This window comes from Moschus berezovskii, chromosome 24 (genome assembly GCF_049115385.1).
Source record: "Moschus berezovskii isolate FMDL1 chromosome 24, NW_MosBer_1.0, whole genome shotgun sequence".
In the NCBI taxonomy this organism is placed as follows: Eukaryota; Metazoa; Chordata; class Mammalia; order Artiodactyla; family Moschidae; genus Moschus; species Moschus berezovskii.
In genome coordinates, this window is record NC_142483.1 from 58,554,663 (window position 1) to 58,822,534 (window position 267,872).

Below are 267,872 nucleotides of genomic sequence, written 5' to 3' on the forward strand. Positions count from 1 at the left end.
AGAGACATTACTTTGCCAACAAAGGTCCATCTAGTCAAGGCTATGGTTTTTCCAGGGGTCATGTATGGATGTGAGAGTTGGACTGTGAAGAAAGCTGAGCACCGAAGAACTGATGCTTTTGAACTGTGGTGCTGGAGAAGACTCTTGGGAGTCCCTTGAACTGCAAGGAGATCCAACCAGTCCATTCTAAAGGACATCAGTCCTGGGTGTTCATTGGAAGGACTGATGCTAAAGCTGAAACTCCAATACTTTGGCCACCTCATGTGAAGAGTTGACTCACTGGAAAAGACTCTGATGCTGAGAGGGATTGGGGGCAGGAAGAGAAGGGGACAACAGAGAAGGAGATGGCTGGATGGCATCACCGACTGGATGGAGGTGAGTTTGAGTCAACTCCGGGAGTTGGTGATGGACAGGGAGGCCTGGCGTGCTGTGATTCATGGGGTCGCAAAGAGTTGGACACAACTGAACAACTGAACTAAACTGACTGATGGTCAGTAAGTGAAGTGAAATTTTCTCACTCGTGTCGGACTCTTTGTGACCCCATAGACTATACAGTCCATGTAATTCTCTAGGCCAGAATACTGGAGTGGGTAGCCTTTCCCTTCTCTAGGGGATCTTCCCAACCCAGGGATCGATCCCAGGTCTCCCGTGTTGCATCAGATTCTTTACCCACTGAACCAGAAGGGAAGTCCAAGTAACAGAGATATGATTGAAATTGAGATTTAGAATTTTGGTTCCAAATTCTGTGCTGTAGTAGATAGAAGATGCACCAGAAATATCACCTTTTGTACTTGCCCCAACATGGTCACCAAGGAAGAGATCGCCCTGGGGAAACTGTTTTATATCAGGTCATTCTCTTCTTACTCTCTTATCTCTCTTCCCAATCCCAGCGGCACCTCACAGCGCAGCAGACAAGAGGTGAGGAACTGACCCAGAGGGTAATCCAACCACAGGTCTACTGGCTTAGACTGTGGTCCCCAAACTCACATGTACATCAAAATCACCTGGAGGCTGTTACAAGAGACGGTCGGGCACTAGCCCAGAGTTCCTGACTCAGCAGGGCTTGCATCTCTAATGAGTTTCTAGATGCCGCTGATTCTGCTGGTTGGGGGACCACACTTTGAGAACCTCTAAATTACAGGATAGCAAGTCCCACTGGACTCTCTTTCTTTAAAATTTGAACCAGGACATTCTGAGAGCATGAGGGACTTAGCAGTAGTGCAGGGAGATGAAAGAAAACAGAGAAAGGATTAACGACAACGCCGTGAGGAATTGTAGCAAACCAGTCTTATAAACGATGTCAAAAGAACATCTCTGCTGGACTCCCCTGGTGGTTCAACGGTTAAGAATCCGCCTGCCAATACAGGGGACACAGGTTCAATCCCTGGTTGGGGAAGATTCCACATGTCACGGGGCAACTAAGCCCATGCACCACAGTTATTGAACCTTCATTCTAGAGCCCGTGCTCCACAACAAGAGTAGCCACCGCAATGAGACGCTCACATACCACAACTAGAGAGAAGTCCCTGCAACTCGAGAAAGCCCATGAGCAGCAAAAAGGATCTAGTGCAGCTAAAAAAAAAAAAAAAACCTCTCTGTTCCAGTAAGTAAAAGCAATGGGGCAAAGAAATATTTTTCAGAACAGAGAGAAAGAATGGGGCAGCTGACAGCAGAACAGACAGAAGCAACCATGCGAAACACCCTGTGCTGAGCAGGCTTCACGATAGGACAGAAAAGAACCCCCAAAACCTCCCTACAGGGCACCCAGCATCACCAAGGAGAAAACTCTGCTTTCTCTTTTGGAGCCTAGGTTCTCTGCTTCTGGACACCCTCTCCACCTTCCCTCCCGTAGTAGACACGGAACCTTGAGTAAGTCTCTGTCCTTTCAAAGAACTCCATTGATCAAGAGAATGACGGGCGCATTCTTTAATAATCCACCCTGTGTCTAACCCCCAAGCTAGTCCCTAGATTTGGAAACATGCTCTTCACTAACGTTATTCCACAAAGCAAAGCGGCTGCAGAGCAATCTGGGATCACCAGGTTCCTTAGTTCAAGCCCGCTTCCTATCCTCAGGTGCCCTCAAGGTGACGCTGATCTGCGGCATCACCCATCCTGCATTTTTGCTTGACCAATCCTTGGCATATGTTTATCCCCTCATCATATGTCTCCTCCAGAAAGAATTTCCAGTACCACCTCCCAGCCTTGTAAAAGGAAATGAAAAAATAACCAGTGACTCAAAAAATACACAGTCTGGTTCCTAATACTTTAAATGACTGGTTTCATACTTTGGGGTCTTTACTTTCTTTAGAAAAAAAAAATGATGCTTGGAAGATTTACCTTTAAGGTGAAAACTGTGTTTAAATCATAGATCTGTTTCCTGTGCATTAGAAGTGACTCACTGGAGTGTTGTCTTGAGAATGATGACAATCCTGTGCCCATCAAGTATTTCATCACTGGTTAATAATCGTCCCCGAACGAGAAGGGGAAGTGACCATGTGAATGCTGTATCTTTGCCCTCCCTGATCCAAATGCTATCATGGGGACTTCCACTTCTTGATTCTATGACTTTATGCTTTTATCCTTAATGTGACTGTACCAAGTATGTATTTACCTCTGCGATGTTTCCTCTATTTCTGCTGAAAAACCATCTTTCTGGGTCTATTTCCCCTCAGCTCAACATCATAATACTGTAGCTCTCAACATTAAAAGTACACAGCAAACGCATAATAATATAGTGTCTGCTAAACACTTTATAAAAAGTGACATTAGTAACCTGAACCACATTCCTGCTTCCTCGGAAAAACTTGCATGGGCCAAATAAATTCAAAATCTCAGTAGGAGGGATTCTGTCCTGCTGACCACAGGTCTTAGATCCAGATTAAGCGGAGGTAAGAAGAGACCTTTGATGGAAACGACCTTGGTTTTCCCTATTTCTTCTCCTCTGGAGCCTCTTGAAGTGTGGTGTCAAATTATCCCAGTGCACTGTGGCCTTGTTTCTGTAGGAAATGTTATCAGCATAAAATTACACAGGAGAGAAAATCGTTAGGTCTAACCAGCCTTCCGAAGTGCATTAGAAAGACCTCATGCTGCTGGTCAGCAGACCAACTCCAACCTGAGCTTCAGTTTCCTCATCCGTCACAAAGGGGTTACAATAGATGACGTCTCAGCTCCCTCCCAGCTGTGACGTCATATGAAATACACAACCTTCTCCACAAACAACTGCAACACGGAATTGGGAAGCTGAATGTAGTCTTTAAAAAGGAACTGGTCTGTGTAGTTATAATTAACCATTCCAATTGTTCTCTACCATTGAGAATCTCATTTTCTAAAACTTCAATTGGTTAAATACTGGCTGCCTTCACTGTGGAGAACAGTATGGAGGTTCCGTAAAAAAACTAAAAATAGAGCTGCCATATGATCCAGCAATCCCACTCATGGACATTAATCTGCATAAAATTCTAATTTGAAAAGATATATGTACACCAATGTTCATATCCAAGACACGGAAACCACCTGAATGTCCATCAATAGAAGAATGGACAAAGAAGATGTGGTATATATAAACTAATTAGTTAATTAATTTATATATATATATATATATATAGTGGAATATTACTCAGCCATAAAAAGAGAATGAAATAATGCCATCTGCAGCAACATGGCTGGACCTAGACACAATCACACTAAGTCAGTCAGAGAAAGTCAAATATAATATGATATCACTGATATGTGGAGTCTAACAAAATGATACAAATGAACTTATTTATACAACAGAAGTAGACTCACAGACATAGAAAACAAACTCATGGTTACCAAAGGGGAAGGAAGGGGAGGGATAAATTAGGAGTTCAGTATTAACATATATACACTACTATATATAATATAGATAATCAAAAAGGACCCACTGGATAGCACAGGGACTCAATATCCTGTAATAATGTAAATGGGGAAAAGAATTTGAAAAGGAAAGTTGTTGTTCAGTTGTTAAGTCGTGTCTGACTCTCCGTGACCCCATACACTGCAGCGTGCTAGGCTTCCCTGTCCTTCACTATCTCCTGGAGTTTGCTCAAACTCATATCCACTGAGTCCGTGATGCTATCTAACCATCTGCCACCCCTTCTCCTTTTGCCCTCAATCTTTCCCAGCATCAAGGTCTTTTCGAGTGAGCTGGCTTTTCACATCAGGTGGCCAAAATACTGGAGCTTCAGCTTCAGCATCAGTCCTTCCAGTGAATATTCAGGGTTGATTTCCTTAAGATTGACTGGTTTGATCTCCTTGCAGTCCAAGGGACTCTCAAGAGTTTTTTCTAGCACCACAACTCAAAAGTATGAATTCTTCTCTGTTCAGCCTTCTTTGGGGTCCAACACTCCCATCGGTACATGACTACAGGAAAAGCCATAGTTTTAACTATATGGACTTTTGTCAGCAAAGTGATAGCTCTGATTTTTAATATGTTGTCTTAAAAAATAGATACATGTATTCGTATAATTAAAATCACTTTGTTGTATACCTGAAACACACAGCATTGCAAATCAACTATACTCTAATATAAAATAAAATTTTTTTTAAATAAAATTTAAAAGCATATTGGTTGGCTAACTTCAACTCAGTTGGTACCCATCCCTGGTTCTCAACTTGGGGGTGAAGAACACCCAAGGGAAATTTGGAAAAATTTGAAGATATTGTGGGTGCCAAAACTGGGTCAGTGAGGGCATGTCACTGGCATCTAGTGAGTCAGGTCCATGATGAGCTAAACAACCTGCCATTCACAGGGCAGTACCGCAGCAAACGAGATGGGTCAACATCAGTAGAACTGAAGTCAGGGAACCTGCACCACTCCACTGCATGGCAACAAAGTTCACAAAGATGCTGAGAGCGAGAACAAGCTCTTCGATCTAATATAAAAACATAAAAACATGTTTCAATCGTTTCAGTGGACACAAATCAAGGCACTGTGTGGTCTGTGTCATAAGCACCAGTCCAAATTAGCCACTACAACACAGCTAAAATATTCTGGGTTTCCAATATCCTTAAATGATGACAAAATATTCATGCCTGGCAGAATCTGAGTCAATGAGCACTACTTGCAGCAAGCCATTTTCCTATAGTAACATGCTTTGCGTGCATGAATTTCAATCTCTCATAATTTTATTTTTAACTTTTTCCAGGAAAAGATGAAAGATCCTCTTTAATTATCACTAAATGTGATAAATGAAACAGTTTTCTATTTCCCAGACTAATTCAGTTAAAATACTAGAATGGAAAAACTTGCCAAAATGAACGTGCCTTCTCTTTTGGATGGTAACCAAAAGCACCTTCCTATATCCAGTGCTCAGACTGCCAAAGCAGAAGCCAGAACAAAAACATATTTTTGCAGCTCTGCTAAATTTAATTTTTTCATGTTAACTCTCTTGAGCAGATTGAAAAGATTCCCACAGAACAGCCTTAAAGTCACTACCTGCTTTCCTACTGAACCAAAGAGCAAAGGAATGGCAATGGAATATTACTCAGCCATAAAAAGGAATGAAACTGGGTCATTTGCAGAGGTGTGGATGAACCTATAGACTGTCATACAGAGTGAAATAAGTCAGAAAGAGAAAGACAAGTATTTTATATTAACACATATATGTGGAAGCTAGAAAAATGATATTTTTTGTTGTTTTTTAGTTGCCAAGTGGTGTCCAACTCTTTGCAACTCCATGGGCTGTAGCCCACCAGGCTCCTCTGTTCATGGGATTTCCCCGGCAAGAATACTGAAGTAGGTTTCCATTTCCTTCTTCAGGGGATCTTCCCGACCCAGGAATTGAATCTGTGTCTCCTGCATTGGCAGGTGGATTCTTTACCACTGCACCACCAGGGAAGCCGGGAGAAATGGTATAGGTGATCTGATTTACAAAGCAGAAACAGAGACCCAGACATAGCAAATGTGTGGATACCAAGGAGGGAGGAGGATGAGAGGGACTGGGAGACTGGGATTGACACAGATACCCTACTGATCCTATGTGCAAAACAGGTAACGGGTGAGAGCCTAGTCTAGCACAGGGAACTCTACCTCACGTTCTGAGGTGACCTGAATGGGAAGGGAACCCAAAAAAGGAGGTGGATACATGTAGATCATTCAGTCTGCTGTGCAGTAGAAACTAACACAGCGTTGTAAAGCAGCTACAGTCCAGTGAAAAGTAATTTAAAAATACAAGGTGGAAAATAATATTTCCTTGCACTAAATCCTTGAGGTTGGAAGATAATTGTTACAGTGTACAACTTAGCCTATCCTGACTAATCCACTCATCTAAGACATTGCATCCATCTCTCTAGGACAGACCTATAAGCATGAGGTCCACATTGCCTCAGGAGAATGAGGATACCCGAGACCTCCAGTAATTGAGGGCTTCCCTGGTGGCTCAGCTGGGAAAGAATCCACCTGCAATGTGGGAGACCTGGGTTTGATCCCTGGGTTGCGATGATTCCTTGGAGAAGGGAATGGCTACCTACTCCAGTATTCTTGCGTGGAGAATTTCATGGACTGTACAGCCCACGGGGTCACAAAGAGTCAGACACAACTGAGAGACTTACTTGCCAGTAATCCACCTCTTAATCACAAAGTGTAAGTCCCAGATGCCACTCTTTCTATGCACCCTACGCCTCTCTGTCCTATGTTAAACAGGGCCTGAGACCCTCCCCAAACAGGTCTCCACCAGCACAAACTTTAGTTGCAGTGACTAAGCATCTCAAAAAGTACATTTCTCTGCTAAGTGATGGAAAATCTACCTTTGAGGGGTTCCTGCTCTCCACCTGGATTCATCCCAAAGTACAAACTTTCCTCAACAAGTCTTCCCTTTGTTTGACAAAGATGCTAATACCAAGTACACCTGATCATGGTCAGGGACTATCTATCCTCTATATTCTTGTGACACTTTGTGTGCAGAGTTTCCTTATGCAGTTGGGGAATTTGAGGAATGATTTGACTTCGTCTCTGCTCACGTATCATTCTGTTGTTTCAAGTACTGTCTTGATGGCAGGCTTTCTGTGGTCCTATGGAGCATCACAAAACCTTCACAGGAAAGCTGAGCCATTCATCCACACTCCTCCATCTGAATCTCAATTATCCAAATAAATCACCTGACTCCCCTGTCAACTGCCTGAGTGAATAACAAGATGTCCATTTACTTTTCTCAGTGGAAAGCTGATTTATGACTTCTCAAACTTTTGATGTCATTCCTCAAAAGTAAGCTTAAAATAGTATGAGTATGTACAATAGTATGTTCTTAAAATAGCATGAGATTTTTTCAAAAAAATAAAACCTGTGATAGCTTTATACTGTGCTGTGGAAAAACTTCTAAAATCTAGTATTATGTCCTAACCCAGAGGAATTAGGATGCAACAGATGTGGCAGAAAGAGCAGACAAGAGCCGTGTGTCCCGGGAGATCCAGGACATCTTACCACAGCAAATGTCAAGTTGCAATTGGTCAGGGTATCTAAAACCCCTCTCTGTTCTCAAATCGTCCCATTAAAAACAACAAGGGTGATGGGATGTATAATAATCACCTGTTTCCTTGTGACAGAAGGTAGTAATCTATCTATTTACAAGTCTGTTTCTCCTAGACTGGAATGTGAACTCTTGAGGGCAGGGAATGCTCCCCATTTTTCACCTCAAGGCCCAGAACAGCACATGACACCCAGAAGATATCTGACTGATTAACTACTTGAATGAACACTGGTTTTTCAAGCTGACTTATCTGGCCTAGATACACTGCTTTGCTCTGCCTCTTACATTGATTTTTGCATTGAGGAACTATCCCTAGAAATCAACAACTTCAGAAAAATTTTCCTTCCCCACAGAGAACACTGCCCTCCAACTCTATTGACTGTGTAAATGGTGGTCTTCAGAAGATGCTGGCCATTGCCTCTACACCCTTGTAAGACTGAACAAGAACAAATGGCTGGGGGGCTTTACTGGTGGCCCGGTGGTAAAGATTCTGCCATGGAATGCAGGGGACATGGGTTCAGCACCTGGTCAGGGAACTAAGATCCCACATGCCACAGAGCAAGTAAGGCTGCACAGCACAGCTAGAGAGCCTGTTTGCCACAATGGAAGATCCTGCCTACTGCAACTAAGACACAGCCCAATACATAAATATATATAAAAAAGAAGTGGCAGGTGGTAGGGGTGCAAAAGAACAGAACTGATCTGCCATAGTGACAAAATATTGAAATGGGGATGCTAAAGAACATTCCAGAGTCTCCAGAACCTTTTCTCCTGGGGAGACCAAAGGGAAAGCCCCCAACAATTTTTTTCTATCATATGACTTCTCAAAGGTCCTTCTGGCTCTAGGATAATATTGAAAGGGTGATAATAAGAAGAGAGTGTGACCACCCTTACTCTGCTATAAAACAAAAAGTAAAAATGCCAAACTACTCCTAGAAAAATAAAAATAAGGAGGATGTAAAGCACTTTGCAAACATAAAGAAGTCTATCAATGTTCAATAATAACTGCAATGCCCTCCAACAAAGCCACTGCATTTGAAAGGATTATCTGGAAATAACAAGCAGGGGGCTAGTCTGCCTAAGAGAATTAACAGCTATTAGGAGTGCCCTGGGAATGCAGAAAGTCTGGATTTCCTGACACAGGCTTTTCTCTCATTCCCTCTCCCTCTGTGTCTTTTCTCCCTCCCTCCCTCCCTCTCTCTTTTGTAATCTTATTTCTAGGAGTATATAGTGACAACAATTCACCTACAGTAAAGAAAATAGCACCCAATTTACTTAAGACACAGAAAAATCTCACAAAGACCTTTACGATTTTTAGCAGTGGAAAGTTTTCTAAGGAAAGCTTCAGTTATTGAAAACCAAATTACTTCCTAATATGCTTCCCAATAGGATTGGGGAGACTGCAGTCATGACCCAATTCACGGCCATGCTGTGTCCTCTTCCACTGCAAGGTGACTTGGCAGCTCCTCCCACTCAGAGGGGTATGTATTTCCTTACTCCTTTAGTCCGGACTTGCTTTATACAGTAAAACATGGCAAAAGAGAGGTGTGTCCATCTCAGGCACGGGCCTCAGGCCCTTCACATATTAGACTCTCCAGCTCAGATCTCTACCACGGTCACACAGAGAGACCCTATGGAAAGATCCTCATTGTCCTGGCCAAGAGCAGTATCAATGACCAGACAGTCATGAACCAACTCCTCAAATAAGGGACAGAACCTAGTCAATGTCCACAGAATAGCTGACCCAACACGGAACTCACCTCAGACACATGGACTGATTCATCTGAGACAAGAGGAACCATTCAGCTGAATCAAAGACTTGTACTCAGTAATAAATATTTTTGGTTTTATGCTCTTAAGGTGTGTAGTGTTTGTTACACAGCCATAGCTAACTGATACAGGCCTCATTTTCATCTCTTCACCACATATTCATTGGTCTATCTGACATTTATTAACCTCAGTGGAGTTGACACACACCAACTCTGGACATATACTCTGTACCTGCTACATTATGATAGATGATTGATGTGTGGGACATGACCTGAGGTGCCTAAATGATGCCCTTACATCTAGAGGGATGTTTATGGTGATCACAATTCCTATTTACCCCTCTACTGTTATTAATATTAAAGGAGTCATGTTCAAGCCTAGGTAAAACTATGAAGGATGCAAATTATTAACATCATCTCAGCTGTAATTAAGTCCTCTTCCCCTTCATAATTTTTGCTCCATTTCAAGATTTTATCAGACAATCTCTGTTACTCATTGTATGGAAAAGAGTGAAAATCTCTACCAAGACCAGAGATTTTAAATAGAGACTATTATTCCTACAAAAGCAATGGAAATAAATCTAGAGAACCCTTGAAATTGTATGCAATCATTTGTATGCATCTCCTTTTATGTATTTTTTTTTACTGGAAAAACCGTCCAGTATCTTCTGTTAGTAAGAGATAATTTCTAGGCAGAAATTCAGCATGGATATAGAATATCAAAATAACACAACTGACTAACAGAATCAATTGAATATTCCATCCAACAGTAATAGAAAATAGTTTTTTTTTCCAAGTGTACATAGATCATTCACTAAGATCAGCCATATCAGGGTCATAAACAACCTCAAAATATTTTAAAGAACTGAAATTATGCAGAAAGTGTTTGCTGAACATAATGCAATCAAACTAGAAATCAATACAGAAAGACAACAGTAAAATCCCTAAATTCATGAAAAATAAACTCATGGAAAAATCTAAGTGTCAAGGAAAAAGTCTCAAAAAGTGAAAAAATACATGAAACTAAATAAACACAAGACAAAACATGCATTTTATGGGTTTCAAATAATGCAGTGCAGAGGGGCACATTGCTAAATGCTTACAACGGACAAAAAGAAAAATCTTAAGTCAATAAACTGTCTTCTACCTCAAAAAATTAGAAAAAGAAATATGAAATAAGCTCAAAGCCAGAAAAAAGAAAAGAATTATGAAGGTAAGAATAAAATTCAGTGAAACAAAACAGTAAAACAATAAAGAAAATCAACAACAACAAAAATCTGGTTCTTCAGAAAAAAAAAAAACTGATAAACATGTGCAAAAAATAAAAAAGCTTTCTTTTCTTTAAATAGAAAGAAGGCACAAATCATCAATATCAGGAATGAATTAAGGAATATGGCTACTGATCCTGCATCATTTAAAAGTTAATCAATGAAAATTACAAACAACTTTGGACTTCCCAAAGGTACTAATGGTAAAGAATCTGCCTGCCAATACAGATGCAGGTTTGACCCCTGGGTTGGAAAGAGGGCGACCCATTCCAACTTTCTTGCCTAGAAAATTCCACGGACAGAGGATCCTGGCAAGCTACAGTCCATGGTGTCACAAAGAGTCGGACATGACTAAGAAACTACATGAATGACCGAACAACTTTATGCTCACAAGTTTGACAATTAGAAGAAATGAATATTCATTCATTAATAATAGTCAATAGACAATTTGAATAGGGAGATCAATCCTGGGTGTTCATTGGAAGGACTGATGCTAAAGCTGAAACTTCAATACTTTGGCCACCTCTTGCGACGAGTTGACTCACTGGAAGAGTCTGATGCTAGGAGGGATTGGGGGTAGGAGGAGATGGGGACGACAGAGAATGAGATGGCTGGATGGCATCACCAACTCGATGGACATGAGTTTGAGTGAACTCCGGGAGTTGGTGATGGACAGGGAGGCCTGGCGTGCTGTGGTTCATGGGGTCGCAAAGAGTCGGACACAACTAAGCGACTGAACTGAACTGAAACTGATAACCATCAAAGAAAAGGAATCTGTCATTTAAAAGTTCCTTAGTAAGAACTCTTCAGGGCCAGAGGATTTCCCTTAAGAATTCTACTAAACAAAGACGAATTAACAACAATTTTACATAATCTTTTTTCCAGAAAAGAGAGGACACATTTCCCAACTCATTTTCTGAGGCCAGAATTTTCTTGATATTGAAACCAAAGACAGTTCAAAAGAGAGAAAGGGAGAGGGAGAAAAGCAAAAGAAGAGGAGAGGAGAGAGCAAAGGAGGGCAGGACAGCGAAATCCTGCCCCCTACCAGGGTCAGACCAGTTCCCCCAAGTGAGGAGGCCTCTCCTCCCCAGGGGCTTCACTCCCCTTTCTCTCCCACAGTGTATCAGGGGACGGGAAAGGGGGATAGGTCAGAGAAGAGGCCTTCACTCCTGCTCAAGTGCATGATACGAGGCTAAGAAAGCCATAGGTTGGGCTGGGAAGGATGGGGACGCTATCCCCACCTCCCTGTGCCTCTCAGCCCAGCCCTCCTGCTGCCAGAGATGAATTTGTGTTCAGTGCATATTCATTATATTTTTGTCTCCTTAGTCATTTTTCCTATGGAGAAATGTCCCCCTAAATCTGGTGGGCCTGCCAATCACACAGCCTTGACTCCCCAGGCAAGAGGGTAAGTGCATGCCATGGGAGGGCCAAACTACGCCACGCTCTAGATGCAGGCATTGACCCGGGAAGACAGCCTTCTCCTTCTGAGGCAGGAGACTCCAAAAGTGTCTGGAAGCCTGGAGTCAACAAAAGCCATCTCTGCTGCCGCATGAGAAGAACAATCCTAAGAGGGACACCTCATGGCAGGGAGTAAAGCCCCCGCATAGAGGCAGTCAAAGCCCCCGTGGTGGCTGGTACCTCTCAGTCCCACAGCCCCACATCGGCCGATTCTGGGCTATCCCACTTATCAAGGCCAAGAAATCCCTTCATTGCTTAAGCCAGTTTGATATGCATTTGTTACTGGAAACCAGGCATCTTCTAATATATGATGCTCTCCAGATCCACTTAAAGTAACCTCATCTTTTGAGATTTAAATAAAATGTACTTGTATCTCCTACCCTCTGTTCTATGGTAATTCATTTGCCTTTCCCCTGATTTCTGTAAGTTCGCCAGGACTTAAAGTTTCACTTCTGACATTTAGCTCTGGGTTCTTAGCTTGTGTCTAGTGATGGCTGATGATCCCAGGTGGATGTGTTTCTTGGCATGCTACACTGATTCAGCTATGGGATTTATCCCTCTTACATTGACATTGACAGAATCTCCTCACAAAGGCTGTGTGTGTGTGTGTGTTTACAGCACAGAGAGACAGATAGCCTGGGCTGACTGTTAGATGCCCCATCTCGGTAAAGCTATGTAGAGTCCCCACCTCTGGAAGGAATCTCCCACAAGTCTCTTTGCTCAGCCTTCTCTGGTCTCCTACTATTTGCTTAGTGCTCTTCCTCTTCCTCTAGACTCTCTACATGTTGTCTAGTTTTCTTAGTTTCTTGGTCTCTCAGACTTGGGTTCCTTCAACCAGAAAGCCAACCCCTCATTCTATTACACTGAACAAGGTAACCTCTCCCAGGCGTCCCTGTGCAAACCCCAACACTCACTGATACTCGCTGATGTCTTTAGATAAACAAAAGGGCCATTTGGTCCTCACCTTCAGAAACCTAGGATGACAGACTTCACAGCTGCAGGCTCACTGGGGTCTTTCCTCAATGTCTTTCTGTGAGTGGAAGAAGTCTAATCAGGATTTACTTTCCCGGGGAGTTAACCAGCCGTTTTCTATTCTCCAGCCTCCCTTCCATGAGCCGGAAAGGCAGTACAGTCAGTTGGGTTTCAAATCACAATGTCCTGTACTAACTACCTGTGTTTTGATTGAGGATCCCAATGAGCACCTCATTTCACTATGGAGATAGCATCACACGCACGACCAATATGTAGCGAGGCTGACGAAAGCCTAAGAAAAATCCCCTTTAGCTGAAACGACCTGAAGTTAGTAAGATGTTCACACTAGTCTTGGGGCTGGGAGGGGTGGGGGCAGACAGCCTGCAGAAAAGGCAAATAACAACATTTTTCTCTGGGGCAGGGCTCCTCAACCTTGGTGTTTTTTGGCCACTCATGTGCACTGTAGGATATTGAGAAGCATTCCTGGCCTCTCCTGACTAGATCCTAGGACCTTACTTTCCCCTCTCTTCTCCATCAGGACAACCAAGGAGATAGGTATTTTACTAAGTGGAATAAGTTAGAAAGATGAAGACAAATACTGTATGATATTGCTTATATAGAAATATAAAAGATACAGTGAACTAGTGAATAAAGCAAAAAAGAAGCAGACTCACACATACAGAGAACAAACTAGTGGCTACCTACCGGTGGGAGGCAAAACAGGGTGATTAAGAGGTTTAAACTGCTGGGTTTAAAACAAGAGACAAGTATGTATTGTATAACATGAGAAATATAGTCAATATTCATGGAGTATAACCTTTAAAATTGTGAATCACTATACTGTACAGCTGTAACTTAAATAACATTATACAGCAACTATACTTCTAAATAAACAGACAAGCAAATAAATAAATAAACTTTAAAAACATGTCCCCAGACATTGCCAATCTCCCATGAAGACCAAAATTTCTGCTGATTGAGTATCTCTGCTCTAGGGGGTCATTCTGTAGGAATATACAACAGAAAAGAAATGGGCATTGCCCATACCATTATGAAATGTCTATACAAACCTACTCTATTCCAACCCTAAAAATATAATTGCCTTGATTCTGTCCCCCAAATTCAATTTAACTATTAAGGTAAAAACAGAATGCCTATTCACTATACTAATTTGTTTTAAAAATAACCCAGTCAGACACACACCTCTGGTAATGATACACTCTTCAAAGCACACTGGAAAAATGAGCACTGAGAAAGTGTTTTAAAGATAAGACCATATTAAAATTATTTGTGCAGCTTTTAAAACACATATTGTTGTAAAAATGGATTCTGCTAAGAGATATTTGGAATTTCTAAGCATAAAACAAACCTCTACTCATTCCTCCCTAATTACTTGTTAGTATATTTTACAGATGCAGGACTGGCTACAGTTTATCGGTCCCTAACATTTAGGAGTCATAAAATTTGTGTTTGCAGAAGGTGACCCGTTATATTACACTGCTGTAACTGGTCCAGATTCTTCCCCAAACCATTGCTAGACTTAACTGAAGGGCATAAGGGAAAGGGAAGAAAGACACTGGGTGCAGCCGAAGCCAGAGGAGAGCAGAGACATCACTTTGCCACCCAAGGTCCGTCTAGTCAAGGCTATGGTTTTTCCCGTGGTCATGTATGGATGTGAGAGTTGGACTGTGAAGAAAGCTGATCGCTGAAGAATTGATGCTTTTGAACTGTGGTGTTGGAGAAGACTCTTGAGAGTCCCTTGTACTGCAAGGAGATCCAACCAGTCCATTCTAGAGGAGATCAATCCTGGGTGTTCATTGGAAGGACTGATGCTAAAGCTGAAACTCCAATACTTTGGCCACCTCATGCGATGAGTTGACTCACTGGAAAAGACTGTGATGCTGGGAAAGGTTGGGGGTGGGAGGAGAAGGGGACGACAGAGAATGAGACGGCTGGATGGCATCACCGACTTTGTGGACACGAGTTTGAGTGAACTCCGGGAGTTGGTGATGGACAGGGAGGCCTGGTGTGCTGTGATTCATGGGGTCACAGAGAGTCGGACACGACTGAGCGACTGAACTGAACTGAACTGAAGAGGCTTGAATCCAGAATCCATGCCACCCTCCATATGTGAGATTGGGCAAGGTAGCAGGGCTATGATTCTGGAAAATTTGTACAATTAGAGAGCATCTCCAGGCGTGAAAGGAGAATATACAGGAGTAGACCCAAAGTGAAGAAATTATAACAAAGGATGGGTTTGGTGGGCATCTTTCCAAGCTCACCAGTAACAGGGGTCAGAAAAGCAAGATTAACTCCTATCCTGCTATTGAGAATACAGCTTCTGATACATCCCAGGAAGACAGGTCCAGTTCAAAAAGCAGGAAGAAGTAAGGCTTCTGGATGTGCAGAGTTTGCTGGAGACAGCAACCCAATACATTCATTAAGACAGAAAACGGATTTCCATGGTGGCCCGTTGGCTAAGACTGCGCACTCCCAATGCAGGGAGCCTGAGTCTGACCCCTGGTCGTGGAACTAGAATCACACATGCCAGAACTAATGATTCCCTCATGCCAGAATGGAGACCCAAAGCAGTCAAATGAGTAAAACAATGTTTAATAAATAAAACATAGATAACTAACAAAGACCACTGTATAGCACAGGGAACTCTACTCAATATTCTGCAATAACTGTATGAGAAAAGAATCTAAAAGGCAATGAATACACATGTGTGCGCACGTGTGTGTGTATCTGAATCACTTTGCTGTATATGTGAAATTAACACAATGCTGTAAATCAATTGTACTCCAATAAAGTTTTTTTTTTAAAAATTAAACATTTAAAAAAGGTATTCTTGCACCCCATGAGTCCATGGGGTAGTTCTTAGTACTTTGAAACAGGACTCTGGAGACTAACTTGTCCAAGAGGATCTTGACTCCTACCAAGAGAGTAAAACAAGAGAATGCATGCGAATACTCCTAACTACAAATTAAAAACCTTCCTTTAGAGACAAGTTCCTATCATTCAGAGATGGAGAGAGGGCATGGTAAGAGCTAAGGAGGAAGGGAAAGAGTATGTATCTGTCAGTACAAACAAAATTCATATGCAGAGTTGGTGGATGATTTGAGAAAACCATTCCTCAAATATTTCCCCTTTCAACCTGCTATTATTCAACCAGATTTGGGTTTATATTTGTGCTCTGAGGCTTCTGGGAGAATAACATTTTATATAGTTAAGAAACAGTCTGGCAAAGGTTTTCCAAGCATAGCATTTGAGTTTTTTCATGATTCTTGTACGAATGTCACCTAACCACAATTATTTTACTGGTAGGTTTTATGGATTAGATCAAGAATATCCTGTGAATTTGGCTGAAGTGCTTCTTAAATGAAGGAGTAGTTATGGAGAAGATTGTGGCAATGAAAGATGGTGATTGACTACTGGGCTGTCAAGTGAAAGAAAACTTGTATTCTTTGCTTACAGCTTTGAGGCTCAAAACAAGAGCTGAAATTTCATGGCCACAGGCCAAATCCAGCTGCAGATGTGTGGCTGCCCTCTCGAAGGTTGACTCACAGACTGTCTTCAAAGTTTTGAACTGGTTGCCAATTTAAAAGTCAGACGATGCCACATAAGAAACCCACATTCAGGTTTACTTGAAAAAACATAAAAATATTTGCCCACATTTCTCAGAAAAAATAAATAAATGAGAGCTGAAGAGTGGCATGCCCTTGGGTTTACCACAGGCAACACCGCTTTCTGTTTATAAATTGTAGCCACATACCCAGTGCCACTTACTGTAACAGTTGAGATTCTTAATTTCAATACCTTAAAATTGCCTAAACTCATGCGTTACCATCTCCATGTCTCTGTAGACATTTGGATTTGATTTCCTGAGTTCGAATGAGACTCCCTGGGTAAGCTCACAGAGACACAGATCTCCACCTGCTAATAAGCACACGCTCCCCCGAGACACGTCGATTGGTATGGATGGTAACAAGGTCATTGACACTGAGGATTTTCAAGGGAAGCTAGATCACCGTGTGACGCCAACTCTATAGAGGGAATGCAAGCTCTGGATGATAACCCTTAAAACCCCTCCCCTGAGGGTTTATTGGAGGTTAGACTGTGATCTTATAGAGCCATATACAGTTCTCACTCATTTCTGAATCAAGCACAGGAACTAGAATACAGCTGAAGCAAGTAAACATAAGCTATGTCAGATAATACTTTGGTTCACTAACTAATCCTTACTTTAAGGCCATGATGGCTCAAACAACTTATTTTCTAATCTGGGAAAAATGATATATTAAGTATCACTGTTCATCAATAAATCAATAATCTTACTTCACTACCTAGTCAAATAGAATGAGCTCTCATAAGACCCAAAACAAGTAGTTTGAAAAATTCTGATGAGTTCAGGGAAGTTTCTGAATAACGTTTATACCCTTTAAAGTTTTGACAAGGCTTTACTTAGGTGAGTAACACAGCAGAGTTAGTCACTTCTAGGAAAAAAAATAAAAGGTACAGACTATGTTTGGCTCAGAAAAAGACAATAGACACAGAATTTAACTAACAGTGCAAAAACTTTAGAGTGTGACTACCTCTCAGTCTTTGATTAAAAGTAGTGGCTTATAAAATAGTTGACTTAGTTTAGCAGTCATACGTTTTGTGTATATTATATACATACCTTTCCTTAAAAGGAATAGAAAAACTGAATGCCTTTACGAAGGGTTCAAGACAGGCTTTTGTCCATTCCTAAGAGGGGGTGCTGACATGGGACATAGACCAAGATTCACTAGTTGGCTTTATGGGCAGAGCATGAAGCAGTGTTGTAATCATAGAAGCTACTTTTGTATGAGCAAAAAGTTAAAAACTGTAGGACCCACAGAGCCTATACTCTTTGGATTATCTGTATTTATAGACTTTCCCTTTTCTGAAAGCTTTCTATGTCATTGTTAGATAGTTCTTGAGCATCCATGGGATAGTTATCTTTGAGTTTATTCTTTCCCTCCTTTTCCTGCCCTAGGATTCATAAGATATAAAGGGCCAAGGTAAGTTTGTGGCCAATGTGGAAAGAAGCCAAGATGGCAGCTTACTAACCCTTGATCTAGATCACAATGTAAAGGGAATCTTTGAGATCTCATCATAGCCCAGCTTACCCAAACGAGAGCCTCCAAACGACAGTTTGGAGTTAACATGTTAGGCCAATAAGCCATCTGCTTGCTTCTTCTTGTGTGCCACTGAAACTCCATTTCCACAGAGCACTTTTGCACTTTATATTACTGTAACGTTTTCTCATTATGCTTAGGTTAAAATCAAAAGGCTCTACTATAGTCTACAAGGCCCAATACGATCTGACTCCCATCTTGCACTTCAGTCTCATTTCACACAATTTTCATCAACGATCCTCTGTCCCACTGGCCTTCCATCACTTCCTTAAGCATACCAAGCTCATTCCTGACTGATGGCCCCTCACAAGCTGATCCTCAGTTTATAACCCTTTTCCCCAATCCTCTGCCTCACTGGCTTTTTTTCATTCTTCTGGTCTCAGATGAAATTTCACCAACTCAGAGGAACTTGCCCTAACAATATACATCTCATACCCAAGACTCCCTTGAACATCATTTTGCTTGCTTTTCTCATTAGTACAAATCACAGCCCATGTTAATTTATTTCTTACTTTTCTCTCTCTTCTAGAACAAAAACCCTTTGAAAGCCTGAACTGAGTGTGACTCCAATGCCTGGAACAGTGCCTGGCCAAGAAAAAGCTCTCAAATGTGTGTGTGATTGTAATAGCATGCAATCCCAGGAGTGTCTGCCTCAACATTTCCCATATAGACGCACAGCAAGATTTGAGAGTTTAGGAGGTCACAAAGAATCATCACAACCACCAGGGGCAGGCACAAGTCAGAAGGGAAAACTCCAGAAAGTAATGTAAGAGTTAAAGTCAGGGGAGGGGGGAAAGGTTGTATTGGTATTGGTTGAGGTGAATTAAGCAACAGTTTATAGAAAAGTACCATTTCTTATGAATCTTTGCAAATTGTGTTGGAGGGATTTCCCTGGTGGTCCAGTGATTAAGAATCCACTTTCCAACATGGAACTCTGTTCAATGTTACTTGGCAGCCTGGATGGGAGAGGAGTCTGGGGGAGAATGGATACATGTATATGTATGGCTGAATCCCTTCGCTCTTCACCTGAAGCTATCACATTTGTTTGTTAACTGCTTATACCCTAGTACAAAATAAAAATTAAAAAAAAAAAGAAAAAATGAATCTGCTTTTCAGTATTGGGGCTGAGGGTTCAACCCCTGGTCAAGGAACTAAGACCCCACATCCTACAAGGCAACTAAGACTGAGAACCACAGCCTACAGAGCCACGAGCTCTGGAGTGCACGCACCACAACTAGGCAGAAGCTCGGGGGCCACAGGGAAGATCCTGCATGCCACAACGGAGACCCGACAAGGCCAAAACAAACAAACAATTTTAAAGAATGTGTTGGATTCCACTGTGTAAACAAAAGAGAAGAAAAGAGGGCATAAAGAAAGAGGCATAACACAAGCCAAAGATTACAGTAAGGGTGTGTTTAGAGATTAATATTACACCAATGGAGTGAGACGATTCATAAGCTAAGAGTGAAAGAGGAAAGTGAGAAGCCAGTCAGGGCTGTCCCAAGAACCCAACAAGGCAGCTTAAAGACTCTGACCACATATCATTGAATAACTGGAGTCATGAAAGATTTCAGATTAGGGCAATGTGTGATCAGTGATGTGCTCTTTGGCAAGATTTTTGCTGCGGTGATATTTAAGATGGATTATAGTGGAGAGAGACTGAAAATCAGTGAAGAGGCTTTAACAATCAGTTGAATGTTGGGAACCTGAGGTCCAGTTTTGTCTGTAGAAGATGAAATAAAAATATCAATGGCAGAGAGACACCGTGGGGGCTGAATCTTGTGGATGTCTGGGATGATAAAGAGGAGGGTTAGTGAAGCAAATAACATGGCTCATGTTCAGAGAGAAGAAGAAAATAAAGATAAACTGGGTTGGAAAGAGGAAACACTGAGTCCTGCTGCAGGCAGGTGGTCCGAGTTTCGGGCATGACATCTGGATAAAGACGTCCTACAGTCCATTGAAAATGAAGATTGGCTGAGGGGTGGTGGTTGGTTGGACTGTGAAATCATCTCCACTAGAGATAACTTCAAGTGTGCAGAAAATTTCACTGACAGAAAAATACAGAGGTCAAGGAACTGAAAGACTGAACCTTGAGGCACATCTCTATTTCAGGGGTCAGAGGGAAGAACAGGGAGACAAAAGTTCTGTCAGGGAGTTCCAAAACAGATTGGGCACCTGCTCTGTGTGTCAGAAGTTAAAGTTCCCAACAATAGCATCAATTTATGCACCTATTTATCTTCCAGGATGATTCTTCCTGGATTGCAAATGTCTTATTAATGTCACCCACAACATCCATTTATCATAGCTGTTTATTATTCATTTCAAAGTGACAGGATCCCTGGCACTCACTTAAACACTTAGGAAGACAGACTTCCTGCTATAACAGACATCAGGTAAAAGGAAGCAAGGTGTACTGCTGCTGCTGCTAAGTCACGTCAGTCGTGTCCGACTCTGTGCGACCCCATAGATGGGCAGCCCACCAGGCTCCCCCGTCCCTGGGACTCTCCAGGCAAGAAAGAACACTGGAGTGGGTTGCCATTTCCTTCTCCAATGCAGGAAAGTGAAAGTGAAGTCGCTCAGTTGTGTCTGACTCTTCGTGACCCCATGGACTGCAGCCCACCAGGCTCCTCCGTCCATGGGATTTTCCAGGCAAGAGTACTGGAGTGGGGTGCCATTTACCTTAAAATGAAATCAAGATTTAGGATCTGGGTTTAACAGACAAAATTCCTTTGTTGTGTGAATTCTTTCCCCACTCCAAAGAATTTGGGGAGAGAAAGTTTATTGTTTTTTTTTATGGAGAAAATTTTCTACATGAATTATGAAAATTCTGTTCTTTATGGAGGTTTGCATACCTCTCTGCACTTTAGTCTCCATATGAGATCTACAACTGATAAGCAGTCAGTTGCCTGAAGAAACTGGTGCCAAGGAGTAGCAGACTTGGTTGACTGCAAGATTCACAAGGATAACTTAATTTTTATAACCCAAGGATCTGTCTTTCTAGACTTTTTTTTTACTTATTTTTCAGCTTGATTAATAGCCTCAAAGTTCAAGGTCCCAAAGATTAGTCCCACCTGGCCAACAAAGCTTACTTTATGTTCTTAGACTTTATGTCCTCAGAATGTGATCTTTACCTTAGATCAAGGGCTTCCCAGGTGGCTCAGATGGTAAAGTGTCTGCCTGCAATGCGAGAGACCCAGGTTCGATCCCTGGGTCAGGAAGATCCCCTGGAGAAGGAAATGGCAATCCACGCCAGTACTCTTGCCTAGAAAATTCCATGGACAGAAGAACCTGGTGGGCTACAGTCCATGGGGTCGCAAAGAGTCGAACAAGACTGAGCAACTGCACTTTCACTTTCACCTTAGATCAATGATAAAAATTCCAAGGATTAGTCCATCACCCAGAGGACAAAAATCTCAATTCTAAACCTCATTAGCACATTCTATTTACAGATGAGAAGTCTAATCTTTCTACTGTATTTCATAGCTATCTCCACTTGTATCCTATCTCATGTTTGCCAAGAAAAGAACTCCAAGACAGTGATCAATAAAACTTACAAGGTGAAGAACTGGGAAAGGAAGACAATTACAATTTGAGCTGATAGACTAAGAGAGCCTGGTATAGAAAATAAATGTTTACAATTCATATTAGCTTAAAAGGTGGAACAGGTAATAATATTAGCACTCTCCTATTAGAAACTAATACTAAAACTTATGATCTTGAAATAGGCATTTCCCATCATTTCTGTTACAGTGGCCAAAAGCAGCATTAGTTTATCCAGCTCCACATTCACGGTGATAAGACTGATGCAATCCTAGTGCTTCTCTCTATGAATAGGAATCAGAGGCTAAAAGCTTAGCTAATAGTAGAGAAAAATCAATATGGATATGGAACATCTTGTTGCCTTTAAGCAAGAGACTTTCAAAAATGCCCCAGGAAGACAAAGGAGGCGGTTTAATGGGGTGTACACATTGCAATAATTTGAGCAACATGGATAATTATAGTCCATTGGGACAATATGACTATGAAAAGCCTTGATGCATAATAGTACTCAACAGTGAAAATGTGTGATGTGCACAGAAGTCATTGGAAAGCAAAAATAAGGGCATATTTATTTTTTAAAAATATGTTTAGTAAGTTAGGCTGGAGTATTTATATAGATAGATACGATATAGATTTCTATTTCTTTTATTTGACCTTTCTAGAGTTGAAGTCCAACAACTCAAGGAAAGTTGGAGATTTTTCTTGGTTGCCCAGAGGAGGGCAACACTTAACAGCCAGTAGGAAGTCCAGCCAAGCATCAGGGGCTGATGCATGAGACAGCATCCACAGAAAAGAGTCTGTGCCCAGACTCCCCTTTCACCCCTTTGATGACAAAATCACTGGGTGCTTATATTCCAAAAATACTGAAAGACTAAGACATCACGAAGTAAAGGCTCGCTGCCCAGGACTAAAAACCGGATGGACATGGGAGCTCTTGATGAGGAGGAGGGGTGCGCCACGTTGCCAACAAAAGGGCTTCTGATGGCGTGTTTCCATAACAACAGAACTTTGACTCTAAGACAAAACTCAAGCCAGAAAACATCAGCTCATCAACTTTGAAGGGGTCCACTAAGATACCATATGCCAACCAAAAATAAGTGACTGATCACCCAGAATCTGTAGACTCAGCTGGTCTGACACTGCCTTCTGAATTACTATAGGAGAAGGCAATGGCAAGCCACTCCAGTACTCTTGCCTAGAGAATCCCATGGATGGAGGAGCCTGGTGGGCTGCAGTCCGTGGGGTCGCTAAGGGTCAGACACGACTGAGCGATTTCACTTTCACTTTTCACTTTCACACATAGAAGAAGGAAATGGCAACCCACTCCAGTGTTCTTGCCTGGAGAATCCCAGGGACAGGGGAGCCTGGTGGGCTTCTGTCTATGGGATCACACAGAGTCGGACACGACTGAAGTGACTTAGCAGCAGCAGCAGGACAGTATAAGCACTGCATAAGTACAGTATAAGTACAAAATACAGGGAATGCATAAAACAAGTTTATAAATAAGGAAGAGAAATCAAAACCATAGTGTAAATATTTCTTGATCACTTAAAGGTAGGTATATTTTGAACCCTACTGTGATTACTAGTGTGTTTTTATGCACGTATGGGCATGCTGTCTATTTTTGAACTTCATGAAGTTTTTCAATGAAATTGATAGAGATTTTATAAAAATATTTAGGAGGCTCCATTTACTTGAATTTGTAATCAGCAATTAAAGACTTAAGATGATTTGATTCCTAATGTATGTTTTGATTTAGTTGTTCAGTCACCTAGTCATATTCAGCTCTTCGTGACCTTATAGACTGCAGAACACCAGGCTTCCCTGTCCTTCAGGATCTCCTAGAGTTTGCTCAAACTCATGTCCATTGAGTCAGTGATGCCATCCAACCAGCTCATCCTCTGTTGTTCCCTTCTTCTCCTGCCTTCAATCTTTCTCAGCATCTAGAAAGATTGTTTTGATTTATTTAGTAAGAAAAGTAGTATTTGAACATTGAGGAAAACTTTTAATAATGAATAAGATTACAAATGTGAGCAAGTAACAAGTCACTAATATTAACAAGTACTTTCCCTTCATAAAACATCCTTGGTTGCTAAAGATCCTAGGAGCAGTGCTATTCTCTGATTTTTTTCTTAGCAGGAATTTTTCCTTTCAACATCAGATAATACACCCAAGAATCGCACTCTGGATTTTCCTTCCTCCCTGCAAAAAGCACAGGGTAGCGTTGGCTTAAACTCAGATTCAGTAGGAAATCTACAAACTAATTATTTTCTATTATCTACTTCAGTCATTCTGAGTAAAGGTGGAACAGTCACCGATCATGAAGGAAGCCCTGACCTTAGTCATACATTGAAAACAAAGAAGCATATAAAACAGCCCCACCGTTTCAGCCCTCAGCAGAGAGCGAGAAGCGACAAGGCAGACTCTGGTGCAATCATCATTCTATTTACATCCCTGATACAATACACACCAAGTCTTCACTGGGAACCCCACAGAGCAGGGGCCCCCAGACTCTGGGATCTAGTGCCTGATGATCTGAGGTGGGGCTGATGTAATAATAGTAGAAATAAAGTGCACAATCAATGTAATGCAATTGAATCACCCCAATACCTCCCCCACCCACCCCCGTGAAAAAATTGCCTTCCATGACACTAGTCCCCGGTGCCTAAAAGGTTGGGGGCCTCTGCGAGGAAATGTGGGTCTTTGTGTGTGTCCTCTGCCCAACACCGACAACTAAACAAAGGAAGTGTGAGATGCCTCTAACAGAGATTCCAGCACATTCTCTCACTGTATAGGGTCTATATTTTCTATGTTTATCCTGTCAAGTAGTCCTGGGTCAGCCTGACATGCTTTTTAGAGCTTTGTAACTTGAACTTCGAGAATTGGTTTGAGTTGATCACAATAAAGGCAGAGATGAAACCCTATTTACAAAACTGCAGTGCCAGAAGAAAGCAGACCTCTTGTCTAACAGGCCTGATCAATGCATTAGCCACTCCACACAATATTCAATACTCCCACAAAAAGGTTACCAGCACAACAAAGGCCTGGACGGCGTGTCTTGGAGTCCCTTGTAATGGGATTTGACAAGAGCCAGGCACTCTGGGCAGGCTCCGTCAGTGTTAATGGAAGCAGAAGGGACTCAAGGGCAAACAGGAGTCCTTGAGGGGTGATGGGGCAGGTAATGGGGGGAAACTTGGGGGTTGTGACCTGTTCCTTTTCCCATCACTCCCTTATATTTAATTAGTCATTTTAGCTGGTGAATTGTAATTTTGTTTGCCATCAGGTGACTCTGGCCTGGTCTCCTACGTTAGTTGAGTCTTGCACAGAAAGGAAAAATATCCTGTGGCCTGTGGCAGGGCCCCTTTTACAGGCAGGACATCGCCCTCTGGCAAGTGTCTCCCATTGATAGGGTTTCCGTTCCTCACCTTGCAGAGGGATTTGTGCACAAATTAGCTACTTATTGGGGAGGCAGTCCCAGGAAACGCTGTCTGTGATGTGAGGCGGGACACGAGGCAGCCGACAGGGGAACAGAGGACGTGGTCACAGACAAAGGCCATGTGGACACAGCAGGGACAGACCGAGGGCGGCGATGACACGGGCACCCCAACGCGGGCAGAACAGCTGGTGGGAACCCGCTGTCCAGCACCGGGGGCTCGGTTTGGTGCTCTGTGATGATCCAGAGGGGTGGGGAGCGGAGCGGGGAGGGAGGGCACATACATATACATAGAGCTGATGCACTGTACTGTACAGCAGAAACTAACTAACACAGCACTGTAAAACAATTATCCTTCAATTAAAATTTTTTAAAAGTGGGTTCAAAAACTAGTTCCCACTGTGGGCCCCCAGACTGTCACCTCACTGGGGACCTCAGATCAGCTTAGAACATACCTTAGTCCATCCAGCCAAAAGGAGAGGGAGCCGGGGCGTTTAAATACTAACACTCCTCCTGGTTGAGGGCCAGAATAAGTGGGGAGGGGAATAAGACCCCATGACCTCTGACCTGGGAGGCACACAGACTCCTCTGCCCAAAAAAGCCCTCAGAAACAGGGGCAAGGTGCCAATGCATCCGCTAAAATCCGCCTACAAATATATAAACTGCTTTCCATGCCAGAGGTCCTCCAAACAGACAGACAATAACACCACCTCCTGGATAAGCTGTTGGAAGTAACCAGGAACAGATGACTTCCACCTGACTTGATGCTGTCTGTTCGATATAGACTTTAGGAATGAAAGTCAGAGTCAGCATCATTTTGCTGAAGAACCTAACATGGTTGCTGCCTGTGGAGGGTGTCTGTTCACTGACTCTGACCGTTGTCACAGCTCCTGGGCCCGACACTCCCACCTGCAAGGCCCTCCCTTGGGTGCAGGGTTCTGGAACTTCAGAAGGCTAAAAAGAGCTCAAATTCAGCACAAGGTGGGCTGACCTGGACTCCACTCAAAAGTATGTATTTTTTAACTTAAAAAGGGTAATTTTTAAAATACAACTTTAACGTTTCATATCAACTTGCAGTTGGTTGGCAAATATTTGTCAAGCTTAGACAATAATACTGGGAAGCAGTCAGGAGGTTCCAAGTTATAAGGAAGGACATGGAAGTTCCCAAGAGGAGGTTTGAAGTCAAAAGCCAGTGAAGCGGATGGGTGCTGGGACCCATTTATTTATTATTTATCATCACTTTAATGACTTCCAGGAAGCAAGTAGGCAATGCTCTTTCTACTCTGTAGGGCTTGCAGTCCAGGGTAATATCTGATGCATGCCACGGCAATCAGAGCAAACTCCATCTGCCGCCCCACACAGACCAAGTTATCATATCTTTGATCTGTGCATCACATTTGAAACCTCCGGAGTGGAGGCAGAGAGCACTGGGGTTTTCTTGAAAGTGCTTTCTACTAAAGTGGCAGATTCAGTCTGATGCGGCCTGGGCGAATTCTTACCCATGGTGAATGAGACCTCTGCATACCATAGTTAGAGGGACTGGCCGGCTCTGGGATGGCCTGGGCCTGCTTGGAAAAGGCATTTCACACACAGGAGTACATGTCAATTTCACTGTATGTAAAGGCAGTGGTGTTGCCCTCAGAGGAGGTACAGCCCTACCCTGTCCTGCAGGAGGGACCCAGACATCTGCATACAAGGTCAAGGCAGGGGCCGCAGTCTCCTCCCTGGCTTCTGCCCATGAAGCTCCACCTCTCCCTCTAAAGGCTTTCAACAAGAAGTCCAGAGAATACACTCAGAGGCTACTCGGTGTTCTCAGCCAAGACCAGCTCTAAGGAATTCAAATGTTCTTTCAATTCTTCATGAAGAAATAAAATCATCTTGTTTATGGTTTTCTTTGCTGTGCAAAAGTTTTTAAGTTTAATTAGGTCCCACTGGATTATTTTTGTTTTTATTTTCATTACTGTAGGGACAGGGTCAAAAAAGATCTTAGCCACTAAAAAGAATGAAATAGGGTCATTTGTAGAGACTTGAATGGACCTACAGACTATCATACAGAGTGAATTAAGTCAGAAAGAGAAAAATAAATATTGTATATTAGCGCATATATGTGGAATCTAGAAAAACAGCACTGATGATTTCCAAGGCAGGAATAGAGACACAGAGGTAGAGAGCAGACATTCGGACACAGGGCGGGGAGTGGAGAGGAAGAGGAAGGCGGGGCGAATCGAGAAAGGACTAATTGAGATGAACTGACACATACACGCTACCATGTGTAAAACAGATAGCCAGTGGGAAGCTGCTGTACAACACAGGGAGCTCAGCTCAGGGCTCTGTGACGACCTAGAGGGAGGGGTGGGGGAGAGAGGCTCAAGAGGGAAGGGACAGACGTATATATACATATATGGCCAATTCACTTTGTTGTACAGCAGAAACTAACACAACATTGTAAAGCAATAATCCACCAATTAAAAAAAAAAGAGACAGAGAGAGAGAGATGAAATCTCCACCATGTATTGGGGGCCGCCCCAGCCCAGCATGTGTCCAATGTGTGAGGCCCCACCCGTAGACCATCCTGGATAAGCGCCCGCATTGCATCCAGCTGAGATCCCAGGCAGGGCGGCCACTCGCACATCTACCCTGGACCTTCTCACAAAGCCGATGAGGACACAGGACTGCAGGAAATGGACAGAGACCTTGTTGCTGAGTCAACGAAGGTGTTTTATTGCGAGGTGGGCACAGTTACAGAACACGAGTCAGAAACACCACAGTCTCCGCAAATGCAAACACAGAAGCGGGCCTCATTCTCCGATTCCTCCAGATGGAGCAGGGTCAACGGGCAGGGTGTGGGGAGTGGTCTCCAGTCCCTGCTCTGCCTTAGAGAATCAGCCATTTATTCTTGGTTAGTTTACATCTGAAGTATTTGAAGCCACTTTCGATATTTATACTTTCTCCACCATTCTAGCTGCAGGATCAAACAGGAATTACATTTCTACTACAAGGTTTGTATTTCTTTGTGGGGTAGCATAATCCCCAAAGAGCATGCAAGAGCCCCAGGTATAATATGTTTGATTATATTTCAACTCCAAGCGATGCCGCACTGAGATCGCTTCAGTAGCAAAGCAAGTGGGACTCGGCCCATTACCTGGATCCAGATGTGAAAACGAGGAAGACAGAAAATGCATTTTTAATCTAAAGATCAGGAATACACATATCAAACCATGCAGACCCATTTACTAGGTAACCCAAATGACAATAAAGAAACCCCTAGGGACAGAATTGGTTTATAAACAAGGTTAATTTCAGCCACAGAATTATATTTTCCAAAGCAATTATTTTCTTACACAATCCCCAAGGCCAAGAAAAAAGAAGGAAAGACAGACGAAAAAATAAAAGACCAGCCAACCATTCAAAATCATCTAGATCTGTGAGCCAATAGGGTGATGGCAAAGCAAAGACCGTCCAATCAGGAACCGCGGCTCAGGGCGCTCCAATCTGAAAGTTGCAGGCTTTGCATCGGGCTCAGGGCGCTTCTTGGTTCCAGCTGCTCTGCTCCGTCCTGGGGACCAGCTTGCTCCCCATCATGGTCCTTCAGCAGTTCCCGGGACACTTGAGAAGGCGGTGCATCCTTCGGCTAAAAAGTCGAGCCTGTGGAAGGACACACAGGAAAAGACCCGTCAGCCCAAGGCCAGAACCATCTGACAGCTAAACGCCCATTGAGTTAAGGGCCGAGGAAGAGCCGCACGCCTCACCTCCTCCAGCCAGGCTTCCTGCCACCTCTCTGGGAGGGTGGCTTCGTTCTTGGGAGCAGCCAGCGGCGTGGCATCTTTGAGACACCGTCGTGAGTGCATCAGGGTACCGGTCATCTCGCAGGCCACGATCTCTGTTGACAAGAACATGAGTCAATTCCCCCGCGTCTCTGGTCTGTGGAACCTTGAGGAGGAGAAGACACAACACAGCCACACAGACACACGGAGAGGAAGTGGCGGGGTGGGGGGACAGGAGACAAGAAACTCGGAAAGGATACTCTACCTGCCCCCTGTCCCTGAGGCTCCCCTGGGCAGCCGTGTGCTGACAAAAGGCGTGAAGTGCTTCCTAAGTGCGCCCAGAGGTCTGAGAGGTCGGGAGGCATCATTCCACTGCCAGGCAGGCGCCTGAGTCCAAGCTCCTCGAGGACCTCAGCCGGCCTCACCCCAGCTCTCCCAAGTGGGTCCTGCCACTGAGATGCTACATAACAGAGAGCAAACCGCAGCGCAGGTTAGAAGGGTGGGCGCCTTCCTCCTCGGCCCCAGAGGAGCAGTTCTGGAGAGGATGGGGTACAGGGCAGGAGGGGCATCAGCCGCCACCTGGGCTGCTCTTTAGCACGTTCAGTCAGCTGCCAAATCTCCACTTCCCACCAGGTGTCAAGTCTCTAAGAGCATCCCCCAGGCCGGTGTCCTCACTTTGGTTCCCGCAAAGCAGCCTCGGGCTCCGGAAGGGAATGTCTGTCACAGGCAGGCTCCCTGTCTGGGCAGCAGAGCCCAGCCTTGGAGCGAGACGGATGCCTGGCTCCACGTCTCCCACTCCTTCCCCCGCACCCCAGGCCACCCTTCTGTCCTTCTCAGCACCTGTCTCCCCAGAACACTGGGTACACCGCCATGGGGAAGAACAGGGCTGAGAACCATCGGGACCCAAAGAGCTTCCAAGAAGGCAGGGAAAGGAAGGCATTCCTGAGACACAGGCACACAAGCTGAGTCGTCAGGGGGTAGCAGCTGGCGGGTGTGGGCACACGTAATAAGGAGGGCATGGTGTCTGCAGAAAAAGTATTAATAAAACTAAGAACCAGTCTGGTCTTCACTGTGACCATGCACTCCTTGGCAACTCCAAGCAGTATGTCTGTCAAAACACAGCTTCCTACCCAGACAGATCCCCCACCCCTTGGCCTCATCCCGCCAGCATCTTTGCTTGTGCCCTCCCTCCTCCAGGACTCTGCTGCCCCCAGACCCACCTGCCACATCCCACCTACTTCCAAGCTCCCTTTAAATGCTGCCTTTTCAAGGAAGACTCTCACGATCCCCCTGGCTGGAGTCATCCCTTCCCTCTCTTAACGCTGAGGACAGTGTACCTATATCTTTCACTTGTACTATATTAAACATGTAAAAGTGTTATCTTCCCTACTGATTGCCATCAAGATGCAGTGGAAAGCGTATGGGATTTGCGATCTGGCCTGGGTTAGAAGCCCAGCCCTCGCTCTGAATTGGCTGTGTGATGTTTGTCTGGTTATTAAACTTCTGTAGTTTGTCTCCACGTCTGTACACAGGGAGACTCTCCCCTCTCTCAGAGGGCTGTGCATTCAGTTAGAAAATACACACAAAACACTGAGCCTGAGCTCGTAGACCCTCTCTAGCTATTAGTTTCTCTGCTCTCCTTGCAGTCTTTTGCTTTTGTCCCCCTTCCCCACTCCTGCAGGGCTCACTGAGATTTCATAACATGTGGAAGGTGTAGAAATGAGGAGGGTGTTGAGAATGAGGGTGTAGAACACCTACCGTACGGGCCCATTCGGAGGTTGAACGGGGTTAAATACTTGTTAGACTCTTAGCTCAGAATCTGGCACAGGAGGTAATAGAAATGGATGTGAAATAAAATAAGCTTCCGAGTTCACGAACAATTCCTTGACTCCATGAAGACTCCAGATATAGATTATCAAGATGTTCCTTCCTCTGCTTCAAAGTCCCTCCCACCCGCCCCAAATAAAAACGTCAGGGGCAAACACCTTCTGTCCTCACAGGCTTGCATCTGCCGGCCAGTCACTTCACCTCCCTGTGCCTAAGTCGCCGCTTCTGTCAAATAGGGATAGTCAGGCAGCTCCCCATACAGTTCTGAGGGAGCTTAGATAAGACACTCCCGGTAATGTTCTTAGCACGGTATCCGGCATGCATGTTCTCAATACATGATAGTTCCCTTAAGGGGGAAATGTCCATTAGTACTAACATTATGAGATTTTCTAAACACCACACCAAGCACAGAAATACGCAGTTCTGTTGGTCTAGGTCTTTATTTCCTTATGAAGCCTCCATGCCACACGAAACATACATTACATAAATGTGTATGCCTTCTCCTTGTTCATCTGTTCTTGTTCAGACCCAGTCCGGGACCCTCTGGGTTGGGGGAAATGCTTTTCTCCTGTGCAAGTCTTCCTGCTAAAGTAACCTTGCCGTTTCCGTCTCCTAACCCAACCCAGCCTGAGACACCCTTTCCTCTCCCTCTTCCAGGGACAAACTATGCCACCCCCCACAAGGATGTATGGACATGTCTACTGTTTCCCCACATAAAAACTATCAATAAATTATCTACATATCTTGACATTTCTATGCTAGATCATCTCTGCCCAGCATCTAAATACAGGGTAGAAAAAGAAGTCAAGTGCATGAAATCATATAACTTGACAGATTAGCAAGTGATCAAGCCCACCTTCATGGGTGGAGATCACACTGGGTGCTCCTTGCAGGGGTGTGAGCCAGAGTCTGGCTTCATCCTTGTCCAGGGACCAGAGTCCTGGCTTCATCGTCACCCCCTTCAATTCAGGTCACTCTGTGGCGCCCTGACCTTGGACAGTCCCCACTGCCCATCTTCCACGTTTCCAGGGAGGATGCACACAGACTGTCCTACAGCGGATGCACTTCAGAGGCACGGCCACAACCGCCCTGGCCTACTCACCCAGCGTTCAGTCTCACTCTTTACGGACACAGAGGGACACCCGGGCCAAGTCCCCATCACTCAGTGATCACCCCGCCTCCCCACCCAGCTGAGATGCAAGGAGGACACGTTGATCCGTCCCCAGCCACATCCCACTCCGGTCCTTCTGCAATGGTGCCTGGGGATGAACCAGGGCTTCATGCAGCAGACGCAGTGGGGATCCTACGATCCATGTGTGGCCAACCCACCCACCAGCCCCACAGTGGCCAATGAGTCCTGATGGAGCAGCCACCACCCAAATCCTCCTCAAACTGCCTCTCACCCTTTGGCTGCTTCAGCCAGGAGCCTGGACCCCTTCCGCTGGCAGCTGGGCACCACACACCCTTGAGAAACCTGCAGAGAGAGTCCTGGCTTCAGTGTCGCCCCCGTCAACTCAGGGCTCCATGGGCAGTCTCCTCAAAGTCTCCTCTCCTCCCCTTTCTGGGCCACCGCACTCATCAGTACCTATAAAAATGCCTCATCCCTCAGGCCTCTCCCAGGCCAACCTCCAATTTAGCTAATGAACTAACTTTAGTTTATCTCTCTGCAGGAGGGTTTTCTCCAAAAATTGTTTGGGCACAGCAGTCCAAGAATTGCTAGGTGTCTTGATGGTCATCCTCAACCAGTGACCGATGGGGCCCAGGGTGGTTTTGAGGTGCGTGATTCTGAGCTGCTCCCCAGAGCCTGTGCCCCACACAGCCAGCCCAGTGACGTCCCGCTACGGGCCGTGTCTTTCCCTGTCCTCCCACAGGTGTTTCCAATGCAGCCCCAGTCAACTGCTAGCTCTCAAATCCTTTTCTCAGGGACACTCCCGGGGAACTGAAACTCGGTAGAAAACTTCATTTTTCCAGTTCCAGTCACTTCAGCCACTTCAGCAAATGCTTCAATTCTATGTACATATAGTTCTGTGTACATATGTGATTATAAACCTATGTACATACAGCATGAGCACATATAGATCTGTGTATATATGAACATGCGTAACTATAAACTATGTATATATCAGCATGTATACATATAGATCTGTGTATATATATATATGTGTGTAACTATAAACTATGCATATATCAGCATGTGCCATATAGACCTGTGTACATATGAACATGTACACATAGACCCATGTGTACATAAATGTGCACATGTAGATCTATGTACACACATATACATATGAATCTGTGTGTATATGAACACGTGTGCATACAGGTCTATATGGATATGAACACATACATCGCACATAGATCTGTGCATATATAAACAGGCGCCCCAGGCTATGTTAATCGGATTTGTAAATAAGCAATGGTAGGTAAGCGTCTGGCTGACATTTGCGCTCCCGTGTATTTTGCATTGTGCTGGTTCTGTCTCTCCTGTAAGCTGATAGGACCCGCAAAGGCCAGGAGTGCGTCATGTCCTTCTTCGATGACTTTTCACGATTCCTGGTGTGACACTCTGCAGAGTGAATATTTAATCAGGGCCGACAGACAGGAGGCCATGGAGGTCAGGTCTATTTGTCCTCCAGGCTTGTCAAGGGTGAGAAAGCCCCTCAGAGAAGGGAACTGTGATGCTATTTTCAGTTCTTTGAAGGATGAGTCTGGAAGCCCAGAGTGGAAGCTGGCACTGAGACAGGCAGGAGTCAGGAGAGCGGAGTCAAGTGGCACCTCCCACACCCTCCGGCCAGCAGGATGGAGATGCTGAGGGCTTGAATGTGCTCTCTCCACCCGTTTCAGATTGAGAGATTCATCCAGGCCAACTGAGACTGGGGGGCTGGACAGACCAACCTCCTTCCCTAGAAGGAGAAGGAAAATCCTGGGTGTTTTTCTTGCTGGCAATCATTGTGTGTGTGTGTGTTAAGTCACTTCAGTCATGTGCAATTCTTTGTGACCCTATGGACTGTAAACTAGCAGCTCCTCTGTCCGTGGGATTCTCTAGGCAAGGATACTGGAGTGGGTTGCCATTTCCTTCTCTGGAAATCACTAGCCATCTGATTTATTAAGCACCTCAAAGTGCTCAGACAGTAAATAATCTGCCTGCCATCCAGGAGACCCAGGTCCAATCTCTGTGTCAGGAAGATCCCCTGGAGGAGGAAATGGCAACCCACTCCAGTATTCTTGCCTGGAGAATCCCATGGACAGAGGAGCCTGGTGGGCTACAGTCTCCAGTGTCACAAAGAGTCTGATACAACTGATAGGCTTTCACTTCACTTTTTCAAAGTGTATTACAGAACTGGGTGCTAACAGGGGAGAGGCCAGAACAGGGAGAGGAGGCCCTACCTGGACCCACCCTAGACCCCAGAACCAGGGAAGACTGGGGGACAATGGTCAGGGGCAGACAGAGCTAAGCACTACCACCCCGACTACAAACACCCCCCTTGCTTGGGGCTCTCACTCCTCTCCCGGCTCTACTATTTCCCTTCCTAACTAAAACAAAGGCTGGTATATCAGCCATTCCAGACCCAGAATCTTTATTAACTAGCTCTCCAAGGATGAAAGGATTCTAAAGGACCTTTCGAATCAAAGAGAGGTGAAATGACACTTGGTGTTATTTCAGAACTGAGTACTCTGTTGAATTATTTTCTAAGCCTTTAACAACCAACAATCGAGATAAGGTATTGATTAAACAGATCACTCGCATTCCCAGCTTGGCAGCTAGCAGAGGTCACTGTCACATCCTTTCAGCCCTTCCTGGCTGAGGCTGGAGCCTCAAGACCCAAGGCCACTGGAAAGCCCTACACTCAGCCCATCAAAGGGTTTCTGTGCCCCTGTAGGCAGCGGGCAGCCTGCCCACAGGATGTATTGCGCACCCGCTCCAGGAGCCTGAAAGAAGATTCCTAAGGCTTTATCTGGGGAAATCACACCAACATATGGCTTCACATAGATCCTGCTGATTGAAGAAAGTTAAATTCTGTAGCAGCTTTCTAAAAATAATTCTCTTTGAACAAAAAGTCAAGTCCTTTAAAGGGCCCAGACTGGTTTACTCTGTTTCCCTCATCACTGGGAGCTTGAAGAAACCACAACAGTGACAAGCAGAGAGGTAATTCAAGGGTAATTCATCCATGAGTGAACAATAAATAGCTGTCGCAATGGCTGGAAAGAAGGCAGAGTTATAAAGGGTGAGGAGGGATGCACGTGACAAGCAGAGACCTCTACCCAGCAAATGTGAAGGCACCCAGCAGGCTTCCTCTACCCGCTGCCCCTTCTGCAGACAAAGGCTCCCTCTGACAGCCAGACCAATTCGCGTAGCAAACAAACCATCATGCACGTGAGATGCACCAAAGACACAGCAGTCAGAGCAATTGGGTCTCAGGGAAGGTCCAGATGAGCTGGCCACTCTACAAGGATTCGGCACACTCTTGATGGGACAAAACTGCTAACTTTCACACCTGAGAAACACAATGCCCGTGTGAGGTTTAATTACCTCGAGAGCTACAAATCTGCTGAAAGAGAACCGTGGCAAAAGGGGAAAAGGAAACACATTTCCAACAGGGCTTATTTACTCTCTGGGCTCTCTGCATGCATGCTTTGTGGCCATCGCAGCCTGAGGATGGACCGCATGTTGCCAACAATTTTACCCACAAGAAGAAAAACGTGGGCACTTCCTTAAGAGTCACGTGAAAAATATGCCATACTATCCCAAACTGTGCTCAAGTTTGCACCGAACTTTTCATTGGCCATTTAAACTGTAGGGAAGTTCCCATTTAAACATAAGCCCTTGGTAGTCCTGTTAACGGAGAAGGCAATGGCAAGCCACTCCAGTACTCTTGCCTAGAAAATCCCATGGATGGAGGAGCCTGGTAGGCTGCAGTCCATGGGGTCACTAAGAGTCGGACACAACTGAGCAACTTCACTTTCACTTTTCACTTTCATGCATTGGAGAAGGAAATGGCAACCCACTCCAGTGTTCTTGCCTGGAGAATCCCAGGGACAGAGGAGCCTGGTGGGCTTCCATCTACGGGGTCACACAGAGTCGGACACGACTGAAGTGACTTAGCAGTAGCAGCAGCAGCAGCAGTCCTGTTAATGATGAAAGTAGCTGGGCATGGGATTCCCAGATGGTGCAGTTGTAAAGAATCCACCTGCAATGCAGGAGATGTAGATTTGATCCCTGGGCCAGGAAGATCCCCGGAGGAGGAAATGGCAACCCACTGAAGGATTCTTGCCTGGAAAACCCCATGGACGGAGGAGCCTGGCAGGCTGCAGTCAATGGGGTTGCAGAGTAAGACATGACTGAGAGACTGAGCACAAATGAGAGGCTTATTTGAAGTCAGCTCTAATTCTGCCTTGTGTCTAATCTGAAGGCAGTTTAACGTCTCACTACCCTAGTTAGAGAGCAATTCTTTGCCTTCACTCCTAAACTGCACCTGTCCTCAACAGTCTCTGGGTATTATGGATCAGGAATGGGCACAGAGTGTTTTTATTAATTGTGTGGAGTGTTTTTATGATGCTGATAGCCAGTGCCTCAAAGAAGCCAAAACACTATTTGAACATTTTATACAGTCTTGACTTAAACAACTAGAACATAAACTCCCTGAAGGCTGAGGCTTCTTATGCATTTTCCTTTTGTCTCCTGAGACCTGGTAGGGAGCTGGACATTGAGTTAAGGTGATTATATTTCCTAATTTAAAAAAAAAAAAACTCAACAATTAATGTAACAGGGCATATCTTTCATTTCCCCTGTGCTATACGTAGGTCCTGGTTATCTATTTTATGTATGTGTATGTGTCAATCCTAACCTCCTAATTTATCCTTCCTCCTAACCTTTCCCTTTGGTAACCACAAGTTTATCTTCTAAGTCTGTGAGTCTGTTTCTGTTTTGTAAATAAGTTCATTTGTATCATCTTTATAGATTCCACACATAAGGGATGTCACATTATATTTCTTCTTCTCTGATTTACTGCACTCAGTATGACAATCTCTAGGTCTATCCATGTTGCTGCAAATGGCATCATTTCATTCTTTTTTATGGCTGAGTAATAGTCCATTGTGGGCTTCCTCAGTGGCTCAGCAGTAAAGAATCTGCCTGCAACACAGGAGATGCGGGTTTGATCCCTGGAGCAGGAAGATCCCCTGGAGAAGGAAATGGCAACTCACTCCAGTATTCTTGCCTGGGAAATCCCATGGACAGAGGAGCCTGGTGGGCCACAGTCCATGGGGTCGCAAAAGAGTCAGACATGACTTAGTGATTAAAAAACAACAACAATACTCCATTGTCTGTATGTACCATATCTTTTCCACTCCTCTGTTGATAAGAGATTGAAGTTGCTTCCATGTCTTGGCTATGTAAATAGTGATGCAATGAACACTGGAGTGCATGTATCTTTCTAAATTATGGTCTCCTCTGGATACATGCCCAGGAGTGGGATTGCAGGGTCATATGGTGGATCTATTTTTAGGTTTATAAGAAACCTTCACATTGTTCTCCATAGCGGCTGCACCAATTTACATGCCCATCAACAGCATAGTAGGTTTCCCTTTTCTCCACATCCTCTCCAGTCTGTATTGTTTGTAGGCTTTTTAATGATGGACATTCTGACTAGTGAGAGGTTGTACCTCATTGTAGTTTTGACTTGCATTTCTCTAATGATTAGCAATGTCAAGCATCTTGTCCTGTGGTTTTTGGCCATCTGTGTGTCTTCTGTAATCAGAGCTATCTTGCAGTGCTGCCAGACTTGGGTTAGGCATCCCTCAGTCTCCCAAGGGTAGGTCCCAGAGAAATGTCCCTAATGAGGATGGTCCCAACAAGCCTTCTCCCAAAGGGCTCCCCATTTTTTCTCACTTATATCTCTCCCACTTCTCCCTATAACCCACCGATTAGAGACACAGACTGAGAAGGAGATCGTCAATGTCAGAAAGTCACATGTGCAGCCCCCTAAAGTCAATACTACAAAGACTCTACCCCATCACAGCAGAAAGAGGCCCTCGGAAGCGGCTGTGGCTGCCCCTGGGCAAGGCAGGGAGAAGACCCAGGAGTGTTCAGTCTTCTAAGCCAGATCCCTTCCCTCTTGGTCCTTGCATACCACAGCTTCCGAGATACAGAAGTAGACGTGCCTCCTCAGGAATTCTAGAAGTGGAGCTAGCTGACTTGCCTCGGAGAGGTACCCAGGAAACAAGAGGGAATTCTACCCATTATTGAGGTTCTAGTGACACATCCGGAACTTACCTAGATAATGTAACCTTAGTCCATTCTCAGTTTTGATTGCCTCATCATACTGAAAGGGAATAACAAATGTCTTAACAGCACAGGACACCTTGTATCCAGATGTGATGCTCATGCAATTGCTCTAATCCACAGATGAGAAAGACTTCTATGCTGTTGCCCAACGAAGGTTATTAAGGTCAGCTCCCAAAACGGGTTCAAGTGAGTTTCTGCCTCCAAGTCTACACCAGTAAATTTCCGATCTATCAATCTTTCCAAAGCTGTGACCCAGAGGAATCAAGTTGCCAGGAAGGAAATGAATACAAACACAGTTCACATTTGTCTGTGTGTGGTCCACCCAGATGCAAACAGATTACTCAACCAGAGTAAACACACAAGGTGCCAGTACCAAACCCAAATAGTGACAGGGCCAATTATTACTTGGCTCATCATCCTGACTTTGAAATGTCACTGATGCTGGAGAAATGCTCTGTCTATAAAAGCTCCACAGAATAGGAATCACACCACTATGCCTGGCATTCCCATGGATGCCCAGAGCAGGAGGTGACGTGGAAGAGGCCATGTGCTACAGTATGAGCAAACCTGTCAGTGGCTGGATTCTGAAGAAGAAATCTTTCATTTAATCCAGAAGCCACAAACTCAGGTTAACTCCAAGGCCTTGGAAGTGATACAGAAAACAAAAAGGGGTGGGAGGGGCTTATAAAACCCATGGTCACCTGACTCCATTTCACTGGTCACTGGCCATGGCAGGATTAGGGTCAGGAGATGCTTCATTTTTCAAAAGAAGCCAGAAATCTATATTACTTATGGGAAGCTTCCTCAAATTAAAATGTTGGCCATTACAAAATATCTTAAATCCCATGCAGTCAGACAAGACATATGGAGAGGTCAGCTTTGGTTTCTAAATTGCCAAAATTCCTAGGTTTCCTCTACAGATAAAATTATAGATGTAGAGTCAAACTGCGATGCACAGTGTAAACATATTTATAACCAAGGTTTCTTTAAACCCTAAATTTTACTGATGTGCACACAGAGACCCAGAGCAAAAGGCAGTGTGGTCACGTCCGTGCTGGTGGGAGGCAAAGTCAAAATCGAAAGGTTTCCTGGTTCCTGCCCAGAAAACTTTTCCATGAAGCTCTAGTTCATCTTTTAGGATTTGAAAGAACTCAACTGGAATTCCATCACCTCCACTAGCTTTGTTCGCAGTGATGCTTTCTAAGGCCCATTTGACTTTGCATTCCAGGATGTCAGGCTCTAGGTGAGTGATCACACCATCATGGTTATCTGGGTCATGAGGAACCTTTTTATATAGTTCTTTTATGTATTCTTCCCTCCTCTTCTTAATATCTTCTGCTTCTCTCCATTCCATTTCTGTCCTTTATTGAGCCCATCTTTGCATGAAATGTTCCCTTGGTATCTAATTTTCTTGAATAGATCTCCAGTCTTTCCCATTCTATTGTTTTCCTCTATTTCTTTGCATTGATCACTGAGGAAGGCTTTCTTTGCTCTCTTTGATATTCTCTGTAATTCTGCATTCAAATGGGTATATCTTTCCTTTTCTCCTTTGCCTTTCACTTCTCTTCTTTTCACAGCTATTTGTAAGGCCTTCTCAGACAACCATTTTGCCTTTTTGCATTTCTCTTTTTTTCCTGGGGATGGTCTTGATCACTGCCTCCTGTACAATGTCACAAACCTCTGTCCATAGTTCTTCAGGCACTCTGTCTATCATATCTAATCCCTTGAATCTATTTCTCACTTCCACTGTATAATCGTAAGGGATCTGATTTAGGTCATACCTGAATGGTCTAGTGGTTTTCCCTACTTTCTTCAATTTAAGTTTGACTTTGGCAATAAAGAGTTCATGATCTGAGCCACAGTCAGCTCCTGGTCTCGTTTTTGCTAACTGTATAGAGCGTCTCTATCTTTGGCTGCAAAGAATATAATCAATCTGATTTCAGTGTTGGCCATCCACATGTAGAGCCTTCTCTTGTGTTGTTGGAAGAGGGTGTTTGCGTTCTCTTGGCAAAACTCTGTTACATTCTCCCCTGCTTCATTTTGTACTCCAAGGCCAAATTTGCCTGTTACTCCAGGAATATCTTGAGTTCCTACTTTTGCATTCCAGTCTCCTATAATGAAAAGGACATCTTTTTTGGGTGTTAGTTCTAGAAGGTCTGGTAGATCTTCCTAGAATCATTCAACTTCAGCTTCTTCACCATTACTGGTTGGGGCATAGACTTGGATTACTGTGATACTGAATGGTTTGCCTTGGAACCAAAGAGAGATCATTCTGTCATTTTTGAATTTGTACCCAAGCACTGCATTTTGGACTGTTTTGTTGACTATGATGGCTACTCCATTTCTTCTAAGGGATTCTTGCCCACAGTAATAGATATAATGGTCATCTGAGTTGAATTCACCCATTCCAGTCCATTTTAGTTCACTGATTCTTAAAATGCTGATGTTCACTCTTGCCATCTCCTGTTTGACCACTTCCAATTGACCTTGATTCATGGACCTAACATTCCAGGTTCCCAAACAATATTCTTCTTTACAGCATCAGACTTTACTTCTGTCACCAGTCACATCCACACTTGTGCATTGTTTTCAGTTTGGCTCCATCTCTTCATTCTTTCTGGTGTTATTTCTCCACTCTTCTCTAGTACCATACTGGGTACCTACCGATCTGGGGAGTTCATCTTTCAGTGTTATATCTTTTTGCCTTTTCATACTGTTCATGGGCTTCTCAAGGCAAGAATACTGAAGTGGTTTGCCATTGACTTCTCCAGTGGACCACGTTTTGTCAGAACCCTCCACCATGATCCTTCTTGAGTGGTCCTTCATGGCATGGCTCATAGTTTCACTGAGTTAGACAAGGTTGTGGTCCATGTGATCACTTTGATTAGTTTTCTGTGATTGTGGTTTTCATTCTGTCTGCCCTCTGATGGAGAAGGATTAGAGGCTTATGGAAGCTTCCGGATGGGAGAGTGACTGTGGGGGAAAGGGTCTTATTCTGATGGGCAGGGCCATGCTCAGTAAACATTTAATCCAATTTTCTGTTGATTGGTGGGGCTGTGTTCCCTCCCTGTTGTTTGACCTGAGGCCAACTATGGTGGAGGTGATGAAGATAATGGCGACCTCCTTCGAAAGGTCCCATGCAGGCACTGCTGAACTCAGTGCCCCTGACCCTGCAGCAGACCACCACCAACCCACACCTCCAATGAAGACTCCTGGACACTCACAGCTCACAGGCAAGTCTGGGTCAGTCTCTTCTGGGGTCACTGCTCCTTTCTCCTGGGTCCTGGGTTCTGTTTGTGCCCTCCAAGAGTCTGTTTCTCCGGTCCTGTGTAAGTTCTGGCAGCTCTATGGTGGGGTTAATGGCGACCTCCTCCAAGAGGGCTTATGCCATACCCAGGTCTGCTGCACCCAGAGCCCCTGTCCCTGTGGCAGGCCACTGCTGATCTGTACCTCCACAGGAGACACGCAAACCCTCAAAGGCAGGTCTGGCTTAGTCTCTGTGGGGTCTCCTGGTGCACACAAGGTTTTGTTTGAGCCCTCTGAGCATCTCTGGCAGGTATGGAGTTTGATTCTAAACACAATTTTGCCCCTCCTACCATCTTCTGGGGCTTCTCCTTTGCCCTTGGACGTGGGGTATCTTTCTTTGGTGGGTCCAGCATTCTCCTGTTGATGGCTGTTCAGCAGGGAGTTGTAATTTTGGAGTTCTCACAGGAGAAGATGAGCGAACAAACCAATAGCCTGCTGCTATTTTGTGGTTGTTAATGACTGATGAAGTTGATATGACCCTGTCTTAATTTACTGATTAAAAGGGAAAGAGACAAGAAGAAAAGACTTTCTCTCATATAAAATTCAAAAGATAATTTATACTTTTCAACAAAACCCAAAAGATCGACTAATTTTCTTTTTTTTTAAAGAAAGAAACCTACATAGGGGGAATTCCCTGGTGGTCCAGTGGTTAAGAATCTGCCTTGCAATGCAGGGGACATGGGTTCAATATCAGGTCAGGAAACTAAGATCCCACATACCATGGAGCAACTAGTCCATGTGGCCAGTGAAAGATCCTGATGATGCAACAAAGATCTCGAGTGCAGCAACTAAGACCTACACAGTCAAATAAACAAATATTTTTAAAAAATGTACATGGTGTATTGAAAAAAGAGTAAATGGAAATAAATTTGAGGAGGCTCCCTTTCTTTTTTATTAATTCAGGAATGGAAATATCTCAAAATATGAGGAGGGACAATGCTGAGCCTCGGGAAAAAGATTGAGTTTCAAGTGATCAATAAATAAAACAGATAAAAGTAAAAACAAACAAGAAACAAAAAAATCTACATGAAATGCCCTGCACTCTGATTCATTGTTTAAAATTAGAGCTAGATTTTCTTTTTGTGTGACAGTCTTGAAACCAAGGGTCATCAGGGTCACCAACAGTACCGCTTGATGTCTTCAAGGGCAGAATGTTACTTAGGTAGACAAACACAATTATCCGAAGTCACTGTGTGGGTAAATAGGGCTTAGGATATCAATACTGCCAAGGTAAAACATTCAGGAAACCAATATTATCTTCCACAAAAGCACAACTGCATGCAAATGTTTGGAATCCAAGGTAAGAGTCAGTATCAGTATTGTGATGACTCAGCAACATTGATGGCCCTGAAGCGTGAATTTCCCTCCAATGTAGGCCCGAAAGGGGGCCCTATGTGTGCATCGCCCTCTTTCTTTCATCTGCACTTCCTCTGCTTTGTTCTTGTCTGTTCTTCACATCTTGCCTCCTGTTAGGACCTGATGGTCTAGAACCCCACTCCTCTCTCAGGTTCCCATCTCAGTTCCAAGGTTCCACGCTGAGATGAACCTCTTCAGAACGTCTATGTGAAGTACGCTCAGAATCGCCACTGGCCAAGCCTCTGAGAACATCCTTCTTTCATAAAGTTCCCTCCTCTGCTTCCTCAAGCTTCTCGCTTGTTTAAAGACTTAATGAATGCTCTCAGGGTTAAACATTGACACTAACTGTTCAGGACCATTCATCCAATAAATGGTCATCTTGGGTGGCCTCTGTCATCTCTAAGTAGACTTTTATCTTTAAAAGTGCAGAAATAGCAACAGTCATGACTTTAAGTACTCAAGGCTTACCTCAAATCATCTTCTCTCTCTACAGAAACCTGATTCTATCAAAGACAGCTAATCTCTCCTTGGAAGTACGGTCTTTTGTCCCAGTTTATTTTCACTAGTATTAAATATGTATTATTACCTCCTAAACCACATTTTAAGCTCTTCGAGAGATCAAGCACTGTTGGCATTTGGAAACGCTTTCCCCAGTAAAGACCTTCTAGAATGTCCTGTACTTAGTAGGTGTCATTGTAATAACTTGTCTGATGAAATTAGGCCTGAATTCATGTCTGGTCATCACTTGAAAACACTTCACCTTTTGAAGACTCTTCTTGGTGCTCTCAAAGGAGAACGGGGGAATGAACTCATTACTAGACTGGGCAACATGAAAAGCCAAGTAGGATCTTCTTGGTGTTACATGTTTGTTACACAACTGGAAGGTGAAGCTGATGAGATATCACATCCATCCAGGTGGGTGGATCCATTGGGACCCCATGAGGATGTTAACACATGAGCTGGGCAGATGGGAGTAGACATTTCCATCTGAGGCAATAGGTGAGAAGGAACCTACCACATCACAGGGCCCATTTGTCTGCTCACAAACAGGGTAAATGAAAAAAATTATTTATACATGTTCTTTAGACCTTAAAGAGCTTCCCAGGTGGCTCAGGGGTAAAGAATCTACCTGCCATGCAGAGACATGGGTTCAGTCTCTGGGTTGGGAAGATGCTCTGGAGAAGGAAGCTGCAACTCCAGTATTCTTGCCTGGGAAATCCCACGGACAGAGAAGCCTGGTGAGCTACAATCCATGGGATCACAAAGAGTCAGACACGACTGTGCAACTAAGCACACACAGAGAGCTTGAAAGACTCCATTCTTCACACCCCTTTGGGGTTCTGGAAAAGAGTATGCCCATTTTCGCAAGTGAAGTAGAGTAACTCAGTGATAATCCCAGATCCCTTAGAGATGTAAGCTCTGTCTCTTAAGCTCAGACAATGAAATGTTTAGGCCAAAGATTTAAAGATAAATATACTTTGGCAGGTTTATCTGTCCCTAATCACAGTATAAGAGCTAATGACAATGATGCTTACTGTCATTATCTAGACACAGCTTCACTGAATGAGGCTATTTATGTTTTCCTAAACACAGATTATGATTGAGATATTCAGTAGTGATGTAACAATGATTTCCTAGGCTAAAACAGATATAAATAGCACAACAATACCGTTTAGGTAAGGTTTGCTTTTTTTTCCCCCTAAAGTGGACCTGTTTATTTAAACAATTATCTCTGGGTTTTTTTTTTTTTGTTTTTAACATATTTATTTGCTGACTTATTTATTTATTTGCTGCATCTGGACTTAGTTGCAGCATTCAGCATCTTTCACTGAGGCACTCAACCTCTCTAGTCACGATGTGCAGGCTTCAATACTTGCAGCGCACAGGCTTAGTTGCTCTATGGCATCTGGGATCAGACTTTCCCAGTCAAGGATGGAACCTGAGTCCCCTGCACTGCAAGTTGGATTCTTAACCACCGGACCACCAGGGAAATCCCTATCTTTCTTTGCATTTAGTCTAACAATATACACAGCAATAGCAAAAGACATTCAAACACTTAGCCCCACTGAGTTCAGTTCAGTTCAGTTCAGTCACTCAGTCATGTCCGACTCTTTGAGAACCCATGAATCACAGCACGCCAGGCCTCCCTGTCCATCACCAACTCCTGGAGTTCACTCAAACTCACGTGCATTGAGTTGGTGATGCCATCCAGCCATCTCATCCTCTGTCGTTCCCTTCTCCTACTGCCCCCAGTCCCTCCCAGCATCAGAGTCTTTTCCAGTGAGTCAGTTCTTTGTACCAGGTGGCCAAGGTATTGGGGTTTCAGCTTCATCATCAGTCCTTCCAATGAACACCCAAGATTGATCTCCTTTAGAATGGACTGGTTGGATCTCCTTGCAGTCCACGGGACTCTCAAGAGTCTTCTCCAACACCACAGTTCAAATGCATCAATTCTTTGGCGATCGGCTTTCTTCACAGTCCAACTCTCACATCCATACATGACCACTGGAAAAACCAGAGCCTTGACTAGACGGACCTTGGTTGGTAAAGTAATGTCTCTGCTTTTTAATATGCTGTCTAGGTTGGTCATAACTTTCCTTCCAAGGAGTAAGCGTCTTTTAATTTCATGGCTGCAATCAGCATCCGCAGTGATTTTGGAGCCCCCAAAAATAAAGTCTGACACTGTTTCCACTGTTTATCCATCTATATCCCATGAAGTGACAGGACCAGATGCCATGATCTTAGTTTTCTGAATATTGAGCTTTAAGCCAACTTTTTCACTCTCCTTTTTCACTTTCATTAAGAGGCTTTTTAGTTCTTATTCACTTTCTGCCATAAGGGTGGTGTCATCTGCATATCCGAGGTTATTGATATTTCTCCCGGCAATCTTGAGTCCAGCTTGTGCTTCTTCCAGCCCAGCATTCCTCATGATGTACTCTGCATAGAAGTTAAATAAGCAGCGTGACAACATACAGCCTTGACATACTCATTTTCCTATTTGGAACCAGTCTGCTGTTCCCTATTAGATGCCCTATTTACAAATCTAACACTGCAAGGAGTCACTTACTCACGACAAGTGTGATCACACGCAAACCTGAGTAGGCCTCCTGCTAAGTTTCCTGTTTCTGTGTGTATGCATGTCAGTTTATGTCTACATGTGTCTGTGCTTTGAGTGCAGCTCTTTGCTCGAGATCATCTACCCAGCATCATGAGAGTCTCACTCCATGTGGCCTTTCTTCATATTTAAGTCTTCACTTTCTCAAGCATACAACACTCCTGACTGCCACACAACTCAGCACAAAACATCCCCCCTTTCCCTTTCCAGATATCCTGGTTCCTCTTCTTAGCATGGTTTTGGCAAAAAGGGTAAAACAGGCAGCCTAGACACAGGACCTATTTTGTGAACCCTCTTATAGTTTATTTCTAATTTAGAAAATCATTCTAAATAAGTTAAGCAGTCACTCTGTGTTACTCTAAGGTTTATCCTTCAGCCTCCCATAGTGACTCACAGATACTACACTATTTTTAAAGGACTTGGAATTACTTAAATCCCAACCTATTTCAGAACTTTCTGAGGAGTGGGACGGAGGTCCATGAGGGAGGGGATGTACGTAACACACAGTTCATTCACTTCACTGTCCAGCTGAAATGAACAAACATTGTAAAGCAATCATACTCCAATAACAATAGATAAATAAAATAAAACTTAAAATTCCCCATGGGGGAAAAAACTTGTAAACAAAATATTTTCTTTATACACATACACCACACGCAAGCACACACAGTATTTAAGGGCCCAGAGGAACTACACTATATTAGATCATCTGACTTTTTTTTTTTCTAGCAAATTACAGTAAAATAGGTGTTACTGCCTGGGATAGACAGGCAATAGGCACCCAGTACACACTGCCTCCATCACCAGACTGTGAAGAACAGTGAAGCGCCTGTTCCATACACCAGAGCCCCAGGGCTTCTGAGCTGAAGAGCAAAGTGAGGTGCAGAACTGAGGAACACGTTCCAATGTCTAGTGACACTCATTTCCACCAGGCTAAGGAGGCTGCAAAACCACAGTTCTGAGCTTGTCAACCAAAACAAACAGAACCACAACATCATGGCTTGAGAAATTGAAAAGGGAGATGGCTCAAAGGCGGCAAGAGATGATTAAAGGGGAAAATTCTACTAATACTATCATGAGATCCAAATGAGACCCGCTGGATCATTGAAAAAGCAAGAGAGTTCCAGAAAAACATCTACTTCTGCTTTATCGACTATGCCAAAACCTTTGACTGTGTGGATCACCACAAGCTGTGGAAAATTCTTAAAGAGATGGGAATACCAAACCACCTGACCTGCCTCTTGAGAAATCTGTATGCAGGTCAGGAAGCAACAGTTAGAACTGGACATGGAATAACACACTGGTTCCAAATAGGGAAAGGAGTAAGTCAAGACTATATTTTGTCACCCTGCTTATTTAACCTATATGCAGAGTACATCATGAGGAAGGCTGGGCTGGATGAAGCACAAGCTGGAATCAAGATTGCCGGGAGAAATATCAATAACCTCAGATATGCAGATGACACCACCCTTATGGCAGAAAGTGAAGAAGAACTAAAGAGCCTCTTGATGAAAGTGAAAGAGAAGAGTGAAAAAGTTGGCTTAAAGCTCAACATTCAGAAAATTAAGATCACGTCATCTAGTCCCATCACTTCATGGCAAATAGATGGGGAAACAGTAGAAACAGTGAGACACTTTATTTTGGGGGGCTCCAAAATCACTGCAGATGGTGATTGCAGCCATGAAATTAAAAGACACTTACTCCTTGGAAGAAAAGTTATAACCAACCTAGACAGCATATTAAAAAGCAAAGCTGTTACTTTGCCAGCAAAGGTCCATCTAGTCAAAGCTATGGTTTTTTCCAGTGGTCATGTATGGATGTGAGAGTTGGACTATAAAGAAAGCTGAGAGCCGAAGAATTGATGCTTTTGAACTGTGGTATTGGAGAAGACTCTTGAGAGTCCCTTGGACTGCAAGGAGCTCCAATGAGTCCATCCTAAAGGAGATAAGTCCTGAGTGTTCATCAGAAGGACTGATGCTGACGCTGAAACTCCAATACTTTGGCCACCTGATGCAAAGAAACGACTCATTTGAAAAGACCCTGATGCTGGGAAAGATTGAAGGCAGAAGGAAAAGGGGATGACAGAGGATGAGCTGGTTGTATGGGATCACCGACTCAGTGGGCATGAGTTTGAGTAAATTCCAGGAGTTGGCAGTGGACAGGGAGGCCAGGCGTGCTGCAGTCTATGGGGTCGCAAAGAGTCAGACACGACTGAGCAACTAAACTGAACTGACTTAGTGGTTGCCCAAAGAGCTCTGATGAGCTTACGTTTCCAGAGGATGAGAATCAGCAAAGGAAGCATAGATGATGTGCAGGACACACCGGGTTAGAAAGGCTGATAAAGAACAAAACAGTATTCAGAAAAATGTAAAGAAACTCAAGCAACTTTTTCTTATAAGAGTCCTACTTATTCACTCAAAGTGAAAAGGAAAACAAAGCTAGGGCCACTTCAGCTACCTATAGCAGAACAAATGTTCACAGCAGACAAGGAGCAGAACAAGTCTTTTGCTGTCCTTTTCTCTAACAAGATGGTTTTCAAACAAAAAGTGTCAAGCATGGCAAAGAGAAAACTTACTATTTAGTTATATACCAGCAGACTGATCATTTACTAAGTCACTCCCACATGCCAGGAATTGCTCAATCTTTGTAACTTCTGCAACCTTTGGAGAAGACAACAACATGGTCTTTACCTGCATGAAACCTGCACACTGGTGACATGAATACTGAAAGGAAACTGGAAGCTTCTTTGATACAAGCACAGAGAACCTCCAAGGTTAGCAAGAGAGTTATCCATTACTCCTCTGCCAACTGTGGAATATGGAAGATTCGCTTTACTGATGGAGGTATCAGATTGCTTTACAATGTCTAAGAGATGAGAAGGAGATAGTCATGAACCACTTGACTGAGCTTGAGACTCTAGAAACCCTAGAATACTGAAAGGCTTTATAGGATAATCGTAGAACACTCAGGAAATCTCATTCATTAACAATTTTTATAAGAATGTTAAAAGCTGTGAAAGTATTAAATGCCATTTTGAAACAAGTCTAAAACTACAGAGAGAGAATCCGGAAGACGGAGATGTGGGATTACAGCAGTCTTGCAGTCAAGGTCCTTGTGAGCACATCTTAAAGTACAGTGTGCCGGAGCATGACCGTGTGATCGTGTGCATCTTTTCCCAAGTCGTTAGGTTCTCAGTTTGAACTTGACCTTGGTGGGAGTTTTGACAGCGTGGAAACCGGCAAGTGCTACAAATGAAAGATTTTCATCCTTCTTTTTCTTTCCTCATCTCGCTTCTTCCCTTTCTTCCTCTTTTTTTCTTGAGAGCCAGTAGTTAAACATTAGCCAGGACACCAATGCCTTGACGTAATACACTGTGACTTCTACAGAACTGTGTTTCTCAGTGGGTTTACTGGGTGTGTATTGTTTCAGATGCCAGCAACTGTGTGGGGCGGGGGGGAGGGAGGGTGGCAGACATCTGTCCAAAGGCCGATTACCACCCCGACAAGCAGGGGCTGAGAGTTTTTACAGACAGATTGAGCCCAGGTTCAATCCCTGGGTTGGGAAAATCCCTAAAGGAGGAAATGGCAACCCACTCCAGTACTCTTGCCTGGAGAATTCCATGGACAGAGAAGCCTGGCAGGGATCCCAAAGAGCAGAGGACAAGACTGAGTGATTCACTTTCACTTTCAGCTGAAAGGGTAGAACATTTTATTTCAGTGTTATTTTAATTTGCGCCATCAGATTACAAATGACATTTTTGTAAGTTATTGGCAATTTGCTTTCTTTCTTCTATGAACAGCCTGTTCATAGACTTTGCCCACTTTTGATTTTTATATCATTTGGTGTGATCATACTAATTATATTAACTTTTGTCCTGCCCTGTGTTATATATACTTTTTCCCAAGTTTACTTTTGATCTTTAAATTCTGTCTCTCGTATCTTTTGTTAAACACTTTGTGTTGACCCATATGTCTTTCTTTCCCCTGTAACTCCTGGTTTTGTTGTTTTACCTAAGCAGTACCTTCCCCCACCCAGGTGCTACGGTCTATAAGTTCATGTTTTCCCCAAAGTTTGTATGTTGAGATCCTAATGCCCAGTGTGATGGCCCGAGGAGGTGGAGCCTTGGGGAAGTGACCAAGTCTATAAAACCAGGAGAAATAAATTCTGCTGTTTATGAACCAACCAGTCCATGGTATTTTGTTATAGGAGCCAGTACAGACCAAGACACCCAGGCTTCAAGGAAAGTCATATCATCAGGTAACTAGACCATGCTCTATCCCCAAAGCTTCATCTCGGTTCCAACTCAGCCACTCTGGATGCCAATCTGCTCGAAGAATCTGTCATCCCAATTATAAATTGGAGGGGGGCAGCCAGGAACACAGGTATAGAGTAATTTTGATGAGAAAGCATTTAACCCTATGCTGTGAAATTCACTGGTGATCATTGTCCGTCTCCATCTTGAAATGCTCAGTTGTCATTTGGTTATGTTACTTCATCCAGCGCTTTCACAGACAGAGGGTAAGAACAGGTGGCAGCTGGAGACTGCATGTCTTCTGTCTGGCTGGTGAGTGAAATCTCAGTGGTCTCCTAGCATTTCATGGCCTTCTAGCTTCACTGGTCTCAGGTTACTGCTGGTCTGGTTCACTTCCCAAACTGGAAAATATATTCTTTCTCTCTTGAATCTTGGAAAAATGTCTTTGTCTCCTTGTGCTTCCAGAATTTCACCAGGAGATAGAGATTGTACATATATTCCATACATTCTTCTACCTACACACAGCCCTACGTATGTGTAGACTTTACTTGTACATAGTACTAAATATATATATAAAATACACACACCCATATGTATTCATCGATGTGTTCACATGAGTGTATATATTAATGTGTGTATAAACGTGTAGATATATGTTAGCATGAACATATACATGTGTGGAAATATGTAGGGATGTGTATACACAAACTGTTGTTTCTTTCATGAAACTAGCCTGGACATGATCATATTTTTCAAACATTTTCTTTATCTGAAGGAAACGTTTAAAAAAAATCATTATTTCTCCTCCATCTATTCCTTCCTCCTCCTAGAAATTTTTTATTTGCAAGTTAAATGTCTTAGAACTGCCTTCTACATCTCATATTTTCACTCAGTATATTCATTTCTTTGTATTTTTGCTCTGTGTTGTGAAATAATCATTATACAATCTTATAAGAACTGTATTTGATCATCATGAGAGACTATCGTTTCAAAAAAAAAATTTTTTTGGAAAGCACTTTTTCTTAATTCTAGAATTTGGAGATTCTAATCCAGTATCACATGAGATAATATGACTGTCCCTTAAAGCCCAGCTCTGAAGTTACACATCACATGTTCCTCATTTAATGGTAAAAGCAAGCCACATGGACCTTCACACAGGAAAGAAGTAGAACCCCACGATGTCCGGAAAAAGACAGGACTGAAATGTGCATGGATGGCCAAATGATCAATTGCAAAGGTTTTCCTATTGATGTAGAAGTAATGGAATTGACAGATGCAAACTTTATCAGAGCAGGGCTTTAAGGGACAGTCACACTTTGTACCAGCGAGCACTGCTATTCCAGACAGCAGATTTTCTATCACCTGAGTCTCACAGTAAGAACAAGGATGCAGTGGAGAAGAGCCCATCAACTAGGCTTCAGTGAACACAGAAGGTGGGAGAAAATTAAGCTTATTTTAAGTCACTTATGGGCTTCCCTCATACCTCAGTCAGTAAAGAACCTGCCTGAAATGAGGGAGATCGAGTTTGATTCCTGGGTCAGGAAGATCCTCTGGAGAAGGAAATGGCAACCCACTCCAGTATTCTTGCCTGGAGAATCCCATGAACAGAGGAGCTTGGAGGGTTACAGTCCATGGGGTTGCAAGAGTCAGACATGACTCAGCAACTCAACCACCACCAAGCCAGTTAGTTTGAGGGTCTTTAATTATTGTCGCAAAGTCTCACAGCCTGCTTAGTCTTCCTCTCTGATAAAAGTGTGCTTTTCTAGTCCCTTGGAGAAGGCAATGGCAAGCCACTCCAGTACTCTTGCCTGGAAAATCCCATGGATGCAGCAGCCTGGTAGGCTGCAGTCCGTAGGGTCGCTAAGGGTCGGACACGACTGAGCGACTTCACTTTCACTTTTCACTTTCACACATTGGAGAAGGAAATGGCAACCTACTCCAGTGTTCTTGCCTGGAGAATCCCAGGGAAGGGGGAGCCTGGTGGGCTTCTGTCTGTGGGGTCACACAGAGTCGGACATGACTGAAGTGACTCAGCAGCAGCAATAACACATTAAAAAGTATTTTTTTATCCAAACATTATTAACCAGAGATGTGTCAATACATTTTTAGAAAGTGATACAATTAACATTCCTGTGCAGAGTTGGTAGGGCTTAAAATTGATTGAGGATTCATTACATAACTTATGATTGTTGTTATCATTCACATTTTGCTCTATTAGGTCTTTCTTCCACCCCCTGTGCATATTATCAACATAAAATTTTCAAAAATGATTCATTGCAACATTTTGAGTGAAGAATATTTTGGTGAGTTTTATGCAGACTTTCTCAGATTGTTCAAGCAATGTATATACTAGTGTCTCAGAAGATGATAGTTCTCAGAATATAGTTCTGATTCAAACAATGTGAATATTAGACCAACAAAAAGACAACAAACTTTAGTGACTGATTCTGATACAGAAAGTGCGAATAAAACTCATGGTGTTGAAAAATGTTCCTTTGTTTCTATAGAAGAGCGGATTGAGGACAACATTTCACGAAAATTAGAAGACTTTACAGGTGTGTCAGGTGTAACTATTGAAATTCATAAGCTGCAAAGTGTTAGTGAAATACCAGAATTAATTTTTGGCCAGCCAAAATAAAAATCACTGGCCACAGGTGCTAATTCCTAAAAAAATCCCATGGTCAATAATGAGTTAAGTAACTTGTGCAGATGAAGATGTTGGATGGTCTCATGCAGTGGGGTGACTAGAAAATGGTATTTCTTACACTAACAGGCCAGCTCTGAATGAGCTGGTTCTTCTCCTCAGATGTGACGAGTCCTTTCTGATCTCAAGTTCTCATAGCACTGATGACATTCATCTTGTACTTATGGAGACTGGGAGGTGGTCAGCTTCCCCGTGGAGTAAAACACTGTGTTTAAGTGGAGTCAGCATTTGGGGACCCTTCAAAGAGCAGAAGCCACGGGTGGGAAGAGGTGGGTTCCCCACAAACCTCAGAAGTCAGCATCTTGACCAACCCCAATACTTATGGTGAAGTAAAGCACCTTCTTTGTTGCTTGTCTCTTTCCTCTTGCCCAGTGACTCTGAGACTCCATACCAGCTCTCTTGGGAATCTCTGGGGAATGTGGGGTCACAGACCACCCTCAGGGTCCTCCAGTCTTCTTCCTCTGGTTGCTGTAACACCCCAGAAGAGGAGTTAACAGGGACAGGTGGGCAAATGAATGACCAGTCAGCTTCACAGGTTTAACCCTGAAGATTAAGAGGAAAAGGAGATGCCAGATGCCCAGAGAGAAATATCCTGATTGACAAAGGAAGTGGGATGAGCAATGAGGGGATAAAACAGACTCCAGAAATTGGTGAGCTTGATATAAAGCCTTAATTAAATCCTAATATGCATCTACTAACCTTAAACTACTACATAGAAAGTGGATAAATAACAAGGTACCACTGTGCAGCACATGGAACTCTATTCAATATCCTATAATAAACCATAATGGAAAAGAATATAAAAAAGAATGTGTATGTACATATATTTCTGTATAACTGAGTCACTTTCCTGTAAGCAGAAATTAACAAAACAGTGTAAATAAACTACATGAAGTGAAAGTGTTAGTTGCTCAGTTGTGTCTGACTCTGCAACCCCATGGTCTGTCCATGGAATTCTCCAGGCAAGAATACTGGAGTGGGTTTCTATTCCATTCTCCAGGGGATCGTTCCAACTCGGGGATTGAACCCAGGCCTCCTTCATTGCAGGCAGATTCTTTACCATCTGAGCTACCAGGAAGGGAGAAATCAACTATACTTCAATAAAAAATAAATTTAAAAAGCTCTATCCAACCAGACCATTCTAAAGGAGATCAATCCTGGGTGTTCATCGGAAGGACTGATGCTAAAGCTGAAACTCCAATACTTTGGCCACCTCATGCGAAGAGTTGACTCACTGGAAAAGACTCTGATGCTGGGAAGGATTGGGGGCAGGAAGAGAAGGGGATGACAGAGAATGAGATGGCTGGATGGCATCACCGACTCGATGGACATGAGTCTGAGTGAACTCCGGGAGTTGGTGATGGACAGGGAGGCCTGGCGTGCTGTGATTCATGGGGTCGCGGAGAGTCGGACACGACTGAGCGACTGAACTGAACTGAATGTGTATATTAAATAAACTGTGGCTGTTTCAAAAGAACACATGATTGCCAAGAATTAATATCTGTTTACCTAGATAAGGTTACCAAATCTGGCTGATTCAGGGACATAAAATGAAATGATCAGCAAAAGGTTTTACCATTTCAAGTTATCCTTTTAAAAAAGATGGAGAAATGTCTAGGAATGAGATGGATTAACTGTTGGTTGCAAACAATATTCCCAAAGAGTGTTGATTAATGATTTCAAGTCAGTGTGGAAGAAAGTCTGTGTAAGTTGCAGAAAGTTTTTATCCTTTTCAATGACATATATCAGTGTCAGATACAAAAGAAGGAATTTGGCTGAACAGAAGCTCCCATAAATGAGGCCCAGGGACTTTCAGTAGCCACAAGGTCAAGATGATGCTTGCCCAAACACAGTAGGAAATTTCAGGCAGTATTTTAAAGATGTACAGAGTCTAGAAGGTGGGCAAGGTGAGAAGGGGTCAGAGTTGGTATTGGCAGAAACCATGCCTTTCTGCTGATGAGAAAATGGAGGTCCTGCCTCTGTGGGGATGCAGCCCAGAGCCAGAGCACATGACTGAGCGGAGGGAAAGCAGGCTGGAACCTGGCCTCCCTCTACCACCATTGGCAGCATCACTGCACGGTTTGCAGACTGCAAACTGGAGAGCAGCCTTGGTAATAAACTGCTATCAAGAGCATTGCTCAGACCTCACCTGGCAGATTTTGCTCTGAATGGCGTGACCCTTTAAATTTTTTTAATTGAAGTATAGTTGATTTACAATGTGTTAGTTTCAGGTATAAAACAAATTGATTCAGTTTATACACACACACACATATATATTCTTTTTCAGATTCTTTATAAAATATTATGAAACATTAAGTGGAGTTCCCTGCGCTATACAGCAGGTCCTATATCTATTTTATATACAATCATGTATATATTAATCCCAAACTCCTAATTTATCTCCCTGCTACATCCCCCTTTGGTAACTCGTTGCTTTTTATTTCTATGAGTCTGTTTCTCTTTTCTAAATAAATCCACTTGTGTAATATTTTAGATTCCACATATAAGTGATATCATATGATATTTGTCTTCCTCTGACTTATTTAGTGTGATCATCTCCAGGTCCATTCATGTTGCTGCAAACGGCGTTATTTCATTCTTTTTAGGTCTGAGTGATATTCCATTGTATATCACATCTTCTTTAGCCATTCTTCTGTTGATGGTCATTAAGGTTGCTTCCATGTCCAGGCTATTGTAAATAGTGCTGCAATAAACACTGGGATGCATGAATATTTTCAAATTATGGTTTTCTCTGGATAAATGTCCAGGAGTGGAATTGCAGGATCATATGGTAGCTCTATTTGTAGATTTTTTAAAGAAACCTCCATACTATTCTCCATAGCAGCTACACCAATTTACATTCCCACCAACAGTGTAGGAGTGCTCCCTCTTCTCCACACCCTCTCCCAAAGTTATCGCTTGTAGACATTTTAATGGTGGCCATTCTGACTGGTGTGAGGGTATCCTTTTTTTAAGAAAGACTTTCAAAGTGAGATAATTTCAAAGATGAACAGATTGTCAATTAAGCCTAGAAAGTAGGTCTTATGAGAAAGAATTTGAAGCCCTGATAAAGCCAAGGCTTTATAAGAGCAAACTCAGTAGCCATGGCAGCAGACTTCAGCTACTTGAAAAGAAGGGGATGAGGTTTGTTCTGGGTAGATTCAGAAGGGCAAGTGAAGATTAGTGGGTGGTTTCACCATGCCGTGTACTGGTAAGCATTCAAGAAATATGTTAGATCAAATTATAGCTATAACAAGGTGAAGTTTTCATTCAAGTTAAAGGGATGTTTTTCCATACATAGAGCAATTAAAACATTGGATGGCTTCTTTTGTAAGTTTCTTCTGAGTGGGGAGTTCCACCAGTCAAGAATTTTATAGAAGCTCTACTGAGCATAGAGTGAACTAGTAAAATCTTCCAAAACTCCACACAATCTCTCAGCGCAGTGTTTCACTGTTGCACAACATATGTTGTAAGAGACACAAGCATAAATAACAGGGACGTCACTGGTGGTCCAGTGATTAAGAATCCACCTGCCGATCAGGGGACACAGGTCCAATCCCTGGTCTGGGAAGGCTCCACATGCCATGGGATAACTAAGCTCATGCCACCACCACTAAGCCCATTAGAGGTGGCAAGCCACAACTACTGAAGCCTCTGCATCCTGTAGCCTGTGCTCCACAACTAGAGACAAGTCCACACACCGCAACCAGAGAAGCCACAGCCGCGACAAGTCCACACACCGCAACTAGAGATAAGCCTGCACAGCAACGAAGACCCAGTGCATCCCTAAGTAAACAAACATTCTAAAAAACATAAATAACAAACACTTTCTGCCGGGAAGTTGTCCTTCATCTAGTTACAAAGACAGACCTGCACCCAGCCATCACGCTAAGCTATAAACAATTACTTCCTGAGTGCAGCCAGTATACCGTGTACACCCATACAATAGAAACCACACATCTTATTTGTATTCTCACCTGCCAGACTGGAGCCTGAACAACCCCAAAATTTGCTGTCCATGTTTATTCACTTGTCCTTCAATGTGTAACCCTAATAGAAATACTAAGAGCCATGGATTCGAAATTTCCCACTAAAGTCTGTTCTTAGGTATCAGAAAAGAGAACCAAACACAGCGTCCTCTGAACAGCCTCATTCACATTTCAATCTTTATATACGTATATATAATTTTCATGGATTTACTTTTGGTTGCACTGAGCCACTGTTGTTACGCACAGACTTTCTCTTGCTGCAGCAAGTGGGGGCTGCTCTTCTTGGAGGCGTGCAGCCTCCTCACTGTGGTGGCTTCTCTTGTTGTGGAGCAAGGGCTCGAGGGTGCACGGGCTGCAGGGCTGTGGTAGGGAGGTTCAGTAGTGGCAGCTCCCATGCTCTAGAGCACAGGCTCGACAGTTACCGCACACAGACTCAGCTGCTCTGCAGCACATGGAATCTTCCTGGACCAGGGATCAAACCCATGTCCCCTGCATTGGCAGGTGGATTCTTATCCACTGAGCCACCAGGGAAGTCCTTCACATTTAAGTCATATTTAAACCACAGTTATCCATGCTTCCTAAGAAGCCCAGACATCTGGTTTACCCAGGAGGGTCATGGCTTATATCTGCCGTCTCAGCATAATTTCTAATACTACTCCTTCGCTCTCAATCTGTCTGGTTTGGTGCATAAATTATCTGGTCACCTGGTGCTAACCTACCTTCTAAATGCACTATGTTCCACTTTGTGGAATGTAAAGAAGCATAAAAAACACCATCTCGGTATTTTTTGTAAATGTATTAAAGTACAGTTGATTTACAACGTTCTGTTAATTCCTGCTGTAACAGTAAAGTGACGCAGCTTTACAGCTATATATTCTTTTCCATTATGGTTTATCACAGGAGATTCAATACAGTTCCCTTTGCTATACAGTAGGACCTTGTTGTTTGTCCATTGTCTATGTAAGAGTTTGCATCTGCTAACTCAAATTCCCAAGCAATCCCTCCCCCACACCCTTCCTCCGTGGTAACCAGAAGTCTGTTCTTGCTGTCTGTGAGTCTGTTTCTATTTCATAGATAAGTCCATTTGTGTCATAGTTTAAGTTTCACATATAACTGACATCATATGGTAATTGTCTTTTTCTCACTTAGTATGATCATCTCTAGGTCCATTCATGTTGCTGCAAATGGCATTATCTCACTCTTGTTTATGGGTGGTATATATCTTTATCCATTCATCTGCCAAAGGACATTTAGGTTGTTTCCATATCTGGGTAGTTTTTAAAATGGTCCTTTCTAAGGACCACTAACACTACTTAAAAACATTGAGTAGAAAGCAGATTAAAATAGTTAAAGTGAAGCCGTTCAGTCATGTCCGACTCTTTTGTGACCCCGTGGACTGTAGCCTACCAGGCTCCTCCATCCGTGGGATTCTCCAGGCAAGAGTACTGGAGTGGGCTGTCGTTTCCTTCTCCAGGGATCTTCCCAACCCAGGAATCGAACCTGGGTCTCCCACATGGGAGGCAGATGCTTTAACCTCTGAGCCACCAGGGAAGCCAGACCTGTGGGGAAGTGTGGTTTAGAGAGAGCCCCGCCCGCGTCGGCGGGGCGCCGCTGAGAAACTGGGAGTGTCCTAAACAATGCGCAGCAGGCAGGGCCTCCTGCCGGCAGAAGGGCCTTCCTACTGGAACACGGAGGCACTGTCACTCATGTTTATTCAGTCACGCCTTCACTCATCTAACAAACAAGAATATAAGTGAAACTGGTTCCAGGAATCCTGCATAACACAATAAGGAAATGGAAATGTTGGGTCATTAGAATATCTCTTCCTGTATCAACATTCCTTTTTGGTTGTTGTTAGCAACAGAAATTGAAATGGAAGGAAAATAAGGGTAAATGGGTTTTCCCAGGTCTTTTGCATATTATTGTTAGCAAATGTGGTTCTGTGTAACCATCTTAAATGGTAATAGTCTGTCCCACAGTGGTTTTCTTCATAGAACTCATTTTTTCTCTTTCTCCTGCCCAGGGATTTATGATTTAACAGGCAGTAATAGGCAAGATAAAGCCATTCATCATGCAGGCTTAATGCGGGAAAGTAAATTTAACTTGGTGAGCTTGATATATAAATATTGGCCTTTTGGGGAACACACAGAGTGTGTTTACTTGAGTGTACAATCCAGGCTACATACTATGTCCAACAAATTTCACAGGTATGAGGCTTAAGGAAGTGTCTCTTTAGATGATGGAGACCAGTGAGGATATGGCTGTGGGGGGATGGGGAGGAAGAGGCTATGTGTTCCCCAACCCTGCTCTCCTTTCCACAGAATTTTAATGACAGTACATTTTACTCAGTATTTACATCTATACTTACATTTAAAGGACAATGGAAATGAACATCTTGTCACCTGGATATTTGAGGGTGCATCTGTTCTTGGTGGATTTTTATTCTCAGAGATGGATGGAATGTCCCTGACCATGGCAGGGCAAATGAAAAATCACATTTTATGAGTTTTAATGCCATGTCACAACATTGTTCATAAGCCACCAACCATATCATATTCCAAACAGGCTTTGGGCGGTAAACATGGGGACCGTCACCAGAGAGGGGTGATGGAGGCTGGGTTTTCCCCAGTCAATATAGAGAAATACTGTCAGGCTGATCAGTCAAACGACTTCACATTTATTCTCTTTTGGCCAATGAGTGTAGCATTCTCTAGATAAAGCTGAGATTCAGACTCAGAAGCATGGAAATGCAGCCGCACACCTCCATGTGAAGATTTCATCATAAGAGCCATGCTTGCAGCTCTCAGTTGGATCTGCCCCTTTCATAGGATTTAAAGTATCTTGGGATATTTGTCATTTTATTTTAAAATATTTAAATTAAGCTGGGAGGCTGTGTACATGAATAATGCAACTCTCATTAGAATGGGTGATTAAGTCAAGCCACCATCAATAGCCTAAGGTTTTGCCAATGCCAAAACAGAAGCCATCTCAGCTAGGATAGCTTCAGTAACACACAAATAATGTTCAGAAGCCAAGTCACCAAGGAAGCCTATGAAATATCTTTTCATAGCCTTTTCACAGGCATATGAAATATGATTCTTTCTCAGTATCTTTAAAACGGGCATGTATATCCAGGTACTAGAGATAATTCAGCGTAGTTAAACACACAGTGTGGAGTGCCTACAACATGGTTGCATCTGGGTGCTGAAGATTAAGTTCCATCTTGCTTTACCTTGGTCCCCGTCCTCAACAAGCTTATGATCTTCCGGTTCAGGGTATCAGGCTAACACAAAGGCAAAGAGATGGACTCAGATTAATAATTTTCAATTTGCCCATCTGTTTCAACTATATATAAACATACACTGGATAAGGAAGTGATGCACACAATTGTGGTAGGAACCTGCCTTTGAGAAGCTAAGAAGTGAGAATTTGGATTACAAGAGAACAGAGAAACAACAGGACAAGACAGTCCAGATGCTGAGAACACAGTTTTAGTTCAGCCGAGGTGGTCCCTAAGCTGGTCAGGGAAGGCTTCAGAGAAAGGGTAGGACTTGTGTGTGCACTGGATTTGGGGGGACAGAAGGCATTTCAGGAGGTCAGAATCAGTGGGAAAAAAATCACAGCAAAGACAGCTGCAAATTTTCTAGAGATTAAAGTGCGGCAGGAAAAGCGAGAAGACAGAGGCGATGGCTCAGTTAATGGGACAAAGGACTTGAATGTTAAAGTGAAAAATATGTATGATGGCCTTACAGTAACTCAGCATCAGCGGGCAGGGAAGGAGTCAAGAATCAGTGTTGCATAGCCTTTCAACAAATCTCTGATGCACACACCAGGCCATTCACGGTTGCGACGGGTGACCTCATCCCTGCTGGGAGACGATGCTGAATGGCAGGTAGTTACTCTGAGAAATGCACCCAGAAACAAAATACCCTGAACACCAGGAGGAAAACCTTCAGTTACCTAGGGGATCCAATCATGCATTCACTATTCTATGCAGGAAAATAAAATCCCGGGTTGTCTTGAAAACAGAGTTTGAGTGTGCAACTAACTCACTATAAACTGACTTGTCACCCCAAGGAGATTAGTTCTTTCCATCAATTTTAAGTACATTAGAGCTTTCAAGCAGCAAAACACATCCTGTGTTATCAAGGACATCATTAGTCAAGTGTGTCAAGCCCTGAAATGTCAAAAATGATTCTAACATTCTCTTAGACTGTTCGAAGTCCTGGAAGTCACACAAGTACCACTTTGTTTACTGAGAACAGTAAAGATCAGTGGGGAAAAAACAAAGTAAAGAGGTGAACATATAAATTACAAATATATGTGTTTATTTCATTTAGGGCTTGAAGGTATTACCCCAGGTGATAACATGCACACTAAGCTTTTGATATAATTCTGACAAACGACAACAGGATAAGACTCGGGGGTCTCAGAATGTCTAGTTGAATGGGTTAAAAAAGGCACACAATTCAGGAAAATCATCTGGCTTCAAAATATATGGTTCTTATAATTGTTCTCGTACAGATAATGATATACAAAATAACATGTTCAAGTTACATTTAGAAGAGCCAATTTTCATTCTCAGCTTCTTAGTTGAAAATCTAATTGTGTTTAAAAGCCTGAGAAAGTGTTCTCTGGCCCCAATTGTTCAGTCTTTTAAAATATCCTTCTATAAATAAGGCTAATAGCTTCATTTTCTTCACAATAATGGGATTAACTATTTCTGGGCATAACGACAGGTCAAAAACCAATCTCCATTATTTGCCAGATGAAAACAATTCAGTAACTGCTTCTGGCTTTTTTTTTTAATGTGCTGGATATAACACACCATTATTTGAGATAGTTATTGACCTTTGTCAGAACACTATCAGCACCAACCTGTCCTGAAACTAACAGGAGGATGAGATGCACCTCCTGCAAATTCAAGGGGCTGGAGGACTGGGGCAGCGAGCAGAGCCTTGACCATGGGTGCTGCTCATGGTGGCAGCCACGTATCAGAAGACGGTTTATGAAGTCAGCATATCCTCTAACAGCTTCTGTGCTCTTTCTCTAATATTGTCTGTTCCTTCAAGGAAAAGGGCTCTACAGTACAGTTAGCTCCTGCTAGCCATCGTTGAGACATGAACTGTTTGCTGCTGTTCAGACTGATGAACCTATTTGCAAGACAGGAACAGAGACACAGACGCAGAGAACGGACTTAGGAACACAGTGGGGGAAGGAGCGAGTGGGATAAGCTGAGAGAGCAGTGCTGACATATTAATGTACACACCACCATCTGTAAAATAGGCAGGGGGAGTTGCCATAGCACAGGGAGCTCAGCTCGCTGCTCTGTCTCTATAATGACCTAGAGGCTGCGATGAGAGGGTGGGAGGGAGGCTCTAGAGGGAGGGATATATGTATACATATAGCTGATCCACTCATCAGCAGAGACTGTTAATAACACAACACCGTAAAGCAATTATACTCCAATTAAACAAATACATACAATGCCAAAATTTTTTTAAATGGGTTTTCTATTAAAATAACATTGGCAAAGATAAAATTATAGGAATTATTAATAGATTATTTTAGTCATTCTAAACTTCACTGAAAGTTCTTCTTAAAAGGTAGTCTCATTGTCAAGTTGAGAGGAGGTTTATGCTGGGAGGTTGAGAGGAGGTTTATGAAGGTTTATTCCTTCATTTTATCTAGAAGACCCATCCAACTTCCAAGAAACTGTGGGGTCAGCATCCTGAGCTACAGGAAAGAGTTCCTGGTCAGCACCATATTTCTGTCTGCCTGTCAATCCTCTCTGCCTCCTTTCCTAACCCAGCATCATCAATAACTCACCCTACAGTTGGCTCAGAAGGAATTACCTGCTCCTCACCATCACCCTGCCCTTCCTTCCCTCCTTCCCCCAGGGTCCTCCCTACTCCACGGAGAGGATTCATTTCATTTTTACCAAAACCCTATGAAGCATTTCAGTACCTCCTTACGGGTGCCAGTCTATTAAACCATCTTTACTCTGCTGGAACTAAGAGAGGGTGAGTCTCTACGTTACCCAATCCAATAAAATCAAATGTCAACACCGAGCTCATAACCTGTCTGAATTAAGCAACATGTGACTTACCGGGGACATCACATGTAGCGGTTCCTTCCAGGACCTTAGTCCATTTCCTATTTCATCTCCATGCCACTCTAGGAAGCTGGTGGTTCAGTGAGTCAACATGAATTCAGGGACTCTTCTTCTAAACAATGTGTGCATGAGATTAATAAGATTTTGGAGATACAAGTGCTAACTGCACATCATCAAATCACATTACATACAGATTACTAAGCAAGTACAGTATGTTTCTCAGTTAATTGGAAGCATAAAATAGAAGTGTTGCTTTGTTTTTTCATCATCAATCCTTCCCTATTAGAGAGATGATAAAAGTCAGAAAATCCTAAGTTGTTAGATCTAGAGATCACTCCTGGATCATTAGTCTTTAGCTGCCTTTGAACCAAGCCTACACCCTAAGCAGGCCCCTCCCACACGCCTGAAATGTACAGAGGATGGGGGAGGACCCCTCAGTGAAGTCCATTCGCTCAGAGGATAGACGCATGGCTGGTCTGACAGGCAGTCTGCTCTCCTGGTTCTCTCTCTCTTTCCTCCCACTCCCTTTCCTTTCACCCCATCCTCTTCCTCTGCTTCTAGACGAGTTCCATTTGCCTCAAGCCATGTTTCATTTCCTCCTGGTTTCCTGCCTTCTTGCTGATTTCTTGCACCTACTCTCAAGGCCACATTTTCCCATTTGGAAATGAGTTTCCCTATACTTGGCCCCTTCAGCTCCACCCTTAGCCTTCCGGAAAAATAGTGTATCATTCATGGTTTATTTCTTATATAACCCTGAGAAGTCTTTCTGCTCTAAATTATTAAATAGAGCAATTATTTCTCACTTTCACTTTTTCTAATGAGAAAAGACTGATTTCCTGGGACAAGATCTCTAGAAAAACTATCGCTTCAGGACAACAAGAAAATTTCTTTTGACAGTGTTTTTGATTTATTCCCCTCTCCCCCTCTACCACTTTTGAATATTTCCCTCACAGCTACAAAAACACAAAGTGGCAGTACTTCAACTGAAGCTATTCATTTCTGAAAAAAGTGAAAGTCACTTGTTCGGTTGTGCCCCACTCATTGTGACCCCATGGAGTATACAGTCCATGGAATTCTTCAGGCCAGAATACTGGAGAAGGTGGCCTTTCCTTTCTCCAGGGGATCTTCCCAACCCAGGGATTGAACTCAAGTCTCCCACATTGCAGGCAGATTCTTTACCAGCTGAGCTACATCTGGGAAGCCCCTCTCACCTTTCTAAGGACTTCTAATCTTAATATGGTTGACAATTTTTTATCTTAATTTTTTTTACTGAAGTATAGTTGATTTACAATATTATACTAGTTTCAGTTCATATGTTACCAAGTCCAAGCTCAATTTGCTTGCTGCATAAAAGGTCAATAAATCCAACAGATGAGGTGTGGAGGCAAGGGATACAACTCTATTCAGAAACCTGGCTGACAGAGAAGAGGGAGGGCTAATGTATTAAAGTAAACATCTTACCAGGGTTTGGATGCCAGTTTCTTTCAGAGAACCTTTTTAGGTCATTAATCTTGCAAATATCTCCTAAAATGGCCAACTTTGGGGAAAGTAAAAGTTGCTCAGTCATGTCCGACTCTTTGTGATCCCATGGACTGTACAGTCCATGGAATTTTCCAGGCCAGAATACTGGAGTGGGTAGCCTTTCCCTTCTCCAGGGGATCTTCCCAACTCAGGGATCAAACCCAGGTCTCGTGCATCGCAGCAGATTCTTTACCAGCTGAGCCACAAGGGAAGCCCAAGAATATTGAAGTAGGTAGCCTATCCCCTCTCGAGCGGATCTTCCTGATCCAGGAGTTGAACCGGGGTCTCCGCAATGCAGGCAGATTCTTTACCAAGTGAGCTATGAGGGAAGCCCAACTTTGGGGAGGGGACATGTTAATTTCTTCCTTCCTGTAGCTATTCACGGGTGAACAGGGTCCTGAACAAAGGGGTTTTGGTTTAACATTCAGGCAGAGGGGCAGGGTTCCCCAAGGCAGGCCATTATGTATAAACGGTATCCTTTTAGTGAACAAAAGCAACTGGAAGCAAAGGTGAAAGGAAAAGAAATAGATCCAACATGGAGTCATAATCGGGTTTTCCTGGAAAACAAAGAGATTCAGTATTTTTACAGATTATGCTCCATAAATTATTACAAAACCCTAAAAAATGATGCTGTGAAAGTGCTGCACTCAATATGCCAGCAAGTTTGGAAAACTCAGCAGTGGCTACAGGACTGGAAAAGGTCAGTTTTCATTCCAATCCCAAAGAAAGGCAATGCCAAAGAATGCTCAAACTGCCACACAATTGCACTCATCTCACATGCTAGGAAAGTAATGCTCAAAATTCTCCAAGCCAGGCTTCAACTGTGAACCGTGAACTTCCAGATGTTCAAGGTGGTTTTAGAAAAGGCAGAGAAACTAGAGAGCAAATTGCCAACATCCATTGGATTATTGAAAAAGCAAGAGAGTTCCAGTTTCTGCTTTGTGGAGTATGCCAAAGCCTTTGACTGTGTGGGTCACCACAAGCTGTGGAAAATTCTGAAAGAGATGGGAATATCAGACCACCTGACCTGCCTCTTGAGAAATCTGTACGCAGGTCCGGAAGCAACAGTTAGAACTGGACATCGAACAACAGACTGGTTCGAAATAAGAAAAGGAGTCCATTAAGGCTGTATATTGTCAACGCTGGGCTGGATGAAGCACAACCTGGAATCAAGATTTCTGGGAGAAATATCAATAACCTCAGAAATGCAGATGACATCATCCTTATGGCAGAAAGCGAAGAACTAAAAAGCCTCTTGATGAAAGTGAAAGAGGAGAGTGAAAAAGTTGGCTTAAAACTCAACATTCAGAAAACTAAGATCATGGCATCTAGTCCCATCACTTCATGGCAAATAGCTGGGGAAAACAGTGGAAGCAGTAACAGACTATTTTCGGGGGCTCCAAAATCACTGCAAATTGTGACTGTACCCATGAAATTAAAAGGCACTTACTCCTTGGAAGAAAAGTTATGACCAACCTACAGCATATTAAAAAGCAAAGACATTGCTTTGCCAACAAAGGTCCACCTAGTCAAGGCTCTGGTTTTTCTAGTAGTCATGTATGGATGTGAGAATTGGACTATAAAGAAAGCTGAGTGCTGAAGAATTGATGCTTTTGAACTGTGGTATTGGAGAATACTCTTGAGAGTCCCTTGGACTACAAGGAGATTCAACCAGTCCATCCTAAAAGAAATCAGTCCTGAATATTCATTGGAAGGACTGATGCTGAACCTGAAACTCCAATACTTTGGCCACCTGATGCGAAGAACTGACTCATTTGAAAAAACCCTGATGTTGGAGAAGATTGAAGGTGGGAGGAGAAGGGGATGACAGAGGATGAGACGGTTGGATGGCATCACTGACTCAATGGACATGAGTTTGAGTAAACTCCGGGAGTTGATGGAGTTGATGGACAGGGAGGCCTGGCATGCTGCCATTTGTGGGGTCACAAAGAGTCAGACACGACTGAACAACTGAACTGAACTGACCTGATGGCTGCAATTCCCTGAGCTGTACAATATATCCTTGTAGCTTATCTACTTTATATATAACAATGTGTATCTCTTAATCCCACAGCACTAATTTGCCCACCAACCACCCACCACTAGTGTGGTTGACTGCTCTTAGAACTAGTGGTTGGCCCATCTACCTGATGACCCAGCCAGGTCATGGGCTCACTCATCATTATTAACTCAGAATCTGCCCAAGGTGTCCTGCCTAAGGTATGATGAGATTGATCAGCATCTCCTTCAGCCCCTATACATGGCTGGTACTTACTAAATGCTAGTGACTGATAGAAAGTGAGGAAAGTACTCTGATCAAACTATTCATACTGTTGGGGTTCAGTCACTAAGTCATGTCCAACTCTTTGCGACCCCAGGGACTGCACTGTCCTTCACTATCTCCCTCACCCAGTTTGCTCAAATTGAGGTCTGTTGAGTCTGTGATGCTATCTAACCATCTCATCCTGTCACCCCCTTCTACTCTTGGTCCTCAATCTTTCCCAGCATCAGGGTCTTTTCCAGTGAATCAGCTCTTCGCATCAGGTGGCCAAAATATTAGAGCTTTAGTTTCAGCAGCAGTCCTTCCAATGAATATTCAGGACTGACTTCCTTTAGGATGGACTGGTTTGCTCTCCTTGCTGTCCAGACTCTCAAGAGTCTCCTCCAGCACCACGGTTTGAAAGCATCTATTCTTCGGCTCTCAGTCTTCTTCACGGTCCAACTCTCACATCCATACATGACTACTGGAAAAGCCATAGCTTTGACTATACAGACTTCGGTTGGCAAAGTAATATCTCTGCTTTTTAATATGTTGTCTAGGTATGTCATAGCTTTCCTTCCAAGGAGCAAATGTCTTAGATTCAAGGGATTAGATCTGGTAGACAGACTGCCTGAAGAACTCATAGCAATATGTGAATTAACGTTAACTCCTTATTACTTTAACAACTGTTGTATAAGTTGAAAAGATCAAACTTGCTAAACTCAAATTTCAACATTTTTGAGACACAGGGTCCTGTGAATTAGTGAGCCAAATCTGTCAAAATCGAATTTCCAAGACAGCTGCATTCTGGTTTCAGTCTCTTAAGAATCCCCAGAATTCCAAAAAGCTTTGCATTTTTGCACAATTGCTTTCCTCCCAGGGCTCCAGCAGCAGGTAAGACACATACACAGATTCTGATGATCAGTTTGCGGGAAGGGATTGCCAACTGCACCTTGGTCCATGTATGTGTAACAATAACATTGTGAAACTGCTCCCTCAAACATCCATCAACCTTCCATCATCCAAGCGTAACTGTTATTTCACTGAAGGATCACAGAGAGCACTTGTTTTATGTTTTGTTGCCTCAACAGTTTGAGAGATGCACCCAGATTCAGCCTCTGGTTTCAGAGGGAGAGGGAGCAAATAGGGAAGTGACCAACATTTATGAAAATGTCTCTCAGGGCCAGCCAGTCTGCTGCATATTCTATTTACATCCTAAAATAAACAATCTGGCCTATTTTTTTGTTAATTCATTAATTCACTCATTCATTCGCTGCGTGTTTATGGATTATCTATGACACATCAGGCTCTGTGCTTGGCACTGTAGATAAAAGGGTAAACAAGACCGAAGTGGGAGGAAGTGCATATGTTAGAATCACACAGGTTAAGGCAGAGTTATTATCCTCACTTTTCAGATAAAGAAACAAGGCTCACAGAGCTTAAATAACTTGCCCAAATCACACAAAGTTCAAGTCATCATAAGTCTCAGAGGCAGAATTCAAATCACCTAGGCCTCAACCCTTTTTTTTTTAAATTTGTTAAGAAATTTTTTTCCTTTTTTTAGTTTTAATTGGAGGCTAATTACTTTACAATATTGTATTGGGTTTTGCCATACATTGACATGAATCCGCCCCGGGTGTACATGTCTTCCCCAATTTGAACCCTGCTCCCAACTCTCTCCCCATATCATCCCTCTGGGTCATCCCAGTGCACCAGCCCCGAGCATCCTGTATCATGCACCAAACCTGGACTGGCAATTCATTTTATGCTACCACTCACCTTCCCCTTCATTGAGCAATTTCTACTCAAAATATGGTCCTCAGACAAGCATCACCAGCATGACTCTTAGACCTTTCCCCCGCTAGACCTACTGAACCAGAAACTGCACTTTGCTATTTACTCAACTATAGCTGATTTACAACATTATGTTAGTTTCCGGTGGTACAGCAAAGTGATTTGGTCAAACATATATATGTATTTAGGCTTCCCTGCTGACTCAGACAGTAAAGAATCTGCCTGCAATGCAGGAAACCCAAGTTCATTCCCAGGGTTGGGACGATCCCCTGGAGAAGGGGATGGCAACCCACTCCAGTATTCTTGCCTGGGAAATACCATGGACAGAGAAGCCTGGCAGGCTACAGTCTATGGGATCGCAAAGAGTCAGACATAACTGAGTGACTACACTTTCTTTCTTTCAGTTTTCATATATATACATATCTACATTCTTTTTATATTCTTTTCCATTACAGGTTATTACAAGATATTGAATATATTTTCCTGTGCTATACAGTAGGTCCTAACTCGTTATCTGCTCTATATATAGAAGTGTGCATCTGTAATACCAAATTCCTAATTTATTCCTCCCCATTTTCCTCTTTGCTAACTATAAGTTTGTTTTCTATGTCTGTGAGTCTGTTTCTGTTTTGTAAGTTCATTTGTACCATTTTTTAGGTTCCACATATAAGTGGTAGAAGATTGCATTTTGAATAATCCTCAAGTGATTTGTGTATACATCAAAATCTGTGCAAATCTAGGTCAAGAAACCCTATGGTGAGGTAAGCGGGGGGCGGGGGGAGACAAAGAATTACAGCATTTTGTTAAAACTGTACTAAAGTTGCTGTAATTTCACTAATGTGGTCTGTCCTTTGAGATAAAAGACAGAGGCTAAGCGTTCAAGTTTATAACCTAACTTGGCAAACAGCTTACGCACTTACATTTGAAGAAAAGCACAAGACACAAAATCAAAAGTTGCACTGAGACCCTCAGAACACATACCAGCTCCTGGAAAGCTTTGATTTGAAGATGCCAGTTTGCTCAGAGTCTTCAGGATATACCAGACTTAGACCGCTTCTGTCATCATTCAGTAAATCCTCTTAATTAGAATGACCTTATATTCCCTCCAAGTTTCCAAGCTGACCTATGTTTCCTTCAAGACACAAGTTAACTACTACTTCCTCAGGCATCCACTTATTGAATTATGGAAAGTCCCTTGCAACTGAGAAAGGTCACTTGCAGGAAGGCTTTCAAAAGATGGCACTCACCTGCAAAACTTCTCTGCAGGAACTTTTCCTACCCGCTGGCCAAAACCTCTCTCCATCTCACTCCTTTGGACCTGACCCGCTTCTTCCTCTGTGAGCTTCTCCGCTTTAATTGTGGCAGATGTCCTCTGAGCTGAGTGACTGAGACATGGACCAGGGTGTGGTCTTCTGTCATCACTCTGGAATGTCCCACTGCCTTTCTATAGTCACTGAAAACTTCATGTCTAGAAAGAGCTAACCAACAAACCAATAAGACAGCCCTGTGAACACTGTATGAGTCTTGGTCCTGAGACGTGGCTTCCTCCAGTTCAGTACAGAAGTCATCAATAAATTCTACATCATCAAGTCTAATGACTGCTGGCAGGTTACAGTATTTTAAGGCATTATTCACATGAAATTCCTTCCTCAGAACTTCTAGGGCTCTTTCTAGAATATGAATGAGTCACTTTTGGGGAAACCTGAAAACAGTTCAAAAACTACGAAGTCAAATGTATAAACCACGGGCATAAATGAGCATAAGAGGAAGGAGAGGAGACGTGTGAGCAGGAAGGCGAGAGACTCGGGAACCAACATCCTCCCTGAAAGACGCAGCATCTGCGACCAGAGTCTGGGGCTTGGAGAGGCCAGCATCCGGACATCTCTTCCTTGATGCCCCCGAGGACACAGGAGGCCTGCTGATGTCCTTCAGTGATGACATCCGTTTGGTCCTGTAACTCTGCTCCTGACCCCCTCTCCCCACTCCACGTATATAACCCCTTGTTTAATGATTAGGACATTCATTAACCCCTACAGGTTGAAGGATTCTTGAACCCAGGAGGAGAGAATGGGAGCATGATGAGAAAATTCGCACATCTAACCAAAGTAGGATCGGATGGAACCAGTTCAAGATCTCCTCTTCCATCGGGACCATGTTGTAATTCACATCCAGTTTTCTGTTCCTAGACTGGTTATTCTTGAATATAACTTCACTGGCCATTGTTGTTGCTGTCATTGTTCAGTCACCAAGTTGTGCCCAACTCTTTGCAGCCCCATGGACTGCAGCCCACCACGCTCCTCTGCCCTCCACTATCTCTTGGCATTTCCCCAAATTCATGTCCACTGAGTCGGTGATGCTATCTAACCATCTCATCCTCTACTGCCCTCTTTTCCTTTTGCCCTTAATCTTTCCCTGCATCAGGGTCTTTTTCCAGTAAGTTCGCTGTTCACATCAGGTGGCCAAAGTATTGGAGCTTCCGCCATTAACCTTTCTTAAAACATTCTCTCTCATTCATAGATCTACATGAACTCAATGATCACTCCTCTCCCATTAAGGACTTCCCTGGTGGCTCAGATAGTAAAGTGTCTGCCTACAATGCAGGAGACCCAGGTTCAATCCCTGTGTTGGGAAGATCCCCTGGAGAAGGAAATGGCACCCCACTCCAGTACTCTTGCCTGGGAAATCCCATGGACGGAGGATCCTGGCAGGCTACAGTCCATGGGGTCGCAAAGAGTTGGACACAACTGAGTGACTTCACTTTCTTTCTTTCTTTTCTTTCTCCCATTAAAGGTCCCTTCTGAAGAACTGACTGCTTACGCATCATTTCACATCCTACACAGCTTCTCCTAAAGTTTCCATTCATGGTCTTCTGTTATCTGCTTGCCTCCTTGGAGGCTCTTCCTCCTAAAGCCTCCCCCTTGTCAATAGAGTATGATTTCTCCCAATTCTTCAGTTTCGGATCTTTCATTCCAACATCTCCGCTCCTTTGTGTGTTGTGTGTTTCAACAGTGGCTCTTGATTGATTTAAAGGTGACATTTGAACAATTTAGGCTGTAGGTCAAAAGAACCAAGCAAGCAGATGGATAAACAGACATGAATCCTACGGTGAACACAGTTACACTTTAGGAACAGACCTCAATTGTGTAACAACCACATGCAAAATTCCAACAGACTGAGCCTTCAGTGGTAAGATAGATTGGAAAATTGGAGTAATTCAGAGTAATTTAGTAAAAGCAATAAATAAATTCCAGCAACAGGGGGAGCATTTTTTTAAAAAAACAAAAGACATCCAGTCTGCATTGATCAAATTGATGAGAAAATTGCTCAGTTCTCCATTTCACATTTCCTGGTAAACCCAGTGCAAGAGAACCAGATGACTGAGCAATTTCATAAAACATCTAAAGTATATACATTATTCTCAGGTCTTAATGCAATGTCTGTGTGCCCAAGTGCCTTGTGTGAACTACCATGGAGAGATGAATCTCTGTTCGCATAATGACCTCCGCCAACAGTGGCCCTGTAGGTAGTATTTCAAAGAATACAAAATGATCAACTCTACATGTCTCTCTTAGAGGCTGAAAGCTGGATTAGGCTCTCCTTGGGGACTTTCTAGGTACAGTAGGCAGCACAGAATTTTCTAAAGGCAGCCTTATATCTCTCTCAGGCAATATAACTAAATTTTCCCAAATCAAAGCAGATATTTGGTGACCATGTAGATCACAGACACTCTAAACTTTGCAGGCTACAGTGTCTGCTGTGAGCACTCAATCCAGCCACTGCAGCACAAAAGCAAGACACAAGTCAATGGCACATCTGTGTGCCCCTGTGTGTGTGCTCAGTCCTGTCTGATTCTTTGTGACCCCACGGACTGCAGCCCACCAGCTTCTTCTGTGTGGGATTCTCCAGGCAAGAACACTGGGGTCAGATGCCAGGAGATCTTTCCCCACCCCGGGGTCCAGCCTGCATCTCTTGCCTCTTCTGCACTGGCAGACAGATTCTTTACCACTAGCGCCACCTGGGGAGCCCAAATCTGTGTGCCAGTAAAGCATGATCACAGAAACGGGAAAGGCCAGACTGGATCTCTGGCTCACAGTTTGCCTACTTCTGGTTCAGATTCTAGGGTATAAAACAGACAGAGAAACTGTCAATCACTCATCATCCTGCTCAGCGTATTCCTCATTATGATCCTTGCATCATCATTCTCATTTTATAGATGAGGAAACGCCAAGAGACACTAACAAAGTTGTTTACAGTGTTTGGACTGGGACCTTGATGATCTGTTCTCAAGTCTAATTTTCTTTCCAGTTGAACACACTTTATTTTCTATATAACATAAAAAAAAGCATTCTAAATGAAGTATAAAAATAATAAAACAAAAATTAAACATTGTAATAGTATTCAGTCCCAGAGTAGAAGAAATGGCAAAAGAAAGTGGTAGGGAAAAACTAGATTTAAAGGAGTATAATGAAAAGAGTGTAAATTAATTGTGCCCATCAAAAACAGGAGTTCACTGGAAAGAGAGAGCTGTCAGTAGGAATTCTCACCTGTCTACCATTCATTTTGCTCTTACTGGGGCTTCTTTTATTGTCTGTACATCATCACGAACTTGGCTCTTTTGAGTTTTAGTTCATAATTAGAAGTGTCATGGTACAGGTGATCTTATTTTCAAAACAGAAGTAGACACAGACTAGAGAACACCAGGTCGGGGAAACGGGTATGGGAAGAACTGGGAGATTGCGACTGACATACATACATTACTGATACTGTGTATAAAATAGATAAGTAACGAGAACCCACTGCACAGCACAGGGAACTCCACTCAGTTCTCTGTGGTGACCTGAATGGGGAGGAAATCCAGAAAAGAGGGGATATATGTGTACGTATAACTGATTCACTTTGCTGTACAGCAGAAACTAACACAACATTTTAATGCAACTATTCTCCAATAAAAGTTAATTCAAAAAACAAAAAAAGGGACTTTCCTGGTGGTCTAGTAGTTAAGACCTCACCTTCCAGGGGGTACAGTTTTGATTCCTCATCAGGGGGCTAAGATCCCACATGCCTCATGGGCAAAAAACCAAACATAAAAAAAAGGAGCAATAGAAGCAAAATAACAAATTCAAGACTCTTTGTGACCCCATGGACCGTATCCCACCAGGCTCTTCTGTCCATGGGGATTCTCCAGGCAAGAACACTGGAGTGAGTTGCCAGGCCCTCCTCCAGGGGAGCTTCCCAACCCAGGGATCTAACCCAGGTCTCCTGCACTGCAGGCGGATTCTTTACCGTCTGAGCCACAAGGGAAGTCTAACAAATTCAATAAAGACATTAAAAAAAAAAAACAAAAAAACAAATACACAATAGAACAAAAATACAGCCCATTATAAAAGCATGCTGAGTCTACTAAATTAAACATCTTAAGTTTGAATGAGGCTATAGACGTGTCAACACAGGTATTATCAGTACTTAAGCCTTATTTTGAAAGTATGATGAAATAAAGTGCCAAAACCATAAAATAGAAGTATCAGAGTAATAGATATACAATGTTAGTGTTACACAGGGTCAGCTGCTTTTGAGCACCTGTTTCCCAAGTTCAGTCTTCGGCTTCATGTATGAGTCTACCTAAGCACATGACAGGTGAAGATAACTCAGAGCCGCTCACAGAAGCAGGTACAAATAGTCAGGATAATTTTAGTGATGCTGTTTTGTTGTCTGATGTCGGTTCATTGATAAAAGATAACAAGTTCAAGGGAAAATTTTTCCTCAGTTCTCATATACATTTGTTTAAAAAAAATAATTTGTGTTATCAGACATGTGGATTTAAACAGAAATATTTTTTCTTGCTCTAAAGCATTTGACTCAAATCCCCTTGAATTTTCATTAGTTACTACTAATTATTCTAGCAGCACTTAGATTTAGCAAAATAGTTTTTCTTTGGAGATTGCTTTGTTCAAAGTGAATGGATTGGCGAAAAGCAAACACACTTCTTGAATTTTTAAGCCACACTTTAGATTGATTAAAATTAAAATACAGATCATGTTTTCAAAGAGCAAACTTACTGTGTTTGCCTTTCCCTTCTCTCTGAGCTAGTTGGTAGATACTATTGGTTCACTGTGATGTGTCCGCCCCCCGACTTCCTGGGCACAGAAGAGACCTCCCTCCAGGCTCCCTGTAGCCGATCAAGGTGGCCAGTTCTCACCAACAAAACATGAGCAGAAGGGAGACACTTCACCTCTGGGCTGAGGCCGTGACAGCCCCAGCATGGCCCCCTACCTAGCCTTGTTGCCCAGTCTTGGCAAATATGGAGCAAGTTTGTGGAGATGGCAAAGCTGCAGACTAAGGCTGCTTGAATCATTGAGTTACCCACGAGAAGAAAGCTTCTTGGAGAGACCCCTGGACCCTCTGTCCCCAGGGCTAGCTTCACCGGCACACCGGGGCTATCACAGAAAACCTCATGCTGTGTGCTGGGCTTAATGTCCTGCTATTAATGTTCTGAAATTCTGAATAATTGTTAGAAAGGGGGACTGATGTTTTCATTTTGCACCAGGCCTCACAAATCAATACCCAGTCCCATTCATGGAGCAGACTTTGCATGTGGGGTGTGTGTGTGTGTATGTGTGAGAAAGAGAGAGGGAAGCACTGAGATTTTGAAGCTGGTTTTGCATCATATCCCTCTCCCATACTGACTAACATAACCATGAAGCACTTCAAGCCTCTGTAAGTACAACCCTAAGCCAATGTTCCCTAAATGCCCCTCCTCCTTCGTAGACAGATGCCTTCACTTACTGGAGACAATAAGTCTTCTACATTTGAACCTTCAAGTTGTGAACTTTCAAAGGTGAGAACACATGTTCGCCTGTCCAGTTGTGTAAGTAAGTTAGCATGTCTGGCATACACCGTCACATGTGTGTGTCCTCTCCAAGTGGCTGCGCTTCTAAGCACTTTACTGTACAGCACAGAGTACAGTGGACAGGGTCTTTATTTCTAGCCCAGGATGTTTGGAAGCAAGCGTAAAAGCAACGCTGAGGTAGCTCGTACAACTGCACTTTTCAGTACTCACTGTACTGTAAGATTAAAATGTTTACTTTTTGTGTTTGCTTTTTATGTGTTTTTTTCAAAAAGTGTTACAAACCTATCACAGTACAGTACGCTACAGCCAATCGTGCTAGCTCGATACCAAAGCTAACTTTGTTGGACTTACAAACAAACTGGACACAGGCATGTGCTCTCAGAACAGAACTCGTTCGTGTGTAGGGGACTTACTGCACCTTGGTTTCATTTTCTCCACATCCATTCAGGCTTTCTAGTCTAACTTCCTACCTGGCAGAAACTGTAAAACCAAAAACTATATTTCCCAGATGACTTTGCAGACTAGATGGCCACTGGGGCGTAGACTTCGCCAAGAAGATGCACTCTGCAGACCTTTGGAATGAAGAAAGCAACACAAGACCGCTGACGCTCTTGAGATGGGCATTCCCAGCCTGGGGTCAGGGTTCTCTCCTGTGGCAATGACAGCAGAGGTCTTGGCTGATGTCATGAGCAAGGTTGTGGATGGGTTCCCACCCCTTCCAGCTCTCACACTTGGCTATGGGGCATCCGAATGGGGTTCCCAGGGCTTTCCTAAGACCTTGTCAGCTACCTAACTCCCTCAATAAACCTTTTTTTTCCCCTTAGAGTAAACTCTGCTGTCTGAACAACAATGCAAACTTAGTGTGTAAGGTCTTCGAGGACAAGAACTGATTCATCCATCTCAAAATCACCTTCCTTTTCTGCCTCCCAGGACCAGCTCAGAGTTCTGATATTCTAGGAAGAAAGGCAGACAAGTAGACAAGCAGGAAGGAAGGGCTGAAGGAAGAGAAACACTCTTTTGGAACATTTATAGAACTGGAATACAAATCTGTTCATAAATGACCCTCTTGGTTTAAATAGATTATGAATGTAATAAAATTGCTCTGATACCTAGCCCTTCAAACAACCTAGCAGCAACAGAAAAACTGAGCATCTCAAAAGCCCTGGAAGATCTCTCTACTTTCTATGGTATAAAGGTAAAGGTGAGCATCTGCTCCATTTGAGTTTCTGTCAAGTATCTATTAGACGAGCTCTTTGCTGCCACTCTGTTTCCCAGATAGTGAAATTCTTAAAAAACAAAAATTATATAAATGCAAAAAACTCTGATTTTCCAAGACTTGCAAGCCAGGTTTCTGCCAGGCACTGGTGTAGGGCGTGGCCTGTAGTGGTGGCCGCCACCCTGAGGAGGGAGTTGAAGGAAGCCCCTCCCTTCACCCAGGTTCCTGAGACCTTTGTTCCCAGTCCTCAAGGTAGCTCCTTCGGTGGGAGCAATACCTTGGACTACCCCATATTTTTCTAAAGATCTGAAGTCAACATATTCGGCAAATAAGAATCAGGGCCACCCAAGCAAATGCACCCTCTGCTCCTCCGCACACTCTCCTCAGCATGGAATCCAGCACTACTCCATCCAGTCTCGCTGCTTATTTGTCATCACACAGTCACTGCAAACTAGGTCAAGACACATCGGCGCTTTCCTGTTTCCCCCGTACTCTACGCCAGTCATGAAAGCTGAGACTTATCTGGGCTGGAGGACAGGAGAGGAGGGAAAAACAAGCAGAGGGGAAGAAGAAATGCAATCTATTTCCCACCAAGCCCCTCCATAAATCTTCATCTTCTTTCCAACAAGAGCCAGGAAAATCACAGCTTCACGAAGACAGGGATGCTCATTAGCCAAGTTCAAAATCTATGAAAAATTACAGTAGAAGAATCATTCACGACTGATTTATGGTGAAATGGAAAGAAGTGGAAGTGTTGGACCAATTGCCTGCTTTGTAAATATCCTTCAATCTCAAACTCACTCTAGAGCTTGGCTCCAATCTGCTTCTATAATTAGAGCACCAAAATGCGAGGCATTAATACCTCCAAGAGATCATTAATCATCCCAGCTCGCTCATGATGGAGGCCCAGCCACAGGCCAGAGGGAGGGCTGAGCAAACAAAATAGACATTGATCGCTGTTTGAAGACCCTAGCAAGACCGTTTACTCCATGTGTGTTTGCTGGTGTCTGTCACACTGGAATTGCTACATAAACCATCAATAACAACATGGTTTCAGCTCAGACTGAAACAGAGAAATGATGCAAGCTTCCTGGTAATAAGCAAACTAAGATCCATGTGAGATGCTTACATTTGGCTTGTACTTGGTTCCTAGTAGGTGATTAAACAGCAATATCATCATCTCTCATTACCTCAGTACTGAGACAATAATCGATAAATTGATGAATATGCAATCAAACAGTCCACAGTCTTCTGGAATCTTTCATGAATCAACATCTTTTCTGAGAGCAATAAAACCTCCTTAATATGAATAGTGCAGAGCGCATGCCTTCTAAACAATGGGAAAAGTAGTCATTGTTGCTGTTGTTTAGTCACTAAGTCACGTCTGACTCTTTGCGATCCCATGGATTAAAGCATGCCAGGCTTCTCTGTCTTTCACTATCTCCCAGACTCTCTCTCCTCAAATTCATGTTCATTGAGTGATGCTATCTATGTCATCCTCTGCTGCCCTCTTCTCTGCTGCTGCTGCTGCTGCTAAGTCACTTCAGTCGTGTCCGACTCTATGCGACCCCATAGACGGCAGCCCACCAGGCTCCCCTGTCCCTGGGATTCTCCAGGCAAGAACACTGGAGTGGGTTGCCATTTCCTTCTCCAATTCATGAAAGGGAAAAGTGAAAGTGAAGTAGCTCAGTCGTGTCCGACTCTTAGTGACCCCATGGACTGCAGCCCACCAGGCTCCTCCATCAATGGGATTTTCCAGGCAGAAGTACTGGAGTGGGTTGCCATTGCCTTCTCCAGCCCTCTTTTCTACCTGCCCTCAATCTTTCCCAGCATCAGGGTCTTTTCCAGTGAGCCAGCTCTTTGCATCTGGTGGCCAAAGGATTGGATCTTCAGCTTCAGCATCAGTCCTTCCAATGAATATTCAGTGTTGATTTCCTTTAGGATGGACTGGCTTGATCTCCTTGCAGTCCAAGGGACTCTCAAGAGTCTTCTCCAGCACCACAGTTCAAAAGCATCAGCTCTCCGGCACTAGTCATCTTTATGGTCCAACTCTCACATCCATACATGACTATGATAAAACCTTAGTTTTGACTATACAGACTTTTGTCAGCAAAGTGATGTCTTTGCTTTTTGTAACATGCTGTCTAGGTTGGTCACAGCTTTCCTTCCAAGGAGCAAGCGTCTTTTAATTTCATGGCTGCGGTTATCATCTGCAGTGATTTTGGAGCCCAAGGAAATAAAATCTGTCACTGCTTCTACATTTTCCCCTTCTGTTTGCCATGAGGTGACAGGACCGGATGCCATAATCTTAGTCTTTTGAATGTTGAGTTTTAAGCCAGCTTTTTCACTTTCCTCTTTCATTTTCATCAACAGGCTCTTTAGTTCCTCTTCACTTTGTACAATTAGAGTGGTATCATCCACATATCTGAGATTGTTGGTATTTTTCCCAGCAATCTTGCTTCCAGCCTGTGATTCATCCAGCCCAGCATTTTACATGATGTACTCTGCATGCAAGTTAAATAAACAGGATTGCAATATACGGCTTTGTTGCACTCCTGTTCCAATTTTGAACCAGGGAGCATTCTATACCTACTTAATTCCAACATTGCTTCATCCAGGAATTTTTACCTGGTCTTACAGTTTGGGAAAGGATCCTTCCTATGAGGACCAAGACACTTGCATTTTCTTGATTTAAATATCTTCTTCCTCTCATTAGATTTTCCATATCCTGTTTCCCATTGCACCCCAAGCACTAATGCCTAACACACAGTAGGAACGCATTAAAGAAGAGATGAATGAGTGACTCAATGAATCATGAGGGCTTGATTTGTTCCAGCCAGCAAGTGTTCACACTCTGGTCCCTTTAAGAACTTGTTCAAAGCCATTCACATCACAATTCCCAAAACCTATCAATAAGGTTACATTACACAGAAGAATCAACGTACAGATGGAATTAAGTTTGCTAATCAGCTGACCTTAAAATAGGGAGTTAATCTTGAATTATCTGGATGCGCCCAATGTAATCACAGGGGTCCTTAAAAGGTAAGAAACACTGGAGAGTCAGAGAGAGACGAGCCACAGAAGGAGGTTGCAGCAGTATAGTGTAAAGAGGACAGGGCTCACAGGTGCTGCTTAGAAAAGAAAGGAGGGGGCCACAACCCAAGGAGTGTGGGCAGCTCCAGGGCTGGAAAAGGCAGGAGGCACCTTTTCCACCAAGGACTGCAGAAAGGAACACAGCCCTGCTCAGTGACCTCTTGATTTCAGCCCATTGACACCTGTGGCAGACTTTTAACCAACAAAGGTATATTTTAAATTTTTTTTATTTTAAGCCAATAAATTTGTGGTAATCTGTTATAACAACAACAGAAAACAACAACCTACCTGGGTAGTTTTAAAGAAATATATGACTGCCTTGATCCCACTTCCAGAGATTCAGATTTGGTTAATCTGGGGTGCTGCTGAGACATTAGGATTTTTAAGAGTGCAGCAGGTCAGATGTGAAGTAAACCTTAAGAATCATTCAATTATCCAACAGTATTTGGATATTCTCTTTCTCTCTTTCTCTCACACACACACATACACACACTTGCCCAGGAAAAAACATCAACCAATTTCCATACTCAGCTTAAGAGAAAAAGTAGAACAAGCAAATTAATATTCCATTACAACACCCCAGGTAAATCAGTAGGGAAAAAGCTACAGTCTAGTTCATATAGGAAAGTCATATGAAGACAGGTGCTGAGACATTCAGCGGATTCTCCAATCTGTGAGTTAGTAAGTAAAGAGCCCATCTTGAGATCACTTAGTGGCCAGGATCTTAAAAATCAAAGTGCCTTCAAAGACAGAAGTATAGATCAATGGAACAAAATAGAAAGCCCAGAGATAAATCCACGCACCTATCTTTGACAAAGGAGGCAAGAATATACAATGGAGAAAAGACAATCTCTTTAACAAGTGGTGCTGGGAAAACTGGTCAACCACTTGTAAGAGAATGAAACTAGAACACTTTCTAACGCCATATACAAAAATAAATTCCAAATGGATTAAAGATCTAAATGTAAGAACAGAAACTTAAAAGTCCTAGAGGAAAACATAGGCAAAACACTCTCTGACATAAATCACAGCAGGATCCTCTATGACCCACCTCCCAGAGCAATGGAAATAAAAGCAAAAATAAACAAATGGGACCTAATTAAACTTAAAAGTTTTTGCACAATGAAGGAAACTATAAGCAAGGTGAAAAGACAGCCTTCAGAATGGGAGAAAATAATAGCAAATGAAGCAACTGACAAAGAATTAATCTCTAAATTATACAAGCAGCTCCTGTAGCTCAATTCCAGAAAAATAAACGACCCAATCAAAAAATGGGCTAAAGAACTAAACAGACATTTCTCCAAAGAAGACATACATATGGCTAACAAACACATGAAAAGATGCTCAACATCACTCATTGGAGAAATGCAAATCAAAACCACAATGAGGTACCATTTCACACCGGTCAGAATGGCTGCTCCCAAAAAGTCTACAAACAATAAATGCTGGAGAGAGTGTGGAGAAAAGGGAACCCTCTTACCCTGTTGGTGGGAATGCAAACTACTACAGCCATTATGGAGAACAGTGTGGAGTTTCCTTAAAAACTGGAAAAAGAACTGCCATACGAACCAGCAATCCCACTGCTGGGCATACACACCAAGAAAACCAGAATTGAAAGAGACACATGTACCACAACGTTCATTGCAGCACTGTTTACAATACCCAGGACATGGAAGCCACCTAGATGTCCATTGGCAGACCAATGGATAAGAAAGCTGTGGTACATATACACAATGGAATATTACTCAGCTATTGAAAAGAATGCATTTGAATCAGTTCTAATGAGGTGGATGAAACTGGAGCCTATTATACAGAGTGAAGTAAGTCAGAAAGAAAAATACCAATTCAGTATATTAACACATATATATGGAATTTAGAAAGATGGTAACGATGACCCTATATGCGAGACAGCAAAAGAAGCACAGAGATAAAGAACAGGCTTTTGGACTCTGTGTGAGAGGGCAAGGGTGGGATGATTTGAGAATAGCACTGAAACATGTATATTATCACATGTGAAACAGATCGCCAGTCCAGGTTTGATGCATGAGGCAGGGAGCTCAGGGCTGGAGCACGGGGACGACCCTGAGGGATGGGATGGGGAGGGAGGTGGGAGGGGGTTCAGGATGGGGACACATGTACACCCATGGCTGATTCATGTCAATGTATGGCAAAAAGCACTACAACATTGTAAAATAATTAGCCTCCGATTAAAATAAATAACTTAAACAAAAATCAAAGTGCCTTGAACCCTTGGAATTAGGAACCCTCCCTTCATTGAACACTCCTGTGCACCACACTCAGGAGTAATTAAATAAGGAAAAAAGTGGTATGAGTATAAATCATGAAAAGCATTTCCACATCCCTTAAAGAAGTTGTGGTACATATATAATGGAATACTACTCAGCTATGAAAAATAATGAAATAATGTCATTTGCAGAAACATGGATGGGCCTGGAGATGATCACACTAAATGAAAGACATCATATGATATAGCTTATATGTGGAATCTAAAAATTGATACAAATGAACCTATCTATGAAATAGAAATGGATTCAGGAACACAGAGATCAGATTTGTGGCTGCCAAGTTGGGGCTCTGGGGAGGGATGGATTGAGACTTTATATACACATATTATTTTTTATATTCTTTTCTATTATGGTTTAATACAGGATATTGAATATAGTTCCTGTGTTATATATAGTAGGACCTTGTTTATCCATCCTATATATAATAGTTTGCATCAGGTAATCCCAAACTCCTAATCTACCCCTCCCCTCAGCCCTAATTTGGCAGCCACAAATCTGATCTCTGTGTTCATCTTCTAATTCTATTTCATAGGGAGGTTCATTTGTATCAATTTATGTATAGCCAGAGGCGGGGGGGGCTTCCCTGTGGTTCAGACAGTAAAGAATCTGCCTGCAATGTGGGAGACCTGGGTTCAATCCCTGGGTTGGGAAGATCCCCTGGAGGAGGGCATGGCAATCCACTCCCGTATTCTTGCCTGGAGAGCCCCCACGGACAGAGGAGCCTGGCGGGCTATAGTCCATGGGGTCGGAAAGTGTAAGCCATGACTGAGCAACTAAGCACAGCACAGCATATATATTACAGAATCACTTTGCTGTACAGGAGAAATTAACACAACATTGTAAATCAACTATTGTTGTTCAGTTACTCAGTTGTGTCCGACTCTCTGTGACCCTATGGACTGCAGCACACCAGGCTTCCCTGTTTCACCATCTCTCAGAGTTTGTTCAAACTCATGTCCATTGAGTCGGTGATGTCATCCAATCATCTCATCCTCTGTTGTCCCCTTCTCCTCCTGCCTTCAATCTTTCCCAGCATCAGGGTCTTTTCCAATGAACTGGTTCTTCTCATCTGGTGGCCAAAGTATTGGACCTTCAATTTCAGCATCAGTCCTTCCAATGAATATTTAGGGTTGATTTACCAAAGGATCGACTGGTTTGATCTCCCTGCTGTCCAGGGGATTCTCAAGAGTCTCTCCAGCACATTTTGAAGGCATCAGTTTTTCAGCACTCAGCTCACACATCCATACATGACTACAGGAAAAAAACATAGCTTTGACTATATCTCAATCAAAAAAAAAAACTATTTTCATATTCTTGACTTCGAAATTGTGTCTCTCTTGCCATGGGTTCAATTTAGTAACATATTCCTGATTCAGTTCATGAGTAGTGCATCACTGGAATTTAGTTTTATCTCTTAGATCCATGTTAGCAAAACACAGGCCACAGGCCAAATCTGACCCACTTTTGTTTTTATAAATAAAGTTTTATTGAAACACCACCATGATTATTTGCTTTCACATTATCTATGGCTTCTTCCTTGCTACAACAGCTGAGTTGAGCAGTTGAGACAGTTGTGACAGAGACTATATGGCTCACGGTATTGAAGACATTTTTACCATATGGCGCTTTACAGAAAAAATTTGCCAACCCCTGACTGAAGATTAAGTATAGGTCCTTCCCTCTTCCATTGCCACCATGGCTATTCTTCAGTCTCTCAAACTTGTAAGGACAATTGAAAGAGCCTGGTAGATGCATCCAACAATAACAGCTCATGAATATACACAGAAATACCTGACTGATTTTTTTAATGATAATTTTGATTTACCCAATGATTTAGTTCAAAGAAACTCAGTACTCTTTGAACATTATCTCATTTTTTTTCTGACAGCTTTTATTATCAAAAAATAATGGGGATAACCAGTACATTAAAGACATTATTTTAATCATGTAAGATATTATCAGTTCCCTAGTGCTTTCTACCACTGTCAGTGTTTTGAGAATTAATTGCTCATTTGTGCATAACACTGTACAATGCAATCTAAAAAGACATGCATTTGTCTTCTGAGAGCTTACACAATCTAAGGTAGACAAGGATGGCAGAAAAACAGTGCTCCTCAGGTAAGATGCCAAACAATCCGTAGACAAATAAATAATCCTTAGTGTGATGCAGTCATAAAACTTGAGTTCAGATTTAATGGGAAGCCAATAAATAAATGTTCATAAAAGTGACCCAACTCTCCTAACAAACTCTTCAGTTATTCAATGGAAGGTTCTTGGAGATGAAGTTGCAGATGGAGTGATCAAGGTGACCTCAGAAATAATTCTAGTAATATGGCTTGAAAGAAAGTGAAAATGTTAACTCCTCAGTCATGTCTGACTCTTTATGACCCCATGGACTGTAGCCCACAAGAGCTCCAGGCCTGCCTCCCTCTTAGGGCCCCAAATGTTCACAGGAGACACCTATGCAGTCTTAACCCCACCAAAGTGAAAGTCACTCAGTCATGTCCAACTCCTTACAACTCCATGGATGTAGCCCACCAGGCTCCTCTGTCCATAGGATTCTCCAGGCAAGAATACTGAAGTGGGTTGCCATTCTATTCTCCAGGGGATCGTCCCGACCCAGGGATCAAACCTGGGTCTCCCCCATTGCAGGTGGATTCTTGACCATCTGACTACCAGGTAAGTGTAGTAATATGGCTTAATTACACTTAAAGGGGATAATCTGATGTAAGCATGGGCAGAGAAATTCACCCAGGAAGACTGAGAGTCAAAAGCATGCTAACAACCATCGCTGGAAAGAAAGACCAGGCTCTACGCATGGGAAGGCAGACACGGTGCCTGAGGCCTCCCCACCCCCCCGCCAAGTGTCTAATCTCACATGGCAACCACCTCCAGCTGACCACAGCCTCTTCCAGGCCAGGCACAGACACAGTCTTAAATTCTTTTCATCTCAGCACTCTAAGTAGACTTCATACTGACAAATGATCAGAAGCAGTATTTAAATTTAAAAAGGAAAGACATCATGTCTACTTAAGTCTTTGTTCATGGACAATGAGAGACGAATAATCAGTGGCCCTGTTCTCTCTCCCCCAACCCAAGAAAGGGTTGACCAATGATAAATGGTAACTATACTGAGTCCTTAGACATCAACTCAGAAGGCACATCATAGGGCTTATGGGTCCCCGGAGGAAAAAGGGACTGCTAATCAGAGTGAAACCCGGTGCTGTCGGAGAAGAAAGGAAGCAGATGCAGAGGGCAGGGCTGACCAGCGCCCCATCACCCAGCAGGTGGTGGGCACCGTGGCTGCCCCCAGCTCCCTCACACCAGGCGCCCAGTCCTCAGCTCCCAGGGGCACCCCTGCTGGCAGCACCCAGCTATGTCTCTCCCTGGCAGACTACACTGCTCCCAAGGACTGGGTGATGCAGGAGCAGACTGGGCCTTCTGCATGATTCCCAAGGATCATTCTGACTCCAGGCTCCCCTGGGGTTTGACTGAGGCTTCGGTCTCAATTGCCTTACAATTTAATTCCTTCTTCTGTGTAATCCCACTACCCTCACTTCCTTACAAATGTTCCTCAGGGGACCACTACCCCTAAAATCTTTTGCATGTAAATGTCTACCTCAGGGTCTGTTTCCAGGGAAACCAATTGAAGACAGAGCACCATTTGAACAGTGGATGATCTTAGGTACTTCTTTTAGGTCTCACTATCACTCAATGAGATGATTACTGCAGTGACCATTTGAAACATGGTTGAGCCTCAGGCAAGTTAAGTCACAGGCTTCAGGTACATGCTGTAGCCGAGAGGAACCCAGGAAAGAGCCACACTGCTGAGATCCAGGACTAATTCGCAGGGTGACAACGAAGAGCCCAAGCACTCAGGGGAGCAAATGACACTGGGAAGGCGAAGGTTAAAAAGTTCAGAGAAGCCACAGTGTGAATGAATACAACCACAAAGCAAGACTAATTCTGAGACAGAAAAGGTTGCCCCTTGAGTATGTTATTTTTCTTACCCATGTGTGATCCCAAGCTAAAGCTTGTACACACAAAAAAACAAATAACAGTAATAGTAGGAGCTAACATTTATGAGAAAGCAAACTCCAGCCTCCTTCAGCAACCTCCAGTGCCACTGTTTTATCTGAAATACTCATGCACATGTACACCATCTGTGTCATATACACCATCCATATACAGACACCAGGCACAGACATGTGTTAGACTGCTGAGGGCAAGTCTCATGTCACTGTTTTGCAGAAAAGTACAAAAGAAACTCAGAAAAGCCAAGTGACTTGTCCCTGGTCGCACACCTAACTGATGAACTCAGTATTAATGGAACATTCAATTCAGTTCAGTTCAGTCGCTCAGTCGTGTCCGACTCTTTGCGACCCCATGAATCACAGCACGCCAGGCCTCCCTGTCCATCACCAACTCCCGGAGTTCACTCAAACTCATTTCCATCGAGGCGGTGATGCCATCCATCCATCTCATTCTCTGTCGTCCCCGTCTCCTCCTGCCCCCAATCCCTCCCAGCATCAAAGTCTTATGAGGTAGCCAAAGTATTGGAGTTTCAGCTTTAGCATCAGTCCTTCCAATGAACACCCAGGACTGATCTCCTTGAGGATGGACTGATTGGATCTCCTTGCAGTCCAAGGGACTCTCAAGAGTATTCTCCAACACCACAGTTCAAAAGCACCAATTCTTCGGCGATCAGCTTTCTTCACAGTCCAACTCTCACATCCATGCACGACCACTGAAAAAACCATCACCTTGACTAGATGGACCTTGGTTGGCAAAATAATGTCTCTGCTTTTTAATATGCTATCTAGGTTGGTCATAACTTTCCTTCCAAGGAGTAAGCGTCTTTTAATTTCATGGCTACAATCAGCATCTGCAGTGATTTTGGAGCCCAAAAAAATAAAGTCTGACACTGCTTCCCCATCTATTTCCCATGAAGTGATGGGACCAGATGCCATGATCTTTGTTTTCTGAATGTTGAGCTTTAAGCCAACCTTTTCACTCTCCTCTTTCACTTTCATCAAGAGGCTTTTGAGTTCCTCTTCACTTTCTGCCATAAGGGTGGTGTCTTCTGCATATCTGAGCTTATTGATATTTCTCCCAGCAATCTTGATTCCAGTTTGTGCTTCTTCCAGCCCAGCGTTCCTCATGATGTATTCTGCATATAAGTTAAACAAGCAGGGTGACAATATACAACCTTGACGTACTCCTCTTCCTATTAGGAACCAGTCGGTTGTTCCATGTCCAGTTCTAACTGTTGCTTCCTGACCTGCATATAGGTTTCTCAAGAGGCAGGTCAGGTGGTCTGGTATTCCCATCTCTTTCAGAATTTTCCACAGTTTATGTGATCCACACAGTCAAAGACTTTGGCATAGTCAATAAAGCAGAAATAGATGTTTTTCTGGAACTCTCTTGCTTTTTCCATGATCCAGCAGATGTTGGCAATTTGATCTCTGGTTCCTCTGCCTTTTCTAAAACCAGCTTGAACATCTGGAAGCTCACGGTTCACGTATTGCTGAAGCTTGGCTTGGAGAATTTTGAGCATGACTTTACTAGCTTACTCAGCCATATAAAAGAATGAAATCATGCCACTGGTAGCAACATAAATGGACCTGGAAATGATCATACTAAGTCAAGTAAGCCAGGCAGAGAAAGCGAAATATCACAAGGTATCACTTATATGTGGAATCTAAAAAGTGATACAAATGAACTTATTTAAAAAATGGAACTAGACATAGAAAATGAAGTTATGGTTACCAAGGAAAAGTGGGGAGGAATTTTTTAAAAGTCAGTATTAAAACCCAGGTCTGTCTCAGTGTCCAGTCCATCATGTTTCTCCAATCCCAGAAAAAGTTAGTTCTAGTGGAATTCTATAAATCTAATATTTATAATAACAATAGCTCATGTACTTTGAACACTTATAAACCAGATATTTTCTGCCTCTTAAATCTTTGCAAAATCTTTAGAAGATAGATACTATTATTATTATTTTAATTTTTACAAAAGACAAAAGAGAGACATGGAAAGACAGAAAAAAATTGTTCAAAGTTGCACAGCTAGTAAGAGAAAAAGCAGAATTTAAACCTGGCCATCTAACTCCAGTGTCCTTGGGTCACCCACCAGGAGCTGGGGTAAAGGAACTGAGGTTACATACAGTCCCTTAGAATAAATAATGGATCAAAATTGCCCTTGAGCTTATAACTTGAAATTTCAGAGGTACAAGATGGTGCCATCCACTGGGGTGAAGAAACTGGAATTATGGAAGAATTGTGGATGGAGATGAAATAAGTACTTTTGCCCAGGTAATTTTGAGTAGACGATGAAAACAGCGTTTCATTTCATATTAAGGTGGTGTTTAATATTTTCAAAGGATTTCTCCTATGTTACGGAATTTCTATTTTATACGATCATATACATGGTTTACACCAGACTGGGTTAAGCCGGCCATTTAGGAGTGGCCAGGAGATGGGCAACAGGAGAAGAGGGTGAGATGTTAGACAGCATCACTGACTCCAGGGACATGAATCTGAGAAAACTCCAGGAGGTGGTGAAGGACAGAGGCGCATACGTGCTGTAGCCCAAGGGGTCGCAAAGAGTCAGAGACCACTTAGCAGCTGAACAACAATCAGGAGACACGGGCACCACCGGAGCACGATCAACAGGCAGACCGAGAGGAGCGGGAGCGGGAGCGAGGGACGTCCCTCCAACCTCGGGGCAGCAGGTAGGACAGGGGAGCCCGCCCCGGCCGGGGAGGGAGGGAGCTGCTAGAAGATACTTCGCCTGCGCCTGGAATATCCACTGATAAACAACATTCTCCATAAATATGCAGAAGCAGTTCTCACGTATTCCTTCAAATGCTTTCTTCCAAGACAAGTCTGGGGTGCTCCCTTCCCAGGCCTCGTACCTTCATCCCCACAAAGGGATACCAGTTAGGAGCTGCAACTGAACTTGCCCTAGGCTGCCCTTCAAGCTGCTCTGGGACCTGTTTTCTTTGTCACAGAGACTCTGAGTGGGTGGCCCTCTGTCTGGCCTCCGACACTTCAGTGGAAACAAAGCGGGGAACACCCCATGAGAAGCTGCGTTGTCACTGACTCTCCCTCGATCCAGCATCAGCGCTTCTCCTTCTCCCTCAGATACTCATTACTCTGGGACTGCAAAATACTGTCTCCTCTTCTTGCCTTCCTCGGGGTGGGGTACTCAAGCCCGGGACTCTCCCCCTAAGAACTCCTGCTCCTTCTCTGCGCTGGGACTGGTCTTCTCACCCTCACTTTATGGCCCTTCAGCGCTAGCCCTTCCCCTAGACTCACAGGCCCCACCTTAACCCATCCTTTTGTCCAGAAAGACAGCAGATACCTCAGCTTTACTCAGATCCTCCTACGATCCTGAGAGCTGGAGAAAGACCTCTGTCGTGTTTACCGTGAGACCTGACTCAGAGGAGGCCGGTGACTCGCTGCCCCATCACCAGTGCTGCGATGGCCCAGACAGCCTGGCTCCTGCTCCATCAGCCTCTGGACCAAAGCCCACTTCCCGTTAAGGATGGCAATAAATACATTCTCATCTTTATTCAGGACAGCATCCTCTCTAGGAGCAAATAGCTTTACCTGCTTGAGCAGTGGCATCCGTAAGATCTGTCCGCGTGCACATCCACGGCACAAATCCATTATCAAGTACTGCTGGCAAAGAAGCACCGGTGCCCTCTGAGGATGAAACTCTGTGCCCTGTTTCTGCTGAGTCCCCCGTGATGAATGAGACAGGTTTCTCGGGTCTGGTTTTGAAGACGAAGTCACCAAGCGGTTAGAGGCACCTCTGGCTCTGGTTGCCTCTGGTCTCCGTGCCATAGCAGGTTCAGGCACTTACTGAAACTGCCCAGGCCCAGTCCCTCACAGCTGTTCAGATGAAGACAGACTATAATGGGAGACAGACGTCCCAAGGTCCCTGCTGATGGGAAGAGTGGGGATCAACCTGGGGTCACCTTTCAGAACCAGTGTTTCAGAAGAAATTGCCAAATAATGAGCTTCCTATTAGATTAGAAAGCATGTGTGTGCATGCTCCGTCGCTAAGCCATGTTCGATTCTTTGTGAAACCATGGACTATAGCCCTCCAGAGACAGACTATAGCCTGTCCGTAAGATTTCCCAGCAAGAACAATGGAGTGGGTTGCCATTTCCTTCTCCAAGGATCGTCCCAATCAGAAATCAAACTAACATCTCCCGCACTGGCAGGTGGATTCTTTACCCCTGAGCCACCTGGGAAGTCCACAGGAAAGGGACAGGAAGCCACAAAATACGGAAGTTGAGGCTTAGGGGAATCTTCAATGGGAAAATTATAATAAGACAAAAATCACTGTCTTTGAGATGAGTGACCATGCCTTGGTTTGGCCACTGATTTACTCTGAAAATTAGGGAAAGCAGTCACAAAGTGTACCTTCTGCTGAAAGGCCTAGAGGCCAACTAAAAAAGAAATGAGTGTTTTCCATTCTACTGTAAATGATATTGAACTTGAAGGGAAAATAGACCCTAACCTTAACCGCTCTCTTCCCACACTCCCAGGGCCCCCACCACTCACACACACTCCCACCACATGTCCAGAAAAGCCCCTGGATCCTCAGCTGGAGTGGGAGGAGAGAAAACAGCAGAATGGATAACCAGGTACCCAAAGGAATCAGGACAAAACCAGCATCTGGCAACTAAATCAAATGGGTCCAGCACCTCCTGCATCTTAAATCACCCCAGCATTTAGGTTAATATCAGCCAGGACACTGGGGTCTTGTTGAGTTGAAACAAAAATCAATGTGTTTTGCAGAACATTTCCCAGAAAACAATCTGTAATTTAAAATTTAGGAGAAGTTGAAGAAACCAAACTTGCTTATTCTTTATAAAACAGTACTCCAAGGTAGGGCATGATAAATAACCCCATATAAATCCCGGAAAGTAAACAATGCTGAAGAAAAAAAGGACTCCCTCTACCAATATCGGCTTTAAGACGAGAAAACGGCTGAGGCAGACAAAAGATTCTCCCTACAGAACCACTTGTATTCCTACTCCTTCCACTAAAACCAAACACGGCTGTCGGTCGTAGGGGTAGGTGTGAGGCTCACCATCCAGAAAATCAGGAGGACTCAGTGGTCTCTGACCTGCTTTACCCCTCCCGACAAAGCTGATGTTCGGGTAATCAACAACTGCCCCAACCCGGCAGACACCAGCGTGTGAAAGTGAAAGTGTCAGTCGCTCAGGCGTGTCCCACTCTCTGTGACCCACCAGACTCCACTGTTCATGGGGTTGTCCTGGCAAGAATGCGGAAGTCAATTGCCATGCCTTTCTCCAGGGGATCCTCCTGACCCAGGAATCGAACCTGGGTCTCCCACACTACAGACAGATTCTTTAATGTCTGAATACTTAAAAGCAAAACAAAACTTCTTTTTTTTATTAATTTATTTAAATTGGAGGCTAATTACTTTACAATATTGTATTGGTTTTGCCATACATTGACATGAATCTGCCCTGGGTGTACATGTGTTCCCCATCTTGAACCCCCGTCCCATCTCCCTCCCCATCCCACCCCTCTGGTTTCTAACCTAGCTGGAAAATGGCTATAATCCTGAATCTCTCTCTTCGTGGCCCCCAACCTGACAGTCCTTGGTCTATCTTTGGGAACATTCTGGAAGCTCCCCACAATTCAGCATCGGAACGCTAACAGTAGGACTTCCCTGGTGGTTCAGAGTCTGAGAATCTGCTGCCAATGCAGGGGACACGGGTTCAATCCCTGCTCCAGGAGGATTCCACATACCTCAGAGCAACTAAATTCATGTGCCCCGACTAGTGAGCCCATGCTCTGCAATCAGAGAGATCACCACAATGAGAAGCCTATGCACCGCAACTAGAGAGTAGCCCTGACTCACTGCAACTAGAGAACGCCTTTGTGTGCAGCAACAAAGACCCAGCACGGGCAAAATAAATAAATAAATAATTTTAAAACAGTTAAAAAAAAGAATAAGAATAATTGCTAACAGCAGCCACATCTGGTGCCTTGAGAGCCTGCTTCAGGCTTAAGGCCAGGATGGTCAGGGTGAGTGGCCCCCATGCCTCACCACTTAGTGAATATTAGCATCTCTCCATCCTCCTTCCTCTCCTTGTGGTTTTCAAGTGAGAGGATCATACAGGGTTACTTCTCCCCAGGCGAAACCACCAGCGCACCATCCCCATATCAGCCTGCAGAGAGATGGTTTCCAAAGTACCCTTCGAAGCAGTGCCTTTCCTTTCTCCCCGAGAACGTAATACATAGCATTTCAAGACTGCAGAAAGCTTGGACTTGGCCTCAGAGAAACCTGGCTTTAAACAAAGCGCTCCCCCTAGTTCCATGGCCATCATGCAGCCAAGTTCCTGAGCCTCAGTTTTTCCACCTACAACACTAATGTTCGACCACGGACTCTGTGGGGTTTGGGGGGGATTGAAGGCAATGTGAACAAAGAGCCAGGCATAGTACTGGGCATCTGCTAGGAACTTAATGACATGTTCTAAGACTATGCTCACCCTAGGACAGGCAGTAGGTAAGACCCCTGGAGTGAATGTTCATGTCTGTCTCTGTACTCAAGATACGCTCCTCTCATTTCCTGAAATTTCTGTCTACTGTCTATTTTATGCAATAATGATCAGCATCCTGCTCTCAGAGCCCACTTGGGTAGATGCTACTTTGTTGGAAAACCAAGTCCAGTCCAGAGGTCCCCAGTGCACCCGTATCTCTTGCCTCCTTCAAGGCAAGGACAGGCCAGGACACCCCAGGACCTCAGCAACTACGGACCATCCATAACCACCTTCTCACGTGTGCAAAAGGACTAAAATAACACCCAAGACACACTCAACTGACTTTGGCTTTGGAAATCCTGATACTGGGACTCCACTGAATTAACATCTTGCCCTGAGAAGTGGCAGCCATGAAACACCAAGGTCGAGCAAGACCCCCACAGCAGAGGGCCTGCTGCTCGCTGGGTCCTGCCTGCAAGGACAGCCTCGTGGCTCTGGCTCCTGGGCCCTCCGCAATGCTGCTGTCAGGGCCAACGCCCTGAAATTTCACCAAGAGGCCAGGGTATGATGAAGTGCTGACAACTTCCCCTTGTCTAGACAAGCTCAAGGCCAGGTCAACACATACTGAATTTTGAAATATCATAAGTTTGAGAGTCAGGATATGCATTGATATAGAAACGTCCTCAATGAGAGCAGCTACGGTGCACTGAGCATGTTTGGGGCACCATGCACTGTGCTCAAGAATCTCCACATGTCATTTACAACCATTCTGAAACAAAGCCATTCCCTCAGTTATACATCTGGGGCCACTGAGGCCCAGAGAAGTAAAATGACTTGCCCTGAATCACACAGCTAAGAGAAAACCAGGATGCAAACAGGTCTGCTTTTCCTCCAAAGCCCCAGTATCTTTCAGGGTGCCATGCCTCCTGCTCATATTTAATTCTGACACTGGGGTGGAAATCATCATCTCCATTTTGCAAGTGAGGAACAGGAAATGTAGAAAGACCTACGCTTGTAAGGGTAGAGACAGTGTAAAAACCCAGTCACACTGTTTCCCTCCATCTAAAATGCGTGCACGTGTGTAGACACTAAAAGTAGAAGAGTCAGCATTTATTTCTTAAAAAAAGAGAAAAAAAGCCATTGGGAGACACCCCTGGTGGTCCAGTGGTTAAGACTGCCTTCCAGTGCAGGGGATGCGGGTTCGATCCTTGCAGGGAAATAAGATGCCACGTGCCTCGTGGTCAGAAAACCAAAACGTAAAACGGAAACAATATTGTAACAAATTCAATAAAGACTTTAAAAATGGTCCACACCAAAAAGTCGAAAATGAAAACAAAAAAAAATTTGAGGCAGCCTTGGGGATGGGTGAAGAGAGAAAATGCGTGAAGACGATTCAGGATTCAGACAAGGTGAGCCAGGCACCTGCATGAGGTCTATCAGCTTCATCTTCCCTGGAGACTGTCTCCATCTCCAGGGAAATAGTAACCTGGGCCTGTGTGCTAAGTCCCTTCAGTCGTGTCCGACTCTGGGCGACCCCATGGACTGTAGCCTGCTAGGCTCCTCTTCCATGGGATTCTCCAGGCAAGAATACAGGAGTGGGTTGCATTCCCTTTTCCAGGGAATCCTCCCAACTCAGGGATCGAACCCGTGTCTCTTACATCTCCATCTCTTGCATTGGCAGGAGGGTTCTTTACCACAAGTGCCACCTGGGAAGCTCAAGTAACCTGTGCATTTCCCCAAAATCAAGTTTGCTCTCAGTCTTATTTTTTTCTCTTTTTTAGCATCCAAAATCGTTTTCATAGCAAGGTAGAACCTAGGGGTAGTTTTGTAGCCCCAGCCGGCTCGTAGGCATCTGGTACACTCGAACTTCTGGCCCTCGGAGCTTACCTGGTATTTGGTGTGGCTCTTCGGGGTTCATGTATGAAATGTCTGCACACCTCTCGGCCCTTGCGAGGACCAGAGAGGACAGTGCCACAGCCCTTGGGGAAGTCCAGAGACAGCTGGTCGAAGGCGAGGATCTTGCCCCCAGCCTTGAGGGTGCAACTCGGTGAAGCTGCTCACTCACAGGGCACACACCTTCAGTTTGGGCACCTCCTGGACACACACTTGGCCTCTCTGGTGGCTGAGACGGTAAAGAATCTGCTTTCAATGCAGGAGACTCGGGTTCAATACCTGATTGGGAAGATTTCCCGGAGAAGGAAACGGAACCGACTCCAGTACGCTTACCTAGAGAATTCCAGGGACAGAGAAGCCTGGTGGGCTACAGTCCATGGGGTCACAGAGTCAGACACGACTGAGCGACTAACACGTTCATTTCCTGGACACGTGCACATCATGAGTTACGGTCCCCACAACTGCAGTTGCTTTGCCTTCCCCTGCAGGAATCTGGATCTTCAGTATCATCCGGGAGAGGGCGGAGGTGGCCAGTTGGTGCCACTCCTGAGCAATCTCTTCAGAACAACTTTACTGAAGGTGTAGTTGGTTTGTCTGACCAGAAACCTGCACAGCTTGACCAACAGCCTTAGGTGGATGTGCTGGCTCTTAGGCTTCTTGCCTCAAACGTTTCACTGTTATTGTGGCGGATGTCAGCTCCCATGGTGGTGCCGCCTACTTAGCCAGGTCCAGAAAGAGTCTGCCCTCAGTCTTTGATTTTTTTTTTTTTAAACAGGCCTCACATTCCCAGCTCAACAGTGTGGTAGAAGAAGTATATTTGTCACCTCCCAGCAGGGCTGCCAGACTTCAGATCATCTCTCCTGTTCTCCTGCCTTCAGGGACTTGAACCCAGATCTTGCGATTTATTTTAATTGTGCAAAGTGCTCCCTTCCCTTGCTTTCTGGCCTGATGAGTTCAAGGAGTTTCCTCTGATCAGCCCAAAAGGTGACATGTCTCATCTGATAGGAACTGTTGATATCTGGCAAAAGGCAAACATGTTACTCAAACAGTCAAGGAGAAACCGAGACTGCAGTTAGCAAATGCTGCGTGCTGCAGCTGCCCGCAGAGAGCACGCTGGGGCTTGAGGTCAGTGCCTCTGTTTCAAACAAGCAACACAGGCACCACTGTTGGAGAATATTAAAGGAGTAAATGATGACACCTTTGCAGACTTGGCAGGCTCTCGCACCAAGGGGCTTTAGCATAACCGCCCTGAAACCGTCCCACGCAGAGCGAAAGGAAACAAAACCCCTGCTCTGACCAGCAAAACACATCTGCAGGCAGTCCTCCAGGGGCATTTCAGCAGAAGCTCATATGATGTAAAATTTAAATGTAAAACAAGGAAAAAAGCACAAGACACAACTTTCTTCAAGATCAAAAATTCCACAGACAAGAGAAGGTACTGGAGCAGCTTCGCTGGCTCACATGGTTGAGGAATTCTCCTCTGCTTTGGCTGTGACGGGAGACTCGTCCTACACCCCCGACACCGCTGGACTCAGGCTCTGGGTCCACATGACCTTGGCGTTCCAGCTCTCACCCACAAGAGCAAGTGTACATAACACAGCTCAGAGTTTTGCCACCCCTTAGATGTTGTGGCCCTTCTGAGTCCCTCTTAAGAGTGGCAGCTTTAACTAAATGGGGCTCTGAGACCAATTTCTAGAAAAAATATATAATCTTATACACCTTCAGAGATGATCCAGTTCATCTGCCTCTGTGCTTCAAATAGAAAAACAGGAAGGCACGTGTGGGGAATGGTTTGGAAAGGTGCTCTTGGAAAGTTAAAAAAGATCAGTTTAATAACTATGAGGGAGCTCAGAGTGAACCAGAGTGTTCAGAGAAAAAAACAATTAGATTTTCCCTATCTTCTTAATGAAAGAAGCCTATCTCAATTAGGGAGATCTTTAATAGGCCTTGATAAATATTAAAATTAACTTCTGCCTAATTAGAAAGTGAAAGTATTAGTTGCTCAGTCGCGTTTGACTCTTTGTGACCCCAGGGACCACAGCCCGCCAGGCTCCTCTGTCCACAGGATCCTCCAGGCAAGAAGACTGAGTGGGTTGCCATTTCCTCCTCCAGGGGGTCTTCCCAACCCAGAGACTGAATCCAGGTCACCTGCATTACAGGCAGATACTTTACCATCTGAGCTACCAGGGAAGCCCATCCGCCTAATTAGGTACTTGATGGCTTTCAAATTTACCCCACAATGCCAACTTCTACCAATACTCATCTCAGAAAGCACAGACCCCTATTGGGCCCCTACACTCTCCCGTTCAGAGGGACTGGAGACATGGGAGACGCTGTCTTTCCCTTTCCTTCAGTGGAAGTGCATGACCAGGGCCTTCCCAACCATCCTCTGCGGCTGGCGGACACTCTCTGGACCAGGGCTTCCCGACCATCCTCTGCGGCTGGCGGACAGTCTCTGGACCAGGGCTTCCAAACCATCCTCTGCGGCTGGCGGACAGTCTCTGGACCAGGGCTTCCCGACCATCCTCTGCGGCTGGCGGACAGTCTCTGCACCAGGGCTTCCCGACCATCCCCTGCGGCTGGCGGACAGTCTCTGGACCAGGGCTTCCAAACCATCCTCTGCGGCTGGCGGACAGTCTCTGGACCAGGGCTTCCCGACCATCCCCTGCGGCTGGCGGACAGTCTCTGCACCAGGGCTTCCCGACCATCCTCTGCGGCTGGCGGACAGTCTCTGGGCCAGGGCTTCCCGACCATCCTCTGCGGCTGGCGGACAGTCTCTGCACCAGGGCACCGTCCTCCTCCCTGCAGTCTGTCCGTCCCTCATTCGGTCTTCCTCGTCACTGAAGGGGCGCCACCGTCATCCCTGCTGCGCAGTCAAGGAACAGCAGCAACACCTGCACTCCCCATCTTTCTGATAACATACTTCCAATTACCTCCGACCCAAACACACAGATCAAAAATCTGCCAGTACCAGTTGCAGCGTGCATATATATGCTTTGAGTGAAGACTGAAGTAAGCAGCTTGTGTTTGGGGCTGTAATCTTATGCTCATTTAGCTCCTCTGGACACTGTGCCTGCTCCCATCATATTTATAGGCATGCTGTATGGAGCTTGCTAAAGGGAAACCCACCTCTGGAAAAGCAGTCTAGTGCTAGTAGTAGTACTAATAAATTTAATAATAATTCATAATCATATCAATTCATATTTATTGAGCTCACTAATTGCCAAGCACTTTCCTAATTGCTTTACATATTTTATTTCAGTCAATCTCAACAATGATCTTATGAGGTAAGCACTACTGTTACTGTACTAATTATGCGATGCATAAACTGAGGCACTGCCGCTGCTGCTGCTAAGTCACTTCAGTCGTGTCCGACTCTGTGTGACCCCATAGACGGCAGCCCACCAGGCTCCCCCGTCCCTGGGATTCTCCAGGCAAGAACACTGGAGTGGGTTGCCATTTCCTTCTCCAATGCATGAAAGTGAAAAGTGAAAGTGAAGTCGCTTAGTCATGTCCGACTCGTAGCGACCCCATGGACTGCAGCCTACCAGGCTCCTCCGTCCAGGCGAGAGGACTGGAGTGGGTGCCATTGCCTTCTCCAAACTGAGGCACAGAGAGGTTAAAACAGTAAATTGTCAGAGTGAAACAGTTAGTTAAAAAATTAAATTAAATGTTGTTAAAAACAATGATGCCTTAAAATAATTTATGACCAACAACATATAAGTCCATCAATCACATTCTGTGACTTGTAGAAATATTTAAAATGATAGCAAAACAAAAAAAGGAATAAAAGGATAGGTTTTTTTAAAGTGAAAAAGCCAATGGCAGAAGCAAGAAGGCTGAAATAGCACTTGTACACATACAGTCATGAACTAGAAGAATCATGACTTAGAAGAATTATTTTCATTGCTCTTTAAGATGGAAAAAATATCACCACCACAATACTGTTTTTTGAAAAAATCTTGACCTCATATAATTAATGGCAAGATTAATTTAAATGTTAAAACTTGGTGGCCTGCGTACCGTGTGTCCTTGAGGTGCATGGGCGCACAGGAAGGGCTGCTGTGTGGATGGCTCAGAACACAGCCTCCTGGGGGTGTAGGAGACCGGTGCTCCCTTCACCACATTCTTGGGGACACCCTGAAGGGAGATGACAGTGGAGCCTGTTTGTGCCTGAATTTGCGGGAATTTGCGTGGTTCAGAGAGACACGGGAGGGAGTGCCCCAGGGAACATGGCAGGAAGGAGGCAGGGCCAGCACAGCAGCCACCAGGCGCTACCAGATCAGTGCCACTCACACTGCGCCCGGGCACGGAGCGGAAACGCATCTTCAGGCTTCAGTCCCCCTCTGTGCAGAGCTGTGTCCTGCAGGGCAGGGCACGTCCACGTTCCCAGGCTGAACATGTGGTCCTCAGGGCAGCCCATGCCTCTGTGTCAACAGGGAGGTCTCGGAACAAGCCGGAGGTACGGCACAGTGGGGGGCCACCTGGGTGGAGCCAGGGGAGTCCACACCGAGGAGGTCACAGCAGCAGTAGCTGGAGGAAAAGCTGAAGCCCAGAGGGTGTGACATGCACGAGGGGCTCTGGGGAAGGCCTGGCAGCGTGTGTGAGTCCTGAGCTGAATCCTGGGGCCCAGAGGGGACTGAGGAGCAGGCCCACTGCAGCCTGGAGGCACGCGCGCTCCAGGAGGCCCCATGGCATGCCTGTATCACCTACTCAGATGAAACAGAGAAAGCGAGCTCATGGCCATTCGGACATCACAAAACTGGAAAAGATGACTCGTAGACTGAATGAGGGAACCAACGTTCTAAAGATTTGGACAGGCTGGAGTGATGGCTGACAATGAGTCAGACGAAATTTAATCAACGAAGGAGATGGCTTGACGGGGTTCCTTGGCTGGATGAATCAGCAGGAGGAATGAACATTTATTTGAAGGAAAAAAATCATGACAAGAGGATATTTTCTCTCGAATTCTTTCCCCTGAGGGACTGGGCAGAGGCACCAGAGCATACAACCAATCATCAACCAATGTCCACAAGCCAGGCTGTTCCTCCTCCAGCCACCAATTCCCTGGTCTCTGCACTCCATCCAGGACATGAACAAGAATGGCTTGTTGGGCTTGCTCTCCATGTTTTTGTTTTGAAAACGCTCAAACATAGAAACGAGGGCTTCCCTGGTGGCTCAGTGATAAAGAATCTGCCTGCAATGCAGGAGATGGGAGTTTGATCCCTGGGTCAGGAAGATCCCCTGGAGGAGGGCATGGCAACCCACTCCAGTGTTCTTGCCTGGAGAATCCCCGTGGACAGAGGAGCTTGGCAGGCTCTAGTCCATGGGGTTGCAAAGAGTCAGACACGACTGAAGCAGAAAAATTAAAAGAATACTACAATGCGGTCCCATAGCCCTGTCACCTAGATTTGAATTATTAACCTATTGCCATGTTCTGTGTATGTGTTTGTGTGTGTGCTTATCCCAAGCATTTGAAAGTAATTCAAAACATATCAGCATACATCACATGATCATATCTAATGATCACATTGACAACTAGCAACAATTCTCTCATAATATCCAATGTCCAGCCTAGATTCAAATTTCCCCAACCTGCTCCAAACAACTTTTATAGGTTTCCTTGTTGACACCAATCCCAGCCAAGGTTCCCACGTTAAATGTGGCTGTCCTGCCTCTAATAATCCAGAAGAATCCTGTCATGTTGCTGGTTTTTACATTTGTCTGGTTGCTCATTCTTTGTGTCATTCTGGTTCCTGTATTCTCAATATTTCCTGTAAACCGGAAGTCACATCTATGTCATAATTAATTTCACCTTGTGCATCTCCAACAAGAAGGCTTCATAGATGGTGGTTTGGCAAAGCCTTGTGCCATCTTATGAGGCACCCTGCACCCACCTGTCTCACTTTTACTGATAAATCTGACTACATGGATAAGCAGTGATCACAGCATCTCTCCCTTATGAGCACTGTATGTTTCTTTTTACAATTAGCAAGTAATTTGTGGCATCACGTTTTTGTGATGTGTGAGCATACTTTTCCCCACCAACACTTTCCATAAAGACTTTAATATCCATTGATGATCCTTGTCTGGGTTGGTGGTTTCACAGGAACTGTCAAAATGGGGATTTTCTAATTCTGCCGTTACTTCTTTATTAGCTGCCAGGCTTCATGAAAGAATTCATCCCTCAACAACTGCAAATAAACTACAGTACCTCCTAAAACTTCACACTGGATGTGTAAAGCCTCCTTGTATATGAGAATTCCAACCAAGCAGTGCATGGTCTGTAACCAGGACTGGCAAACTTTTCTGGAAAGAGTTTGCTATTTTACGCTTCATAGGCCATGTGTCTTTGTGGCAAACTGTCAGCTCTGCCGTTGCATGAAAGTAGCCATGGATCCGGAGAAGGCACTGGCAACCCACTCCAGTACTCTTGCCTGGAAACTCCCACAGACAGAGGAGCCTGGTAGGCTGCAGTCCATGGGATCACTGATCAGACATGACTGAGCGACTTCACTTTCACTTTTCACTTTCACACATTGGAGAAGGAAACGGCAGCCCACTGCAGTGTTCTTGCCTGGAGAATCCCAGGAATTGGGGAGCCTGGTGGGCTGCTGTCTATGGGGTCACACAGAGTCGGACACGACTGAAGTGACTTAGCAGCAGCAGCATCCATGGATCACCCATAAATAACTGAATGCAGTGGTCATCTGATAAAACTTTATTTACAAAAGCAAGCAGAGAGCTTGTTTACCCTTAGGCCATAAACTGCTTACTCTGAGCTACAGCGGTATCATTTGCTTTTGCTCCCTTTTCTTTGCTCCACTGAGTGGCGTTCAAGGACTTCCAGGGGGTGCGAGCAGTAAAGAACCGCCTGCTGATGCAGGAGACATAAGCGACGTGGCTTTGATTCCTGGTTCTGGAAGATCCCCTGGAAAAGGGAATGGCAACCCACTCCAGTATTCGTGTCTAGAGAATCCCACGGATAGAGGAGCATGGTGGGCCACAGTCCATAAGGTTGCAAAGAGCTGGACGTGACTGAGGCGAATTAGCACACACGCACGCAGCTGGCTTTCAAAGCCCTTCTGCATCTCTTATGCAGTATGTCCTTCACAACAACCCTGGTGCCTGGGAGAAGCACACACACAGTTGCTGCAGGCAGAGGACGGGAGGCTCAGGAAGGTCCCAGTGGGGCTTGAATCCAGTGTCCCAGCTCTGCCTGACGGTCTCACCTCTACTGTCTCTTACTGTGTGATGGAAGTGAAAGTGAGTCGCCCAGTCATGTCAGACTTTTTGCCACCCCATGGACTATACAGTCCATGGAATTCTCCAGAATACTGGTGTGGGGAGCCTTTCCCTTCTCCAAGGGATCTTCCCAACCCAGGGATCAAACCCAGGCCTCCTGAATTGCAGGTGGATTCTTTACTAGCTGAGCCACAGGGAAAGTCCAAGAATACTGGAGTGGGTAGCCTATCCCTTCTGCAGTGAATCTTCCTGACCCAGGAATCAAACCGGGTCTCCTGCATTGTGGGCAGATTCTTTACCAACCGCACTATCAGGAAAGCTCCCTGTGGATGGACACAGACCCCAAACCCACCATCAAGAACAACAAACGCAATGCCCCAAAGACTTCTGAAAAATGACAGGCCGAACATGCTAATCACCAAAGTATGCCTTCCCCAGGAAGTCAGCCACTTATTTGCTAGAATGAAAAAAAACCATTACAGCATAAATACACTCTGAAGACTAACAGTTGTATTTTCATTTCCATGAAAAGAAAACAAAATTTTAAATGTTCTGAAATGCATAACCCAGATGTAAATTAATATCTGGGCTTATGTTTGTTAATAGAATATTAAAGTACATGGAAGTGAAAACCCTTCATATTGCTGTTTAGCTTTGCAACTAAATCTATCAAAACGTCAGAAGTCACAGTAGTAAAATACACACATGCACACATGCACACGCACACTGAAAATGATAAAGTTAATATACCCCCTAGTCAGTTAATACCACTGTTGTCACTGCTGTTGTTAAAGACAGAAATGATCCTTAAATGGTTAGGTAAAATGCCTATTTTTGCCTAACCATGTAGCTTGCATCCAAGCCAGGAAAAGAAGATGAGTTAAATTCACAGGAACAAGCTCCAAATCTGTCTATTATTGATTCTCACCAGCACACAATCTTAGTGAAAACAGAACATTGAAGGACTCAAATTCCTTTTTTTTCTTTAATGCAGAACGTGCCTTGAACTCCATGGGGAAAGACCAGATTCTTAAAGCTGGAAAAATCTTAGCCATCATTTTCCAGTCCCTCCTTCGTAGAAAGCTGACAAAGTTTCAGAGACACAGCAGTCCTTTCACCACCAAAGACAAACAGGTCAAGGAAGAGGAAGGAAGCTGGGTTTTAACAGGCAGCTTGTACAACCTGAGAGTTACATTAAAGGCCTAACCCTAACATTTTCAGGAGAGGAATATATGCCCTAGGTTTAATATCTTAAAGTTAGATATAAAGCTAATAAATAGTTAAGTACAATATATTCTGCTCGCTGACCTTGAAGACTACTTCATAAAGTTTTCAAATGTGTGTAAAGTCACGGTTTTTATATAACTGAAAGTCAGCAAACTACTGAAGACAAGTGAGCTTGCTGCTGTGCACACCTGGTGTCCTGCGGATGGGCTGGGCCTCCGGATGAGCAGTGATGAGGTACCACCAGGAGCCCACTGAGCCATGCAAGCCCCCAACTACGAACAGAAGCGAGACAATGGATGCTCAGCGCTACCAACAATAACACTTTGCTATGTAATAAACTGCTGCACTCTTGCTGAGAGGAGGGCTTTACAATTCAATTAGTCTCTTGTCTTCCCTAAGTGCTCCTGCTCCTCAGTCCTCCCCACTCCAGAGCAGCACCTGATCCTCAGGGCCCAGCCCACAAACCCCCCCCGGCACGGGATGTAGGCATCGCATCCTCTGTTGGTGACACTGGGCAGGAGACAGGAGACAGCCTGTCCCTGGGGGCCGACCAGCATGGGCAGTCAGGATGGCGGGTGTCCAACTGCTCTGCAGAGTGCTGAATGTTGAGAAGGAGGAAGGATGGGTGAGATGAATAAATATAGATTAAATAAGACATTGACATTTTAAGTGTTTAAGGGGATAACACCGAGACTTGTAAAAACTTTAAGTGGGATTGTTTCATTAGAAATAAGAAAGTGGGTTTTGCAAGAGCAAATTGGTGGCAGTTATTGAACAAAATAAAAGCACTTCAAGCTGATGCTCAAGCATTCCAACAACAGGAAACCAGGAAATTTTTAAACACGTTCCTCAAGCCACAATTGGTGGAAAGGTGCTAAGACTACATCATCACACACAGAGAAGTTGGGTGTGCACCTAGAGGGTCCCCTTATAGTCAGCCCGGGGATGGCCAGCCTGTTTGCCCCCTCCCCCAGCTGTGTGGATTACAACAGGTAGCAATGCTGTCTGATGGGCAAAGGCATTTATGGTCAGCAGAAAGTCTGACGGATTGTTTGCAAACTATCCACATCGGCAGCTGGGATCTCTTTCCCCCAAACTGCAGAGAACAGAAGACTGCAGTCTGCACTTTTCTCTTTGTACTTTCTTCTTGCTTCTCATCCTCGTGGTTGCCCATTAAAAGTGATCGCCTTTGGAGGGGAGATCAGAAATCCTGCAGGAGGGGTCTCTTCTTCCAAATGAGACCATAAAGACGGGGGTGTTTTTTCATAAAGCTGTTTTTCTTCTGATCTCTTCATTTTGCAGCTAAAATCTTTCAACCTCCTTGGGATGAAAGAAGAACTGTAGAATATTGATTTTTTTTTCCTTCCCCCTATAAATTCATGACAAATGGGGAACAAAAGCTTACCTGGAAGTGTGGATGTCTAATTAAACTTTTATTCTCAAGTGAAAACTTCTCTAGAAAAGGGTGGGGAGCGCTCCATTTCCACAGTCCGCCTGCGTCTCCATCTTCCTGGGGACACGTCCCAGGGGGCTGACTTCAGCGTGTGGACGTGCAGATGCGCGAGTGCTAACAGTGAGGAGCATCTCTCAGCACACTCTGTCCCTATGGGTCAAAAGGGAAATAACGCGGCACCTGCTGGGATGACGGTGGGGTTTTGCGGATTCAGGAGCGATGGGGGTCCAGTCCCGTGGAGGGCCAGGGGAGGCCTAGAAAGGTGTGAGCTCTGCATGAATGACACGAAGTCAGAAAACATCTGAAGAATGAATTGGAGCCACCCTCAAATAGGCCCATTTCATAAAGGTCTGGTGTTTATTTTTTTTTTTTAATGTGGACAATTATTAAGGTTTTTATTGAATTTGTTACAGTATTGCTTCTGTTTTTTGTTTTGGTTTTTTGGCTGCAAGGCGTGTGGAATCTTAGCTCCCCAACCAGGGATCAAACCCAAAACCCCCTCATTGGAAGGCAAAGTCTTCACCACTGGACCTCCAGGGAAGTCCCAAGGCTTAGTGTTTAAATTAGCTCTTTGCTCACTTTTTGGTCCTTGCCTCCGATTCTCTCTTCCCATCTCATAGCATCCCTGCCCACAACTGTGCTGGGTGAGCTTTCTCCACTACTCTCTCTGTGCCCCTTCTCCAGTCACCCACTGAAGCGATTGCTGGAAAGGTTTTTTAAAAACCAGTAATAAAAACACTGCTAATTACGGAAACTGGTGATGAAATATTGGCATGATGACTGATGCTGCACCCCAAAACAGAAAGATAACCACCGAGATACACACAGATGTACAGACATTCACACTCATGCACCTGTGTGTGCACAGCACCTACACATACACACGCTCGAAGCTCCCACACACATGCACACACACGGTTCTAAAAGAGTCCGCCCATTCTGTGCCTCCCGGGGTCCACTGTGGCTCCCTAAACCCTACCTCTCTGTTCCCCTGAATAAGAGCAGTAGCACTCTGATGTTCGTCCAGCGTGACTTTGGTCACCATTTCCTGGGAGAGCCAAAGAACGCCTTTGAGTGATGGATTTGGAGGCATCAACTCTAATGCCGAATCCTAACTTCCTCACCCAGGTTCAGCTCTGGGAGACCCACAGGTTTCTCAGGTTCCATGCTTCCTGTCTTCCCCACATGTCATGCTAAATGAAAAGGAAGGCATCTAAAATCCCACAAAATTATCTCTAAAGGGATCCTGGTGTTTTGAGCCAAATACATGATTCTCAAAACTCTGGCTTCACTGTGAATGCGCGCTAAGTTGCTTCAGTCATGTCTGACTCTTTGGAACCCTGTGGACCATAGCCTGCCAGACTCCTCTGTCCATGAGATTCTAGAGGCAAGAATACTGGAGTGCGTTGCCATGCCCTCCTCCAGGGGATCTTCCTGACCCAGGGACTGAACCCTTGTCTCTATGTCTCCCGCACTGGCAGGTGGGTTCTTTACCACTGGCATCAGCTGGGATGCCTTTTACTATGGATAAAGACCCGTAATACACGGATGCATAGCTCAGTTCCCCACGTCACAGACACGGTTTTATTAACTCCAGAATCAAAATGCCTGAGAAGGGAGTTTTCATAGACACATATTTTGAACTTATCTGACCAAGCAGATAAGTGGGTGGGGGTGCTGAGTGCACAGGCAATTTGGCTCCTCAGCACAAATTTCAAAAATGGACTTTGAATATGTTCACTGACAGATATCAGTTTACAAGGCCTTAGAAAAATGCTACATGGGAGGTACTCTTTTTCCTGCTCTCCTAAGCTTTCCCAGCAACGCCCAAGCATTCTAAAACCTCCTTTACTCATCCATCCAACCAGTGATACATCTAACAAAAGTTTACCAAGTGACTATCCTGTGCCAGGCACTGCTGTGTATCAAGGAATCAGCATAAAAAAAATTGATAGAGCCCCTTACTTCATGGACTTTACACACCAAGTGAGGCTAACATTCTGTAATGAAATTATCCTTCAATTAAAAAATAAATTTAAAATAAAACAAAGAGAAGATAACAGGTATTCAAAAAGGAGAAATACAAATGAATATCACAACATATTCTGCTAAAGACTATAAAAGGGAAAAAAAATCTCTGTAAGAGAATAAGCAAGAACACAACCCTTGCGCAGTTAGCCATGGCTTCTCTGCAGAAATGACAACGTTGTTGAGAAGAAAAGGATGTGCAGGTGCTATTGGTGAAGAAAAAAGAAAGGAAGGTTCCCAGGCGAGCGAGCAGAGCCCGTGGGAAGAACTGGAGGCAAGAAAGAGTGGGAAGTGTGGCCAGGCGCCGGCGGAGGCAGGCGAGACAGCAGGACGGTGAGGGACGCATGGATGCGGCTGGGAAGGCCAGGCTACCACATCCGGCAGCCGTGGGAGCCCGAATATGCAGGTTCCCCAGGCTGGGGAGAACTTGGGGTACCAAGAGGGGAGTGACACTGTCTAACTCAGTTGTTTTTCTTTTTTTTTTTTCCAAAATGTAATAATGCAGCTAGGTTTTTATTTATTTATTTATTTTCAGCATGGCTCTCTTTATTTATTTATTTTTACTTTTTGCATTGGTTTTGCCATACATTGACATGAATCTGCCCCGGGTGTACATGTGTTCCCATCTAAGAGACCACTCCAGCATCCTCCTGGATATGAACTTGGGTGCTGAGACAGAGGTAAAGAGACAGTTTAGGATACAGGACCAGTGTCACCAGCATCACCTGGGAACTTAGCACATTCAGGCTTACTAAACCAGGAACTCTGCGATGGGGCCCAGCAATCTGTGTTTCAACAAGTCCTCCATCAAAGCTGCAACCACTAGTTTAGGAGGTTACCATATAGTCCTGGCAAGAGACTGCAGTGACTTATAACAGGCTAGTGGTGGTAGAGATGAAGACTAGTTAGTAATACAGGAAAAATTCTTAGGTATTAAGAGTGTTCCTTACCAAACTGGCAGAGGTGAATAAACAGAACTCTTGTGCAGCTGAAATCAGCCAAGCACACCAGCAGCCTGCATTCAGTCAGTCAGTTCAGTAGCTCAGTCGTGTCCGACCCTTTGCAACCTCATGAATCACAGCACGCCAGGCCTCCCTGTCCATCACCAACTCCCGTTCACTCAAACTCATGTCCATCGAGTCGGTGATGCCATCCAGCCATCTCATTCTCTGTTGTCCCTGTCTCCTCCCGCCCCCAATCCTTCCCAGCATCAGAGTCTTAATGAGTCAACTTTTCTCACAAGGTGGCCAAAGTATTGGAGTTTCAGCTTTAGCAACAGTCCTTCCAATGAACACCCAGGACTGATCTCCTTTAGAATGGACTGGTTGGATCTCCTTGCAGTCCAAGGGACTCTCAAGAGTCTTCTCCAACACCACAGTTTAAAAGCATCAATTCTTCGGCGATCAGCTTTCTTCACAGTCCAACTCTCATATCCATATATGACCCCTGGAAAAACCATAGCCTTGACTAGACGGACCTTTGTTGGCAAAGTAATGTCTCTGCTTTTTAATATGCTATCTAGCACCAATCACATGCATGTGTGTTCTTCTTTAATGGTTAGTGTAGAAGGGAAACTAACTGTTCAAGGGAGAGAATTTTGTGAAAGGAGGTCCCAGATGCCTGGATGCAGAATGCTACATTGTGGCGAGGACTCCTGTGGCTGCCAAATGTAACCTTTGCCGAGGATGCTGGGGCTCAGCCGTCTGAGGTCCACCAGCCACAGCAGCCCCGACACTGGGGCCTGGGCACCTTTACCAGGTCTCTTCTCCCCCAACACCCCTTCCAAAGTCTCGTTATGCTGGATGCGGTTCATTTATACAAAAATGTAACATAAATTTCATTTAATGACTGTGAAATAGCACGCGGTAGAATCTCCAGGCTAAGAGTCAGTCTGTTCAAATAGCTCTCAAACGTTCCAGCTAAGACTCTATTCCAGGTCCTCAGCCAGAATCCTCCTACCGGTGCAGACGCGCTCCCAGGCTGTGAACAAAATCATTAGAGGGATTAGAGACACTTCGAAGCGCAGGAGAGGGGCAGAGTGACCAGGAGAGGCCCCCTCCTTAGCAACATCAATCAGGCACGCCAAACTGCCCAGTGAAGCAACGTCTCGCTCCAGATAGAATGGAGATGGAACAAACACACGGCAAACATCAAGAAAGCAGCAGTAGCTCCAGTAATATCTTCATCCAAAAACAAACCCCAAACCTTACCATCAGTCAATGTTCTTTTCTTTTATTATTTTCTCAAATAAAGCTGAGAGAGTGGGAGTTTTGCTGGGGACAAATGATTTCTTTGATTTCATTCTTTAAAGTTTATTTGTTCTGGTCATTTTTTCTCATTTGTTCTTAACAGATCAATAGCTGCCTTCACTTCCTCCCCCACAATTTAGCAATCTGGAAGGGAATCAGTTTCTGCAGAAAAACAGTGACTCAGTGAGGGGTTTGGGTTGGGGCATCCACACAGATTTCAGTTTGGGGAAACCTTCCTGTTCAGGATTGATGTCAGCACCTTAACTGGGTTTAAGATCAAATATTTAGTTAGGGAAAAATATAATTACTTTTAAATTAAGGAACCTTAGACATGAATAAAATAACAACAACAAAAATGATGCTTTCTATTCAGCCCCTAAAATAATCTATGACGGGGAACAACTTCCATGAAGATGGCGAGCTCACAGTCACTCACCTCTGTCACTCCAGGAGTTCTGGGTGACCCAGATGGCTATGCTACGGCTCTGAGGGGGCTGAGGGAATGTGGCTTCAGGGGAACTTCTTTAAACACAGGCTTTCGGTACCAGCTTTGCCCAGAGACATAAAGAAACACAGTGAGAGATCATGTAAGGAAACAGACATACAGAGCTAGAACAAAGAGAGAGACGCGTAAAGATGCAGTGGACACACACCCGGAGTGGCCGTTTCAGCTGCCGTGGTCTCCACTCCCCAACCTTGGAATTCTCATAATCACTTGTGTCCCTAAACTCAGGCCTCCCACAACCAGGGCACACGGGAGGAGATTAACCCCTGGTTCCGATGATTTTGGAGGCACTGACTTCCTCTCTTATTCAGTCAACGACTGTGCTACTCTACACGAAGAGTGCATCCATGCCAAGTCACTTCAGTCCTGTCCGACTCTTTACGACCCCACGGACTGTAGCCCACCAGGCTCCTCTGTCCGTGGGATTCTCCAGAGAAGAATACTGGAGAGGGTTGCCATGCCCTCCTCCAGGATATCTTCCCAACCCAAGGATCAAACCTGCATCTCTTATGTCTCCTGCATTGGCAGGCAGGTTCTTTACCACTAGCACCACCTGGGAAGCCCAATCTACATGATAAATACTCATCATTCAATTTATAGGTATTCAACCCACAAAGTAAGCAAATGCAGTCACATGACTGCCTCCCTAAAGGAGGGATGCCCTCCACTGATGCCTCCACTTCTCTGAGGACACAGGTCAGTTTCTCCAACCTGCCTTACCTTCCTGGCACTTGCTCTCCCCTCACCCCCCTCACGGCCTCTGCTCCGGTCAAAACCACAAACCCACCTTTCTTCTCCAAGCCCCTTCTTGAGACCTCTACCTTCCCTGCAAGTTCCCACACTGCCTTTTACGATGGCTCCTTTACCAGTCTAACCCCTGGGTCTCAGCATTTGCAGGGCAGCCATCTCTAAATCCTCTCTTCTCTGTGTCTCATAGGACAGTGCAGCCATCCCACCCACAGCATGTCTGAACTCTGCCTCTGCCTTCAGGACCTGGTTGCACTTTGCATGCTCACTGCTATATCCCCACCTCTCAACACTGAGGACAGTGTTTAAAGACTGCCGATTTAGGGTCTCTGTGGGCCAAAACAGTCTTCATTTTCTTTGAGCATAACAGAAAGGAATTTTCACTAAGAGGCATCAGTGAAAGAACCGCATCCTCCCAGGACTCCTTATGCAGGTCCAGGCTAAGCAACCCTGTGGTTGTGAGCACAGCCTCAACTCACTGCCAGATGTGGGATTATAAGATTCAGCAGAGCCCTGGGCCAGTATGGCTTGTTGGTAATGCGGATGAGTGCTGAGGAATTTTGCCTCAATTTTCAGCCAGCCCACCGCACAGATGAGCAGACTATTTATTGGTCTGAGGTTAGGTTCCCTGGGAAACAGACTCTGAGATTTCTGTGCAGGAGGAAGCTTACTGGGGGTGCTCCCGGGATCCCACCTGGAGGGACTGGAAGGAAAAAGATAAGACAGAGGGAGAGGCTGACCCCGATGTACCTCTGATACCCAGGGGAGGTGGAGGCTTGAATGCCTCTTAGAGACTGTCCTGAATTGAGGCAAGGGGGTCAGGCACCTGGGCTCTAGAAGGTGAGTCACTGGATGCTGGGATGGATCACGACCCTGGGCAGCAAGCAGTTAGCATAGAGAATGAGATCTGGGAGCTGTCCACACTCGCGGTAGCTGGAGAACAGGGCCTGAGTCCAAGCTACACTAGATTTTAGGGGAGGGGGAAAGAGGCTCTGATGTTTTATCACTTTCCATCGGCCAGAACTCACGGGTCCAGGACACCTGAAACTACAACAGGACAGATTTCTCCCTAACATTCTTACAAGAATACGTCTAAAGAACTAGAAAGAGCTTTTCATATGAAAACACACCTCTCTCAAGAGACTTGTGGTAGCACAGGTGTGCAGCTTTGGGTGAAGAGCGGAAACAGAAACCTTGAGGGGACCTCAACTAAGAACAAAAAGCAGGAGCTACACTGTATTCCTTCCATAGGCTTCCCATGAGATGGGAACGGAATCAGAGTCAATCCAGATGAATCATGAAGGTCCAGACCCTCAATGGGAATTTTCCTGAGGATCTACAAGAGCACAGATAGAAACTGGATGCCTATTTGTTTAGCTGAATTGAAGGAAATCTTACACAAAATCATAGCACTCAGACTTTTACTCTGAAACAGAGAAAGTTTTATTTCTAAAATATGCTAAGTCAGTCTTTCAAAGGCAAATTAATAAAGGTGTCCCAGGGCTTGGGGATGATAACAGGAAGCGAAAAGGAATGACAAAAAAGGAAAGGGGGTCTTATAGGAAGAGAGGGGGAAGGAAAAGGGAACCGTCCACTGAATTCTGGCCGCCTCTGAACAAAGGAAGGACGGAATTCTGGCCGCCTCTGAATAAAAGGAAGAAATCAGAAAGGTGTCTAAGGGGGCTGACACATGTGGGCCCCAGAAAGGCAGAAATCAATAATTCTGAGTCACAAACCAAAAAGGCACCGAACATTAAGATGGTGAAGCAAATACAGGAACAAAAATCTTGCGTTATGACGTATCTGCAATAATAAACAATAAACAATATATAATAAACAATAATATACTACTACTACTATTATTAATAATATATAATTAATAATATAATTAATATGATCATAACAATAATTATATAATATAATAATATAATTAATAATATAATAAATAATAAACAATATCTGCAAAAATAAACAAGCTACTTGTCACCACTGTTGAGAACAGAGGCATGATCTGGCTACCCACTAAAAATATGTAAACGCTCACTAATATTACCCAAGTGTACAGTGCTGTTTATGGTATTTTACTGAACATAAAATTTTATAAGCTTTCATAGACTCATTTGGACTTTCTATTGCCTACCCTTATTTCAAGTGTGATGTCCTGGGATGTGAATTTTAATGCCTAATCTCTGCGGTTAGGTAGAAATTACTTTATCTACACACATTTTATTAATTGACACATATGTGTCTAGTTTTAGTTTACCAAATGTCCACAAACTCAAGGAACTTAACAAGGAGGATGTGGTACCAGCTCTGGCATTTAGTAGCCTCAAGATCTTGGAAATCCTCTTAAGACATGGCTTTCTCATCTCTTAAATAATGTAGGGATGAATATAAAACAGACCCTATGGATCTTGCAAGAATTTCTGATTCAAATGAGACTTTACATTAAAATAACTTGTAAACTTTAAGATACAAAACAAACAAGAAATCATATGACACACCAAGAGTATAGGAGTCTATTACAGAAACAGCACAGAAAATATCTAGTAAGATTGGTGAAAAAATATTTTATGTATAAGTTCATTTATATTTAGCCATTTTTCACCTTAGTGATAAAAGCTACCACAGCATGAAACAAAAAGAGAAGTTAATTTCTACATAGTTACTGTAGAAATGCCTTCCATGTTCTAAATCGCATTACAAAATAGCTACATCTAGTGTGACTAAAAAAAAGTCAATATTTACCAAGCACACTTAATATGGGCTGGCACTGTTCTAAGGCTTTTATATGTATGAACTCATTTATACCCCATTACAACCATCAGAGGAAGGTGCTTTTATTACATCCACTTTACAGATGAGAAATCTGAGGCTCTGAGTACTTAAGTTACTAAACTCAACCCCAAATCCCAGATATAGGAAGTGTGAATCCTGAGAGGCAGCCCGCCAGTCTGGCTCCTAAGCAAAACCAGTGACTTACCAGGGGACAGAAAGGATCAACATTAACCTTGAAAAGTCATAACCATACAGAGGGAGGAAGATCAGGTCAGGGGAAAATAGCATTTTCTAAATGTTACTATATTTAATGCTTTTACTTCGTCCAAGTATATAAAATGATGTGATTAAAATCAAACCCCTAGCCCACAATCTGTTTCTCATTGTCCGCGGTATTTCACATTGTCCAAGTTGCCTCTGCCTGATCTCACGCTGACCTACTCCATTCCCAATCTTTAATGACCAACAATCAACAATTCAACTTGAACCAGGGAAAAGTGACAAGCCTTTGGTCATGCCCTCAGTCTGCTACCAAAACTTCTATGGTAACTACGCTAGGAAAAGGAAGTGACCATGTAGCTTGGATCATCTCCTGTCTTACAGAAAAAGAGAGCTAGAAGGCACCAACGAGCCACACTTTGGGCCGGAGTTCTGTAAGAATAGCCCTGTTCTCCCATAGGTAAGGGCACAATGCCCCGCCATTCAGAGCAGACTGGGCAGATCAGAAGTCCTTTGAGCTGATGTGACCACAGGAAAGCCTGGTCATTTTGAACTGCCTGGTTCCTGCCAGGAAAGCTTCATTCACTTCTCAAATACAAGCACCTTTCTAATACAGGGGTGTCTGGGGGAGAATGGATACATGAATATGTATGGCTGAGTCCCTTTGCTATCCACATGAAACTATCACAACATTATGAATCAGCTATACTCAAACATAACAAAAAGTTTTAAATATATATATATACTTATTAATCCTTTATTCACATCTAAGACCTCACTAAAATGTTTTACTACATTTCAATCTTACCTTTGTAGGTCAACTGGCTCAAAAACTAACCCTCTACAATATGCATCACTATCTACCCTTACTTCCTTGTTTAATATCATCCAATACTTCCAAACAAACAAACTTAAAAACCAGAAGCACCTTCTCAGTGCCAGGCACTAAGTCAGACCCCAGGACACAGAACAAGAATGACCCAGTCCCTGCCCTGAGGAGTTCAGAACACAGCAGGGCAAGGCAGATACATAAATCACCACCAGGGATTAGAGACTAGGCTACAAAAGAGACGGGAAGAGAGGCTAGCAAGAACAGAGAGGAAGGTGAGAACAGAAGGGGATGCGTATTCAGGAATCATTTCTGAGTAGGATGGACGGGATGAGGGGGTGTCCAAAAGGTCCGTCTAGTCAAGGCTATGGTTTTTCCGGTGGTCATGTATGGATGTGAGAGTTGGACTGTGAAGAAAGCTGATCACCGAAGAATTGATGTTTTTGCACTGTGGTGCTGGAGAAGACTCTTGAGAGTCCCTTAGACTGCAAGGAGATCCAACCAGTCCATCCTAAAGGAGATCAGTGCTGGGTGTTCATTGGAAGGACTGATGCTAAAGCTGAAGCTCCAATACTTTGGCCACCTCATGCGACAAGTTGACTCACTGGAAGAGACTCTGATGCTGGGAGGGATTGGGGGCAGGAGGAGAAGGGGACGACAGAGAATGAGATGGCTGGATGGCATCACCGACTCGATGGAGGTGAGTTTGAGTGAACTCCGGGAGTTGGTGATGGACAGGGAGGCCTGGCGTGCTGTGATTCATGGAGTTGCAAAGAGTCGGACACGACTGAGCGACTGAACTGAACTGAACTGAACCAGGTGAGGTGAAAGAGAAAGATTTCTGGCTCCCAGACCGGCTCAGATCAACACAAAGAGATTTGTTCTAAAAAGCTGTCATGTCTGCTCAGTTGTGTCTGACTTTGTGACCCCAAGGACTGTAACCTGCCAGGCTCCTCTGTCCATAGAATTCTCCAGGCCAGAATACTGGAGTGGTAGCCATACCCTTCTCCAGGGGATCTTCCCGACCCAGAGATTGAACCCAGGTCTCCTGCATGGCAGGCATATTCTCTACTGTCTGAGCCACCAGGGAAGACCAAGAAGCTGTATACAAGTTTACTTTTTCAAAAGCCCAAAGTTTTAAACTACTATTAGTGCCACCCGTTGGCCACAGTAAAGTTGGCATAAATTGGGCAGGCATTAAGCTTTATAAAATAAAGCTTTGGAAGTTTCAAAGTGGAAGACCATCTGAATATGATGACATCCTTAGCCTTGAAGAGGAGAAAGGACAGTGGTTAAGAGTATCCATGCTCTGCACAGACATAGGGAGCAGATCTGTGGCTGCCAGAGGGAAACAGGGGCAGGGAGGGGAGGATTGGGAGTTTGGGGTTAGCAGATGCAAATTATTATATATAGGAAAGATTAAACAGAAAGGTCTTCCTGTATAGCACAGGGAACTACAGTCAATACTCTCTGGTAAAACATCATGGAAAAGAATATTAAAAAGAATGTACATATGTGTGTATATATATTTATATAATTGAGTCACTTTACTGTATACTGAAAGTAACACAATACTGTAAATCAACTACTGTTGTAGTTTAGCTGCTAAGTCATGTCCGACTCTTTGTGACCCCAAGGACTATAGCCCACCAGGCTCCTCTGTCCATGGGATTTCCCAGGCAAGAATACCGGAGTGAGTGGGCTGCCGTTTCCTTCTCCAGGGAATCTTCCCAACCCAGATCAAACCCATGTCTTCTGCATTGACAGGCGGTCTCTTTACCACTGAGCTACTATACTTCAGTAAAATAAACTAATTCAGTAACAATGTATGAGTTCAGCAATTAGGCAGTAAAAAGAAATAAAAGGCATACAAGTTGGAAAGGAAGAAGTAAATCTGTCAGTTTGTAAATGACATAGTTTTATAAATTTTATGAATATAAAACACTAAAGACCCACAAAAAACTACTAGAAATGATAAATGAATACAATAAATTTACAGGATACCAAATCAATATACAAAATTCTGCTGCATTTCCATAGGCTATCAATGAGCTAACAGAAAGAGAAATTAAGAAAACAATCCCATTTATAATCACACACAAAAAAATCTAAGAATAAATGTAACCAAGCGGGTAAGAGACCTGTACAGGGAAAACTATAAGAGGTTGAAACAAGTGACGAAAACACAGCTACGTGGAAAGATACTCTGCGCTCATGTACTGGAAGAATTAACATTGTTAAAAAGTCCACGTTGCCTAAGGGATCTATAGATTCAGGGCAATCCCTATCAAAGTATAAAGGATCTTTTCCACAGAATTAGAACAAAAAATTCTAAAATTTATATGGAACCCAAAAAGACTCTGAATAGCTGAAGCAATCTTGACAAAGAATAACAAAGTTGAAGGTTTCACCTCCCCTGATTTCAAAATATATTACGAAACTATAACATAATCAAAACAGCATGGAATTGGTAGAAAGACGTGTGGATCAATGGAACACAACAAGAACCCAGAAATAAACCCACACATATATGGACAATTAATTTACAACAAAGAGCAAAGAACATATGATGGGGAAATGATAGTCTCTTTAATAAATGGTGTTCAGAACACTGGACACCCACATGCAAAAAATGAGGCCAGACCACTGGCTCACACCATACACAAGAAACCAACTCAAAGTGGACTAAAGGCTTGAACGTAAGACCTTAAACCAGAAAATTTCTAAAAGAAAACACAGGCAGTACTTTCTTTGACATCGGTCTTCGCAATACCTCTCTGGACCTCCTCAGGCAAGAGAAACATGTGCAGAAATAAATGAGTTGGACTATATCAAACTAAAAAACTTCCAGAAAGCAAAGAAAGTCAACCAAACCAAAAGACAACCTACTGAGTGGGAGGCTATATTTTCAAATCATATACTTGATAAAAGGATAATATTCAAAATATATAAAGAACTCATACAACACAATGACGACAACGACGCAATTTAAAAAACAGGCACAGAAACTGAACAGACGTTTTCCAAGGAAGACATTCAGTGGGAACAGTCACATGAGAAGATGTTCAACATCACTAATCATCAAGAAGACGCAGATCAAAACCAAAACAAGATACCACCATGCCTGCTGGAGTGGCTGTTATCATAAAGGCAAGAAATACTTGTCAGAGAGGCTGTGGAGAAAAGGGCGCCCCACGTACTGTTGGTGGTAGTGTGAGTTGGTGCAGCCCCCTTAGAACGGGTGTGAAGATTTCTCAGGAGACGGCATTTCTAAAAGTAGAAATGCCATGCATTCCAGCTATTCCACTTCTGGGTATTTATCTGAAGAACACTACGATACTAATTCAAAAAGATATACCTACCCCTATGTTCAGGGCAACGTCATTCACAAGAGCCACTTGGGCTTTCCAGGTGGCACCAGTGGTAAGGAATCCACCTACTAATGCAGGAAATACTGGAATCACAGGTTCAATCCCTGGGTCAGGAAGATCCCCTTGAGTAGGAAATGGCAACCTGCTCCAGTATTCTTGCCTAGAAAATTTCATGGACAGAGGAACCTGGTGGGCTACGGCCCATGGGGTCACAAAGAGCTGGACACAAATAAGCATGAGCGCACACGCACACACAAGATGTGGAAGCAACCTAAGTGCCCACCAACGGAAATGGACAGAAAGGATGTGGTATATATATCAGTTCAGTTCAGTTCAGTCGCTCAGTCGTGTCCGACTCTCCGCGACCCCATGAATCACAGCACGCCAGGCCTCCCTGTCCATCACCAACTCCCGGAGTACACTCAAACTCATGTCCACAGAGTCGGTGATGCCATCCAGCCATCTCATTCTCCGTCGTCCCCTTCTCCTCCCGCCCCCAACCTTTCCCAGCATCAGAGTCTTTTCCAGTGAGTCAACTCGTCTCATGAGGTGGCCAAAGTATTGGAGTTTCAGCTTTAGCATCAGTCCCTCCAATGAACATCCAGGATTGATCTCCTTTAGAATGGACTGGTTGGATCTCCTTGCAGTATACATATATATTTATACCAGACACACAATGGAATACTACACAGCCGTAATAAACATGAAATCTTGCCATCTGCAACACCATGGATGGAATGGAAGGATGTCATGCTAAATGAAATGTCAGACAGAGGAAGACAAACATTGTGTGATCTCAATCATACATGGAATCTAGAAACCAAACAAACAAAGGCACAAGGAATGAACTAACCAAGTCAAATGAAAACAAACATGTAAATATCAAGAATAGAGCAGTGGTTATGACGGGAAGGAGCTGGTGGGGAGGAAATGGGCTAAGGGGGCAACTCTATGGTTAGGGGTGGAAACTAAATTTTTGGTGATGAGCACTCTATAGCGTATACAGAATTAGAACTATAAAGCTGTACACATGAAACTTATATAATGTTATAAACCAATGTCCACCACAATAAAGGAGACAATAAAAACAAAAAATTAAATTTAATAAGTATATGAGTTCTAAGGCCAGACTGCCTTGGGAGTAAATCAGTGGTTCATGAAATTTGTCAGGTCGTTTATCTTGTCTAACACTCAGATTTATTAAAATCTAAACTAAAAATAAAACAGCAACCATGTCAGAGAGCTGTTTTGTGGATTATAATGTGTACAGCATGAACAAGAGCTCCAATTCATTGCGCATGGAATATAAACTGACAGCACCATGTTTGAAAATTGACTGTCAACATCTGTTAGTGTTGAACACACATACGTCTTTCCTGCAGCAGCCTCACTCTCAGGAATTCACCCAACAGAAGTGTGTACACATGAGGTCTGAATGACGCACTGGAGAACTGCATAGTTTTTCTACGTGTAATAACAAAAACTTAAAATATTCAATAAGACAGATTTGCAGTCACAGGAAAATGGACACATAAATTGCAGTGTTCGTATGATGAAAAACTATACGGTAATAAGCTCAGCTAATAACAACAACATGCAAAGAGATAAATGAGTCTCACAAACATAATACTGAGAAGAGACGCCAGACGCCAAACAGTACGTATTACATGCCTCCACTTAAACTACCTAGAGAAGTCGGCTAAACTAACAAATGCTGTTAAGTCAAAATAATGACCATCCTTGGCCAGAGGGTTAGTCATTGGAAGGAGCACTCAGTTCAGTTCAGTTGCTCAGTCATGTCTGACTCTTTGTGACCCCATGAATCACAGCACCCCAGGCCTCCCTGTCCATCACCAACTCCCGGAGTTCACTCAAACCCATGTTCATCAAGTTGGTGATGCCATCGAGCCATCTCATTCTCTGTCGTCCCCTTCTCCTTCTGCCCCCAATCCCTCCTTCAGTTCAGTTCAGTTCAGTTCAGTCGCTCAGTCGTGTCCGACTCTCCGCGACCCCATGAATCACAGCACGCCAGGCCTCCCTGTCCATCACCAACTCCCGGAGTACACTCAAACTCATGTCCACAGAGTCGGCGATGCCATCCAGCCATCTCATTCTCCGTCGTCCCCTTCTCCTCCCGCCCCAACCTTTCCCAGCATCACAGTCTTTTCCAGTGAGTCAACTCGTCGCATGAGGTGGCCAAAGTATTGCAGTTTCAGCTTTAGCATCAGTCCCTCCAATGAACATCCAGGATTGATCTCCTTTAGAATGGACTGGTTGGATCTCCTTGCAGTATAAGGGACTCTCAAGAGTCTTCTCCAACACCACAGTTCAAAAGCGATTGTTAAATATATTTACAATATTATGCAGCTAAGCTCAAAAGCTGCTGCTGTTCTGGTTTGGGTGCTGCTAAACCTGAGTGTCGGAGAAGGCAATGGCACCCCACTCCAGTACTTTTGCCTGGAGAATCCCATGGATGGAGGAGCCTGGTGGGCTGCAGTCCATAGGGTCACAAAGAGTCAGACACTACTGAGCGACTTCACTTTCACTTTTCACTTTCATGCATTGGAGAAGGAAATGGCAACCCACTCCAGTGTTCTTGCCTGGAGAATCCCAGGGATGGGGGAGCCTGGTGGGCTGCCGTCTATGGGGTGGCACAGAGTCAGACATGACTGAAGCAACTCAGCAGCAGCAGCAGCAAACCTGAGTGTATTCACTTTATAAAAATTTACAAGGCTATACAGTATCACTTGAGCATTTTTCTATATTTATACTATGTGTCACTAAAAATTTACTTAAAACACAATTTTAAAAGTGATATTATCCCTATAAAACTCTCACACTTCACCCAGTTTCGGGGTTTACTATAAAGCTATAGTAATGGAGACAGGGTGGGAGCAAAAGTATAGACACACAGTTCTGTGGAAGAGAACAGAGGGTCCAGAAACAGACCCACACAAATACAGTCAGCTGAGCTTTTGCAAAAGGTCAAAGGCAATTACATGGAGAAAGAGTGGTCTTTTCAACAAATTATTCTGCAATAACTGGATGTCCATATGAGAAAAAAAAAGCCTAGGCACACAGACACATACCTACACCTTTCCCAAAATAAAATCAAAATGGATCCTAGACCTACATGTAAAATACAAAATTATAAACTTTTTAGAAGAAAGCTTAAAAGCATGATCCAAGAAAGCTTTACAAATTTATTGCTGTTGATCAGTTGTTCAATCATGCCTGACTCTGCAACCCTGTGGACTGCAGCATGCCAGGTCTCCCTGTTGCTCACTCTCTCCTGGAGTGTGCCAAATGAAGTTCACATCCATTGAGTCGGTGATGCTATCCAACCATCTCACCCTCTGCTGCCTGCTTCTCCTTTTGTCTTCAATCTTTCCCAGCATCAGGGTCTTCGCCGATGAGTCAGCTCTTCGAATCAGGTGGCCAAAGTACAAAGGGTTGATTTCCCTTAGGGTTGACTGGCTTGATGTCTTTCCTGTCCAAGGGACTCTCAAGAGTCTTCTCCAGCACCACAATTTGAAAGCATCAATTACCTGACACTCAGCCTTTCCTTGGTCCAACTCTCACATCCGTATATGACTACTGGAAAAGGTATAGCTTTGACTACATGGACCTTTGTTGGCAACGTGATTTCTTTCCTTTTTAATACCCTGTGTTGGTTGGTCATAGCTTTCCTTCCCAGAAGCAAGCGTCTTCTAATTTCAAGGCTGCAGTCACCATCCACAGCGATTCTGGAGCCCAAGATGAGAAAATCTGCCCCTGCTTCCACCTTTTTCCCTTCTATTTGCCAGGAAGTAATGGAAATGGATGGCACGGTCTTGGTTTTGGGATGCTGAGCTTTAAGCCAGCTTTTTCACTCTCCTCCTTCACCCTCATCAACAGGCTCTTTAGTTCCTCTTCATTGTCTGCCATTAGAGTGGTATCATCTGCCTATATGAGGTTGTTGATATTTTGCCCAGCAATCTTGATTGCAGCTTGTAACTCATCCAAGCTGGCATTTCACATGAAGTACTCTGCATTTAAGTTAAATAAGCAAGCTGACAATATACAGCCTTGTACTCCTTTTGCAATTCTGAACCAGTCATTTGTTCCATGTAAGGTTCTAACTATTGCTTCTTGACCTGCACACAGGTTTTTCAGGAGGCAGGTAAGGTGATCTGGAACTCCCATCTCTTTAAAAATTTTCCACAGTTTGTTGTGATCCACACAGTCAAAGACTTTCACACAGTCAATGAAGCAGATGTTTTACTGGCATTCACTTGCTTTCTCTATGATCCAATGAATGTCGAATGTTGGCAAATTGATCTCTGGTTCCTTTGCCTTTTCTAAACCCAAGTTATTCATCTGGAAATTCTCAATTCAAGTACCGCTGAAGCCTAGCTTGAAGGATTTTGAGCATAGCCTTATTAGCATGGGAAATTAGCACAACTGCCCAATAGTTTGAACATTCTTTGGCATGGCCCTTCTTTGGAATTAAGATGAAAAATGACCTTTTCCAGTCTTGTGGCCACTGCTGGGTTTTCCAAATTTGCTGACATATTGAGTGCAGCACTTTAACAGCATCGTCTTTCAGGATCTGAACTAGCTCAGCTGGAATTCCATCACCTCCACTAGCTTTGTTGGTAGTGATATTTCCTAAAGCCCACTTGACTTCACTCCAGGATGTCTGGCTGTAGGTAAGTGACCAGATCGTTGTGGTTAGCCTGGTCATTAAGACCTTTTTTATTACAGCTCTTCTTCTGTGAATTCTTGCCACCTCCTCAAAATCGCTTCTGCCTCTGTTAAGTCCATACCATTTCTGTCCTTTAGCATGCCTTGCATGGCCTTGCATGTCCTTGCATGAGGTATTCCTTTGATATCTCCAATTTTCTTGAGATCTTTAGTCTTTCCCTAGACAATTCTATTGTTTTCCTCTATTTCTTTGCATGGTTCATTGAAGAAGGCCTTCTTATCTCTCCTTGCTATTCTCTGGAGTTCTGCACTCAGTCAGGTGTATATACCGTTTCCTTTCTCCTGTGCTTTTTACGGCTCTTCTTCCCCCAGCTATTTGTAAAGCCTCCTCAGACAACCACTTTGCCTTCTTGCATTTCTTTTTCGTTGTGGTGGTTTTGGTCACTGCCTCTTGTACAATGCCACAAACCTCTGTCCGTAGCTCCTCAGACACTTTGTCTACCAGATTTAATCCCTTGAATCTATTCAAGGGATTAAATGATAAGAAATTTGATTTAGGTCATATGGATGGCCTAGTGGTTTTCCCCACTTTCTTTAGTTTAAGCCTAAATTTTGCAATAAGGAGCTGATGATTTGAGTCACAGTCAGCTCCAGGTCTTGTTTTTGTCAATTGTATAGAGCTTCTCCATCTTTGGCTGCATAGAATGTAATCAATCTGATTTCAATATTGAACATTATGTGATGTCCATGTGTAGAGTCGTCTCTTGTGTTGTTGAAAAAGAGTGTTTGCTATGACCAGTGCATTCTCTTGGCAAAACTCTGCTAGCCTTTGCCCTGCTTCATTTCATTGCAGAGTTAAATATAGCCTTAATATATGATTCACCAATTGTGTGCTTAGGTATTTACCTGATTTGAAAATTATATTCCTAAGTGCAAACACCTGTACAAAAATGTTTGTAGCATCTTTATTCAGAATTGGAGAGAACTAGAAGCAACCAAGATGTCCTTTAATAGGTGAATGAATAAACTGTGGTGTATCCACACAGTGGCATATAGCTGGAAATATATATAGATCTATATATGAATATATATAGATATAGAATGATATATATCAAGGCACAGATAAATGCGTATTACTAATGAAAAAACAAAAGCCAATCTGAGAAGGCTAAGGCTCAAATTATATGACATTCTTCAAAAGTCAAGAGTATGGCAACAATAAAAAGATATGTGGTTACCAGGGTGATGGGAAGGGCATATTGAGTAGAAAAAGCACAAAGGAATTTTTATCCTGGTAAATCTACTTTGTACAGGAATGTAATAGTAGATACATGTCACTATGCCTTTGTCAAAACCCATACAACTTTACAGAACATAATGTTCCTTTACCGTATAGAAATTGTTAACAAACTATTTAGGGAATTGGGAGAGCCCAGGATGGCGTGCTAAAAGTGATAAAGCAATCCACCATATTCCAAATGTTCGAAACAGTCTCACTGCAGGTGGGAAAAGGCAGTGCTAATCTAAGTCTCCTTGGAAAGAGCTAGGAACTGTAAGACTAGAGACTAAACTGTACATAAGCACTATACTCTAGCTGACAAAGATTCTCCCCATAGGGTACAGATTAACAATTTTGATAGCACTATAAATGTTCACAGATATTGAAAAATTAAGAAAATGGATGGCAGAGGGTGGGACCAGGTTTCTCACTGTTGAAGTAGGAGGTTAGTTAGCAAGAGAAGCAAAAATGATCAACATAGGAAGGAATTACAGTTGGAGGCATCGGTGCGAACTTACGTTTAATTTAATGAGGATACAAACAGTTACCTACAGAAATGGTTATATTTATGTATACCTGGCTTCTATACAAACATACCTCCCTGCTCTGTCAGCTGGGATGTACGCGTAAGTATAGCTGATTCACTTCATTGTGCAGCCAAAACTAAGACAACACTGTAAAGCAATTATACTCCAATACAAAAGAAAAGAAATGAGACCCCAGTAGCAAAGACCACATCCAGCCCCCCGACACTGGTTTCTAACACCATCCTCCAATAAAAGGAACCAAAGCTTCTTAGAGAGATGGCCGGTTTAAGACTGTGGTAGGAAATACACAAGATGACTTTGCCGTATTTTGTACTACTAGAAACTAAGGAGGCAGTACAAAGCACCAAGGAGGTGCTCCAAGAAGAGTTTTTTAAAAACGTACAGTCATGGGAGTGGCAAAGGGGAACAGGAGCCAACTGCAAGCTGGAACAATCTGAGCACAAAATAAAGAAGCATTGGATTATAACCAGGGGCTTCCCTGGTAGCTCAGACGGTAAAGTCTGCCTGCAGTGCGGGAGACCTGGAATCGATCCCTGGGTTGGGAAGATCCCCTGGAGAACGGAATGGCAACCCACTCCGGTATTCTTGCCTGGAGAATCCCATGGACAGAGTAGTCTGGTGGGCTATAGTCCATGGGGTCGCAAAGGTAAAATAAGTAACCATGAGTCCATACTGATGTAACTAAATGGTTGGATGATAAATGGGAGAGAAAAGCTGTATCTCCTTTGTGAGAGATTGCAAATAACATAGGTAGATAGTACATGCTCCAGAGGGTGGACCATAACACCCTACTCATGAAGAAGTGACTTCCTTCCAAAGAGCACAGTATGGAAAGAGGGAAAAGGGTGCCTTTACAGTGGAGAATCCTGGCAAACACCCCCTCAGCCAGGTGGTCAAAGTAATACTTCACGCTAATAATATGAACCTTCGATATGATGTGAGGAAAACGGGATTTGCTTCTGTGGCCTTCCTCTCCAAAACCCATAATGAGGAAAACATCATACAAGCCCCACCTGAGGGGCTCTCTACAGAATACCTGACCAGCATTCCTCAAGGGTGTCCAAACCAAGGAAGGGCTAAAAAACTGCCACAGCTCTGAGGAGCCTAAGGAGACATGACTAACAAATGTAATGTGATATCCTGGGTGAAATCTTGAAACAGGAAAAGGTAAAAACTAAAGAAGAATCTTAAAAAAAATGATATCCTGCTTTTACAGCTCTCAGCACATAACCTGGTTTGTAACAAGGGAAGTGAAAGTGGTAGTCGCTCAGTCGTGTCCGACTCTCTGTGACCCCATAGACTGTGGCTCGTCAGGCTCCTCTGTCCATGGGATTCTCCAGCCAAGAAGACTGGAATGGGTTGCCATTCTCTTCTCCAGATCTTCCTGATGCAGGGATCGAACCCTGGATTCCTGCACTGCAGGCAGACTCTTTACCGTCCGAGCCACAGGGAGGATACCCTTGTAACCAGTATCCTCTGCATAGGTGTTAGAACATCACGTGGATGAAGAAGAGGAGGAAGAATTGAGTAGAAGAGCAGGTGGGGGAGAGGGCTGGAGTTATAAATTCTGCTTCACTCAGAAAGTTATCAGGCCAACAGACAGTTATTGAAGTCATGGTACAGTATACAGTTACTAAAGACAGCTCCTAAGTGCAGAAACCGGGAAACAAAGAAGGCAGACACGAGGCAGACAGAGAAGGAATAATTTGGAAAAGAGACTTATTGGGAGAGGGGATGAGAAGCAAACCTAGGATCATGGTTCAAAAATGAAGGAAGTAGAGTCTCCCGGGAAGGATGATGTCAAGAGTTTTAAGGCTACATAAGATTGGGACAGATTAAAAATATACAGAGATTTGTCTGTGACCCCAGCTAGGGCAGTTTTGGAAGAGCTGAACCGAGAACAGAACTTGAAGGAGTAAAGGCAGTGAAACAAGAACCACCGTGCACTGAAGGTACGGAAAGAAATGTGACACTGTGTCAAGATGCAGTAGGTAATGGCGTTGTCTTTATCACATATTTAAGATGAATACTTTGGAAAGAAAACAATAGAAGATACAGGAAAGACGGGGTAGCTGACACAGCAAAGTCTGTGCGGGGGCATGAGAGCAAAAGATCCAGTTCCCAGCGGAGGCAGTGAGCCTTAGAGAAAAGAGTGGCCCATCGTCCTCTAAGAAAGAAACAGGGATGAGTACTAATGTAGCCTGCTGCTGACTCCTTTGATGATGGTAATGACGATGGTGATGGCGGTGGTGGCGATGATGGCAGGGGTGATAATGGTAATGATGATTTTGATAATGGTGATGATGGTGATGGTAATGGTGATGGGGGTGGAGATGACAATGCCAGCAGTGATGGTAACTGTGGCGCCATTTACTGAGCTCTTCTTGCGTGCTTTGTATCGGATGTCTCACTCATAACATCACCCCAGGAGGCATGTACTATTGTTACATTCACTGGATTTAGCTAAATTAAATAACTTGCACAAACTGGTAAGTGGCAGAACTTCATGACTCCTCCCAACACTCTCCTCAAAATATTTCAGACCTTGTCCCCCTCTTGATGGCAAGCGATGTTTTACATCCTCCCCCAGCACACAAGCTTGGGTGTGGGAAATAAAGGGCACTCTGGTCCACCTCCATAGTGCTGTGGAGTCTGCTCCAGTCACACGTTGTCTCAGGCTCAGTCTCTCCTCTGCGGAATGAATGGCTGGAACTAGGTGAATTGTTTCTGACTGTTTCTACCTCCGACATTCTTTGATCCGTTTTAAAGACCCCAAAAGACTGAAAGAGTGAATGTATCACCTAGATATAAAATTGTTCATAGTTTCTAAAGTGAAGAGTGTGGCTCATTCAACCCAGGGGTCAGTAAGTTTTTCATTTGAAGAGCCAGAGAGTAAATATTTTAGCTCTTTCTGGACAAGTAGTATCTGCCACCACAACTCAGTTCTGCAATCAGGGGAGTGAAAGGAGTCACAGACAATACACAAATAAATGAACGTGGTTGTGTTCCAATAAAGTTTTATTTACAAAAACAGGCTGTGAACTGGATGTGGCCCATGAGCTGCGGTTTGCCAATTTCTGCAATTTGGGGGCCACCTTAACACCACGAATACCCCCTCTCTCCTGCTACTCAGACTGTAACTTCAGGTAAGTCAGTCAAACTTGCCTCAAATATGTAAGCCACCAAGTTACCAAGTGTCAGTAAAACGACAAGGGACAGACTTAGGGATATCACACAGGAGGGCGAGGCCAACCATTCTTCCCTTTCAGTGACTATCAAATAAGTGGAATGAAACTGCAATAGGAGTTACTGAAGAAAGAATGAAAACAATGAACAATTTTGCCTATGAAATACCATGCTGTCCTCTAAAGTGGAAGATTTGACCTCCCTGTGTATCTTCAAGAATTAAATAGATAACAATGTGTTGATAATCATTAGAAATAAGTCCAAACAGGAACCAATGGAAGGAAGCAAACGTGGAGCCCTCTTTCCGCAGCCTGTGAAGCTGATATGGCCCTTCATTGCAGTGCATCTGCAACACATCCAGAGTATCCATTCAGCCCCTCTGATACCCCCACTTACATAGGGAGATGTTGATTTGGGGTTTCCTAGGTGGAGAAGGAAATGGCAACCCACGCCAGTATTCTTGCCTAGAGAATCCCGTGGACAGAGGAGCCAGGTGGGCTGCTGTCTATGGGGTCACACAGAGTCAGACACGACTGAAGTGACTGAGCAGCAGCAGCAGCAGGTGGTGGTTCAGTGGGTAAAGAATCCACCTGCCATGCAGGAGATGCAGGGGACATGAGTTCAACACCTGGGTCAAGAAGATCTCCTGGAGGAAGGAATGGCAAACTGCTCCAGTTTTCCTGCCTGGAGAATCCCATGGGCAGAGGAAACTGGCGGGTACAGTCCATAGGGTCGCAGACTTGGACAGGACTGCAACAACTGAGCAAAACCAAGCAAAGCTGATTTCATTCTTGCCTCTGGAGAAACTGTCATTTGGTCTAAGCTCATCAAACAAGATGATCAGAATGAATCTTGGGCTGATCCAGGAATGAAGTTGATCCAGGAATGAAGTTGATCCAGGAATGAAGAAACAAGGGCACACACAGGTGCCCTGTCTGAACAGGGCCAGGAGCAGACAGGGTGCCTGGAGCCCCTGCAGCCATTTGAGAGAAGCCAGGCCAAAGGGCATGGAAGCATCAGGGTGGATGTGTGGCCCAGGACGGTCATATGCAGCAAAGTCAAGGTCCCCACAACACCATGGCTTCTAGATCAAGTGTCACCTGAAGCCTGCTCTACCTCTGGCCTTGGAGACATACATGACTCATACATCCCCTCTGTTGTCTAAGCCAGTCTGAGCTGATTTCACTGCTATTTGCCAAGATTCCATTCTGTTACATATTCTCTCCCTGATTTGTATTTACAATATGCCTAAGGCAAGGAGATGAAATGAATGTTTAAAATGGTCCTAACACTTTTATCTGCTTCTAAAGTACTTTCCCAAACTTTAAATTGTTTTTCAAGCACAATAGCCAAATGATCACCTTCTTGTCACCGTGGTTCCAGCTTGTCAGCAACTCATTTCTTCCACAGCTTCCAAAAGCAAAAGACAGACTAGCTTGAAGTCCCCTACCCTTTCATCTGATCAGAAAAGAATGATCATAATTCAGAGTCCTGTCCTCATGAGAGAACTGCCTCTTGCACATCAGTCCTGTCTTCCAGTCTCTAAGCTCCCACTTCAGAGAGCCTCTGAGCAGAAGCGCAGTGTCTAGTCCCCAGAGAACCCCATCCACCAGCAAGAAACAGGACACTAGGAATCCTGATGTCTCAGGGTATCCGAAAAGAGATTTCTGATTTAGAATGAGGGGGAAAGGCTAGAAAATGCCAGAGAGCTAGAAAATGCCTGGTTGTGCTACGTTTTGTTCATTCCCTGCCTTCTATTTTTAGTTTCCTCCAGGAACTGAAAGACCACAGGCAACGTTTAGTGCTCTGCATATCGGCCACTTTACATGAACCTAAAAACAAGCACAGGACAGCCTACCGGCCATCATAACATTTCTCCCTTGCAGGCCAGAAGCAAAACAAAGATAATGTATGAACCAGCCTCTTCGATTCATTCATCTTCTCGAGATACGTGGATTCTCAACCTGGAAAGATGCACGATGGTGGCCATCCATCTTTTAAATGTCATTGAAACAAGTCTCCTACTTGAAACACAAAGTCATTTTTCCCTTTGCTATTACTAAGGAAAACTTTTTCCAAATGGCATGCCCTCCTGAAAACTCAAATATAGATAGAACAGGCCCACTACAAAAATACACATGTCTGTACGTGCCCAGAATATAAAGGGAATCAAGTGGGCCGAGTGGAAAGCACACAGGAAGCCAATGGAAAGCAGACACAGGGACCTCAAAGATGAACCTGGCTTCTTACTTAAGTTCTGTTTCACATGAGCTTTCTTGAGATTCTGTGCTTGTGAGAGAACATAAAACACTGGAAAAGGGGGTCAAACAGTCTCGAAGCATAAAATGGTCCCCAGTAGGTCTCTCAGACTCTGACTGTAGCTTCTGCTTCTACCTGTTCTGATCAATCCATCTTCCTCCCATCACACTACCTTTCCTTCACCTCCTCCAGGCTCATCTGCAAATGGCCCTGTCCTCTGGTGCCTGTGGGGCCTGAAACTTCATTAGCACTACATTTTTTGGAAATTTTTATTGGAGTATAGTTATTTTATATTGTCACTTTCTGTTTTACAGTAAAAGTGAATACATATATACATAGCCACTTTTTTTTAGATTTACTTTCCATTTAGGTCACCACAAATCACTGAGTAGAGTAGAGTGCTAAACAGTAGGTTCTCATCAGTTATCTGTTTTATACATGGTGATGTATATACGTCAACCCCAATCTCCCAATTTGCCCCATCACCACCCCTCCCTTCTCAGTAGTCATATATAAATTTTGTCCCTTGTCTGTGACGCTATTTCTTATGTGCCAATAAGTTCACCTGTACCATTTTTCTAGATACCACATATAAGTGGTATTATACTGGGTGCTAGGAAAATTGGACAGCCACATGTAAAAGAATGACATTAGAATACTCTCTAATACCATAGACAAAAATAAATGCAAAACAGATTAAAGACTGAAATGTGAGGCTGGACATTATAAAACTCTTAGAGGAAAATACAGGCAAAACCCTCCTTGATATAAATCATAGCAAGATCTTTTCTGATCTACCTACTAGAGTAATAAAAATAAAAACAGAGTGAAGTAAGCCAGAAAGAAAAACACCAATACAGTATACTAACGCATATATATGGAATTTAGAAAGATGCAAATGATAAACCTGTATACGAGACAGCAAAAGAGACACAGATGTATAGAACAGTCTTTGGGACTCTGTGGGAGAAGGTGAGGGTGGGATGATTTGGGAGAATGGCATTGAAACACGTATGTTGTCATATGTGAAACGAATCACTAGTTCAGGGTCGATGCATGTTACAGGATGCTCGGGGCTGGCATGCGGGGATGACCCAGAAGGAGGATAAAGGGAGGAGGGAGGTGGGAGGGGGGTTCAGGAGGGGGAACTTATGTAAACCCAGGGCGAATTCATGTCAATGTATGGCAAAACCAACCAATATAATATTGTAAAATAAATAAATAAATAAACAAGTAGGATCTAATTAAACTTAAAAGCTTTTGCACAGCAAAAGAAACAATAAACAAAACAAAAGACAACCCTCAGAATGGGAGAAAATATTTGCTAATGAAGCAACCAACAAGGAATTAATCTCCAACAAGAGATTAATCTTTGTGCATACAAACAGCTCATGTAGCTAAATATCAAAAAATATAAATAACCCAACCAAAAAATGGGTAGAAGACCTAAATAGACATTTCTCCAAAGAAGACATACAGATGAAAAACAAACACGTGCAAAGATTTCCAACATCACTAATTATCAAGAGTTGCAAATCAAAACTACAATAAGGTATTACCTCACACGGTCATAATGGCCATCATCCTAAAGTCTACAAACAATAAATGCTAGAGAGGTTAGGGAGAAAACGGAACCCTCCTACACTGTTGGTGAGAATGTAAATTGATACAGCCACTATCAGAACAGCATAGAGATTCTTTAAAAAACTAAATATATAGAACTACCATATGACCCAGCAATCCCACCACTGGGCATGGATCTGGAGAAAATCATAGCTGCAAAAGATACATGCACCCCAGTGTTCATCGCAGCTCTACTGACAATAGCCAAGACCTGGAAACAATCATTAGCGTTATTCTTCTATTGCTTTTTCCTTCCTGTGGGACCACAGGGAAGTAATGTTATAGCGAATATTCTAAGCAGGGAAGGCCAAAGGTCATGGTGCCTTCTGTTCAATATATCAGCATGCTTGTTTTAAGAAAAAAGAAATAATATTTGCAAATACCCTGCTGGAAATTCTTTGTATAAGAATCCCTCATGTTTTATCTTTATTTCTTTCTAAATGGTTTAGAGAAGAAATATCCCTGCCAGAAAAAAAAAAAATCATTCCAGGACATCATGGGTCAAACTCACAATTGGATTATGGTTAAAATTATTTTCAAGAGCCCATACTTCTGACACCAAAAATAAAATTATAAAAGGTTCCTTGGAATTATTGAAAAGACCCACCTACAGAAGAAAGCTGAAAGAATTTGGAGGATTACACAAATACACTGTATTATCCTGAGCTGTGAATAAAGGACCATGTGAAACTGTTCATTGCCCTGAAATTTCCATTCACCCTGAAATTAACAGAATCAAAGAATGTTCTGGTTCAACAAGTGGTCCCAACTCTGAATTGGCTTGTAACTCATCAGGCTAATGCCTCTCTGATTACCAGATCTCTAACTCCAGCTCTGCTAATGATCACACATTGATACTTTTGTAAAGTCTACAGTGGTCTGGGACAGAGCACAAATCCTGTTCATCCACTCAAATCTGTGTCTGTGCCTAGTTTTAGAAATTCTTTGTAACATCAAATTAACTATTACACTAATCCTTTCTCATTGGAGAAAAAAAGAATATGCAATAAAACAATTACAGGTTTTAGAATCTTCTTACAAGCAACAGTTAATGAAAATGATGAAAACAGAGATAATGATCATGTTAAATTCTATTAGCCTTACCTGGAAACTTGCAGGACCAGCCTACCTTAAACTCTAAATAGATTAACATTATAATACAGCTATGCACCACTTAGCAAACGGTGATCCTCACAGTCAAAGGCTTTGGCATAGTCAATACAGCAGAAATAGATGTTTTCTGGAACTCTCTTGCTTTTTCGATGATCCAGTGGATGTTGGAAATTTGATCCCTGGTTCGTCTGCCTTTTCTAAAACCAGCTTGAACATCTGGAAGTTCACGGTTCACGTATTGCTGAAGCCTGGCTTGGAGAATTTTGAGCATTACTTTACTAGCATGTGAGATGAGTGCAATTGTGTGGTATTTGAGCATTCTTTGGCATTGCCTTCCTTTGGGACTGGAATGAAAACTGACCTTTTCTAGTCCTGTGTGCTGAGTTTTCCAAATTTGCTGGCATATTGAGTGCAGCACTTTCACAGCATCATCTTTCAGGATTTGAAATAACTCAACTGGAATTAAATCATCTCCACTAGCTTTGTTCATAGTGATGCCTCCTAAGGCCCAGCTGACTTCACATTCCAGGATGTCTGGCTCTAGGTGAGTGATCACACCATCGTGGTACTGGGTCAAGAAGATCTTTTTTGTACAGTTCTTCTGTGTATTCTTGCCACCTCTTCTTAATATCTTCGGCTTCTGTTAGGTCCATATCATTTCTGTCATTTATTGTGCCCATCTTTGCATGAAATATTCCCTTGGTATCTCTAATTTTCTTGAAAAGATCTCTAGTCTTTCCCATTCTATCATTTTCCTCTATTTCTTTGCATTGATCGCTGAGGAAGGCTTTCTTATCTCTCCTTGCTATTCTTTGGAACTCTGCATTCAAATGGATATATCTTTCCTTTCCTCCTTTGCTTTTTGCTTCTTTTCTTTTCACAGCTATTTGTAAGGCCTCCTCAGACAGCCATTTTGCTTTGTGCATTTCTTTTTCTTGGGGATGGTCTTGCTCCCTGTCTCCTGTATAATGTCACGAACCTCCATCCATAGTTCATCAGGCACTCTGTCTATCAGATCTAATCCCTTAAAATCTATTTCCCACTTCCACTGTATAACCGTAAGTGATTTGATTTAGGTCATACCTGAATGGTCTCTTGGTTTTCCCTACTTTGTTCAATTTAAGTCTGAAATTGACAATAAGGAATTCATGATCTGAGCTACAGTCAGCTCTTGGTCTTGTTTTTGCTGACTGTATAGAGCTTATCCGTCTTTGGCTGCAAAGAATATAATAATCTGGTTTTGATGTTGACCATCTGCTGATATCCATGTGAAGAGTCTTCTCTTGTGTTGTTAGAAGAGGATGTTTGCTACGACCAGTGCGTTCTCTTGGCAAAACTCTATTAGCCTTTGCCCTGCTTCATTCTGTACTCCAAGGTCAAATTTGCTTGTTACTCCAGGTGTTTCTTGACTTCCTACTTTTGCATTGCAGTCCCCTGTAATTAAAAGGACATCTCTTTTGGGTGTTAGTTCTAGAAGGTCTTGTAAGTCTTCATAGAACTGTTCAACTTCAGCTTCTTCAGCATTATCAGTCATGGCATAGACTTGGATTACTATGATATTGAATGGTTTACCTTAGAAATGAACAGAGATCATTCTGTCATTTTTGAGATTGCATCCAAGTACTGCATTTAAGACTCTTTTGTTAACTACTATGGCTACTCCATTTCTTCTCAGGGATTCTTGCCCACAGTAGTAGATATAATGGTCATCTGAGTTAAATTCACCCATTCTACTCCATTTTAGTTCACTGATTCCTAAAATGTCAATGTTGACTCTTTGACTGTATGGATCACAATAAACTGTGGGAAATTTTGAAAGAGATAGGAATACCAGACCACCTGACCTTCCCCTTGAGAAATCTGTATGCAGGTCAGGAAGCAACAGTTAGAACAGGACATGGAACAACAGACTGGTTCCAAATAGGAAAAGGAGTCCGTCAAGGCTATATATTGTCATCCTGCTTATTTAACTTATATGCAGAGTACATCATGAGAAACGCTGGGCTGGATGAAGCACAGGCTGGAATAAAGATTGCCGGGAGAAATATCAATAACCTTAGATATGCAGATGACACCACCATTATGGCAGAAAGTGAAGAGGAACTCAAAAGCCTCTTGATGAAAGTGAAAGAGGAGAGTGAAAAGGTTGGCTTGAAGCTCAACATTCAGAAAACTAAGATCATGGCATCTGGTCCCATCACTTAACAGTGTCAGACTTTATTTTTTTGGCTCCAAAATCACTGCGGATACTGACTGCAGCCATGAAATTAAAAGACACTTATTCCTTGGAAGGAAAGTTATGACCAACCTAGATAGTATATTAAAAAGCAGAGACATTACTTTGCCAACAAAGGTCCGTCTAGTAAGGTTATGGTTTTTCCAGTGGTCATGTATGGATGTGAGAGTTGGACTATAAAGAAAGCTGAGCACCAAAGAATTGATGCTTTTGAATTGTGGTGTTGGAGAAGACTCTTGAGAGTCCCTTGGACTGCAAGGAGATTCAATCCGGTCAATCCTAAAGGAAATCAGTTCTGAATATTCATTGGAAGGACTAACTTTAAAGCTGAAACTCCAATACTTTAGCCACCTGATGCGAAGAGCTGACTCATTTGAAAAGACCCTGATGCTGGGAAAGAGTGAAGGTGGAAGAGAAGGGGACGACAGAGGATGAGAAGGTTAGATGGCATCCCCAACTCAACGGACATGAGTCTGAATACACTCTGGGAGTTGGTGATGGACAGGGAGGCCTGGCGTGCTGCACTCCACAGGGTCGCAAAGAGTTGGGCACGACTGAGTGACTGAACTGGACTGAAGGAAACTGTGTTAGTAGCATGACTGACTGTACAGACTTGGAAGGTTCCTCTTGCAGTTGGATGGCTAATTTCCCAAAGATCTTCAAAGAACCATCAAAACCATAAATTGAGGAAGGTATCTGTAGACAGGCTCTGAAATGGAGCCACACTGAATATTAAGCAGTTATACGAGCAACATTATTTGGAGGGTTCCCCTGCTGGGCAGCAGGGAAAAATGGGAAAGGACTTTCCATTACTATGAAACCCAAATGGATCAGAGAGAAGAGACAGATTCCAGATGGGGAATCAGCTAGATCAACAATCTTGGACGCAGTTGAGAAAGGCCAGTTTCTTGGACAATAAGATTTGATCTGAACTTCAAATAGCAAGATGGAAGATGAGAAAAGAACACCTTAATCTCTACCATTTACCCATTTCCCTCCAAAGTAGCCTTTACCATCTCTGCTCAGATAGCTAGAAATTAAACATTTAACTGTCAGGTACAATGAGTTTTATTTTTTGTAGTTCTTTCATAATTTATTTCAATGTATCTATGGTTTTATATTTCAAACACATCCCTTAAAGATTATACATAGCTTTATCCTTCTTCTTTTCTCCCTAGTCTGATAATCTCTGTTTTTTATTTAGAGGGCATGGTTCATTTACATTTAATGTAATTATTGAGATTATGTTTTTCCACCATACTGCTCAAGTTGAAAATCCCCCCTCTATTCCTAATTAACTGTAGGGTTGTTTTTTTTTTTTCATATCATGAATAACTTTTGAACTTTGTCTAATGCTTTTTCTGCCCCTATTGATGTAATCATATGTTTTTTTTGTTTTTTATTCTATTGATATAGTGTATAACATTAATTGGCTTTCACGTACTTAACCAGTCTTGTACCACTGGGGGTGCTTCCCTGATAGCTCAGCTGGTAAAGAATCCTCCTGCAATGCAGGAGACCCCGATTCAATTCCTGGGTTGGGAAGATCCCCTGGAGAAGGGATAGGCTACCCACTCCAGTATTCTTGGACTTCCCCTGTGGCTCAGCTGGTAAAGAATCTGCCTGTAATGCGGGAGACCTGGGTTTGATCCCTGGGTTGGAAAGGTCCCCTGGAGAAGGCCCTTCTCCACTGGGATGCTACTTAGTTATAGTGTTAGATTCTTTTTTTTTTGTATCTTGCTAGATTCAATTTGCTAGTATTTTTTTTTTTTGAAGATTTTTACATTTCTATTCACAAAAGATATTGGCCTATGAGGTATTTTTTTCTTGTGATATCTTCATCCAGTTTTTTAAAATTAATTTATTGTTTTATTGAAAGATAATTGCTTTACAGAATTTTGTTGTTTTCTGTAAAACCTCAACATGAATTAGCTATGTGTATACATATATCCCCTTCCTTTTGAACTACTTATTTTTTTTAAGTCTTTAAAATAACAAACTCTTAAGTGATTTCAGGCAAGCACATGTGAATCACGTCAACGGTATGTCCTATATTCATAATCTTCATTTCTTTTTCCTTGGCCCTTTTTTATCACTGGACACAGCTTTGCTGACATTTACACATACGTTTCCATATAAATATTCCATTAATATATCTGCCATTCTACAACTTTCTATTAAAGACACAGAGATTACGCATGGCAACCACCCCATGTACACACAAATACAGACAGACATATCTGCATATGCAGTATAACCCTTCTTCTCCTTACAAGGAACAAAGCAACTTTAAATGGAAAGCTGAAGGTAATGTGAAACAATGACTTTTTCTCTTCCCAGTCTGCATCTCTGCATCCTCAAATAAACCAAGCATCAAAGTTGGTTTCTTTACTTGCTCTCAAGTAAGAAAGACAAAATGGTATAAGTGCAGAGCTCCAATGTTAGAACCTCTAAAAAGATCTTCTAAAGAATATTAATAGCTGGGCCCCACTCCAGATTCCGATGTAACCGATTGAGTAGAGGGGCCTTAAATTTAGAGACAGATGGGCCTGTATTTGAGCCCATTTTCAATCACTGTTTACAAATTGACACCCCTTCCTCAGTTTATGGTTTTGATGGCTCTTTGTAGATCTTTGGGAAATCAGCTATCCCACTGCAGGAGGAGCCTCCCAGGTCTCAAATGGTCAGTCATGCCATTAGCACAGCTTGCTAGGAGGTGCTCTACACTATGAGCCCCTTCTTGATCACTACGAGTTCTTCACTAAGTCACTGAAATTCTCTGCCTCAGTCTTCTAACCTGTACAATGGGAATGATATTGCCGAGAGAAGCAGAGGTATTACACACAAAATCCCCAGCTCACTGTGGCAAATGGTACATCTCCAAGAAGGGCAGCTTATTGTTATTGGTATTCGCTATTCTTCGGGTTTCTGATAGTAAAACAGAAACCAGAGTAAGAGAGAAGGCTATGCAGGCTTCAGGGATTCAAACAAGCTTTAAATGTCATGCTGTTTAGCAACTATGTCCATGAAACATTGTACAGGATCTCAAAATACTACGGGACATTTTAAAAAGGTAACAAAATGCCATACTAGGCAATAATGTATTCTGACTTTTATCACACACTCCTTTTTATTAAATGATGTAATTTAACACAAATATATTAACTGCCTGGGTTTTTACATGACCAATGTTTTTAAGCTACAACTGAGTATAATAGAAGGCTCTTTAATGTTTATTTAACAGTAGAGCATTACTTGTGTGTAAATGAAGCCTGAAATTAGTGGTCTGCTGTATAATGGTGCTGTTCCTTATTTTTATTTTCTAAGTTACATATGAATTTATGCTGCATACAAATCTGAGTAGATACAAGCTGGACACATTACCAAGATGTTATTAAGTTGTCATGGTCTGATAGTTCTCCGTGCCATGTCCTTTGTGCAATGCCTTGCTACCAAATGCCACCAATGCAAAATGTGTGACTAAAAATCAAGTGCAAACAGGAAGAAAATAAACATGTGCAAATGCAGGGGGAAGTCATTTCCTTTTGGTACATTGATTTGAATCACAACTGAGGTTTTTCACTAAAGCAATCCCACATGTCTATAAATACACCCTTCTAGTAGAAGAACACCAAAGAAAAACATGCAAGCAGAGGTATGCTGGCTACACCATGGATCCTGACTTTTACATATTCTTCCCCCATTTCACACAAAAAGTTCCAGCCCTGCTACTAAAAATAAAAATGAAGAATCCATGAGAAGAGTAGGTATAAGACCTGAAGCACCACCCCAAACATTTTCAATTACTATTCTGAACATTCATGAATGTCAAAAATATGCTATGCTGAACAGTTTTCAATAGGTATCAACCAAAAGCACATTTTTTTTTCCCCCACAAATAAACAGGGAAAAAAGTCTCAACTCTGGCATCTTTGCGCCTCCTGGTTCCTTTCTCTGGGAAAATATATCACTTTTAATTGATGTTTGTTCTTATAATGGACTTGAGTCTTTGAGGTCTTTCCTGCTTAGAGTGCTCTTAATGTACAGTCAATATACATGGAAAGTTCACACTAATTATATGCAGCTCAAAGGATTTCAAAATGTCTCCCTGAAAGCTTTGCCTTTCTCCTCAAAACTCCCAGATGAGTTGCCTGGAGGCTGATTTTTCAACAGAGCAAAACAGCCTCCTCTCGGAAATGGATTTCCCATAAAAGTGGGCGACGTGAAAGGGTGTGAAGTGATGGCTCTGGTTCCACAGATGCTGTGCGGGGAACACAAGCAGCCTGTGTCTCGACCCTGGCAATGCTGTGCAGGCACAGGGCACCACTCTCTTCTACCCTGTGCTTCCCCGACCACCTTTTCCTCTGCTTATATCGTTTGTGTTGGGCTATGCTTATTTCAGAGGGCCTAGGCCTTCTCATTTGGAATTTCTACTGAAGACAGTAGATGCACTTGGCGTGCAGCTTTCTTGTACCTCTTCAGCATTTAATGGAGTTCACTCTTTCTTTTGCAGAGCCCTTATTGCTACTTTATTTTTTTAATCAAATTTTTGCTTTATATAATAGTACAGTTGATTTACAATGTTGTGTTAGTTTCAGGAGTACAGAGAAGTGATTCAGTTATACATATACATACATCTTTTCTTTTTTCAGATTCTTTTCTCATTTAGATTATTGTAGAATATTGAGTAGGGGTCCCTGTGCTATACAGGAGGTCCTTGTTGATTATCTGTTGTACATATGGTAGTGAGAGTATGTTATGATGGGATTAATTCTTAAATGTGTGTTCACACCAACTCAATGCCACACACATCTCAGTCTCTCTGGGGTCTTTTCCTTACACCCTCACCTGTGGGGTCTGTACCAGCCTTCTCCCATCTCAACCAACATGAAGAATGACTAAAATAGAAAATGCATTATCAAGGATGCAGGAGAAGTGGCCAAACGGAGGAGCAGGAAGTCCTGGAGCTCACCTCCTCCCTCGGGCACCAAAACCACAACTACCTACAGCGCAACTATTGCTGGGCCTTACCTGAAGACCAGCAGAAAAGAGTGTCCACAGCAAAACAGGAGGCAGGACCTTGCAGCCAAGCAGCCAAGGACAAGCTCCACCTACCACATGCTCACAGCAGGTGCCCACCGCCACAGAAGGACCCGTGCAGCCCACACAGACGGCACCCTCCATCACACCACTCACACAGACGGCACCCTCCATCACGGCACCCTCCATCACGGCACCCACCATCACGGCACTCACATAGACGGCACCCTCCATCACGGCACCCTCCATCACGGCACTCACATGGACGGCACCCTCTATCACGCCACTCACACAGACGGCACCCTCCATCACGGCACCCTCCATCATGCCACTCACAGACGGCACCCTCCATCACGGCACCCTCCATCACGCCACTCACATAGACGGCACCCTCTATCACCGCACTCACACAGACGGCACCCTCTATCATGTCACTCTGATGACAAGAGGGGAGTTTGCTGCTGAATTCCCAAAAAAATGTATCCTACATGACACTACTTCTCCAAGATTCGCAAAAGCGACTAACCTAAATACAAAGAATTAGGCAAAACAAGGTGACAAAGGAATATGTCCTAAATAAATAAATAAGATAAAACCGCAGAGGAAGAACTAAGTGAAAGGGAGATAAGCAATCTACCCAATAAAGAATTTAAGGTAAAGATTGTATAAGAATTTCAGAAGAAGAATGAATGAACACAGTCAAAAGTTTAACAAAGGGCTATAAAATATAAAGAAGAACCAAAGAGATGTGAAGAAATAAAATGGAAATAAAAAATACGCCAGAAGAAAACAGCAGTAGATTAGATAAAATAGAAGAATGGATCTGCAAACTAGAAGAAAACTAATGGAAATTAACCAAACTGAATTGAAATTTCTTTTCTTTATTTTAATTAGGAGAGTTGAAGAGATTTCTGAGACAACATCAACTAACATTTTGTATTATAGGGGTCCCAGAGGAAAATGAAAGGAAAGGGCAGAGAATGTATTTGAAGCGATAGTAGCTGAAAACTTCCCTAACTCAGAAAATGAAATAGACATCCAGGTCCAGGAAGCATCAGTATCTGTTCAGTCGCTCAGTCGTGTCCAACTCTGTGACCCCAGGGACGGCAGCAAGCCAGGCCTCCTTGTCCATCACCAACTCCCAGAGCTTGCTCAAACTCATATCCATCGAGTCAGTGATGCCATCCAACCATCTCATCCTCTGTCATTCCCTTCTCCTCCTGCCTTCAATCTTTCCCAGCATCAGGGTCTTTTCAAATGAGTCAGTTCTTTGCATCAGGTGACCAAAGGATTGGCGCTTCAACTTCAGCATCAGTCCTTCCAATGAATATTCAGGACTGATTTCCTTTAGGATGGACTTGTTAGATCTCCTTGCAGTCCAAGGGACTCTCAAGAGTCTTCTCCAACACCACAGTTCAAAAGCATCAATTCTTTAGTGCTCAGCTTTCTTTATGGTCCAACTCTCATATCCATACCTGACTACTGGAAAAGCCATAGCCTTGACTAGATGGATCTTTGTTGGCAAAGTAATGTCTCTACTTTTTAATATACTGTCTAAGTTTATCATAGCTTTTCTTCCAAGGAGCAAGAATTTTCTAATTTCATGGCTGCAGGAACATCCGCAGTGATTTTGGAGCCCCCAAAAATAAAGTCTCTCACTGTTTCCACTGTTCCCCCATCTATTTGCCATGAAATGATGGGACCAGATGCCATGATCTTCATTTTATGAATGTTGAGTTTTAAGCCAGCTTTTTGACTCTCCTCTTTCACTTTCATCAAGAGGCTCTTTAGTTCTTCTGCACTCTCTGCCATAAGGGTGGTGTCATCTGTATATCTGAGGTTATTGATATTTCTCCCAGCAATCTTGCTTCCAGCTTATGCTTCATCCAGCACAGCATTTCACATGATGTACTCTGCATATAAGTTAAATAAGCAGGGTGACAGTATACAGCCTTGATGTACTCCTTTCCCAGTTTGGAACCAGTCTGTTGTTCCATGTCCTGTTCTAACTGTTGCTTCTTGACCTGCATACAGATTTCTCAGGAGGCAGGTAAGGTGATCTGGTATAGAAAGCACAGAGGAAGCATAGAGAGTCCCAAACAAGATCAACCACAAGAGATACACATGAAGACACACTATAATTAAAATGGCCACAATGAAAGATGAAGAGACTATTAAAAGCAGCAAGTGAAAAGCAACACATTACATACAAGGGAACTCCTATAAGATCATCAGGTTGCTTTGGCAGAAATTTTGCAGGCCAGAGGGAAATGTCACAATATATGTAAAATGATGAGAGGAAAAATAAACTAAAAGAAGAATACCCAGTAAGGCTACCATTCAGATTTGAAGGACAGACAAAGAAATTTATAGATAAGCAAAAGCTAAGAGTTCAGCAGAACTAAACCAGCTCTACAAGAAATGTTAAATGGATTTCTCTAAGTGAAAAAGAAAAGACCACAACTAAAATAAGAGAATTATGAAAGAAAAATTCTCATTGGTAAAAGCAAATCTCATTTTTGAGGCAAATCTCAAAAGTAAAAGTAGTAGATCAACCACTTATAGAGCTGGTAGGAAGGTTAAAAGACAAAAGTAGTAAAATCATCTATATCCACAGCATGTAATTAAGGGCTACCCTGAAAATGGCACCAACTGCTTCGTAAGGGATGTGTGTTGTCATGGTGATGCAAGGTAAGAGCATGGAGATGGGAGATGCAATAGCTGTACCACTTGGAAATGTTGGCTTCTTCAAGATGGATTATGACACTGTATAGCCTACAACCATGGGACAGCAGCCTGCCCCAGCTTGAGGTTAGTACGTCATGTTTAAGTTTTGCAAACCAGACTATCATCCCTAGAGAAACCACAGGGAGGGCTCAAGGCCCACAAGTGGGGAAGGGGCCAGAGTAGTGCTACAATCTAATGGAGCAAGGGTTCAGAATGGACTCGATCAGGCTTTCAGTCCAACCCACGTTGATTCTGGTGGTGAAAAGCTGGAAGATGGACCTCAGTTCTTGTCTTTGAAGGAAGAATTCAGCAAAGTTATCAAGACTGTGAAAGAGATCAAATCATTTATTAGAAGCATAGAACCTGTGAAAAATCATATGGGCCAACTTGGAGTGAGTTCAGCACTCTAAGGACAACTTAGGTTGTTTATATAGGGGCAATTTTCTGGGTTTTTTCCCCCCTAGCCAATCATCTCTATGGGTGTCATCTCTCAACCAACATGGATACAAACTGGCATTTTCTCCTTCCTTTTGTCCTTGCCCTGGGATGAGGGCCTTCTCTGTACATGTGTCTGGCTGGGACATCCACAAGAACACACCCAGTCTGGTCCTAGTGCTCCGGTCAGTACCCCAAGTCGACACATCAGCAGGAGGTCAATCAGCTGCAACTGCTCAGTGGAGCCTGTCCACCTCCCGCCTCAGTGCTGTGGACCATGTTGCCTCCGGTGCTCAGTAAGCTCCACACTGCACTGCATTGACTCCTCGCCCTATCTCTGAACTCATCACTTGGTTTGACATGCTTTCAAGAATGCCTCCCAGGTACACAGCACTGTGCCAGGTGCCATAGGAGAGGGCAGAGAATCAGGTACCTGCCCTCAAAAACTGAGTTAGTCTGTGGAACGCTGAGATTGCTGGCTTGTATGAGCCTCTGAGTTGTATCTGGGTCAGGAGATCTATGGTGAAACCCTGACTAGAGAACTGGGCCTTTCTTCTCTGCCTTCACTGGTCCTTTTTAAATCTTTATCTATAGTCGCATGCCCAGAAATGCTTTAGAGATGCCTATTTCATCATTATTTCATTATAAGAAAACTGTATACCAGAATCAGATCAGGTTTTACTGGCTTTTGTGACCCCAGGCCTTCTGGAAAGTTAATAAAATCTCACTCTTAAGCCCTCCGAAATATGAATCTTTATATTCACTGAGGAACTTGATACAGAATCTGCAGTTTTAAAGGAAGGTGCCATGACCATTATCATCCCCAAAAGAAGTCTACCCACCGAGACTTCCCTGGTAGTCCAGGGGCTAAGACTCCAGGCTCCCAATGCAGGCCCAGGTTGGATCGCTGGTCAAGGAGCTAGGTCCCACATGCAGCAGCTAAGAGTTCGCATGCTGCAGATCCCATGGGCGGCAACTAAGAACTATTGGAGCCAAATAAATAAATATTTTTAAAAGATTACCCACCAAGTAAATGAGGTCACATTTGAAGGGAGTAGTTATTAGACCATTCCAAACCAATAAGCAAAAGATGGAGAAATGTTAACTAAAAACCATTTTGAACCAGACAGAGTAGGGTGGGTGAAAAATGACTGGTAACACATCAAATCGGAACTTGTAGAGTGATCGCCGAGTCAAAGGCCAGCATCTGGACAGCCACAGGAGCTGTAATGAGTCAGCACCATGCTGACATTTACATGAAAGGTACCGATCCGGAATCAGATCAGTACACCCAAATCTCCTTAGGAGGCGTGTGTAGTTCAGAGCTCTGTCTCATGAACATGTCCAGAGATGGGACACAACAGAAAGCAAAGGTACAAGATATGGCTATGATGCCCAGAGAAAAGGTTAAAATAATATTTATCAATTAAAGAAATGAGAAGAGTATGCAGTGAGGACTACGTCTACAAAGAAACTATTCAAAGCAATAGTTTAAGGAGGTTAGTATTCTCATTTAACAGCTACTAAGATTTCTCCTTCAAAAGAAAAAAAAACCACTAGCAGTGTGTTGTGGACACGGCAGATCTGAGTGCCAGACAACAGAGACTCTTCCTGAAGGGACGTGCCGGCAGAGAGAAGCTGGGATCTCCTGGGTGCAACAGTCAAAAGGAGGTTATGTGAACCCCTAGGAAGAGTGATAGAGAAGAAAATTCTGAATAGTCCCTGCTGTCATCTTGTTTTGAGATGCAGAGGGAGAGTAAAACAAATAAATCCAATTTCCAATAATGGTTTTGAATGATGACATCACAGCCTTACGTTTCGAAATGCTAAGTAGTTGCTCCCAGCATGCCAACAGAGAATTGATACCATTTTTCAAGTTAACTCACAAAACAGAAAAATTGACCATTTCCTAAAAGATACAGAAAGAAACTCTAGGAAGAAAAACTTACTTTCAATGTGTTTGTATATAAAAGTAATTAAATAAAAACCATGGGGCAGGGACAAAAGGATTCAAGTACTAAAAACTGCCTTCTCAGAAAGCTCACCAAGCAGTATCATACAATGAAGAACTTAAAAGGACTTAACCTTTCTGCTTGACCCGTGGCAGAATTAAATTATATCTTCCCAACCTGATTTCTCCCATGAAATCTATTCTGTTTAGGATGAAGGTCAAGTACCAAGTGAGAATGATTTAGTGCTGCCCTTCAAATCCAATTCCATAGTCACACTCTTGTCTCAAAATACCAGCCGGACATCAAAGATGAAAAGAAAAAAAATTGGTACCAAAAAATGCAGCCACACTCTCAAGAAAATTATGAAGCTAGAAAAGGACCATTTCAAATTCTATCATCTTCACGTACAAACAGCATTTTCATTCATCAAATACTAAGCAAATACAGAGTCCATAGCTGGCCCCACTGTATGCAGCATCTCACCTTTCACACCGAGCAGTAGAACCCGACTTCTTTTGAAAAGCTGCAGTGCTTACATTAAATTATTTTCTTTCCCTTTCTGCCCATGCATAATAGTCACTTGACTCCACAGAAAGGAAAATTCGACAACCCAGGGCATTACTGAAAATTCTTCAAAAACAGGCAGAACCAAAATAGAACAGAGGAAAAAAATCATAGCACTGTTTGGTCTATAATATAAAACTATAAGAAGCGTGGAATGGAGAAAATAGTCTTTATTATCACCTGTGCAATAATGAACCAGGAGAGTTTTCGAGGAGGAAGATGTTATTTAAATAGAAGTCATAAAACAAGTGAGCTGGCAAGACAGCTGTACGTTAAAGGAATTCTTCCCCTGCTCTCTCTTCTAAAGCACTGTTGAGGCATGCCAGAGATTAAAATTATTCTTCATGGATAAAAAAGGGTTTTAATTACATAGTCTTATAAAGATGAATTAACCAATATAAGTTAATTGAATACCAATTATGTGCTCTGCTTTCTACTACATCTTTACAAAGTAATAGAGGAAGCGTTGTTCAATTTCAGAAAGCTACAGTCTGATTAGAGTCATCAGACACCTTGGTGTCAAAAGCTAAATTTCAGGGCAAAACAGCAAAATGTAAGTTGTCTGCAGAAGTACATGACATAACTCATGGTTGTGTGATCAGACGTGGTATGAATTTAAGGGGACAGGATGGCACCATGAACTTGGCAAACTGAAATGGGCCTTGACATAAGGTTAAAATTTCTGGCATCTTTGCAGAAGAAGAAAGAACAAAAGAACTGGAGAAGTCACAGGTATGGAGGCTGAAGGCAGAAAGGCTAGAACCCTCTGGGGAAGCAGACAAGATCAGTGGGCTTGGCAGCTCCCTGAGGCCAGTTCACAGCAGTTCAGGCCTCGGCCCAGGACTTCGTATACATTAGGATGATTATGTCCATGGTCGCATTATACACCTATGGGAACATCTGCCTAAAGCCTTTCTTCTCAGGCTCGTGGCAAGGGACAAGTTTACCCACCTCTTCTCCTTTTTTTTTTTTCTTTTTGCTGCTTACAATTGACCCTCCTAGTCATTTTTAAGTGTACATGTCAGTGGTATTAAGTACATTCAGATTATTGTGCAAACACCACCACCATTCATCTCCAGATTCATCTTGCAAAACTGAAATTTTGTTCCCATTCAGCAATAACCCTCACCCACCTCCACCCAGCCACTGGCAACCACCATTCCACTTTCTCCTTTACAACAAAAAGTCTACCATTTTCCCCCTGTGCCCCAGCCTCTAGGAACCACCATTCTACTCTGTTACTGTGATTTGGCCTTTCTTTTCTTTTTTTGGTAAAAACTTTACTTATAAGATCATGCAATATCTGTCTTTCTCTGTCTGTTTTGTTTCATTGGGTATAATGCCCTCCAGGTTCATCCATGTTGTCACTAATGGAACAATTTTCTCCTAAGACTACAATATCCGTGTGTGTGTGTGTGTGTGTGTGTGTGTGATACCATACTGTCTTTATATATTCATCCATTGACTGACACTTAGATTGTTTCCACATCTTGGCTATGGTCAATAGTGCTGCAATGGACATGTGAGAGCAGACATTTCTTTGACGGAGTGATTTTATTTCCTCTGGATATAGACCCAGAAGTAGAATTGCTGGATTGTATGGTAGTTCTTTTTTAAATTTGTTTTTGCAGAACCTCCATACTGTTTCTCATTGGTAACCAATTCACACTGCTTATACCAATTCACATTCTCATCAACACTGCAAAAGGGATTCTTTTTTCTATCCTTCCCAAGACTTGTTATTTCTAGTCTTTTTGATAAATGCCATCCTAAAAGGTGTGATTTCTATTTCCTTGATGATTAATGATGTTGAGCACCTTTTGTTGTATCTGTTAGCCAATTGTATCTCTTCTTTAGGAAAAGTCTAATCAGATCCTTTGCCTATATTTTAATTGGGTTTTGGTTTTTGATTGTTTGTTTGTTTTTGCTATTTAGGTGTAAGAGTAATATTAACATTTTATCAGATACATGGTTTCAAACATTTTCTCCCATTCCATAGGTTGCCTTTTCATCTTGACTGATTCTTTGGCTGTGTAGAAACATTTCCATTTCATGTACTCCTACTTGTTTATTTTTGCTTCTGTCGCCTGTGTTTTGGGTGTTACATCCAAACAAATCATTGCCAAGACCAATGTCAAGGAGATTTTCCCCAATGTTTTCTTCCAAGAGTTTTATAGATTCAGAGCCTACATTTAAGTCTTTTAATCCATTTTGAGTTGACTTTTGTGTATGGTGTGAGATGAAGGTCCAATTTTATTTTTTTTACCTGTGTATATTCAGCTTTTCAACACTATTTATTGAAGAGATTATTACTTTTCATATTGCGTACTCCTGATACTTTTGTTGAACAGTTGGCTGTAACTGCATGGGTATATACCTGGGCTCTTGATTCTGTTTTGCTGATCTATGTGTCTGTTTTTGTGACCGTACCATACTATCTTGATTACTATAGCCCTCTAATACAGTTTGAAATCAGGACTTGTGATATATCCAGCTTTGTTCTTAATCAAGATTGCTTTAGCTATTTGGGGTATTGTTGTGGTTCTGTATAAATCTTAACTCCATTTTCCTATTTCGTGAAAAATGCAATTAGAATTTTGATAGAATTTTGATAGCTGAATTTGCAAATCACTCTGGGTAGTATGGACAGTTTAATAATATTAATTCTTCCAAACTATGAGCATGTGGTAGCTTTTTCTTTCTTTGTGCCTTCTCAATTTGTTTTGTTTTTTTCTGTCAACAGTTTGCTTCCTTCAGGCACAGAGAGCACCTGCATGCCTTCAGACCAATCTGCTACCTCAGACGGAGTCAACCTTGGAGCCGGAGCTGTGCGCCAGCCCTGAAATTCCGCATCGGTCACTGCCTTCTCAGCTGCCGCCTGCTCTTCCTTCTCAGTCTCTTCAGGATCTCTGTTGAGGTGGAGATCAGGCATGACCTCCCATAGGCGTTCATGAGAGATGCTGCCACACATGTGCAGAACTTCCCAGGCGAGCATCCACCACATCAGCCCCACAGAGTGCGTTCCCTTGTTGTTGCATGGGATGGCAATGTCCAGGGAGTGCCGAGGAAAGTCGGAGTTACACAGTAGAAGGTAGGCAGGTAGGCTAACATGGAGGTTTCTGTGAGAAGCTGGTGGTCAGCCCTGGGATCAGTAACTACCAGAAGTCTTGGCTCCTGGTGGGCTGTCTGAATCTGGCTAGTGAAGGTTCCAGGAGTGAAGCAGCCAGCAACAGGAGTAGCTCCAGTGGCAGCAGCACCCTGGAGGATATGACACGGTCACCAGCTGGATTTTCAATGGCAAAAATGGCACAAGCTGCTAACAGAAGTCTCTCCCAGGTTCTCTTCAGATTCATGATGGAGATGCCTCCATGGTTCCTTTTGTAGATGTGCTGTTCCATTTGGGAGTCATCAGTGGGTTCCTGCTGCAAAATTTGAGAACATCAAGGACTCCTCCCCTTTAAGTTATGAGGGGAATCCAGAATAACTCTGTATGGACCCCTGTCTGGGTAGCATGGAAAGGTGGGAATGACTATTACTTTAGCTAATTAACAATGTCTTTTCAGCAGCACATCAAAAGATCATATATCATAATCAAAGGGGATTTATCCCTGGGATGCAAGGATGGTTCAACATATACAAATCAATAAATGTTGATACAATACACTAACAAAGTGAAGGATAAAAATCACATAATCGTAATCGATGCAGAGAAAGTATTTGGCAAAATTGAGGATCATTTTGTAGTAAAAATTCTCAATGAATTAGATAAAAAGGGACTGTACTGCAACTTAATAAAAGAAATGTAATGATAGGCCCACATCTAACATCATACTCAATGGTGAAAAGCTCAAAGCTTTTCCTTTAAGATCACAACTTGATCTTAGGGTGCCTGCTCTCTTTATTTCTATTCAGTATGTTAGAGGAAGTCCTAGACAGAACAATTAGGCAAGAAAAATAAATAAAAAGGTATTCATTTCAGAAAGGAAGAAGTACAATTGTCTCTTGGCTGTAGAATACATGATCTCATATATAGAAAACCCTGAAGACACCACTAAATATTAGTTAAAACTAATAAACTCAGTCAAGTTGTAGGATGCAAAATCAACATATAGAAATCAGTTGTGTTTCTATATCCGAAAAAGAAATTAAGAAAGCAATCCCATTTACAGTAATATCAAAAAGAATAAAATACTTAGGAATAAATTTAACCAAGTAGGTGAAAGAGATAGGAGAAAGAAGCAATTCTGCTAACCGCACAAACACTTCTCTTCTTGTCTTGAAAACGTACATGAACCTTGGACCTTGTTGACAGCAATCTTATGATGAAGAGAAAACAAGCAAGAATAGGAAAAGCCCACATAGGGAAGACAGAATGAGAAGACAGAAGGTCACTAATGCTGTCTTTGAAATAAAGATTCAGCCCCAGCTCCGGATTTTTGCTGTAATAGTCATAAGTGCTAAGCCTTCATTAGTTTATATTACTGTCACCTGCAGCCAAAAGCATTCCTAACTCACTCACCTGCCTCCATAACACCAAGTCTATAAGGATGCCTCAGGAAAAGCTGTATTCTTCATGCCTTGACCCTCAGGCTACTGTTAACTGTTCAAATTCCTTCCTGGGATTTTTTTTAAACTGAATCTAGGAAGAAAAATCAGTCCTTTCACAAGGCTAAAGTCTTACAAATGTTAAACCTGGGTCACCAACAGCACAGATTTTTGCACTGAACAGGATTACCGTCTACAGTCAGAAACATAACTGTCAATGTGCACATAAAGGAAGCATGGCAGTACGCTCTGGTGGGACCCGTTTCCCCGGTGCCAGCAGCTCCTGAGTCCAGCTGCACTGCTGCCCTTCCTACAGTGTGCCGGGCTAACCATTCTTCGAAATTGAAAGTGATAGTCACTTAGTCATATCCAACTTTTTGGGACCCCATAGACTGTAGTTTGCCAGGTTCCTCTGTCCATGGGATTCTCCAGGCAGGAATACTGAAGTGGGTTGTCATTCCCTTCTCCAGGGGATCTTCCCGACCCAAGGATCAAACCCAGATCTCCCGCATTGCAGGCAGATTCTTTCCTGTCTGAGCCACTCTTTGAGTTCCCATAAATCCCTCCTTTAGACTAAACTAGTTTTGAGTTAGTTTTCCTTAATTTATAAACCCAGAATGCAAGTTATGTATTTCAAATTCTTCCCAGAAGAACTTTCTTATACGTTTTCCACGAAGCTAATATGAGAAGTAAGTACACATTTTCCAGTTTTCCATAAGAAAAAGGTAGAGCTCATCTTTCCCCTTAAATCAGCCTGGGAAGTGCTATGATTATTCTACATTCAAATTATATCTCTAATCTTAGCAGTGTAGTGACCTTGGGTAAGTTACATAACTTCTCTGGGCCTCATTTTACTTATCTATAAAGTAAGGATGAAATGGACTTCCCTGGTGGACCAGGGGCTAAGACTCCATGCTCCTAATGCAAGGGACCTGGGTTTGATCCCTGGTTGGGAAATTAGATCCCACATGCTTCAACCAAGAATTTGCATGTTGCAACAAATGGCATCCCACTCCAGTGTTCTTGCCTGGAGAATCCCAGGGATGGGGGAGCCTGGTGGGCTTCCGTCTGTGGGGTCACACAGAGTCAGACACGACTGAAGTGACTTAGCAGCAGCAGCAGCAACTAAAAAAAAAAAGTCCCATATGCTGCAACTAAGACCCACCCAGTCCAGCCAAATAAATAAATAATGAATATTTTAAAAATTGTTCATTGAAACAAATAAGGATGATAAACTGTAACTAACTCAGAGTGTTTCTGAGAATTAAACAAATCAACACCTATAAAAATTTAGAATGATATGAAGTAACAAATGTGAAGTAATATTCTTGGGCCTACATCAAAATCCTAACAATAATGAGATACATGATCCATGAAAAATAATAAGTGACCTTTCAGCTATGGGACCAACAAATTAATCTTTTAAGAATCTACTGTTTTTGTAGCACTTCACAGTGCTTAAGTAGTTTATAACTGTAATCAGAGGCTTCCCTGGTGGCCCAGATGGTAAAGAATCTGCTTGCAATATGGGAGACCTGGGTTCAATCCCTGGGTCAGGAAGATCCAACTGTAATCAACCTGTGCTGTACTGTGCTGTGTTTAGTTGCTCAGTCATTTCCAACTATTTGTGATCCCATGGACTGTAGCCTGACAGACTCCTCTGTCCATGGGGATTCTCCAGGCAAGAATACTGGAGTGGGTTGCCTTGGCCTCCTCCAGGGGATCTTCCCAACCCAAGGATCAAACCCAGGTCTCCCACATTGCAGGTGGATTCTTTACCATCTTAGCCACCAAGGACACCATCAGTTCAGTTCAGTTCAGCCACTCAGTCGTGTCCAACTCTTTGCGACCCCATGGATCGCAGCACACCAGGCCTCCCTGTCCATCACCAACTCGACACCATAGAGGCAAGTAAATCAAAGATTCAGGAAATTTGTATCATCTGTCCACTAGGGTATAACTAGAACTTGAACCCAAGGTTGTATGAATTACAAGACTCAACTTCTTTTATAATACCATACAGCCTCAGGATAAGAAAACATTCAATCTTTTGGTTCTGGGTAGTAAACTAAGATGATTACAGTAGACAAATAAGGCCTAAGATGATATTTTAAAACAAAAGTTAAGCCCAGACAAAATGACCCTTGAAAAATCTCTTAATTCATCTATAAATTTCTTGCACTTATTTCCTTGAAAGCACAAAAGCCAAGAATTGATTCTTTTAGGTTTCATTTTATTTTGTGTTTTAAAAAATCTTTGAAGAAGGGCATACATGGACCCCCATGGGGCAAAGGGACATCTTTCGTAAGTTCTTCTTCTGTTGAATTGTTATAGCTGAATTTGTACCAGAATAACATGTAACATTACTTCATGGTGACCAATGCTTAGGACGGCACTGTCTTCACTGAAGAGCGTGGCTGCCCACTCAGGATACACTCATTCAACTTCCCTCCAACCTTCAGGAAGAAAAAAACAGCCAGCTCAAGGTCAAGGACAGAACAAAAGAGAAAAGTACAAATGTTCAAATGTTTCTGTTTCCTCAAAAGAGTTAAGTGATTACATATTTGCCTTCTCACCCATTGGACTGCCTTCACACACCTTTACGTCTGAATAAATTTTGAGATTCTAGCTAATACTGCCCATAGAACACAAAGGTTTTTTTAATCACCACTCTGGCTCAAAATCCCACAAATCATAACAGGAGAAAAAGATTTAACGCAAACAAAACGAGAAAAACAACAATTAAATTTTGAAAGCTGGAGAGGACCAGAAATGAGCAGACCAGGGGAAATGTTTCAGCAGTGAGGAAACCCTCTCCAAGAGGATTGTATCGTGAGCTCACAAATGACTCAGGATGGGGGACAACTGTTATGAATGAAAGATGTTGGTAGGCAGAGAACAAAGAAATGGCTGAAATCCAAAAATCAACCCAATCACCCAGGCTCCCTCCATCAAATTCTTTACGTTTCCACCCTATCTCACACACCCAAGGGCATCTTCTTGGCAGGAGTAACAAGAGCTCCAGACCTGCCCACCTCTTGGAGCCCCAAACGTTCACAGAACACACCCATGCAGTCTTAACCGCACCAAAGTGAAAGTTGCTCAGTCATGTCCAACTCCTTACGACCCCATGGATTGTAGCCCACCGGACTCCTCTGCCCATGGGATTTTCCAGGCAAGAATACTGAAGTGGGTTGCCATTCACTTCTCCAGGGAATTTTTCTGACCCAGGGATCGAACCCAGATCTCCCACATTGAGGGCAGATTTTTATACTATCTGAGCCACCAGGGAAGTCCAGACCCTACCAAACCTGGGCTTTATCCTCCCATTTAATTGGATCTTTACTTTCTCACTGCAGCATCCCCTGGAAACATTTTATTCTTCACTGCCCTGCACAGCTGGTCTGCAGACACTCATTTCAGTCTTACAGCTGATGTAGAATTTTCTGTCTTTTGCTACCTAGCAACTTGGGTGAAACAGAATTTAATATCCTATCACACTTACATAATCAAATATTATAAGGCTAAATACTGGTTAATAGAAACATCATGACATACCTATAACAGGGGAAGTGTCTGACTTAGAGTGAAGGAAAGAGCTAAATCCTTATTTTCCAAAGGAGAACATCAATAGATAATGAAAGTGAAAGTGTTAGTCACTCAGTCATGTCTAGCTCTTTGTGACCCTATGGATTGTAGCCCTCTAGGCTCCTCCGTCCATGGGATTCTCCAGGCAAGCATACTGGAGTGGGTTGTCATTTCCTTCTCCAGGGGATCTTTCCACCCCAGAGAGCAAACCTGAGTCTGATGCATTGCAGGAAGATTCTTTATTGTCTAAGCCACCAGGGCAGCCCAAATATATATTTATTTGGCTGTGCCAGGTCCTGGTTGCAGTATGTGGGATCTAATTCCCTGACCAGGGATTGAACCCAGGCCCCCTGCATTGCGAGCTCGGAGTCTTAGCCACTGGACCCCTAGGGAATCCCTCAATAGATAATACCCCAAACTAAAAAATACATCAAGAGATGGGAGTGTACACCGAAAGATGAATGGATAAAGATGTGGTACACACACACACACACACACACATACTGGAATACTATTCAGCCATAAAAAGAAAGGAATAATGCCATTTGCAGCAACATAGATGGACCCAGACATGATCATATTAAATGAAGTAAGTTAGACAAATACCATATGATAACACTTACATGTGGAATCTAGAATATGACACAAACAAACGCATCAATGCACAGAAACAGACACACAGACACAGAGAACAGACTTGTGTTTGCCAGTGGGGAGGGGAGTGGGGAAGGGAAGGATGGGGAGCTTGGGATTAGCAGATGCAAACTTCTACGTATAGGATGGATAAAGAGCAAGGTCCTACTGGATAGCACAGGGAACTATATTCAACATCCTGTCATAAGCCATAACAGAATATTTTGAAAAGAAGGCATGTGTGTGTGTGTGTGTGTGTGTGTGTGTGTGTGCATCCTAAGTCACTTCAGTTCTGTTTAAAATAAGCACAATGTTGAAAATCAACTCTACTTCAGTGGTATTTAAAAAAAAGAAATGGGAGTACAAACTTTTTTTGGAAATATAGAGGTAAAACAGAAGAAACAGCTCCAAAAGCTGGACACACTTGCTCTGGGGTCTGGGAATGGAGTGGAGAGGGCTACTGTTTGCACGATGAGATCCGTACAATTGAGTGACTTTTAAATTACACGTAACCTTGAAAAACTAAAAAAATCAGACAAAAATAAAATACATAGGGAAGAATCTGTTCCCTCTCCTAAATTGCTAACTCCATGTTCAGTTTTGCTTTCACTTTCACAAGGGTAAGTCATGTCACGATGTCAGAGCGGTTAACCACAAATGCACATTTTAAACAAGTTTGAGCAATCCACACAGAAACATGATAAACTAGGAGATGACATGTCAGTCCATAAAGTCTTTCCCAAATGGATTCTTTCACAGAGTGAGACCCTCTAATAGATCTAAACCGATTCAACCAATTTTAACCGTGATTTACACACCGCTTTACAGCAATACATTGATCGAAGGTAGAGAAGGAGGTATTCGAACTGCAGCTCCCGCACTATCAGACTGCGGAGGATGAAATTATGTGAGATTACCACCTTAAGAAACTTGAAACAGTCGCTGCTGATACTTCAGTCAAAATATACACTTTTCAGTATTTTTTGAATGAGGCGATCAATCTATTATGACACCACTTAAAGCTTATGGGCTAAAATGAGTACTTTGTGAATGGTTTCTCACCTTTAGAGCAGCTCTGAAACACAGATTCACAAGCATTATCAGAAGTGTGATCAAACTCCCTGAGGACTATGGCAAATAAAGGGCTTTAGTGAAGCTGACTGTTGAAACCTGTGTTCACTGTCAACATTCAGCTATTTCCCCTACAGCCACAGAGACTGTCCTCAGATCACGCCTTGTTTGACAACTTCCACTACCCGGGATGTGCTGGAGTTGTTCCAAACACTCAGATTTGTTTCTCATTACATCACAGTGGTTTTGGCTTCCTGTGTTTAACTATTTAACACATCACAGGTTTCAAATGATATTTTTTTCACCACAAAGGAACACGTGTCTAAAAGTTCACTGCATGCACTCACAAGATTTCCCATGTACATTTTCATAGATTTATGAAGATGCCTGGAACCACTGAAATCTCTGGGCATATGTCAATCATGGACACCAAATTTCTACTATGAACTAAGCTTAAAATTCAGAACTGCACACAGACTAGTTTACAGAAAGTTCTAAATGCTGTCATCCAATTTTATTCTTTCTATACTTTTAAGAAGGTAAATCATGTAATATTTAAATCTAGTTTTCATAAAATTATATCCAGCTTCAGATAGTGATTGAAATAATCGAAACGATCGTTTTTAAATTTAACTGAACTGAAACTTTTTCAGATAGTGCCAGCACGGATTAGCACAGTACCACATTCACTGTCATGTCCCAGTGGCTCTGTTCAGATAGCGTGTGTGTGCTCAGTCGCTCAGTCGTGTCCAGCTCTGGGACCCCATGGCATGCGGCCCACCAGGCTCTTCTGTACATGGAATTTTTCAGACAAGAATACTACCGTGAGTTGCCATTTCCTACTCTAGGGGAATCTCCCCAACCCCAGGGATGAAACCCACATCTCTTGCGTCTCCTGAATTGGAAGGTGGATTTTTAACCACTGTGCCACCTGGGAAGCCCCCATTCAGATATATTACAATTTTATCTCCATATCAATGAATCCTAAAAACTAACAACAGAAATAGTTTTATAAGGCTTTTGCATTACCCATACACGTTTGAGACTGAAAAGAAACATAGTATTTTTTTTCCTTATAACTTAATCCAAGTGTACTGGGCTGTCCCACACATACATATAGGCTTATAAAATCATTCTCCTAATCAGTGATGAAGATGAATAAAGGCAATTAACACAACACTGTAAATCAATTACACTTCAATATAAAACAAATGAATAACCACAAAAAAAGAAAAGGAGCAAAGTCAGATCAACAATGAGTCATCATCATCATCATCAACACTGAAACCAGGCGCTGGCCCCACGTTTCCAGCATAAACCTTAAGGCAAGCGTGTCAGTCGTGTCTGACTCTCTGCAACCCCATGGACTGTAGCCCTCCAGGCTTTTCTGTCCATGGAATATTCTCTAGGCAAGAATACTGGAGTGGGTTGCCATACCCTTCTCCAGAGGAATGTCCCAATCCAGGGATCGAATCCTGATCTCCTGCATCACAGGCAGATTCTTTACCATTTGAGCTACAGGTAAGTCCCAGTACCATAAATGATCTCCTCGGAGCTAAAAGAAGATAGCAAAATTGGTCATTAATTTAGCTTCCCGAGAAAGCGGTGCAGTGTAACCAGAATTTGAGGAAGTGCTAAAATGTGTCACCAGCATCTCTCAAGTATAAGGCTCCAGTGAGAGAGTAAGAAAGTCCCAAGAAAGAGAGGAAACCCCACTTGGAAGCAAGTCATCTCTCCTTCTATCCACAGCATTCAGGCCATAGATCCTTAATCAGGAAACACACTCCAGGTGCCATCAATGAACTTGGGGACAATGAGCTTCAAAAACAGCCAGCTGAGCAAGGATGCAGAGCGTGGTTCCTCTTCCATAAGTCCCCAAGCCTAGAGCATCACTGCAGCTCCTTTCTCACACACAGGAGGCCAATACCCTCCAAATGAGGAGAAGCCCTGGAAACCCAAAGTGCAAGGAAGGCAAGGATGACTCAGGAACATCATCCCTCCGGTGGATAAATCAAGTGATAGAAATGATATGATAACACAGACAGATGCCCCAAAGGCAACTGATACAATTCAGCAGTCATTCCCAATTAAAACACTTTTCAAATTGTAATAGTTGCTAACTTCTCTAACATAATACCCTTAATACTGAGAGTTTAAAGAAATCTCATTGAAAGGAAGATTGGAAAACAAAGAAAGATGAAGGCTAGAAGTGTTAGGCAATTCAGAATAAGAAAATGAATTAAGTGGCAAACATTTTTTGGAGGTTGTTGGCAATACGTATCAGAAGGCCTTTAACTAATCATTTCCATGGCTAAGATTTTATCCTCTGAGATAAGCCACCAGAGGAGTGCACACACATCTAAAGGCCTATCAAAATGGTAGATGAGACGCACAGAACAAAAGCAGCTGTAAAGGAATGTATGTGTGTGTGCCAGCTATGTGTTAACAGTAAGCAGTCATTAAAAATGTCACCCAATGCAAAGGAAACTGACTGCAAAGGGGCAGAGTATATCTAAGTGATGGAAAAGTTCTGTGTCTTGATTGTGGTGGTGGTCATACAACTGTGTACATTAAAGACACTGAAAAGACTATACATTTTTAAATGAGTGAATTTCATTGTATACAAATTATAACTTTATAAAGCTGATTTTTCCAAAGGAGTCTGGGTATAGATAGGGCTTCCCATTAGAGTGACAAGTGGAAAGTTGCATGGAAGACTTTGTAGATGCAAGCAAAGGTGAAGAATTGGAGTAATTAATGAAATCAACCTACTGTATGAGGTTTGATTATAAAAGAACCTACCCACTGCTGGAGCTTAAAAAATTGCCGTTAATAAATAATCTGTTGCTTCAAATTAATGTCACCCAAACTACATAGGATATTAATTAATAATTACTATACTTTAAGTAAAATAAACTGAATAACACTATGCTCTTTATTCTCATAAAAAAAAAACAACAACACCACATCCATCTATGCACAGACATGCATAAAACAACGTGCCTAAATTTTTAACAGGCAATAGTATAAAATTATAAGCAATTTCCAACATCTATATTACATAAGTATTTCCAATATTAATCTATAATAAACACATATTCCTCCTAAATTCTAAAGAAATAATAAATTTGAAGTGTTTTGGAAGTGTCCCAGCAGGGGATCCATCCCAAGCTCAAGAGGCTCGCTAGAATTTGGTTAAGTGTCAATGAAAAGCCTTCCTGCAAGTGACACAACTGATATAGGGGCAAAAATCAGATTGTATTGAGGACCAAATGCTTGGAAATTCTTGGTAAACCAGGAGGGAATCATTGGAAATCACACAAATACAGAATAACAGCTAGATCATGTTGCCAGCAAAGAAAGACCATTACAGGTATCTATCAAAAAGGGAGTGGGAAGCGACCTGAATGTACACCACCAGATAAATGGACAAAGAAGATGTGGCACATATATACAATGGAATAGTACCTAGACATGAAAAAGAATGAAACAATGCCATCTGCAACAACATGATGCAGCCAGAGATGATCATACTAAGCACAGTAAGACAGAAAGACAAATATCATTTATGTGTGGAATCTAACAAAATAATACAAGTGAATTTATGTAGACAAAAGAAACAGACCCACAGAAATAAATTTATGGTTCAGTTCAGTTCAGTTCAGTCGCTCAGTCGTGTCCGACTCTCCAAGACCCCATGAATCATAGCACGCCAGGCCTCCCTGTCCATCACCAACTCCCGGAGTTCACTCAAACTCATGTCCATCGAGTCGGTGATGCCATTCAGCCATCTCATTCTCTGTCGTCCCCTTCTCCTCCCACCCCCAACCTTTCCTAGCATCAGAGTCTTTTCCAGTGAGTCAATTCGTCGCATGAGGTGGCCAAAGTATTGCAGCTTCAGCTTCAGCATCAGTCCTTCCAATGAACACCCAGGACTGATCTCCTTTAGAATGGACTGGTTGGATCTCCTTGCAGTACCAGGGACTCTCAAGAGTCTTCTCCAACACCACAGTTCAAAAGCATCAATTCTTTGGTGATCAGCCTTCTTCACAGTCCAACTCTCACATCCATACATGACCATGGGAAAAACCATAGCCCTGACTAGACGGACCTTGGTTGGCAAAGTAATGTCTCCGCTTTTCAATATACTATCAAGGTTGGTCATAACTTTCCTTCCAAGGAGTAAGCATCTTTTAATTTCATGGCTATAATCAGCATCTGCAGTGATTTTGGAGCCCAAAAAAATAAAGTCTGACACTGTTTCCACTGTTTTTCCATCTATTTCCCATGAAGTGATGGGACCAGATGCCATGATCTTTGTTTTCTGAATGTTGAGCTTCAAGCCAACCTTTTCACTCTCCTCTTTCACTTTCATCAAGAGGTTTTTGAGTTCCTCTTCACTTTCCGCCATAAGGGTAGTGTCATCTGCATATCTGAAGTTATTGATATTTCTCCCAGCAATCTTGATTCCAGCTTGTGCTTCCTCCAGCCCAGCATTCCTCATGATGTACTCTGCATATAAGTTAAATAAGCAAGGTGACAATATACAGCCTTGACGTACTCCTTTTCCTATTTGGAACCAGTCTGTTGTTCCATGTCCAGTTCTGACTGTTGCTTCCTGACCTGCATACAGGTTTCTCAAGAGGCAGGTCAGGTGGTCTGGGATTCCCATCTCTTTCAGGATTTTCCACAGTTTATTGTGATCCACACAGTCAAAGGTTTTGGCATAGTCAATGAAGCAGAAATAGATGTTTTTCTGGAACTCTCTTGCTTTCTCCATGATCCAGCGGATGTTGGCAATTTGATCTCTGGTGCCTCTGCCTTTTCTAAAACCTGCTTGAACATCTGGGAGTTCACGGTTTACATACTGCTGAAGCCTGGCTTGGAGAATTTTGAGCATGACTTTACTAGCATGTGAGATGAGTGCAATTGTGTGGTAGTTTGAGCATTCTTTGGCATTGCCTTTCTTTGGGATTGGAATGAAGACTGACCTCTTCCAGTATTACCCCATATATTTAACTTATATGCAGAGTATATCATGAGAAAAGCTGGGCTGGAAGAAGCACAAGCTGGAATCAAGATTGCTGGGAGAAATATCAATAACCTCAGATATGCAGATGACACCATGCTTGTGGCAGAAAGTGAAGAAGAACCTTAGAGCCTCTTGATGAAAGTGAAAGAGGAGAGTGAAAAAGTTGGCTTAAAGCTCAACATTTAGAAAACTAAGATCACAGCATCCGGTTCCATCACTTCATGGCAAAAAGAGGGGGAAACAATGGAAACAGTGACAGACTTTATTTTTGGCTCCAAAATCACTGCAGATGGTGACTGCAGCCATGAAACTGAAAGACGCTTACTCCTTGGAAGAAAAGTTATAACCAACCTATACAGCATATTAAAAAGCAGAGACATTATTTTGCCAACAAAGGTCCGTCTAGTCAAGGCTATGGTTTTTCCAGTGGTCATGTATGGATGTTAGAGCTGGACTATAAAGAAAGCTGAGTGCCCAAGAATTGATGCTTTTGAACTGTGTTGTTGGAGAAGACTCTTGAGATTCCCTTGGACTGCAAGGAGATCCAACAAGTCCATTCTAAAGGAAATCAGTCCTGAATATTCATTGGAAGGACTCATGCTGAAGCTAAAACTCCAATCCTTTGGCCACCTGATGCGAAGAAATGACTCATTTGAAAAGACCCTGATGCTGGGAAAGACTGAAGGCAGGAGGAGAAGGAGACGACAGAGGATGAGATGGCTGGATGGCATCACGGACTCAATGGACATGAGTTTTTGCAAGCTCTGGGCGTTGGTGATGGACAGGGAAGCCTGGCTTGCTGCAGTCCATGGGGTCACAAAGAGTCAGACACAACTGAGCGACTGAACTGAACTGAACTGCAGAGTACAGGGAACACCATACTCTGTAACGGCCTATTCATTTTTAAATGGGTGACTTTTATTGTACATAAATTATAACTCTATAAAGCTGATTTTCAAAAGGAATCTAGATAGAGATATGGTGACAAGTGGAAAGTTGCACGGAAGATTGTGTAGATGCAGGCAAAGGTGAAGAATGGAGTAATTAATGAAATCAACCTACTGTATTAAGTTTGATTATAATAGAACCTACCCATTGCTGGAGCTTAAAAAATTGCCATTAATAAAGAATCTGTTGTTTCAAAATAAATGTCACCCAAACTACATAAGGATATGAATTAATGATTACTATATTTTAAGTAAAATAAGCTGAATAACACTATGCTGCTTATTCTGGTAAAAAAATTAAAAAAGTCCACATCCATCTATGCACAGATATGCATAAAACGAGCTTAAATTTTTTACAGGCAGGAGTTTTAACAGGCAAAAGAATCTGAAAAAGAATAGATATATCTCAACATATAACTGACTCACTTGGGTGTATATCTGAGACTAACACGACACTGTAAATCAGTTATACTCTAATAAAAATTAAATGTAAAAAAAGAGGGTGTGATGGTCATCCCAGATACAACAGTTCCCAAAAACCAGCAGGAAGGATGGTTTCGCAGACTATCCCACACCTTATCCTATTGACCGGGGCCACCTCATTGGTTCAAACACGCTCAGCACAGACAAGACGGTGAAGGGCAAGGTCACCAGAGGCAGGCACCAGACACAGGGCAGTGGGGGTGTCTTTTGCACTCATGCATCCAGCTGCAGGTCTTGGGAGAACTACAGCTAGAAACCCAGTAGTAGGGGCCTGAACAAGGGCATGTCCGAATGATCCTTGATCATCATTCAGAAAGCAAAGCAAGGCCATCCATGGTGAAGTGCAACACTCACACATCATGAGTCAGAACCCTGCAGATTATAAGCCTCACCTAATGGGAGAAGAAAAAGATGCTTCCAGTAGGCATGCCTCTCTGTGCACAGAAAACAAGGCACTCCAGCCAGAGGAGACATGTAAGAAAGTGCCTTCTTAGAGGCTAGACAGTGCAGTCAGAAAAAAATGAAGAGAGAGGTTTAAACAAAAGGTGCAAACTGCTCCCAAAGGCCTCTTGTCCAAAAAACAGACTGGATTGTTCAGAAAGGCTCCTAAGAACTTTATGAAGATCTAAAGGGTAAGACATTTACTGACTCAGCAAAAATATATGTATACTTTAAACCTTCCTAGTCCCAGTTCATCTCTTGTTCATGAGTTCTAAGAATAGCGTTCCAAGAATAGAGGTGAAACTCTTGAGATCAAAAAAATGGGGCCAAAAGTCTAACACGATTTCAAACAAGTGAGTTATATTTTTTATTTTATAAAAAGGAAGTGATCGTTTTTGTTTTTGTTTTTTGCATGCCGATGTACACTTAACAGCTTCCCAGGTGGCCCAGTGGTAAAAAATCTGCCTGTCAAGCAGGAGACGCGGGTTTGACCCCTGGGTTGGAAAAGTCCCCTGGAGGAGGACAGCGCAACCCTCTCCAGTATTCTTGCCTGGAGAATCGCAGGGACAGAGGAGCCTCACCGACTATAGTTCATGGGGTTGCAAGGAGACACGACCAAGTGACAGAGTACACAGGCATGCGTGTAAAAAGCAAGCAAGCTTCAGCTTGCATAAGTAAGTTAACCTTTTTCTACATATTCCTCCCTCCATTCAACGCTGAAGTCCTCATATATTTACATCGCCCATCAGAGCACTTTCTTTTGCAATGACCTAGGACAGACAGGCTTCTCCACCCTGGCATTGTGGCACTTGGGCTGGCTAACTCATTGTTGTGGGCAATGTTCCTGTCCATCAGATGACGTTTACCAGCATCCCAGGCCCTACCTTCTACATTCCACCAGCAATTTCCACTCTTGAGGTTGTGACAACCAGAAATGTGCAAGGGGAAGGGCAAACCACCCCACCCGCATTTGAGAACCACATACTTGGCAGCATTTTGACCACACATGGGATATTTCAAAGTCTGGATATTATAGACAGTCACTGGGGACTTCATAAACCTCAGTGAACTTGCTTAGAATTGAATCTAAAGAGAATAACAACATGCTTTTTAGTTGTCTGCTGTGATTTAACCTAATTGGAGGAAAATGTAAAATTTACCAGAGGGTGTGTTGAAGGGTAAGTCTTTTATCATAAAAATAAGACCATCTCATAAATTTTACAGAAAGTTTCAGTCATTCCTTTGTGTTTCCACAGCTGGCAAGAAAAGTAGGACTAGGCTAGAAGGCAGAAGTATAAATCCCCGTTGCCAACACAAACCACTGCATAATTAGCAGATGCAGGCTATGTTAGAATGAGCAGACCTATATACCATCAATGGAGTCTCCGTTAGCTGCACATAAGAGTGTTCTGTTTGGTGAGAGCAGCCAGTAAGTGTGAGTGAAGGGGTGACTGCCCCAAAATTACTCCATGGAAATATATTCAAATCTTGATTCTCTTGCTCCAATCTCTATCCACCTCTCTACTTTATTTTTTTTTAAGATAATTTTTTCAGCTCTAATATACACTTCAGACCCTAAGCACCTTCTGAGACTTTTGCCTTCAGACCTTTACATCATTCAGGGGCATCTTTCAAGATGCTAAAAAACTGTATTCCTTCACAAATCACATTTCCTTGATTTTTATACTCTAAACAGCTAATCCTCGCCTATCAAAACCTTTCATTTTAGATTATTATAATATTCATCATCAGTTATTATTAATTACTATTGATTCAGAGAAACTTTTAGCTATTTTGTTACTTCTCAAATTTTTTTCTCTCCTTCTTTCTAAAGGCTGAATTTTTATTTTCCACCCTGTACTCTTCTTTAAGTTTATTTGACTTTTTCAAATTTATTATCTTTTCATTTATTTTAAAAATTTATTTAATTGGAGGGTTTATTTTATTTATTTATAATTTTAACTAATAAAGTAATAAATGCAATTTATTTTAACTGGAGGATAATTACTTTACAATATTGTAATGGCCTCTGCCATACATCACCATGAACCAGCCAGAGGCATAACTTGTGTCCTTCCCTCTGGAAACCCCCCTCCCACCTCCCTCCCAACTCCATCGCTCCAGGCTGTCACAGAGCACTGGCTTATCTTTGAACGGGAGCAGAACTGATTTACGGTGTTGTGTCCCTTTCCCGTACAACAGTGTGAGTCAGCTGCATGTGTACCTATCTGCCCTCCCTTGGAGCCCCCCTCACTGCCCCAACCCCATGCCTCCAGTCATCACAGAGCACTCAGCTGAAACCCGCGCTGCACAGCAGCCCCCCGGCTAGCTTCTAGCTCACAAACGGCAGTGTGTGTGTCAGTGCAGCTCTCCCAACTCCCCCCTCCCCCACCCACCCTCTCCCTCCCCCTAACCCCTTCCCTCCCCCACCCAGGCTCCCCTCCCCCACCCCATATCCGCAAGCCTGTTCTCCGTGTCTGCGTCTCTATTCCTGCCCTGCAAGGGAGTCCCGTCACACCCTGTGCTCCTTTCTCCACACCTTCCTCTCTCAGAAAACTTAGACACACTGGCAGTAAAAGCACTCCTCAAGCAAACATTTTGTATGGAGTCCTTCCTGAGAGCACAGCCCCGGATCAGGTGCTGTGATGCAGGAGGTGAGCAGATCCGGAGGTTCTGGCCCTCTCAGCCTGGAAGGTAGGTTCATTCACAACGTCATACAGCTGGAAACAAGAGCACAGGGGTACCTTAGCGGAGCCATCCCCATGCTCCACGCAGAGCCTCTCCTCTGAGCAGGATCGTCCAGGCAGCTCTCACCAGGCAGGGCGTGTGGGCTCCTGGCCCAGACCTTGGCTCCATCACTGACTGTGGAGCGTGTTGGGTGTGTTACCACATGTCTCTTGGACCCAACCTTATTAAACAGCTGGTTTAGGGCTATTCTGACCTACATCAATCACTGCAGCAACCTCACATGGTCGAATCTAATAAATAATGGGAATATGGTCCTGTCAACATTTCCGGATCACTGAAACGTTCAAATGAATTAATGAAAGTCAAGCACTTAAATCATGCCCAGTCCATAATGAACATGCAATACAAATTTATTATCATCATGAACATTTTCTGATACTCATGTCCCTCCAGGAATTCGAACTTCCTATGAAGAGGCTTCTTTTTCACTCACCCCTGAGTTTACCCCTGTCTCTAACTCCTAGAACAGTTCTGAGTGCCTAGTAAATAATTAATACATGTGTGTAGATGGACAAATAAACGAAGTGTAGCTGCAGAGTGAGCCCGAAAGTTGGAAAGATTCGCACAAAGCAGACGGCCCATGAGATCAGCAAGACTCGAACGTGTAGAAAGGACCGGGGATGAGCATGTTAAATGGTATGAGGAAGGGACGTGTACAGAGATTGGGAAGAATTCCACGCAGGCCGGCCAGGGCCCAGCCCTACAAGATGACCTGTGAGTGCGAAAACAGGCTCCTCTCTGGGCCTCTGTAGACAACAGCCTTCCCTTGCTGAGGGTCAAGAGCCCTGGGCAGTGCACACCCTGCACAACCATCCACAGTGGCCCTGAGAGGCAGAAGATTTCACCTTCCCAGGAGGGAAGACTCAGGACCTGAGTCTCCCTGGTAAATTGCCCGCTGCCATCAGCAAATACTCTCCTCAAGGCTCCAGGCTTCCTCCCTACCTCCAGACCTCAGCTAACAGAGCAGCACCCCAGAGGGTTTGAATCTCAACTCTGCTGCTTATGTGACCTGGAGTAAGTGGAACCTAACTTCTATGGGCTTCGGTTCCCTCACCTGGAAAAATGTAATGCTGACACGTGCCACACTGCTGCCATGAGGAGCAGGCTGAGAAGCAGGCTGTGAGACCCTCAGCCCAGGCCAGGCCCCGGCAGCACCCAGTGAGGGGCTCTGGCTGGGTACCACAGATATAGCTAGATGATGTTCCCTGCACTTCCGATACGAGGCATTTGGAAAGCTAGCATTTGAAATGAAAATAGCTCTTTATGCTCCTCAGAGATGGGGAATTGTACATTCTCATGCTTTAAATGACCTGTTTTATAGAGTACAGGAAGTTGGTGCTACGTTTTAAGCTAATAAATACTAATATTAGAACTTTTTAGAGGAGCAGAAACTAGGAGAAAGCATTTCAATTGTATATATGTTCACAATTGCACAGCCTCGTTTCCTTGAGAAGGATTCCAGAAGATGGTTGGGATTCCTTTGCTCAACTTACAAATGGAGCAACTGAGGCTCAGAAAGACAGAGAGGCTGGCTGGAGGGCACACAGAAATAGTAGAGCCGACTGAAGCAAGTCGGGTATTGAGGAATCTGGAGCTCATACAGTAAGTGACAGCCAAGAACAAGAATTCAGTGTTACGAACACAGAAGGAGGTATAGTATGTTGGAAGGACAGGACCCTTGCATGTGAGCAGACTTGAAGCTTTAACTTTATTCCCTGCAAGATTGCCTCTCCTTTGGCAGGGATTAGATGTGACCTGGGCTTCCCTGGTGGCTCAGAGGTTAAAGCGTCCGCCTGCAGTGTGGGAGACCTGGGTTCGATCCCTGGGTCGGGAAGCTTCCCTGGAGAAGGAAATGGCAACCCACTCCAGTATTCTTGCCTGGAGAACCCCATGGTCGGAGGAGCCTGGTGGACTATAGTCCATGGGGTCGCAAAGAGTCGGACACGATTGAGCGACTTCACTCACTCACTGCATTCAAGGGCTTTCCACGTGGAGCCGTGGTAAAGAATCCGCCTGCCAAAGCAGGAGATGCAAGAGACGCGAGTTCGATTCCTGGGTCAGGAAGATCCTTTGGAAATGGCAACCCACTCCAGTATTCTTGCCTAGAAAATTCAATGGACAGAGGAGCGTGGTGGGCTATAGTCCATGGAATCACAAAAGAGTGGGACACGACTGAGTGGCTGAGCACAGCACACAGCATTCACACTCCATGTTATGAAGTGTGTGTGGCCTGTACTCCGTGTTTTACAGACCATAATTCTGGAAATATCCACCCACCCACATGCTCCCCAGTCTCCAACACCAGGAACCCTGAGTGTGATGGTCAGTTTTATATGTCAATTTGTCTGGGCTTCCGTACTCAGTCATTGAATCAAACTCTATTTTGGTGTTGCTGGGGAGGTATTAATTAGATGTGGTGAACTTAGAGGATATTACCCTCAACAATGTGTGTGTGTTAGTCGTGTCCGACTTTTTGCGACCCCATGAACTGTAGCCCACCAGCTTCCTTTGTCCATGGAATTCTTCAAGCTAGAATACTGTAGTGGGTTGCCAGTCCCTTCTCCAGAGAATCTTCCCAACCCAGGGATCGAACTTGGGTCTCCTGCATTGTAGGTGGATTCTTTACCATCTGACCCACCAGGGAAGCCCCATGATGTTAACGGACCTCATCCAATCGGTTGAAGGACTTAGAAGCAGAAATGGGGACTCTCCAGACATCAATTCTGCCTCAAAACTGTGACACAGAAATCCTGCCTGAATTTGCAACCTGCAGGCCTGCTCTATGGATTTCACACTTACCAGCCCCACAACTGCATGACCCAATTCTTTAAAATAAATCATATATCTGTGTATTTATACACACGTGTGTGTATATAATCTTTCCTATACACACAAATGTATGTACTTATAAACGTTACATAAATATTCAGTATACACACACACACATGCGCATATATACCTACACATCCCTGCCTCTGTCTCCCTGGAGAACCCTGCCTCCTACACTGGGTCCCTCTTCCTCACGGGGTGGGTCCGGTAAACTCTTCACTGCTGTGCAGTTCGGGGTGACACACAGCACAGCATGGGGCCAACTCCCGGAAGAGATTCCGGGATCCTGTTCTATGAGCAAGCATCCCTGGTCCTTTCTCATCACACCTTTTCTCACGGGAGAGTCCCCTCCATCAACCCTCAGCCTTACGCTTCCCAGTCTCCCAAGACTGTGACTGCACTCACCCAACAGAGCGTATGCAGAGGGCCTGGAGGGACTTATCGTAAAATACAATGATCCGGGTCTTTGCCTGCACATCCTCCAATAATCCAGAGGTCTGGAACTCTGAGCAGGAGCTGGATCCCATTGTCAAAGTGCTTAATTTGTCCCTTATTTCTTTAAAGGAATTCAAGCCAACATTTAGGAGCTTCCCTTGTGGCTCAGACAGTAAAGAATCTGCCTGCAATGCAGAAGACAAGAGTCAGGTAGATCTCCTGGAGGAGGGCCTGGCTACCCACTCCAGCATTCTTCTCTGGGGAATTCCTAGGACAGAGGAGCCTTGTAGGCTACAGACTATGGGGTTGCAAAGAGTCAGATACGACTGAGCGGCTAACACTTTCACTTTCACAAGACAACATTTAAGAATTCATTAAATTTCACATCAAAAATTAGTTGTTCCAGTTTCCTCTGAAAATACTGAAATATCCAGAAACAACCCACAGGTATTGGAGAAGGAAATGGCAACCCACTCCAGCGTTCTTGCCTGGAGAATCCTAGGGACGGAGGAGCCTGGTGGGCTGCAGTCCATGGGGTTGCTAAGAGTCGGACACAACTGAGTGACTTTCACTCTTCACTTTCATGCACTGGAGAAGGAAATGCAACCCACTCCAGTGTTCTTGCCTGGAGAATCCCAGGGGCAGAGGAGCCTGGTGGGCTGCCGTCTATGGGGTCTCACAGAGTCAGACACGACTGAGCGACTTAGCAGCAGCAGCAGCAGCACCCCACAGGCAGGGCTGGCTACTGCCTCTTTTAGGAGCGAGTGTCCACCTGTCCTCATCTCCACCACATCCTTTACTGCACCAGCTTCCTTCCTGTGTTAAGGGATTTAAAAGTGGCTTTGAAATCCTACCACCAGCCACGAGAGAAGTAAGGTTAGTTGCGTGAAGCTCTCGGCCTCAGGCTAGGTGGGCCCCCGGAGGCAGGAGCTGACCCGGGGCCTGGCCGATGCTCACCCTCCTGCTCTCCAGCTCAGACAGTGGTCACCAAAGCCAAACCAGAGATACAGGGAAACAATACAAACTCTTCATGTTTTCTAATCAGCAGTTCTCAAAACAGATTCCATGGCTCAGAAACTGAAAGATCTTGGCAATTAAGGATTATGTGAGGCCTTTACTTTTCAATTTCTTCCAGCTCACCTACGTACAGTAGGAGCTAATAAATCCATCATTAGTAGGAGATGCTTTAAAGTTAATATTCTGGTAGAAAGGAAAGGACTGTCATGAGTTATCTATATGATTATGAAGCCACTTGAAAATAACAGCCAACAGTCTGAAATGTAGACTGCACTGGGGGCTGGGTGACAAGAGGAAGTTGCTGTTTGTACTGTGACAGATCGTTGTTTGGGACAACAGGCTTAATGAAACAAGGAATTCATTTGTTCTTCTTACACCGCTTCAGCTATTGGTAGTCATGAGACAGGGTGATGAAATCCTCAATTTACTACTATGGCCACTAGCAGACTATGTGGTGCCTGCTCACAAATCAGATAAAGCATCCTCCCCACAACTGGCCCCTGAGCAGAAAAGTGAGGAACAAGGAGCCTATTGGCGGGGGAGGGGGCACTGGGGGTTCATACACAGGGGAGACAAGCCCCGCAGACACTGGGAGTGGCCAGAAAAGGCAGCCCCACCTCTGATTAAACAGAGCTCCCTGCCATGGCTTAGTGAGCAGGACATAAACTGAATCTCAGAGCCAAGCTGTCCTCTTGTCTGGACGAATCTATGAAAAAATGTGCAAAACTAAACCTGCACCCGTGTCTTCAGCAGTCATGCCTAGGGGATAAAACCTTATAGTTTCTTGTCTGCAAATAAAACACAGGAAAAGGAAGGAGAGAGAGGTGTCAGTTCTTCTTAATTTTTTATTAATTGTATTGAAGTAGAAGTGATTTACAAAGTTGTGTTTCTTTCCGCTGTACAGCGATGTAACTCAGTTATACACATAGATATTCTTTTCCATCATGGTTTAATCACAGGATGTTGAATAGAGTTCCCTGTGCTATACAGTAGGACCTTGTTATAGGACGAGTTTGCTTCTGCTAATCCCAAACTCCCGATCCATCCCTCCCCCAAACTCCTCCCCCATGGCAATCACAAGTCTGTTCTCTGTCTTTGTGAGTCTGTTTCTGTTTTGTAGATATGTTCATTTTGTGTCTTACTTTAGGCTCCACACATATGTGATTCCATATGGTATTTGTCTTTCTCTTTCTGACTTCGCTTAGTATGATCATCTCTAGTTGCATTCATGTTGTTTCATATAGCATTCTTTTGTTCTTTTTTATGACTGAGTAGTATCCCATGGTATATATGTTTACAACATCTTATTTATCCATTCATCTGTTGATTGACATTTAGGTTGTTTTCATGTCTTGGCAATTCTAAATAGTGCTGCTATGAACATAGGGGTACATGTATCTTTTTGAATTATAGTTTTGTCTGGGAGTGGGATTGCAGGATCATATGTGACTCTATTTGTAGATTTTTGAGGAACTTCAATACTGTTTTCCATAGTGACTGCACCAATTTATATTCCCACCAACAGGGTAAGAAGCTTCCCTTTTCTCCACACCCTCTCCAACATTTATGATTTGTAGATTCTTTAATGATGACCAGTCTGACCACTGTGAGGTTGTATCTCATTGGAGTTTTGATTTGCATTTCACTAATAATTAGCGTGCCAACCAAGGTCCGTCTAGTCAAGGCAATGGTTTTTCCCGTGGTCATGTATGGTTGTGAGAGTTGGACTGTGAAGAAGGCTGATCGCCGAAGAATCGATGCTTTTGAACTGTGGTGTTGGAGAAGACTCTTGAGAGTCCCTTATACTGCAAGGAGATCCAACCAGTCCATTCTAAAGGAGATCAATCCTGGGTGTTCATTGGAAGGACTGATGCTAAAGCTGAAACTGCAATACTTTGGCCACCTCATGCGACGAGTTGACTCACTGGAAAAGACTCTGATGCTGGGAAAGGTTGGGGGCGGGAGGAGAAGGGGACGACGGAGAATGAGATGGCTGGATGGCATCACCGACTCTGTGGACATGAGTTTGAGTGTACTCCGGGAGTTGGTGATGGACAGGGAGGCCTGGCGTGCTGTGATTCATGGGGTCGCGGAGAGTCGGACACGACTGAGCGACTGAACTGAACTGAACTGAACTGAGCATCTTTCCATATGCTTATTGGTCATTTATATGTCTTCTTTGGAGAAACATCTATTTAGGTCTTCTGCCCCTTTTTTGACTAGATTGTTGGGTTTTCTGTTACTGAGTTGTATGAAATGTTTGTATGTTTTGGAGATTAAGCCCTTGTTGGTTGTATCATTTGCAATATTTTCTCCCAGTCCACAGGTTGTCCTTTCATTTTGTTTATGGTTTTCGATACTGTGCAAAAGCTTGTAAGTTTGATTAGGTCCCATTTGTTTATTTTTGCTTTTATTTTTATTGCCTTGGGAGACTGACCTAAGAAACCATGGGTACAATTTATGTCAGAGAGAGAAGTAAGTGCTTAAGTGAGTAGGAGCTAAACGTATTTTATGACAGACTCAGACACCAAAGTCAGTTACTCATCTGTTTATTCAACGGTGATTGAGCAGTTAATATGTGCCAGTTAATGAGGACTCAAGGGCATCTCAGAAAACAGTGCCTCAAGGTGCCAAGGAGAAGGTTGTGCCAACTAGCGCTTAGCAGGTGAAATGATTTCAGAAGAACGCCAGAAGGCTGAGATTACCGGCGGGTGGGAAGGCTACTGATAGCTTGACTTCATACTCACGGGCATGTCTGAAGGCCCTACTATATGTTACCCTTGGAAGGTGCAACACTGAAACACGGGCATTGAAACCACTAATTGCAGTCACCCATTTCCTTAGAAAGCCCAGAGGAAGACAGCTGATTTTAAGAGCGACAGGCATCAGAGTCCAAATTTGCATGATGAAACATGTTCCCTACAATTAGTGCAACTGGCTCTATTAACAAACAGAAAAGGTTCATTTCTTCATGCAACACAGCAAGCCAGGTAAGGATGGTTTGACTCGAAAGTGTGAATGCAAAGGTAGAAATATTTTGCAAGTATATCTTTGAGAGTCCAATGCTGTATTTTTAGTTACCGAAAACAATCTCATGAACAAGAAACTGGCTTCTTGTTAACTGCTTTGAAAAATCCTTCAGTTTTCAAGTGGTCACCAGCCCAAATTAAGTTCTGTTCTCCTTTTCAAAATATGATTCTGTGAGGATTCTGAGGGATAGTGTTAACAATGTGTGTGCTTATCACTCAGTCATGCCCAACTCCATGCAACCCCATGGACTGTAACCCGCCAGGCTCCTCTGTCCGTGGGATTCTCCAGAAAAGAATACTGGAACTGGTAGCCATTCCCTTTTCTAGGGGATCTTCCTAACCCAGGAATCGAACCCAGGTCTCCTGCATTGCAGGCGGCTTCTTTACAATCTGAGCCACCAGGGAAGTTCATTAATAACAATATACAATAGTTGTCACTTACTATATGCCAGGCACTCTTATGGCTCTTTGGACATATTAACTCTCTTAACCCTTGCAACATTTCCTTTTCCCTGACCTGATAAGGACAATAAGATATAGACTGTGTAAGTAATTTGCCCAGAAACAAAGATGATTCGCAGTGTGCCTGAGACATGAACCAAGGCTATCCGGTCCAGCATCTGGACTGCCGACCACTGTGCTTCACTCCTCCTGTGCTGGCTGTCACCTTTCTATGTCCCCTGCCACACTGAATTATAAAGACTGGCTTAGATGCGTAAGCTCCACAGGGCACCACGTGACCCTTGAAGACAAGACTCTCACTCACTGGCACAGGGCCTGCCAGCAAATACTTGCTAATTAAATCAATGACATGTACATATGCTTATGGTTCTGTCTTAAACTCTACACAGCCCCTCCCAAAAGAACTTAACCACACATATCGCAGGAGACAGGCAAACCTAAACGAAACACAGAAGCTGGGAGAAAAGAAAACCCTAAATACACAAAGGCAGGTGGGTGAAGAGTTCTGTCAAGACTTTCTGAGCAGCCGAAAACATCTCGGACACTGGGGATGAGATCCTAAGAGGCGAGGAAGGATCCTGACTTTACAACTGCTTTGAGAGAGAGAGAGAAAGAGAGTGTGTGTGTGTGTGTGTGTGTTTAGAGGTGGGGATGTGGAGGCAGGGAGAATGAATATCAGCCTTTATAAAATGTGGGCTGTAAATGAATGTGGCTGCAACACTGCAAATAGAACATGAACGTTAACCATGGTGCCTGGACCAAGAATGCCAAAGGAACAATCCAGAGCCGTCCAGAGAACACAGTCAACACCAATCAGCCAGTCACAGTGCAGTCACAAGCTGCTCAGGCTCATGCTTCATTTTCCCTGTTCAAATCTCCCAGAAGCCCGATAGAAAAATATACCCCCAAACTCGCTTTTATCCTTGACTGTCTGAAGAGAGGGTTCAGTTCAGTTCAGTTCAGTCGCTCAGTCGTGTCCGACTCTTTGCGACCCCATGAACCACAGCACGCCAGGCCTCCCTGTCCATCACCAACTCCCGGAGTTCACTCAAACTCACGTCCATCGAGTCGGTGATGCCATCCAGCCATCTCATTCTCTGTCGTCCCCTTCTCCTCCCGCCCTCAACCTTTCCCAGCATCAGACTCTTTTCCAGTGAGTCAACTCGTCGCATGAGGTGGCCAAAGTATTGGAGCTTTAGCTTTAGCATCAGTCCTTCCAATGAACACCCAGGACTGATCTCCTTTAGAATGGACTGGCTGGATCTCCTTGCAGTCGTAGGTTTTAGCTTTTAAATCTGTAGAAAGTTTAAAATGCAAAAAATGAGACATTATCTCCTAAAGAAATGCAATGTGCTCTCGGTGTCAAATCCAGCTGATACACCAGAGGTTTCATGAAACCTAAATCCAATCATCATGGGCTCCCCTACCAACTCTAGCATGGCTTCAAACCAGGCCTGAGTCCAGTGACTTCCTCAAAGTTCTACTGGAAGATCCCAGAACAGCACTCAGCCACAGCTTTCTGTTTGAGGACCTGCGCATCACTGCAATACCCACTGCCAAACTACTCCCTCTCCAAACAATGGCCAGAGTGATTTTTTTAAAATCACACATTAGATTACAGCATCCTTGTTTAAGCATTCCCATTGCATCTGTAATGAAACCCTTACCACTTGTCTACAAGGCCACATATAAACCCCTCACCTTAATCCCTGCCAGGCAGCCTGCAGGGGCCCTTCTGTGATGCAAACACTGGTGCACAGGAAGTTTGCACCAGCTTAATCTTCTTCACAAAAAGGCATTTACCTGCATCATTTCCTTGTTCTTTTCTTCTAAGCATTCAAGCTTCTCCTCCTATCTGTTATCACATGACTGTTTTCTTTTTAGTATTTTATTTTCACCATCTATTGATTTCTTTGTTTTATCCTTTTGGGTTCAAGCAGGAGACAGATCCTACAAAACAAATCGGGTAGTTGAAGCGTCAGTTACCAAAGGGGCTTCTTCCACAGGTAGAGGCAAAGTGTGGGAACCGCAGGATGGCGCGGTCCCCAGGCCAAGGGACAGGAGGGTGTGAAGCCTGGATGATAGCAAGGCGCAGATGGTGACTCTTGGAGGAGGAAAGCGTTTTGCATTTTGAGGACCACTTGGCAGAAGCTGTGACCTTCAGAAACTGGTTCAGCCAATGCACAGAAATTCAAGGAGGGACAGACCGGGAGTAAATGCCCCAAAGTTCACCTTCCTCTGCCCCTGACCTCCAGCAGCTGCTCCCCATTGGCCATGCTCAACAAGAACAAGAGGGCAAGGGATCTTTGGGTGAAAGCAAGGGATCAGTCATTTTTTTCAATAATGGGTCAGATAGTAGATGCTACAGGTTTTTTGGGTCAAAGGGTTTCTCTCAGTTCTGCTGTCTCACGGTAGAAAGCAGTCATGGCCCAAAGTGTATAGGTGAGACTTTACCTCCAGACACTGAAATGTGAGTCTCACGCCACTTTCATGGATCACACAATATTCTTCTTTAGATTTTCTTTCATGCATTTAAAACTATGAAAGTCATTCTTACTCACACGCCATACAAACAGACCAAGTGCCAAGGATGCCCATCTAAGATAGTATTGTATGTCTCTGTCAAATCCTAGACAAGAAAAAGAAATGAAAGTCATTCAAATTGGCTGCTGGGACCCCACAGGGCTTGACACAGAGGAGCTGGCTGTTTGAGTGGGTCCATGCCAGAGCCCTGTCTGAGCAGTAATCTGCTAAGAGCCTCCTCCAAACTGCACTCAAGGTCCTGATTTTTCCTCTGATGGCACTGGCCAGTTACACTACTCTACTGGAGAGATGGAAAAGTCTGAGCTGTAGACCCTAAGTTAACGATGCAATGCTGTTCTGTTGTGGCATCCATGTCTTTTTCCAGATTTCAGAAAAAAGGCTCTCAGCTTTTCTCCACCAACTATGATGCTAGCTGTGGGTTTGTCATAGATGAGTATTTAATTTTGTTAAATGCTCTTTCTGTATCTTTTGAGATGATCGCATGATTTTTATCCTTCCATTTATTGATGTGATATCTTATGTGGGTTGGTTTGAGAATACTGAACCATCCTTGCACCACTGGAATAGAAAAATCCTTCTTGATCATGGTGTATGATCCTTCTGTATATTGTTGAGTTTGATTTGCTAATATTTTTTTGAAGAATTTTTGCATCGATAGTCATCAGAGATATTGGTCTGTAATTTTTTGTAGTGTTTTTGCCTGGCTTTGGTATCAGGGAGATAGCAGTCTCCTAAAACAAATGTTTCCCCCCTCTTCAATTATTTTGAATAGTTTGAGAAGAATAGGTATTAGCTCTTCTTTAAATCTTTGGTAAAATTCCCCTGTGAAACTGTCTGGTCTTGGACTTTTGTCTGCAAGGATTTTGTTTTGTTTTTTAATTACTAATACAGGTGCACTACTAGTGACTGGTCTGTTCAGATTGCCTACTTCTTCATAATTCAGTCTTAAAAGGTTATTTTTTTCCCAGACATTTTCCCATTTCTTTGGGGCTGTACAATTTGTTGGCATAAAATGGTTAACAGGATTCTCTGATGATTGTCTTCCTATGATATCAAGTGTAATTTCTTCTTTTTATTTCTTGTTTATTTGGGTCTCTCTTTTTTTTTTCTCCAAAAGCCTAGCTAAAGGCTTATCAACTTTTAAAAATCTTTCCAACAAAAAAGCTCTTGGTTTCATTGATCTCTATTGTTTGTTTGATGACCTATAAATTTATCTCTTTATTTTAAATGGGAGTCCTTTAAGTTCAAGCACATTCCAAAAGATCAACATTTTTACTCCCTTCCCACATCATTTGTGTTTTTGATGTCACATTTTACATCTTCATGTTTACCCTTTTACAGATCATTTTAGTTATACTTGATTTAGAATTTTTTTGTCTTTTAAACTTCATACTAACTTATTTAAGTAGTTGATCTTCAGGCTTTAAATATTTTTATATATTTATAAAATATTTTATATTTTTTTATATATTTTTCCTTTACTGGTATGATTTTTCTTTTCCTTTCCACTTAGAGAAGACCCTATAGTTTTTCTTTTAGGATTTATTTAGCATTGAACTCTTTTAGTTTTTGCCTGCCTGAGACATAATTTCTCTTTCCTTCTATTCTAAATGATAACCTTGCTGGGTAGTAGCCTAGGTTGATGGTGTTTCCCTTTCAGCACTTTAAATATATCATATCACTCCCTTCTGGCCTTCAGGGTTTCTGCAAAGAAGTCAGCTGATAGCTTTGTAAGGGTTCCCTTGTATGTGACTGTTTTTCCACTGCTGCCTTTAGAATCCTCTCCTTAACTTTTGCTGTGTTAATTATAATATGTCTTGGTGTGGGTCTGTTTGGGTTCATCTTGTTTGGGGTTCTCTGTACTTCCTGTAACTGGATGTCTATCTCCTTCTTCAGGTTTAGGATTTTTTTCAGTCATAATTTCATTAAATATATTTTCCACCTCCTCTCTTTCTCTCCTCTTCCTCTGGAGCCCCTATGAGTGTTGGTATGTACAATATTCCTTAAATTTTCTTCTTTGTTTTTCTTTTTGCTGTTCTGATTGGGTGATTTCCATTACTGTATCTTCCAGATCATGTGTGCATTCTCCTGCTTCACCTAATCTGCTGTTTACTTCTACTGTATTTTTCATTTTAGTTACTGAATTATTCAGTTCTGACTGGTTCTTTTTTATATTTTCTAGTTCCTTGCTAATATTCTCACTGTGTTCATCTATTCTTTCATCTAACTAGGTTGGCATCCTTCTTGTTAATTCTTTGAATTATTTCACTAGTGAATTGTTGGGTTTTGTTTCATTAGTTGTTTATTCAGAAGTTTTCTCTTGTCCTTTCAACTGAGGCAAATTCCTCTGTCTCTTCATTTTGCTTATCTTTCCCTGTCTCTATGAAATTAAGGGAAAACAGACCTCTTCTGGTTGTTTAGGTATGCCCTTGTGGGGAAGCATCCCTATGCAGTCTGCATGTGCCCAGTGGCTTTGGTGGGAGGGCTGGATCTAATGTGAACACGAGTTATATCTTCCATCAGGTGTGCTCCGCCCTTAGCAGGAGGTGGAACTGGAGACAGAGGGGCTGGAGCCAGGTGTGAGTCAGGGCTTCTCCTGTGTTCAGCTCAGTTCAATCACTCAGCTGTGTCTGACTTTTTGTGACGCCCACGGACTGCAGCAAGTCAGGCATCCCTGTCCAAAACCAACTCCCAGGGCTTGCTCAAACTCATGTCCATTGAGTCGATAATGCCATCCAACCATCTCATCCTCTGTCGTCCCCTTCTCCTCCTGCCTTCAATCTTTCCTAGGATCAGGGTCTTTTCAAATGAGTCAGTTCTTCGCATCAGGTAGCCAAAGGATTGGAGTTTCAGCTTCAGCATCAGTCCTTCCAATGAATATTCAAGACTGATTTCCTTTAGGATGGACTGGTTTGATCTCCTTGCAGTCCAAGGGACTCTCAAGAGTCTTCTCCAACACCACAGTTCAAAAGCATCAATTCTTCAGTGCTCAGCTTTCAATTTCACATCTATACATGACCACTGGAAAAGCCATAGCTTTGACTAGATGGACTTTTGTTGGCAAAGTAATGTTTCTGCTTTTTAATCAGCTACCTAGGTTGGTCACAGCTTTTCTTCCAAGAAGCAAGCGTCTTTTAATATGTGTTCAGTGGCCAGCATCACTCTACTGAAGGCAAAGGCAGGTGTCAAACTGCTAGAATAGAAGCCCTGAGGGTTGGGTCCAAGCTGGCACATTTCTCTTTAAGTGTATGCTCTTCCCCTCCCAGCACCCTTACTCTCATCCCCAGAGGGGAGTGGTGCTGGCATCGGAACTTGGTGAGGGTCAGGGCACTGGATGTGGCAAAGTGTCCACAGTCAGAGAGGCAATCCACCTCTGATGCACCATCTGAGAAATCCTCAGTAACAGTTGCCCTCTCTCTGCTCAGACACCGTATAGGGTTTGAGCCACCATGGCATCTCACGTCCAAACTCTTTCCCTGGCACCCCTCGCTCCCGTGTGGAACTGTGACATGAGACAAGGAGTCAGAGTTAAGAACGCCCACTTGGTTCAGGCTGGGGTGCACACCAGGGTGGCTGCAGGAAACCAGTCAACCACCCTTCTGGTCAGTCTACCATCTCCATTCTGCTTCAGGAGTGAGCCAGCATTCGTGGGATCCTCTCAGCAGAATTCAGGCTTCCTATAGCCCTCCTGTCAGTCCTATCAGCCAAGCGGGGGCTCGTCTTCCCTGTGTCAGACCCAAGACTGGGATGCCTATACGTGACGCAAACCACTCACTCCCAAGGGAAGGTCTCTACCTGTACCATCTCCCTTCTCCTCTCAGTCCCCTCCTGGGGGCACAGGTCCTGACCCAATTGCTCTTTGTCCCTTTCTAACTGGCTACGCGTGTGTCTTCTCACAGCCTCGGTTGCGCAGGAGCACCTCTTTCTGTCCCCAGTTAGTTTCCAGTGAGAATTGTTCTTCTTCACGTAGATGTATTTTTGGTGCATTTGTGGAGGGAAGTGAGCTTTGTGTCCTCCTACTCCACCATCTTGATCCAAGTCCAGGATACATACTTATTTTAACAAAAAAAGCAGATCTTCATTTAGTTTAATATATAAATAAATGTGGCATAGTCATTTTTGTACTAGGGATATATCCTGTTTCTTCTTAACATGACAAGCCTAAGACGTTTAGGAAAAATATATATATAGATAGCTGAAGTTCCATATTAATAGGAATTTGTTCTTTATATCGCTTCTGCAAAGTTCACTTGTATAATTATTTCAGAAAGCTTCCTGTCACTGAGGGCAGGCCTCAGTTCTAGAATAAGCTTCCTTCTGTAGTGCTCTGCCTCCTTGGGTTTCCTAAAACAGTGCCCCTTAACCCCAGCTCTCAGGGGTCTCTGATAACAGTGGCCCCTAAAGAGTCTGGATTTGTGGCAACTTTTCCCCATCAACCCAGTCATCAGATGGATGACTCCCTTTGAGACTTTTTAAATGTACCGGACAGCTTTAAAAACAAAGTCAACCGTGACACATCCTAAAAGTGAAACATATCTTCCCCCACAAATGGTCACATCTTCTTCCCTTCTCCACCCAAAGATAAGACCCTTCATCATCGCGCTTTGTCCCACCTCTTAACTGACGTCTTATTCACATTCTGCTCCAACAGCAAGTACTGAAATGTCCTGAGTATTGTACTGGGGTTACAGAAATTATGACAATTCTGACTCACAAGGAAAAAACAAACGAATGAATATTGTTACTGAGGAGCAGAGATATATATCGTGTGTGTGTTAGTGGCCCAGTCGTGTCCGACTCTTTGCGACCCCATGGACTGTAGCCCACCAGGCTCCTTTGTCCACGGGATTCTCCAGGCAAAAATACTGGAGTGGGTTGCCATTTTCTTCTCCAAAAGATATACATTAATACACATTAAATAATTTTGCCCCAAATAATGCATTTTGTGGCATTTTTATTAAGTGCTTATAACAAGCAATCTTTAAGTAATTTGTTTTCATAAGCATATAGCTTATCCCTTGGACTGCAAGGAGATCCAACCAGTCCATTCTAAAGGAGATCAATCCTGGGTGTTCATTGGAAGGACTGATGCTAAAGCTGAAACTCCAATACTTTGGCCACCTCATGCGACGAGTTGACTCACTGGAAAAGACTCTGATGCCAGGAAGGATTGGGGGTGGGAGGAGAAGGGGACGACAGAGAATGAGATGGCTGGATGGCATCACCAACTCGACGGACATGAGTCTGAATGAATTCCGGGAGTTGGTGATGGACAGGGAGGCCTGGCGTGCTGTGATTCATGGGGTCACAAAGAGTCGGACACAAGTGACTGACTGAACTGAACTGAACTGAACTGAAGCATCTAGCACCTTATGCCAAATAAAAAATAATTTGAGAATTAGCAGAATCCAAAGTGTTTTCACTGTTTCTACTTGAAACAATAGGAGAGCAAGAAGAAAATTCAACATGGAGGTAACAATCATGTCAGCATGGCTGAGCCCCAAAACAAAGAAAAGTAGTATATTTATAAAATAATTTTAACAGCCCTATTCACTAACCCATCTCCAGGTTCATAACCACGAAGCCCACTTGGTCCATGACCATGAATTCACTCCATGAATTTTATTTTATCTAAGATCTGAAATTTCCAGTTCTCATGGGGAGTCAACATCTGATTTTATCCCAAAGACTCAAACTAAATATGACAACTGACTTTTAAGTATACAATTTACAAAGAGTTCTGAGATTTGGCATTGGGAATTTTGCTTTTTAGCATGGGAAACACAGTTCCCTAAAAGAGAAACAAATTTGTTAATCAAGAGGCCTGAGACTTGATTATCAATTAAACAGACTCTAAAAACATCCAAATCAATGCTAAACATATCTACACAGATGGTCTCATTCAGTCCAAAACTCTCAAGAGAGAAAACTCAAGCCCATTCAGGAAATTTTGTCTCCTAAAAGTGATGGGGACATGGCAGGGAATGCAGCCAGTCTTTTAAGGAACAGCACTGATGTGTGTGACGTGACTCAGGAAGGCTGTGTTAGAAGCTAGTCTGAACGCGGGTGCGGCAACAAGATTCTGAAATACACAAAATTCTACAATCTTTTATTGGCAAACTCATAGCATTCTTGACTTGTGTGAGTACGAAATATCCTTCGTTATCTTTGAAAACATAATCTTACCCAAGCAAGACTCCCATTGACTTCCATGGAACTTCTAAATTTGAGATAACCTCAGGGATGCATTCATGTACGATTTTAACCAACTCACCAAAAGACAGTCATGCCTTTAAAAAATTTCCCCTGAACAGCAGCATATGTTCATTGCAATTTTCTCTCAGGGATCACTATTATGGGAAATGCTAGGAAAGTTTCTTTTCAATCATTCATAAGATTTCATATCTGTATCATATTTAAATCTTTCATTTTAAGACCATATCAAAAACTGTGCCAACTGACAGTTGGTGAAACATAAAATTTTATTGGTAAAATTAAAACAGGTACTCTGCAAATATAGGTACGATTAAAACACATTTCCAATAAATGTCTTGTTTACGCACAAATGAGGGCCACTTTGTACAATAATGAATATTTCCCTCGGAAATATTCTCTGTCTTTAAAGTTTGCCATGTGGGACCGGAAGTGCATTTGGCTGGGCTGTTTGCTGATTATTCCAGAGGGCTTGCAAATAACTTCCCATGTTTGATTAGCCAATTCTTCCTACATTAACAGGTGTGACAGTAGGAGAGATTTGGGAAAGAAAAACAACAGGACTGTCACATGATTATGGAGCTTTCATTTTTCGAAATAGTATGCCTCCAAGAACCATATAGCTTTCCACATAGAAGCATTTGCTCTTTCTTTCCTGTTTTCCTAGTCTTCACATTCTCTTTCTCTCCCCATTACCCATGTGGGGTTAGCTGACAGATCAACAACAGGAAATATGCCTAGAAGAAATTGGCAAGGATGTCTTTTTTTTTTAAAGCACAAGAAAACAAACATTCCAAATCAATGGAGAAGAAATTAAAATTTCAACCAACATTGCCTAAAAATTTGTTAATTTGGAAAAAGAAAATCAAATTAGAGTCTCACATTATACCACAGACCCAAAGAAATTCCAAATGGATTGAAGAAATAATGTATAAATGATAGAGCATAGGCAAATATTTAACTTATTTCAGAGAAAGATTTTCTAAGAAAATATGCAAAGGAAAAGGTAAGAGGAAAAAGATCTCAAATTATTTTCTTAAAGAATGTAGTTCTAAAGTTCTTTTAGGACTTGGGTATAAATGCAATTAAGATAATTTTTCTACTTATAAAAATTTTACACCCTCACATCTAAAAAATCAGAAGCCACAAAAGGAATAAAAACAGAAGAAAAAATGCTGAAATACCAATGCCAGAGATGGCCACCATTCATGTTTTCTTATGTTTTTTTATTTATCTATTTAATATTTTCTATTAAAAAGAGAGGCATAAATTAATGGTATAAGATTAAGAGATACAAACTGCCATATACAAAACAGACAAGCAACGAGGATATCCTATATAGCACAAAGAATGATACCCACGATCTTCTAATAACCTTTAATGGAATATAAATGCGACGAGTTGACTCACTGGAAAAGACTCTGATGCTGGGAAAGGTTGGGGGCGGGAGGAGAAGGGGACGACAGAGAATGAGATGGCTGGATGGCATCACTGACTCTGTGGACATGAGTTTGAGTGAGCTCCGGGAGTTGGTGATGGACAGGGAGGCCCAGTGTGCTGTGGTTCATGGGGTCGCAGAGAGTCGGACACGACTGAGCAACTGAACTGAACTGAACTAAATCTGCAAAAAGTGCTACGTCACTGTGCTATACTTCCTGAAACAAGCACGATATTATAAATCAACTATACTTCAATAAAAAATAAATCAAAGCAACTATCTTTTTAAAAAAAGAATACTGTATATACACTGGGCCAACAGGAAGATGCTTTGGGTTGTCTGAGAGTGAATACAGCCCCAGACCCCAGGCACGAGGCACACAACCTAAATCCGAGCCAAATGATTTGCCCTGCTCCATGGCCACAGCGAATCACCCAGGGAAGGGCGCATGGCCCATGCAGAGCCAGCTAGACTGCCCAGACTTCCAAAAACGGAAGCTCACTCCTCCCGACTGGCTCGGGGCCACATTTGGCAGCCATCCGTGACCAGAAAGGGAGACACTGTGTGAGAACAGAGCAGAGGCACTCAAAGCAGAGCCAAGAAATAAGGAGAAACTCAATTCTAATTTGAGCCTGAAGCCAATCGAGCCTGAAGCCAGTCTTGCCCCAGAAGTGCCGAGCTACGTGAGCCAATGTACTTCCTTCTTCCTGAATTGATCATGTTGGGTTTTCCAACATTAGCATCTGAAAGCACTCCCAGATTCGTTTGTGGGCAAGGGATGAAAATAACCTCCACGAAGAAAAGGGAACCCTCCTACAGGGCTGGTGGGAAAGTAAATTGGTAACAGCCATTATGGAGAACAGTTTGGATGTTCCTTAAAAAACTAAAAATAGAGCTACCATACAATCCAGAAATCCCACTCCTGGGCATATATGCAGATGAAACCATAATTTGAAAAGATATATGCACCCCAGTGTTCACTGCAGCACTATTTACAATAACCAAGACACGGAAGCAACCTACATGCCCATCAACAGAGGAATGGGGAAAGAAGATGTGGTACATACGTGCAACGGAGTATCACTCAGCCATAAAAAGAGTGAAACGAGGCCATTTGCGGGACTTGGAAATCGTCACGCTGAGTGAGGGAGGCTAGCGAGAGGAAGACAAACGTCCTATGACACCGCATATGTGGATCTAAAACAGTGATTAAAGCGAACTTGTTTTACGCATCACGGACTTCAGAAACAAACTTACGGCTACCGAAGGGCACAGTGGGGTAGAGAGATAAATTAGGAACTGGGGATTAACAGATACACATCACTATGAATAAAGTAGATAAACAGCAAGGTCCTACTGTACAGCACAGGAAACTACACCCAGTGTCTTGTAATGACCTATATGGGAAAAGACTCTGAAGAAGGTTATATATACAGCCAAAAGATCATATATATAAGACATAAGTAAGATTATATGTATATAAGATTATATATGTGTATGATCATATATAATTATACATTGCTTATTAATATCATAATATTAATGATTAATAATATTAATTAATATTAATAATTAATTGATTGTAATCATTAATCACTTTGCTGTATACCTGAAACTGACACAAGATGGTAAGTCAACTCCACTTCAATAAAAATAGATTTTAAAAAAATTAAAAATAACCTCCATGCAGTTAGGTTTCCAATTATCAGTATCTCTTTTCCCCCAGTAGTTTCCATTTTCTTAGCTTGAACCTATGAGGGATCCATTTCTGGAGACGTGGATTCACACAGTATTGCCTGAAAATTAGCACAAGAGTTACTGAAGAAAAATCATGAGGAAAGGTAAACAGATGATGGACTGTAAACCACAGTAATGCTCCACAGTTCCTAACCAAAGTCTGGGAATGTGTGCAGGAATTCCTGCTGTAGTGGAGGGTCTGGCCTGTTTTCCTAGGACGGTGGTACTGTTTGGACCTGACTGTGTCACAGAACCTGAGTCAGAAGACACAGGTTTGCCTCATATTCTCCTCAGACTCTCATATGCCCACAGCTCTGGCTAAATGAGTCTAAAAATGGCACTCTCTTCCAGAGGAAAAGAAACAAAGGAACAGCTCTCACCACATTAAGGGATTTCAAAGCTTCTGTGACCAACTAGATCTCAATCACTGCCTTGAAGGACGACTAATTATACTCTAAGGTGCCTCACCCATCCATTGGCAACACAAATTTACTGACCTTCTAATTTATGCCTAGCATCATGCAAAGTGCTCTCTGAATTTTCAAGTGTACTGACACTGTATTGAAATGTCAAAGCTATCTCTGCAGCCCAAAATGACACATGGGAAACCACGCCAGCCCCCACCGTGCCCACCAACGGCACAGTCGTGTGCAACCCCAGCCATGGGCACTGGCATACACAGGCTCCAATCAGACTCTGTTGCTAGAAGGAAAAACATCACCTCCATGACAGCTTTACAGTCAAAGCTATGGTTTTCCAGTGATCATGTACGGATGTGAGAGTTGGACCATAAAGAAGGCTAAGTGCCAAAGAATTGATGCCTTCAAGTTGTGGTGCTGGAAAGGACTCTTGGGAGTCCCTTGTATTGCAAGGAGATCGAACCAGTCCATCCCAAAGGAAATCAACCCTGAATATTCATTGGAAGGACTGATGTTGAAGCTGAAGCTCCAATACTTTGGCCAGCTAATGCAAAGAGTTGACTGACTGGAAAAGACTCTGATGCTGGGAAATATTGAGGGAAGGAGGAGAAGGGGACGACAGAGGATGAGATGGTTGGATGGCATCACCGACTCAATGGACATTAACTTGGGTAAACTGCAGGAGATACTGAAGGACAGGGAAGCCTGGCATGCTGCTGCCCATGGGGTCTCAAAGAGTGGAACAAGACTTAGCGACTGAACAACAGTGACAGTTTTATAATCTGTCACTGTGTGTATATGTGTGTATGTATTAAAGGTAACTGTCAAATGCAAAAAGTAAGAAAAGAGGGCTAAGATTAAGGTACTAACTGTATAAAGACCATTATGAATCATGTTTTATTCTGTTTTACAGATTTAGACTTAAACTGCAGCATCCAGTCAATCCTCCATACCCACTGGCTCTGCATCTGCAGATTCAACAAAGTGCAGATTGAAAATATTTGAAAAGAATAATTCCAGAAAGTTTCAAAAAGCAAAACTTGACTATGCTGTGCACCAGCAACTGTTTACATTACCTTTACATTGTGTTAGGTGTTATAAGTAACCTGTAGATGATTTAACACATTGAGGAGGACGTGCATAGGTTGTATGCACATACTACACCATTTAACATGACACTTGAGCATCTTTAGATGTTAGTACCCACCCAGGGGCCTCGGATGCTAGTATCGGCCCTGTGGATACCTAGGAATGACTGCAATTTGTTCTTTCTTGTCTCTCTTCTTGCTTTAGGGGCATATAAGAGGCAGAGAACAGAAAGACTATAAGGAAAAAGATCACCATTCCACTGAGAAATTTTCAAGAGCTGCTGAGATTAGAGCTCAACACAGGGAGGTCAGGCTTTGGAACACCAAAGCACCAGAGACATGGCAGTTGGCTGTCCACTGAGGAAGTTCTAACCCCACGGAAGGAAGCACATTGAATGAGACTATCAGGATTACTGAGAATCCAAAGATAATCAGGACAACTGGAAGCAGCTGCTAGCAACTGTTGTTTCTAAGTGAAAACTGCATCTGCGGTGGACACTTTGGCTACTGAGCACCCAAACGTACTCTTCCATCTTGGTAGAATGACAAAGCCAGGCACACCCCAACTCATCCCAAAAGCCAGTCAGGTAATCAAGCTTTAGCTCCTGCAGGGTGTTCCCAACCCCGAGGCCCTGAGCCGGTCCTGGGCCGTGGCCTGTTAGGAACCATCCTGCACAGCAGGGGTGAGATGGACCAAGCAAAGCTTCATCTGTGTTTGCAGCCGCTGCCCATCGCGCTCACACTCTTGCCTGAGCTCTGCCTCCTGTCAGGTCAGCAGCAGTGTTAGATTCTCACAGAGCTCAAACCCTACTGCACTTGAGTCATTCCCAAACCATCACCTACCTCCAACCGTGGAAAAACTGTCTTCTATGAAACTGGCTCCTGGTGCCAAGAAAGGCTGGGGACTGCTGAGCTACTGCACACTTTACTGTCACTCACAATCTCAGCAACGTGGCCCCACATGGTAAACGATGGATCAGTCAGGTAGACCCTGCCACTGGATGCCCACAGCTGCCTGTTCCTAACCTTTCGCCAAGCATCATCCCTCAAGCCTACCATCCACTCTGCCATCCACTCAGCATCCCTCCCCTAAACGCCTTTTTTAAATTTTACCTTGGACAGAATTAGGATCTGGTGCTTACTGCAGTTTCTTGACTGATGAAGTGTCCACCTGCACTACAGTGTTTGCAATTCTTTGACTCTTACTGTAAGATGTGAGGCATTCTTTTAAAGGTAATTGGTAGCCAAACCAAACAGTTGCTACCAGCTCAATAACAGATACGATCAAAATTAGGAGCATTTGTAGGGTATGGACCCATTATCCAGATCTTGGTGGCTCAGAGTAGTTGGTTTTTTGACTAAAACTATTCCCATAGCCATGATCCACACATATCACCATGATCTGGGAGTTACTTTTATAATCACAAAACCTCAAGCCTAAACCTCCAACCAACCTAGCCCATTTCCTTCTAAGAAGGAAAGACAAATGAAAGAAGGGAAAAGAGGGAAGGGGAGGGGAAAAGAGCAGAAAAGGGAAAGGAGGAGGGAAGGAACAAAAGAAGGAAGAAAGGAAAGGGATCATAATATCTTTTAATACTATTTTGCAGAGGAAATGTATACATGTTCTTGATTATTTTTAGTAATCTTTCAGTCCTATGATATCAAAAAGTTCTACTTTTTATCCAAATAATTCTACTAATTAGTGTCTCCTTTATCTTCATTTATCCTGGTAACTTCTCAATTCATTTTTTTTTTCTGGGAAAGACACTATTAGGTTCCTAATGGCACAAACTATATAGTGGGATCATGACCACCAGTACTAAAAGAGAGTTTTTGTTAACGGGCTTCCCTGGTAGCTCAGACAGTAAAGAATCTGCCTGCAACGCAGAAGACCACCGTTCAATGCTGAGTCAGGAAGATCCCCTGGAGAAGGAAATGGCAACATACTCCAGTATTCTTCCCTGGAAAATCCCGTGGACAGAGGAGCCTGGCAGCTTACAGTCCATGGGGTCGAAAAAGAGTCAGACACAACTGAGTGACTAACACTTTTCACTTTTTGTAAGGGAGTTTAAGAGGGCAGTCCAGTTTTGGCAGCTTCCCAGGTGGCTCAGTGGTAAAGAATCCTTCTGCCAATGCAGGAGACACACGGGAGGCAGGTTCGATCACCGGATCAGAAAGATCCTTTGGAGAAGGGCATGGCAACCCGCTCTAGTATTCTTGTCTGAAGAATTCCATGGACAGAGGAGCCTGGTAGGCTACAGTTCCATGGGGTCACAAAGAATCAGACATGACTGAGCAACTAGCAGTCCTGTTAATTTTTGTTAACAGTAAACCATAAATGTTAATAGCTATATTCTGATAGAGAAAAAAAAAGTAGATCCAACTCAAAGAGATATGCCAACCCATTCTATCTCTAATGCTGATGGCTGCAATGTATGATTCTCTCCTCTCTGCAGGCAGAAAGCGGCCTGCTTCACCCAGGTTGTCAGCAGTTCCCATGATAATCACAGAGAGCAGGGGCCACTCGCTGAAGTTACTGATGAGAAAACTAAGAGAAGTCAGAGCTAAAGAGGGCCTATCTTCTTCCCCAAACACGGTAGCACTCACAGCTGCCCGGCTCCAAGGAAACCATAACACACCCCCCAAGCAGAATACATGGCAGGTTGCCCAGATGGCAATTGTCATAATCAGCTAGTAATTAAAGCTCTACAAACCCTTTCAAGTGATGTCATCACTTCCCGGAGAGTTTCAAAAGAACCTTGAATGTTCTCCAAAATGATACGACCAGTTATAGACTGATGACATTCAGTGTGATTCATACCTTATTACCAAAAAGAATGAAGTGGATTATTTAAGAAAAACTTCTATCAATTAAATTGAATTCATTAACGCATGCTAGCAGGCACTGCAAGAAGACGAGAAACTGGGCTCAGCCTGTGTTTCTGTGCTTCTGGCAACTTGGTCTAACTCTGCAGAGCATAAAGATTATTGAAAGGCCTTGAACCAGTCACCCACAAATGTCTCTAAGCTTCCAGACTGCCTGATTCTTATCCAGAATGGATGAGAAGCTTAAAATGTATTTGGTTTGCAGGACTTCTCTGGTGGTCCAGTGGTTAAGAATCTGCCTTCCAATGCAGGGGCCGTAGGCTCATTCTCTAGAAGGGGAACTAAGATCCCACGTGCCGTAGAGCAACTAAGCCTGTGCTGAGAAGCCTGCATGCTGCATCCAAGATCTCACGTGCTGCAGCTGAGACCCAATGCAACCAGACAACAAAGCTGTTTCTAAAAGTTGTTTGGGTCTTATTGCCTCTCGAGGTCTTTGTCCATCCTTGGCTGAAATTCTAAGGACAGAAGCAACAACCGTGAAAAGACAACTAAATAATCCACAGAATTTTATCATCTGTTAATATTCAGGCTCTGCATCACCAAAATGTGGCAACATCAGTAATCATGCTGATGTGCCCTTTGTATGCGGAAGCAAAGCTTTCATTATTACTCTGAGAGCAGTCAGACAGAACCATGTTTGCAATTTCTGATCCACCTGATTGTTTCCAGTGAGGTTTTCTTAATCAAGGGTGATCTGAGAGAATTCAGTCTACCTTTTCAGAATCCATACAGGGGGAGGTGGTTATGACCTGGGACTCTAGACCTGCACTGTCCAAACCACGAGCCATGTGTGGTCACTGAGGACTTGAACCATGGCCAAGTCCAAGTGAGAAGTACCAGGAGTGTCAGATGCTTGATGGATCTCAAGGATTAGATAACAAAAAATTCAAAGAATGTAAAATAGCTCAATAATGCTGCTACTGATCACACGTTAAAATAATTTTTGGATTTATCAGGTTAAATAAAGTGCATTCTTAAAAATATTTTTGCCTGTTTCTTTTTACTTTTTACAGCATAGCTACCAAGAAAGTTAAAATTGCATTGTATTTCCTTCAGAAAGCACTGCTCCATTGCCACAGAAGATCTGTCATTCACTAGCCGGGTGCCACACAGCCTGCGTGGATTGTGCGAAACTCAAGGACTCCTGGCAGGGAACCCAAGAAGAGGCTGAAATACATGCTGTGTCCTGGCAGCCAAGCCATTGCAAGAATGGGAGCCTTTCACTCATTGTGCTTAGAGTCACACAGGCGGGGGCAGCCCAGGTTATCAGCTGCCCGTCTCTGGGTGAGTTAATTCACTGTCTTTCCATTTCCCTCATCTGCAGCATAGGGCAACCCTCTGGACCTTACAGGATTTTTGCAAAAGTTAAATGAGTTCATTAATGTCCAAGACCTGGGCCCTGGTTTGGCACACAGTAAGTATTTAATAAATGTTAGTCACTATTGGCTGTTCTGTATAAATTGTTCAGAAGTTTGAGTCTTCCACAGAGGTGTTTTCATTCTAACACCATCCTTCAGTAGGTAACACTTCTCTAGCTCAGTCAACCATGATTTAAAGGAAAGTAAGAATGAGTGGCCAGGCACGGCTTCCCAACAGTTGACCAATGACATGGAATCAGCCCAAGAAACTTCAAACACTGGGTTTCACCTGAAGAAATTTCACCATCACTACTGGGGAAGAAGTATGTCAGTAGAAAATTTTAGAGTCAAATGGAAATCTGAGGAAAGACAAGAAATGCCAAATAAATCATTTCTCATCAACTCGCCATGACGATATCTTTTCCCCTCAAAATGAATGTCAGGTGTATCAGAAGGGTAAAATTTCAATTAAGCTGCTGCATGAAGATTAAATGACCTTTAAAACAACGAGGACAGTTGAAAAGGCTATTTCTCATCATTAGGGTCTGTGTCAACCACGATCCCAAACTCTAAGGCCTCGCAAGGGGCATAGCAAGGTGGTAATATTTCATCTCCAAGTGCGAGGTGACGAGGGCACCTGCGGGGGAGGGGCATGCCCATGGTGGGCGGGGGGGGCAGTTCAGGTGTGGGGAGATGAGCCCCCGACACAAAGTTCACTACGCTGTAAGCCCAATTACCACCCTGTGGCACCAACTGTATTGCAATTACAGCTCTTCGGAGAGGCAGCCGGCCACTGTTTTCAGCAAAGAAACACTGGTTTGGACAAGGTTTATAAATGATTTTCATTAACTATCATTTACCATTAGTGCCAATCAAAGCACTAAATGTCTACTTTGCTGTGGAGGTGACCTTTGACCCAGATTCCCTCTCTAACCGATGAGGGCTAAATGTGTTGTGACAACTCCTAATCACATTCAGTGCAGCTGAGATTTGATGGCGCTGGCTGTCCCATTGACTACAGACAGCCCTGGCAAGGCCATCCTATTCCATTTCTTTCTAGAGATACGCATATCAGCATCCCAGGGACTCGAGAAAGAGACACCCTTCCTGATCATCCAGGGTGTATTTCAATAGCTTAAAAACTCACCCAGATACACCATCACCAACAAAGAACTGCTGGCAATGAGAACACATTTCTCTTCTTTATAATTCAGGTTTATAGGCCTAAAACACATAATCCGATCAGCCCAACTCTAGGAAAGTAGATAAAAAGCCGGTCATCAGAACCCACCCATCAGAAACAATCCTCTCCAAATCCATGCATAATGATTTGCAGCTCAGCTTCAGCTCATAAAAAGGGAATACAGCTGTGTGATATTTAATACCAAGGCACCGGCGCCTGACTCTGTACTAATCCAGGATAACACTTTTCCAGAAACGTCCCGGGAAACACTGGGAAGTCTAGACACATAACAGGAAAATTATTTCCTTTGAAACTCAAACACCTTGATTTGAATGAAAATGAGGAAATGAAGGCCAAAGGTTCAGAAACTAAAATTCTAAACTCTGAGTCCAACTCCACAGCAGGATAGGTAAGAGCTTTTCTGTTCCTCAAAGAGATGAGATCATAGGCTTCTCCACCTAACATCTGACCCAAAACAGGGGATAAGGGATGCTCAGGCAGAGACCAAGAGGGACAAGAGGAAGATTTACAGAGAGATGCAAAGGATGTTTTCTAATAAAAAGCTAAAGCCAAGAGGCAGCTACTTTAAACACTGCCTGTGTGGGGACCTTCTCAGGCAGGTGTGGTCACCACGCATCAGTGTTCCTGTGTCACCAAGGCCAGCTGATCCCGCCCTGTGTGTGCTCAGGCAGCCGCTCAGTCTTGTCTGACTCTCTGCGACCCCGTGGACTGGCCCCGCCAGGCTCCTCTGTCCATGGGGATTCTCCAGGCAAGAATACAGCAGTGGGTTGCCATGCCCTCCTCCAGGGGATCTTTCTGACCTGGTGATCAAACCTGCATCCCCTGCCTCTCCTGCATTGGCAGGAGGGTTCTTTACCACTGAGCCACCTGGGAAGCTCCCCCTCCTGTGTTCCCTGATATTTATGCTGGAGGAGCAGCCAAATGGTCCCACCTTCCATTCCACAGGAAACTGACATCTATTTGTGGAAGACTCAAGGAAAGGTGATGGTTTAAAAAAAAAAGTGATGGTTTTTATTTTCATACAAATATTTAAGGAAGAGAAAAACCAACCCCACAACATCAGAGGCTACTCAGTGTTGTGGAAGTTAAACAGATGGTTTCCATTCACACGGCCCCTTTCCACAGTCATTGGCAAAATGCTATATGCTTTATCAACATCAAAAGAGTGGAAATGATTTTTAACTGGGTTACATAGACAACTTTAAAAACAAACAAAAAAGTCCCATTATCGTTGCATTCTCTATTTGGAACCAGTGAGAACGTAGAAATCGAGGAGAATGTTTTCCTCAGCAAGTAAAACTGAAAACCAGAGATGAGCGAAGTCACTTTAAAGGAACGGGATGACTCTCCCGTGAAGAAGCAAGCTCCTGGACAACGGAAGCCTGGATGATTCGAATGGCGAGGGCTTCGCACAGGCCAGAAGCTTTGCTAAACCGTCCACTCATCCTTTTTCATTTGCAGGAAACGTGGAGCACAGCAAGGCAAGCACGGGGTCACAGTGAGCAATCCCAGCAGGCAGTGCCCACACAAGCGCCATTTAAGGTATCTGGTCCTGGTGGCAGGTCCCACTCTTTGGTGGAATCGATGTAACCAACTGAATATTTAAATCATGCAGTTCATTCATCTTGGCTGGTGCAGTTTCCTGGGCAACCAGCTGATTACAGTTTGTTGTCTGCTCCTTCAGGGATGTGGTGGATGGTGGCTGGCGTGCATCAGCCCCTCTGACAGGTGGGGCTCACTGTTCATTCATCAGCGGCTGCTCTGGTTTTACATATTCGGGTCCATGTCTGTGAAAGCCCAGCCCAAGAAGAAACAGACAATGCATGCACAAATGGATGTGCTGAGCCACTGGGAGTGGGTCCAGAAGGTGCCAAATTCACAAAATCCATGCCATCCTGCAATGAGCTCCCCAGCAGGTCTGGGCTGGAAACTGGGACACTGCTGCTGGACAAGCTAGATTCTTTTCCTCTGAGTTAAATGCACACCGTTACACAGCTCAAGGTCCCAAAAGCCCATGGTTTTCCACCACATTTTTTTAAGTGCAAATAATATAAGCCTAAGGTTATACAGTTAACCTATAATGAGCTCATTACATCACCTCTTAATTGGACCTTACAGAGACTCCCCTGACCCCACCATGGCAAGGCCAGCCTTCTGTGCGCCTTTTTATGCTACTCGGCACTGTGGATGCAGAGTTCAGCGCTATCTGCGCTGCATCAATTTCAAAGTCAATAAAACGAAAAGCTCTGCTCCCTTCTTTACACCTTCACAAACAAGCCACCATTAGGAAGAAAATATTCTACACGCTCCTTCAAATAGACTGTGTTTTAGCAAAACAGGGCAGTTCCACTTAATCCAGTTTCCTTTGAAGGCAAAGGGCTTTGGATACTGTCACTGGCAACTGTGTCGCTTTTCTAAGTTATTCATTGTCTTAACCTTCACCTGCCCAGGCACTCCAGGCAACCTGTTGACAAACAGTCCAAGCTGAAGTTGAACTTAGGGGGAAAAACTCCCTGAACAATATTTAGAAAACAGAGCCATGAGCCTGAACCCCAGGGATGGTGTTACAGTGGAGGCTGAAGACCAAAGATGGAAACATACAGAGATTAAAATCCCAGTGCCACTACAGGCATGCTGCTGCCCCAGGAAGTTACTTAACTTCTCAGAGAAGTTATCAGAATCTCAGAGAGGTAATCTCAATCACTTAGAGACTGGAATAAATGGAATAATTTTAGATGTTAACATTTAAGCAGTGACTAGTTCCAGACATATTCTGATTCGCAATTTCAGCCTCAGCACTTTATAATGAAGGTGGTTTACTGTTGCCATTTTACAGATGGGAAATTTGAGTTTCAGTGAAATTAAAAAACTTGCCAAGTACACCCAGACAGTCAACAACAGGGCTGGGACTGACCCCGCCTGTTGGACGCTGACTTGTCTCCTTAATCGTTTTACTTAATACCACCCAAGGTGGATAATACAATTTAGTGAGATGATACACGTAAAGCACATTACCGAGCCTTCATTCAGTTCAGTTCAGTTCAGTCGCTCAGTCATTAAGTACTCAGAAATTACAGGGCTTATTTTAATTTTTATTTATTAGTTTATTTTGTTGAAGTGAAAAAGAAACAGATCCTTCTTCCTTGCCTGGGTAAAATTCCTGTTTATGGAATGGAAATTTTACATTTATATTTACAAATATAACAGATTGGAGAAGGAAATGGCAACCCACTCCAGTGTTCTTGCCTGGAGAATCCCAGGGAGGGGGGAGCCTGGTGGGCTTCCGTCTATGGGGTCACCTGAGTCGGACACGACTGAAGTGACTTAGCAGCAGCAGCAGCAATAGCGCATAATAGTAACAGAGGAATTCAGGGCATGGCTCCAAGCTCAGAAGGTCTGGGTTCCAAACCAAGCGTCATGGACTGAGTGCCTGTGTTCCCCAGATCTGTGTGTTGAAGTCCTAACTCTCACTGTGGTGGGCCTGCGGGAGGTGATTAGGTTTGGACAAGGTCATGAGGGTGGGGCCCTTGTAAGGAGATTAGTGTCCTTATACAGAAGAGGAAGAGAGAAGTCTCTTCGTTTGCGCACACTGAGGAAGGTAGTACGAAGAAGGCAGCTGTCCAGAAGTCAGGATGCAGCCCCACTAGGGACCTTGATCTTGGACGTCTCAGCTGTGGTCCACAGTTCATGCTGCTCAGTCTGTGGTGTCTGCAGACAGCAAACACCAAGTCTGCTTCTTACTGGTGAGATCACAGGCAAATTGGTGAACCTCTTATGTACCACATCCCTACTTCCTAAGACTGAAGTGAGAATTACATGAGATAATAGATCAGAAGCACTGAACAGGTGCCTGCCACAGAGGAAGGACTCTAAATGTCAGCCGTTGTTTTGGGGATGGCTCCTTCTCTCATAGACTCCAACTCTTCTTGTGTAAAATCAAATGTGCCTGTTGATATGTCTGCTCATCTGGGGGCTCACACACTAACAGGTTTCCAGCACTGCTGGGAGGCATCATTCATCCAACCTCCAGGATATTTTTGCTCCTCCTCCCGCTCACCACCATGGCCCCAGCGGTACTAAAACTACACACAGGAGCCAGGCAGGCTTTTCCGTCTTCCCATGTTCCTTCCTATATCCTTTCAGCAAGCATTTTTTCCTTTTTAACGAACTCCTTTCTAGAAGTAGGTTCCTGAGTCATTCTCCTTTTTAATACCCTGACTTCTAGCACATGTTCTGTGCTGCTTCCTCCTGTCCTAATCTAATCGCAGCCACAGCTGCAGGTGGCAGCCAGCAGTCCCTCAATGGGTGTGGGCACACTGAGTGTCTGCTCTGAGCATCAAAGCTCCACAATCTCCAGTTCCACACATGAACATGACCCCATTCCTTCTCCTTTGTCCAACTGTGGCCTGCAGTGAAGTCCATCTCATGTCCTGGAGATTTCAGATTTCCTCTCCCTGGTAATAACTGAATTTGGAGACACTAAACTATAGCTGTATACTGAATGTTTAGCAGAAAAGCATCATTTAAAGAAAGGTATTTGCTCTGGAGCAGAAATAACAATCTAACATTTAGGCTGAATTTTTCACTTTTCAATCAGTAGAGTCAGCATGGCATACATCAAAACCATCTTTGTTTCTCCCCAGCTATTGTGGATTATTAAAAAGTCTTCACTAGCCCATTTTCTTTTTGCCCTGTAGTCTTTGAACCTCATTAGAAATGTTGACTCTTGAGAATATAAGCTTTTGCCATATAGCCAAAAGATATTGAACTTCTCTCCTGGAATCACCAATTAGCATTTTTTGGGTTTCTCTCCTCTGTTGTTTATGTATTTTGTGAGTTAGATTCATTGCTCTGAAATGAGGCCAAGCCTTTCCCACCGATTTTAATTAGAAAAAAGAAAGTGGAACATTTTGGTTTTCTGCCTCCATTTCTCTTTTTAAATATTTAAGATACAAGCACCAGTCCACTAAAAAGACATCTTTTTACCCCTCCCAGAAATGAGAGTGTATCACGCACCTTCTAACCAGAACCACCTCAACAATGAGACTGCATATTCAGTTCTGGGTAACATCTGTCCTTAGAAGCAAGGAAGCTCTAATGGCCTGAATGCTTTCCTAGAGCACAAACACTGGTTGCAGCTAGGCGACTCGCCCCCGTCAGCCTGTCTCCCAAGGGTGCTGTCTGAGGTCCTACAAAACTAAGCTCCCAACTGCTCTTCTGCCATCTTTCCTCCACCTATTTCCTTTCCTTAATTTTACTAGCGTTGATTTACAACATCGTGGTAATTTCTGTTGTACAGCAAAGTGACTCAGTTACACATATATATACACATTCTTTCTCATATTCTTTTCCATTATGGTTTATCACAGGATACTGAATAGAGTTAGTGGGGCCTTGCTGTTTATCCATTCTATATGTAATAGCTTATACCTGATAACCCAAACCTCCCAATCCATCCCTCCCCAACCCCCTCCCCCTTGGTTAACCACAAGTCTGTTCTCTGTGTCCATGAGTCTGTTTCATAGATAGGTTCATTTGTGCCATATATTAGATTCCACATACAAGTGATATCATATGGTATTTGTCTTTCTCCTTCTGATCTACTTCACTAAGTCTGATCATCTCCACATCCATCCACGTTGCTGCAAAGGGCATTATTTCACTCTTTTCATGGCTGGGTAATATTCCATTATATATATATGTCCCAAATCTTCTTTACACATTTATCTGCTGATAGACATTGAAGTTGATTCCATGTCTTGGCTATTGTGAAAAGTACTCCGGTGAACACAGGAGTGCATGTATCTTTTTTAATCAGAATTTTTGTCCGGGTATATGTCCAGGAGTGGAATTACTAGATCATGTGGTAGTTCTATTCTTTAATTTTTTGAGGAACCTCCATTCTGGTCTCCAGAGTGGCTCCACCAATTTACATTCTTCACCCTATTTCTAGTACGCACTTGCATTCATTCATATGCCAACTCTGCCAGGTTTTGCTCAGAAGCATTATATTCATCACATCATTACTTGAAGCCAATCACTGTGCCCCCAGTTCCAACAACTGCATTATAAAGCAAACACATTTGGCCTTTAGACTATAAAGTTAGACTTCCAGGCTTTGGCCTGCTAGATCAATTCCAAGAACAGAAAACCAACAGAGTGTCTGTGGTTTCCATAAATGTGTAGGTATCACTCACTTTAGAACAAACAAGAATGATACATTAGAATGTGAAACATAAACCCCTTCCAACTGGAGATGCTTCCAGGCATCCACACCAGCAGACCTCTGCCTTCTGTCCAACTTCTCTTCTCCTGACTCATCCCCTATGCATGCTGTTGATGTATTTATTACAGTCTTTTCATGAACTGACTAAATTTTTACTCATCCAAAAATATTTTTATTTTGCCTTCATACTTGTAGATTGGTAACATGACTGAGAATAGAATTCTAGCTTCAAAACCTCCCCTGTTCAGAACTTCCCTGGTGATCCAGTGGTTAAGACTCCACATTTCTGCTCAGGAGGTGAGGGTTCAATCCCCGGTTGGGCAACTAAGATCCCATATGTTTTGTGGAGTGCAAAAAAATACCATTTGATTGTCTCAATAAAAGCAGAAAATTATTTAAAATAACAACAACAAAAGACTCTTTTGTTAGGTAACTAGTCAGACATGAGCAGATCTCCCCGACCCTGGAAGGGGTCATCTTTCCCTCTGCCACCTGAACACTGGTGACCAGACACCTCCAGAGACCCTCCCTTTTGTGGTTAAGGACTGCCAAGTTTCCAGACTTATTAGGACCAAACAAGATATCAAAAACCCAATGGGCTTTCCAAATGGCCAGTACCAGTTGGCGCGCCAGGACCTAACAGATGACTCAGAGTAACCCAGGGTTCACTATGCCCTTTTAAAAATAAATTTGCATTTAAAGTTGTCAACAGTCTCATCAATCAAATGATGGAGAACACAGAGAGGGACTTTACGTCACTGAGGAAACAACCCTGCCCCAGTTGCGGGGCCGCTTCTGCTTCTGGGACAGCCCACTCGCCTACCTTTCTCTAGGGTATACTTGCACTTCGCTTAATGAAACTCCTGGTGCTTGAAGCCGCTCTGTGTCTCAATTGAACTCTTTCCTTCAGGAGGATGAGAACTGAGGAACTGCCATCCACAGACGATGCCCTTGTCCTGCAGAGTGAAGACACTGCTTCCTTATCCTCTGTGGAAACAGGCAGGCTATCACTCTAATTCAGATGCCTGGGTAAATAATTCACTTCCTCCCCTCTCTAGAAGCTTCTGGGATCCTCTCTCTGTCCATAGGGTATTGGAATTCCCTTAGGATATGTTAACTATATTATCATGACTTTGGAGACAGAAACCCTCGTCAGACTCTTCTGTACTTGGTAGGAAGCCTAAGTGGTAGTGGAAAATCAGCTACGGCCACAGGGCTGCTGTAAACAATGTTATCAGTTTGGGTCTTTTCCTCCCATCTTGCAGAGGTGGTCTCCTGTGTGTTGGATTTTCTCTGGCTGACATGGTCCTTCACAACAGCCACTTCTGGTTTCACGATTACTGGATCTGTAACTGCTGGGAACCTCAGGAAAGGCAGGAGCCGGTCTCCCGGTTTCTGCACAGCTCCCTGAAGAAGCACTAATTGGGCGGTTCTAGAACACAGCAGAGGAGCTCCTAGTTACCAAGAGGAAAAAGGCGGAGCAGACAACACAAGTCCATAGAGCAAGCAGTGGGTCTCCTTTTCCCGCATTCTGCTGGGCACTTGCTGGAACCTTTCCCCATCTAAGAACTTGCATTTCATTTCCGCCCATTATTTCTTGGCTAGGTTCTCGCTCCCTTTTACTCTTTTACTGGAGCTCCTGTTAGAATCGAGTTGGATGTCTAGACCTCTGCTTCCTGCCTCTGCTCTTTCCCAGTGTCCCAACCTTGTCATCCTCACTGGTCCGCGTCGGGGCTTTCCTGGGCTCTGTCTTCAAAGCATCTCAGCCCCATTCAGCTCCTTACCTAGCCACGATATCTGTAATATCAGCAATCTATGTTTTGATTTTCAGAAACTCTTGCCCATTTTCTGGATGAAAGCTATTTACTCTGAGAACACTGGTGTAAACTGTTTTCCATTATTTGAATCATTTCTATTTCATTTAGACGAGTCATTCTGTTCATTTTTGTGCTCTTGTTCTTTTCCTGATGATTTTCACCAAATACCTGTTTACCCGTTCCTATTTTTGAATTACATGTCGACTGAAAAAGAAAAAAATTGCACAGCCTAAAAGTTGAGAACTATGTTTTATTTGGCAGACATTCTAAGGACTTAAGTCCAAGACACAGCATCTCAGATTACTCCAAGAGGCAGCTCCGCAGAGGTAAAGGAGGAGCCAGGATATATAGGAGTGTTTGCAACAAAGATCTGGTAATTGGAACATCAAAAGATTACTCTTCAAGAAAACCAGACAGCTCAAGTTAAGGAATTTAGCGCTTCTCTATGTGGAAGAAGATGCAAGAAGCTGGACTCACTGAAATAATTTCTTTTGATATGAACCTCAGCTCTGCAGACCAGCATCCTGTGCTTTCTCATCCTGAGTGTCCTCAGGATTCACCACTGGGGGTGGCTGTGGTGGCTGATGGCTTGCTGGCTGGCATGTTGCTCCCATTCTGAGTCCCCTGGGGGCAGCTGTACTGTGACAGCTTTACGGCAGCAACATCCTCTGTTTACTGATGTGGCAGGCGATATTTTTCATTCACATATGGTTTAGGAGAGTCAGTGTGGATCTTCTTTAAAGCTGTAGAAGTTTTTTACCAGCACCTGAGCCTTGAGGAGAGGCTGAGTGCGGGTTCCAGACGGGACAGTCGAGCATGGAGGTTGTCAGTGGGCACACACCCCAGAAACACCCAGGCACGGGCATGCAACAGACAGGAAGCAGCGCAACCACTGCAGCAAGACTAGACATTTCCTTCCAGGGCACGGCCCTGTCTTCTGTTTCCCTCATCGTGTCTGTCATGGAGATGGGGATTTCCTGCACACACAACCCCACCTCACTCACAGACTCCAGCAGTCTCATTGGGATGTGCCCCAGGACGGATCACTTTCTTAGGAAAGTCTTTTTGCCTTAGCTCAGGGACAAGCCCGCTCCGACAAGCTCTTTGGATACATAAGGGATGGGCCATCAGAAGCACTGTCTACACAGTGAACAGCTCTGGTGGTTGCTCCATGGCCCCTCCACCCTGGTGCTGACGCTGACTCCAGGCTGGAAGATGCTCTGGACTTCTGTTTCTACCTGAGCTTTCCTCATCAGGCCAATCCCCCCTGCTTTCCACCTTCCACACACTTGGCAAAAGTTCTGCCCACCAAGAGTACCTTCACTTGTTCTCCTTGTACTTTAAATCTTTAAAAAAAAATTATTTTTGTAATTTTAATGGAAGGGGGAAAAGTGAGATGCATATCATCAGACTACCATTTTGAGTCAGAAACCTCTGGGCACCAACTAAATCCTACTGAATTGACAAAAATGTAAATGGCTGGTAACACTGCGAGATGGCAAATGTGTGAGAAATGGTGAGAAATGGGCATTTCTCCCGCAGAGCAAAGGAGGCTGGGATAGCCTTCTTGGAGGGAATGTGACAGTCACCATCAACACATTAAATGACCATAATTCCTGATTTTTTTGTAATAGCATATTTATAATTGACTCTACAGAAACACCAGCGTGACTGTCAATGATATATTGTGGGATTATGTTTAAGCACTCTACCCAAAAGCAAATATGTAGTTGAAGGCATACACAGGGCAATGACTGAACAAGACTGCACATCCATAAGATGGGTAAAGAAGGAGTATAATCTATTTATGATGGCTTTGAAAGATGCCCAAGATGTATGATTAACAGAAGCAAGTTGCACAAGTGTGTGTTTTTGATGATGCATTTTAATATAATAAAATGAAACAGTGGATATTTAAGATGTGCCTTGCACACCCTGACATATTATAAAATGCTTCTAATATATTTCTTTTCCCTGTTTCTCCTTTTTTATTTGCAATCTCTGTGTAAACCAGGCCAACAGTCAATAGCTACTGTCAATTAAAATCAAGCAATAACAATGCATGAAATGCAAGATTTCTCTGAAAAATATAAAGTACTCATACAATATACTGACCAAAAAAGTGTTGCAAGTCATAAAACATGTGAGTGCTTAGGAACATTTAATTACCTATAATTTTCATATTCACACCTCCCAAATTTTATGTATGCAAATTCTGTAGCTAATGTCAGCATCCTTCATGCCAAAATCTGAATGCATCTTCATTAAGGCGAAAATATTTTCACCAGACAATGTTTGAGTGACAGCTGGCTGAATCAGTTTCCAGGGGTGTGCCACACCCACAGAGGCGCTGCGTACTGTTCTCTTTCCTTTCTCTTTCTCCACAAACTCTCTTTCCCCTTCCTTGAACATGTCAGAATAAAGAAGAGCAGAGCCACGACTGGAATTTTTAGGTGAAAAGCAAAATTTTTCATAGAAACAACAAAGCTTAGGCTTGTTTAATAATTTCAAATGTGACATAAGAATACACTCACTGCATCTAGAGGTGCTTAAGCAAGTTTTGCTAATAAGCCCATCAAAGTCATTCTGTATTTCTGTCACAGTGATTTTGATTTAGAGCATTTTTTTTATTCTTTCTTAGAATCTGCATCTTTCTGCTTATATTGCCCATTTGTTCTTGGATGCTGTCTACATTATCCATTAGAGTCCTTAGAGGATTACTCACTCTGATCATTCCAACGTCCCCACCATATTTAAGTCTAATTCCGATGCTCACTCTGTCTCTGCAAACTGGCTCTGCAAAGTGCCTTATAGTATGCCTTGTAATTTTTTGTTGAAAGGTGGACGTGATGGACTGGGTAAAAGGCACTCCAGTATAGTAAGCAGGCCCTTAGGGATGGTGAGTGTAGGGGGAAGCAGTCCCTGGTCCGGCAACTGCATCTCCCCTGAGCCTGTGCCCCAGGCTGTCACTTTTGCACATGCTTATCAGTCCCCACCTCACCTGTCTTAGGTGAGACAGGATGGCAGGAGGGGGCCTTCCTCAAGGTAGTTCTGATAAAACACAAGTCCATTGGACTCTGGTGAGCTAGTCTACCTTGAAAGCAAGCCTTGTCAAGCAGAGCAGAATGCTCTGGCATATTTTCAGACGGGTTACCTTACCCCCTTGTGGCTCAGCTGATAAAAAAAAAGCTGCCCACAATGCAGGAGACCTGGGTTCCATTCCTGGGTTGGGAAGATCCCCTGGAGAAGGGGAAGGCTACCCACTCCAGTATCCTAGCCTGGAGAATTCCACGGGCTGTATAGTCCCTGGGGTCACAAAGAGTCGGACACGACTGAGTGACTTTCACTTTCACTTCAGGACTTTCACTTTACCTTACCCCCTCCATGGTGGAAGCACATGGCGATTTCTCTCCCATCTTCACTGTGAGAACCTGGTGCTCCTGGAGGTAAAACACAAGTGCGGGGATCCCCAAAGACCAGGCCCCACTACAGTTCTTAACCCTCAAGCTTGCCCAAACTGAGTCTCCTGTGATTTGTCCGAGTTATGGGTCAGGCTTTCCCACCCTGGCACTGGTTCCTGCAGAGACTCTGCTGCAGGTAAGTTATGACACTGTGTTTGCTTGCCTCTCCTGTTTGAGGGGCAGCAGTTTGCCCTGTGACCTGGGTTCTCTGCTGGATCTAAGAGGAGTTGTTGATTTTCCATTTGTTCATCTTTTTTCTTATTATGTAGATGGCAGAGAAGACATCCAAGCTCCTTACTTGTCAGAACAGGAAAAAGGGAAATTTTATAACTCAGTACAGGCTCCTTATTTGAAATGTGTCTGTGTTTGGAAGTATCTTTTTGCCTTTTCATACTATTCATGCTTTTGAACTGTGGTGTTGGAAAAGACTTTTTGAGAGTCCCTTGAACTGCAAGGAGACCCAACCAGTCCATTCTAAAGGAAATCAGTCCTGAATATTCATTGGAAGGACTGATGCTGATGCTCCAATCCTTTGGCCACCTGACATGAAGAACTGAATCATTGAAGAAGACCTTGATGCTGGGAAAGCTTGAGGGCAGGAGGAGAAGGGGATGACAGAGGATAAGATGGTTAGATGGCATCACTGACTTGATTGACATTAGTTTTGAGCAAGCTCCGGGAATTGGTGAAGGACAGGGAAGCCTGATGTGCTGCACTCCACAGGGTTGCAAAAAGTCATACATGACTGAGCGACTGAACTGTTGGAAGAATCTACTCCTATTAATTTTTTAAATAAAAAAATAAAGGGAGAAGTCTTAAACAGACTTATTCAGTAAATTAGCATCAGGTCATATGAGAGTTTAGACTCTCTGGCTATCAGACTAACACTTCTACTAATAGGGTCAAACTTACCTCCAATGCAATGGCTGGAACTTTTCCTGTTAGAAACTGGTGGTTACGAAGCCTTTAACTCGAGCTGGTGTGGGTGGGGATGGAGAAGAGAGATCCTACTAATCCTTTGCTTTTACTAAGTTACTAATGAGATTAACAGTTGATGCCTTCAGATACAAGGAAGCTATTAAGAATTAGGGAAGCTTCAAATCAAAACTACATGATATCACCTCACACCAGTCAGAATGGCCATCATCAAGAAATCTACAAAACAATAAATGCTGGAGACAGTGTAGTGCAAAGGGAACCCTCTAATACTGTTGGTGGAAGTGTAAATTGGTACAGGCATTTTGGAGAACAGTATGGAGGTTTCTTAAAATAAAACTACAAATAGAGTTACCATATGAGCCTGCAACTCCACTCTTAGGCATACATCTGGAGAAAACCATCATTTGAAACAATTCACGCACCCCAGTGTTCACGGCAGCACCATCTACAACAGCCAAGACATGGAAGCAATCTAAATGTCCATCAGCAGAGGAATGGACAGAAGACGCGGTACATATGCACAGTGGAGTACCACTCGGCCATAGTAAAGAGTGAAATAAGGCCGTTTGCAGCAACACTGGGTGGACCTGGAGATGATCATGCTAAGTGAAGTAAGTCAGGAAGAGAAGGACAATTACCATACGATATCACTTATATGTGGAGTCTAAAACGCCACCCACAAGCGAGAGGGGAGATACGGATACACATGGCTGACTCACGACGTTGCACAGCAGAAACTAACACTGTAAAACAATTACACTTCAGTTAGAAAATCAATCTGAAAAAATATGACATAATGGAACCTATGAAATAGAAATAGAACCAGGGACACAGAGAACAGACTGGTGGTTGCCAAGCAGTGGGTAGTTAGGGGATGCGTGGAGAAGGAGGCCAGGGCTAACAGACGAAAGCCTTTGTTTATAGAATGGATAAATAACAAGATCCTACTGTACAGCACAGAGAACTATAATCAATTTCCAATGATAAACCATAATGAAAAAGAATATTTAAAAAAGCCTGTACACATGTATAACTGAGTCACTCTGAGCTATAGCAGAAAATAACACGACATCGTAAATCAACTGTATTTCAGTGTTTTTTTAAGTGACACTGCATTACACTCAGAGCATTTATAATGCTCAATGCTGCTGCTGCTGCTGCTAAGTCACTTCAGTCGTGTCCGATTCTGTGTGATCCCATAGACGGAAGCCCACCAATACTAAATGCTTATTTGAATGTGTCTAATCTGGTTTTTCCAGTGGTCATGTATGGATGTGAGAGTTGGACTGTGAAGAAAGCTAAGCGCCGAAGAATTGATGCTTTTGAACTGTGGTGCTGGAGAAGACTCTTGAGAGTCCCTTGGACTGCAAGGAGATCCAACCAGTCCATTCTAAAGGAGATCAATCCTGGGTGTTCATTGGAAGGACTGATGCTAAAACTGAAACTCCAATACTTTGGCCACCTCATGCGACAAGCTGACTCACTGGGAAAGAGTCTGATGCTGGGAAGGATTGGGGGCGGGAGGAGACGGGGACGACAGAGAATGAGATGGGTGGATGGCATCACCGACTTGATGGACATGAGTCTGAGTGAATTCCGGGAGTTGGTGATGGACAGGGAGGCCTGGTGTGCTGTGATTCATGGGGTCGTGGAGATTCAGACACAACTGAGCGACTGAACTGAACTGAACTGAATCTGGGAGCATGTATTCCTATTATTATATCATACATATGAGAAAATTTTGCTTATATTACACAAATATAAAATTTTGCTTATACTACACAAATAAGTCCACTAAATTAGCAGCAGGTTGCACATCAAAAGTCAGCAGCCTTGCCTCTCAGACTAGCTCCTCTGCTAACAGGGTAAAGCCCAGGTTGACAAGTGCTGCCCAGAGCCTCTGTGCAAGTTCCAGAGTCATGAGTCTCTGAAGTCCCAGGTCCAGGTGCTTTCTCTCTTCACTGTGCATCTCTGCATTGATTCCAACTGATTAGGTGTTGCCCACAACACTCTCTATCTGGTGAAACCAATATATTTTTAAGGAAGGATGTATAGCTCTTTGACGTCTACTGCTAACCGTTAAGGAGAGAGGACCACAAACTCACATACCAGTGCTGGAAAAAGACAGTCAAGGGCACAGAACAATCAGGGACCACTGAGGGTAGTGGGCAGCTCCATACGTTCATATTTTTCACATGAAATCCAAAAAAGCAGAACTTGGTTTCCTTTTAAATTATTTCCCACAGTTGAATAAAATCTTCATGCTGAAAAACCCAACATGACACAGTCATATTCCCTGGAATCAAAACCTTACATTCTTCATTTATTAATCACATTCTGCCACCGTGGTAGCTTTAGAAAATTAAATTAGTTCTCACTGACAAAATACTTAAAGGGAAGAAAGAAGAGGCTCAAACCACTCCCCAAAATGTAAAACAGTCCCAGAAGGCTGAATTAAAGCACTCATTTTAGTTTTCCCGGGGTCTACATCTCCTCGGGCATCTTCTGTGATCTTTTATTTAGAGGGAAAAATTATTCAGCTGTCCGTCTGTACTTTCTCCTTAAGGCATTTAGCCCCAAAGAAAGAGGAAACAGGAAAATATATTTAAAGAAAGTCCAAAATAAAAGAAATGAGGAAATAGATTAGAATCGAAGCAATTTCTGCAGGAGGTAGACCATGGTGTCATTTGGAGTAAGCCTGGATACACAGGTGACATGTGACTCATTCCGATTTTTCATAAAGAAGTGGAATTTGTATTGATAGAATGAGCTCCCAGCTCTAAGAAAACAAAAGTAGCAACAATCAAAAACACTGATGTCTTTTCTCACCGAAGCGCTATTCGTGGACAAAGGAATTGAAGTGGAAAAATAACTTCACATTTCAATCTACTCTATGGAGTGATTCACACAAATATACACAGAAAACGGCCTTCAGTGGTAATCACCTGAACACCGTACAATAAACTTTCATAGCAGACCACTCTGGGGTGGAAGAGTGAATTCGTACACTTACCAACAGCCTGGAGGTCACTGGGAGGAACCTCTCATTCTAACACGAGCTCACTTAACCACTCCTGCCAAAGGAGAATCTAAAAATGCTGAAGGTCTCCAGATAGGACTGCCGGGTCACAGCCAAAGCTTAACAGCCTCCACTAACAGGAAATGATCTTGGGCAGGGAGCTGAAATCTCCCACCCCAGCAAGTCCACCTGTCTCTTCGCTTGTTGATTCAGACATGGATGCTCCTCCAGTGATGAGCTGGTCCCTTACTGGAAACGTATCATCAGCTTGTCCCTTGGGATAAGTCACTGTCCTGTTTGACCCCTGCTTCTGGTTCTCCCTTCACAGCACTCCAAACAACTTGGAGGCTCCCAAGGAAATCCTCTGGCTCAGGAAAATAAGTCAAGTGTAGCCTGCCAGGCTCCTCTGTCCATGGGATTTCCGAGGCAAGAACTGAAGCAGGTTGCCATTTCCTTTCTGGGGGAATCTTCCTGACCCAGGGATTGAATACACATCTCCTGCATTGACAGGTGGATTCTTCACCACAAATAATTCCCTACTAACATTTATCTACAAGTGAGTCCACCACAGCCCTGTTTATAATAGGGGGAAACTAGAAGCAACCCAACGTCCAACATCAAGTAAATAGCTGCTTACACTTACATGGACATTGAGAAGAACAGTCATCCATGAAAAGCACTGCTGTTAGGTGCCTATTAACAGAAATACTTGATATTGTGTTACTTAAGAAAGTATGCTGCAATGCTGCATGCACAGAGCATTCTGTTTGTTCCACTGTATCTGTGTTTATGTGTGTGTGTCTAAAAATACTGGCCTAGAAAAATACACCCCAGGACACTGGCAGCCGTGATTGCTGGGTTGGTAGGGTTATGAGGGTTTTGCTCTTCTTGTTCTTACCTATGAGAATGTTCTGAGTTTTCTTACAATGAGCATATTGCTTTTGTAGTCAGAAAAAATCTAGTAGTTCTTTTATATTTGAAAAACTTTCATAGGGAAGATGACTTGCTACTTTGTACAAAACTAAGTAGAAAAGTGGAACAGTTCAGATAAATAAATTAGATACAACTATTAACATCAGACCAATAAATCAGGGTCTAGCGACTCCCCTGGAGGTCCGGGGGTTAGGACTCTGCCTTCCTGTGCAGGGGATGCCTGTTTGATCAGGGACCTAAGATCCCACATGCCTCGCAGCCAGAAAACCAAAACAGAAGAACAGAAGTAATATTGTGCCAAATTTAATAAAGATTTTAAAAATGGTCCACATCAAAAATAAATACAAACAAATAAATGAATTAGGGGCCTAGACAAGGGTACCTTTCAAAAGGGGGGACACGCTAGAGAAAGAGCAAAGGAGTAGTTAGAAGGGGGAGAATCAGTGGGTCCCCCAGTCTGAAGCTCCTGGGGGCGCCCCACCCTCCCGACTGCCCTCGTCTAAGCCGGCCCTGCATTCTGGCTCCACACCTCTGTCCGTGGCCCTGGGCTGATTGCAGCTTTTGCGCTGTTCCTGCACCTTCACCACACTCTCTTGTGACCTGTGGACTGAGACCCCAATCCCGACCCCGCAGTTCCGTGTATCTAAAACCACAGCCATCACTCCCTCCCCACCAGCCTGCTCCTTCCCAGGACTCCTTCTCTGCAATGGCATCGCCAGCACCCAAGCCGACACATCAGCTTACTTTAAACTCTTCCCTCTCTGTTACTCTTCAAGCAGTTCTGGACACAGGATGCCATGCTCACTCCCTAAATGTCTCTGGTGTCTCTGGTCTTCTCTTAACTTCCTCCCAGCCTCAGCCCCACCCCCCGTTATCCGTAACCTGCAACTGACACGGCTTCCCTCCAGGTCAGAACCTAAGTGTGTCATCATTCCCTGAGCAGAGCCATCTGGTACCCACTCACCTGCAAGATCAAGTCCGAACTGCTTTCCTCCAAGCATGAGGCCCTTTAAAATGGATCTTTCCGGTCTCACCACTCCTGACTGCCACCAACGACATCATGCCCCACTGCAGACAAACACACGCGGGACCCACCAAGTCCCACACATCATTCACTGCGTCCATCTCTACTGCCTGAAACCCCTTGTCCTTTCTCTTAGCGTCTGCTCTTCAGCGTCTTTCTCAGACACTGAGTCTCCTCTGACCACTAGGCCACACACCCACCCCTGTGCAGTTGTCTCTTCCCACCGTGCATTGACAGCATCAGCACCACCCCGTTTTGAGCTTCCCATACCTTCACTCCCATGCTGCTCTCGTCCCCAGACAAGACCATGCAGGGACCTTTCCCATGTCTTCTGTTGAAGCTGGGAAAGCTAGGCAGTCACTTCTCTGGTCTCTCCTACAACCAGGAATAGTTGTATGAGACACCCTGGCTAAGGAGACACCAGGGCAAAACCGCTGGGGAGTCTCTGCATAATTTTTCTGTTTTCCTGATAATGGGAAACAGCTGACACTTCCTCTTGCTCTCACCTGGCACATGAATGTGACACCTCGGACTGCAGAAGGTATCTTGCCAACATGAGGGAAAAGCCCAGAGCAACACAGAATCTACAGCCTGACTCCCTGGAGCCATTGAACAGTACTTACAGCCACCAATCTGCAGACTTAAAAGGTGAGAAAAGCCAACTCTAGCTTTATAGCTATTTTTCACATTGTCTGATGCTTGCTGTATCCCTAACTGATATTTTTATGAGCAAATTAATGCAGCAATAACTACTGGGGATCTATCAGTCTCCTGCTGCTGCTGCTACTGCTAAGTCACTTCAGTCGTGTGACTCTGTGTGACCCCATAGACGGAAGCCCACCAGGCTCCCCCGTCCCTGGGATTCTCCAGGCAAGAACACTGGAGTGGGTTGCCATTTCCTTCTCCAATGTGTGAAAGTGAAAAGTGAAAGTGAAGTCGCTCAGTCGGGTCCGACCCTTAGCGACCCCACGGACTGCAGCCCACCAGGCTCCTCCATCCATGGGATTTTCTAGGCAAGAGAACTGGAGTGGCTTGCCATTGCCTTCTCCGATCAGTCTCCTGACACTACACTATTTTTGTTTGCTTTATTTAACCTTTAGGCAGCACCACTTTTATATGCAGAGTTGGAGACTCCTGTACTGAAAATGTAAGTAACTTCTCAACCGGCACATACAGCTATGGAGTTTCTGAGCCAGGATTCCAACTCACTGTGGTCTGATTTAAAAGCTTGTTCTTTCTGGCACTTTTGACGACTGATTCAACGAGGCGAGACCAAGAAGAGGGCCATGTTGAAGACTGATGTGGGTTTGTAAGCCCAGCAAATGAGAAAATCCATATCGGCTGAACCCATTTACCAGTTTACCAAGGAGTCAGTACTGGAGGGTAGAATAGAGTTGACAGTGGACGCGTTCCTTCTAAACTGCCTTCACAAGAATTATCAGTCCTGGTTCTCTTTGTTACAGGAGACTGGATTCTCCTCTGTAAAACTAAGATGGTCACTTACTGTGCAGAGATCCATTCTTTGAGATATTTGTGAATTCATTCTCAAAGGAGACCCATGTTCAGAGAGAGAAAGGCTGGGCATTTCTGTGCATGCAAAAGCATTACAGGACAGGAAATGTGTGTCCAGAAGTGAGGAGGCCATGTCTGGGTTTAAGAATGATTTTGAAAGCAGCAGAAAAATACCTCCATAGCATGATGTAAGGATCAAGAAGCACATGATTTAATCTAACGTAGAGATATGAGACTAAAAGCCAAAGATATTCATTCGACTGCTCTAAATCTGATGGACCCCATACTTCAGAAGAAAGGGGAGGGCTTTATAATGGTTAGAATGTATTTCCATCTCAGTTCCACCACAAACTGTCTTAGCCTCTGAAACTCAATTAGCTTAATGGGCAAATGAGGTGCTGCCTTATAAGATTTTGTGAGGATAATTAAATGAGATAACAGAGAAGCAAAACATTCAGGTCAATGCCTGGCCCCAGTAAGTGCTGGAGAAGTGGTATAATAGTAATAAACAACAACAATGGCTGAGGAGTACCTCCAGTGAAGGATGACGGTGTCCACCCGGGGACAGAGGCGGTTTAGGTAAGGAAGCTGGAGCATGACTAGGGGCAGCGGCGTGAACAGAAGTCCACGGACACTTGCGATAAACAGGAATGATTGCTTCCAAGGGAGGGGCGAATGTGTCTTGAAGACCTTACATATTTTAAAATGATCCTGAAAAAGAATGGTGGGTCTTTATGTTTTTCCAAAGGGGTACCTTCCTACCCCTGTCCCATTTACCAACAGTATAAACAGTTTACAATGCCCTTAACCCTCAAGCTTGAAATTGTCATTCTTGCTAAAATTTTTACTATGGGATTGGGTTCACACTGTTTTAAATGTTACTCATCAAGTAAAGCAATAATAACTTGTATCACAAAATTTCACATCCTCCAACCTCTACCCCTTCCACAGAAAATGGACTCAGCGGCTGCATTTCTCCCTGCAGTCCTAGTTGACATCTGTGAGCTGCAACTTCATGAGGGACACTTGCAGAACCACCCAATGAGCTGCCTGACTTCCTGACCTGTGGAAATTGTGTGCTATAAGAGGTTTGTATTGTTTGTTAAGCTGTTAAATTTGCGAGTAATTTTTTATGCAGCAATAGGTAACTAGCTCACTAACTTCTTTTACAGATAAATAGAGAGCTGGCTCTACTGCAGCTGAAGGGCTTTGTCTGTCTTTAATTCTTTTTAATGCTTCCTGGAAACAGAGGAGTAGGCCATGCCAGACATCATGTAAGTATTACACTGAGTTTTCTTCAACCAAGTCCCATGATGAACTCAGTTCTGTGTGTATAACAGGCTCTTTGTAACAGGGCAGCAGAGGGTTTACTTGTGAGCTCTTTCATATGGCCCTTGTTTGTATGAAAGGCAAATGTAAAAGTTTCTTTCTTTGTGTGTGTGTGTACATGTGTGTTGGTTTTTAGAACTGAAGAAAACACGGCTAATTGATCACAGCAGAAACTTCATTCAGGGAATCTGAGACTCTGTCTTTAGAGCCTCACATGACACATGAGATGCAGACTCAAGACATTTTTGTTCTTGAGCTCCTCGTGGCATGTGGCCCTTCTCCCATCCCAATTGAGAACCTGCCCACAAAACCCCTGCAGGTTTATCTTTCTGGACTGAGGGCGACTGGCAGGCTGGTTGGAAGTGTTGCAGAGTCTAGTCATGCTGGCATGATCTCTAATCATTTCTCTCTCTCCATTTGCAGGAACCATCCCTCATTCTGACCTCATGTCAGGCCTGGTAACAGAGCCCCACACTGGAAAACTACAACAGGAAGGCCCAGAACCTACTGAACAAGACTGTGCCACACCTCGTCAGGTCCTCCCGGGGTCAGAGGTCAGAGTATCTGATGGCCATTCTGACCAGCAGGCCACCACACAACACTGGTCTGACTCCAGGGAACCAATCCTCCTCTGAAATGGCTGATTTCTTTTTTTCCCAATCTAAATTCTTCACCAACCAAATCTGAAATCTAGAAAATATTAAAGAGTTACTTGGTATTCTCACAGTAACCTAACAGACCCTATGATATCACCTTCATGCACACTGCATCACGTCTTAATAAACAGCATGTGTGGGGTACCCTCTCCCCGTTAGCTCAGTGACGGCCTGCAGACCAGCACTTAAGGGCAGCCTGCAATGACTCCCCGCCTGGAGTCTTTGAAGATGGACCTGTTGTTCCATAAATAATCCTCGTCATTGCAAAAGAAAAAATCATAAGAGCTCTGCACTTGCCCGGGATAAAGCTGCCTGGGGTAAGTTATGCGAAGGTGGGCACGTTAGGGTCTGAGGCCAGATTTTGTTTTTTTGAACAAAATTTTATTGGAATACAACCACATCCGTTTATGTATAGGTTGTCTACAGAGGCTCCCACGCTACAACAGCGTGACGGAGTGACTGAGGCAGAGACTGTATAGCCCACCAGCCAAAAATATTCACTCTCTGGCCCTCGGCGGAAAACGTCTGCCGACCTCGGAAATAAAGCATGACCCCATACCTCTCACTCTGGGGTCTGAACGTATTATCTGGTGGGGGCCCTTCCCCACACCTCACACAGACTGAGGGTTAATTTTTTGGCCTAATAAAGTGAATGAAACAGATGTTATACATTAAACTTCTCAAGATTTTGAGTGGAGTCAGCAGAATCTTCCTTGTTAACCAAGAATTTCCTTACGTGTGTTTACCGAAATTAAAAATGGAGTCTGGATTGCTTGTAAGATTTTAATACTTCTCATATCCACTGAATCAGGTTAAGTACTGTCTTTTATTCCAACATGACTTATTTAGCCAGCCACCAACACTTTACAGGGTTAACTATTCTTAGCCTTCTGGTGTGTTTCTAGAAAGAAGCCATGTAAACTATTTGGGATACAATGTTTTTCTTGATTGGAAGTCATAAGCATGGATTAATCCACATTGTACAAGATAGAAAAGTGCTTGTAGCAAAATTTAATACAATTATAACATCTATAGGATTTGAATTCACTGGTTTGGAAACAGGAAGCATATCTATTTTGTCAGAGAGACAGAGAATCTTTGTTACAGTCTAAGAAAACTGTTTTTAGGGGGGACAATTCCCATCACCCACCTTCGGGAACAGGAGTCACAATGGGTATCGGTTTTGTTAACAGCAAAGACAGTGCTTAGAATGTTCGGCTTAAAGAACTTTCTCCTCAGACTTGATGCTTAGAATTAGATCTGACAAGAGGATGAATCAACAGATTTGGGGTTCCTGACAACTCTGTAACAAGGAAAAGTCTTAGACATTCTCTGTTTAAACCTTCCCCTCAAAATATTCTCCTCATGAAGTATATACAAAGGCACAGTCCAAAAATCCAGAACATTCTCTGCCAAGGGCTTCCAGCCTTGGCACTGCTGACCTTTGGGGTCTGTGGGAGGCTTGGACGTCATAGGAAATGTAGCAGGATCCATGGCTTTTACCCACAAGATGCCAGGAGGATCCCATTCCTGACTGAGAGCCACAAACATCTGCAGGTATTGCTGGGAAGACAGAATAGCCCCTGCCTGAGAATCGTTCCTTAAGAGAAGGTTAGACCCTTGTATTTATCATGATTTGATTGATCGACTGATTGCTGGGCGCGGACTTTCTCCAGCTGTGGCGATCGGGGATTTTGGTGCTTGCGCTTCTCACTGCAGTGGCTTCTCTGTTGTGCAGCATGGGCTCTAGGTGCTCGGGCTTCAGTAGTTGCTGCATGTGAGCTTAGTTGCCCAGTGGCATGTGGAATCTTCCCCAACCAGGGATTGAACCCATGTCCCCTGCACTGGCAGATTCTTAACCACTGGACCCCCAGGAAAAGTCCAAGATTATACCTTTAACTTTCCAAAAGATGGTTATTTCGTTTACCTATGCAAACCAACTTATCCATATGGTTAGCAACAAACCCATTACCTTTTAAAAGGAAGTGGCTACATATCTTCTCCCAGTTTTCATCATCGCTGTGCTAAAATGGAGAATACTTTGCTCAGAAAATTCCTCCAAGTTAGTTTCTCTGGTTGTCATCTTCCACTGCAGCACCCAGATTTTCTCCCAGGTCTGATCAACATGGAGAAGGCATCATAGGCGTCTACAGAGACCCTCTCTCAGCTCGGGGTCTTCCCAGCCTGCCCTGACTCCGCAGCGGTGATGAACAGTCTCTTGTAGCTGATCAGGGCCAAAAACTAAGCAGCCTGCATTAGCTGGAGAGTCCACTGCAATGAAGGGGCGCCTCGCACACTGACATTAACAGAATTTCTTATGACAGCGCCAAGGGTCAGATGTGGCTGTTTTCCTTATGATCCTTTTGAATCCCCAATTCAATTACCAGGCTCATTTTTCTGATGAATCATCAGCAGAAAGCCAGGCTGTCTTTTAGAGAGCGCCGTGACCCTCAGCTGAAACATCATTTCTGTTCGACTGTTTTACCTACTTGGCACAGGACAGACACAGAGTCTGGCCCAGAAGGTTAGCCCGTTCGAGAACCTGCAGTGTCTCTTACACAACCGAAGAGAAAATGAAAAGGGAAAAACGAAACTGAACAACAGAGGCAGCTGTGTGGTTACTACAATGTGTTGTCTCTGGATTCAGTGGCCTTAGAGATGCAGATCTCCACTCCAGGCCACTGTAACACTGATGCATCAAAATAAGAATTTCTCGGATATTTTCAAACATCACAGCAGCTGTGAGATGCTGGGTCCTCGGGATCGTTTTTCCCTCTGGAAGCTCCTTTTCTCTTTCCCTCTACCCTCCTCACCAGAGGGATCCACACCAGCAAGGTGACATCTGACATGTTGACACTGATGCAGAGACCACACCCTGTAGAATCCAAGACCCGTGCCACAAATGAGGGGGTTTCTTGGAATCCCAGAATTGTCTGAAAACTGAAAGAGGAGAAAAAATGGACAGGTGCCTGCCCAGCATTTGGGCTGTGACTCCGAGCAGAGGGCCTTTGTTAGAGCAACCCTCAGGTGAGTGGCGTTCATGAGAAGGCTCCGTGGTCACAGCCAGGAGGCTCCAGGGACTGAAAATCCAGTCGTGACTTGCTTTCCCCTTGTTTGTGCACCTTGTTGGGTTCCCAGGGGTTTGAAGCTGCTGACATCACTGACAGCACGATCCCGTCTTTGCACCCTCAGCATCCTGGGGGTAAGATGTGAGCCTCCCTATGCTCAGGCCTCCAGACTGAGCTGGCCTCCCATCCTCAGTGCCAACAGGAGGAAGAAGGTAACAGCTAACAAGCGATTGCCGTTGCCTTGGCTACAACTCCCAACTTTTGGCAAATGTATCAATCCTCCCATACCTCTGTGATTTTAGTACTTGCTTAAATAACACCTAAAAATACCAAAAAGGTGTGGCTATTACTGCCAGACCTGTGCCTTTTTCTTCCTGTACTACTGTTCTATTACCTGCACCCTCGCACACTGGCCCTTGGACAGAGGGGAGCACGCACATCCTCACCCTGTTCCTAGGCTCTGCCACATCCTGACTGTGGAGCCCAGGGGCCTCCCAGCTAACTGCATGTGTGAATAAGAAAAGTTTTAAATCAGTTCCAGGGGTCATTCAAATTGTCATCTGGGCTCACAAGGAGCAGAAGCACCAAGTCCTCTCTGAGGCGCTTCCCAGCTCACTTCCTGCTGATACTTCTGGAATGTGCGAGACAAAGGCACAGCAGCCCCGTATTTGAATCTTTAGGAATAATTCCCCAGTCCTTCCTCCAACCTCAAAAAGACCCTTTTTCTCACTCAAGAATGAAAAAAAGAAACAGCAATACTAAAAGCAGCCAAACAGGTAGCCTTCATCTGATTTTTAAAATTCATGTCCTCTATTCCTTATTTACCCATCCTTAGAACCACTGGTAATCAAAATGTACCTGGAATTTTGCTGAGTGAGACAGAAGAACAGGACACCATGAGGGTGTAACTCTGGAACTTCGCACTCTTGTGAAGTGAAAGTCACTCAGTTATGTCCAACTGCAACCCCATGGACTATACAGTTCATGGAACTCTCCGGGCCAGAATACTGGAGTGGGTAGCCTTTCCCTTCTGCAGGGGATCTTCCCAACCCAGGGATCGAACCCAGGTCTCCCGCATTGCAGGCGGATTCTTTACCAGCTGAGCCATAAGGGAAGCAAAGATTAGCCCTCTTAATCCATTACATAATTTGGAGATTATTCCCTGAAGGGTTGCTGCAGACACAGGAGCTCTGTAATGACACTGGATTTCTCTGCCTGTGTATTCTGACAAGGACCATTGCAATGACCCCACAGTGTAAGAACAGTCATCAGTAAATGGCAAAAAGGAAGTGTCAGTGTACCTCAACTGCCCACTAATAATGGCTCTGAACTTGGGTAATAGAAAAGCCATCTCTTGGAGCCACTTTACCAGAGACCATTTTCTATAATGGCCGGGGACAAATACCAAGATTTACTGGAACACCTGAGTAAAAATTGTAAACCATGAGTCAAAGGTTTTGAATGAGATCTGCCTCTGAGCAGCCTCTATACACAAAAATATAAGTAGTTCAGAAACAATTTGCAAGCAATTCACCAAGAACCTAAAGCAAACCCCAGGAAGTTGTACGTAAAATCTGCATTCCTGCTGAAAGAGTGCTTTCAGAACATTTCAGAGGGATTTCAGCCAAACAGGCTGGGCCAGAAGAGTCACCCTCTACCACACTGCTGTTCAGCAGATCTTCCTGCAATGACAGAAATGTCCTCTGTCTTCACTGCCCAACACTGTAGCCATTAGACTTAGCGCCTTTGAGCATTTTAAGTGTGCTAAACAGATAAAGAACTGAATTTTTTATTCTAGTTACATTCACATGGAAATAGCCACATGTAGTCTAATGACGGCCATATAGGATAATGCAGATCTAGAAAATAAGGGAGAGGGTGCTGTGTTGAGGGCTGAGTGTCTGGTGGGGACAGTGAGGAGGCTTCTGGAGGAAAGCGATCAGCCCAGGACAAGGACCACACCAGCTCCATCTTACCAGCCACCACAGCTAGCCATTACTGAGTGCCTGCTCCCAAGGCAAGGCTGACATCATTCAGAAAGCATACTGTGGAATGTACTACACTAGGGTTGGAGAAATAGCTATGAAAAAGACAGGCCTCATCTGTCTTCACAGCTTACATTAAATAGCTAATGATACAACTAAGAATGTATGATCAACATTGCTAATTATTAGAAACACAAATCAAAACTACAATGGAGTACCACCTCACACCAGTCAGAATGCCTACCATTTAAAGTCTACAAATAATGAAAGCTGGAGAGGGTTGTGGAGAAAAGAGAACCATCCTACATACTGGTGGGAATGTAGACCGGTATAGCCACTATGGATTGGCACATCCAAAATACTGGATTGGCAAAAAAAATCATTCAGGATTGTCATTAAGATGTTACAGGAAAACCCGAATGAACTTCTTGGCCAATCCAATAGTATGGCAGTTCCTCACAGAACTAAAAATAGAGTTGCCATATGATCCAGCAATCCCACTCCTGGGCATATATCCCGAAAAACAATAATTTGAAAAGATATATGGCCTCCTATGTTCACAGCACTATTCAAAATAGCCAAGACATGGAAGCAAGCTAAATGCCTGATAGCTGAATGGATAAAGAAGGTGCGGAAAGTATATACAATAGAATAACACTCAGCCATCAGAAAGAATGAAGTAACTTCATTTGCAGCTACATGAACACAACTAGAGATCATCATTCTAAGGGAAGCAAGTCAGACAGAGAAATACAAAAGCCATGTCATGTCACTTAAATGCGGAGTTTAAAATACGACACAAGTGAACCTATCTACAAAACAGATACAGACTCACAGACACAGAGAAAGGACTTGGGACTGCCAGGAGACTGTGGGGGGCGGGGGGAGAAAAGGACTGGGAGTTTGCGATTAGCAGATGCAAACTGTTATATATAAAATGGATACACAACAAGGTCCTGCTGTCTAGCACAGGGAACTGTATCCTGTGAGAAACCATAATAAAAATATGAAGATTATGAAAAAGAAAAAAAAATATATATATATATGTATAACTGGGGCTTCCCTGGTGACTCAGACAGTAAAGAATCCACCTGCAATGCGGAAGACTTGGGTTCAATCCCTGGGTTGGGAAGATCCCCTGGAGAAGGGAATGGCAGCCCACTCCAGTATTCTCGCCTAAAGAATCCCATGGACAGAGGAACTTGGCAGGCTACAGTCCATGGGGTCACAAAGAGTTGGATACAACTGAGCAACTAAGCACAGCAGGTATAACTGAGTCACTTTGCTGTACATAATAAATTAACACACATTGTAAATAGACTATACTTCCATAAATATCAAGGCAACGGTTTTTCCCGTGGTCATGTATGGATGTGAGAGTTGGACTGTGAAGAAAGCTGATCGCCGAAGAATCGATGCTTTTGAACTGTGGTGTTGGAGAAGACACTTGAGAGTCCCTTATACTGCAAGGAGATCCAACCAGTCGATTCTAAAGGAGATCAATCCTGGATGTTCATTGGAGGGACTGATGCTAAAGCTGAAACTGCAATACTTTGGCCACCTCATGTGACGAGTTGACTCACTGGAAAAGACTCTGATGCTGGGAAAGGTTGGGGGCGGGAGGAGAAGGGGACGACGAAGAATGAGATGGCTGGATGGCATCACCGATTCTGTGGACATGAGTTTGAGTGTACTCTGGGAGTTGGTGATGGACAGGGAGGCCTGGCGTGCTGTGATTCATGGGGTCGCGGAGAGTCGGACACGACTGAGCGACTGAACTGAACTGACTGAACTGAAAGGAATGTCTGTACCCTATCAGCAGGGACCTGACCACTGGGATCAATAGAGAAGCTAGTAATAAGGGAGCACTTTCTTGAACTGAACTTTGCAGGATGAGCAGGAATCAAGTGAAGGGGTGGGGGACAGGTGGCTGCAGGAGGCATTGTGGGCACAGGTCAGATCTACTGTCATCCAGAGAATAAGCAACCAGAGTGGTCTGGAGACAGGCTGTCTGGGTCAGTCCATGATGTCCCTGAGGAACACTGCAGCCCAAACCCAGCCCCAAGGACCCCCGTCACCTGAGCACCCGGTGCCACCTGAGGCGCCCCCCCAAGGAAGACCACACACTCCCCAGGACCCCAACTCCCAGCACCTATGACTCTAACAGGATACCTTTTTGCTCAGTTCTTTAAATAGGGTCCCAGAAAATCATGGGGGAAACTCGTTTATCCCACAAAACCAGAGACACACACATACACACTCACACTCAGACTTGTGTAAGAGTTTACAAAAGGTTTTGCCCCAGTACTATCAAATTTGAGTTTCCAGTTCAGACAGTTCTTACAAAAGTAAAAACTCTTATCCCCACTTCACAGCTGGGGACTCCAAGGTGCAAACAAAACATGACTGTTTGAGAGCTCAGTTAGAAGGGCGGAGGCAAGGCCCGGGGGCACACCACCCGAGTCCCAGGTCTTCTGAAGCAGGGCAGCCCCTTCCTACTGAGGCCCTTTGGGGAAACACCACGTCTGATGCTTTGCGACACAAACCCTTGCAACCATGCAATTTTTTAGCAATCATTTTTTGGGGTGATTTTTTTTTTTCCTGCTGGAGAAGGCAAACCTTGAAAGAGCCTTCGGTCCTCCAGCCAGGAAGACCTCTGGGCTCACTTTTCAAAGCACACTGACTTCCTGGTTGGAGGCCTTGGGGAGCTGCCCTGAAAAGTTCTACAGCCACTTACTCAGAAAGGTGATGCTGTTCATCCAATTCAAACCCACAGCCTCGCTTTGAACTATTGTTTCAGCCCATGTGGAGAACCTGGAATCCTTCACAGGCCTCTTTACTTCCGAAATGCCATGAGTCATTTTCACACCCATGGAAAGGATGCCCCAAAGCCCTTTCAACAGTGACATCTCCAAGAGACTGTAAGGACCTGCACTCTCTACAGGGCATGTGTAATCGGGGTGATCAACCGTCCCAGATCAATTGGAACCCAGGGTTTCCTGGAATGGAACAAGTTGGTCTGTTCTGGTTGGTTCAATCCTCGCAACACTCAGCTGTGTGGTAAGGGGGCTTCTCCATCATCTTTGGATAAGAGAATCCAAACTAGAGCCTTCACAGAGTTTTCCCAAGAAACAAAACTGGAGTTTGCAGTAAGCTCTGATATCCCATGGCTTAGCCCTACCCTGGCCCCTTGGGTGCCCACAGCACTGCATTTAGCTGATAGAGACAGGCATCCCAAACTTTCCACATCTCTGGAGAACATTCATTCTTCCACCTTATGAAGTGGATAGGACTTTCTTTCTTTTTTTTAAGTATTTGTTAAAATTTATTTATTTTTAATTGAAGAATAACTGCTTTACAATATTGGCTTCATTTCTGCCATACATGGCAAGCAATGGAGATGCAGACGTGAAAAGACTATTTCAGGACTGAAAGCCTGGCGCTCTTTTGCCCTCAACTTGCACGTCGGTGGTGACTGTCATTTCACCCGAGGGCTGCTTTTACAGCATCTAGAGCAGGGCAAGCAGACGGGGCTGGCAAACAACAGGAAATTGTGGAGAAAGCCTGGGTCACACCTGGTGAAGTGGAACGACTGAGTCAGTAGACTTAAATTTAAGGTCTTCCTCTGCCATACCCCAGCTGTGCGGCCTCAGGGCTAATAACAGTTATTTCACAGGATTGCTATGGAGTCTGGAATGAGATGACCCAACGCAAGCCCACCCTCCTCCATGACTGGCACTGGATAAATGCCCAGGAAATGTTAGCTCACCAACAACCCTCAAGAAACTCAAAAATGTCCCTTGCTTTGTAAGCTCCTCAGACTTCTACCAGGGCTTCTGAAGCCCAAACCTATGTGAAAACAATAGATTGTATCAATAATAAGAATACAGACAACCTATTTTTTAAAAAATAGGCCAAAGGTTGGAACAAACTTTTCCCCAAAGAAACCTACAGATGACAGATCAGCTCAGTAGCTGTTGAGCATCATTAGTTACCAGGGGAACACACACTAAGGCCACAAAGAGACATCATCACCTACTGAAAGGACAGAGATGGAAAACACTGACAAAGGCAAGCATTGGCGGTAACGTGAAGCAACTGGAACTCTCGCTCACCCCAACCGGATGGTGGGGACACACGGACTCAGCACACTTTGAACAGCTGCTCATGAAAAGAGATCAGCAGCTTCCTATAAACACCCTTAACACATGACTCAGCAGTCTCCTGGGAATTCACTCAAGAGAAATGAAAATCAATGGCCCATAAAAGAAACCATAGGAGCTTTATTCATAAAGGCCAAAATTCTGTAAAGAACCCAAATATCCATCAACAAGTGAATGGATAAACAATATACATCCATACAACAAAATAAGACCCAGTAAGCAAATGCAACTGCTGATACACATCAAGGTGAGTGACGATCAAATATGTTTTGTGAAGCAAAAGAAGCCTGATGAAAACACTACACACTACTTGACTTCATGTGAAATTATAGAAAAGTTCATAATTTTCGTAATTTCACGGGGTGAAGGAATTATCTGTTGAGAGACACCCAGGAACCCTTTGAGGGCAACAGAAACCCTCCACGTCCTGTTTGGGGTTGTGGCTTCATAGGTGTGTGTGTGTATGCACGGATACACACTCAGTTGCTCTGTCGTGTCTGGCTCTTTGTGACCCCATGGACTATAGCCTGCCAGACTCCTCTGTCTATGACATTTTCTAGGCAAGAATACTAGAGTGGGTTGCCATTTCCTACCCCAAGGGGTCTTCCCAAGCCCGGGATCAAATCCAAGTCTCTTGAGTCTCCTGCATTGGTAGGTGGGTTCCTTACCACTAGCACCACCTGGGAAGCCCCTCACAGACGTAACATTTGTCGAAACTCACTGAGCTGTACCCTTTAAAAGGGTGAATTTTACTGTCTATGAGTTAAGCCAGGACTTCCCTGGTGGTCCAGTGGTTAAGAATCTGCCTGCCAATGCAGGGGGCGTGGGTTTGATCCCTGGGCCAGGAGAATTCCACATGCTGCGTGGCAACTGAGCTCATGCACCGCAGCTACTGAGCGCATGAGCTGCAACTGCGGAAGCCCACACGCCCGAGAGTCTGCGTCCCAGGGCAACTGCGGAAGCCCACACGCCCGACAGTCTGCGTCCCACGGCAACTGCGGAAGCCCACACGCCCGACAGTCTGCGTCCCACGGCAACTGCGGAAGCCCACACGCCCGACAGTCTGCGTCCCACGGCAAGAGGAGCCAGCACAACACCAGAGAACAGCCCTGACTCATGGCAACCAGGGAAACCCTCACACAGCAGTGCAGACCCGGAGGGCCCCAAAGTAGACCAACACTTAAAAAGCCAGTCGATCACCTTCAGAAAAATAATACGAAAATAAATAGTTCTTTAGAAAAAAGAATGGATTGTGAACTATAGGGGATCTGACCTGGGGAGGGAGAATGCAAGCCTGGGGAAAGGGTGAGCCTGGGAAGGACGGGTGGGCCGACCTGCCACTGGTTTTGGTGAAGGGACATGACCTGGGCCTTCCGTTACTGGGGCAGCAAACCAAGAAAACAGGCCACTCGCTGGTCGGTGCCACTCGGTGTCTCACGATCTCCTTCACCCAGCTACTTGGTCAGAGAGGCCAACACGTTATCTTAATGATGTGTGGAATGGCCTCACTTGTGAAAAAGGAGCCGGCAGAATGGCTGCACCGAACATGCCCTCGGGAAGGTTTCTATCTCGGCTCAAGAAACCTTTAAAAATGCTTAAGACAATGTCCTACTCTAAGAAGACAGACCCCCTTCCCACCGATGTCAACTGCACCAAAACTGCACCGGGAGAAAATGAAGGGTATCTCAGTAAAAGTACATCCTCCGCGAGCACAGGCCACCACCGAGCATGCCAGCAGTGCCCAGTCCCCGAGCATCAGTGCAGAGGGCACAGAGGGTGCAGACAGTAAGGCCAGGGGGCGTGACAGGAGGGGACGGATCTGAGAGCCACGGCAGGGGGGCTGCGGACTGTGCTGGGTGAAGCCTCTACCTATTCCTTCCCAAGAAAGGCTACTGTTCGGAAATAAATTCCATTGATTACTAATGGCTCTTGTGCTCATGTCTTCTACTCGGGCAATGATGCAACGTTCTCTCCTTAGTAAAAGTCGCTCAGTCATGTCTGACTTTTTGACTAAAGGGTCTTCAAGTGCCAGCTCTGTGTTCAGGCAGTCACTTGTTATGGGCCTCAAATTTCCCCCCTGAAAAACGTGGAAGGCCACTCATTGCAATCCAGTTTCCTAATTCAGGGGGTCTCACATGGCAAATCAGAACAAGGGGCAAGTCGTCTGCCCCCTTCTTCCTGTATGTAACCAACGTATTGCAACATTTTCTCTGTATTTTCTTTTCAAATCGTTCCTCTTCAGTCGCTAAGTCGTATCCAACTCTTTGTGACCCCACGGACTGCAGACCGCCAGGGTTCCTTGTCCTTCACTGTCTTCCAGAGTTTGCTCAAATTCATGTCCATTGAGTGGGTGATGCCATCCAACCATCTCATCTTCTGTCACCCCCTTCTCCCCCTGCCCTCAATCTTTCCCAGCATTAGGGTCTTTTCCAATGAGTCAGTTCTTTGCATCAGTTGGCCAAAGTATTGGAGTTTAGGAAATCAATGCAAAAAACAATTCTAGGTTCTTGGATAAGTTCACTGTCTGTCTCTGTCTGACTCTCTTTTCTCTTTCCCTCTATTTCTCTCTTTTTTTCTCTTCTCTTCCTGCCCCTTTCCCTCCCCGCAACTCTCTGCCCAAAGAGAAGTTACACTGGTTGTCTTGCCCTTCATGTCCATTCCTCTGGGTCAGGTAACAGTATCTTGATTTTTACCCCATGAACTCTACCCCTTCCAAAGGACACAATTTGCCAGAACCTCTTATATGGATACCCACTCTCCCCAAGAAGTTGATATCTGACCTGAGGAAGGCCTGTTAGACAACTTTCCATGGATTCTGCTCATCAGAGTGACAGAAAGGAAAAAAAAAAAGTTGGAATTTACTCTTCTTATGTCTGTGCCCTCAGGAGACCATTCATCATTCTCGATTACTCGGAGCTTCTGAGAGTCTCTGGCTTCAGGATTTCCCCAAAATCAGTTTTATCACTTTTCCTTTGATCCCATGATTATCTTGCAATCTTACCATAAAATACCTTTTCGCTCAAATTAAAGTCAGTTTCTGTTGCTTGCAATCAAAGAGTCCTAAAAGGTACAACTTTTCATCTCAATTATTTCTTTAAGCCTTAAAATTTGCCACCTACTTCTAAGAAACCACAAATGTAATGTGTAAATGCTGGGCAACCCACTTGATCTATTATTGTCTTGCACGTACCCCTGGGGCCTGGGCTAGGAGCTAGGATCACCCCTCCCAGTCCTCCGTGGCTTTCCTGATGAGAGACGCACAGTCTGTTGACAAGACAGGATAACGAATATTTCTTTCCAAAGTCCTGGCCGCCAGGAAAAGACTGGGTAATACCTCAAGATCCACAAAGTCAGAAACTGGTGTCATTGTAGAACAGTGTGTCTGCATCATTTCCAGTCCCACAATCCTTTGGGAAACTGAAAACTCTAGATGAACTTGGCCCCAACTCCTTCTCTCTTCAGATCCATGGACCACAACAGCAATAATAATCATCACAATTATTACTACTAATAACTGCTGAGCAATCAGTAGCTATGAAGCCCTGAATCAAGAACTTTACATGTTTTATCTCACTTAATCCATCTCACAGTATCTCACAGTAACCATTGGTGTGGGCACTATTATTACCCTATTTTAAAGATGAAGAGACAGATTTAAAAAGGGTAGGACTGAGAGCTTCCCTGGTGGTCCAGTGGCTAGGACTACATGTTCCCAATGCCAGAGGTCGCAGTTCCATCCCTGGTAAGGGAACTAGATTTCACATGTCACAAGTTAAGACCCAATGCAGCTAAAATAAAAAAATTAATCTTTTTTTTTTAATGTTTAAAAAGTAGGATCTTCTCTGAGGTTAGTAGCTAGTGAAAGACAGAGCCAAGACCAAATGTGGTCTTTGTGATTTCAATCTTCATCAGAAAGCCCACAATGATCACAGTGGTATCCTGCCTAATATGGGCAGGTTTCTGCTTCTGTGCTTGAAATCAGAGTTCACCTGGCGGGCACAAGGCAGAAAGGAGAAGGCTTCCACTACTTTTCTTGCCAGGAGCAAACACCCACGGGGTTAAACATCAGAGTGAACTGTCCTGATTTTATCAATTGCCTCTTCTCGACTTGCCACTTGAGACTCTGCTGTCCTCTGTGTACTGACAAACCCTGTCTTACCAGGAGCAGGAATGCTTTTCAGGACAAAAGATAGAAGCGGACTATCACTCCCCACTAGTTCACAGCACTCAAGAGCTTTGCCAAAGCTGTGACTCCCACAGGGCTCAGGGAAATGTGGTGCAGAGCCCAGGGAACTCAGTCTAGGACTCCAGGAGCTGCTCCTACCTGCCGGGAACAGGGCAGACAGTTAACCTGAGGTTAGGTCTAGCTCTTAAATACCCCTTCATAGAAACTTCAACTGTAAAAAAATCTCAAGTCCTAGGAGGACAGAATGAAAAACACCAACATGTTGCACATTCATTCAACAGAAACTGGATGAGATTAGCTAACAGTATTGCACTTGTGTTAATTTCTTTATTGTAATATACAGGTCATGGTTAAGTAGGATATGAACATTAGGGGAAGGTTGGTACAGGGAACTCCCAGTCTTATCTTTGCAACCTTCCTGTAAATCTGAAACTATTTCAAAACAAAAGGCTCTAAAAAATGGACTGGATCACAGACTCCCGACAGCACCCTCTGTGAGACTGACGATTTAGGTCAGTGTCATGAAGGGATGCAGGAAGGTGAGCACCCTGGGTGACGGCCATCAGTGAAGTGTCACCAGGAGCAACAGCACGGGCCTCTCCAGTCCGGATTACAAGAATAACATCTCCTGCAGGCCAAGCCTTTAATGAGAGCTGAACACAAAAGAGTTTGGCCAGGATATCTCACAGCAGTGCCGTAAATACACACTTCTATACAGAACATCACAGTAAACGGGGTGTGTGTGTGTGTGTGTGTGTGTGGAAGAGAAAGGGAGAAGAGAGGTGAGCGAGGAGGGACAAGGGAGAAAGATGAAGCTGAAGCAAGGAGGATCATTCATACATTTACACCACTCGCCTGGGGTCAGTGGAAGAACCCACATGTTTGCGAAAGCAACTTGGTAACACGGATGGAGTAAGAAACCAGGGGGTTAGTGCTCAACACAAGGAGCTTTTCAAAAAACATTTCCAAACAAAGTTTGGGAAATACCAATCCAAGAGTTACTGAGCACAAGCAAAGCATTTCAGAATGGTTTTAAAAGCCACTAAAGGAAACTCTGCAAGAAAGTTTTGAGAATAGTCCCATCCAGAGTCAAGAACACTTTCAAGGACCTGGCGGTCTCTGACTCAAGGAGAGGGACTGCTTAATCTTCGTCTGCAAGACTGGAAGAAAAGAGCTTGCCCAGGTGAGGGAAACTCCTTTCAGACACGAGGAAGAAGTTCTTGAGGTGATGACTGAGGAAACCCCTCACCAGGTGCCCACAGGGGTTGCCACTTCATCTCTGGACGTCATCACCAGAAGAGGAGACTGCCTTTCCCAGGGCTCAAGGTAAGCCTGCCTTCAAGCCCAGGGGACTGGTTGATTTAGGGTCTTCCCCAATCCGTGGAGTCAGAGCATACACGGCATGTAGCTGCCACAGCATCTCCCTAAAGAGCAGCTGCTAGAGAGGAATCAGGCCTTGTTATTCTAGGAGCAGAAAGCACCACTCACATCATGAACTCTGGTGCAAAAAATCCCTTGACTGATCCAGTTTTCTAATCTTCCTTCCTATTTCAGAGACTGTCAGAGGACGTATGACCTGAACCTGCAATTTTGGAGACAAGCATGTCTGGCATGAAGCTCTGATTTCTTTTCCAAGAAGACAACTGGGGTAAACTCTGGAGAAAATAAAAGCATGGCCCCAAACCAGAGTCTGGAAATAAATGCCCTGCACTTTGGGGGTGGGGGGAGATTTAAAATAAATAATACAGTATTCAATATTCATTTCTTATTATACTCATGAACAAGAAGCAAAAATAACCATCCAATACATTATACTTGTACATTACTGTGTTCAAATCCTACTGTGATTGTCTCCCCAGTTTCACCCCAAGCGGCTACTACCTTCCACGTTATCCTAGTTTGTCTTCCATTTATATCTTAGCAGAATAATTTGATCAGACACCCAAAAATGCTTCCCGCTAATGAAACCAGGATTTGCTAAGAAAAATCAATGTATAACTTGCCTCAGTAGACATCAAAGACAGAAAGAGTTAGTTATTAAAGTCTGGGACACAGCCACCATCCTCAGATCTTAGAAGGACTGGTAGGAGAGCAGCAGATAATGGCAAAGGGTTAACTCAGCTGATTTCTGGGTAAAGAGAAGGATGGCAACATGATTTTTTAAGGCAAACACCTGGAGGCAAAAAAAAAAAAAAAAAGAGTATTTGTTTCCACCACAAGAAATTGCAGACATACAGAAAGTCAGTCACATCAGTGGAATACTCAAATTTCTGCACATGATAATTAGCGAAATGTAATCAACCCACTTTCCGTCTTCTCTTCACCTACTCTAGCATATGTCATGCACGGGCTTCCTCACTCCCCACAACCCGCAGACCATCATACAGCTTGCGTGGTGCATCAGAGGGAAACAAACAAGCACAGATTTTTTGCTGATGGCAGCAATTTCTCATGCTCAGGGCATATGAACCAGCAAAGTGGAAATGGCAACACAGGCTGTATATTTTAATGATCGCCCACACCTATTTTGCAAAAGAGACTTACAGTTCAATTAGATAACACGCTGCTCAGTTATGGTTATTTCATGAAACTGAGCACAGTCATTTCATGTGGTAAATATGCAGTCATGACAGAATTAGATATTCATCAAATCAAATGTGAATGAAAAGCTGAGGACGTTAGAATATTAAAATTCCTCATAGGTCAGCAATGTAACTCCTGTATGCATCCCCAGCCCAGTCTAGAGTGTGTTCAAATGCCAGTTCCTTGGTAGAATGTCATGTTAAGTTACAATATAGGTTTTGCTAGAAAAACCACAATCTCAAGCCTTAGCTCAGTAATCCAAATGCAAAACAAAATTTTGAAGATGTGCGAATACAATCCTGTTAAGGTGAGCCAGTCTCCAAGTACAGAGAGGCATCATCCAATGTGATCCCAGCATATTTTGGATGCTGTTTAGTCCACTCACACCTTCGGAAAGGTGCAACCGAAGCCCAGGCAATCTCCAAGGAGGAACACATCATGACTTGAGTTCTTTTCTCACCAGGAACAGGGGCTGTTTTCTTGAACACTTCCTCAAGTGAGCCACAGTTAGAAAGTATTTCCACTGACTCCTCTTTGGTTCCAATATTCTAATTTGTTGAACCAACTTTTCCCCAACACTCGCAGCCACTTTCAAAATGTATTAAGAAACACATGTACAGACTTTGCCGAGACACGACTGGCCAACACCAGCATTCACAAAACTCAACTCCAAGTGTGCATGGAGAAAGAACACCCTGCTCAGGGACCAAGTTGGAACTACACTCTAAGCACGTTATCCCAAGGCATTATTTTCTATGCCACTTTCTCTCCTTTACAATTTTCTCAACGGGAAAAAACATCAGCACCAGAGAAGAGCATTTGAGCCATTGATTCCTGGAACCCAACTACCTGAGGAGCTCCTCTCTCCACAGTCAGCAGCTTCTATCCCCGGGTCTACAATGACACAGCAGGGCTACAAAAGGTGTCCAGGGCTCACCTGCCGCCAGGCCCCTGGTCTCTGCCCTTCCCAGGCACTAGGATGCCGGGGAGGAGCAGAGCAGGACCTCCAGCTTGGAGCTGGGTGAGGCAGAGCTCTCCCTTCTGCAGAAGAGCCAAACTTTGCTCCCACCGCTGTCATCTTTAGGTTGATGCCACCTCCCTACGAGGAGTCTCGGAAGCACTTGGCAGCTCCAGAAAACACGCTTCGCTTTGACCTAGATCATCCGCACAAGCCTTGGCTACACGGTGTGGGCGAGCACCGGTCCTCAGCCCCGGTCTCCCGGGATGCTGCGCCCTGCCTGGCATCACACCGCCTGGACCGGGAGACTTTTCTCTGCACAAACACTTGACTACAGAAACCAGGACGGACTCTGCACACGCCTTCCAGGTCAGAAAGTCACTCTTACCCAGCGATCCCACAGCATCTCACGCCTTCCCCACAAATGCAACCCCCACTGCCACCTGGCCAAGAGAGGGGGTGGGGGAGTGGAGGGGTTAAAGTGCCAGCTACTACCAGAGCGTCTTGGTTTTGTTCACAAGGTGTCACAGCGCCAACGCGGGGACCTACCTTGCTCTCGCCCTTGTCGCCGCTGGGTCTCGCCTCGGGATCGTCGCTGTCCTCTGCGCCGGCACTCTCTCCGGGCGGTTCATCCGGAGCCGGATGCTGCGGAGGCAGCGGCGGGGGCTGGGGTTGGGGCTGGGGCGGCTGTGACGGCGCCTGGCAGGCTCCTCCAGCCCCCTGGGAACGGGGGATGGGCTCCGGGAGCGGAGAAACTCCCTCCACATCCATCTCCATCTTCCCATTCACTGGAGGGCAAGACAAAAGCGGAGCGCGGACTTGGCAGCGGCGCCCGGCGGCGGCTTAGCTGCCCGCGGCACGCATGGCTCGCCGAGCAGGGGCCGCCTCTTGCGCGCCCTCCCTCCCGCCGGCCTTCGCCCGCGCGCCCCGCGGCTCTGCTCGCTGCTGGGCTCGGGCGCCGGCGGCGCCGGCCCGGGGAGCGCGAGCAGCGGGGGCCGCGCGTCCTCGGAGCGGTGGCCTTCGGGCGCCCCCGGCAGTCCCGCTAAGCCGAGCGCATCCGGGCGGTGGCGACGCCTCCCAGCCGCGCGCCCGGCCCGAGGCCGCCCGGGGACTGGGTTCCCAGCCCGGCCTCCCGATCCGCGGCGCTTTACAGCCTCTCCGGGGGCCCCCTCGGCTTCTCCCCTCCCCTCCGCCTCGCAACAAAGTTACTGGAAGAACAATCGCGTCTCTGGGACCTGCGGGCGAAACTGACAGGAGAGGGGCCGGTCAGGCGTAAGTGAAACCCACCCGCCCGCCCGCTGAGCGGGCTGCGCCCCTCACCCGCCCTCTCTGCGCCAGGCAGGCAGGGCTCGGCGACCCGTGCCGGGCGACGGCGGAGCCTTGGGAGGAGGGGAGCCGGCGGGGGCTGGCAGCCAGGGCCCCCACCCCAACCCCGGTGACCCCCGCCGCCGCGGCGGCCTGCGCCCCTCCCGCGCTCCTCCCGCGGCCGCGCGTGTCCCTGGGGTCACCGCTCCCGCGCGCACAGAGCATCCCGCGCTCCCTGGCCCCAGGCCGCCTTCAGCGCCCGAGGGCGAGGACGGCGGCAGGCGGTGTCGAGGCCAGGCGGCAGTCCACCTACCCTCGCCTAGACCGGGTCGGGGGCAGCACCCGCCAGGGGTGAGGTCCCGCGCCCAGGGCGCGTCTGGCGGCTAGCCTGAGTTCCACGGAAAGGTCTGCAGCCGAGGGGTGGGCGATCGGGGGGAGTGGGGACGGGGGGCGTGCGGAGAGAGAGGCGAGGAGTCGCGGCCGGGCGTTGGCTGCCAGGTGCCCCCGTGGGCGCCAGCTTCCAGTCACCCCTCTGCGCTGGAAGGGCGCCCGTCCCCCCGCAGGGCTCCGCCGAGGGGCGGGGACCCCGGGCCGGGCGGGGAGCTGCATCTGTAAATCTAGAGAGACAGATGGAGAGGACAAGGATATTCTTGGGAATTCTTAGAGCGGGGCTCACCGACAGTCAGCTGATTAGGATGACTTCTACACCGAACAGGTCCTGGGGAGCAGTTTACAACTCCACAGGAACTGCCAAGGCCAAGGCGACGCTGCACGCCCCGAAGGGACCTTCCAGCAGCTGTGGAGAGAAGTAGAGGATTATTAAGAAGCTGTTTAATAGTGAATAGAGCCCATTGTTCTGGGCTTTGAGTTCCATAATGCCCCCACACGGATCATCAGATAAATGAACTCTCCGTGCATTTCTAAGTAGAACTTAGCTTCCCCCACCGCCCCCCACCAGTATATGATGTATCTCGCCTCCTGAAACTGGAAAGTTGTCTTGTGACGGCTTTGCATTACTTACAGACAACTTTGAAAATTTGAAGACACACGGGTCCAAGTAGTGGCAGTTACACAAGGATATACCATTCTGTCTTATCCCTCAGTGCAGTTCTTCATCTCTGACTCTGAATATGGATGGTAGAAGTTCACTGCCGCGTTAATCAGTGCTCACAGTCAATCTGGATAATGCAATGAAAACATGCTTTTGAAAAAGAAAAGTTTAGGGGTGAAATTATTCTTTTTCTTCAGAATTATGAAAAATTAGATTTCAAGCTCATTTTCTAAATTGGGAGTTTGTTCAAAATAACACGAGCTTGCTTAAGTCTCACATTCACTATACTTTTTAAGTGACATTATGACCTCTCATGGGGTTATGTGCCAACCAAGAATAGAGCTTCTGCCTTTAAAGAAGTCACTTACTCTCCCTTTCCTCCCCAGTACATTGTAATCAATCAATCCTTATAGTATTTTTATAATGGTAAATTATATGGTCTGTGTACAGCGCTTAGCAGAGTGCCTTAGGGCATAGGGAACACTCAATGCCTGTTTTACTGAAAATAGTAAGATGATAGAAATTCACCATGAGCGATCCTCTAAGGACCTTGATTTAGGAAGAAGAAACTGCCAGTTTAATTAATCTTTTTTCTATAAGTTATTCTAAAAGATATTTGGGATCTTCAAAGAATGAAGGCCCTTCTGAAGGCAGGAAGAAAGTCAGTGGTGTTCTGTGCAACAAAGTTCTAAATTTGACAGATTTTCCTTTTACGTTGTAGAAATAAAAATTTATGTCAGTTCCAACAGAAGCTGGAATAACTGGCTGGAAGGTTATTATTCTTCCATGCTTGTTACTTCCAAAATGTGTTTGTGAACTTCAAGGAAGAGCAAATCAAAACAAAGATACAATACTTCCACTGAATTTGTTCTAGATTTAGGCAAGTGCTTGTACAGGGTCCCATTGTTAAAGGCAAATATTTTTCCTTTCTCTGCCCTTCTATTTTTTGGGGGACACAAATTTTTATTTTTTTTTTGCGTCTGTCATAAGTAAATACGGGCTCAGAAAATATATTACATTTCAAAACTGTTGATTGCACCTAATTATGCATGTAAATTGCTACTTCAAGCTTGCAGACAGCTTGCAACATTTTGAAAATTTTGCCCTGGTAGTCATCTGAGGTATTTATGTTACTATTTTGCTTTTGCCTTAAATGACTTCACTTCCCCATAAGCTTTCCATTAATGATGGGGCTATGAATAATTCTGACCTTTTGGTATCTTTCTTTTGGATGATTCAAGTGAGCAAATCAGCACTTTCAACAAAATCACCACTATTATTGTTTATACCAGACCACTTGATTTTTTGAATCACTGAAATGAGATTTACAAGAAGGTGTCCTGCAGAGTCATCTAGTCTCTTGTTACTCAAAATGTCATCAACAGACAAGCAGCATCCCACCACCTGTACTGTTTGAAATACTGGGTCTCAGGCCCAGTCCTAGGCTGACAGCATCAGGGTCTACATTTTAATACAACGTCTTCAAGTGACCCCTACCATAGTCCCTGCCAATCAAGTCTGAGAAGTGCTGATCTAACACACAGCGTCACTGGCCTTTCTCCTTTATAATTCTTTGGCACAGTTCCTCTAAAATACCACTTGCAAAGAAAAACACAATGTGAGGCACGTTTTTGTTTTGGTCAAGACATTACAGTCCCTTCCTACTCTCCCCTCACCACCGAGGATCTGAGACCTGAGAGTTTCATGATGAAAAATTGCATCAAATAAAAATGAACCTATGCTGTATATCTCTGGTAATGAATTAGAAGTGTATACTTTTCTAAAATCAAAAAATGAACTAACCTGAAAGGGGACTTATATTTTACCTTGAATAACCGTTAATGCAAATTTGTGGAACTTTGTCCTTAAAAACTTGGTTAATTCTTGACTTCAGACGTGGAAGTCCAGTGTCCACTCTGCTGGTATTACTGACTGATACCTTCTGTTACAATGCGAGCAGAAACCACCGTTGGTGCTTCTGCCGTGACAGTCAAGCTACAATAGTTAGGTGTGCAAATGGACTAAATTATATGCCACAATATTTTTAGAAATTAACAGCTTATTGCTTTAAAAACACTTTTTTAAACCACATGTACACAGATCAATAAAGGTTACTTTTAAAGGCTACCTGGAACAGTGTTCTCACCTGTAATATACATGAAATTACCAGGCAAATGTCCCTGGAAGGCAGATTAGAACTCAGCAGCATGGGAGCCTAAGAATCTGCATCTCTAGCAAACTTCCAGATGAGGCCAATGTTTCTGGTCCTCAGACCTAACAGACGTGTGCTTCCATCAACAGTTCTCAAATTTTAATCAGTTGGCGAGCTTTTTAAAAGTCTTCAGTGACTAGATTACACCCCAGATAAGTTAAAATAGAACCTCTGGGGTTGAGTTCTAGGTCTCAGGGGTGTTTGAACCCCAGCTGATTATGACCTGCAGCCAGGACTGGGAATCAGTGCTGTCAATCTGTGCTTCTTCAGTTGTCATTTCCAAGACCAAGGCAGCAGCATCTCTAGAGGGGGGATATGAACGCTGACTCTCAGACACCACTCCAGACCACCTGGGTCAGTCTCTGCACTCTGAGCTCTCCCAGTGGCGTGTCTGCACATCTCAGGTTTGAGAAGCACAGCTCTAGTGTAGCCCATGGGACATGGGGTTGGCACGCCAATAGCTACAAACTGATGCTAATTCCTTCTCCACTTGGCTCTTCACAGATCTTCACATGTTCCCAGAAGCTTTCAGGGAAAGTTCCCGTTGATGAGAGAAATCCGCAAGCATCCCTGGCTGTTCTAACAACCCTGTGGTTAGCAGTGCTGTTCAGTAGGACTTCCAACAACAGAAATGTGCTGTACGTGTGCTGTTGATAAGCTGCCACTGGTCACTGTGGCTCCGGGATGGCCCTTGTGACCGGGAAACTTTCCCTGTTCACTGGAGTTCATTTGATTGCTCTAAATGTAAATAGCCTCCTGTGGTTGCTGCCCCCTCCTCCCCACTCCCTTTACTGGACAGAGCAGCTCCAGAGCAATCACCCTCCCTCAGCCCTTTTTCAAATTCCCAGGTTGAACCCAGGCACCCTGCCAACCCCCCAGCTTGTGTACTTATTAATCCCCAGTGAATGCGCTGAGATGACAAACATCTGCCTCGCTGCCTCATCTGCATAATAAGTAACATTATGCTTATTATTTTGAATGAGAGGAGTTTAACTTGAATTAAATGCCATCAAAAGTTGTCAAAACCTTTTTCATAGTATTCATAATCACGTAGCTTGAATTTTACAGCCTTTTCAAACAGCGGCAGACATGGGGCGCGTTTAGAACTGCCTTGAGAAAAAGAAAGTTGCAAATGGATTCAGAGTATAAGACACAGAAAGACACCCCCTCTCCCAGCATTTTATTCGTGCACTGTAGGAAGTTCCTTAAATTCAGAGGGTGTCTGAAGATTCCTCCCAAAATGGATGATGAGATACAAACAAAGGAAGGATCAAGGAGTCCAGGAGCCAGAGGATGGCGAATGAAATTCAAACTAGAAATGCACTCAGGGCTGGCCCCGGCGGCCCAGTGGTTAAGACTTCACCTTCCAAAGCGGGGAGTTCAGGTTTGATCCCTAGGCAGGAAGCTAAGATCCCACATGCAGAAAAACCAAGACATAAAACAGAAGCAACATTGTAGGAACTCATTAAAAGGTTTTTTTAAAAAAAGGAAAACAAATGCACTCAACAGTTACCTTGAATGTGAATATCTAATCTGTGGGATCAATGGGCAGGGAGACAGGAGGGGCGGTGAGGGGACAGAAATATGCATGGTTTGAAACAAGGCACCAGCTCCATGGAGCCTTTCATTCTCCAGGCTGAGAAGGTCAGCACCACCACCCACATCCATAACAGCACCACCTCCAGGCAGGCTCCCAAGAACCCCATGAAGGGGCACTGATCAAGAAAGAGAGAATTCGGGGGACATGATTTTAACTGACACATCTCAGAGAACAAATAGCAAATCCCTACTTAACAGGGAGGAAGACGTTGCTAAAGTCAGCTCTTCCCTTTGATTGAGAAAGTGAGTTAACACAAGCTCCCTCATACCAGGAGGCCAACACCAGGAAGACATCTCATTAAGATCTCTGCCTTGGCAGCTGCCGGTTTGGTATCATGTGATGTAAGATTATGGCCACAAAGAAACGTGTAGCCAAGGGCAACAGCCTCAGTGCGGAGGATGGTCACTTCTTAGCAACCGAAACCAATAAATAGAGAAACTCCAGGGGACTCCAGACAACGGGCTTTCGGAAGTTTGGCTCAGAGGCCATTCAGCACTCGCCCTGACCCTCATTCAGGCACCTAAGCCGCCCGCCCTCACCCAGGCTCTCCATGCCTTCACAAACGGAGGGTGAGCTTCTTCATGATCCACATCAATCCAGCTAAGAAGAGAGTGGCAAGAGTGACAATGAAAGAAGCAGAAAATATTCACTCCCCTCACTGATGGCCTAAAGTCCTGTGTTCACATAGCTTCAGAGACCCTGCCTAACAACACAGTGAATTAAAACTAAGTCACAAGCCCCAGTTGTTGTTTTAGGCAATGTTTGGAGGATTCTACATCCTTCACTTGCCCAAACACACACATTTTTCTTGGCTAAATTTATAGGTTTAGTTTATGAACATATGGAATCCCAGGGATTTGGGACTTTGACCTGAAAATATTCACCTGAAAATATTCCAGGATATTGCAATATTAAGAGCAGAGGCCCAGGGACTTCGCTGTTGGTCCATTGGTTAAGAATCCACCTTCAGATGCAGGGATGCAAGTTTGATCCCTGATTGGGGAACTAAGATCCCACATGCTTCAGAGCAACTAAGCCACCACACAGCAACTAGAGAAACCCAGGTGCTATAACTACTGAGGCCACGCACAGCTTAGACAGCCCATGCACCGCATCTAGAGAACCCATGCACCACTGCTAGAGAAAGCCTGCATGCTGCAACAAAGACCCATGCAGACAAAAAAAAAAAAAAAAGAGTGTAACTAATGGCAAAGGCCCAGCAATATGGAGGCAAGTCTGCTGAGAAGAGGGTCTGTGTGTCTTCCTGTCCCTTGTACAGAATGACAACTTTGCTGAGTTGGTTCTAAAGCTGACCAGCACCAGAATACCCCTTTACTATTGATGAATCTGGGTGGGAGGAGGGAGCTGGTGTTTGTAGGTAGTTGATCGTATTGATGCTTTTGAACTATGCTGTTGGAGAAGACTCTTGAGAGTTCCTTGGACTACAAGGAGATTCAACCAGTCAATCCTAAAGGAAATTAGTCTGAATATTCATTGGAAGGACTGATGCTGAAGCTGAAACTCCAATACTTTGGCCACCTCATGCAAAGGGTTGACTCACTGGAAAAGACTCTGATGCTGGGAGGGATTGGGGGCAGGAGGAGAAGGGGACGACAGAGAATGAGATGGCTGGATGGCATCACCATCTCGATGGATATGAGTGTCAGCAAGCTCTGGGAGTTGGTGAAGGACAGGGAGGCCTGGCATGCTGCAGTCCATGGAGTCAGACATGGCTGAGTGACTGAACTGAACTGATAGTATTTCTGGATATCTGGACCAGACAGGACACATCCACCCAATCAGACACCTCTCCTGGAGCAGAGAGAGGAGGAGAGTAGAGGCCGCAGGAGTGCATTATAAACTCCCTATGTCTGGGAAGAACCCTCAGAAGAAGAGAAGTGTTAATTCCCCCAAATGAACTCAGCCTCACTTTCAGCTCCAGGTCCTATGTCCTGGCCCCCTCGCTGCCTGGTGCCCAGGTGGGAAAGCTCTGGGAGCCCACCCTGCACAGCTCCTCTTCCAACCTCTTACATCCCTCACTGGTCCTGGGGGTCCCCAGACCACCATCAGCTCTGCCAGCCCCACTGCCCTCAACTGTAGAACTCATTTACCGAGTGTTAGACATGATTGGTCAGAATTAACATTCGTCACGCCAAGCTCTCAGGAATTACACTCCTGCCCTCATCCCCATTAGCATCAGACCCATATCAACTTGAGCAAACCAGAAATTTCACGGACGTGTAAAGCTGGCAGAGGTGATGCTCTAGCAAGTGCCTTTTATCTTACAAGTGCCTAATAAATATTGCATTTTCATAATTTGGCTTTTTAAATCAGAAATTATCTTTCATTCCTTCAGATGGCTTATTTTAGAAGACGCACCTAATGCAGTGCCCTGCACATGGTGAGAACTAAATAAATGTTTGAGAACGAATATTAAAAACCTTGTACGTGAAGGCTTAAAAATGACTTTGCATCTCATCTTGGAAAATTTAGTCTTCAGAAAAGTAAGACAAGAGACAGTTGTAAACTGTGCTTTCACCGTGGACCTCCTGTGATTATATCTGTGTCAATGTCACTGAGCCACTGCAAGCGGGTAAGCAACTGTAACTTTGCACGGGGACCTTGTCTGAGTCTCCGTCTCCATTTTTTATTAATTGGGGAACTAGAAATCCCTTTCAACCGAAAGACTCTGAGATAACAGCAGTGGATATTTTCTGACCAATTAATTGCACACTGACTGTATCCACTGACCCAGGGATGGGGAGCCCCTCTGTAGTTTGCAATGATACACGTTCATTTTCATCTATTAAGAAGCCAGTCTCATATAACTAAATCACTTTGCAGGACACCTGAAGCTAACACAACCGTGTAAATCAACTCTACTGCAATATCAAATAAAAAGTTTTTTAAAATAGCAAACCTCTTCTCCCTTATTTCTAGACATGGCAGTTGGTCTCTGAGCTCATCGTGCCCTTTATCTGTAATGTTGCTTTTCTTTTTAGAACCAGAGTATAAGCAACATGTGAAACCACAGCAATAATCGGGTAAGACATTTGGGGGATCGGGAATTTAAATCTCAATATGAAACACAGGAAACAAGCCACAGAGGAAGCAAACAGAATGAGCGCGTTCACAGGGGACCCGGTCTTGTGCGGGTGATGACCAGCATTCACCGAAATGTGTCTCCAGAGGAAAGAGAAGGGCCTCTCACGGCAAGAAAGTTGAAATCCCACTGGGTGATGTACGCCTTTACGGCAGTGCACACGTCTCTTAAGAATATCCTACAGCTCAGAAATGAAGGCCTTAAATGAACACAAACTGCTTCTTCTGGCTCCTCTTTCAGGACGCAGGCTGCCAGCCCTCTGCTCTGTGGGCACGGCTGTGTTACATGTCACTCGTCACTGCCCCCCTCCAGGCCCCTCCTAAACCAGTGCCTTTCTGGCTTCTGATCTGGGCTGCCCTGTATTTCACGCTAAACGTCCCAGGGAGCTCCTCGGTCTTCATTCCCTCCTTGTCCTCTGAGTGTCCCGTCACAACTGTCCTTTTCACTCTTCTTTCCCTCCCCATCATCAAGAGACTTGTTCTCCATGTGACCCTTCTTCAGAGAGCTCACAAAATGTCCTTATCCTGGGGAACGGCGTCACTGTCAATCACCAGAGAGACCCAGCAGAGCATCAGGCATCAATGGGCAGCATCTCTTTGAATGGTCATGACATCTCTCCGCAGAGCCGTTGTGAGCCTCACGCTGTGCACAGGGGAACTCGGGTTCTGACAGTGTGGGTAGCAGGACTGAAGCACCACCGAAGTGGGGCAGAGTAAGAGTGTGAGCCCAGGCCTGCCTGACTTGCGTAACGCTCCTTCCGCACACCTGTGCGTGCCCATGACTTGTGAACTCGGTGCTCCATAGAAGAACAGTCATTTGTGTCACTCACGCAGAGCTGGGCGGCAGTGACACACTCCATGGACCATGAGTCACGTGGCTTGGCTGGGCTCGCCGGGGCAGTGGCCACGGCTGGGAGCTGCTTGGGCTTCCTCACAGCATGGAGGCTGGGTTCCAAGAGCAAAGAGCCTCCTGGAAGGAGTGGGGCACAGGGCATCTTTATGAGTGGGTCCCAGTGTCATTCCTGCTGTGTTCTGCTGGTCAGGCAAACACAAAGCCCCACCCAGCTTCAACGGGAGGCGGCAGAGACACCTGCCGTCAATGAGGAAGTGAGAACCAAGATGTGGGAAGAGACTATAAGTCAGGTGGAGACCCTGCGGCAGCTGTCAGTGGGAAAGCAAGTCCTGCATCAGGACTCCTGTACAAAGCCCACCTATTAACTAACTTTCATCTCCAAGCCCCGACATCTCTGCTGGAATCAGTTCCACAGTTCTGATTGTCTGTTGGAATTTTTCAAAATAAAAATTCACAAAGCACTTTGTTGAAACCAACTCTTAGTTGTTCTTCATAATTTGCATGAGCAGCTCTGTTCTTCCTCGTCACCAGCACTGGCCAGCTCACCTGACGCTCTACGTCCTCTGTTTCCAGCTCCTGACAGGTAGGTGCTTGGTCCCATTGCTCCTACTCATCAAATAGCTTTTCATTAAGAAAATGGCAATCCGCTGCAATATTCTTGCCTGGGAAGTCCATGGACAGAGGGGTCTGGCGGGCTACAGTCCACGGGGTCGCAAACAGATCAGATTCAACAGCAACAACATGGAATTGGCCTTGCCTTGGTTATTGTCGGTTAGTGGTAGAGATTCAATAGTGTACACGCACAGAGTGGGTTGCCATTTCCTTCTCCAGGGAATCTGCCCAACCCAGGGACTGAAGGATTGGGAAGATCCCCTGGAGAAGGGAAAGGCTACCCACTCTAGTATTCTGGCCTGGAGAATTCCATGGACTGTATAGTCTATGGGGTCAAAAAGAGTCAGATACGACTGAATGACTTATGTCATTCGTTATGACATATATATCATATGCATATATAATATACTGTCTTTGCTCTCAAATAGTTTAGAGGCTTCTGCAGAAAAAAACAGACAAATCAGCAAATCACAGTTACTATATGCATTAGATACCAAGTAAACTTGGAGGCTGAGGCTGCAAAGAAAATGCACATTGACCTAGACTTTGGTGAGTGAAAGGAAAAGGGATCAAGTTCTGACAGAATAGTAGGAGTTTTGAGGAGTAGTTTGAAGGAATAGTAGTAATTGTGGTCCATGTGAGCTCACAATTACAAACAAAAATCAAAACGAAATGAAATAGACTGCCATTCAGCTCAGGATGACTTTAAGTTGATTGCCAAGAGACAGTCTCTGAAGCCTTGAATGATACCCAAAGTCAACCGTGTGATCAAATATGTCTCTCCCTGGACTCTACTTGAATGTGTCCAACGTGTAGAAGGTGAATTAATGTAATTGAGATTAACCAGCATCACTGAGCATCGTCATGTTGGAAAATCAGTGTAAGGAGATTTTGAGCGTTCTTTTTTATGGAAATATGAAGAGTTTTTTCAGTGATGGGGAAAGTGCTCGAGCTTTGCCTCACACGTGTCCCTCACTGTGTCTGCCGCACCCCCTGCTCCTCACATGGCACAGGAGGTGACGTGTCTGGACTCCCTGCACACCGTCTAAGTCAGTGCTAGGCTGTGGAGAGCAAATGGCGCAGGAGGCGGGCTTTGGCCTTTCTGCCTCTCCTCCTCCCCAGCCCCCGGCCATCCTGTGGGGCGCACCTCCTCCCAGCGGCTTGACTGCCTCCGTGTAGCCCCGCTCTGGAGTCCGTAACACGCCCTCCCCCGGGGCCTGCAGCCCTGGGCTGCACCTGCCTCCTGCCCTTGCCAGCCTCCGCTGGCCTCAGCGAGCCTGGTCACCGCCGCATAGCTGACACCTTCCCCCACAGCCCCTCATGCCCGAAAGGCGGGGGTGCTGTCAGCTTTCCCGACTGGACCCTGACTGAGGAACCGAGCTAGCTGATTTCAAAAGCTCCTTTTCCCTTGTGGCACAACACACATACCACAAAGCCGACTGCCTGAATCTTACTTACGGGCGCAGTTCAATTGACACTGAGTATGTTCACATGGCTGTCCAACATTTATCCCAGCCACCTCCAGAACTCTTCCTATTTGCAAAACTGAAACTCTGTCCCCACGAAACACTGACCCCTCCTTTCCGCTCCCCCAGCCCTGACAGTCACCACTCTACTCTGTATGAATCTGACCACTCTGGGTCCCCCAGGTAAACAGAACCTTACAGTATTTGTCCTGTGAATGGTGTATTTCTCTTAACATAGTGAAAGTTTCACCCACGTTAAAACTTCCTAAAAGTTTCACCCGGGTTGTAGCAGGTGCTGAATTTCCTACTTTTTTAAGAATAAACACTATTCTGCTGCATGTGCAGACCACATTTTATTTCTCCATTCATCTGCAGATGGATACTTGGCTAATGCTGCTCAGAACACACATATACAAATATCTGAGTCCCCGATTTCAGTTCTTCTGGGCCTATACCCAGGAGCAGAATTTCCGGATCATATGGTAATCCTTATTTTTTTTTTTTGGTAATCCTTATTTTTTGAAGAACCACCAGACTGTTTTCCACGGTGTCTGCACCATGCTGCATCCTCATGGACAGCACACGAGTGTTCTAGTTTCTCCATGTCCTCGCCAACAGTTGGTGTTAACGTCTCCTATCTTTTTGAGAGTAGCCATCATAACGGGTGTGCAGCGTTATCTCATGGTGCTTTGAAGCTCATCTGACTATCAGAGCAGTTGGCTTTCAGTGGCAGAAATCACTGACTCAACCTTGGCCTCGAATCCTATACTGAGTAATAAGTAGGATTTCTGCATTAAGCCTCCTGATCCTCCAGTTTCATTACAAGTTTAAGCACGAGACTTGCCAGCGTCCAGCAGTCGAAGCTCTGGGAGGGTTTCAGTGTGAGACGGCTCTTCTCCAATTCCACGTCGGTCACTCTGTGACCTTGGACAACTCAGCCTGGTTTCTCTCTGTTCTCAGTTTCATCACCATTACTCTGTGAATCATAACTCCTGCCTTTGCACAGCTCCAAGAGTTATATTTTCCCGACATATTTACTTTTATTCCATATTCTTAGTTTTAAATATTTGATGCTTCATATCTTGGTAGCTTGTTTATATACTTAAAACTTCATATGCTTTTGTTGACACAGTATCAATAAAAAGAACTGAAAATGTGCAGGTGGCTTTCCCTGGTGGCAGAGCATCAGAGAGGTGATTAATTAAGAGTACAAGTCCCTGACACCTGACAATATAATTTCAAATCTTAGCTCCACCACCAGTAAATGTGTGCCTTTGGAAAGTTACGTAAGTTATTACATTTCTCTGGGTCTCAATTTCCCTATCTGTAACATGGGCATAAAAATAGTTCCTATACCTTTGGGTTGTTGTGGGGATGAAATGAAAAAATTACGTCAAGCTCTTACTTTTCACATTGATAAACGTACATTAGGAATAATCAGGCTCCATTTCAATTGAAACTTTAAAATCTTAATGGACCCATTCTTGAAAGACCCCTTGAAACTTTTCATCCCATAGAGAGGATTCTGGGGCAGGGGTATTAAGACCCATTGATAAATAATGCTTCTGCCCCAATCTGCCGCTCCCACCTGCCCTTGCCAAAGTCCAGGGAGTGTGTAATGTGGTGTCAAGTTGGGTGGGCCACCCATCGGTGTGGGCTGGGCCAGCTGCAGGGGCCTGCTGTACCCTCACTGTGCCTGACTGTGGGACTGCACAGTGTGTTGCGTTTTGTGTAGTCAGAAGTCTAGACTTTGACTAACAACCCAGAACAAGGCCAACAGCAGCCTTCTCCCAAGGGCAGCGCTTTTGCTCAGTCACAGTCCAAAACCCTCAGGAGCATACAGCGAGCCTGCCTCATTCACTTCTTCTCTGAGAGAGACACCAAAGCATAATATCTACCCTACGGCTTCATTCTTTCATCCCACAAAGACTTCTGAGGCCTGTCCAGACACTAAATAAAGATACCAGAGATACAGAAACGCAAGACACAGCTCTAGCCCTCCAGGAGCTTGGGAGGCTGACCACCAGCCCAAGACGTGGGGGTAACCTGGGGGTCAGGGAGGAAGTGACGGCTGGGCCAACACGGGAAGGCTGAGAAGGCCTTATCAAGGAGGAATAACATGGAGGGGGTGTGCTTTCCAAGAGGACAGAGGGCATGGATGCTGAGAGTGACAGGACACACTGCAGGTACTCCTGTGCAGGAGGAACAGGAGGTGGACACCAAGGTTGGCTGCATCCAGATCATGAAACCACACCCGTGCCAGGTAATGAGTCCAGACATTAGGCCATGCCTGCTGGGGTTGCGGGACATGGTGGTATTTTCAGAAGAGTCAGGAGATTCTGTGACCACTCCGTGGAGAAGGGAAAACCAAAAGGCAGAGAAACCAACTAACACACCAGAGCAGTTACAGAAACAAGAAACAAGGTTCTAAGTAAGTCAAGTGGCCACAGAAATAAAGGAAAAGCACTGGATCATGAATCAGAAAGAGAAAACATGACCAACAGGACTGGGTGAGTCACTAGATGTACTTGTTTCTTCTAAATTGAGAGTTCCAAGGCCACTGAGCAAATTACAAATACGCGTGGGCCACATCTGGAGACACCAGGCAAGATTTCAGAAGCTGGTCAAGGTAGGAGCAAAATCTATGTGCCCATGGTCAGATTTCAACCCAAGCTGACTTGCTGTGCCATCAGCTATGCATTGAAATATCAGAGACCAATAGATTCACTGTTGAGGAGAAAAAAGAAAAACCCATACCTTCAACATGGGGCTTCCCTGGTGGCTCAGATGATAAAGAATCTGCCTGCAAGGCAGGAGACCTGGGTTTGATCCCTGGGTTGGAGAGATCCCCTGGAGGAGGAAATGACAACCCACTCCGGTTTTCTTGCCTGGAGAATTCCACAGAGGAGCCTGGTGGACTACAGTTCACGGGGTCACAAAGGGTTGCACACTACTGAGCAACTAACTTTCAACATGGGGCACATTTTTGCTTCTGTGTTTACAGTGTTGCTCATTCTGAAGCTTCTCTAGAGTTCTTTGTCATGAAATTAAGTATAATTTTTTGTGTCAAACCTCAAACATCCAAGACTCTGTTTTCCACTGTCTTTAAGCAACTCTGCACCTAACCGTGTCCAACCAATGAGAATTCATTTGTTCTATTTTTCAGTATTGCCAAATGAAAATGTTCCCTAATCTCCTAGAATAACCCACACCAGTTCATAAAACCCTTCCTGTGATGCAAACCATTTTAATAATCATGGTGACTCACTCCTGTGACCAGGGGAGACCCCGCTCATGTTATGTGGAGAGCATGGCAGAACAGCTCTTGTATCAAAGGCATTGACATGCACTGTATTGTATGGATGGAGACAACCTCTCAGAGGTTAAAACAAGGTGAACTACACTAAATATAATTTGCTAAACCGCGAGAGACACCGTCTCCAGGGGTGCAGATGCCCGGTGCAACCGACCACGCGCAGAAGCGTGGCAGAGAGGAGCTACCCCACGTCCAAGGTAAGGTGCAGTGGCTACACTTTGATGGAGCAGCTGTGAAGAGATATTCCACGACCAAGGTAAGAGAAACCCAAATAAGACGGTAGGTATTGCGAGGGGGCATCAGAGGGCAGACACACTGAAATCATAATCACAGAAAACTAGTTGATCTGATCACACAGACCACAGCCCTGTCTAACTCAATGAAACAAAGCCATGCTGTGTGGAGCCACCCAAGACGGATAGGTCATGGTGGAGATGTCTGACAGAATGTGGTCCACTGGAGAAGGGAATGGCAAACCACTTCAGTATACTTGCCTTGAGAACCCCATGAACAGTATGAAAAGGCAAAATGATAGGATACTGAATGAGGAATACCCCAGGTCGGTAGGTGCCCAGTATGCTACTGGAGATCAGTGGAGAAATAACTCTAGAAGGAATGAAGGGATGGAGCAAAAGCAAAAGCAATACCCAGTCGTGGATGTGCCTGGTGGTAGAAGCAAGGTCCAATGCTGTAAAGAGCAATATTGCATAGGAACCTGGAATGTTAGGTCCATGAATCAAGGCAAATTGGAAGTGGTCAAACAGGAGATGGCAAGAGTGAACATAGACATTCTAGGAATCAGTGAACTAAAATGGACTGGGATAGGAGAATTTAACTCAGATGACCATTATATCTACTACTGTGGGCAGGAATCCCTTAGAAGAAATGGAGTAGCCATCATGGTCAACAAGAGTCCAAAATGCAGTACTTGGATGCAATCTTAAAAACGACAGAATGATTTCTGTTTGTTTCCAAGGCAAACTATTCAATATTACAGTAATCCAAGCCTATGCCCCAACCAGTAATGCTGAAGAAGCTGAAGTTGAACGGTTCTATGAAGACCTACAAGACCTTTTAGAACTAACACCCAAAAAAGATGTCCTTTTCATTATAGGGGACTGGAATGCAAAAGTAGGAAGTCAAGAAACACCTGGAGTAACAGGCAAATTTGGCCTTGGAGCACGAAATTAGGCAGGGCAAAGGCTAATAGAGTTTTGGCAAGAGAACGCACTGGTCATAGCAAACACCCTCTTCCAACAACACAAGAGAAGACTCTACACATGGATATCACCAGATGGTCAACACCAAAATCAGATTGATTATATTCTTTGCAGCCAAAGATGGAGAAGCTCTATACAGTTAGCAAGAACAAGACCAGGAGCTGACTGTGGCTCAGATCATGAACTCCTTATTGCCAAATTCAGACTTAAATTGAAGAAAGTAGGGAAAACCACTGGACCATTCAGATATGACCTAAATCAAATCCCTTACAGTGGAAGTGAGAAATAGATTTAAGGGACTAGATCTGATAGATGAGTGCCTGATGAACTATGGATGGAGGTTCGTGACATTGTACAGGAGACAGGGACCAAGACCATCCCCATGGAACAGAAATACAAAAAAGCAAAATGGCTGTCTGAGGAGGTCTTACAAATAGCTGTGAAAAGAAGAGAAGCGAAAAGTAAAGAGAAAAGGAAAGATATAAGCATCTGAATAGCAAGGAGAGAGATAAGAAAGCCTTCCTCAGTGATCAGTGCAAAGAAATAGAGGAAAACAACAGAATAGGAAAAACATGAGATCTCTTCAAGAAAATTAGAGATATCAAGGGAACATTTCATGCAAAGGTGGGCTCGATAAAGGACAGAAATGGTATGGACCTAACAGAAGCAGAAGATATTAAGAAGAGGTGGCAAGAATACATAGAAGAACTGTACAAAAGAGATCTTCACGACCAAGATAATCACGATGGCGTGATCACTCACCTGGAGCCAGACATCTTGGAATGTGAAGTCAAGTGGGCCTTAGAGAGCATCACTACAAACAAACTAGTGGAGGTGATGGAATTCCAATTGAGCTATTTCAAATCCTGAAAGATGATACTGTGAAAGTGCTGCACTCAATATGCCAGTAAATTTGGAAAACTCAGCAGTGGCCACAGGACTGGAAAAGGCCAGTCTTCATTCCAATCCCAAAGAAAGGCAATGCCAAAGAATGCTCAAACTACCACACAATTGCACTCATCTCACACGCTAGTAAAGTCATGCTCAAAATTCTCCAAGCCAGGCTTCAGCAATATGTGAACCGTGAACTTCCAGATGTTCAAGCAGATTTTAGAAAAGGCAGAGGCACCAGAGATCAAATTGCCAACATCCACTGGATCATGGAGAAAGCAAGAGATTTCCAGAAAAACATCTATTTCTGCTTCATTGACTATGCCAAAGCCTTTGACTGTGTGGATCACAATAAACTGTGGAAAATTCTGAAAGAGATGGGAATACCAGATCACCTGACCTGCCTCTTGAGAAATCTGTATGCAGGTTAGGAAGCAACAGTTAGAACTGGACATGGAACAACAGACTGGTTCCAAAAAGGAAAAGGAGTACATCAAGGTTATATATTGTCACCCTGCTTATTTAACTTATATGCAGAGTACATCATGAGAAACGCTGGGCTCAAAGAAGCACAGCTGGAATCAAGATTGCCGGGAGAAATATCAATAACCTCAGATATGCAGATGACACCACCCTTGTGGCAGAGAGTGAAGAGGAACTCAAAAGTTTCTTGATGAAAGTGAAAGAGGAGAGTGAAAAGTTTGGCTTGAAGCTCAACATTCAGAAAACTAAGATCATGGCATCTGGTCCCATCACTTCATGGGAAATAGATGGGGAAACAGTGGAAACAGTGTCAGACTTTATATTTTGGGGTTCCAAAATCACTGCGGATGCTGATTGTAGCCGTGAAATTAAAAGATGCTTGCTCCTTGGAAGGAAAGTTATGACCAACCTAGATAGCATATTAAAAAGCAGAGACATTACTTTGCCAACCAAGGTCCATCTAGTCAAGGCGATGGTTTTTCCCATGGTCATGTATGGATGTGAGAGTTGGACTGTGAAGAAAGCTGAACACCGAAGAATTGATGAATTTGAACTGTGGTGTTGGAGAAGTCTCTTGAGAGTCCCTTGGACTGCAAGGAGATCCAACCAGTACATTCTAAAGGAGATCAATCCTGGGTGTTCATTGGAAGGACTGATGCTAAAGCTGAAAGTGCAATACTTTGGCCACCTCATGCTCGAGTTGACTCACTGGAAAAGACTCTGATGCTGGGATGGATTGGGGGCAGGAGGAGACGGCGACGACAGAGAATGAGATGGCTGGATGGCATCACCGACTGGATGGACATGAGTTTGAGTGAATTCCGGGAGTTGGTGATGGACAGGGAGGCCTGGCGTGCTGTGATTCATGGGGTCGCAAAGAATCGGACACGACTGAGCGACTGAACTAAGCTGAACTGAAAGATTATGCTTCCCAGGTTCCAAATCTAATCATCTGCCATTCATAAATTAATAAATGAACTTTGGTTTGCAGTGGGAGAAATAATGACCCTGAACAACAATTCCAGAAGACTTATCTTCACCATTCTCTGGCCTTACAGCTTGCATATCGAATCAGGATAAGGCAACCATTTTGTATTATATGATTGAAAGACACTATTACAGGACCCAATTATCAAATGTTTTAATTTGCCAGGTTTAAGGGGGGCTCCCTGGTGGCTCAGAGATTAAAGCATCTGCCTCCAATGCGGGAGACCCAGGTTTGATCCCTGGGTCGGGAAGATCCCCTGGAGAAGGAAACGGAAACCCACTCCAGTATTCTTGCCTGGAGAATCCCATGGACAGAGAAGCCTGGTAGGCTACAGTCCACGGGGTCGCAAAGAGTCGGACACGACTGAGCGACTGAATGGAACGGAATGGAAAGAAGTCTTAGGGAGTGGATGAGTCGCCCTTTCCATGGTCAAGCATAGGCCATGTTTTGATAAGACCCTTGGCAGGCTGCACTGTGGGTATCAGGTGACGGAGATCTGGAGTTGGAACCCAGTAAAACAACAAAGGAGATTAGGAGGGAAAGGTGGAGCCAGTTCAGGGCTGAAATCAGAGAGAATATGAATGATCAGTTTCAGTAAAAACGTTTTGGGCTGCAAGTAACAACACTCCACTATCTTAACACAAAGGGGATTTATTGGTCTACGGAACTAGAATGTCTACAATTAATATAATTTCCTGGCACAGACTCAGGTGGACACTGCTTTATTTTACTTCTGATCTCTTAGATCCGTCTTATCTGCTGTAACATCTTTGTCCTCATCCTGGCTCCACAATGATTAGACTCGATTATGTCACACACCCTCCCAGGAATGAATCACCACAGCCAACAAAGTATGATAATCTGAGTGATGTAAGCCAATTACGTCCTGCCCTGGATCTGGGCTGGGGGTCCATTCCACCCAACCACACGCCTGTACAACAGAATAGGGGTGGGTTGAATGAAGGACAGGAATCTGTGCTCACTGAGAGAAAGAGCAGGAGGTGAACCCAGGAGGAGGGGAGCAAGGGGGCCTGAAAGCACAACAGTCGCTGCAGCAGCCTCAGAATCAGCCCACCAGAGACCCTCAGCCCGGAGCAAACCCAACATTCTTCTGCTGATGCGGGTGCCTGAGGACAACACCTTAGGGAAGATTGCCGCTAAGACCTCTATTCACCATAGTCACTTCCTGATTTTAATTATTAAGAAAAGAACAATGACAGTTATAATGCCAGAGAGCTTGCTGCAGTAAATCACTGCTCTTGAATAAGAAAGAGAGGCATTCATCCTTGCAAGCATCTAATGGACTATTTAGTAAATGTCTGCTCTTCAGGACAAAGCAGAACTCGCTGAACATTTCATTAAATAAAACAGCTTGTTTCCTAAGAGCTGCACAATGTACGTGGACAGAGTGTTCCAAGACTGATCGTTCACCACGGGAACAGGAAGTACATACAGTGTCGAGTCAAGGAGGGTCAGGGTCACAGCCACCAGGAAGGTGCACTTTACAGGGTGTCAAGATCTGAGGACCGAGTAGGGAGCAGAGTTTCCTGTGCTGAGCAGTAGGTCCTATTTGGTAGCTTTGGTCCTGTTAGTAGGTTTGGTAATCTATTTTATCTACAGCAGTGTGGACTTGTCCATCCCAATCTCCCAACCTATCCCTCTTGCCACACTTCCTCTCTGGGAACCATAAATTCATTCTCTAAGTCTGTGAGTCTTTCTGTTTTGTAAATCAGTCAGTTCAGTCCAGTCGTTCAGTCGTGTCCAACTTTTTGCAACCCCATGAATCACAGCACGCCAGGCCTCCCTGTCCATCACCAACTCCCGGAGTTTACCCAAACCCATGTCCATCGAGTCAGTGATGCCATCCAACCATCTCATCCTCTGTTGTCCCCTTCTCCTCCTGCCCCCAATCCTTCCCGCATCAGGATCTTTTCCAATGAGTCAGCTCTTCCCATCAGGTGGCCAAAGTATTGGAGTTTCAGCTTCAACATCAGTCCTTCCAATGTTTTGTAAATAAGTTCATTTGTATTATTTTTTTTTAGATTCTACATATAAGCAATACCTGAATCACTTTGCTGTCCACCTGAAACTAACACAATATTGTTAATCAACTGTACTCCAATATCAAATAAAAATAAAAGAACTGAGTGCAGATACCACGTGTTTTGTTAGTGTCAAGGGAGTCTAGCTAAGAACTAATCAGTCAGTAAATATCTTGCCAAATTCTTGGCAAGGAGTAAGTCCTCAACAAATGCTCATCAAACTAAAGTGTTACTGAGCACCTCATGAGCACAGAGACGGATGCGGGCAGTCGTTTGGCAGACCCTGTCTCTGCCCCTGGGCATCCACGTTCTTGGGCCTGGCTCCTGGGACTATGAGCCTCTGTGCACTCAGGGCAGTGGGTGCTCAGTCTGCACGTGTGGCGGCTGGAGGTGCCAGGTGGTCCCTGTCCCTGTCAGCGGCGCCCCGCCAGGGATGTGTGGGCACAGGAAGATGTGCCCCAGCTTCTGTGGCCCCCGCTCCTGGGGGCAGCTCTGGGTCCTCAGTTGGCCTGAGCCCCAGCTGCCTGCGGCACTGACCTGCTCACCAATGCACATTGGGCACCCTTGCCTTCACTTTCTCACCTGCCCATCTCCTGTCAACACTTCCCGGGATCACCTCCCAAGTAAGACCTTTGCTCTGACCTTATCTCAGGATCAGCCTCCGGAGGAACATAGCCTGTGATGCAGCCCTCCTAACACTCGTTTTTTTTCTTTCTTCCTGAAAAATCAGAACCCTAATACTTGGGGGAGGGGTAGTAAGCCTAGCCCCAGAACGTGGATTGTTACTGGAATATGCCAAACAGGACAGTCTCATTTTAAGATTTTCTAGTCAATATTGAACCACAAGGGGACAGGGCGATCACCTTAGCCAATGAGACATAAGTGTAAAGCAGATGGAAGGGCTTCCCCGGTGGCTCAGAGGTAAAGGATCTATTGCAATGCAGAAGACTCAGGAGATACAGGTTCAGTCCCTGGGTCGGGAAGCTTCCCTGGTGGTGGGCATGGCAATCCACTCCAGCATTCTTGCCTGGAGAATCCCACGGACAGAGGAGCCTGTTGGGCTACAGTCCATAGCGTCACAAAAGAGTCAGACACAAAGGAAGCGACTGAGCATGCATGCAGCAGCACCATAAAAAACAAACAAGCAAACCTGAAAAGCAGATGGAAACCTTCTGGAGAAGCCTCTATTTTCCTGATAAAATGTTGTAGATGTAACTGCCTTATTCCTGCCTCAAAAGTAACCTTAGTACTATGTGACACATGCTGCAACAAAGAGCTCCACAGCAAAGCACGCACTGCCCCATCCCTGCCCCTGCCCCCCCGCCCCCGAACCGGAAAGAGCAGCAGCCCGTCTCAGAGCCTCTCCACCCATGACAGAAGGGAGAGCCCTGTTTGTTTCGGTCAGCTTCACTCAGCTTCTGTTACGTGCAGCCCACCGCAGTCCTAACCTACATGAATGCCTAGCCCTGTATCAGGGGTAGAAAGAGATCAACAAGGAACAGCCCATGACTGTTTCACTGAGGAGTGAAAACTAAGTTATAAGATAATTAGAACCTTTTCCTAAGATAATGGGGATGATGCAATAGTTTGTTCAAGCACAGGGTGAACAGCTAGTTGGCACAGACTTGAGTGCAGTGTGTTCTGCCTCGTTACAGAAGTTACCTACAATTGAAATTCCTGCCAAAAAAGTCCTCTTTTTAAAATAATTAATGTATGTATGTATTACTGATGCATTGGTGCTGCACAATCCCGGACGAGTTACAGTGCAGAGCACAGGGAGCCACAGTTCCCGAAGGCGACACTTGCCCACAGCCATGCAAACCCCTAGACTGGCTGCATTCCCCATGCAGCAGGACACAGTCCTGAGCCGGTTCCACACGTGCTAGTATGCACCTCCCAGTCCCCACCCACATTTGCCCCTCCCCACTCCCCTCTCCCCACTGGTAACCACTAGTCTGTTTCCTGTATCTGTGAGTCTGGTTCTTTTCTGTTAAAAAATCCTCTTTTAAAATAATGTTATGCCATTGCACTTGTTAAAGATGTGAGGGGACATTTTTAATCTCAGTGAGATGGAGGAACTGCTGGGAAATTGAAGCTGGTACCCTGGTCTCACCATCAGGGAGGCAATCAGTGGAAGGCTCCAGGACAGTCCCTCTGGAGTGAATGGCCAGCCATACTGCTCAGAGCTGCAGACTCAGGTGAAGAGCCCTGCTCTCCACCCTCTCCTGCCCCCACTTACATGCAGGGATAAGGGGATCACACTTGGGAATCCTTAGTCAACTGAGGAGCCTCACCTGCCCCTGGGTCACGTCTCCAGGGAGGACAGGAGGCTGCAATACTTCTAGCCACTCTCACTCTTGCTCTCCCCTAAAGTCCTAAAACTCCACCCTGTTTCACTAAAACATAATTCTGGCTGATTTTCTCAACCTGACACCCACTATGCTTATGGCCGTTATAGAGCCAAGAAACATGGAACTAAAACAGACATCTTGGAAGGACACCCCTCAAGGGTGCTGTCTGTGGCCCCTGACACATTGAGGGTGCCCAGAAGTGGGGAGGCAAGAGCTGGAAACCACCACGCAGTCAGGTAGAGAAGCTTCTTAGCATCAGTTGGGCTCTGGCCCCCAACAATGCAAATGTGCCAGGGACGCTCTGGGAGGCGTATGGAATTGCGATGGGCTTAGATCCCCTCCCCTGTGTAAGAGCGTGAGTCTGGTACATCTTGTTGATCTGGGAATGCAGTATCCTATGTGCTTTATTTCTCTGCCAGTGAGGCCCTCATCCAATTTCAGAGTCTCTTCATGACACCCACTCGCTTTCTCACAAGGTGACTTGGAATAACACGTACTTGGTGCAATTGGCTAAATCATTTCCATCCTCTTGCCAGCGGGTTCCAGGCATGGCAACCTGATCAATCTCTTGGCCCTCTACATAAACCCCCCAAGTGGCCCAGATAATCCACTTGGCTGCGGTGTGACCCAGCCCCAGTTTACATCTGACCATCTGGTGATGGGTCTCCCCCAAGAGCAGCCCACAAGGGCCATCTGTTCCTTGTGTCCTGCTGAAGGAGCTGATGGTTGAGGCCAATCTTGCACCACCAAACCCCCTCATTGCTTTGCGTGAATCATAGACATCCTGAAATGCTCTGTAATTTAGCTGCTCACATCCTGCGAAGCCTGCTTTGCATTCTCAGTGAACACATCATAATATTCAGAATGCAAATTAAACTTTATGGGTGCCGTAACCTTGGCCATTTATTGCAGCGGATTCTGTAATTGCCTGATGCTGCTAATACCGCCAAGGCTACTTTGGTGGTTTTTTTTAAAGAAAAAAACTTTTGCAGCTGGAGCTGCCATGTTGATTAAGAGATCCTGGTGTTTCTTTGTACAACATCTTAGGCTAATGGATTAGTTAAGGTCCTTTTGCTGTAAGCAACCAGACTTGGTCACAGTGAGAGATGACAGTAAAACTGAAGGTAACGTACATTAGTATCCTCAAGTTCAAGTGTATTTCTCAAGTACCTGAGGAATAAGTAGAGGTGACATTCTGAGGGAAAACAGTTTTGCACCAAAACACGAGGAGAGTCAGAAGGAAAAAAAAGAAAAGTGTAAGAACAGCTGGGGCCTACAAGCTATCCTAGAAGGTAAAGTTGTTTCTTTGAATAATTTGAACCACAAAGGCATCTCCAATTTTGTCCTGATTTTGAGGAAAACCACTCAGCATTAGGATTACAGCCAGAGGAGAATTAAGAAAGTCAGGGCTACTGTTAACTTCAGTGACACCTGTGTGTGAATTAGAGAAAGTCCCATTCCTCTGGGTGGATAAAGCCGGTCCTAATCAGGAACAAACAGCCAGGGGCAGGCAGCAGAGCCTTGGGGGATACACAGTGAGTGATCTTCCTTCAGCCTCTGTGTACTTGTTCTTGTTTAAGTCATTAGGTCGTGTCCAGATCTTTTTCCAGCCCATGGACGGTACCCTGCCAAGCTCCTCTATCCATGGAGTGGGTTGCTACTTCCTTTTCCGGGGGATCGTCCCAACTCAGACTGGACCCACGTTTGCATCTCCTGCGTTGGCAGGTGGATTCTCTGCCACTGTACCACCTGAGAGGCCCGCCTCCTTGTACTGCTGATCAGTAAACACCCACCCACTACCAAATACACTGTCGGCATCAAGAAAAGTAAATGATAACAAGACCAGAATCTGCTGTCATCTTTGGAGCCCGCTGACCTGTTCTTGGGACTTCTTCTTAACCACTTTTTCACCTTAGCACAGATGTTTACCACCCACTGATCACAGAACACGTCTATTCTCTTATAAAAGGTATTCTCCAGGGATAAGCTGGGAGCTGGTCCTTCTGCCTGGAAAGGCAGCCACTGTTCCCTTGGGCTCAAGCCTCATCTCAGGGACTCTGCACCCTTCACGGGGTCATGGGAAAGCCTCATCACAACCTTTAAGTAGGCACCCCACTGAGTGCCCATGACGATTTCGTGTTGTGCTATGAGCTTAGACACCTAGCCTGCTGCCAAGCGCATTCTAAGAGTATAATAAACATTAGGCATCATTACTCATGTAAAGGAAAGTGGAGTGTCAAAGTAAATACATGCTGAGTTTTGTTTTTAAATTCTACGTAATTAAGGCCTTCAAATAACTTCCATCAATCACAAACTGTCTTCTGCTTGAAAAACGGCTTAGGGACTTCCCTGATTGTTCAGAGGTTGAGACTCTGCACTCCCAATTCACAGGGCCTGGGTTTGATTCCTGATTGGGGAACTAAGATCCCACATACTGCACAGCATGGCCAAGTAAAATTTTAAAAAAGAAAGAAAGGAAAATGACCCAGATAAAGCTTTCCTTGATTTCCCATGGTGAACTTACTCTGAAACAAACAGAAGGTGTGTCAGAGGAGCAGATGTTATCTGCACTCCACATCTCCATGGTCCACACCATCCATTCCATTCTGGTGCCAGGTGGGCCAAGGGTTTGGGGATACCAGCCCCAGAAGTGCTACTCAGCCAAGGACCAGGGCAACTGGTACAGAAAGCCCCAGCCTTCTCATCCTTGTGGGGCGCAGAGGCTCCCAGAGTCCCCCAGCAAAACCAAGCTCCAGCTGCCCACTGTGGAGCCACGCTGACAAGACACAGGCCTGCTCCCACAGCCACCTGAGCGTGCTGTCTAGAATCACCACCCAAATAAACTGCTTGAGCCCAAACCGTGTCTGATTCTGAGGAAAACCCCAGCTCAGACAGTCAGCAACATAAATACATGAGCTAACAAAAACGGGCTGTAAACATATTTGTCTCCAAACTTGAAAATTACTAAGACACACACCAATCGGATTCAACTCCAACTTATTTTCTACTTTGTGTAGAATTTGTTTGGAGCTTTAGATATTTAAAGGCTTCAAGAGAACTTTACTTCTTTTTAAAAATCTTTGACTCACAAATGCTCTACACAGTGAACATTCTATTCTTTACTGTGATCTCATTTGCGACTAGAAGAGTGACTTTGACCTTGTTTAGAGTCGCCTGAACCCTTGGGCTCCGAGCTAACTTTCTCTCCCGTACCTCAAGCTCCATTTAGTGCCAACAAAACATGACTTTCTAGTTCAAATAAAAATATCTTTGAAAAGGCTTATGAAAAGGTTTGTAAAAAGGTTCATAAGATGCGCTGGTGTTTGAAATGACTCTAAGGTGTATAAATGAATCAGGAACACACAGATTAAGTTTCCTTTGAAACATAGAGTTTTCAAAAGAAAGGGATCCTTGGGAGAAAATACTTAAAAGGATTTACAGATTTGTTTGTTTGTTGTATCATTTTGTTAAACACTTAAAGGACTTTTGAAATTATTTTTCTTCAAAGTACCCCTGAATCCTCTTAAAATTGCTGTTAAGAGACAATCATTTCAATGGGCAATAACTATTTAAATTTCTTATTACTTAAAGAACAAAATTCTAAAAGTTCTGTCAATCCAAAAGAAAACTGTTTTAATGTCCTAAAATCAAATATCTTTTAGGATTGGGCAATCTAACGTGAGCAGACTTCAGTATATGTTTACATTTATGCCAAATTCATAAAGTTATCAGTATTATAGCTCATGAAAAACAATTTTTAAGAAAGATCAAAATTTCTTTACATTTCCAAATTCATTTTCTTGCTTTCCATCAAAGTTAAAAATAAATTTTTGGTAAATTATTATCATATCCAAATGTCTTCATGTTTCAAACACTTCATCATAATTAAATATGCACCAAAGAAAGATTTTTTAAAAATACTTTTGTCTAGATATGACTAGGCTAATACAAAATTCTGTGGAGATTCTGAAAAACTCATTGTTTTTATAACCTGTGATATATAGTAGATGCAGTTATAGATGAGAAAAATTAATTATACATGATACAACTCATGCCTGGTCCTCAAATATTTTAAATTAACTTGCTCTGTTAAAGATGCATAGTAGTGGGTTTCTGGGTAACCTATTCACCAACAGCATTTCTTCTTATGTATCTCTAATATCTTGCCTCTTGTAATTTGAATGCTCTTATTATTTTTCAGAAGAGAAAACACATACAGTAGTTACTTTCTTAATTTATATATGTATGTATTTTTAAAAAGTCCTCTTCTTCCTTTGCACAAACAAATCCTAGTCTGTCAATAGTTGTCTTTTTTCCTTCTGGTTACATTTCAGTGGTGACCTCTCCAGTCTCTTGCCCCTACATACCCATGCATACAGACACATACCATTCCACACGCCACACCCACACGTGTCACACTGCACACGTGCCCACACACACATACCATTCCACACGCCACACCCACATGTGTCACACTGCACACGTGCCCACAGGCACCAGATACCTCACCACACATCACACATACCCACCTGAGGATTCTTCTGTCTCTGCGTCTCTCTTTCTGGCTTCCTCTCCTCCACTCTCTCTCTACCCTACTTCCCACTTCCTCTATGTGAACCTCTCAGTGAAACTTGCTCTGAAGAATTAAAGCAAAACTTGAGGGCTTCCTTGGTGGCTCAGGTGGTAAAGAATCTACCCACAATGCAGGACACCCAGCTTTGATCCCTGGGTCAGGAAGATCCTCGAGAGATGGAAATGGCTAGTGTTCGAAGAGCATTTAGGAATTTAAAACACAAATAAATTAATTTGCCAAGAATATGTTGCTAAAAGGGAGCAGATAATAAATAATGATAGCAAATGATAAAAAGCAAGTGAGTCAATCAGTTTTATAAAGAAGAACTCCAGCTGCTGCCACCACACAGGGCAGGAGTTCCATGACTGAACATTCTAGTATCAGGTGTGAGTTGTGGCTGGGCGTCATGCCTGTCTGAGAAGTGGCAGCTTATTAAATAAGGACACGCTTATCTCTCTCTGAAGTGAGATAGCTGAGCTGTGAGAGTGACCGACTCAGCTGGCTCTGAACGACAGACACCAGCATGACCCTGCGGCCTGGGCAGGACTCATCGCCCAGTGACCCTTCCAGTCACCGTGTTTCTTCCAGCAAGAGGGAGAAGGGGTGAAATCCACAGCAGACAGAACATTTCAGAAACAATTCTGTTCTTCTGTTGGGAGAGCTAATTGCATGTCAACTTGAAAACTTACGTCTTGATAAACGTATATTGACTGAGCAGATCATCTCCCTCTGGGTCAGAAGTGTGCAGACATATTTGTGCTACTACCTGAATAGTTTATTTGAGGGTGTTGTTGGCTTCAGTGAAGTCGGAAAGCCTCAAGTCACAGAAGTCGTGAAAGGCAGTCTGTAATCTGCGAACTCTCTAATTCTTCTAACATTAGCCTATTTTGACTCATCAGCCATATTGATAGGCTTACATAGTGATTCAATTACATAAGCAGATCTATGTAAAATAAACCACTATCCAGTGTCCTGTTAAAATTCAAGAACCAAGGAAAGAGGGGTCCAAGCCTCTGAGAGAGAGATTTACATGTGAAGCTGGGCCGTGAGACACTCAAGCAACTGACTAGTGAAGTCGGCAGCAGACGCCTTGGGCTCAGCCACGCTTGCTGTGCCCCACTGTCCATCTTGATGGCATCTGGGCTTGCGGTTCCCAGATGCACACACGAGTCTCTGGAGAAAGCTTTCCTGACACCCTAAGTCAAATGCACAAAATAGCATCCTTTGTCTTCTATTTTTCTTCTTAGCTTCCTATCTTCATTACTCTGGTCCATAACTTTAGTTTTATTACATATGTTTTATCCACTAGAATTTATGCCTTTTTGTTTACTGATTTTCTTGGCTCCTAGAAGAGTATCTGGTGGGTATTAAATACTTGTTGACTTGACTAGAAGGTAACTGTGAAGCATTAATATCGTTTACCTTGTCTAGTATCATCCTAATACCATGCCAGTCACTGTGACAAAAAAGACATGGATCTTTTCTTTTTTTTTTTTTTTTGATGTGGACCATTTTTATTTTAAGTCTGTATTGAATTTGTTACGGTATTGCTTCCATACTATGTTCTGTTTTTTTGGCCCCATGGCATGTGAGATCTTAGCGCCCTGACCAGGAAATCAAACTTGCACCCCCTGCATTGGAAGGTGAAGTATTAACCACTGTACCTCCAGGGAAGTCCCATTACTCTTTTCTTTGAGATGCTTCTAATCTATTTAGTGAGACAAGCCCGTCACACATCAAATATCAGTAACTTAAGACAACGAACATTTATTATCACACACGGTTTCTGTGGATCCGAATTGAGGAGTGACTTGTCCTGGCTCATGGGGTCTCATGGGGTCCCAGCCAGACACTGCCTGGCACTGGCATCTGAAGGTCGCCTGGGGCTAAAGGGCCACTTCCAAGTGGCCTCAGCCACACTCTGTCAAGTGAGAGCTGATTGTTGGCAGGAGGCTTCAGTTGCTCACCATGTGGGCCTCTTCAGCAAGCTGCCTGAATGTCCTCATGGCCGGCGGTGGGATTCTCCCAGACGAGCAGCCCAGAAGAGAGCCGAGTGGAAGCCTTGGTGTCTTTTCTGACCCACCTCGGAGGCCACCTTCCACCATGTTTGTGACTCCCTAATGGTCATACAGGTGAGCCCTATCCACATGAGCACGCGAATACCAGGAGGGGAGAATCACCTTGGAGACTGGCAACCACACACATAGAATCAATAACGAAACATCTATGCCCATGCATAACTGAGTACTGAACCCTGAAAATAATCTAGAGTCCATCTCTTTTGAAGGCTTGGACTTAGTAGTTGGAAAGGTTTAGTTAGATGACAAGTTTAATCCTCATCTGGGCAAAGGTTCCAGATAGTTTCATAACATAAACCCCATTTACTTATTCAGTAAATATCTATTAAATAATGATTCATTAAATATTTATAAATAATATTTATTAAGCCCTTGCTGGCTATGCCAGGTCCAGGATTATGACTAGAGCCCAGACTCTGGGAAGAGGGAATTCAAACTGCACAGTGTAAAGGTCCAAACTTTGGAGCCATATGGTTTTAAGTGAATTTAAATTCTTCATGCAGGAGGGCAAGGACCATCACTGAAAGCCAGTTTTTCTCTGGACACTAAATACAGAAATTACAAATACACAAATTTTTTTTTTTTACTGAAGGTGGGGTCTGGCTGCTCACTGCTCAAAAGCTAATAAAAAGGGAAAGCTTGCTTTATTTTGGATGTCAGCAACCAGGGCAGGGAGGGTAGGGGCGGTGGGTGCACAGACTCATTTTGAAAGGCTGATTCCCACAACCCTTTTGGCCCCATGGCATGTGAGATCTTAGCCATGCCATGATCGCGACATCTTGATCTAACATGACAGTTTAGATCATGGCATGTTGATCTAACAACATGCTTTGATGCCATGCCATCACACTGATGATGTGTGATGTGAGCAAGAGATTTTACAGATGGAGGGAGGGAGCTACGTGCAGAGACAGCACAGTCAGCTCTGACATGTTCTTCAAGTAGTAAACTTAAAGCCAGCAGAGATACATATCATAAGTAATCACACTCTATGACAACTTCACTGGAAGTTAATTTATCAATTTTTTTTTATGCTGAACATTGGAACCAAAAGTATGCTGCTGCTGCTAAGTCACTTCAGTCGTGTACGACTCTGTGTGACCCCATAGACGGCAGCCCACCAGGCTCCCCCGTCCCTGGGATTCTCCAGGCAAGAACAATGGAGTGGGTTGCCATTTCCTTCTCCAATGTGTGAAAGTGAAAAGTGAAAGTGAAGTCGCTCAGTCGTGTCCGACCCTTAGCGACCCCATGGACTGCAGCCTACCAGGCTCCTCCGTCCATGGGATTTTCTAGGCAAGAGCACTGGAGTGGCTTGCCATTGCCTTCTCCAACCAAAAGTATATTAGAAGTAAAAACAATAGCTTTTCATTAGTTTTAAAAACTTTTTACTAATATTTTTCTCTGAAATGCCTCACAGACCCTCTGGAATACTCATAGTTAGAGGAAAAAAACCTACAATCTGTTATCAGAAGCAACTCAATATTCCAGGAAAATTGTTTTCTTAACAGAGGCAGAAAACCAAAATCAGTCTTGCATTAGTTTACTATTAATAACAAAATTCACTTACCTAAATTTAATCCCATTTTAATTCTGACAATATACAAAATTCTTTTAACAGAGTTTCTTCTTTTTCACAAATCATTTTCTGGATCCATATTAATTTGTCTCTTATCTTCCCCCATACATAAGCAACCAGCCAAAGACAAAGGAATTTTTTTCAACAAAAATATCTCCAGTCTTTATTTCTTCTCTCACCAGCATGCATATCCTACTTGCTTTACACACTAACATGCTTCCCTCATCATTTTTTAATATTACAATTTTTAACCCTTGAATATCTTAAAACAGTTCAGTTCAGTTCAGTTCAGTCGCTCAGTTGTGTCCGACTCTCCGCGACCCCATGAATCACAGCACGCCAGGCCTCCCTGTCCATCACCAACTCCTGGAGTTCACTCAAACTCATGTCCACAGAGTCGGTGATGCCATCTTAAAACAAGAAACAAGTAATTGAACTATTTGTTATATCACCATTTTCTGACTGGCAAACTTGAGAACATATTCCATAACTTCTGAAAACCTATGCTTTTCTCATAACACAATTTCTCTTTAATGTGGAAGAAGATGGCTGTTTATTAATAAACTCAAATCTTTTCTCCCTCCTCCAGAGCCTTGGCTTGAAGTTTTACTAATTAAGGTTGAAGTGTCAGGCAAAGTGGGCTGTGTTTGTTTCAAGGACATGGTAAGAATTAACTTCAGACTTTCTCCTAAGTATATTTTTGTTATCTCAGAGTTAGAATTTTGAAGGAAGTATTATGTCATCAAGCTGCTGCTGCTGCTGCTTAGTCCCTTCAGTCATGACCGACTCTGTGTGACCCCACAGATGGCAGCCCACCAGGCTCCTCCATCTCTGGGATTCTCCAGGCAAGAACACTGGAGTGGGTTGCCATGTCATCAAGCCAGTTTTCTCTAACTACATATGCAAAAAGAACCAGTTTTGGAGTTTCAAAAGAGTTTCCCTTTAACCAGTTTTCTCCAGAGCTTAAAGAATAACATTCTTAAAGTTACGCTTTCACTTTATTTCTTAGTGGCTGCGCTGGCTTGTCACTGGTGCCTGGGCTGCTCACGAGCTGCTGTGAGCAGGCGCCCTCTCTGGTCGTGGCGCATGGGCTCCTCGCAGGGTTCCCTCTTGTGGAGCGTGGACTCTAGACAGCATGCGCCCAGTAGCTGTGGTGCATGGGCTGAGCTGCCCCACACTGAATGAGATCTTCCCAGACCACGGATTGAACCCGTGTCTCCTACACTGGCAGGCAGATTCTTAACCACTGAGCCACCAGGGAAGCCCTGAAGAATAATGTTGGTGGCCATAAAGTGCTTGAAAAAAATCATCTTTCTTTTTTCATAGTCATAGTATCACAGCTTAAGTTTTTCTAATGAATTGAACCTGAATTCCCCACTTTACAAAAGGCAACAAGAATACCAATCATACAAATGAAACACACACACACACACCAGAAGACAAAACGGTCACAAAACCCTGTCTCAAAAAACCAGAGGGTGCAGAGTCCCAAAGCAACATTTTCCGATGCAAATGGGCCTCGACGGCAGATACACATCAGAAACCACTGGCGAAAACTCTCCAATTGCACCGAGTGCTAGACGGAGAAGCGAGCCGGGTGCACCAACGCCGGGCAGACTTACTGTGTCTTGGAGTTGGTCAGTTTGTCCAGAGGTGTCTTTCCGTTCCACCAAGGAAAAGCACAGGTTGGCAGTCAGTGCCAAGCAGGGGTAAAAATCAGGGAGGATCCCCAGAACAAATGGTTTCAGCAGCAGTTAGGAATATCCCCTCAAACCCCTCCTGGGGCCAGAGAGCCACGAGCAGCGGCTCCTCACAGCCTTTCCTGCGAGTCTTCGTGGTGGCGACTCTGCTCCAGCCGAGAGCTCAGCCTCACGTGGGCACCCAAACTGGTTAGCAAAATCTCAAACACCAATAAAGAGGCAAGGTTGATGGGAAAGAAAGTTTGCTTTATTTCAAAGGCTGGCAAACTAGGTGGGAGGGCAGACTCCTGTCAAAACGTCCACTCCCAGCTCTCAATCAGTGGGCAAGAGTCTTTATAGGGTGAGGGAGCAAGCTACATGCAGAAACAGCACAGTCAGCTCTGACTGTCATCTTGAAATTGGTCATTAGTCGACTGACCAGTGTTATCTTAACTGTTTTAAGTACAGTTAATTTTTAGTTCCAGGCTCAATTTGTTCCATTTCTTTGGAGGCCATTTCTCAGAATTGTGGCATTCTGAAAGAAATGGGAATACCAGACCACCTGACCTGCCTCTTGAGAAACCTGAATGCAGGTCAGGAAGCAACAGTTAGAACTGGACATGGAACAACAGACTGGTTCCAAATAGGAAAAGGAGTACGTCAAGGTTGTATATTGTCACCCTGCTTATTTAACTTATATGTAGAGTACATCATGAGGAACGCTGGGCTGGAAGAAGCACAAGCTGGAATCAAGATTGCTGGGAGAAATATCAATAACCTCAGATATGCAGATGACACTACCCTTATGGCAGAAAGTAAAGAGGAACTAAAAAGCCTCTTGATGAAAGTGAAAGAGGAGAGTGAAAAGGTTGGCTTGAAGCTCAACATTCAGAAAACAAAGATCATGGCATCTGGTCCCATCACTTCATGGGAAATAGATGGAGAAACAGTGGAAACAGTGTCAGACTTTATTTTTTTGGGCTCCAAAATCACTGTGGATGCTGATTGCAGCCATGAAATTAAAAGACGCTTACTCCTTGGAAGGAAAGTTATGACCAACCTAGATAGCATATTAAAAAGCAGAGACATTACTTTGCCAACAAAGGTCCGTTTAGTCAAGGCTATGGTTTTTCCTGTGGTCATGTATGGATGTGAGAGTTGGACTGTGAAGAAAGCTGATCGCCGAAGAATTGATGCTTTTGAACTGTGGTGCTGGAGAAGACTCTTGAGAATCCCCTGGACTGCAAGAAGATCCAACCAGTTCATTCTAAAGGAGATCAATCCTGGGTGTTCATTGGAAGGACTGATGCTGAAGCTGAAACTCCAATACTTTGGTCACCTCATGCGACAAGTTGACTCACTGGAAAAGACTCTGATGCTGGGAAGGATTGGGGGCAGGAGGAGAAGGGGACGACAGAGAATGAGATGGCTGGATGGCATCACCGACTCTGTGGACATGAGTTTGAGTGAACTCCAGGAGTTGGTGATGGACAGGGAGGCCTGGCGTGCTGTGATTCATGGGGTCGCAAAGAGTCGGACACGACGGAGCGACTGAACTGAACTGAACTGAACTGAAAGCTTTTCCATAGGCAAAAGGTAGGCTGAGGACATGGCAGGGAAGGACCACAGGGTCCCACTCTGTTTCATATTCACATGTGAATAAAATAGTCATCTTCCTGTCATTATAATCAATTTCTATTTAACAGAAGAAAGGTTGATTTTGGAAATAATCAGTTAAGTAATGGAACATAAAAAAAATCACCAAACCTGACTACAAAACATGAAGGGGAGCCCCAAGACTGTCTTAACAGAAAGAATCAGTAGAAACTGATCCTATTCTCTGGAGCACCTCTGCTTCCCTTGCCCTGCCCACATGGGAAAGTAACCTGTTTTTATGGGTTAAACTTCTTAGGCCATTGAACCATATTCCAGACCAACGATTCTCCACTGGTATTTGTCACAGCAACGATTGACCAAAAGGACATTTAGCATCTAAATCAAGTGACCACTGATTCTTTTAATGTTTTATCTTCTCCCTGTCTATTGCTTGATTTGTTATTCTTATCTCACTTTCAGGCCCAGGTTAATGCTAATTTTCCTCACTCTCTAAGGAATTAGGGAGAAACTACCATCTCATAGTCATTTGGTCAATGTGTTTTAAGATAGAGATGAACCCAATGCACTGTTACAAGTAATATAAAATTCAAGCAGAAACCAAACCCCAGTTACAGGATTGAAAGTTCAAAAATAAATAAATACCTAAATTTAAAAACATGAAAAAAAAAAAAAGAAAGAAAACCAAACCACAGTACAGCAAGACTCTCATACACCTTTGGTGGAGTCAGGCACAGACATAAGAGCGTGATGACAGTGCAGACACTCTGACCGACTGCTTCTTATTCTAGGAAGGATAAAAATGTGAAAGCACCCAGAGATGGGAGGATAAGGATGTTCATGGCAGAATGAGTTATACTTGTGAGAATGGAAACAAATTCAATGCCCATCAAGAGAGCATTTCATTGTGTGCATGTAAATACCTAAGTACATAGAAAGCATAAAAGAGCAATGGAAACAATTGTGTGATCAATATTACATATGTTATTTTCAAAGTACATACTTACTTGGAAATGAGCTTGGAAGGACTTTTTAGGTGTCAGCAGTGATTTAGCTGTAATTGATAGGATTGTAGATAATCTACATTTGCTTTTTCTTTTTTTGTTGCCCATGCCGTGAGCCTTGCGGGATCTTAGTACCCTGGAAGTGCAGAGTCCTAACTGCTGGACTGCCAGGGAATTCCCGATTTGCATTTTCTTATTGAGATTTTCTCCTTTGTCCGTGAGCCCCTGTAGCAGATGCATCCTCCCTAAACTCACTGACTGGCTCTGGGTCTGTGCGTGACTTGGTTGGCCAGTAGGATGTCAGCAGGCATGGTGCACACAGATGTTTGGAAGCTCTGGCATGGCCAACGTACTCTTGCTCTCGCCCCTCTGCTGTCTCCATGAGCCCATGCCCACTGGCGAATGAAAGTTGGTTCATGAAGCAGAGCTGAGATGCCCATTTCCCCCCAAGATTGTGTGAGCTCCCCTGAGGGTCAGCCAGTCCCCCAATCCTGAGTGAGCCCAGAGAGAGTCTGGCACAGGCAGATCTGCCAACCTCTGGCCAGCGGTGACACCAATGGGAAGCAGCCACACCCCAGCCTTGCGAGTTTCCTCACTCAGCCATGTGCTTTGCAGTCTGCTCCTGGCATGTCGAGGTCATTGGCTGCTTGAGTTCATGTAGCCATAGGCAACCAGGAGAGCGTGAGGGAAGTTGGAAGAAAAATCAACAACCAGCTCAGGTTCAAACCAAAGGTATAGTACAGAACTTGCCAGAAAATACTTCTGAATAGGCTAGGTTGGCAGAAAGTTTAACATTAGTTTAAAAATGGAACCAATGTCCTAACTTCTGCAAGGCACTGTGCCATGGTCTGGGAAGGTCACCAAGGACACACACCATCCCCTTCCTGGAACACACACACAGCTGGGGACCAAGCAATCTTAAGTTTTCATGGAGGATAAATGAACTGTGTCTGCCTGTCACCTTTCTGACAGCCAGAGACACATTGCCACTGAATACTCCATGGCTGGGGAGCATCATTCCCAGGCAGCCGAGAATTTAACAAGAGGTAGTGGAGACACGGAATCTTCCAGTCCCAGGCTACCTGCTGCCAGTCCCAAGGTGCTCGCTTTGGAAGTTGACAACCTGAGTGAACATTGGGGCAAGGAGATGCTCAGACACAGGGCACAGGTTGGGGCAGCGCTGTCCGCCCACGGGTCCCTTCCTGCCCCTGCTGCCTGCACATCATAGAATGGTCTACATCCGAAGCCCACCCAGCACCCAGCACCCTTGGATGTTCATCCTGGAGATGCTGGGGGTGTTGCTACGTGCACAAAGTGCTGCCCTTGGTGTGACAAAGCCTTCCTCGAGCAGACCAGCATGCCTGGCCAGCCTTAACTTCCAGGGTTCTCCCCTCTGCCCTGCACTCCGCTCACTCAGGTTAAGTATCCGCAGTGCCTGCTCATCTCAGCTCTCTGCTCCTTCTCTCTTCCCCTTTGCTGTGGCTCTCATTCTCTCCAGCTCTCCCCCTTCTACTTTCCAAACCGGGGTTCACTTCCTAGGATTCGATCCCCAAGCAGACTGTAAAAATGATCGTTAGATAATACGCAACAAGCCAGACACTTTGTTGGGTGCTCTGCCGGTCTTAGGTCACCTTATCCTGTTCTACAGTCTAGGAGATTAGCGTCATTACCATTAGTATCAGTGGCATGACTCTGTATCCCAGTTTTCAGTTAAGGACAGTGAGGCTCAGAGAGGCTGAGGCAACTTGTCGGGAGCAGCAGCACCAGCAGGTGGGTCACGTGTTCTAGAATATTACCAATGCCCGTGGCACTGAATGGAGGAATGAATGAACCCTCTCCAGGAGGCTGTTCCTGCAGGCAGAATTAATCACACCCTCCTTTGCTTTCAAATCGCCACCTTAACATGCTCCACCTCATAAAACGAGCTCAATTTCCATATAACCTGCTGTCAGGCACTGCTGTGCCTTCACGTCTAGTGCTCCTTTGCCGGGACAAGGTCAGGCTTGCATAGACCAGGTGTCCTCCAACTCTGGCACAGCCGACAACAGCGGCTGCTGGACAGGCCTGGGAGTCCATGGGCAAGGGGGGCAGGAGGGTGTGGGCAGCCCCCACTGTGAAGAAGTACAGCCTTGCCCCCCAGGTGAAGGGCTCCAAGAGCTCACTGGCTCACTTAGAACCACTGTCCAAGATATGGGTCCCCCACCAGCCTCTCCTCCTGTGCCTCCCCCATCTCAGCTCCAACCACAGTGGGAAGTGCAGCTGCAGAGGTTATGCAGGAACAGGGGGTTATGGGGTGCAGGCAGGCAGCTGGGCATGAAGTGGAGAGAGGACACGGTAATCTTCTGGAGCCCCTGGAGTCTGAGCCAGTTGTGTGGTGGAAGCACTGAGTCCCCTCTGGACAAGACCTAGTGGGTGTAAATATCAGGTATCACTGCCACTGGTCTTCTCTGCAATTCAATAGGAACTATAATGGGGTTTAAGGGCTTCCCTGGGGGCTCAGATGGTAAAGAATCTGCCTGCAATGCGGAAGACCAGGTTCGATCCCTAGGTTGGGAAGATCCCCTGGAGAAGGAAATGGCAACCCACTCCAGTATTCTTGCTTCTCAGAGAACCCTGACAGGCTACAGTCCATGGGGTTGCAAAGAGACACGACTGAGCAACTAAAACATCACTTTTTGTAAGGGAGTTTAAGAGGGTAGCCTAGTTTTGGCTAAACTCCCTCCATGGACAGCTACTAAGAGCCCAGGCCCAAAGCTGTCTGCTGACCTCAGAGTTGGTGAGGTGCAGCTTCTCAAGGACACACGGAAGGAAGGAGTTACGTGAAGGGGTTTCGTAGCTATCTGAGAAGAGAACTCCTTTCTGCTTTGAGATGTTCAGTTTTCACATGTACTTTCTGCTCCAAGGACCTCCTCTATTTGTTTCCACTTCCCCATCCCTAGGTGGAAAGCTCCAGACTGGAGGGCACAGCCACACATTTCTCTCCTGCTGGCTCCTTTTCCTCTGCAAATTGCAAGAGGGTTGTTTTACAAAATTTGAATGTATGTATGTTAATTGCCTGTCACAATAAGCAAGTGTCACTGCTAAAACAGACTAATTCTGATCAAATACTTGGGTTAGTCTCCTGGCTTTCAAAAGGATTTTGGAGGCAGGGTCCACATTCCACCTTGCTGGAATGTGATAAAACACACATGGGCTTTGTGTGAAAGGCATGAAAGCGTCCGAGGCCACACAGAATCCTGTCACTACCCGTCAGTATTAAGATCCACCCCTACCTCTTTTCTTTCTTCA

General features: G+C 44.0%; 1 long non-coding RNA gene and 1 pseudogene across 1 annotated transcript; both read right to left on the minus strand.

The window, feature by feature from the left end:
• Positions 1–27,801: 27,801 nt before the first annotated feature.
• On the minus strand, positions 27,802–229,314 carry LOC129547558 (uncharacterized). The gene is made up of 4 exons (XR_016036248.1): positions 229,118–229,314; positions 29,119–29,313; positions 28,839–28,969; positions 27,802–28,734 (listed from the first exon to the last, which is right to left on the minus strand). It is a non-coding gene; the product is annotated as an uncharacterized LOC129547558 (long non-coding RNA).
• LOC129548195 (small ribosomal subunit protein uS2 pseudogene) lies at positions 147,237–149,440 on the minus strand (annotated as a pseudogene).
• Positions 229,315–267,872: the final 38,558 nt, after the last annotated feature.